We start from the raw sequence: 288,358 nt of genomic DNA, 5'->3' as shown, positions 1-288,358 counted from the left end.
TCACCCTTTTTATCCACCCCACCAAATGCCCCTCTCATCTGGCAACCATCAAAATGTTCTCTGTATCTATGAGTCAGTTTCTGATATACTTGTTCATTTGTTTTGTTTTTTAGATTCAATTGTTGATCATTATGTATTTATTGCCATTTTATTGTTTGTATTTTTTCTCCTTTTTTCTTAAAGAAGACTCTTTAACATTTTACATAATACTGGCTTGATGGTGATGAGCTCCTTTGGCTTTTCCTTGTCTGGGAAGCTCTTTATATATCCTTTGATTTTAAACGATAGTTCTGCTAGATAGAGTACACTTAGTTGTATGACCTTGCTTTACATCTCTTTGAGTGTTTCTTGCCAATCCCTTCCCACCTGCAAGATTTCTTTTGAGAAATCAGCTGACAGTGTAAATGGGTACTCCCTTGTAGATAATTAACTGCTTTTCTCTTTCTGCTTTTAAGATTCTCTCTTTGCCTTTAACTTTTTGCATTTTAATTATGATGTGTCATGGTATGGGCCTCTTTGGTTTTATCTTTTTTTAAAGATTTTATTTATTTATTTATTTATTTATCCTCCCCCCACACACACTAAGCCCCACCCTTCAACCCCATAGGCTCCTTCTCAGAGCACACTCCTCACTCACCACCCTCCCCCCCCCCCCCCCCCCCCCCCGCCACCCCAGGAACCCTGCCTCTAGGCTGGAGCTCTGACTGCTTCCCCTGCTTAAACTTCACAGGCCATGGCCCTGCCCTGACACCTGCCCTGCAGCCTCCCCCCACCTTGGGTCCTTGGGCCTGGCTCCTTCCTCATTCTCACCAGGTCCATTGGCTCTGGGGAGCATGGCTCCAATGCTGTTTAACTCAGACTCCAGGACTTCAGGCACTCAGTGGCCTATTTATTTATTTTCAGACAGAGGAGAAGGGAGGGAGAAAGAGAGGGAGAGAAACATCAATGTGTGTTTGCTTATCACACACCCCAGGCATGTGCCCTGACTGGAGACCTGGCCTGAAACCCAGGCGTGTTCCCTGACCATGTCAATCAAACCAGTGACCCTTTGGTTCACAGGCTGGCCCTCAATCCACTGAATCATGCCAGCCAGGCCTGGGTTTAATTTTGTTTGGGAGTCTCTGCACTTTCTGAACTTATATGTCTATTTCCTTTACCAGGTTAGGGAAAATTTCTGTTTGTTTGTTTTTTTTCCAAATAGGTTTCCAATTTCTTGCTCTCTCTCTTTTCCTTCTAGAACCCCCATAATGTGAATGTTGGCATGCGTGAAGTTGTCCCAGAGACCCCTAACATTATCTTCACTTTTTTGGATTTTTTCTTTTTTTGCTGTTCTGATTAGGTGTTTTTGCTTCCTTATATTCAAAACTGTTGATTTATTCCCAGCTTTATCTACTTCACTGTTGATTCCCTGTAAATTATTATTCATTTCAGTTAGTATTTCCTTAATTTCTGACTGGTTCTTTTTTACACTGTTGAGGTTCTCACTAAGTTCCTTGAACATCCTTATAAGCAGTGTTTTTAACTCTGCACCTTGTAGATTGCTTGTCTGCATTGTGTTTAGTTCTTTTTTGGAAGTTATGTTTTGTTCTTTCATTTTGGACATGTTTCTTTGTTTCCTCATTTTTGCTGCTTCCCTGTGTTTGTTTCTTTATATTAGTTAGAGCTGTCATGTCTCTCTGGTTTAGTGGAGTGGCTAAATCTAGCCACTCTAATCACTGAAGTTGGGTCCTCAAAGTGTACCTCCTTTGTAGGCTGTGTACACTTTCCTCTTATAGTTGAGCCTTAATTACTATTGTCAAGTCAATGGGAGAAATTCACTCCCAGGCCAATCAGCTACAAGGACTGGTGGCAACCTCCAACCACCACAGAAGATCAGCTGTGCAGGGTCCCCCCACCCACATACATAGAACAGGAGTTTCTTCAGCAGGGCTCTTGTGCCCACTGAATCTGCCCCCTGAGTGGGTGTTTGTAGAGGTGCTTGGGTAGTGATGCTTCAACATGGTCTGAAGCTGTCCACTGGGTGGTCAGCTGCTGCTTGTGTTCTGCTTGGGGCCACCCAGAATGAGCTTCAAAGCCATCTTCAGATGGTTGCTACTTGTGCTGAGCTTAGAGGAGCCCAGGTGAGGTCAAGCTGTGAACCAAGACTGGTTGCTGCTAGTGCCTGGCCTGGGACCACTGAGCAAGAGGTACAGGGCATGTTGAAGATAGATGCTGCTTGTTTGAGACATTTAGGAAAATCTGAAGCATGAACCAAAACAGGCCATTTATATAAAAATACCACTGGAAATAGCTTGGGTGAGCCTGAAGGTTGAGTGCGGTGGGGTTTCAGGGAATTATCAGTGTGGGACAAACAGTGTAAACCAAGTTGATAGAGACTAAGATATGGTGCCAGTTCTGTGGAGAGAGGGCTCATCAAAGGAATAATGGCCTCTGCTAACACTTCTGTGTGGGAGAAAACTGTTCCCCAGGTCTCACTCTGATGCTGGGCAGTTCAGTTCTTCTTTGTATATCCCTGGTGCCTTTTGACCTGCCATCCCAGCACTAGAGCTCAGTGAGAGTGAGTACAAATAAGTCTGTGTGTGGGCCCTTTAAGAAGATATGCCTGGGACTTCAGAAGCCCTGCCTCATTCAGCCTCAATCCCTGCTGGATTTTAAAGCCAGAAGTTATGAGGACTTCCCTTCCTGGCACTGGAACCTGGGCTGGAGCCTGGTGAGGCTGGGATACCTTGTTCCTCAGACGGGACCTCTGCAACCACAATATCCCTCCTAATTTTTATCCGCTACATGTAGGTGTGGGATCAACTCGCTCCACATCTCCACCCTTCCTGCCTGTCTTGATGTGACTTCTTCTTTAATTCCCTAGTTGTAGGTCTTCTGCTTAGCCAGATTTCAGAAGATTCTGAATGATGAATGTTCTGTAGTTTAATTATAATTTTGGTATAACCTGGTCTTCTTGAGCTGTAATACCTAAACCAGATCAACCATTAAGGTCATCCTGGCTAGTTTTTTAACTGTCTCATCTCCAGAAGTACATCCCAACATGTGTATTTTATCAAAGTAAATAACTTCATTCTTATGCAATCAGTGTGAAATCATGTTTCAGAGATGATGGGCTATAATATTACTTATTTCATGTTATTTACAGCTGTATACCTTATGATATAAATATCTATAATGACAAAGAGATAGTAATGACTTGTATGTAAAAGATTCTGACATAGAGGAAACAAGGAGGCATTTGTATGTGCAGAAGGTATTTTCTAGAAGGACCTACTGTCAGGTCCCATCTAGAAAGCCAAATGAGTCATGTCTATTTCTGCAAAATAAGACTTGAAAAATCATTGAATGCTGAAAGTATGTCAGTGTCCTTTTCACTTAGTGGCCCTCCAATATTCAATATTTTACTCAATATAAAATCTGGAGAAAACTTTATCTATTATTTCATGAACTTGTGGCCATTGGGAGAGTAGCATTCCTACACCATGCTACACTCCATATGATTTTTTCTCAGTTGCTACAGCTGAGAACATCTCAGCAGCTCAGGGCAGAGGCAGTGTGGTGGAGACATATTAGCTCTTTATTCAAATGATATACACAGCTAAACTACATTTTCTGTCTTACCTTGAGATTCAAGGCTCCTCATGACTTTGAGGAGTTCTGGCCAATACAATGTGGGTGATATAAGTTACTTCTAGGCAGTCTGAAATCTGATACAGAAAATCTAGCAGGGGACTTAATGCCTAGGAGATGCTAGAGCCACAAAAGTATGGATGGGGCCTTTACTCCTGAGTGTGTGTATAGGAGCCCTGTCCTGCCCTTGATGTCAAGTAGACTGTACCTAAGGAACAAATAAACTCGAAATGTGTTAGCCACTGATATTGTGAGGTTGCTGGTTCTAGCAGACAGTCTTTTTTATCTAATACAGAAGTTAGAACAGAAACTGAAATGCTGACTTAGTAAAAGCTTAAAATATGTCGCATTGTTTTAGTGGTCAGATAGCAGACAGCGAAGAAATAACTACAGCAAGCTAGAACATTGGAAAGTCATGATATTCTCTGGCCAACCACTTTGCATAAGTGTCATCTGCAATAACTTCATAAAAGGACCACATGCCTCTAAACCAGAAGCTGTGAAGAAAGTGGTTGGAAAGAGGCAGTTGAAAGCATGGTAATTACTCAGAAACGCCTTGGGTACCAAAGCTCAGACAATGAAGGAATGTTTTTCATGCAGAGATTGAAGGGAATAAAAAAAATCTAGAGATTAAGGTCTTACAAATTTGGAAGATCTAACTGCTGCTGCACTCCAAACAATAAGAGATAAGACTAGAAAAGGTCCTGAGCTGCAAAGACCCACTAAGATTTTTGCTGATACACAGTGACTTTGTAGCAAAGATCAGAATATGGGGGATATCTTGGTATCCAGGGTTATTGTTTCAGTGAACCTCAAGTTCACTGCCAAGAAGTTGAGATGGGGGTGCATGGAGATGAAAGACAAAAGAAAGAAATCAGGTTTGAGAATTATGTTTAGGAAAGAGCTTGAAATGCAATTAGTAATTAGAGGCAAATAGATCAGAAGCTTACTGAGTCTTTAAGAAAATTATATTGCCAAAATAATCACAAGTTGCTCAAATGTGGCTTCTGATTGTTTAAGGCTCAAAGCAATTTTGGGACTCCTAAACTTGCATGAGCAGGAAGTGGGCTGTGAAAGCCGTAGAGCTCCTGGGGAGAATTTATTCCCCTGTGTCCACTTCAGATGTAACCATAGAGGAAAACAGAGAAGGAAGATACTTCCAGTGGTGGGTCAAGGGTCTTAGAGAATGAGAATCAGAGCACAAACTCTGTGTCTGACCATCTCCCTTCCTCTACTGCTAGGGAAGGACCCTCTAAAATGCCTGGCCAGGAGGATTTTTGAGGTACGATGCACAAGCTACTGCTTTATGTCTCCTATTCTGCCCTTTACCAAATAAATGGTTTAAGTTGTATATTGGTTGACTATTGTCTATTGAGGAGAAAAGGGGTAGAGAGTGGGAACTGATAACTTATTTTTTCACTTCATAAAAATGAAAGTCACCAGAGGCTCCATATTCAAGCCTGATGAATACTTTCTATTGACCAGAGATCCTAGACTTTGAGGTGGTTGTAGGAACTTTCTGGGACTAAGAGTTGTCTCCTTGGGTAGGGCAACAAGGGGTTCTACATATGGAATAAAGTGTGAAATTAATATTTAGTGACCACAAGAATAGACTGTAACACTGCTTATCTATTCACAAAGCCTATTTTCCTCCTGTGCATACAATAAACTAGTTTTCCAAACCCTTTTGCATGTGTTCAAGTTCTAGTGGTTAGGAATGTGGGCAGAAGTGATATGTCCACTTCCAGGCGTGGCTCATAAGTAATCATTCCAAATGGGCCAAACTCATGCTTTTTCCTCATTTGCTAGTGCAGGCAGAGGATCCAATAGAGGACACCAGGACTGGTGAGAAGATATATGCCTAAGTCTGTAAATGCAGAAGCTCTAGCCCCACATTATCCACCAATAGTGTCTGGCCTTGATGTGAGCATGATACACTTCTATGTAAAGCCACTGAAATCTGCAAGGTTTTTCTTCCAGTGACAAGCGTTCCCTCACTGATACAGGTGGGCAGGGTGCCAACACTCACACTTAGAGCATTTTAATTGAGGGAGAACACTGACAGCTCATTAACTCTCAGAGGCATGAACTTCTGAAACAAACATCTATTCTTCCTTTTCTTTCTGTTTTAAACACTGAATCACAGAACAGGCAATAAAGAAGACCTGGTGTTAAATCCAAGATCTGCCACAGAGTAGCTGCTTGTTTGAGGGTAAGTCATTTAATCACTCTAAACTGGTTGAGTGACTAAACTTAGAGTTGTTATGAGGTGGAAATGAGAAAAGGTACAAGTACATATTTGGCACCCTTTCTGGCCCATGATAGGTGCCCAATAAATATTAGTTTCCTTTCTTCTTTCTGCACTAATAAACACTGGTTATGAAGCTTTTACTATGTACAAGGTATTCTAAGTGCTTTATATATCTCTGTCTAGAACTACATATGAAAAGCAAGTACAGATGTTTGCCTGGTCATGCCTGATGAGTGCTTTGAAGGAAAAGTTAAACAGAAGCAGGTCACGGGCTCTCCTATGTGATATTTGCTGAAGTGGCCTCCCCGTCCTACCCAACAGACACATATGCAGGAGGACCAGTAATGGTTTCCATGCCTCCTTTTGGGTGAGCTGGGAACAGTGGTTCAGGAATCCAAGAGTAAACAGAGCATTGAAACTAAAAGTTGTCATCACTGTTCACCCCCTCAGCAAACCCAAGCATAGAGTGCACCTTCTGACCTTCTGGAAGGTCACACAGCAGGAGAAGATTCTCCCATGAGCTGACAGTTTGAGCAAGCATTCAGGGACACAGCTTCTGCCTGGTCAATGGGCCAGAGTCCCCATGTCTAACAGACAGGTTTCTGTGTGTAAGGGTATGCAAAAGCTCTGCATCCACTCCTCTTGCAACTTCTTTTCTTTCAGTAGGAGTAATCTTACTGTTGTACTACCATCAACAATAAGAGAAGGATTTTGTCTTGATTTTTTGGTAATTTTTATTTTTTGTCCTTTCCTAATCCAAAATCATCTTTCAGCTAAATATTTTTCTTACTGTAAAAGTCAGTAGCAGCAGCAGATGTAAGCGTAGGTGAGTGTAACAGATTCATAGTTCAACCTTCAGGATGTATTGTGGAACACCCCCCTGCACCTGCACCTGTACATACACACACTCCTCATATTTGCATCTCTCCTGCCCCGCAGAGTGATTTTCAATCTATGAGTGGGCCAGTTCAAATTTTCAAATGACTTAAAGTGTTATTCCGCCTTTGCCTTAAGAAAATTTTTGTTCAAGTGTCTCAAAAGCAGTTGTAACACATGGTGATTGCTGGATCTATTTGCACATTTAAGAGATGGGTGCTTAATTTTCAATGTTCACCAGTGCCCCCTAGAAGTGAATCCAAGAACAATAGTGTATTCTGTCAACTCCTGGAGAGTTACAAGCTAGTTTTCCAGGGGAAATGTGTCTCATGTTCTTTCAAAGAAGGTGGGAGAAACACCTTAACTGGGCAGAGGAGAGGCCTGTATACTCAGAACCAGTGTCAGTAGTCCTTCAATCTTTGTTAGCACAGAGAGGTACTTTGTAAAATACTGTGTGGCTTTGGAATAGTAACTCAAGATATAGGCCATGGCTGATTCTAGCTGCTATAAAGATGAGGATAAAGAATTTGAGTGGTCACCAGTGGGATAACCTTTAGAAGGAAGCTCCCGACCTATGTGGAGGAGAGAGACCATTCCCTGACATGAACACTGTCTGTCCTGCAAACTGGACCTAGTCCAGAACAAAGATTGCTTTCTGCAAATGCTCCCTTAGCAACTGTCTGATCATAATTAATGTTCAAGCTAACACAAATCAGCACCCCTCCATTGCCTCCTGCTATGTTCTGGTTCCTGGAATAGCCTGTTGTCCTGAGTTGGTCAAGCATGTAAAGTATTTTCTGAACCTGGTAGCATTCATGTACTAGTACACATGACTGTTTCCCCAGTTTACTCTGAATAATTCTTTGACACCTGTCAAGAAGCATAGGGATCCATTTGTCTCATAGCCACTAAAGATACACCTCCCTCACATGTACGCTTCCCTAAATAAACTCTATTAATTAACAAGCTGGAGTGGCCTGCCTCTTTCCATAGTTGCTTCCTGAGACTTTCCCTGAGTTTCCCTGAGACTTTCAATTTTCAGTCTCAGGGATTTTCCTGGGTCTGAGTGTACTAACACTAAGAGTTACCAAACTAATCTATATTTGAAAGCCAACATTAAATAAACAAAGCTTAATTGATAAAGATATAAAGTAACTTTTTAATCCAACTCTGCCCTTAAAATGTTCTCATATATAAGGTGGGAGAATGTTATTTTCCATGCTCATAGATGAAAACTCAAATAGCTCTATGACTTTTTTAGTCTCTCTTAGGTAATAATTGAATGTTCACCCTAAGTCCCCAAACCTAATTCTGATGCTGTATTAAAAATGTCTAATATTACATAAATTCCAAATGTTGCTTAAATATTGTCCCCAGTTGCAAGCAGGAACCTATGCTTCCATCTCTTCCTTCTCTTACTGACTGTGCTTTCTGACCTCTCCAGGGTCAAACCTGAGAGAGGAAGGGGAGACAAAAGAATGTATTGTTTGAACTGGTACTGTTAGAAGATGCCTTCATGGTTTCTGAGCCTGACCTGTTCTCTAACAGGAATTTTCTTGCTTCATCAAGGGACTCTCCCATCACCAGTATTGGGGATTTCTAACCTGTAGTTGCCATAAAGCAGGTTATTCATTATTCCTGACCACATTACTTATGCCTAACACAGTCCCTAGGAATCCAGAAATATGTTGAACTTCTCTCTATTTGTCCCTTCAGCTCTCTTTTGAATAGGGCCTCATGGGAGCCCACACTAGCTCTCTTTTGAGTGTGGGCCACTGTAGGCCACAGAAAATAATTATCCACTCTTTGTCCTCACAAGCTCTGGCAGTGTCAGCTCATCCCAAAGCAGCCACCCTTGCTTGAACTCATCTGTCAAGATCTAGATCACCATCCATCTCTCTCTTTCAGTTTTTTGGGGTGGGAGTCAGACACAAGTCCATTCCCTTTCCCCTGCAGGGATACACTTCCAATTCTCCCAGTCATCCTCTTGAAACCCTTGTTCTTGGATAGAGGGGAAAGGAACACACCCCTCCACCTCTCCTACTTGATGAGGATAGGACTCACAGTGGAAATGTTTTCAAAGAAATCCCTGCAGAAGTCCTACACTACAGATCTTCAACAACTTGGCACTTTATACTCTCACTGTGCATCGGCAGTTTAAAACTTGTAAAATGGTGTTTTTGAAGTCACTTTTGAAAGTTTGCAATTGTTCCAGAATCTTATTTTGGAATGTCATACCCAATATATCCTGATGCTTCCATGGGGAATTCCAATCTAACATCATAATATACTCATTATTGAAAATTTGGAACCTACAAGGATGACATAGTGAAGAAAACAAAAGTCACTGATAATTTCACTTCCCACTGATATTTCCCAGAAATATAGCAACTGTCAGCATTTGGGGAAATAATTGTTCAGTCTTTTTCTTTGCTTAACACATTTAAACATATACTTTTAGAAAATGGGATTATACTGTACATATTATTTGTAACCTGTTCTTCTTTTCTCTTATATTTGGAACAACTTTCTAAGTCAATAAATGTGTTTCTGCATATTTTAGGTGGCTGTTCTGCATAACATCTTTGGACATACCACTGTTGACTCGAAAAATTATTCACTGTTAAGCTGTTTTTTAATGATTGCATAGCACAAAAACACAAATACATAGTAAAATATAAATAATTAAATAAATAATAAAATTAGAAATACAAATCACAGTATAAATAAAAAGTAAAATATAAACCCTACCATTGGGAAGTACTGTTTCAAGCTTCAATCAGTAATCACTAAGTTCACATTAGTGTGACTTAAAGAGCTAAGAGCACATTTTGATTAAATGTTCCACAGAGAGAAGCCAAAGCCACTGAACAGAATCCAGAGTCTGGAAAGCAAATTTTACCCATTCTCACAGTATTTTTTTCCTAGAGCCAGTGCTAATTCTCACCTTGTGCCTAAAAATATTACTAAACACTATTAATCCTATTTCAAAAATATTTCCCAGGTGTAGCTCCTCTTCTCTGGTCCCACTATCATTCCTTTAATTCATGCTCTCAAAAGTTTGAACTTAACTTGCTATAATCACATCCAAGTCCCACTTCATCTATCACTCACATTAACATCAGAAAAAATTCCCTTAACACACATAAATTTTTGTTTTACTTCCTGGATTTAAATTCTATGCTGACTTTCAGATGCTAAAGGATAAGTCCAAAGGCATTTCACGGCAGTTCAAGGTGTTCCCAGTGATTCCCATCCTGTGTTTCCAGCCTTAGCCCTGACTTCTCCATAGTCCCTTCCTTGAACTTGATGTTTTACCCACACTCAGTGTCTCACTGGTCCCTGGAAACACTAAGTTTTTTCTAATGGTTTCTGTACATTCTCCCTCCTTTATCTGGATTGTCCTGGCCATGGTGTTTGTTCATTTCCTTTTCAGATTAAATCATACTCCCTCCTCTCTTTCTCCCTGAGATGTCTAGGTGGTGTCTATTGCTCCCTCTTCTGGTAGTTCACAGCACAGGTTTTTCTGTTTCGTGGTTGCGTTTATCTTTGTGTTATTCCCATTCAACTGGGACCTGCTGGAGGGCAGGGGCTTAGTCTCCTTGGCACCTTGTACCATTAGACATGTAGAATATGCTCAGTAAGCTCATATGACCATTTAGAAATCTCTTGGACACTAATTAAATACTTCTCAACAAACAACATAATATAGAAATCATGTTTCCTTTCTTCCAATTATTATAGCTAAAAAACTAAAGTCAAGGAAAGCGGAAGGCACAGCCTCAAGGTGCAGCAAAGGGGCCTCTCACTCAGGGGCATAGGGACACCATCCTGCTTCCTGGCTTTTACCAAACGTCATAGTTCCCACTGGACCCCTCTGGGCTACATTACAGCAGAAAACCCACAGATTTCCAGGCTAAAACTGGAGCCTAAAAATTTAAAAATATTTCTTCCCCCACTGTGCTGGTTGTGTACAATGGTAGCGTACATGACACGTTTGAAATACAAGCTCAGATACGCATTTCTGGGCTGTGTGGAGCTCAAGTAAACATCATTTTTACAATATGAACTAAATGATAGATTTAAATTAGAATAAAAAGACAGAAAACAGCATGTGAAACACTTCATTACCTTTCACATTTTTATGAAGCCTAGTGTTGAGGCAAGTATTAAAATAGCAGAATTGAAAAGTAGCTGGTGTAAACATCTTTAGTACTTCTCACCTGACATTTTTAAAGGGGCTTATTAATGCAAACACCCTGAGGCTTTTACCATGAGCACACTGAAAGAGAATTTCTGAGGCACAGACACACAGGCAAGAAAGTCTGCCCCATTTGAGATGTTCAAAAAAAGAGTAAAATGAGGCTGAAGCTTCTATCCATTAAATGTTCCTTTATCCACCTCTATTCATCACCACCTTCTCAAAAGTCAGGCTGAAAAATGTGTTTTCAGACCTTATCCCACATGCTAGCTTCACCAGGTTCTTCAGGCTGCCAATGCTTTTGCCTGGCACCATTACAAGCTGCTGGGCAGTGCTCTCCACCCCTCTGCTAATGGAGTTACACGATGATAGTCTGTCCCTGCTCCGAGGGCTGAAGTGGGTGGTCAACCTGTCCCTCTGGTATTCTGAATGTGCATAAGAAACCCCTATACAGAAGCCAAAGAGTCCCACTTCTTTTCTAACCCAGTGGAAAACAAGAGTGTCTGCTATCAGAGAAGTCAGCACTGGACCCAAAAGTAAAATATAAGGGATGGCTTTTCAGCATTATTCCACTGGATGCACACTCTAGAATCCTATTCCCTGTTTCAGTCTGCCCCATCTTAACAGACTGTAACACCATGTGAGGTACTCATGGTTTCTGCAGTGCATATCCGAAGCCATGTCCCAGTCTGCTCCCCACATCCTTGAATTCAGGCAATCAGAGATTGAACAAGAGTTGTCAAAAATTTCTCTATTCTTAAAAGGTGCTTCTTAAATACTCCCTGGGACTTCCACCCTCTTTTGTATTCTGGACAACTACTAAAATTTCCCTCTCCTATTTTGACATCTCAATCCGTCCTAACCTCATGCTAAACAGTTGAACCCCTCATAATGCTGCCATGTAACAGGCCCACAGAGACTTTACAGCCCTTCCTATTACCACCCACACTGACCCAGACTACATCTCCCCTCACTGAGTTGGTAGATAAAAGAAAACTAGGCAGAGGTGATGATAGAGTAGAATAATTCAAGTATTAGTTAAATTTCCAGTTGATATTCCTGGGGGCAAAGTCAGACTATGAAAGTTTGCTTGGAAGAACTTTTCTTCTTTATGCAATGCTCATATTCATTTTTCATGCCTGTGTTTTTGAAAGCACTCTGAGTCTTTGTAGAGCAAAATTCACCATGGCTAGAATCCTGGTGTCTCCTGTATTCCTGACCACACGTGCAGAGCCCAGGTGTTCTGCAGTTTAATGGTAATCTGAAGATCAACTCATAAAAATTCCCAGTTTTACAAAAGAAGAAACTAAGGCAAAATTAAAGTTAGAAATGGAGGTAATGTTTTTATTAGCATAACAGGGCCCCTGACTCCTAAGACTCTGTTCTTTTACCATTCCATGCAAACTGGCACTCATCTACTAAAGATTCACCCTGCGTGCTCTTACATTAAGGCAAAATGAATTCCCAGAACAGGACTTTGTATTTAGTAGTCATTAATAAATAAATGACACCCCAAACCATGCCAGTTTTCTGGATAAGAAGAGCTTGAGACAGTGTTTTTGTTTTTTGTTTTGTGTTTCTTTTCCTAACCAAGAACTGACTCTCTTCTGTCTAGGACCTTGAGGGATTCTCTACTTCTCATATCAGAGCAGAGATAGTGTTAAGAGTGATGATACCACAGCAGTGTTCAAATTTGGAACCTTGAAACTCAAGGGCACACCTCAGGGACAGAGCAGCTAGAGAGACTTAACTCCTAGGGCATGATCATCTCTTGAGGGTCTTCAGAGATGAGGTGGATAGTGTAACATAAAATGCCTAATTTCTAAATCTTTATTTTTTATTTTTTTAGAAATTTTTCTTTTTTTCCTTTTTTAAAGATTTATTTATTTATTTTTAGAGAGGAAAGGGAGGGAGAAAGAGAGAGAGAGAAACATGAATGTGCGGTTGCTGGGGGCCGTGGCCTGCAACCCTGGCATGTGCCTTGGCTGGGAATCAAACCTGCGATACTTTGGTTCACAGCCCATGCTCAATCCACTGAGCTACACCAGCCAGGGCAAAATGCCTAATTTTTAACAAACACAATAAAAATGCCTCAGGCAAATTAGTTTTCTTTTTTCACCTCAAGTAGTCACTCTATAAGAAAATAGAATTCATTCTACCATGCAGCCATTTAACAAAATATTTTCAACTTTCTGTTTGGATATTGCTGTTAAAACCGGTACAGAATCTTTTTGAATGTCTTTGGTGTTAATAAATGTTTTTTTCTTCAAGGTAAATTTGGTTATCAGAAATAGCCAAAAGTTACACTTAGTTAATTAGAAGAAAGAAAATAAGTAAAATTATATTTTTGTTTTAACAAAATTGTATGTTGTTAATGTCACCAATTTTCTGACTTATTTTGAAGGTGTTCCCCCAAAACATCATTTCAAATATAATCTAAGCAATGGCAATGCCATTGTAATAAGAATATAATCTTCCCAGGTAATTAAAGCAGAATCAATATTCACTCCTTCAAGTATGTTTTGGTGTTGTGATTCAAAGACCAGCCACAGTATGACACATTCCCATAATAAAATACATGCTGTTATTTAAATGGATGTTTGAAAAGATTTTAGTAGCTTAGAAAATTCTTTTGTTAGAATTTTAAAGGAAAAAAGCAGGGTAATTGTACATCAAGAATTATTACAACCACATAAAAATGTACATCGATAAAAATTGGAGGAATAGATACCAAAAAGTTCAAACTGATGATCTTCAGGTGGTAGAATGGCAGGTGATTAGATTTTTACTTATTTGTACTTTTAAAATTTTCTAATGAATAGTTGTAATTTATACAATGGGAAAAGCTTTCTTTCCTTTCTTTAAAAAACTCAGTTACACAATATGTAAGCATTTTCTCTTAACCAATGACAGAGTTTCTTCTATTGGCCTCCAACCATGGTTGCCACTCCCCTGCATGCTGCCTCCCCTGTACCATGAAGTGGCTGGTGGTTACCCTCACTCTGGAGGCTTTAGCAAAGACCAACAGGAAGCTACTGCAAATGCTAAAATTAATGCCTAGGAAAGTCACAGAATAATAAAATAGTATGATTTGGTTCTTTTAAAGAAATATTTTGTTTACTTGAACATCTTGTCTTACAATTAGACTAAATTTTGTAACACACACTCATTTTAGACCACTGAGACCATGTGTTGATTACAAAGCTTAAACAAAACTGTACAGTGGCAGAGCTAGACTTTATGCAAAGACATGGTAGTCTTCACCTGAATAACCCATTGGCACACTACTTGATTCATTCCTTCAGTAGGCATTTCCCAGGTGCCAGAAAGCATCCCCCACATTGCTTCTGTATTCAGAAGCAATATGGGCAACGATACCTTAACATATTTATGGTACAGTATTTTCTGTGCTCACAAAATATACTGATTATATGACCACATTTGATTATTCACAGAGCTATGTTACAGCCTTAATTAGTGTTCATCACATTGAACTAGAAATAGTTTTAGGGCTAATTGTTAACTCCTCAAGGGCAGCGACCATGCCTTACTTGTTTTTATAATCAAAGTTTGCCAAATTAAATTCCCATAGCGTAGATTAGGAAATTGAGGCTTTGGGGTGTCATGTGATTTGTTCATGGTCATAAAGCCAACAAGTGGCTCAGAACACCTAACTTCTGTTCTATTTTATGCCTTTTTTATTATAATTCCTGCACTTTGGTAACTGCAATTTCTTTTAGTGTGGCTAACAAAAAATTAGTTCAAGACAAAAGTACCCAAATTCCCAGAAGAGAGAAACTTTATAATTAAGAGATTGATTATTTTAAAAATACCTGTAATTATCATATAAACAGCTAAAGATGAGTAAATGTATTTATGGTAGGCAATTACAAACAAAAAGTGCTATGAGAATGCAAATGATAATGAACCAAGACAATTGAGTTTCTCCTCACTGGGAAAGATAAGACCTTGAGCTGTGACCTAATACAAGCTCTCAAAATCCTAAAGAAATCAATAAAGGTTGAGAGAGATAAATCATCCTTATGAGTGAAGTGCTAACAAAATCGTCTAGAGACTGCCATCTGAGAATAAGAAATGAGAACACAAAGGATTTGGGGCAGCATATTTTCTCAGAAAGAGTATTAAACCTGAATTCAACCAGGTATCAGCTTAAATGCTATGCTGTTTTTCCCTAATATGCCTGAAGTGAAGCATTCTACCTGTTAATATGCTGGTACATGTTTACAACCAGACCTCTGGAGAGAATACATATGCATTTACAGAAGCTTATATATTTATTATAAATTGCTGATATACATACTCAAAAGTAAAACTACTGATATAAAAATGTATTTTATACAATTCAGAAATAAAAATAATAAATACATTATTCTTTATCATAAATTCTACATAGTCAGTTGATTCCCTAAGAGTGCTTTTACTGATTTCACCATGTACTTGTATCCATAGCTGACCTATGGTTGCAATTGAATGAACACTGTTCAGACTCACTGATGTCACTGAAAGTACAATTAGAAAGAGATGTGCAGCAGTGCACCATGATATAGTATTTCCATCATGCAGATATAATAGGTGTAAATAGCCATAAGACCATATATAATAGCAAAATGTAGTAAAATGAGAAAGTGATGAGTTTTGAGTATTTTTACTTTCTAATATGATTTAATTAATTTTAAGTTTTTTAATAATAACTCTGTTTAACAACTGGCTTGCAAAATTGTTGAGAATTTAAGAATTGGTTTTCACAAGGCAGCATGAGACATCTCAAGCACACCATCATTCTTGCCCTATCTCACCCATTTCCCTCTCTGTTCTCTTGCCCTGCTTTATTTTTCTAAATGGTTGTCACCATCACCCAAGTTTATATATTTGTTTGCTTGTCACTTGTTTCTTCCACCCATATGTAAGCACAATGAGAACAGGAATTTTGTCTGTCTTGATCATTGATGCCAAGGCATTTGCCACATGGCAGACAAGGGTATGAGGATCCCAGATTTAGTCTGAGGAGGCATGGATAGCTGAGGTCAAGTAATGCATGCCCTTGTCTTTGTGATTGGTAAGATGACCCTGATACAGAGATTAGAGTGAAGGAGTTCATTGGGATGTGTTCTTATCAACACCTGTGGAGAAAGAAGGGATGGTAGAAGGAGGAGCTGAGCTATGATACAATCTCAACCAAGACTTCAGCTTAACCCACAGGAGCTCTGGGCAGAGATAGTCCATCAGAGTTGCGTGAGCTTGGGCAATGTGTGAGTCTTTACAGTCTCACATCAGTTATTAGATACGGGCTGTCCCCAAAAGGCAGCATGAGTTTGGATGAGGCAATTCTCTTATTGACAGGAGGTTGATAGCTGGGAAGTTGTATGCCAGCAGCATTCCCAGTGGGTGGGGACATATCCTGTGCAGGATTAGATTCAGGGTAAGGATCCACTGACAGCAGAAAATTAGAGTGCAGTAAAAAATGAAGAGGGAAAACCCAAGATGACACAGGAGTTAAGTGGAAACTACACTAACCTCCTCCCAGGACCAAACTGTAATTACAACTAAATTAAAGAAAAATCATCCTGAATAACTGATTGAACACTAGCTGGAGAGAAGCCTTATAACCAAGGCCATATGGAAGAAACCACTTCACCACAATGAGATTGGTAGGGAGTGCAGAGGTGTGAGATGGCTGGCTGGGCTTCCATGGGCAGTAGCTGAGGTGTCAGAGGGATGTTTCAGTGGCCAGTGGTCCTCCCTGAGAAGTATGGGTCTAAACCTAAAGTTGGGCTCCCCAGCCAGAGCTTCAGAACTGAGAAAGGAAACCAAATAACATCTGGTTGTGTAAAGGAGCAGGGTTTCTGTCTATAGGGGAGAGACAGCTACAGATGCAGAGAGCCTTGTGAAGATACAATGCACAGGATTTCATTTGCAGCTGCTTACCCTGGGCTCTGGTAGAAGAAGGGCATAGTGGACTAGAGTTAGGTGAGGATAATATCGGGCTAGTGGCTCTGGGGAGAGAACTGAAGGAAGAGCCACAAGGATCCCTGTGCTGAGTCATTCCCCATACTGCAGAAGCTATCTTTCTCAGGCAGAGCTCTCTTTCAAGTGGAATCAGCCTGAGGGGAAGCAGTAGCCTATTTCAGAAAAACAAGAAAAAGCCTGAACAAACAATCTAATTTTACACTTAAAGGAACATGAAAAAGAACAACAAACTAAACCTAAAGTAAGAAGAAGGAAGGAAATAATAAAAAATCAGAGAAGAAATAAATGAAATAGTCTAAAAATGATACAAAAGATCAATGAATCTCAGAGCTGATTCTTTGAAAAGATGAACAAATTGACAAACCTTTAACCTGACTCATCAAGAAAAAAAGAGGGCCCAAATAAATAAAACAGAAGTGAAAGAAGAGAACTAACAACTGACACCCAAAGAAATACAAAGGATTGTAAGAAAATATTATGAACAACTGTATGCCAACAAATTGGACAACCTGGATGAAGTGGATAAATTCCTAGAAACATAAAATCTTCCAAAACTAAATCAAGATGAATAAAAGAATCTGAATAGACAGATTACACCTAGTAAAATTGAAGCAATAATTAAAAAAACTCCTAACAAAGAAAAGCCCTGACCGGATGGCTTCACATGTGAATTTTACTAAACATTCCAAGAAGAACTCATACCTTTTTTCTCAAACTATTTCAAAAAATTCAAGAGGAGGGCCCTGGCTGGTGTAGCTCAGTAGATTGAGCACCAGTCTGTGAACCAAAGTGTCACCATTTCAAGTCTCAGTCAGGGCATATGCCTGAGTTGCAGGCCAGGTCCCCAAAATGGGTGCATGAGAGGTAACTGCATATTGATGTTTCTCTCCCTCTCCTTCTCCCTCCTTCCCCTCTTTAAAGTAAATAAATAAAATATTTTTTAAAAAATTTAAGAGGAGGAATGACTCCCAAGCTCATTTTATGAGGCCAGCATGACCTTAATTCCAAAACCAAATAAAGACTACAAAAAAAAAGAAAGAAAATGTGTAAGTTAATATCCCTGATGCACAAAAATGTCAAACTCCTCAACAAACTCCTCATTGCAAACTGAATATAGCGATATATTGAAAAGAACATACACCATTATCAAGTGGGATTTATTCCAGGAATGCAAGGTTGGTACAATATTCACAAATCAATAAGTGTGATACACCATATAAACAAAGTGAAGGATAAAAGCCACATGACAAACCCATTGCCAGCATCACACTCAATGGGCAAAAACTACAACTATTCCTCTTAAGACCAGAATCAAGACAGGGATGTCTGCTTTCAATTCTCTTATTCACCATAGTACTGGATTTCCTAGCCACAGCAATCAGACAAGAAGAAAAAAATAAAAGGCATCCAAATTGGAAAGGAAAAAGTACAACTGTCTTTATTTGCAGGTGACATGATACTGTACATAGAGAATCCTAAAGATTTCATCAAGAAACTACTACAACTGATAAATGAGTTGAGAAAAATGTTTTTATACGCCAATAATAAACTATTGGAAAGGTAATTAAGAAAAAAATCCCATTTATGATTGTTTTGAAAAGAACAAAATACCTAGGAATAAGTCTAACTAAGGATGTAAAAGACCAGTACTCAGAAAATTATAAGACATTGAAGAAAGAAATTGAAAAAGAATCAAATAAGTGGAAGCACATACCGTGTTCATAGATAGGATGAATTAACATTATCATAATGTCCATGCTACCCAAAGCAATCTATAGATTCAATGTAATTCCTATCAAGATACCTATGATATATTTCACAGAGCTGGTACAAATATTTCAAAAATTTATATGGAACTACAAGAGGCCCCGCATAGCAACAGCAATCCTGAGAAAGAAGAATAAAGTTGGAGGAATCATGCTACCTAATATCCAACTATACTACAAGGCCATAGTAATCAAAACAGCATTGTATTAGCATAAAAACAGAAACATAGATCAGTGGAACATGATAGAGAGCCCAGAAATAAACCCACATCTTTACAGTCAAGTAATATTTGACAAAGGAAACAGGCACATACAATGAGCTAAATATAGTTTATTCAGTAAATGTTGGGAAAACTGGACAGACATGTGCAGCAAAATTAAACTAGACTACCTTCTCACACCATACACAAGTATAAATTAAAAATGAATTAAAGACTTAAATGTTATACCTGAAACCATAAAAATCCTAGAAGAGAACATAGGCTGTGAAATCTCAAATATTGCTTACAGCAATATTTTATCTGTAATAACTCCTCAGACAAGGGAAACAAAAGAAAAAATAAACAAATGGGATTACATCAAACTAAAAAGTTTCTGACTCAACTAACTGAATGGGAGAACACTTTTGCTGTTACATCTGATAAGAGTAACAGCAAAAGTGTTACTCTTATCAGATGTTATTTACCAAAACTTGTAACTTATCAGATGTTAATATCCAAAACTTGTAAATAACTTACAAAACTCAACCCCAAAAAACAGACAATCCAATTAAAAATGGGCAAAGGACCTGAATAGACACTTCTCCAAAGAGAAGTAACTATGGCCAATAGATATGTGAAAAGATGCTCCATGATACTAATCATCAGAGAAATACAAATTAAAACCACAATGAGCTATCACCTCATATCTGTCTGCATGGCTATCATCAATAAATCAACAAACAACAAATGCTGACAAGGATGTGGAGAAAGGGGAACCCTTTTGCAGTGATGGTGGGAATGCAGATTGGTGCAGCCACTGTGGAAAGTAGTATGGAGATATCTCAAAAAATTAAAAATAGATCTGCCTTTTGACCCAGCAATCCCATTTCTGGGAATATACTAAAGGAACTCAAAATACTAGTTTGAAAGAACACAAGCACCCCTATGTTCATTGTAGCATTATTTATAATTACCAAGATATGGAAGCAGCCCACGTGTCCATCAGTAGATGAGTGGATAAAACAACAATGGGATGCTTACATAATGGAACACTAGTCAGCCATAAAAAAGAAAATTTTACCCTTTAAGACAGCATGGATGATATGGAGAACATTATGCTAAGTGAAATAAACCAGTCAGAGAAAAACAAATATCATGTGATTTCACATGGTATGTGAAACCGACTGACAGCTATGTGGGGGATATTAGGGGGTGGAGGGATTGAGCAAAAAGGAAAAAGGACTCATAGATATGGACAACAGTGTGGTGATTGCTGTGGGGAGGCTGCTATAAGGGGGATAAATGGTAATGGAAAAAACACAAAAAGTCAGAAAAAAAAGAAGGTAATCCTCCTCATCGGAATTTTAAGGAGGGAGTGCATCTGGTGGGCATTGACAGAAAGACTGAAGCTTGGGAGGCATTCGATTTCCTAGGTGAAGGAGACCCCGCCTTGTGGAGTCCTCCTGGTCATGGACGAAATGACTCATCCTGGACACAATCGATTGTTCAGGTAGGAAAGTGGGTGGCAATTCCCTCTAGTGGAGAATGCCCTGAGCCCTTCTCCAAAACAGCTTTTATTGGGATCAGTATGTGTAAGGGTAAATAGCATGCATGCATAGCTCATTAATCAATGTCCAAAGGCTCTAGTTATAGAAAACAGATTATTGTCTATAGATAACAGTTGAAGAAACAGAGAGGTCTGTCTCAGATCAGGGTCTGTTAGACATGCTGACGCCAGGTGGTCGTTAAGGCATGGTTCATGAGTTCAGGTATTCACTCCTTCTGTTTTGGACTTAGATATCTGATTCATGGCATCAGGGCTATACAAAGCAAAGCAAGCCTCAAGGGGTATAATGCATTTTTTAGACCTGATTTCCCATGGGAACCCTTGATGCTAGTATTGGGTCATGCCTGCCTCCAGCATTCCCAGCATTCAGGTCAAGACTACAGGCCTCTTTCAAGGCCTTCTTTGCTCGGGGCCGCAGTATCCCTGATACCACACAAAGTGGTCCCCAACACCCAGGGTTTGCTCCAGGATCATTGTGGGGGTTTTGTTTGTTTGTTTTGGTGTTAGAAATGAGTGGTGGAATTGGTGTACAAATACATTGCCTGACTTTCTAATTTACTTGGTATACTTCATAACCCACTTAGAGGCCTTAGCCTGTTAGAATCTACCCAGGATTCTTACAAAGCACATGTATTCAAAAATATTTATTGAATACACTGTTTTGTGTCAGGCCCTGTGGTACATTCTAGAAATGCAAGGGTAAATGAAATAGATATAGTCCTTGACTTAACAGAGCTTATATTTAGTATAGCAGTTCTTAACACTAACTATACATTAATATCACTGCAGAGGTACTCTAAAATGCTGGTGCTTAGGACTGACTTGTCACAGAGATTCTGACTCAACTGACATCAAATGCAGCCCTAGCACCAGTATTTTCTAATTGAGTTTTATGTGTAGAAAGTGTTGACAGCTGCTATTCTGAAACACTGAATGAAAAGAAAGTGAATAGATACATACACAATTCTCCAAAATTCAAAATGAAAAATGTATACCCTGGACACAGAAACATAAGAAATAAAAATCTAAACAAAGGCTTGATTCAAAAATAAGATCTCACTTTGTTCTCTGTACCCCAGTCTGACTAGATTAGGTCATTAATACCACATCGATGAAATGGAATCTTTTTGCTGACTGGTCAGGGTTACAAGCTGTCTCACCTGTGTTGGGCTTGATGCTACAACCAAAAGTGTCTTGTACATATCAGTAGACATCAGGGCAACCCAACACCATCCGAACGTCTCCTGCTGAAAATTAGCAGTGCCTTGGGCTTTTCATGCCAGATAGAGTCTACCTTTCTGTCCAAATTCCTGACTCCAATGCCCAGACACAGTATTTAATTAGTGTTCCAATTATCATTTAAATGTTTGCACATCAAGTTCAATAAAGATCAGACATAAATTTTGAGAAAAGTGGTTGCATCATCAGTGATTTCTCCAGAGATGGCTTATTTGAAGGTCAACAATTCAAGCAGAGAGCCTCAAAAAAGTTGTTAAGTGCTGTAAATACTTTTCAGCTGCAGAAATGAGCCCTCTGAACAGTGACTAGATCCTTTGATCTTAATGAACTAAGATGTTTTTCATGCATCACAGCAGCTGGTTGGGTTCTAAACTGCAGTTACCAAGAGCACAGAGGTCATCTCCTCCTCAACAACTTTTCAAATTGGCTGAATTGTAATTACCCTTTACACTATTACCCTTTACACTGGCCCACTGGAACAACTTTATTGCCTGGATTTTTTTTTAAATCATGCAAATAAAATTTGAATGGAAATTGTTTGGAGTGGGAAAGCCAGCTTTATATCATTATCAGAAGATGAAAGTGAAGTGGAGGATACCTGTAATCATGTTGGCTGGTAATACTACTGTATCTATTTTTGCAGTGAAAGGTCAATGACATTACCTATGACCAAAAGAACATTGCCCATGTGGGGGGATAGAGGGAAGGGAGGAGAAAGGAAACTTAAATGGCATCCCTGCTCACAGAATTTCATCAGGTCCCTAAATGCCATAATGGTTAATTGAACCCATGTCAAGACCTCTACCATGTTTAGGGAGATGACAGCTGGATTTTCATTTAGTTCTGAGTTTTTCCTGCCTACAGGTCTTAATGATTTTTGGTTAGTTTTCAACTCAGGTTCAGTATGAAGAAGGGAATGTTTAAAAATCCACCTCAATGTGAAATGAAATGATTTCAGAAAGTGGAAGATTCCAGAACTAAGGTAGATTACCTGGAAATCCCTCAAAATGAAATTCCTGTATTTTTGGACAGCTTCAGGTCCTGTCTTCTGAGTATTTAATTATTAAGGTGGGCAAAGAAACCACATGTGTTTCACTCCCTCATCAGTCATTTCTCCAAAATTAAGATTCACCCTTCTGTTTCCAAAACATATCTACATCCAATAGTTTAGAAATATTTCCAGTATTCTTATAGGATTTAACTACTCAGTAGTTGTTGTTGATCTTTTTTTCCCCAAAGGAATTTGCCTGGTCTCTAATGCTGGCTTTCCTCAAGGCCAGGCACCTAATATTCTTAATATTTTATGTTGTGTCACCTCTTTACAGTTCATCCTTCAGGAAACTGAGCTGGATAAGGTCTTGGAACTGGAAGCAACCTTGTGAATAATCAAAGCCAATTTCCCTATTTTATAATATGAGTGATGCTCAATGGGGTCAGCTGAGTCTTCCATGGCCCAATACTCTTTGGACAAGCAGTGACTGAGAGCTCCAGCTCTGGAGTCCTACACACTTGTTCAGACACCAGCATCAAAAGCTATTGCTTGCAGGACCTTAGGCAAGCTACTTAATCTCCCTGAGCCTCAATTTTCACATGTGTTAATACAGGTATAAGAATAGTACTCTCTTCTTGGAAGTGTGGAAAGGATCGAATGAGATGATGCATAAAAAGCACTTAGCCCAGTATCTGACACAGGGAGCACTTAATAAATGGCAACTGTTCAAAAGATCGTGACTTCCAGTCCAACATTCATTCCTTTTGTCACACTGAACAGCCTTTTCAGTTGTTAGAGTTCAGCCATCAAAATTCTAGGCCTGCTTGCCATGCAAAGAAATGCTTCCTTTCTTCTGTATTGTATTTCCTTTGCTCCCATAAAGAAAGAGATAAGAAACTATTGTTCCTTCAAGGTCGCTCTTCCAAAATGTTTCAGCAAAAGACTAAAGCATGGGGGCTACTTCCCTGGGGGAGGAAGAACTTCTCATATTATTTCTAGCTGCACTGCAGTAATGTCGCATTGGTGTATCTTTTACCCTCTAATTTCTTTACCTATTTTCTTCTTACCTACACACTTAGCCAGTTGGTACATTTTAATCTATTTCATAAATTAGTTATGTTCTCTGAAAAGGCAATTGACACTGAGGGCATAGAAAGGTACTACAACATAAAGTAGGAAGGCCATTCTACCTCCTTCTGAAAAATGACATTGCTATTCCAAAAGATTATTTTTGGGGTCATTCATTTAGAAACTGCAGCAACATTTTCATAATAAAGAAAGCAAAACAAAACACTCAGCCAACCATTAACCTTGATTATATTGTCAGAAAGAATCGTTTCTGGATTGTGTCAAGCATGAGAAACAGTTATGGTGGAACATTTTCAATTTTTTACCCTGGTTCATTCAAAATGAGTTTTTCCTCATCTGATCTGCATTGCTCTGGGGAACAGCCACCTTTGACACACCCATCAAGGGGCTGGTAGGAAGGCCATGCACAGACCATGAGTGGTCACCAAGGCTTTCAAGAAAGCTTGGTGACTGTGTTACTATGGAGAATGCCAAAGGGAAGCTGCTTACACCACTGTTAACGCTTGGATATAAAGACAGCAATGTTCTGAGAAAATCATACTCCCAAACTCTTTCCATTCAAAAGCAAAACACAAACATAAACTCAAACTGAACCTTTGAGATTTTTGTATCTTAGAAACTATCTGATTCCCCACTGAGTAAGCTTTAAATTTATACCTTTAGAGGTTGAATCATAACTAAAAGAAACTTTAGAATTCGTTAGATTCTATGTGCCCTCTCCCACCTCGAACATCTCACTTCTGCCCGCTTTTCTAGTTGGTTGTCTCATTCTGCCAACCTTCCTCTTCCATGTGTCTCAGACTGGCCTGTCCCTATTGCTTCCATCATCACCATCATAGGCAAGATTCTTTAGCATCCACCTCTCAATTATTACAATAGTCTCTGAGCTGGTCTTCTTTGCAACCAATTTCCTTATAACCCAAACCATCTTGCATTGTGCTGCAGAATTAATCTTCCCTAAGTCATAATTTCCATAATATCACTTGTCTGCTTGAAAGTGCAAAATGAGTCTTATTTCATGCAGCTCTTCACATCCCTCCATTTTTAAAGACCCATAGCTCCATTTCCACTGCTCATTCTCTTACCATGTCTCGAATTGGCCACCTTCCTTCTTACCTCTAGGCTATTTGTTGTTCTGTTTTCTGATTCAAAATTACTTTTCCTCTTTTTTCCACGTAGATATTATACTTTTTTCACTTTTGAAGGCTCCTTTAGTGGGAAAATAACTTCAGCCACTCCAGTATTCATCATTTCATCTTTGACCTCAGCCACTTCTCGGGAGTTTTTTCTAAAGGTTTCTTACTTCTTTAGCACCCTGTCTCATGATGACTCCATACCTGCTTCCCCTCCAAAATGCACATGTTCTCCCACAGTTTTGTTGTGTCCTAAGCACAACCAACCTCCTGGAGTAGCATGAAACATACACCAGAGTGGATACTAGAAAAATTGCAAAAGATAGACTCCAAGAGACTTCTATTTTTAGCAGTATTTTTAGGTATATGGAACAACCAAAAATTCTGGGCAATGTGTAAAACCCTTTTTTTTAATGCATGGCTAGACTGGGTAGATAGTAAGAGTTGTCCTGATAGGTCAGAATAAAAAAGAAGTCTCAAATTTGTCATCCAGAAATGAAGCAATCAGCATTTGTAGTTTTTAAATTTTAATGGCATAGAATTTGGCTTCAGTAGACCATATGGAGACTACCTGAGGTGTGGGTATTTCAATCAGTGTCCTCTGTATCAAAGCCATACTCCTGGAAGCCTCTGTGGGTAAACTAGGGAAAAAACTGCCTCATGGAGAAAGGTGGTAGGATATTTATCTGTCCTGGCCTTTGCTCTGGGAAATGGGGACCAAAAAATCTTGATTACAAATCTGTCCTCACAGAAATTTAGGGCTAAAATTCACATTGATTGTAAGACTCAAAAAAGCCACATGCAGAAAATTTAGTTTAAAAAGGAGTTGGTAAACTATGGTTTATGGCTAATTCTAGTCTCCCATGTACTTTTGTATAGTCATGAGCCAAAATGGTTTTTACATGTTTAAATCATAAAAAGAATACCAAAAGAAAATATTTTGTGACACTGAAATGTATATAAAATTTAAATGTTATTGTTCAAAATTGTTTCATTGGAACATAGTCAAGCTTATTTGTTTACATATTATCTATAGCCCCTTTAACACTACAACAGTGGAATTGAATACTTGTGACAGGGACTGTAGAGCCCACAAAGCCTGTAACACTGACTCTCTGCCCCTTTAGAAAAAGTTTGATGACTCCTACTTTAAAGTGATCCCTGGTTGGCAGAAGTTTCTGGTAAGAAAACTTTAAACACAACCTCAAGAAATTTCACAGATAAAATTCTAAGAAATATAGATGTAAGCACACATTTTTTAAAAAAAAAGTCACTAACACTCAAGTAATAAGACAGAATGGGTGACAACAAAAATTACTAATTAGAGAATCTGACCCACAAAAAATGTGGATACCCAAATTACCAGACACAATATAAATTGTTTGATCACATTTACCTAAGGCCATCTGGAGTCTCTGTCAAGTCATGTTTCTGTATGTATTTGTTTGCTCACTCATCTATTTTTTACTTGCTGTCTGCTTTCTTTATAGAAGATGATTACTGCTAGCTATTTTTTCTACATGCATTCTAAATGCCATCCCTTTTATAGATCATGGTATTTAGGGCTATATTTTAATTTTGTTTAAAAATAGAGCCTTGGGGCACTTTAGTGCCTACGTAACATCCCAACACCAGCATTCCATCTACTTAGAATTTAACTGCTTGTAATAGAATTGGGAAATTCTAGTCTACTGGAGTACTTACCACTAAGAAGTATTAGAACCATCAGTGATTCCTAACTAGGACAAGTTCACAACTTGTTTTCAATAAGTAATTATGGGAGTGAGAAATCTTGGATACAACTGACCTTCAAATAGGTCAGCCACCTGCAGACCAAACCATGCTAGCTCATGATGTGCACCATGCTCTTCTCCCAGATAATTGAAGACTCAACTCAAATTTCACCTCATAAGAGAGGTCCCCCTGAGCACTCTTCTTAAACAACAACTACATGCACACATTTTCTATCACATTACCCTGTTTAAGTACCTTCAGTAACTTTACATTCCCCCTATGTTGTTTGTTCATACACTCACTGTCTCTCTCTCCCCCACAGAACACAGGTAGCACAGTGAAGGACTGCTGTCTTATCACTCTTATGCCTTACTCCTGTGTGCAGAATACTATATTCCCGGGACCTAGAAGAATATCTGACTCATAGGTGCTCTTAACATTTGACTAATTAATAATATCCTGCCTGAAAAGATGAATGTGGACAGAATTACCCTTTTTTTGAGACAGGTCAGAAATCATAGTGTTGTTTTATTTTTGTCTCTGTCAAAGCCAGTGGCCTCCAGTTTTGCTTTTATCTCTGCCTAAGAATTCAGGATGGTTGCAGCATACCAGACCCAAATTTTATTGAATCATTGATTGATTTTTTTTATTAGTTTGAAAGAGAGAGACAGAGAAAGGAAGGGAAATACAGAGAGTGAGAGAGAAACATCAATTTATTGTTCCCCTTACTTAGGCATTCATTGGTTGCTTCTTGTATGTACCTTGACCAGAAATCAAACACACAATTCTGGCTTTTGATGGTGATGCTCTAACCAACTGAGCTATTCGGCCAGGGCCTTACTTTTGGCACTGAAAAACCAGAGAGAGGAGTTTTTAAGTTTTCAGGTTCAACTGCTCTTGAAGAGCAATTATCCTTTCAACAGGTACTTTATCCAGGTAGGTGATCAGAAAAACAACATGCTGCTCAGGATCATGGAACATCCCCAACTAAATTTACAAGTGGAAATAAAAAACCACTCTGCCTATCCACCAGTGAGGGTGGTGAGCTCCTTTTCTCAGTGGTTTTGAATTCCCCCCAATTGCACTTCTTGAGATTCTGTCCTTATGGGTCATTAAACTGGTCAGGATCTTGGTGCTTATTTTCTCTATCAGAACAGAGATGCATACATACTTGTTATTTGATTATTACACAGGTGATTTTTTTTTCAGTGACTATTGCTGTGGAGCTATCCCAAAATGTATGACCTAAGACTATGACCATTTTATTGTGTGCATGGATTAATATGTATGATAGCAGCCAGTGCAGCAGGATCAATCTGTCTCTGCTCCATGATGTCTGGCACCTCAACTGAGAAGACATGGGGATGACTTGATGGCTGGGGCTGGAATTATCTGGAGGCTCCTCCAGTCACATATCTGGTGTCTAGCCCATCAACCAGAGCACTGACATGTGGTCCGTCCATGTGATTTAATTTCCTAACAGCATGGCAGTCTGAGGATTGTCAGACTTCTTACATTATGATTCAGGGCTCTGAATTAGTGTCACAGTGAACAAGGCAGAGCTGCCTCACCTTCTATGAGACCAGCCCAGTGGTCATAGAACACCATCACCACCACACTCTAATTGTCAAAGCAGTCCCACCACACTCAGGGGAGGAGACAGAGACCTTAGCTCTCAATGGGAGGAGTGTCAAAAAAAAAGCTGTGGCCAGTTTTTAAAAACTGCTATACTCTCCTTACCTCTAAAATGTACTCCTCTTTCAACATAGTCTAGTGTCTCTGTACTAAGTGTAAACAAACCCTGTGAGTTTAGTTAATACATCTTTAGTTACTACATCAGCCTAGAGTTTGGGTAACTCACCTTTTGTTACTTCATCTGTATAATAAAGAGGTTGGACTTGGTGTTTAGATTCCTTCCTTCCAGATTTTGCATTCCATACTTCTTCTATTGTATTATGTCATACAAAAACTCCTGTCTACCTGAAACCTCAGAATGTTCCCTATTTTGGAAATAATGTCTTTGTAGATGTAGTTAGTTAGGGATCTTGAGATGAAATAATCCTATAGTTAGGATGAGCCCTAAATTCGATAATATGTGTCATAAGAAGAGGAGAGAACACAGAGGAAAACAAAGAAGAAGGCCATGAGAAGACAGATAGAAAGGTTGGGGTTATTTGACCCTAAGCCAAGAAAACCCTGGAGCCACCAGTAACTGAAAGAGACAAGGAAGCCTTCTCCCTTTGAGCCTTCAGGGAGAGCAAGGGCCTGCTGACACCTCAATTTCAGACTTCTAGTCTCCAAACTGTCTGACAATAAATGTGAGTTGTTTTAAGCAACGAAGCTTTTTGGTAATATGATGACAGCCCTAGGAAACTAATGCAACTACTCTCTTCCTTCTCTTCCTTTCTCAAATCAAGCCTCAGTTACCAAAGGTAAAAAGCTCTTCCTGCCTCCCCATTCCTGGTCTGTCCCACAGCAATGAGTAACTTCGAGAGCACAGCAGCAGGACATTCAGTTAAACAGAAACACTAAGAAAGCATGCACATCATCTGAGGCCTCAGTGCACCCAAGTCACCTTTTAACTGCTTTGCTGTTGTTGCTGACCTTAAGCATGAGAAAATCTAGTGTATGTTAGACACAGTGCTTTAATGCACCTCCAAATGTGATATGAAGGGAGGACAGGAAAATGTGTTGTCATCTCCTCTGTAAATGCCTACTCCTTGAAAAGAGGAACCCAGCGTGCACAACTGCAAGGGTGAAATGTTATTACCTGTATTCCCAAAATATGAAATAAAAAAGGGTAGACTATGTGGAATGATGAAGCCAATTCAATGTTAAGTACTTTCCTAAAAAAAAAGAAAAGAAAGAATATTGTCTTAGACGCTGGGATAACAACAACAAAAAAACCACCAAATTTCATCAGGTAATAATCTATAAGTAAACTCTAACACTGCAAATGATGCAACAGCATCCATTTTGACTTCTGAAGACACTGCAAGCTGCCAAGCTATCTGCTCCTCTACAGCTTGAAAGATGCTTTCATTTCTTTCTCTTCACTCTGATGCAACTCTCCCCACCCACCCCCATCACTGCAGAGTTTAGAAATGTGGAGCTTTATCTCAGATCGTCCCCTGCTTCTCCCCATCTCAATTAAATTTCTAATTCCCCAAAACTTAAAAAAAAAGTAGATGCCTCAAAACAAGCTGAAATGAGAAAGTCAAAGTGAATAATAACAAGGGGTTCAACGACAGACCATGCATTCTCCTTATGTGGGTGACAAACATACTCATGTAATTTGACTTCCTGCCCTCATTTCACTTTGAAAATGATTCAGAGACCCCACTATATTTTCAAAGAAAGCATTTTCCACACCATATTCTACAAAGATGATAGGCTAAGCTGGCCTGCAAAGAGAAATTTTATGTCAAAGAAAGATTAGAATGCCTTTTTAAATGCACTTTTCAAAGTTGATGCTGAGATGCAAAAGGTACTGCTAGTCAATTTAGAATATAAAGCCTTTGCAATCACCATGATATGGAAGCAATCCAAGTTTCCATCAGTAGGTGAGTGGATAAAACAAGTATGGGACATTTACACAATGGAATACTACTTAGCCATAAAAAGAAGAAAATTTTACCCTTTGTGACAGTATGGACGGACCTAGAGAACATTATGCTAAGTGAAATAACCTAGTCAAGGACATATACTGTATGATTCCACTCATATGTGGATTCTAATGAACAAACTGAACAAACAAGGAAAATGAGGACAGACTCATAGATGGAGGCAGGATGACAGCTAGTATGGTATTGCTGGGGGGAGGGGAATATAAGAGGACTAAATGATAATGGAAAAAAATACAATAAAGGTTAACTCAAAAAGAAAAGATAGCTGCTATGTATAACTGAAAATGTCTTTGTCCGTTTGCTGACAAGAGACCTTGAATAGCAAGGCAAGTTAACATCATGTTCTTGTACACGTGTCTTCTTATAACAGTGTGGTACCACAGGCAGAGGCAGGGAAAGGAAAGGGACCAAGCTACGTTGAGGGCAAGTCCTTCCCCAGGTCCTCCACATGCTCATGATCTTACTGCTCCTCCTGGCATCCTGTGAACAGGTATCACTACCCTTATTTTATAGATGAGGGAATAGGATTGAAGAAAAAGGATGAACAAATTGCCCTGAGCACATCTAGTAAAGGGTAAAGCTTGGATTGAAACCCATTCTTTTTCTTCTATGCTATATGTAATATCATCAGTGAGTGCCTTATATTGTATAGCAGTCTACAAAAAAGTACCTTTTACAAATGCCATCAAAGCTGATGCTGAGATGTAAAAGGTGCAACTAATCAATTTAGAATATAAAGCCTTGTACCATTAAGAGGTTTTTCTCTATTTTTGCAAATCATTTTGGGAGAGATTGTGAGGAAAAGGAACACATGTAATGAGAACATTAATTTTTACTTCACAAAGCAAAAGATCACAAGGAGAATGGCAGTTGAGGTGAGCTAGTTACCAAGGGGCTTCTACTGAAGGAGAACAAAATAGCTGCCTGGACAGCACTGTAGGCAGGTCAGCAAATAAATACTGAGACACTGCACACAGCCCTTCTGGAAGCTGCAGAAATTAAGTCTTTTTGTTCTTGTATAGTGGCGTGGTTGACTTTGCACCAGGTCGAAGCAATGATCTGTATAATTGCAAACCCTCCCCTATCACCAGAACCTGTCACTTCAGAAAGTGATGTCTGGGCTCCAAGCCAGATTTTGGTTTCACCTTTGCTTTCAAGAGACTTACTACATATTGATAAGAAGAAAATATATTATGGTGCAAAGAGGAGGGAGAGGGAGCAGGCAGTTGGAGGCAGAAAGAGAAACTGAGTGATAAAAGGAGAAAGCAAAGGAGAGAGAAGAGGATATGGAAAGAGAATGAAAACTGGCAGAAAAGGTTGGGCAAGAAGGTGGTCTGTAAGATGGTGAAATTGTTTTAAAGAACAGCATGTCTGTATTTGTCTGTTTGGGGAAATAAAGTATGAGGAAGCATAGCAAATTATCTTCTAACCAAGATTTTTTTCCACTGGCTCTAGTGCTCCAACTTCCCCAGCTTGGGAAGTGACTCCATTTCATAACATAAGGATCTGCACAAGAAAGCCTGGAAGCCTCACTCTGGTGCTGCTCCTGGTAAATGTCAAGGGTGTAGGAGTGTCAACAGCCTGGGTTCTTCAGAAATTTGTGAATGAAAGAAGGGTCCTGCATGGAGCAGACCTGGACACTGGGCAGGGCTCAAAAAAAATTTGTGGAATAGTGGAATTTACAAAAAATAAAATACATTCTGTATGTAATAAGAACACATGATTTAATTAAAAAATCATTAAAGTAAGGCATAACCTTGAAATGAATTTTTTCAATAGTTTGGGGGGTGGTCATTCCCCAGAAATTCATCTTAAAGCTGAATCCCCTAACCCATTTTTCTCCTATATCCACATAGAAAACCTCTCACAGATTGTCATATATCTTTTGAGGTTCCATGTTTTTTGGTAGCTTTCAAAATACACAAATTAGCCCTGGCTGGCATGGCTCAATGGATTGAGCACTGACCAGTGAACCAAAGGGTCACCAGTTCCGTTCCCAGTCAGGGCACATGCTTGAAGTTACAGCCCTCAGTAGGGGACATGCAAGAGGCAACCACACATTGATGTTTTTCTCCTCTTTCTCCTTCCCTTCCCTTCTTTCTAAAAATAAATAAATAAAAATCTTTAAAAGTACACAATTTAAGAAAAGAAATTGCAAAACAAAATGTAAAATACAAAAAAAAGCAGCAAGAGAGAAAGTGGCATGAAAAGAATATTGCTCTCTTGGTATGCTTTGTTATTCCTGTTCTTTTGGATAATTATCACCTTTATTCCTAAGATTTACACTCAAAGAATAATTGTCATCTTAAATCATGCATCACTCATTATTGAAGTTGTAAAGTAAGTGCACAGAAGACACTGCAGAGTGGGTGGGTGCAATTCAGCTTTGGTGGAGGCAAAGGGATGTGAAAGAACAATGTAGTGGGAGGTGACCACAGCCCCATGAAGTCATTCTGTGAAACTCATTTCTTCTGAAAAGTATTTATAAAAATCTCTAATAGAGACAAATAGTCTATCATTCCTAAAAACTCATGTTCCTGTAGGCTGCTGCCACCTTTTCCCTTAAAGAACATTAATCTATCTTCCTCTTAATTTAGTTTTGCCCTAGGTTGTTAATTGGTTCATAGCATATGACAGGAATCATCAGGTGATCAGTACTGGTTAGTCCATAATAATAAAAAACTTTCTCCCATTCACAGAACTCAGGAAAACAGGTAAGAAACTCAGGCAATATCACACCAAACTTTATGACATTCTGCCTCTTTTCCAAATGAGAAAGCAACACTGCATACTCATAAACTCTTGAATGGACATGATATCCCCTCTGTATCCTCCTCTGAATCTCCATGGTGACCAGGTATATGTTTGGGACCCTTCAATAGCTACAACTTTCTCTGTAAAGCTCCTTTTGGCTCTCAAAGTGCTCCATACATATTAACTTACTTGGTCTTCTAACCATTTTGCCCTCCTAGGGGAAGAAATTCCCAGAGATAACATGTGGTTGGCTTAAATTGTATGCCTTGTAGGAAGAAAAGTTTGCATCATGAATTCTGTTTTTTTTTCTACATTAAGAAGAACTAGACAAAGCAAGCTACTTAGAAAACAGCATTTGGGGCTGCACAATTGGCCAAAAATAATAAGTCTTCATCTAGAAAAAATGAGAAGGGAATATAGCTGAGGGTGAGTCTCCTAGTCCTAGGTGAACAGCACAAACAAAGATTTAGGGTATTGGGAATTATTAGCAGCACAACTTCTACTTATTAAAAAATAAAAACAGTAACTTTGAGTTCTTAAGTTGATAAAGAGGGTGAAAAGAATTATGACAGATCTAGTCCCAGAAGTGAAGTTAATCAGTGCATATTTTGGTAACTGAAATTTCCTTAAACCTATGGACAGTACAATAGTGTTCTCTAAGTTACCACTGCCATATTAAAGAAATGCTTGTGTGGATATGCTTAATTAATGGGAAGGAAAGTAATTATAACTTATGTTTCCATTACTAGTTAATAGATTTCTATAAGAAAGAGCCTATTCTTGTTTGGCATTTCTAGTCACCGAAACAGACTCCCTCACTATTGTTTAACTTTCTCCCGGTCCACCTGAAACCATTGTTTCATCTTATTCTGCTTCTTCTGTTGCAAATTGAAATATGCCTTTTCATCAGTACCTCAGTCAGCATACCTTTTACAAAACTTAGTGAAATTTACCATGTTAGGTGCCAAGGGTACTCTAGTGATCAAGGCATCAAAATATAAGTGTAAAGAAAAATATACCTATTTTATATAAAGTCACAACTATTATTGAAAGTTGTGGGGATTTGTTTGTTTGTTTTCATCTGGGGTGGCCTTGCTCCAGGGTCAATAAAAGAGTGAATTGGTGGCTCTGTCCAAGGTACCACCATAAACACTTCCCTCTCACTCCACAAGAAAAGGAGTCAATGCTTAAATTAAAGAGCAAAACCTGATAAGACTAAACATGTATGAACCCTAGTTGTAAGTACATAAATAAAATAGATCATATGGAATAAAATCTCAAAGTACAAAAAGGGAAACATTTATTCTTTTGAAAACTTCAGCCTTCCTGGCAATGCACCACAGATTGCATTTTAAAGTTTCCATTATGTCAGAGAAGATTTTTTTCTGCATGATAAATACACATTTATCTGTTATCAATAATAACCCTGGGGATTATTAGAGTGTTTTCTTCCAAGTTACATTCCCCTTGAAGTTTATTGCTGGTAATTTATTGCAGCACATTTAGCAGAGCAAGGGAAGATGGGGTTAGGTCAGACTTGCAAAAACCCTCATATTTCAAACATCAGGGATTCTTTGGATTTCTTATTATATTAACTGAATCTATAGCCTATGTAGTTCTGGAGCTCTCTCCTTTATTCCTCCAATTTCACTCATTTAAATTTTATGTTCTTCTAGAAAGAATGTTATATGATTTAAATGCATATATTTAAAGTTTAAAAACAATTTAGGAGATTAAGAATAATTTTATTCATACTTATGATTAGATCATCACTACATTTAAAACACTTTTTAATCTCTCACCTTTCTAGTGGTCCAGACAAGTATTAAATGAAATATTATATAAATATGTTAAAAGGAATCCCACAATTTTACCTAGGGATACATTTTCATGGCATTAAACTCTTAGACAATGGTTTTCCATTCTGCATCGTATAAGGGAAAGGAAGCAATAGATTAAGCACAATGAAAAACATAACAGTTTTGGAGGTGATCATGCAATAGTCTCCAAATAGCCCTTCTTTATATCAAAATTTAATAAAACCCCAACAACATAAAGTTTGATGTGGAGATAGCTCTGTGGGAATTTAAGATAGCAGTCCTGGTATATAGCATCCTGATGATCTTATTTTATATATGAATAGAGTTTAAAGAAACTAGAGAGATGAATAGATACTGCTTAGCCTATCTCTTTTAACCATAATTTGTCTGTTATACTTTGAGTGGATGCTTTATAGTGGCCACTTCAAAACCAAGATCTTTTAAACATGTCTACAATACTGATTTTCGGTGATGTTGATTGATGGCAGCCGTAAGGTTTTGATGTGGACATGAAATGGATTTTTGCTAAGTAAAATAAATGTGAGATTCTCTAATTTTTATTGCAGAATACTAACCCTTATGCCTCTGACTTTTCTGGTATCACAACCAGAGTAATTTCCTTATTCAAGAGAGTGATTTACCTCACCTACTACACTGCCCACCATACAAAAATTAACAATTTTAGTTTTAAGATTGTTTTAATGTGGAGAACCAAATCTTTAAAAAATATATTGACTTTAGAGAGAGGAAGGGAGAGAGAAAGAGAAACATTGATTTGTTGTTCCATTTATTTATGTATCCATTAGTTGATTATTGCATGTACCCTGACCAGAGACCAAACCCACAACATTGGTGTGTCAGGACAAAGTTCTAACCAACTGAGCTACCCTGTTGGGGAAGATATTCATTAAAACAAATATCATATAATTTCACTTATATGTGGAATATAATGAGCAAAATAAACTAGCAAAAAAAAAAACAAAACCAGAAACAGATTCATGGATACAGAGAACAGACTCACAGCTACCAGAGGGGAGGAGCTTGGGGCAGCTGGGTGAAAAAGGTGAAGGGATTAAGCAGAAAAACCTCATAGACACAAACAACAGTATACTGGTAAGTAGAAAGAAAGGGGTGGGGAAGGAAGAAGAGGGTAAAGGAGGATAAATGGTGATGCAAAGAAATTTGCCTTGAAGTAGTGAACAAAATACAATATATAGATGATATGCTATAGAATTGTACACAATGAAACCTATATAATTTTATTAACCAATGTTATCCCCATAAATTCAATTAAAGATAAATAAATTAATTAAAAGTTTTACTAATTATTTTTTTAAATACCAACCAACTCAAAGTTACAGTCAGAGATTGGAATTTTAAAATTGGAAAATACTCCCTTAATGTTGGAATGTGAATCTCTGGTGAGAGGTAACCTAACTGAGACAGCTCATCTGGCTTCTAAAACACTTTAAATATGAGAATACTCTTTTATGTAATATTCTCCTATAAATTTGTTTCTGCCAAACTTCTAGCTATAGTCCTTTCTTCTGCCCTCTGATGCATGAAGGAGATGTGTAATAAATAAAAAATGTGTATTTTAAGCCATTGAAATTTTAATTAATGTGAAACATTTAACAGCATTAAAAAAAGGACATGGAAATGATAAAAAAGTCAGAAATAAGGGATATATTAATTGAAATAAAGAATAATTTACAGAGAATCAACAATAGAAGAAGCAGAGACTAAATTAGTGAATTAGAATATAAGGAAGCAAAACAACCAACCAGAACAGAAAATAAAATCCAAAAAAATGAACATAATGTAAGGAGCCTCCAGGACAACTTCAAGTTTACCAACATTTGCATCATGGGGGGCACCAGAAGGAAAAGAGAAGAAGAAATTGAAATTTATTTGAGAAAATAATGACAGAAAACTTTCTTAACCTGGTGAAAGAAATAGCATACAAGTCTAGGAAACATGAAGAGTCCCAAACAAGATGAACCCAAAGAAGCCAACACCAAGATGTGTAATTAAAATGCAAAAAGTTATAGACAAAGAGAGAATCTTAAAAGTAGCAACAGAAAAGCACTTAGTTACCTACCAGGAGCTCCCATAAACTTCCATCTAATTTCTCAACAGAAATTTGGCAGGCTAGAGAGATTAACAATATTCAAAGTAATAAAAAGCAAAGATCTACAACTAAGATTACTGTACCCAGCAAGGACATCATTTAGAATCAAACAACATATAAAGAGCTTCAAACAGGAAAAACACTAAAGGAGTTCATTATCACCAAACTGGTATTACAGGAAATGATAGCTAAGGAGTCTTCTTTAAGAAGAAGAAAAAAGATTAAAAATATAAACAATAAAATGGCAATAAATACATATCTATTGTCAATTGAGTCTAAAAAATAAAATAAATGAACAAGCAGAAATAAAACAGACTCATAGATACAGAGAAAATTTTGATGGTTGTCAGATGACAGGGACATTGGTGGGCTGGGTCAAAAAGGTGAAGGGATTGAGAAATATAAATTGTCTCAGAATAGTTATGTGGATGTAAAGTGCAGCATAGGGATCATAGTCAATAATATTGTAATAATTATATATGGTGTCAGATGGATACGAGATTTATTGGGATGATTACCTAATAAGTAATATAATGTCTAATCACTGGTGTGTATAGCTAAAAAACAAAATAAAGAAAGGAGAATAGAGAGTATGTTCAGAGAAGGATTGAGCTGGTAGATCATCAGGCACTGTGTAATGGAGAAAGCAACTTTGATTCCTGACGAGTTTCGTTTCCACAGGATCTAACTGCAGTTGTTTTAACCCTTGGATTCCTATGTGAGCTCTGCCCTTACAATGCCCTGACACCTTTATTTGATCTGATTTGACTGGGTCTCTGTTCCTTAAAGATGAGATTGCCCTGATTGAAAAGGAATAGAACATAAACATCCAATATGTAAAGAGCATCTAAGGTACAAAATGAGATTTGAGGTAACGTGAGAACACAATAGTCATACAGCATTGGCAATTGAAATTCTCCTAAGTTTCATTTTATGTGGGCTAATTTCATTGATGCAGATTCTTTTATACATGTTTATGCACAATAGAGAGGCAGATAGTTGATTAAAACAGATTAACCATGACTCCAGTCTACTTATGTGGCTCAGAGTACAAGTATATGCATATAAAGAATTAAGTGCCCTGAGCACCACAGATCAGGAACTTGACTTTGTTTCATTGTAAGATGCTGGTTCAATGTGCAACTTTTCCCAGTTTCATGCTTCTGATAAGCAGGAGTTTAGGGTGATGTTAGAAGGTCCTACTTCACATACACAGAGAAGATCATGGGATTCATAGAAAACTACCTATGGACTCCTCCATACACATCTCATCTCTGGATGTGCTGGAAGTCTAGGATCTGATTGAGGGACAGTGAGGACAAATGAAAGACAGAAAAGGTCATGATTGTTGTGAAGGGAAGACATAGGAGACATTTGAGAACCACTAATTTGGGATATGATTCAAAGTATTTTCCAAAAGGTGACTAATACATGATAGCACACAATTTTACACCATGCAGGGTATATTCATTTTCAAGCTCCTTCTAACGCTATTAGAAACTATCAAAGAGTCATTCCTGACACATGTTCTATTGTTCAAGACACCAAATTATTTTGAAAAACAGCATGAAAGGAAATGCTCTCTCATCACTTCATAGTCCTAAGACCTATTGGCCATTTCATTTAGTTTGGTTTTTAATATATTTTATTGATTATGCTATTACAGTTATCCCATTTCCTTCTCCCCTTTATTCCCTTCACCCCGCACCAGCCTTCAACCAGCATTCTCCCCTCCTTTAGTTCATGTCCATGGGTCATACATATAAGTTCTTTGGCTTCTCCATTTCCTACACTATTCTTAACCTCCCCGCTGTCTATTTTGTACCCACCATTTATGCTTCTTGTTCCCTGTACCTTTCTCCCAATTCTCCCCTTTTCCTCTCCCTTCTGGTAACCCTCCATGTGATCTTCATTTCTGTGAATCTGTTCCTGCTCTAGATGTTTGCTTACTTTGTTTTTGTTTTGGGCTCAACTGTTGATAGTTCTGAGTTTTTGTCATTTTACTATTTGTAGTTTTTTATCTACTTCTTTTCTTAGATAAGTCCCTTTAACATTTCATATAATAAGGGCTTGGTGATGATTAGCTCCTTTAATTTGACCTTATCTGGGAAGCACTTTCTCTGCCCTTCCATTCTAAATGATAGCTTTGCTGGATAGAGCAATCTGGGATGTAGGTCCTTGCCTTTCATGACTCTGAATACTTCTTTCAGTCCCCTTCTTGAAGGCCTGCAAGGTTTCTTTTAGAAATCAGCTGACAGTCTTATGGAAACTCCTTTGTACTTAACTGTCTCCTTTTCTCTCTTGCTGCTTTTAAAATTCTCTCCTTATCTTTAATCTTGGTTAACGTAATTATGATGTGTGCTTCCTTGAATACAATTTCTTTGGGGCTCTCTGGGCTTCCTGGAGTTCCTGGAAGTCTATTTCCTTCACCATACTGGGGAAGTTCTCCTTCATCCTTTTTTCAAAGAAGTTTTCAACTTCTTGCTTTTCCCCTTCTTCTTCTGGCACCCCTATGTTTTGGATATTGGAACATTTAAAGTTGTCCTGGAGGTTCCTCATGTTTTTGAATTCTTGTTTTTTCGTTCTATTCTGGTTGAATGTTTACTTCTTCTTCTACTCCAAATCATTGATTTGAGTCCTGGTTTTCGTTACTTCACTGTTGGTTCCCTGAGTAATTTACCTTATTTCACTTACATAGATTTCACTTCTTCCTTCACTTCTTCACTTCTTCCATTTTTTGACCATAACTCAGCCAATTCTGTGAATATTCTGATTACGTGTTTTGAACTCTGCATCTGGTAGGTTGGCTATCTCTTCATCACTTAGTACTGTTTTTGGAGCTTTGATCTGTTCTTTCATTTGAGCCATATTTTTTGTCTTGTAGTGGCTCTTACATTGTAAGGGGCAGAGCCCTAGGTATTCACCAGTGCAAGGCAACCCACCTCACTGCATTGTGGCACTGTATGTGGGGAAGGGTCTGAAAGGGAACAATGCTGCTTACTTGGCTCTCAGCCAGCTTTCAGTCACTTCCTCTGCTTCCCAACAAGCAAATTGGACCCTTCTGGTGCTGATACCCAGTGGATGGAATTGTTTACATTCTAGCACCCTGTAGGTCTCTCCAACAAACTCTCCTGTGAGGCTGGGAGTTTCTCCTACTGTCACAATTCCCACAGGTTTGTTTCTTTTTTTTTTAAGGTTTGATGAAGATATTTATTATCCAGATTGTGGTTATAGTTTCATGAATATGTACATACAATATATCAAGGCTTATCTTAAATAGGTACAGCTTTATAGGTCAATTATAATACCTCGATAATGCTGTTAAAATTTTTATAAAATGAATTTTAAAACATGATGCACTAGATTGTTTTTTTAACATTTTCTTTTTATTGTTGTTCTAGTACAGTTGTATCCATCTGTAAAGGACACATGAACAAATACCACAGGTTTTTATAGCCAGAGGTTTTGAGGCTTTATTTCCCTGCACTGGAACCCTGGGTTGTATGGTTTGTCTTGCTCCCAAGTTGTTACTCCCAGTTTATCCACACAGGAATGTGGGAACACCCACTCTGCCAGCTGCTGCTTTGCCCATCTGGTCCTCCAGCTGCAACTTTGTCTTTTATCATCTCTGCCCTGGTTCCCCATCTCTGCCCCTTTTACCAGTCTGAATGAATGTTTTCTCTTTAGCTCCTTGGTTGTTGGATTTTCATATAGTTTGATTTTCTTGCTGTTTTGGTTGTTTTTTGTTTTTAAATTTGTTGTCCTAATTTTGGTTGTGTGAGGAAGCGGAGTGTTTCTACCTATGCCTTTATCTTGGCCAGAATTCCCTCATGTAGTTTGTGATATTACTTTTTTGGTCCAAAAAATGTACTTATCACTGACGCCCCAGGGTAATTATTCATACAAGTTAAAATATTAGAAAGATAAAAATTTACCCCACAAAATTCCTATTTTTTTTGTCATGCTCAAGAGAGGTGTTCTATTGGGAATTAAAGTGGGAAAGAAGGAAAAAGAGAGGAAATTCAAGGACTTCATATTTAAAGTGATTTCTAGCAGGCACAGAAAAAAAATGTGAGAAATTACATTCAGTAAAACCAAAGCAAAAAGGTAGAACAAAGTGAATCAGAAATAAGTCAGTTCAGAATCTGAAAATTAAAATACTGCTCTGAATAGAACAGATATGATTCCAAATTGAACATTGAGCTGAAAGCCAGGAAGCTTTCAAAACTAAATAAAAGGTAATCACAGTGAAGAATAAAAATAAATGTGTTTTCTTGTTTACATGGGTGGACAGTAGTTCCACCGCCACTTGCTTATTAAAATGGATTGTTAACCAGACGTTAAGGAGAAAAATGAAATGGATCATCAATTTTCTCATTTTAATGCTACATTCTCTCAATGAAAATCTATTTTTAAATTAAGATGTAACTCGCAAGATAAAACATCAACAATATCTGAGTAATCATAGAATTGAGAAGGATTTTGAGATCTACTATTTGGGGCAAGGTGAGTTTTTCTCTAAGTGGCCCATCTTTATAATTCAAAGGCTTGTAAGGGATCTCTGTATATCTGTTCCTCATAGACAAGTACTGACTCTGTGTAAATGTTCCTACCTTTTCAGGTACTGTAGCTCTGCACTTGTTGCTGCAAAGTGACTAATTAAGACATGAAGTTACTCACCTAGGGACACAGGATGTAAGCTCTATCCTCAATGAGTTTCCATATCTGTGAATAAGTTACCTACTGCTATTTAACAAACTATTTCAAAACTTAGGGACTTAAAAACAGCTTACGGACCCGTGATTCTGCAATGTGGGCTGGACTTAGATAGTTCTTCTGCTGATGACCACTGCTTGGGACCATTCATGGTGGTTTGAGTGGGGCTGGATGGTCTAACATGGCCTTATTTCACTAGATCTGAGGTACCTCACTTCTGTTTCATATGGCCTTTCTATATTTGTTACATGGAAGCAACAGCTTTCTCAAGAGCAAACTCAAGTACATACTAAGCCAAGCCTTTGCTTACATCACTTTTATTGCTGTTCCACTGGCTGGTCACATGGCAAGTCAAAATGCTAAACCCAGAATCAAAATGGGGGAGAAATCACACAAAATCATGAAATTCTAGAAGTCATGATTCAGTCAGGGATATTAATGCCACAAAACACTAAAACTCTCATTTGAGGTTGAGTGTAAAGTGCAGATTTCTTAGCTTGGCATTCAAAGCTCTGTATATTCTTATCCCAAATACATTTCCTTTGGTGGTCTTACAAAAAGGTTACAATAGCAAAAACAACCACATGCTTTAACTTGAAGACAAATTTTCATACATTATCCAGAATTCTATTTTTACTGCTAAAGCACTTTTATGGCCTCCATTTTTCTAACTCCATCCATCTACCAAGAACCTTGTCCATCCCTCCAGGGCTGGGGTCATAGGTTACTCCTCTCATGAAGACTTCCATGATGGTCCCAACAAATGGGTATTTCTCCCTTCTCTGAACTCAATATCAGGGTGGCACAGTGTGGTGTAAACGACCCAGGCTTTGAAATCAGACAGGTCTAGTTTTAAATCCCAGCTCTTCTAGTTATTAATTATGTAATTATGGCCACATTAATTCAGGTTCCTTAGCTACAAAATGGACCACATTGTAGGGTTTTTGTGGAGAGATTAAGAGAGATGACATAGTAAAGCATCTAGTAGATTAAGTAACATGACAGTTTTGTGGGTTTAACTAGTATTTAGGAGGCAGACCCATCAGTTTTTTGACAGAAGTTTTGCTTTTTATTCTGTTGTTTTTTGAACATCTTTCATCAAAGAATATGAATTTTTTTACAAACATTTCACTATTTTCATTTAAGCCCAGTATGCCTGAGCTAAAAAGTTAGACAAGATGTGTATTTATCCATATTTTATACTTTAATGCAAATTTCAAAACATAAAGTATAACAATATTCTCTATGTTCAAATCCACTTAATTTTATCTGAAACAGTATTTTTAAAACAATCAGCTCCTGCAACAAAACCAACATTAAGAAAGTTGCTTAAATTATTTTGTAATGGTTATAGTAGAGCTAATTTTCCTCATCAAGTACCTGCTAGCATTTAGGACCCTTTAGGTTGCTTGAATACAACCAAGAATGTGATACTGATAAGTAAATATTATATATCAGTTCAGTTAAACATTTGATGTAAAAATCTTAAAAACACAAATACATATTTCCCAAGTCTGCCTTTCTGTCACTCCAGTATCTAGAACATTCTTAATGTTGGTTGAAGATACAAAAGAGGAAAGAAGGAAAGTACAGAGGGAAGGATAGTTGTTATTCAATTTAATACCCTATTTATAAAAGGGGAAGTTAGTGATCACTGCCTGGTAATTATCAAAATTGCTAAGTTGCTAAGACATCCTAAATGTCACTGAAGGAAAATATTTTTTTAACCATGAACCATTGATTTTTGTATCATTGTCTGTGTGTTTTTTAATTTGTATCAAGGTATCTTTTGATTTATTCCTTGATCTCCTTGTTAACCCATTTGTTGTTTAGTAACATGTTATTTAGCTTCCATGTCTTTGTGTGTTTTTCAGTTTTCTTCTGGTAGTATTTGATATCTAGTTTCATACTATGGTGATTGGAGAAGACGCTTGATATAATTTCAATCTTCTTAAATTTATTGAGGCTTGTATTGTTGCCTAACAAGTGGTCTACCTTAGAAGAGGTTCCATGTGCACTTGAAAAGAATGTATAAACTGATGCTTTGGGGAAAATGTTTTCACAATATCAATTAAATCCACACAGTCTAATGTATTATTGAAGACTACTGTTTCTTGCTGATTTTTTTTTGTCTGGGTGATCTACCTAATGGTGTCAATGGGGTGTTAAAGTTGTTATTATGACTGTATTACTGTTGATCTCTCCCTTTATGTTGTCAATATTTACTTTATATATTTTGGTGCTCCTGTGTCAGGTACATGAATGTTTACAAGAGCTTTATATTCTTGTTGGATTAATTCATTTATCATGAAATATCCCTCTTTGTCTCTTATTGTAATCTTTGTTTTAAAGTCTATTTTTTATCTGATATAAGTATTGCTGCCCCTGCTTTTTTTGTTTCTATTTGCATGACATATCTTTTTCCATACCTTTACTTTTAGTCTTTGTGTATCTTTTGAACCAAAATGGTTCTCTTGTAGACATCATATGTATGGATCTTTTTTTACTATCCATTCAACAACCCTATGTCTTTTTATTTGAGCATTTAATCCATTTACATTTAAAGTAATTATTCATAGATATGTAGTTATTGCCATTTTATTATCCATAGTTCTCCTTTTTCTTCTTCTTTTCTTTCTCCTTCTCCTCCTGCTCCTCCTTCCTTCTCCTCTTTCCTTGTCCTTTTAGCATTTCTTGTAATATTGGTTTGGTGCTAATGAAATCCTTTATTTTTTTTTATAATCTGGGAAGTTCTTTATTTCTCTTTCAATTCTAAATGATAGCCTTGCTAAGTACAGTAATCTTGGCTGTAGGTCCTTGTTTTTGATCACTTTAAATATTTCATGACAATCACTTCTGACCTGCAAGTTTCTGTTGAGAAATCAGCTGTCTTCCAGGAGCTCCCTTGTAGGTAACTAACTGCTTTTCTTTTGGTGTTTTTGAGTCCTTCTGTCTTTAACTTTTGTAATTATGATTTGTTTTGGTGTGCACCTTTTTGGGTTCATCTTATTTGGGACTCTACATGCTTCCTGGTTTTACGTCTATTTCTTTTACCAGGTTCTGAACATTTTCAGTCATTATTTTTTCAAATAGGTACTCAATTTCTTTCTCTCTATTCTCCTCTGGTACCCCTATAATGTGAATGTTTTTATGTTTGATGTTATCCTGGAGGTCCTGAATCTATCCTCCTTTTATACAGAGTCTTTTTCTTTTTGTTCTTTCAATTAGGAGTTTTCCACTACATTGTCTTTCAAATCACTGATTTCTCTATTGATTCCATCTAATGTATTCTTCATTTCAATTATTGTGTTTTTTTATTTTAGCAACAGTTTAATTTATTTTTTTCTTGTTCAAGTATAATTGTCTCCATTATGACCCAGCATGCCCCCTTGCCCCACCCATCTCCCCTCCCATCATCAAATCCAACCCTTTTGGCTTTGTCCATGTGTCTTCATACATGTTCCTTGATGCCCCCCCATTACCCTGATTATCTCTCTCCACCCTCCTCTCTGGTTACCACCAGATTGTTCTTTATTTCAGTGTCTCTGGTTCTATTTTGATTGCTTGTTTGTTTTGTTGATTAGATTCCACTTATAGGTGTGATAGTATGGTATTTGTCTTTCACTGCCTGGCTTATATCACTTAGCATAATGCTCTCCAGTTCCATCCAAGCTATCAAGAAGGATAGGAACTCCTTCTTTCTGCTGTGTAGCATTCCATTGTGTAAATGTACCAGTTTTTTGATCCACTCATTTACTGATGGGCACATAGGCTGTTTCCAACACTTGGCTAGCGTGAATTGTGTTGCTATGAACACTGGGGTTCATAGGTTCTTCTGAATTGGCATTTCAGGATCCTTAGGGTATAATCCCAGCAGTAGAATTGCTAGGTCTAAAGGCAGTTCCATTTTTAGTTTTCTGAGGAAATTCCATACTATTTTCACAGTGGCTGTACCAGTCTACATTCTCAACAACAGTGTACTAAGGTTCCCTTTTTCTCCACAACCTTTCCAACATTTGTTGTTTATTGATTTGTTTATGATGGCCATTCTCACTGGTGTGAGGTATCTCATTGTGGTTTTAATTTGCATCTCTCTTATGGCTAGTGATGTTGAGCATCTTTTCATATGTCTCTGGGTCCTCTGTATGTTCTTCTTAGAGAATTTGTCTGTTCAGGTCCTTTGCCAATTTTTTAGATTGTGTTGTTCGTCTTCCTGGAGTAAAGTCATGTGAGTTCTTTATATATTTTGGAAATCCAACTTTTGTCTGAGGTATAATTTACAAATATGTTTTCCCATATGGTTGGTTCTTTTTTCATTTTAATGCTGTTTTCTTTTTTAAAATTTTCACATGTTTTTATGTTTTTTTAATGCTGTTTTCTTTAGCCATACAGAATATTTTTATTTTGATGATGCCTCATGTTTATTCTTTCCTTTATATCCCTTGCTGAAGAAGACATATTGGTGAAAATATTACTCTGTAGAGTATCTGAGGTTTTCCTGCCAATGTTTCCCTCTAGGACTTTTATGGTGTCACAACTTATATTTAAGTTTTTTATCCACCTTGAATTTATTTTTGTGTATGGTGTAAGTTAGTGATTGAGTTTCGATTTTTTATAATACTGAAGAAAGAAATTAAGGAAGACACAAATAAATGGAACCATATACCATGTTCATGGATTAGAAGAATCAACATTATCAAAATGTCCATATTACCCAAAGCAATTTATAGATTCAATGTAATACTTATTAAAATACCAATGATATATTTCACAGATATAGAATAAACATTTCAAAAATTTACGTGGAACTATAAACAATCCTGAATAGCCACAGCAGTTTTGAGAAAGAAGAGCAAAGTAGGAGGGATCATAATACCTGATATCAAACTACATTATCAGTCCACTATAATCAAAATAGTATGTTACTGGCACAGAAACAGACACACAGACCAATGGAACAGAATACAGAGTCCAGAAATAAAGCCAAGCCTTTATGGTCAATTAATATTTGACAAAAGGGGCAGAAACATAAAATGGAGTAAAAATAGCCTCTTCAACAAATGGTGTTGGGAGGTCTGATCAGTTATCGTATTCCTCATTTCTGACTTTTAAAAATGTTTTTGTCTCTTTGTATAATTTCTCATCTATTCTTCTCTTAGGTTCATTGAGCAGCCTTACAACTAGTGTTTTGAACTCTGTATGTGATAGATTGTTTGCTTCCATTTTACTTAGTTCTTTTTCTGGAGTTTTGTCCTGTTCTTTTATTTCAGATGTATTTTTTTTACTTCATTTTGATTCCTTTCTATATTTGTTTCTATATATTAGGTGGATCTTTTTTGTCTACCAGTCTTTGCAGAGTAGCCTTATGTATTAGGTTTCCTGTGGGCCCAGGTGGCACTGTTTTCCTGGCCCAGTATTCCAGGCATGTTCCTTTTGTGAACTGTGTATGCCCTCCTATTGTCACTGAGCCTTGGTTGCTGTTGGCACATCAGTGGGTAGGATTGATCCCCAGACTCACTGGCTATGAAGAATGGCTGTGACTATAGATAATAAGCTATTGTGCAGGGCCTGACCCCATGGAGCAGGATTTGCTTTAGAGGGGCTCTGGTGCCTCCCAGGTCCACCCTTTGGGTATGGGATTTGTGGATCTGATTGGGTGGTATTTCTGTGTGGTCTGAAGCTTGCCACCAGGTGTGTTGGTTCTCAAGCCTCTTGAGAGGGGTTCCATTGTAACTCCAAGGTCACTGTTGTAGTGCTCAGTCTGAGACCCTCTGATAGGAATTACAAAGTGATCAGTAGTTATAGCTGCCTGAGCTGGGCTTGGAGGCCTCTGGGAGAAGCTTTGCAGTTAACTGAGGCTGGCTGCTACCAGTGACAAGCTTGGGACTGCTTAGCAAGTAGTACAGAACTCTGTGATGCCAGTTGTTGCTTGTTTGAGGTTTTCGGACTTTTGATAAATTTTAGCAAAGTCTGTAACATCAGCTAAACCTGGCAGCTTGTGTGGAACAGTCGCTGGAAAAGGTTTGGGCTGGGCATATAAATTGGGTGAGGCAAGATTTTACAGAATCACCAGAGGTGGGGCAAGCAATGTTAACCAAGTTAATGGAGACTCAGGTTTTGCATCCATGTGTACTTGCCAACAGTGCAGGGGGAAAGCTCAACAAAGTCTGCCTTGGGTCTTTTAAGAGGAAGTCAGAGTTACTAGCAGCCCTCCACTGCACCTGGATGGAGCCTCTGCTAGTTTTCACAGCCAAGTGTTGGGGGAACTCCTCCTCCTGGCACTGGTGGTCTGGCCTGTGCCAGTGCAGTGTGGGGCTGGGACCTCTTGTTCCTCAGGGGAAATCTCCACAGCCAAAATATCCCTCTCAACTTGTAATTGCCAGTCTCAACCTGGCTTCTTTGTTATATCCTTAGTTATAGGACTTCTGTTTAGCTACTCTTCAGGTGGTTCTCAAGGAAGGTTCTTTTATTTAGTTGTAATTTTAATGTGGCTATGGGAAGAGGAGAGAATAGCATTTACCTACCCTGCCATCTTGACAGGAAGTGAGTTAATTTTTGTGTATGGTGTAAAGATCCAACTTTATCCTTTTTCATGTACATACCTGGTTTTTCTACCACCAGTTGTTGAAAAGACTGTCCTGTCCCCATTGTATAGTCTTAAATCCCTTGTTAAAGGTACTTTAACCATATGCACAAGAGTTTGTTTCTGGGCTCTCCATTCTGGTTCATTGGTATACATGTGAGTGTTTATGCCAATACCATACTGTTTTAATTACTCTATTTAGTACATTTTAAAATCAGAAAATATAAAACCTCCAAATTTATTCTTTTTGCAAGATTATTTTGGCTGTCTGGAATCCCTTGATAGTCCACATGAATTTGAGAATCTTTTTTTCTGAAAAAAAAAATGCCATTGAGATTTTGATAGTGATTGCATTGCATCTATAGACTGCTTTGGGCAATATGGATATTTTAACAATATTAAGTCTTCAAATACATAAAATAGAATGCCTTTCCATTTATTTGTGCCTTCTGTAATTTCTTTCAATAACTTTTTGCACTTTTTAGTGTACAAGTTATTTACCTTGGTTAATTTTTTTCATAATCATTTCATATTTTTGATGCTGTTGTAAATAGAATTTTTAAATTTTTTTTTTGAATTGGTCATTGTTACTGCATAGAAATGCATGTCATTTTGGTGTGTTGATTTGGTATCTTGCAACTTTGCTTAATTTGTTTATTAATTTTAATAGTGCCTTGTGGAATCTTTAGGGATTTTTACATATAAAATTCAAGTCACCTGAAGACAGATAATTTTACTTCTTTATTTCTAATGTGGGTGTCTGTTGTTTATTTGTTTTTGTTTAATTGCTCTGACCAGTACTTCATGTACAATCTTGAGTAGAAGTGGCATGAGTGGGCATCCTTGTCTTGTTCCTGATCTTAGGAAAAGCTTTCAGTTTTTTCTATTGAATATGATATTTGTGATTTTGTCACATATGGCCTTTATTATATTGAGGTAGTTTCCTTCTACTCCTAGTTTTTTTAGTGTTTTTGTCATGAAAGGGTGTTGAATAACTAAATATTTTTCCTGCATCAATTGAAATGACCATGTATTGTCATTTTTTTTGTCCTTCATTTTGTTAACATGGTATATCATATTGATACAATTTTTGTATGTCAAAGTATTCTTACCTTCCAGAAGTAACTATCACTTGATCATGTTCTACAACCCTTTTAATATGCTATTAAATTCAGTTTGCTATTATTTTATTGAGAAGTTTTGCTTTAATATTCATCAAAGATATTGGTCTGCAGCTTTTTTTTATCTTATAATATCTTTGTTGGACTTTGATATCAGTATCAAGGTAATGCTAGCTTCATCAAATGAGTTTGAAATTGTTCCTTTCCTTCCAAATGTTTGGAAGTTTGAGGAAGACTGGTGTTAATTCTTTAAGCTTTTGGTAGAATTCTCCAGTGAAACCATCTGATGTTGGGCTTTACTTTGTTGTGAGGTTTTTGATTACTTATCCAGAATCCTTACTGGTTGTAGGTCTGTTCAGGTTTCTTATTTGTTCATAATTCAGTCTTAGTATGTTGTATATATTTCTGGGAATTTATCTATTTCTCCCAAGTTATCTAATTTGTTGGCATATAATTATTCATAAGTTACTTATAATCATCTTTTCATCCCTATGGCATACAACCTCTACTGTAATGGCTCCTCTTTCTTTTCTTATTTTAGTTATTGAGTCTTCTCCCTCTGTACTTAATATAGCTAAGGATTTGTCAATTTTATCAATCTTATAAAAAAACAACTCAAGTCTGTTAAACTTCTTATTGTTTTTTCTACTCTCTAATTGATTTCTTTTTCCTTCTAATATTTATTATTTTTTCCTTCCTCTTGAATTTGGTTCATCTTTTTCTAGTTTCTTGAAGTATAAAGTTAGGTTGTTGATTTGATATTTTTAAAAAATATTTAATGGACTTATTTACCACTATAAACTTACCTTTTTGTACTGCTTTCATGGCATTCTATAAGTTTGGTATGTGTTATTTTTATTTTCATTTTTCTCAAGATGTTTCCTAATTTTCCTTGTGATTTCTTGTTGACTCATAGGTTGGTTAAGAGTGTGTTGTTTAATTAATTTCCCCACAATTGTGAATTTTCCAGTTTTTCTTCTGCTCATGAATTCTAGTTTCATTCTACCATGGTCAGAAAAAGAAATTTGGTAGGATCATTCTGAGTTTAAAAAGCCAGTCTCTGTAAGTTACATAGAGAATTATTTAATATATGTAGCCTTCTTGAAATGACAAAATTACACAAATGGAGAACAGATTGCCAGGAATTAGAGATGGGAGTGGGAGGGAAGTGAATGTGGCTACAAAAGCATAGCAGGAAAGATCCTGGTAATAGACCTTTTTTTTTTTTTTATTTTCACTGTATCAATGCTGATATCCTGGTCATGATATTGTACTATGGTTTGCAAGATATTTGGAGGGAAGTAAATAAAAGGTATACAAGATCCTCTCTGTATTATTTCTCATAACTATCTGTAAACCTATCCTTATTTCAAAATTAAAAGTTTAATTTCAAAAACTTCCAGAGAGGCAAGTGTATCAGTTGAGAGTACAGAATTTGTTGTCAGGCTAAACAAGTTTCTAGTTCCAATTCCATCACTAATAGTTGTTTGACTTTGGCTAATGTCTTAACTTCCCTGAACCTGAAGTCCCTGGTCCATTAAATGGGGTTAAAAATGTCATCTATTCCACAGGGGTGTAGCAAGTATTCAATGAGTTAAGGTGTAGGAAGGCAACCCTGTGCCAGACACATGATAAGTACTCCACAGGATACCATTCCTTATTTTAATTGCATACCTCCTTTCTCTCAGCACTGTCCACAGTCAGTGAGTACCATTTTAGTAACACTGGAGAAATAGCAAGAGAGAAAAATGCAAAGACTTGTTTTTTTAATATTGAACCAGGCAAAGATTTCATATGAGTATCTCAGATGCATAAATTGTAATGAAACACAAATGCATTTATAATTAAACTAAGCAATTTTATGAACTAGAAACAAAATCACTGCCCAAGTTTATACATTCCCTTTTTAAAAAAAATGAAACAGAGAACAAATTAAGCAGCCTAAATAAAAGCCTGAATGAGCATTAAACAGAGATCCAAAAGTGGTAAAGATAATTCCTTGCTAGTTTTCCAATTGCTAGCAATAATAAGAAATTAAAATTTTCCTAACATGATCTCTCTTCCTTAGAAAGAAATTTTGAGATTTTCCTACTTACATAAATTGAATCCCCCAGGGTTTTGTGCTGCCTATCTTTAAAGAGAATTCTTTTCAACTATAAGGTAGTTGTAGCTATAAGGTAGTCAGGGCATGTGGAACATCTTTTTTTCAGTAGAGGGGTGGGTGGGGTAACACAATGTAAATTTGCTTAAGCAATTGATTTTGCCTTCTTCCCTGCCGAGCAGCTAACCATTAACTAAATAGAATGATTGGCATTTGCATGTTTATTCTACTCTAATCACCAATTGCTAAAAAGAGAGGAAAAGAAACATTCCAGGTGTGGATAAAATTTAAACCTTTGTAGAATCAAGGATATCAAGACATTCTTTGTACTTTAAACCATAATGGATTCAAGAATCCATAGAACACAAGAATTAGACCATGAAAAAGAACAAAAGAACCCTGAATAACATGGAGAATATGATTTTCTTCATGAAATTTTACTATTAATGAAGATGAATCTATTACCTTTGTGAAGTAGAAAGAACATGGACATTGGAATGAGACCAAATTTCATCAAACCCCAAGCCCCACCAATTATTTTCTGTGTGACAAGTTATTAACCTCTGAGCTGCCATTTTTATTTATAAAACTGTGGATAAAGTAGTTGTGTTGCTAGTAGCTCTGGAACCGAGTGAAAGCATGAGGATTTGGGGCCTACTTCAGCACCTTGCTCAAAGAAGCTGAGACTAGTGTCAGACCCTTTCTTTCCTTGCCCTATACCTTTTGTTTCTCCCATTATTATGGCTTTTTATTGGGCTGAGTTACTCTGCATTTTTTATCATGAAATTGTTCCTTCAGGACAGAGGCCTGACTTCTCATGGCAATGCTGAAGGAAGACAAGATGTTTATCAAATCCTGATATTCCATCTCTAGGTTATTATTAAGTTAATACTTCTGAATCAGTTGCAAATCACACATGCCAAAACTCACAAAACATTTATTCTTTGTGACATTAAGACAAAAGTAGGTAAAAGAAATCAAGGTTGGAAAGAACTCAAATACACTGACAGGAGGCACTTCATAGATCGATGGGTTCATTGCTGTAATCTTGCAAAGTGAATGGTCTCCTATATAACCTTAAGTGAAGGTCCCTGACTGATGTAGAGAAGTCCAATGGTCTGCTTCTAACCCAGTTTCAACTACCAAAATTCAGAAAACTACTAGTGGTAAAGTGGTTGTTTCCTTGAAAGAAAGCAAGAAGGTAGTATCTATGAGTCAAGAAGGAGAAAACTAGGTTTAAGCCAAGGTCTGAGGCTCCTTTGGTTACTTATGCATCATGACTTTACTTCACTTATTCATTAACTTTTTATTAATTGAATAGGAGAAACATAGCATTGTAGAGAATATGCTGACATGCAAACAAATGTTACTAATAATGTACATGAAACAGATGAGTCAGAAAACTCAGATTTTTGCAAATTTTTGGTTGTTCATCCTGGAACGTATGGTAGGTTGTTACAATAACGGCCTCCAAAGAATGATGTCTCCCTCTGTCCTTTTTATTTGCAATGTGATTTAGCACTCCTTCTATTAAGTAGTTGAATCAATTTCCCCATCATTTGAATGTGGGCTGGCCTTGTTACTTTATGGATCAATAGAATGTGGTGAAGTGATAGTATGTGACTGACTCAAGGCTGAGACTGAAGATGCCTTACAGCTTCTGCTTGGGCCTTTTAGAACACTTTGTTCATCATGTGAAGAAGCTTGGTCTACTATAACAAAAGACAGAAGACCTTGTGGAAAGAGAGACTTAGCCAAGATTCAACACCAACAACAGGAAATAGGAATGAGGGCCTCTAGGACAAATCAGCCCCAAAATGATTAACCAGCTATCTGAAAAAGTGAATGAGCCTGAACACTAGAGGAGGTAGGAGGATTTCCTAGCTGAGTCCAGCCCTATGATATTATGATTTATAGTGAAACTAATAGTTAAGTGACATGTCTAGGTATCATATCATACAATCTAGAGATGTAGATATCGGCTTTAACTAAATGTTTCAATTGTTTTGGTTGTGTAGCTTATAGTCAAAGATTAAGAAAGTATGTTAATTGTGGCCTGCCTACCTGTAAAGTAAGTTGCAAGAAAAAATGTACTTCACCTATGGGACCTGATGCTCTCTTCATGTAGGTAGTGTCAGAATTGAGTTATATTGTAGGACACCAAGCTGGTGTCAGAGAACTGCTTGATGGTGTGCAGAAGAAAACCCACACATTATAATTAAGGTACAGAATCATAAGCCCAATTGCCAGTGCACACAAACACACAGTTATAGTTTTAAACCACTATCTTGGTCTCTTACCCAGCAATAGATAACAGACATACTAGGTAAAGGAACTAGGTAGGCTTTAACTAGGTAGGCTTTTGATACAAAATAAAAATGAAGAACAGAAAACCTGCTACTTCTACCTCTAGTTGCCTTCTCTATTCCTTTATCCCTCATATTTCTGTAACTTTGAGATTAGTTGACCACCCTTTTCTTGAAATGCTTCCTTGATTTCCTTCACTGCTCACAGTCTCCTCCTTCTCAATCATTTTTGCTAGTTTCTTTTTTCTCTGTATCTTCAGCACACAAGTTTCTGACCCTCTGCTTTTCTCTTCTTCTCTCATTCCTTTGGTGATATCTCTCATTTTATGGCTTTATCCTGAGAATCATTGTATCCTGAAGACATATGTTTATAGCCTTAATCTGTGTGTAACATTGGTTTTCAATAAGTACCTGTGAGCTGCTCTTTATATAGAAAATAAAATACATACCTTGACTGTGATTCTCAGAATTATGTTTGACAAAACTGAAAACATCTGGAAAATTTTTAAGGGGCCCTGATTTCCAGAGGGGATTTCCCACTGGACTGAAAGTTTGCATATTAAATTCAGCTCAAAATATTTCTCTTCCTCAATGAAAAAGCAAATAAATAAATAAATAAATAAAATAAACCCAGAGTTCAACTCATATTGTAAATCCAAAGACACAAGATAAATGAAAGATTGAATATTAAATGCTCACATGTAACTGCAGCTTAAATACCCTTGATCCTCACTTTACATTCAAAGATGCTCCTGCCACTTCGAAATAGGAACCCACATGTAGCTCAGGCTTCAAAGAATGAAACAAAACAATAATTTTACTTTTCTAAGTCCTCAAAATGAAAACAACTGAGACATAGCCTTTTTCTGGCTGTTGTGTGGTCCAATCCCTGCAGACCAATTAAGTTCTTTCAAAGCCCCAGCAAGGGCCTGAAGGTTAATTAAAATGCATGATTTAGGAAAAACCGAGTTTGGTATATAGTTCACATACTCCGCCAGCTGCCTTGGAAGCAACATTTAATTAACTAGCAGTGAGGCCCAGCACCTAAATTGTCCCCATTTCGGCACAGACACCATGGATACAGAGGACCAAGATCCTCATAAGTGATGTTTGCAAAGACATTGAATGGAACGTCGGTATATCCCCCACTCCCACTCTATTCCTTCTTCTTAAGAAGGGATCCTGCTTTTTGTGTCTTTATTATCATACTGTCCTAAGACTTCTTCCCACAAATAGCAGGTCCTTCCCCATGGATCCTCACAGAGAAATTTTTCTCATACCTCCTACTCCCCCTCTACACACAATTTCAGAGCTTGTCCATATATTTTTTGCTTCTCACAGTGTCAGCTACTTGGTTAATCTGCTAATGTAATGAACTGTTAATATGCTAGCCTCCCTGGAAGCATCTGCCTTTTAATAGGATATGAAAGCCCATCAGTGGAAAGTGGTAGTCAATCTCAATGACAGCCCCAAGGATCCTTACACCCACTCTTCATACCATTCTATAATCCCTTCCCACATTTTACCAGCATTGGTCTGGGTGCTCAATAGTATACTAGGTAAGGCAAAAGGAGGTTTACAGTTGTGAATACACAAAACACAGAGTTTACTCTTGCATTATTTATTAATTATTATATAATTTTCCATAAGGACAACAATAAACCTACTTTTGCCCACCCCATATAACAGAAGTGCTGGTGTGTTGCTTTCAAGATTAGTTATTTTTTCAAGAAAAAACTTCCATCTTATGTTTTCTCTTTTTCTTTTTCTTCTTCTGGGGGAAACTGTATAGTAATCCAATAAAGAGACTTTCACAGTAAGGAAAATGAAGAGACCTGTGAGTGAGCTCAGAAGTGATTCCTTCAGTCCAGGTAAGACTTCTGTGACTGTAGGATTCATTGATTGCTTGTCTGTGACTTCATGAGAGACCCTGAACTACCCAGGTAAGTGGCTCCCAGATTCCTAACCTACAGAAAGTGTGAGATAAAAATTTTGTTGTTGTGAGACACTATGTTTGGGAGTAACTTGTTATGCAGCAATAAGCTAGCAAATATAAAAGTTTGGGTTTTCCCTGAAGTGTGAAAGGCACCTGCTACGGGAAATCCAGGAATCACAGCCCTGTTTCCTCCAGAAGCTCTCTTAGAAATACTCAAGATTGCAACCAGTCTAAGATTGACAGCAGGCCAATTGGCAGACACAGGCAGAGGGGGATCTTGTGGTGACTTGGGACATTTGATGACACACCTTTGTGCCCAGTGCTTATAAAATCCAGCTTTTCAGAGCAGCCTGGCCCAGAGGAATCTGCCATAAACTGTGGATTGCTTGTAGTTTCAAAAAGGCTGCTGAGGGCCAGACATGGACAGCACCAGACATGGCTTACACAAGACTCAGACATCAGAGTGATATCCAAAAGGAGAAACTAACAGGCAAGCTTTACACTCTGATGAGATGAATCTACTTGGTTCCTTTTAAATTATTTTCACTATTTTTATAGCCTTTTTATTATTTTTTATCTATTTTATATTTTTCTTTTATTTTTGATACTCTATTCTTTTAATATCTCCTATTTGACTCTTATCTTTGATTGCTCCATTGTTCCCTTCTTCTCTCCTTTTATTATTTTTCTTACTATTTCTGTGTTCTTCTTCCTCATTTTCATATTTCAATTCATTACTGGTAGTAGTTCTCTTCCCCTTCCTTCTGTCACAATCCCTTTCTCTTCCCTTTGGTCTTCTCATTTTCCTTCTACCTTTCTCTACTGTTCCATTTCTCTTCCTGCTTTTATCTTTTTTGCTCTTTTGTTGCTGATAGTGCTATTGAGGTTGGGTGGGGATTATTTGATTTGGTATTGTTTTGGGGTTTTGCTTTGTTCTGCCAACACCTATACAACAGCATATAAGATGTGGTAGGGGTTGAGCCTCTTAGCCAGCCAGAGGGGAGTTCCCTCTAATGAATGGGCCAATAACAATGAGGACCCAAATACAACAGGAGAGTCCATGTAACCCACACAAAGGACATTCCTGGAGCATTGGGATCAAGAGATCAAGGAGTATACACCACTGAGTAAGTCAGAGCAGATAAATTTAACACAAAGAAGCAAAAACAAAGAAACAACTAAAATGGGGAGACAAAAAAAACTCCAAATGAAAGAAATGGAGAAATATCCAGAAAAAGAATGAAATCGAGGCAAGCAATCTAAAAGACACGGAGTTCAAAGTAATTGTTATAAGGATGCTCAAGGAGCTTAGTGAGAACTAGACGAACTTAGTGGGAACTACATCAGCATGAAAAAATACATTGCAACATTAAATAAAAACAAGTTGGAAATGAAGAATGCAACATCTGAAATGAAGAATACACTAGAATGAATTAAAAGCAGGCTAGATGAATCAGTGAGTAGGAAGACAAGGTAAAACCACCTAATCAAAGCAGCTAAATGAAAAAAGGCTCAAGAAAAATGAGGAAAGTTTATGGGAGTGTTGTGAAAACATGAAATATAACAAGGTTTACATCATAGGGATACCAGAAGGAGAAGAAAGAGAGCAAGGGATAGAAAATCTGTTTGAAAATAATGACAGAAAACTTCCCTAATTGGGTGAGGGGGAGACTCATGTAGGTTCAGGAGCTCAGAGAGTCCCAATCAAGATGAACCCAAAGAGGCCCACGCAAAGATACATCACAATTTAAATGGCAAAATTTAAAAACGAAGAGAGAATCTGAAGGGCAGCAAGTGAATGACAGCTAGTTACTTACAAAGGAACTCTGATAAGGCTATCAGCTGACCTCTCAACAGAAACAGAGGAGACAAGAAGGGATTGGTATGAAATATTCCAAAAAATGTAAAGCAAGGACCTGTAACAAAGACTATTCCATCCAGCAAGTCTCTCATTTAAAATGGAAGGCAAAATAAAGTTTACTGAATTAAAAAAAAATCTAAAGGAATACATTTCCACCAAACCAGCATTGCAAGAGATGCTAAAGGAATGACCTTAAGAAGAAGAAGATGAAGAAGGAGAAGACAGAGAGAGAGACAGAGAGAGAAAAAGAAACGAACACAAGTACAAAGGAAAATATGACCATGAATAAGTACTTATTAATAATAACCTTAAATGTAAATGGATTAAATGCTCCAATCAAAAGACTATATAGGGTAACTAAATGGATAAGAAAACAGTACCCACAAATATGCTGTTTACAAGAGAGCTACTTCAAAACAAAAGATTTACAAAAGCTGGAAATGAAGGTGTGGAAAGAATATTCCATGCAAATGGATATGAAAAAGAGCTGGTGCACCCAGCTTACTGGGGTAAGTACTTAGACAAAATAGATGTCAAAACCAAGGACTTAATAAGAGATAAAGAAAGTCACTACATAATACTTAAGGGAATAACTAACTAGGAGGGTATAACCCTTGGAAATATATATGCACCCAATATAGGAGCGCCTAAATATTTAAAGAAAATCTTGGAGGACTTTAAGAAAGAGATACAATCATTGTAGGGGATTTTAACACCCCACTGTCAACAATGGACAGATTGTTGACAAAAAAAAAATCAAGAATGATATTGCAGCATTGAAAAACACTCCTGATCAAAAGGCCTTAATTGATATTTACAGAACATTTCATCCCAAAGAAGCAAAATACACATTCTTCTCAAATGCACATAGATCATTTTCAAAGACAGACCATATCTAGAACACAAAATAAGCCATAACAAATTAAAAAATTTGAAATCATAGCAAACATCTGAGATCACAATAGCTTGAAACTAGAAATCAATGTTGGAAAAAACTCAAAAACATTCAAATACATGGAGGCTAAATAATAGGTTATTAAATAATGAATGGTTTAACAATGAGATCAAGGGAGAAATCAAAAAGTACCTGGAAACAAAGGAAAATGAACACACAGAATCCCAAAACCTATGGGACACAGAAAAGGCAGTTCTGAGAGGGAAATTCATAGCAATACAGGCCTACCTAAAGAAGACAGAAAAATCTCAAATATACAACATAACCCTACACCTAAAATAACTAGAGGAACAACAACAAATAAAGCCCAAGTGAATAGAAGAAAGGAAATAATCAAGATGAGAGCAGTATTAAATGAAAGAAAGACTAAAAAGACAATTGAAAGAATCAATGAATCTAGGAGCTGGTTAATTAAAAAAGACAAAATTGGCAAACCCTTGACTAGATTCATCAAGAAAAAAAGAGAGGACACAAACAAATAAAATAAAAAATGAATGAGAACTAACAACTGACACCACAGAAATAAAAAGAACTGGAAAAAATTACTATGTACAGCTATATATCAAGAAATTGGACAACATGGGTGAAATGGATAAATTTCTAGACATACAATCTTCCAAAACTGAATTAGGAAGAAGCAGAAAACCTGAATAGTCAAATAAAAAGTAGCGAAACTGCAGCAGTAATCAAAAAACTCATGGCACGCAAAAGCCCTGGACGAGATGGATTCACAGGAGAATTTTACCTTTCAAAGAACACCTATCTTTCTCAAACTATTCCAATAAATTGAAAAAGAAAGACTTCCAAACTCTTTTTATAAGGCCAGTATTATCCTAATTCCAAAACCAGGTAAAGACTCAATAAAAAAAGAAAATTACAGGCCCATATCTCTGATGAATATAGATGCTAAAATCTTCAACAAAATACTAGCAAACTGGTCCAGCAATACATTAAAAAGATCATACACCTTAATCAAGTGGGATTTATTCCAGCCATGCAAGGATGGTGCAATATTAATGAATCAATAAATGCGATACAGACATAAACAAAATGAAAGACAAAATCATATGATCATATCAATAGATGTAGGAAAAAAACATTTTGTAAAATCTAACACCCATTTATGATAAAATAGTCAGTAAAGTGGGAATAGAAAGAGCATACCTCAACATAACAAAGGCCATTTGCCAAAAACCTACTGCCAACATTTTGCTCAATGGACAAAAACTAAAAGCATTTCCCATAAGATCAGGAACAAGACAAGAATATTCACCTTTACCACTCTCTTTCAACATAGTATTGGAAGTCTGAGCCATAGTGATCATAAAGAAGAAGAAATAAAAGGCATCCAAATTGTAAAGGAGGAAGGAAAACTCATTATTTGCAGATGACATCATAGTGAACATAGAAAATCCTGTAGTCCCCACCAAAAAACTATTCGACCTAATAAGTGAATTTGGCAAAGTAGCATGATACAAAGTAAATATTCAGAAACCTATGTCATTTCTGTACACAACAATGAACTATCAGAAAGAGAAACTAAGAAAAAAATCCCGTTTAAGACTTCTGGCCAAGATGGAGGCATAGGTAGACACACTGTGCCTCCTCACACAACCAAAAGAAGGACAACAATCTAAAAACAAAAAACAACCATAACTGACAGAAAATAGAACTGTATGGAAGTCCAACAATGAAGGAGTTAAAGAAGAAATATTCACCCAGACTGGTAGGAGGTGCAGAGACTGGCAGCCGGACAGAGAGGACTCACAGCAAGATGGGAGCTGATGGACCCACTAAGGTGACGGATTGTGGGGCAGATTACATGATGTTGCAGGTGGCTGGCAAAGCAGCAGTGGGCAGATCCGGTGAGGTGGCAGATTGCAGACTGGGCAGCCCCACATTCACTTGCAGATAAACCAGGAGAAACAACTGTGGAGCAGGATGGACTACGCAACCCAGGACCCCAGCATGGGTAAATAAAGCCTCAAACAACTGATTGAAAATACCTGTGGGGTTTGAGGCAGTGGGAGAAACTCCCAGCCTCACAGGAGAATTTGTTGGAGAGACCCACAGGTTCCTAGAATGTACACAAACACACCCACATGGGAATCAGCACCAGAAGGGGCCAATTTGCTTGTGGGAAATGGGGGAAGTGACTGAAATCTGGCAGAGAGTGGAGCAAGCGCCATTGTTTCCTCTTGGACTCCTCCCCCACATACAGCATCACAACACAGCCATGTGGGTTACCCCACCCAGGTGGGTTACTCCACCCTAAGGCTCCAACCCTAACTATGTAACAGGCACATCAAGACAAAAAAAAATGGCCCAAACCAAAGAACAGATCAAAGCTCCAGAAAAAAATATAACTAAGCAATGAAGAGATAGCCAATCTATCAGAATCACAGTTCAAAATACTAGTAATCAGGATGCTCATAGAAATGGTTGAATTTGGTCACATATTAGATGAAAAAATAAAGTCAATGCTAAGTAAAATAAAAATGTACAGGGAACCAATAGTGATGGCAAAGAAACTGGGACTGAAATCAATGGTGGGGACCAGAAGGAAGAGAGAAGCATCCAACCACAACAGAATGAAGAAACAAGAATTAAAAAAAATGAGGAGAGGCTTAGGAACCTTCAGGATATCTTTAAATGTTCCAGCATCTGAATTATAGGGGTACCAGAAGGAGAAGAGGAAGAGCAACAGATTGAAAACTTATTTGAACAAATAATAAAGGAGAACTTCTCCATTCTGGCAAAGGAAATAGACTTCCAGGAAGTCCAGGAAGCTCAGAGAGTCCCAAAGAAGTTGGACCCAAGAAGGAACACACCAAGGCACATCATAATTACATTAACCAAGGTAAAAATGAAGGAGAGAATCCTAGGAGCAGTAAGAGATAAGGGACAGTAACCTACAAAGGAGTTCCCATCAGACTGTCAGCTGATTTCTCAAAAGAGACCTTACAGGCAAGAAGGGGATGGAAAGAAGTATTCCAAGTCATGAAAGACAAGAACCTACATCCAAGATTGCTCTATCCAGCAAAGCTTTCATTTAGAATGGAAGGGCAGATAAAGTGCTTCTCAGATAAAGTCAAGTTAAAGGAGTTCATCATTACCAAGCCCTTATTATATGAAATGTTAAAGGGACTTATCCAAGAAAAAGAAGAGAAAAATATGAACAGTAAAATGACAACAAACTCACAGTTATTAACAACCACACCTAAAAACAAAAACAAAAGCAAAGTAAGCAAACAACTAGAACAGGAACAGAATCACAGAAATGGAGGTCACATGGAGAGTTAGCAACAAGGAATTGGGAGGGGGAGAGAAGGGAAAAGGTACTGAGAATAAGTAGCATAGATGGTAGGTAGAAAATAGACAAGGGGAGGGTAAGAATAGTTTAGGAAATGTAGAAGCCAAGGAAATTATATGTACGACCCATGGACATGAACTAAAGGGGGGAATGTGGGTGGGAAAGGGTGTACAGGGTGGAGGGGAGTGAAGAGGGGGAAATGAGACAACTATAATAGAATAATCAATAAAATATATTAAAAAAAGAAAAAATCCCATTTACTATAGCAAGAAAGAAAATAAAGAACTTAGGAATAATGCTAACCAAGAAAGTAAAAGACCTGTACTCAGAAAACTACACAACACTGAAGAAAAAAATTGAGGATGATATGAATAAATGGGAGCATATACCCTGTTCATGGATTGGAAGAATTAACATCATTGAAATGTTCATACTACCCAAAGTAACTTATAGATTCAACCCAATTTCTATTAAAATACCAGTTATTTCATAGATCTAGAACAAATATTCCAAAAAATTTGTATGGAACAAGAAAAACCCTGAATAGTTTCAGCAACCTTGAGAAAGAACAAAGTAGAAGTTAAAGATTATATAGATATTATTCATACCAGTGTGCCAGTGCCTGGTAACAAGTAAATGTAAGGGGTCACTATCATTTTCAAGTGGCCAGTGGACTCTAGCTTGAAACTTTAGGAAAACTTCAGGAAACTTAGTGCCCTACAGCATAGGCTTCTGTTATTCAATAGACCTGGTTCTGTCCTCTGAGACAGAATAAAGCAAGGCTACTCTTTATGCAGCTAGACAGACCTGATAGGGACAGCCAGAGCCTCCCTCTGTACTGTGCTCCTGTTGTGAAGGGTTTCTAGACCCTCCACTCCTCGGCTGCTCTCCTCTAACAGCTTGCAGTTTGTCAGAAGTCTTTCCAGAGTGTCATGCAGAATTCACGGAGTCATCTAGGAACTAGGTTATCTGCTCACAAAGACTGACTCTGTACCTTTAGCAACATGGAATTTCATTATGTTATGTTTTTTATTTTTTGTATGTAATATTATAAGATCAAGCTTATTGGTGCTAAATATAGGTCTTATCTCTTAGGTTTTACCTTATTAATTCGATTCCAGTGTTCTCTTTGTTCTACTAATAGACTTTGAATAGTCTCTGTTTTTTCCACTTTTGTATCAGCTATAAAGCCATAAGCTAGACAAGAAGCTTCCATCCAAGTCACATGGAATGGAGCATTTTCTTTAACTGCTGGCAGCAAGAGAGAGGAGCACTGCTCCACCTCAGTATGTGGAACAGAATGAGGGTATGGGCTATCTTCTGGACCCAAATTACCCTTGGATGGTATGGCTTACCCATGGTTTTGTTGTTGTTGTTAATAAAAAACATTTGTTTTGCATTTTATATAGAGCAATGTGAGGTCTGCGCCAAGACTTGACAAGTTATCCAGAGGTTTATAGACAATGTGTCCACCTCAGCAGCGTGGCTCTGGGGATTAGGGATCCACAGAAAGCCAGGCAGGAGTTGTGAGGGAGGAAGAGGGCACAGCAAGAATGTATTTCAAGTCTTTCTTAAAGAAAAGGCAGTAGAGCATTTGGGGTCACTGAGAACCTATGCAGATAAGGCCTCTTAAACAAACTGTACTGTGAGCTCTTGGGGAAACAGCAGCATAAGGACCTTAATAAATAAAGGGATACATTCTTGTGGCAGGGGATGAGGAGGAAGGCTTCCAGTAATCTCTGCAAGCCAAGAAAAACCATTGATCAACAGAAAAATTAATTAATCTATCAATCATTAGGGAGAGGCCTAGAAAAGAAATACCCAGGCTAAAATTCACAGTGAGCAAGAAATGACCAGTATCAAATACACTGTGAGAAAATGTGTCATTGGAAGAAAGTGACTGGATTCCTGAACAGGGTAGGAAAAAGTGATGCAAAACAGGAGAACTGGAAACATCCAATAGAAACTTTAGCTAGTTTATAATTCACTGCACTCTACTAACATAAGCAGGATTTCTTTCCTAGAACTCTGGGAGGAAAAGCCTTCCCAAGCACCCCCCTTTTTTTTTGATCTATGATCAAAAAGTCTTGATCTATGTTTCAAAATAGATCAAGACTTTCAGGTCACATGATGTATGCTTTCCATATATACAAATAACTAAGAGATACAAAAAACATATATTCCTTAATGTGAGGATTTTCTTTGGAATTGAAGAGAGAAAGTGAAAATGTATAAGTAGAACATGATAATATTAAATAAGCAACAAGAAGCCATAGGAGACAAAAAAGGTGCATGGGAAGGAAACCAAAATACTATTGGAGCTTATCGTACATTAAGTGCTTTAATACATGATCTCTTCTTATTCTTCCCAAGATTCTTTAGTGTAAAAAAAACATTATAATAAATGAGAAAACTGATACTCAATCAGTTGAAGTAATTTTCTCAAGGCATACAAGTACTAAAAACCAAATATGATTCAAACCCAGTTTGTCTGCCTCTAAATCCTATACTTCCTCAATGCAACACATCACCTCCTTGATTTACAGATTATTTGGGAAGAGTAGATATATATATAAATTGAATAAACAATTATGCCAGAGAGAACCAAATTGGTAATTTTATTATTAATAATATGGATAGCTTTGTAGCACAGATTAGAAATAATTTTGGAGTTCTAAAGCAAAGAAAACCAATGAAATCAGATGTCAGAGAAGGTGGCTTTGCAGAAGAGGCCCTGCGCTGAGCCTTGAATGATGAGTATAGAACTTGACTGGTGGGGGTGGGGCAAGGAAGACAGAAGCTATGTTAGGGAGGTAAGGAGAATCATCCCTTAGGAAAATGTGCGTAGACCTAGTGTGGTGTATGATATGGAATGTTAAGAACAGAGAAGAATTAATGACAACTTCAAAGTATAATGGTGGTACCACTAATAAGAGTCAAAGTAATTAAAAAGAAAAGAGGCTTTTAGGTGAAAGACAATAAATTATTTTTTGGAATTATTGAATCAAGGTGATAGTGAACTATACAAACTAAAATCTCAGTAGACAAAATGAATAAAACTGATAAGAAAATAGGGCTTACAGACCTGAGAAGTACTCCAACATCAGGGCAATACTTGAATTTAAGGATGCTATTGATAAAGAGAAGAGCATAGGGCAAAAGACAGAGTAATGCTGAAAATCCATGGTTAAATAACTATACGATCCAGTAAAAAGTCACCAGAAACCTTGTGAGGGTCCCCAAATGGTGCAGTCACAAAAGCAAAAACAGGACAGGGTCTCAGTCGTGGCTGACTGAATTAGTGACGTCAGCATTCCACCACTGCCTACATCCATACCTTCACCACATTCTCACCATGGGATGAATGTACTTCTGTATACCCAAGAATTTATGTTTATGTATGTGACTTGCCTTGGTCCATAGCATGTGGGAGGAAGTGACAGTGTGCCAGCTCCAAGCCTAGGCCTTAAGATGCTTTACATGTTTCTGCTCAGTTTGTGGTGTCTCTGGCATTACCTTGACAAGAATGTGCCCCAGCTCTTTTACTGTCCATAGGAAGGGAATGAGAGAAATGTAAAGAAGCACCTCCCTGGCTGATCTTAGTGTATAGTCGAACCATCCCAGCAGCTACAGCCTGAAGAAAGTGCCACCAGCCAAATCTACCCTGTATCAGAGGAACCCTAACAACCTGCAAAGTATGTGAACAATATCTGGTTATGTTTTACATCACTGAGTTTGGGGTTGGCTTTTATAGCTAAGCATCAGATTAGTTGACTGTGGCAAATGTGAGATGATAGGGAGAAAAGACCATTGAATTTGGAAACAGGTAGTCACTAGATCTTTAAGAATGAATGATGATGCGTCAAGAAAATTGCAAATACAAAAATTAGATTTCAAGGTATTATAAACAGGAGAAGGGATCAAGAAATGCTGTTGTAAGCAGATATCACTTACTTTAGAAACTTGAGGTAAAAATAAACAGGATAATTGTTAGCAGAGAAATCAAACATCATATCCCAGTAGAAGTGCCCTGTGCACATTTGGGAGAAGTCTGTGGGGAGGGCGTGGAGGGAATAGGGAGACTGATCATTGTAGAGCAGGAGATCCGAAGTGCACACAGCAGAGGGTCTGCAGAAATCAGACAGGATTGGGGCACGGCACAAAGCATAAAGTAGATGATTTTGTTATCACCAAGGGGACATAACAAAGTCAGTCCCTAAGTCACAGGCCGCATTTCACAGAGGACTGATTTTTTTTTTTCAGTGAAATCCCAAGACTGTGCCAAAAGCTATTATGGGAGTGTGGAAAAGTATCACATACCTGTATCTAAAATTTCTGTTTCCTTTACATTGATTAGGAATCTGGAGTCAAGTATCTAATCAAGAGATGTGTCTGAAGAGTTGCCATACAGTTTTCATGGTGAGAGAAAGGATTTGACATTCAATATAAAATTCAAGTTCATGGCTTTGAGTACTTCATGGTGTCTCTAAGTGACCAAATGTGATGTCAAATGAGAAGGCGAAAGCACATGGGGTCCCTATGAGAGGAGAGGCGCAGGCTGTGTTCCTGTGTTGGAAGGAAGTGTCATGCTTCGGTGCCATGAGATTGATCCACTGGACCACTCTAGACTAATGAGACTGGCACTGTCTTCTTGTTTCTGCTCCCCAAGAGTTCATGGGATTTCCTTTGGTTGGCCTGACTTCATAATCTTTAGCCAACTGTATGAATGTATCTGTCTGGAGGCCTTTAAAAATGACATCATAACATTATGGAAAATGTCTGTGAGCAATTCATAGCTGAGGCTGGTTCCATTTTTGAACACTTGTTTGCAGGGATGTTCCCCAAACTGGCTGAGACCAATGTGTCAGAGCCATCTGAGCAACATGGAGCAGCACCATGTCACAAAGACCTATTCCTGGCACGGCTGCTGCTGGCTCACCAGAACAGAGAGTGAGCACCAGGCAACCGTGCCACCATGGCAAGTCGTTCTGCCTCATTTCTGCTCTAATGAGGAGTCAGAGCAATATTTACTTTGCCTGCTCTGACCCGTGGAGTATTTTGAAGCCTTCCCTATGGTGCAGCACTCCTCACTGCCCTCCTGCCCCAGGCTGAGTCCGGATTGTCAGTGAAATGTCAAAACCGGGGTGCTTGGTGCCACTGACACTTTGGCTGTAGCCACACCTGTAAGCAATTGAAGCCAAGGTTATTTCCAGAGCACCACTCACATGGGAGCAGCATACATTTTAGGGAATGGGATAGTATTGTACAAAAAGTGGAGGAAGCTTCACTCCAGTTTCCCAGTGAAGAGAAAACAAATATTCTGCAGTTTGAGGAAATGAGAATTCAGTAGCCTGGCATGCTAGACAGTCATTTCCAGAGGCACATTCGGAAGTACTTGGGGCAGGGAAGAGGCATGTGGAATAAATCTAGTGATGTTCTCTGGGATACCCTTAGGCACCCTAGTCTCACATTTTAGAATGTGTCATTGCAGTATGTCAGCTGGCTTATGAATGGCAGGAATAGTCTATACCCACCAAAAACTAGTTGTCTAACCAATTAATAAACACTCTGTGCTGGATTTAGTTTGCTGAAAATCAGGATCTTCCTACCTTTCTAAGCTCTCCTCTGTAATGCAGGGATAAGCCCAAAAGCCACAGTTCACAGACTCTCTTGCCAGTAGGCCCAGTTCGATTCTGTTAGTGAGGAGCATTTGTCTGAGATTTCACAGACAGAAGAGAAGAGTCTTTTTTCCCCTAAGTGGCAGCCGCAGACTAGGATGTGGGTATCATCAGAAGAAAGGCATGGCAGGGATGTTTCCTGAGGTTTTCACACATCCTCCTGAGAGTCACCCGCATCTCATGTGCAAGTCAGTTGAGGCCATGGCGATGGCTTCCTATATGCCTGTTTCTCTGGCTTGCCTTCACTCCCCCAGCCTCCCAACCTGCAGCTCCAGTTATGCAAACACTAATTCCCAGACAAATACCCCATCTATGCTTCTGACTAGACAATGTTTACAAATATGGGATCTCCTGGTCCTGGACCCAGACAAAGTCCCAGCAAGCCACATCCTCATTTGGGCTGTAAAAGCATAGCTTGTGCTCAAGAAGCCATGAGCAGTAGGTCTTCACCCACAAAGAGAATGTTTATTGCATTCTTCTTGATGTCAGCATGGTTTTAGCAGTACAGGGAACTTAGGTTCTAGTGAGAGGAGACAGATTATAAACAAGTGAAAATGTAATGTATCAGAGGATGATGAGTGCTATGGTAAAAAGGAAGAGAAATAGAGATAGGGAGATAGATGTAGGGGGGAGAGGAACACTGCTGATTACTGGTATATAGATACACAATGTTGGGATGAAGAGGACAGTGGTGCCTGTGGGGAAGGAGTTCTTTAGTATATGGAAGTCAGGAAAGGCCTCATGGATAAGGTGATATTTGGGCAGGGATCTGAAAGAAGTGAGATAGTGTGTCATGGAGCTTTGTGGAAGAGTTTTCTCCTGGTAGTCTTGGAGTCATAGCCATGCTTCTGTGAGGGAACTACATGCCTGAAGCAGAGTGAGTAATGGGGACAACAGAGATTTGATCAAAAAAAGTGACAGGAGTCCACATTACTTTGTGCCCTATAGATCAGGGGTCCCCAACCCCGGGGGCAGCAGACCAGTGTGTGGGTCCACGGCCTGTTAGGAACTAGCCAAGAGTGAAGCTCACATAAGCTCTGCCTCCTGCTTCCTGTTTCCTACCTACCCACTCCACAGTGGGCAACCCAGCAAAGCTCACCAGAGCTCCACCTCTGTCCCACCATGTTCCACAAAACTGATCCCTGGTGCCCAAAAGTTTGGGGACCGCTGCTATAAATCACGGGAAGTTTTCTGGCTTTTACTCTGAGACAAGAAGCTGCTGGCTAGTTTTGAACATGTATTACTTTTGTACTAAGGAGAAAATAAAGAAAACTTTATTTTTAAAACAATAGAATCTTGACAGGTACCCCACTAAAGATATATGGGTGGTAAATAAGTTTATGAAAAGATGCTCCACATTATATGCCATGGGGCAATTCAAATGAAAACAATGAGAGCCCTGGCCAGGTGACTAAGTTGGGTGGAGTGTTGTCCCATACACTAACAGGTTGTGGGTTCAACTCCTGGTCAGGACACATACCTAGGTTGTGTGTTTGATCCCCGGTTGGGGCATGGCTGGGGCATGTATGGAAGGCAACCAATCAATGTTTCTTTCTCAGCTTGATGTGTCTCTTTCTCTCTCCCTCTAAAAATCAGTAAACATATTCTCAGATGAGGATTAAAAATAAATTAATTTTATTTAAGTAAAACAGTGATAAGATACCACTATACCTGTTAAAATGGCCAATATCGAGGACACTGACACCACCCACCACTGGGTGGATGTGGAGCCCCAGGAACTCTCACTTACTGCTGGTGGGAATGCAAAATGGCACAGCTGCTTTGGAAGACATGTTGGTAGTTTCTTACAAAACTAAACATAATCTTGCAATACAATTTAGCAGTCACACACTTCAGTATTTATACAAAGAGATTGAAAACCTATGTCCACCTATAAATCTGCATACAGATGTTTATAGCAGTGCTATTCATATTTGCCAAAACTTGGAAGTGACCAAGATATCCTATAGTAGGTGAAAGAATAAATTATGATACACTTAGACAATGGAATATTATTTAGCACTGAAAAGAAATGAATTATCAAACCATAAGACAACATGGAGAAACCTTAAGAGCCCATTACTAAGTGAAAGAAGTCAATCTTAAAAAGCTACACACTGTATAAATCCCAACTACAGGACTTTCTGGAAAGGGCAAAACCATAGCGATAGTAAAATGTTCCATGGATTGCCACATGTTGAGGGGAGGGAGGGATAAATAGGTGACGCAGAGATTTTTAGGGCAGTGAAATACCATGTATGATATTGTAATGGTGAATATACATCATTACATATTTCTTCAAACACATAGAACACACAGCACCGAGAGTGAACTTTAACATAAACTACAGTCTCTGGGTGATAATGGTACATCAGTGTAGGTTCATCAGTCTTCACAAATGTACCTCCCTGGTGGGGGATGCTGATGATTGGAAAGTCTGTGCCTGTGGGGGTGGGGGGGGTAGGGAAGGGTTAGGACAGCTTGGAAACTTCTGCTCAATTTTGCTGTCTGTGAACTTAAAACTACTCTAAGAAATAAAGTCTATTAAAAAGAATAAGACATGAGAAAACACAGATGCAGCATTCTATCCTCAAAAACCACACTGCACTATAATTCCCACTGACCAGCTACACCTCAAATATAATCTAGCTCTTTGGTTTTTGTACAAAAACACCAGTTTTTGCCATCCTAAAAACCTGGCTTTTAAAGTGATTGTGAATTCTACATCAGGGTCTTAAAATTTTCAGAAAATTGCAAAACAAAGTCCTAGTTCCCTGGATGGCTGCAAGGTCATGTTAGACTTAAGGAGAGGCAAGAGGCATAAAAATAATAACAACATAATGCTATGGGAGCATATGCCTATAATTTGGCTGAGATGATGTCCCCAGGGAAGAGTGCCCACTGGATATCAGAGAACATCTCACTGGAAGGGGCTCTGGCTCAATGGAAACGGAACGTTACCAGGGCAACACTCCAGATTCTACTGTGCTGAAGAAGACAGCAAAACAAAGAGGCTTCTCCTCCAAGGACTTCAGTTCAGTGCTTAGGAGCTATGCACAAATACTGTGCTAAAGACTTGTCCTTGCCCATGGCCTCCAGCAAAAAAGAAGTCCCTGCAACAAACAGCTGAAAGCCAAGGAGATTCCAGAGAAATGATAGGGAGAGGAGGGGAAGGGGGAGAAGGAGAGGGAAGGAGAAGAGGAAAGAAAAGAGAAAAAGAAAAGGAGAATTTAGGTAACACTCAGGGGTTGTTATAAGAGGGAAAAAACACTTAGCAAAACATTGGGAAACAAAAGACAGACAATATCTGAGGTTTATGACCTGACCTTAGCCAGAACTAACACAAAGAGGAATTACATTCTGTCTTTAGAGACATTTGTATCTGAAAAGATGAGGAAAGCTTTTAGAGTTTTTATTTGCAGTTTGGTTCAATCAAAGCCTTTCCCCAATAAGCTGCCCGCCCAAAGCTTTATTTAGGAAAATAACATATAGTTATAAAAAGTTTTCCAGCTCTATGTAAACATAAAAATAGTTTAAAGCACCAATTATACAGTTAGGATTCAGAGGGCTGTTAACATACAAATAACTTAATTTTAAAAAGTCTTTCCTGGCTATGATAGCTCACATTGTCAAGACTCTCCTTTCTCCACTTCCCCACACACAAGGCACACCACACTCCTTTTGCTCCTCCCATTGGCTTCAGGTGTCAGCCGTCCATACACACAAGCATGTTCCCTACATCTACTGCAATGCTTGACACAGGTTGAATGGGGGTATTCGAGATTAGGGTGGTCTTCTGACTCTATATTGAGTCCATGGCATGATTTGAAAAGCATTGAAAGGCTCATCCCAAAGGTATGGTTTCTGTTCATCTTCTACAGGTTCTTGCTATTCAAAGTAGATACATGGACTCACCGCATTGGTGTCACTGGGAACTTGTTAAATAAAGAACCTTGGGTCCTACCCAGAGACCTACTGAATCAGAATATGCATTTTAATAAAACCTGCAAGAGTTCTCTATGCAAATGTAGTTTGTTGCACAGGGCTTCCCATTTTAAGCCATACAGAGTCAATCGTTGGAAAATGTATTGCTCTCTCTCTTTAATTATTTAATTAATTAATTAATTAACTTATTTAGAGAGAGGAGAAAGGAAGGAGAAAGAGAGGAAGAGAAACATCAATGTGTGGTTACCTCTCCTGTGCCGCCTACTGGGGCCTGGCCTACAACTCAGGCATGTGCCCTGACTGGGAATCAAGCTGACGACCCTTTGGTTCGCAGACCGTCACTCAATCCACTGAGCCACACCAGCCAGGGCAAAGGTTCCATTCTCTTAAATGTTTGAATTGGAAAGAGTACAGGGCCTCCTTTTACATCTTCACTCTGGGATCAACTCTCTAAGGATGATAGGCAAGGCTACGAGATGAAAGGGCAAGCTGCATATATGATTTTACATTTCCTGGTAGCCACAAAAAAATAAAACAGGTGATGACAATTTTAACAATGTATTTTATTTAATCCAACTTTTACAAAATACAATTATGTCAACATGTACTTAGGGATGCTGAGGGATGTAGAGAAGCCAAAGCACTTATATGTACAACCTATGGACATGAACTAAGGAGGGAGGATATTACGGATGGGGGGGATGCAGGACCAAGGGGAACGAAAGGGGGGGATGGGACAACTATTATAGCATAATCAATAAAATATATTTTTGAAAATAAAGTAAATAAATAGAAATTAAAAAAACGTATTAAAGACTTATTCTATGTCTTCTTTTGTACTATATCCTTGATATTCAGTGTATATTTTACACTGAAACGTGGGCTAGCCATATTTCAAGTGTGCACTGGCCACATGTGGCCAGTGGCTTCAGTATTGCCATGCATCTCTCAGAAGATTGCTGTCCATGATGAGATAACTTACGTGAACACACTTTATAACTCTAAATGCTGTCCTGTGGGTGGAACGTATCAATAAAAAGGTCACGTATTATGCATTATGTAGCGTGTATTATGCTGACTATCAGGGGTCCTATTTCCCCTTAGCACCTTCCTCTGTGACATGAGCTGGGAACAGGGCCTCGCGCCCTGCGCAGTTGCGTTTGCTGCCCCTGTGGTGGTCTCACGGAAGGGGCACGGGCTGTGGGGTCAGGACCCACAGGGTGGCGTTTCTGACCACATCCTTGCTCCGTGACTTTGAGCAAGTCCCATTTCACTTTCCAGCCTTAGTTTCCTCTACTATAATAATAGCATCTCTCCTATTTATCCTGCCAAGTCGTTATGAAGATAAATATAACATATGTGAGTAAACTATGACATTTTACAAAATGCTGGATATTGTCATTCTGACATTTACTAAACCTAGCATGCCCTCATATAATTGTTGACTGGATACTAGAAACATAATTATAGATCTTTCAAATTTTTAAATAAATTTCCTACTCGTTGCCTCCTCTAGCACAGAGCTCTTTTTAAGCTTTGGTGTGCTGGGCTATGCTGCCACATGTGGTGCCTCCAAATGCCCCCTCTGCTGGATACCTTGTGTGAGTAGAGGATGGCCAGGGCAAATGCGGATTTGAGCAATGTTAAGATGTTAAGAACTTTCGTTTGAAGTCAGAAAGAGCCAGGTGAGACTATCAGGCCTGCTGCTCGCTCTCTGGGTGTTCTCATTGGAAACCGCAGTTTCTGAACCTCAGTTTGCCCATCTGTGAAATAAGCTACTGCCTAGAGTTGTGAGGCTTATAAGAGAAAATATAGCAAAACACTTAGCACTGGAACTGGCCCATAGTTCATTCCATTACGTTTTAACTATTTTTATCATGATCTCAGAACACCCGATGCCTGACACACCGTCGGGAAGAGAAAGGAGCTGTGGTCAGGTTCCGAAGTGGTCGCTCGTCTTGTTTGGGGGTTCTGTGTGGAGGTTGTTGGCAAACTTGTTTAGCAGGGACTGGGCCCCAGTTGGCACTCAGCTTTATAAGTTCAAGCCATGCAGTCACATCTCTCTGAACAGACTCATTATTTCTGAAAAGCTAGATATATATATATATATAGCTCACAAGACTGATGGTTCCTTCCAGTCTGCCTGGCTTCCATGGGGCCTTCCCCACAGCGATGGTTCCTCAGGGAGAAACTTTCTGCCTGATCTCCTGGGGCAGACTGAGTCCTGCCCATGAGTTCTCATATCTAACATGCACTCTCTGCGTTGGTGAGAGCACTGGTCATCCTTCTGGTTGGATATTGTAAGTCATCCTTTCACCCCAAAGGTGCTCCAATTACTTTCTGTAGCTTGCCAGTTGTGAGAAGCCTGATCTAGGAATGACATAATCCCGGGGTGCCCACAGAAGAACTGCAGAGGATGGCACAGGTCCAGAGGCATCTAGCAGGCATTTAGAGGTATAACTTAACTGTGTCTGTGATCGAAGACTGGGTGACCAACTATCTCAGTGATCCTGGGGTGCAGGGGTTGCCTTGAATGCAGAACTTTTACCAGATTATTGAGAAGCCTAAACAGTAGGGCTCATCCTCAGGGGAAACAGGATAGAGCACTGTCTCTCAAACTTTAATGTGTATACTAGTCACCTGGGGGTCTTAATAAGATGAAGATCTGGATTCAGGGGGTCTCAGGCAAAACATAAGATTCTTCATCTCCAACAAACACCTGGTAGTACAAACTGATGCCGTCACTTCACAGGCCGCAATTGAATAGCATTAGTGGACCTACATGAGGCCTTGGAAAGCCCTGGATTGTTATCCTGGCCACACCTCTTCCCAGATGTTGTTGTTGTTATTATTATTATTATTATTAGATTTTATTTATTTATTTTTAGAGAAACAGGAGGGAGGGAGAGAAAGTGGGTAAGAAACATCAATGTGTGGTTGCCTCTCACATGCCCCCTACTGGGGACCCAGCCTGCAACCCTGGCATGTGCCCTGATCGGAGATTGAACCAGCAATTCTTGGTTTGCAGCCCACACTCAATCCACTAGGCTACACCAGCCAGGGCCCTTTGCTTTTCTAACTGGCAGTTTCCTCACATATTAAATCTTAAATAGTGAAACTGTTTGGTTCGAAGGCCAGCACTCAGTCCACTGAGCCACACCAGCCAAGGCCCAGATGTTATTCTTTGAACTTCACTTTCCTCATTTGCTGTGCCCTTACCGTCCCTGAGGATGAAACCCATTGTTCAGGCTCTTGAGATTTCTGTTCCTGATCTCCTAAGCTTCCATCTGCCTATGCAGTTCTTACCTCTTACTGTCTCTTACTCCTCCTTAGTTATACCAGTGCTCACACTTCCTAGTAAGGTAGCACATGATCATGTTCAACAAGCACAAGTGTCCCCTTCCCACTTCTCATATCTCCATCAATGCTGATTCAAAGTTATCACCGTCCAAATTCCCCTTCCATTCAATCTTATCCACTTCACCCATTTCCAATGTAAATTTGGATGATTTGGGCCTGAGTGCACCTACGAACATTTAGCTACAAACATTCCCCTTCCTCATTCAGTGCATTCTAGTTGTCAGTTTTCCTGCCATGGGAGGCAAAAATCTGTGATGGCCCCCAAGTTTCCTGCCCCCTGATATATACCTTCTCCCAATAAAACACTAATCTAGGTCCTGCTTTAAAGGGATTTTACACATGGAAATAATTTTCCCAATCAGTTGACTTTAAGATAGGGAAGTTAACCTCGGTGGGCCTGACCTAATCAGATGAGCCCTGAAAGAGACTGGGCCCTCCTTGGTATATGAGATTAGAACTCTAAAGGGGCTGTGTTATGAGAAAGATTATCCATTGCTGGCTTCGAAGACAGAAGGTGCCATGAGGTAGGAGACTGTGGGAGACTCTAGAAACTGAGAGTAGGACCTGGCTGATGGTCATTGAGGAAACAAAGTCCTCAGTCCTCCAAACACAAGGAACAAAAACTGATGAACCATCTGAGTGAGCTTGGAAGCAAATTCTTCCTTGGAGCCCCCAGATGAGAATCTAGACCAGTAACTACTTTGATTTTGGCTTCTGAGACCCCGAGCCAAGAATCCAATTAATCTATGCCTGGATTTATGACCCATAGAAATTATAGATAATAAATGGACATTGTTGTAACCCATCAAATGTGTGGCAATTTGTTATGCAGCAATGGAAAACTAATATAATAACATACCTACTCATATTACAGAAATAGGAGGAAAAAATGACCACGAATCCATTTGGCTAAAGCTTCTTGTATAGTTTTCCCCAGGAATTCAAAGCACACTGGGTATGAGTAAAATTATAGGCACTTAGCATCTAGAAGAAATGGGATGTAAGTTGAGAGCCATGATTGAGGACATCACCTGATTCCTCTCTGATGTCACCTCCTACCATTATTCCCATCACCTCCCCTATTCTAGCCATATGGGCCTCTTTGATTTTCCTAAAATGCATTAATTGTGTATCTGCCTCAGGACCTTTGCACATTGGCTAATTCTGCTTATATTGCTCTTCAACCAGATAGTTTCATGACTCCCTTGTCACATGCCTCCTTATCATTCACATTTATGCTATGCTTGGTTTGTCACATATATGCTCAGGCCTTCCCTAACCATACTATATAATATAGCCATCCTCCTACCCTCCCCCACCTATACCCACCAACATTTATACACATTCCCTATTCACCTGCTTATTGTCTCTCCTTGCTTTTTGTCTGTCCCAAGCAGTTATTTATTTAATTTATTCATTTGCTTTTTCTTTGCCTCCCTCCCCTGGAGCATGAATTCTGGCAGAGCAGTGAGCTTATCTATTCTCTGCTGTGGCCCCAGTGCCTAGTAGATTGACTGACACATGGTAGGCCCTTAATAAATATTAGCAAATAGGTGACTATTGTAAATTGTGTGGCATTTTAAAACCTTTGATATAAGAAAATAATTAGCCAGATTGATGCACGTATCAGATACAAAAAGAAAATGCACCTTGACTTCAAAGCCCTTTGTAAAATCCTTCTACACTACTTATAACTTGAGCTTATGGACTTAAAAATTACTAGGTGTCTCAAGACTGTCACACGTGTTTGCGGGCCCATGTTTATATACACACAGACACAACTTCATAAGGAAAACAAGCAATATGCAAATAAATGTGGGTTTTTATTGTATGTGAAAACAAATGAAATCTCAACCCTGAATAGCACGGGACTTAGCATACAGGAGTAGAAACTTCTCTTGCAAGACAGGTGGTTCCCATGACCACACGCCTCCTCAGATATATACCTGACCAACTCAGTTTAACAGGGATGAATTCACCAAGTCTCTGTGTCAAACAGAAAGACAGAGAAGAAAGTGTATTTATGTCTATAAAGTGTCCTGACTGTTTCATGATGGCCTTAATTTAGTGTTGATGGTTTAATTTCCAGGTTGCACATCCTCCCTTCCTTAAATAGTGTAATTGATGCCCGGTTAATCACTGCCAGCCCAGGAAGTGTCCACAGTGCAGGAACCACATGCTGTTTTACCTACGCTCAGAGAGGAGAAGGTCACGCACCTCTGAAGAAACAACGCTGTCTGAAAATAGTGCTGAGTCTCAAAGAAGGTCTTTGAGAAAAATAAAGCATGAAGAACAAAGTAGGAGAGAGGCAAAAATTTGCCACTATCTAAGAATAACGGTGAAGATTAAGACAACTATTTTCTTCATTTTATTAAGTAGTTTCCAAAATTATAATAGGTATTTATTTTTTTATAATTATTGACATTATAGTATTATATAAAAGGTAATGCACATTATATGGAGTGTATTCTTAATTTTAGTTGGGATCTTTGTTAGTTCACTTGAGCTACTATAACAAGAGGCCATAAACTGGGTGGACTATAAACAATACAAATTTAAATCTCACAGTCAAGGAGGCTGGAAATTCCAAGATCATGTCACTGGCAGATTTGCTGTCTGGCGAGAACTCAATCGGCTGGTTGTCAGACTTCTTTTTCTCTGTGTCCTCACGTGACAAAAGGGGCAAGAGATCTCTCTGGGGCCTCTTTTATAAGGCACTGCTCCCACTCATGAGGACTCTTCCTTCCTGAGCTGATCACCTTCCAAAGGCCCCACCTCCTCATCCCATTGCACTGGGGTTAGGCACCAACCTATACATGCTGGAGGGACACAAATGTTCGGTCTATGGTAGGACTCTAAAGAACTGCATGACTGTAGGGAAGCACATTAAAATATTAACAGTGGGTATCTCTGGACAATGAGATTATTGCTGAATTTTATCCCTCCCCACTTTATTTTTTATTATTTTCTAAATTTTGACAAGAATGTACAATATTTTTAATTTTAAAAAGTTGGTTAATTTTCTAAAAATTGTTATCATCCTGTTTTTTTAATAACAATTGAGCATTTTATTTGTTTGTTTGCCTTGGGTTTATTTAAACAGGCTTCATATCTTGTTTCTGGCATTATATTAAGAGGGGGAAAGTTTTTACCTTGGAGAGGAAAAGGGAGTGTTCTCTTAAACTGCACCATGTTTTAGAAGGAATCTTGGCATCCTGCCTTCTCCTGAGATTTCTCCATTGCCGTTGGCACAGGGTAAGCACGGAGAGCGGCACCCCTGGCCTTACAAGTCCTTTGAATCTACGGCTGGAATGACCTTCAAGACCAACAAGTGCCACGCTCCTCCACAGTGGAGGAAACAGACTTCCTGAAAGGAGGTGGGATTTGCTCAGGGTCACACTGTGCTGGTGACGTCATGACAAACCCAGGCCTCGCATCCCAGAGTGAACTTGTGTGTTCTGTGTGTTCAGGCAGCTTATTCTTTGGACTCAGAAATAGAATCCAGATGAATTCTAAGCACAGCGTCTTGTATATAATAGACTCTAAATAAATGAAGGTTGGGAAACTAGAAAAATTTACTAAAACGTTTTGAATATTAATGATCAATACTTTAAGTGGGGAAAAAAGAAGCTCTGGAAATAAACATCAATTCCTTTCTTTCAAGTTGATGGGAGAAAAAAGGCAGAGATAAAACTATCTTAAAAGTAGAACACCTGTCATCTGTGACATGCGTTGACATCAGGGGCGGGCCTGTCCCCCGGAGGAAGTCAGAAGGGTTCTGATCGTGGAAGTGAGTGCAGGAAGGCCTGCACAGATCCTTGTTTGGGTTTAAGGAGTCCCGAGAATTAAGAAAAAATGTGAAAATGTCTCTATCTTTTCCTGGTGGGTAAAGAGAAAACCTAATTCCATGTCCACAAGGGAGTCTGGTAAGCAATGGATATTTAACTTCAAAAGTAGGCACAGTTTTGTAAGCAAAAAGAACATTTTTAAGATTTATTAAGGCTTACTACTAACAACACACAGACTTCTTTTTGTACAAATGTCAGATTTGTACAAAAAATGCAGGGCTTGCTTTGTTTCCATCACATTCTATTTTTGGAACCAACTAGATTTTTCCCAGGAGCCTGGCTTACTCCGGAGAGGCAGCCATTCCACACAACTCAGTAAAGCGCACCACCCCAGGAGCACAGCAGCTGCCGCAGCCGATGGACATTTCACCATCATCCCCATGATGAAGGTCTCCGGTGCCACTTTTCACATTTTCCCACCCAGGGATGTTGTCTCCAGAGATTCCAAATTGTCTTTTTAATCTCAATCTTTCACCCTGGTGAACAATAATGCAAACATGATAACCATGGTATACCAAGCATCCTTTCTTTAAACATTTTTTCCCCAATTCTGAGATTAGGGATTTGAATTTTCTTTTGAGGATAAGAAAACAAAAGATTACTGAAGACAATATGGTGGCATTGCTTTCCTGGGTATTATGGAGTGAGTGCAATGGGCAAAGATATGCATCTAATGCTCATAGAGCTTCAATTCACTTAGATGCTTCCTTTATTGAAAAATAATCTCCTCTTCTCAAGACAATCTCTTGTTTCTTTTCATTTACTGAAACTGTTAACTAGATTTATTTTAATAAAGAGATGGCTTTCCAGACAGAGTTGTCCATACTGAAAGGAAATCTATCATGGGTTTTGACCTTTAGAAAATGTCCTTAACACACAGAAATTGCTTAACATGCATTCATTAGATAAATAATCTGTGGAAGGCAGAACAATGCTGCTCCCCTTGCCCCTGCAACAATGTCCATGTCCTAATCTCTGGGGCCAGGGAAAATGTAACTTCACATGGCAAAAGGGACTCTGAAGATGTGATTAAGTTAAGGATCTTGCAGTTGGGAGAGTCTGTATTTTCTTGTTGGGCTCAATGTAATTATAAGGCTTCTTACAAGTTATGGATGGAGGCAGGGAGTTCATAGTAAAAGAAAGGTGAAGATGCCACACAGCAGGCTCTGAAGATGGAGTAGGGCCAAGAGCCACAGAATGCAGGCCACCTTATGCAATGGAAGAGGCAAGGACACAGATTCTTTTCTAAAACCTTCACAGTGAAGCTCTGTAGAGATCTTAATGTTAGCCCAGGAAAGCCCATTTCAGACTCTGACCTCCAGAACTGTAATATAACAAATCTGTGTTGTTTTAAGCTGCTGAATTTTTTATAGCAGCAATAAGACCCTATCGTACTACCCAAATGAAAAGAAACATTAGAGAATCGCTAGCTGAATTATCCCTTACCCCTTTTCTTTAAAGAGATGGCTAATAATAGATATGATGGGAAGAGCAACACCAGAGGCTTCTGGTGTGAATTCTCCCAACCAAATCCTGCCACACTGTCCAGCTAGCATGAGCACACAGACCACAGCCCCTACCACTCTGGCTAATACACAGTCAGAACAATCAATTCTAAATTATAGAGCTTTTTGTTCTGCAAAGCAGCTCTTTGGCCTCCTTTTTACTCCTGATTATAGCAAATTCAAATACCTCAGTAGCACATGAAACAAAGGCATTGCCTAATGTGTAATTTGGGAGGGAGTTTAATGATATATCTGTCTGTTTTGACAAAGCACAGTCTTGAAGTATCTATTTAAAATAAAAACAGCAGATTGGCAGTGATTAAAAATGGGAGGCTATAAAAAGTTTAGGGGGGAAAAGCACTGAAGTCTAATAGCTCTTGGTTTACGCACCAGTACTATAGTAAATATTTCCAGCACCAAATTTCTCTCCTAAAATCTTGGCATTAGCTAGTGCAAAAACAAAAAAATACTACCATTAAGCACATACCAAAAAAACCATCTTTTATAAAGATTAGGTAATGAGTACCTCTGGAATCTAGTAAGACTGGGTATGTATACAATTTATAAGATATTTTTAAATTTATTTATTTACTTATTTTTAGAGAGAAGGGAAGAGAAGGAGAAAGAGGGGGAGAGAAACATCAATGTGTAGTTGCCTCTGGCGTGCCCTCTACTGGTGACCTGGCCAGCAACCCAGGCAGGTGCCCTGACTGGGAATGGAATCAGCGACCCTTTGGTTCAAAGGCCAGAACTCAGTCCACTGAGCCACTCCAGTCAAGGCATATTTACAAGATATTTTATTGGATATTGCTGAGCATTGTCTTTCAAACCACCTACAGTAGAAACAATATGCTATTGGTTTGTATAAAGATTGCCTTAAAATCTTTTTGATGCTACACTAATGTTATTATGCCTGAGCAATTTATTAGGGAATTTTGAAAGTTTGTGAATTTGGGATATTCTAAATGATCATTTGGAAAGATACTAGTAGCCAAGTATCTGATTGTATTGATATCTGCTCTCAAAAGCTTTAATATAATTTACACCTTAAAGTAATAATGTGTAAAAGATAGTTATTACCAAAGTAAACTTTTAAGTAAACATACTCATGAAGTCTCAGGAATTACCAGGGACTGAATGACACCTGTAAGATCTCCAGGAGGAAAAACTGCTGCAGATGAAACAGCCTCAGACCCAGGACCCCACCCTGTATCACATCCCAGTGAAGACCTTTAGTTCCCTCCTGGGGTTAATCTGCCTTTACCTCTGGTTCCAAACATTCTTAAAGTTGTTTTAGGCCTCCTGCATCCTTCTTCAACTTAGCTTCCAGAAACTGTTGGAGTTTTGTCAGAAGCCAGTCCTTACCTCATATACCTCTTATCTGGTGTCAACCTGATGGTATAGATTCTCTTGCTCTAGTTCCTTACGCTGCACTAAAGCCTTACATTTAGTGACTCTTTCAAGACCACAGTTAAGATTTCAAAGTAATTCTATAGCTTTATAAAACTATTTAATGTGTAAGTGGCTGGAAATGATTTATGTCATGGCAGTGGGCTGTACAAATGTGGACTTTTAATACCTCTATTGCTATAACTACTTCCTTAGACTATAGCTGTCCAAAGCTTCTTCAAGAAGAAAATAGAGGCAGAAGAGAATATCAAGGGAATTATGTTTATTTATTCAGTATTTACTGAATGTCACCTCTATGCTATGTCTTGTGCTAAGTGCAGAAAGTACAGTGGGGGATAAAATGGACAACATGGTCATGGCCTCTTTTTTCATGGTCTAAGGTAATTGTTAAAACTCCAGCCATCACAAATGCATTCTAAGACTGTCTCCTCCCTTAAGGGAGGAGCTGTCCATGCTATCACTCAAATCTCCTTACAAAAACTTGGTCATATAGTCCACTGAGCTCTGAGGGAGCTTAGGAAAATAGATTCTTGCTGCATGGTCTGTTCCTAACTCAAAATTAGTATTTTTATTTCTAAGGGAGAAGGGAAAATAGACCTTGGAAGTTTTTTTTTTTAATTGTTCAAGCAGAGTTGTGTCCATTTTCCCCTCACCCCCACCTACCACCCTCAATTCTGTCCTCTTTTGGCTTCATCCATGTGTCCTTTATACATGTTCCTTGATGGCCTTTCCCCTATTATCCCCTATTATTCCTTTCCCCCCTCCTTTCTGGTCACTGTCAGTTCATTCTTTAACTCAATGTCTCTGGTTGTATTTTGCTTACTTATTTGTTTAGTTGATCAGGTTCCACTTATAGGTGAGATCATATGGTATTTGTCTTTTATCATCTGGATTATTTCACTTAGCAATAATGCTCTCCAGATCTAACCATGCTGTCTTGAAGGGTAGGAACTCCTTTCTTTCAGCTGCATAGTATTCTATTGTGTAAATGTATCATCTTTTTTTATCCACTCATTTAGTGATGGGCACTTAGATTGTTTCTAGCACTTGGATATTGTAAATGGTGCTGCTATGAATATTTGGGTACGTATGTTCTTTTGAATTGGTATTTCAGGATTCTTGGGGTATAATCCTAGCAGCTGAATTGCCAAGTCAAAGGTCATTTCCATTTTTAGTTTTTTGAGGAAATTCCATAGTGTTTTCCACAGTGGCTGCACCAGTCTGCATTCCCACCAACAGTGCATTAAGGTTCCCTTTTCTCCACAACCTCTCCAACACTTGTTTGTTGACTTGTTTATGATGGTCATTCTGATCAGTGTGAAGTGGTATCTCATTGTGGTTTTAATTTGCATCTCTCTGATGGCTAGTGATGCTGAGCATCTTTTCATGTGTCTCTGGGCCTTCTGTGCGTCCTCCTTGGAGAAGCTGTTCAGGCCCTTTGCCCATGTTTTAATTGGATTTTTTGTCTTCCTGGAGTAGAGTTGTGTGAGTTCTTTATATATTTTGGAGATCAAATCCTTGTCTGAGATATCATTGACAAATATATTTTCCCATTTGGTTGGCTCCCTTTTCATTTTGCTGATGTTTTTTTTAGCCATGCAGAAGCTTTTTATTTTGATGAGAATTTATTTGTTTATTCTTTCCTTTATGTCCCTTGCTCTAGGGGACATATCACTAAAAATATTGCTGTGTGGAATATCTGAGATTTTCCTGCCTATGTTCTCCTCTAGAACTTTTATGGTGTTGCAACTTATATTTCAGTCTCTTATCCATCTTGATTTTATTTTTGTGTATGGTGTAAGTTGGTGGTTGAGTTTCATTTTTTTGCATGTAGTTGTCCAGATTTCCCAACACCATTTATTGAAGAGGCTATTTTTACTCCATTTTATGCTTCTGCCCCCTTTGTCAAATATTAATTGACCACAGATACGTGGATTTATTTCTGGGCTCTCTAATTCTGTTCCATTGGTCTATGTGTCTGTTCTTATGCCAGTACCAGCATGTTTTGATTATAGTGGCCTTGTAATACAGTTTGATATCAGGTATTGTGATCCCTCCTACTTTGTTCTTTTTCAAAATTGCTGAGGCTACTCAGAGTCAATTATGGTTCCACATAAGTTTTTGAAATGTTTGTTCTATATCTGTGGACTTTGGAAATTAACTAATTTACTCTGACACAATATCTTTATTTCTTTTATATTCAATAGCAAATAGCTTCACTTCAAGCATAGGGATTCTCCATTTAGTTTGAATAATAAAGTGTGACAATATAAGAAACAAATTTGTAATGTATAAAGTGCCACATGATGTAAAATACTATCACTGAAGATAAAAATTGACTAGTTTTTAATTCAGAAATTGGTTCTTTCAACACCCAGAATCTCAAAGGTGTTATATAGGACAAGACCAAGATCAAGCCCATAATGTACTGATTTCTATGTTAAATTGATTGTTATTTCAATTTCAGATTTATTTGGTGGCTAATTTTTGTAGTTATTTCTATTAACAGATTGTTTTTCTTTTTTAAATATTTAAGTATTGTTCTTGTGTAAAATATCTGTCCTCAGGGTTTCTTTCTAGAGTTCATTGCATAGTCTCCATGATTCAGAAATATATTGAGAATGATTTTATTTCAGAAATAATTCAGAAATAAATTCACTTATTCAGCATATGTCTACTGAATGCCTACTGTGTGGCGTTTGCTATTCTAGGTCCCTGATGAAAGAGCACACAATTTAAAATTAAAACCTAAACAGTGCTTTCAGAGACTTTATATTTTGGGGGGCAGAAAGAGAAAAAAGGAACAAAGAAAATCTTTCTCCTTCTAGTTTTGCAACTTCTGTGAGTGATAAAAAAATAAAACAACCACTTAATGCCCCTTTACTTCTATAATGATAAAACAAGAAAGAGAGACAGAGAGAGATTAAAACATTTATAGGGTTAAATAAACAATTTGAACAAGAAGAGGCTTTATGGTAAAGACAAGGAAAACAATAGAGAAAAAGAAAAAAAGTTGGTAAATGTTCATGGAGGAAACAAACCCTCCCCACCCCACCCAGTGGTGACAGTGCAGAGTGTTAGGCCGGTGTGGTTTACTTGGGATGACGTGGGTTCCAAACCTCAGGAGCTTCCCAGGCAAAATTGAAAATGGGGCCCTGTACATGAAGGACAAGGAGAACCAAAGAGGCAGGCCGCTCCAGATTGAGAGATGGTGGTCTTAATAAGCAAGAGAATTACCAGGAGGCTTATCTGGGGTACCATGGGACAAGTAGATCTCCTTCCCTGCCCTCCAGAATCTTAAAAGTTTATTTAGAGGCCTTGCCTGGCTTCAGTCATGTATTCAGTCCAGACGGCGTCAATAACACCTAGTCCTCTCAAGTCTCCTTCCTTGAAAATGACTGGCTGTGGGATCTGCCCACAGAACATTCATTTCAAGGCCAGAGAGTAGGGAGTGAGGAGCCTCTAATTGCCTGATGGAACTCCAGGGTGATTTGGAGGTCACGTCTTTTCCATGACCTCCTGCAGCAGATGAGAATGTCTGGAAACACAATAGTCTCTTTTGCCCTGTGATATCTTAACAGACTACAGAGTTCATAGGCCAAGATAGAGAAGAAGGACCTCCAGGTGCAGAAGAAAGGGTACCTCCTGAAGTATTGCTGAGTGGAATTCCCAGTCAGTACAATTTATTCCTCTATTCCTTCATTGCTCTGCTGGGGCAAGAGGCAAACCAAATAGGCATGGTCCATGCACTCATATGGCATCTAGTCTAGTAAGGGTTGTGAACATTAAATAGGAGCAAAAATAAATGTATATCCATAAATCACATATAATACTCTGAAGGAAAAGTAACACTGATGAAAAATTGACATGTGTCCTGTGTTAAACTGGGTGTCGGGGGGACAAGGGGAGGACTGACCTCAGGAAGCTAAGAAAGAGACCTCTGCACCCAGACAAAAAGGATGAACAGATGTTAGCTGGGGAAATAGTGGGCTAATTCTGAGAAAGCATTCAACGTCAGAGGTTACTGGTGAGAAAATAGATTTTGGAGGCTGAAATCACTCAAAACTCCCAGTGTCCATGTACAGAGGACACATTTTAATTTTGAAACATATTGTAGAACATTTTCAGTTTGTTAAATTTAATATACCCCTAACCCTGGGGTGCTGGAGCGAGCTCATGCAGGCTCACTAGGGCCTGTTCTCAGCAACTTTCCCCAAATATGAACTCAGTGATGTCAAAATGGAAGCTTGAAATTGGCCAAGGTCAGTGTCTTAACATCATGGAAATTAGCAAAGCCTACATATCAGGGCTTTTTTTCTTTTCCACAGAGCTGGCTGTTAAACATTTACCAACATCATTGGTCTCTTATCAACTAATGCCAGAATGGCTAGGCAAGAAACACCTGGAGAAAGGCAATAAAAAGCAGTCATTAAGCCATTTTAATTAAAAATTTGATAGAATATTTTGATATTTCTCTACTGGTTTAATATTTTCTTTTTAAAAAAATATTGTATTCACTTATTTTTAGAGCGAGAGGAAGGGAAGGAGAAAGAGAGGGAGAAAAACATCAATGTGTGGTTGCCTCTCATGTGCCTCCTATTGGGGACCTGGCCTGCAACCTAGGCATGTGCACTGACTGGGAGTTGAACCAGAGACCTGTTGGTTCACAGGCTGGAATTCAATCCACTGAGTCACACCAGCCAGGGCTGGTTTAATATCTTCATAAAAAAATTGTCAGGGTTATTTTGGGAACAACACAGAATAATCACACATTTAGGTGGTTGTTCCTGTTGTAAATTGTTCAATTACAATTGTTATAGAAGTTATCTAAGTCCGAGAACATCACTTTTAAACAAAAAGTAATTTTTTGAAAAGTAAAAGACATCATATTGATTCATACTACTTTTTATTTATTCAACTTTAATCATTGAAAACCTGTTTTCTGATCACCAATATTGTGTCAACCTCAGCCAGGGAAATATCAAAGGCAAATAACACTTCTAGAGAGTTTCTAATGTCTTTGGAATGAAGAGATTTTTAAATAAGAGGTATTTAAATATTAGAAGACTACAAATGTTAATTAATGTTTCAAATATGAGATGTAAGATAAAGGTAAGTGTAAGATAAAGGTAAGATAAAGGTAAAGGTAAGATAAAGGTAAGGTTAAAATGATAAGGGAGGGATGACATCACCAAGAACTTGAACTGACCTGAGTTATCAAAGGTGCATAGAATCACTTTATTATTATAAAATTAATCTAATATATTGCTGGTGGGAATGTAAAATGGTGCAGCCAGTCTTGAAAACAGTTTGCAATTTTCTTACAGAACTAAATATGCACCTACCATAAAACCAGGAATTGCACTCTTGGGCATTTATCCCAGAGAAATGAAAACTTAAGTTCACCCAAAAATCTGTACACAGACATTCATAGCAGCTTTATTCTTAATACACCAAAACTACGCACACACACAAACCCACAGCTTGTTAACCATTTAATTGGCACTCCCATGGAGTGAATGCCTAAACAAACTGTGGTCATCTGTACCATAGAATACAACCATATCAGTTTAAATGAAGTTATGCTGAGTTAAAAAAAAATCTCCAAAGTTTATATACTGTATGATTCCATTTATATAGCATTCTTGAAATGACAAAAGTATGGAGGTGGAAAACAGATTAGTGGTTATGATGGGTTAGGGGTGGGGAGAGGGGGGAGGTGGCTGTGGCTATGTAATGATAGTAAGAGGGATCTGTAATGGAACTGCTTTGTATCTTGACTCCAATGGTGATAATACAAATCTATACATGTGAAAAAATTGTATAGGAGTAAATGCATACACACACATACATAAAAATGAATGCATTTAACACTGATAAAATCTGAATAAGGCCCCTGAATTGTATCAATGTCCATATCCTGTTTGTGATATTGTATTGTAGTTTTTTTCAAGGCTGCCATTAGGGGAAACTAGGTGAAGGGTATATAGGGAACCCTCTATATTGTTTCTTCCAACTGCATGTGAATTTATAAATATCTTAAAAGAAAATGTTTATTAAAATTATAATAGTAGACAGGAAAGCAAAAATAACTTCCATAATGCCATCACACTATTATAACAATAATGGTCATTTTTAAAATTCATATATATAGTAGCTGAGTAAACACAAAGAATAGGGTAGGGTTTATTATAACATCTCAAATAATGAATGACTCTACCAAAATAAAAAGTTTCAGTCTTATACTCTGCAAATATGAAATATGAGAAGAAAATAGCGCAAAATTACATGGCTAACTCAACTTTCTCTCTTATTTATCGTATTCCACCTTTGATACGCATATCATCCTACCTACATCATCCTCGGCTCTCCTGAGAATAATCATCTTAGGAGTCAGAGCAGAATGCTATGCAAATTGAGTGCTTCTTTCCCCACCCCTCTTAATTTCTTAAAATATGGTGACAATCCGTAACTTTATAGCAAAATGGATCCTGGAGTCTTGGCCTGCTGTTGTGTCAGATGTGAAATTTCAGGCTCAGTGTCCGTGAATTTTAGTTTTCATCTGATAAGGAACAAACCCAAGCAGTAATCTGTCTAGTTGTAAGTCAGAATTGTAGGGTTTGGATCTTTATGCGCCACACTACCCCCGCTCCCACCAACACACATCTAAACCATGTATATGTTTTAAGTTCTTCTTGTAAGTCAATATAGATAGTTATGTGGAACTTACTGATAAAACTCTGTCATAAATGTGACATTTTAGTGCTCTCTCCTGAACAGTCTGAGGTAACACCCAAAAATTACAATTTAATTTTAGACCCAGAGTGAAAGGTTTATGACCATGTTATTCAGACGAACACATGTTGCCATGAAATAGCACCCTGACCAGGCCATCTGTTTATCTGGGAGATTTCATTTGGTACACAGATCTGATGGATAAATCAGCTGCTTTTTGGCATAACCAGCCTGCAGAGAGGCCAGAGTCTGTAATTCAGCTTCTGCTCATCTCTGGTCAAGCCAGAAGCTCTAATGGGAGTAAAGGAGCAAATGGCTGATTTGAAACAGCAGGTGCTGATCTTTGTTTCTCAGATCTCTCTTTCCAGAAGATCCTTCAAGTTAGATTAGAGACACAATTACATGTACGTCTCTGATGCTTATACGACCCAACAGGATGTTATTTTAGGGGTGTTGATTACATTGCTTATCCTTCCAGGTATGTTGTTTTCCCATTCAATAAATATGTCATGTGATAAATTTAGCAAATATATATTTTAAAATTAAAATATGGACAGCAAAACAAATTCAGGTATAAGATAATTTGTCTGTACTTCTGTTAGTGTAGGATAGTGGAAGGAATACAAATTTGAAATCAGTCACATGTTCAAATGTCCACTTTCTTTCTTGACTAGATGTAACTTGGGCCAGTTAATCCCTTCATCTCTCTGCACTTCACCCCTCTGAATCTATTTCCACATTTGTAAAACAGGGTTAAGAAAAAATACCCCTCAAAGTTTTTGTGAGAATTGATCCAGTATCTGGATCATGAGTAGGAGCTGGCTCAATGCTCATTCAGGCCTTTCAATGAGATTTCCTTGGGTAACAGAGTGAGACCACTAAACAGAAACTGCCATCAATTCAAGGCAGTGCATACATACATGGTGGCTGAGTGCAGACTCTGAGTCCACACTGCTGACCAAGAACACCAGCTCTAGAACTTTCTACTTCTAGAAACCTGGACAAGTTATTGCATCCCTCTATTCAGCAGCATCCTCATCTATAAAGTATGAGTAACAATAGAGGAGTTAATATAAAGTGCTCTGACCCACAATGGACACACAAGCAAGTGCTAGATAAGGGTTAGCTAGCAAGTGTCATTATTACCATGTGTTGTTTGAAAACTTATACTTCATGGCTTGCATTAATTTATTCCAAAGACCATTGTTTTCCTATCATTCATTAAGTAAAACTTTCTTTTTCCATTGTTTTATATTCAAAATACCTGGGCCAACCTGGTTCTCTTCCTTCCTGCCTCATCAAGTCTTCCTGGGTAAAAATATGCTTCAAACAAGGGAATCAATGACCTTTCCGAGTATCTTTCAGAAGGAAGAGCCGGCTCTAAGGCTCTAACATTCTTTTGAATGTCTGAAAAAAAGGCATTTTTTTCTCAGTAAATCTGCCCTCAGGCTTGACATTCTCTAGGGTTCCTTCTTTCATTAGGATGCTGTGAGGAAATAATTTTCCACTCTCAGAAATGATTAGGGAGAAAGAAACAAGTTTATCTAAATCTCCATGGGAAAGAAATGAATAATAAAAAATGGAACTAAGACATCCCTACTCCCTCCTCTTTTCAGTGATGAGTCCATTAATATGTCTCAAGGCCATTCTACTACAAAAGCTTTAAAAAACTTCCTTTTTGCTTTTCATTTTTATGAAATAGCATATTTAATTATATTAAAAACTTCTGCAAGCCAGAATAGCAATGGTCTTTGCAGAGAGAAGTGTGGCATTGCTGTCCTCCACCAGCAGGACAAGTATTTTGAGTGAGTTTACACTGGGGTAAGGGATGGGATTTGCATCCTTCCTGAACACTCTTATGCTCTGCCTCAGGCTGCCTCAGGCATGGAGCACAGGTGCTGGTCTACACCATCAAACTTCTGGGTTGATGGTGACAACTCTGTGCTTTATCAACCAGCCAGAGACTCAAAGACAACATAAACCAAAGGAGGTGAGAGGGTCGGGGAAGGGGGTGTACCCATCTTATTCAGTTTAGCTATCCTCTAAAGCAAGGGGACCAAGATAGGGAACTATCTTTAAAAGAATATCCTCAGACCTTTTCTGCAGTCTCATCCTATTTTAGATTCTGAGTCACATCACAATATCCATGAGGCATTTGAATGCTCCTACAACTCATGAAAGACAGTTCACAGTTCAAAAGGTTCCTAGCCACCAAGCTGGCCATATACAGGAGGAGTATCTAATGTGGCTCTAGAGGTTGGGACAAGCCCCCTGAAGTTCATCCTTTCTTGTTTACTCCCCTGTAAAAATTGATTATTCAGATATTTGCTGTAAATAGTTTATAATTTGAGATGAATTGTTCCTGTCTTTGGTTGACCTTTGAAAAATAAACTACCACTGAAAAGGCAGAAAGGACATATCTAACTTCATGTTGCTTGTCAAATATGTAGACTATCTTAAAAGGTTAACAGCGAAAATATTAAAGCTCCCTTATGAATACTATTGGAGATGGCTGAAAACTGCTAGCCTCTTTATTCCTAGGTGGCCAAGTAATTCTGCATGAAGTTCTCACGGTAGCATTAGAGCAAAGAAGTCACTGCTGCCCATTTGCCTTGAAATAACCTGGCCTTGTAGAGGGGGAGACCCAGGAAGGCCCTGCTGATTCTCCATGGCTTCCTCAGGACAGTGAGCCAGGAATACAGTGACCATAAGGACCAGATGTGCTGGTACAGCTCAATTTCATGCATTTTTTCCTTAATAGAAGCATTTTGCTAAATATAACTGAATATGATCTAATTTTCATATTGAAGAGACTTTTCCAAGACAAATTGGGAAAAAGTGTCCTGCCCCACATGTTCTGGTTTGAGGTTTGGAAAATATAGCCTTCACAGTAAGGAATGCATAAGTCAGAGTGGGGCAACTTGGTGCTGAGGGAGTAGAAACACTGCTGAGAGCCACCGAGTCCAGACGAGTGCGGGTGCTGTCGGGACACAGCATTGTTTCGCCGGGGCTAGAACCCGAGAAAGATGGTAAGGAGTTCAAAAAGTAGGCCTGCAAGGCCTCCCAGCTACGGCAGGTCACCTGAAACAGAGAGGAAGGTAGTCTCCAAAAGCAACATTATACACTACAGCTGTCCTGTGGTTTAAAAACCCCAACCACATGTGGGCCCAGCCCAGGAACGCATCTGAGGTTTGCTTCCCTCTCTGCTTGTGTGCCTGACTCCTGCGTCCAGCTATCTGTCCTCTTCTTCCTCACATGAAAGATTTGAAAGCACTTTCTCTAGGCAGTTATTCAAAGAAAGTTTTTTTCAGAAAACAAAATTTTTATGTAGAAGATGCCCCTTGTTCTAGAAGTTCAAAATTACTTTCTATCTTACTATATATGTTCAATGTATTTATACTTTCTTTAGTGGAAGTGTCCACAGCTGATGCCTACATTTTTGTGTTTCAGGAGGGAAGGTTCCAGCACAGTGAGTGTAACCAGCAGACTCTTTTCTGCAACACCAGCAAGAGTCAGCAAGACACAATGGTCAAGGTTACCGCTCACTTCAAGTTCCAGCATTTTACTACAAGGGGTTCCCAATAAACAATTTTATACCATTATGGTTGTCATGCACAACTGTTCCTCTTAAATATGAGAAAGTATGAGTTATACACATAGATTAAAAAGCCAAAAGGATGTAATTCCTCAAGCAATGTAACAGGAAATCTCAGTGGTAGGTGCATATTACTGTTCCACTTGAAAGTTCCTTCTGTCGGAGCGGCGGCTGTCCCTGGGGAACAGCGCCAGGGGCTGAAACATTTATACTGAATTCAAGTCTAACTACCTGTGCATTTTTAATGATGTTTTTGAGACTATAAATGTAGAAGACTACAGAAAATCTGAGAAAAAAGAAAATGTAAACACAAAATAAAAATCAACTCTAACCCCATAAATGAGCATTGCTAATATTTTAATGTATTTATTCCAGCCTTATTTATAAGATACATACATATTCAAACACATATACACATCCTGCCACTTGTGACATAATTGAGATCACAGAATATAGTATTTTGAATCTTATTGTTTTCACTTAATAATATGTCAGCAATATTTTTCTATAATTTAAAATATTCTTGGAAAACATTATAATTAAAACAGCACATTTATACTGTTTCATATTGTAAATGCATCATTATATATTTTCTCCATCAATGAGTTTCAGTATTTTTCCAAGTATTTTCTCTTTTAAATAATTTAGTCACCATCTTAAAATATGAATCTTTGATTGTTTTACTACAACTGTGGGGTAGATTCCTGAATGGGAATTATTCAGTCAGAGTACGGGCTTTATTTTTAGAAAGATGAATTTGTTTATATTCCTAGAAACAGTGTACGAGAGTGTTGTTATCCCATTTTCAAACTGAACATTATGATTTAAAAATTCTTTATCACTACTATAGAGTTAAGAAATGGCCATTTCATTGTTGTTTCAAGCCTCATAGTTCTTAAGATGTTTCTTCTTTTCCAGGAGAAAAGAAGCGTGATTACATGCCTGGCATATTTATTCACAGGATCTGTAGTAGGCCTATCCGCAGCACTCTCCATCGTCCATGGAGGCATTTGGTGATGACTGTGATAACTTCAGTGCAGTGTTTTGAGGATGTGCCTTGCAGAATCAATGTGTCAGAGCACTGGCTGCAGAAAGGAGAGGGAGAGGGGGTGGGTCTGAGGAGGTGGTGGCTCCCAAGCCTGGAGTGGGACCAGGGGAAGGGCAGGCTCAGCCGAGCAGCTGTAGCAGGAGGACTTTGCACACCGGGAAAGGAGGTGCCCGAGGACAGAAAGAGTCTTTAAGGATGTGAAGGTACAGAGACAAAAACTAATAGCTTGTCTTACTGAGGATTTTCCTATTGAGAGGAAAGCCTAGAGAGGATGATGGGATGAGCAGAAAACATTAAACACTCTTATAACAGTAGGTGTCAGATTGAGGCACTTGCTAAAGATGAAATAGGTCTGACCTACCCATCTGGTGAGCAGCCCCCCGTCAAGCAACAGACAGTGGAAAGATGTCCATCTCGGAAGGCAGAGTATGCCATCCGGAGTATAAGGTGGCAGCTATTGCTCAAGCAGACAGCCCTTGGCACTGAGGAGTTGCTTAACTGATTCCTGGTGGGCATAACCCTTCATAAGACATGGAGAGCTAAATACATTGCCTACACAAACACAAGGCTGGATCGCTGTGTTGCTATGTGCGAAGGCGGACCCTGAGCTGTTAGCTGTGGTTCAGGGAAAAATTAGCAAAGTAAGGGGACCTTGGATGATCTGAGGATCTGGACAAGCCAGATCGGATCCTTGGGCCCAGACACCCAAACAGAGGGCTAGTTGCTAGAACTTATGTGCAAGGTGTGGGCTGGACCAGGAGATCCTTGAGATCAGTGACACGGACTCTACACACTCTTCTGGCAAAGCCCAGGAGTGAGCCCAGATTCTGTCCGCAGAGGCGGGTTGAAAGCTCTCAGTCATGGGGGCTGGCCCACCAAGTTGGCAAAGAGCCAGAATTGTCATCACAGAAAACACGCAGAGAGCTTGTAAGGACACCCCAAATTAAACTCAAAATATTGCCTTCTCACCATTCGAGTTCATGAATGACTGGAAACTTCAAATGATCAGTTGCAAGAGATTTGTGGTTGAGGGGAAAATATATGTATTAGAAGGGGCTCCATGGGGAATGAACAAACAAACAAACAAACAAAAAGTAACTGTTAAAGTAGTCTAAAAGCAATGAAATAAGCAGCCAAAATGAAGTATATTTTGATACCAGCAAGGGGGGACTAAAATGCAGGAGAAGGATTTACAGGGACTCATTTTTTTAAGCCAGCCTGTCATAAATCAAGAGCACGAAATTAATGATGACTTTAAAATAGCTAAAGTATTGAACTGATTTTCTTAATCTGTCTTTAATAAGAGAAATGGAACCAAGCAGCCATTTCAATTAGGTGGTAATGTAAAGTTTGCAAAAACATCCACAGCTGGTAAAAACCTGGAGACTGTATAAATACGCAGCTCAGCAGGTCTTCATGAGATTCATCCTTGAAATGATACCTGCAAATAATCCACACTATGCAGGAAAAGGGGTAGGCAGAGTGGGAAAGAGGCCAGAAGAGGGGGGAACAGGAGGGCAGGCAGCCAGCTATTTAACCCCTAGAAGAGTGCCATGCAGCCCACTGGAGGAGACAGGTCCTATGTAAGAGATACAGGAGAGGTCCTCATTACAGTGCTAGGAAGCAGGCACTAACGTGTGTTACCACAGCAGGACATACTCAGCAGGTAAAGCGGCTAGGAACACGGGTAAGGGGTTGTAGTGGTGGTCAACAGTATCATGTTTTTCCTCGAGTCTCTAATGTGTTCAAAGCCATTTGCCAGATCACTAAAAAGACATTTTTGGAAAGACCTACCTTTGTTTTGAAGAGCATATGTTATATTTTGTTCACTCCAGGAAATACTTACTAGCTTCATATTACATGCTTCAATTGTGCTGGAGGGGGTGAGCATAGAGAAGGCAAAACTATATTATATCCAGTCTCTGCTCTGTGGAGGTTATAAACTCATGGAGGCACCAAAACCCAATGAGGAAATCATGCGAGACAGCATAAGCCAGCATGAGGTGCTGGCCCTAAGGAGCAGGCCAGAGAACAAACTTTCAACATTGTGGAAGACATCAAGAAGGTGGCACTTGAAATGAGCCTTAAGGATGGGAAGGATCCAGACAAAGGAGAGTGTGGGCTCTCCTTGCAGAGGTTAGAATAGTGGGTAGTGTGTGTTGGCTGAATAGTAAATCAGCTGACACAGAATAGAGAGTTCCTGTGTGGAAGTGTGAGGGGGAAATCGGATAGCAGGCCAAGTTGCAAAAGGTTAGAGCAGCAGTTTTTAGCCAGTGTGCTTACAAGAATTTTTAAAACATGCAACACCTGACTCTTTAGTCAGGGGCACTGACCTCTTGTCCCTTAGATTGTCAAATAAAACAATGACAGCTGCCAACACAACAAGAGCTGGCTGGTGTGAATGAATCAAAATTATACCTATAAATTTTGTCAGATTGGAAAAAATATAATATATTTTGGGGGTGCTGCAGAATTTTAGTAATTAGTTCATATATGCCATGAGATGAAAATGGTTGAAAATCACTGGGTTAGAGTACTATGGGGAAAAAAAGAACATGATTTGTCAGAAAGGAATTATTTTGTTCTTGAGAAGAGAGTGACATGAGAAGCATGGAATTTAGAAAGACGTTCAGCTCTGAAGAACACAGAAAGAAGTAGAGCATGAGCAATATAATATGCCTTCCATATAAATACTATTTTTCCTGCCACCATCCTGATCTAGTCACCCCAACCCTCAGCAAAATACTTGAACTGGCCTCTAAACTGGGCTCTTGGCTGTTCTCCTTGACCAACTTTGGTCAATTTCAACATGGCAGCCCAGGTGATCTTGTTAAATAAAGTATAAGCATGTTATATCCTCTGTTGAGACCCTCCAAGAGCTCCTATTTCATGCAAGAGAAAGCCCAAGTCCTTACGATGCCCCAGAAAGTAGCACTTGACCCAGTGTCCACCTCCCATTCCTTCTCAAACCTCACGTCCTACTTCTTTCTCCCTCTCTCACACATTGCTGTTCCTCTAGTGAGGTGCTCACAGTCCTGCCACAGGACCTGCGTACTTCCTCCTCAGGCCCTGCTGGTTCTTTCCCAAGATGCATGGGCCTCCACTCTGTCATACTTTTGCTTAACTATCACCTTCTCAGTGAGGCCTTCCTTGGCCACCCCTTTCAAATTGTAAAAGCCCTATGCCCCAACACTTTCTAACTCCCTCCCCTGCTTTTTATTCATGCATTTCCCTTTCTAAAATATCAGTTTTGAAAATTAAATTGTTGACTGCCTTTCTCCCCCTACCCTCACGAGGCAAAGATATTTGTTGGATTTGTTAAATGGCATATATTCAGCACTTAGAGTAGAACTTGGTAGACACTCAATCATATGTATTGGATGGATGGATGGATAGATAGATAGATGAATGGATTGATGGATGTGTGAATATCACAGAAAGTTGAAAAAGCTCTGGCTTCTGTGGCTCAGTGGACTGAGTGCAGGCCTGCAAAACAAAGGGTCACTGGTTCAATTCTCAGTCAGGGCACAAGCCTGGGTTGTGGGCCGGGCCCCCAGTAGGGGGCATGAGAGAGGCAACCACACATGGAAGTTTCTCTCTCCCTTCCCCTCTGTCTGAAAAGAAATAAATAAAATATTTAAAAAAAGGAAAAAAAAGAAAGCTGAAAATGATTGAGTGTGTAAAGTAGATGAGTGCTGTAAGAATGGAGAAAAGGAGGGTAACTAAGGAGAGATTGCATAAAAATGCCAGAGCCTTTAAATTACTGAAGGAATAATTAAGGAAATGCATGTCCTTTCAGCAGAAGCCCTGCTATTAATTCCATGTATCTAAAACATGGGCTGATAAGATCAGAGGTTTATGAATGGGAATCATCCTTAAAGCATGATAAACATGGAGATGCAATCTATGAAGTGACATGCTACATGAATAAATCTCAACTTTTTCTTTCCAGGATATTCCTACTGAGGTTTTGAGACATGTACTTTTCCCCATCTATCTTCAATTTTGCTTGATATTAATGCAAACAAAATCCATTTTACTACTGGCCAAACTTCTAAAATCAATTATTAGTAAGTTCTATTCACTTCCAGGGCTCATTTTTAAACCAGCATTTTGAGGTTTCTGATGAAAAATACTTAATCCATTGTTTTAAAATGAGAGCTCTCCAAGAATCTCACATCTGTGGACATTGAAAATAAGGAAAAAGATGTAAGTGATATAAAAGAAAGGAATATAAATGTAAGTGAAGAATGAGGATAAAAACAGGAAAGGGGTGGAGTTAAGTTGTTTTTCTAAAGTGCTGCTATAAATAAATACTTGTGGGACTAAAGGTGAGGTTGGTCAATACAAGAACAAGCAGGCAGGGTGGGGATGGGGTCAGTATGGGCTTGCTCATGCTCTGAGATAGACAGGAGAGGGGCAGAGGGAGGCTTTGCAGAAAGTGCTGACCATCTCCTTGGTATCCATCTGGCAGTGTGAGGTCCAGATGGCCTCAGGACACAGAAGCTCTGACGTGAGCAACTCAGGAGGACTGGTATGATTGTCTTACATATGCAATGCAGTCTGTACATGGGGGTGTGCAAGAAATGTCGCATCTCTTTATTTTCTTCTGGTCCACTTCTAGTCATGCTCCCATCCTAACAGGTGAGTTGGAAACTGGAAGCTATTCTACATTCTTCTGTTACTTTTCTATTTCAAAGTTGTTTCTAAGTCCTGCAGTTGTCTCCAGTGCCAAGGTGGTGGTGGTGCTGACTGAGAATTTGCTCAGACACCTGCTGTGTCAGCACACGTTCTCCAGGCCCACTACTATGCTGCTCCTGAGCCAGGCCTGGGGCACAGACAGCCCTGCCCCCCACATTTACGGGCAACTGTTCCCTCAGGTATCTGCCACATACCTAGGAAAATGCCAGAAACAATAAGCATGTCTGTATGGGTATTTCTCGTGGGACCCACCATCCTAGAGATTCTTTTTTAGTTTGAGAGAAAGTGCCTTCTCTTCAAACTCTATTCCCAGAATAGTGATTTTAGGCTTCTAGGGGAAAATCCAGAAAAGAATGGAATTAAAGTCCCCTGAGATGAGGAAACACGAGAGGTCCCTGCTCCCAAATGGGTAAAGAATAAGGGGAAAAATACAGAAAGAAAACATAAGTCAATAAGTTAAATATTATCCTGACATTTATATGGATTCTCTGCCTATAAATAGATGAATACTATCTAATCTGAATAAAAGTAACCAGGTTCCTTCCTGGCTTGGGCAGCAGAAATGCATGGCCCACATCCCCTGTCAAGGGAGAAGTTTTTGCTCTGGCTCTCAGCCTTGAGTTGCCCCTGCAGCAGGGGCCTCCTCACTGGAGAACATGCCATCCCAGGGCTGCTCACATGCTGCAACTGAGGGAGGCAGGGGTATGGGAAGTTGGCCATTTCAGCCAAATGTGGGACAATGCTGAGGGGCTATATGTGCTCCTGACCTCCCAGTGGGGTGGACTGAGACTCCACGGACCTGCTTCATGGTCCTTCCTCTCTGCCCAATGTTGCTTCTGCCCTCTTTCCACAGGGGTTCATCTCTAAAAAAGTACCCTGCACACCCAAATCATCTCAGCATCTTCTTCCAGAGAACCCAACCTACAACCATTCACCTAGGACTGGTCCTAGAAAGCAGTCAATGAAGCAGGATTTTGGAGTCAAATCTCTAGCCACCTGGCAGGCAGTGAGGACCCAGTTGGTGACAGATGGAACACGGCGCCCCCTGGCCCAAGGTAACAATGTGTTGGGTGGTGAAAGGGAATGATACATCCATGGAAAGTAATGCAGGTGAGATTTATCAGGTGTTGAGAACTATGGGAGAAACATTCACTATAAGGACAGTGGGATTGGATGAGTATTACCAAGAGCTACTGATATGCTAAAGATAATGAGAAGCTGCAGGCTGTTAATGGGCAACGGGAAGCCAAATAGGACAGAAAACCATGGTAGTTTACAAAGAGGCTCTCACATTTTGCAGCTGAGGCTTAAGCGCAGGACTAAACCGAGTAGAGAGCTCCAGAGAGGAATTGCATTTTCAATCAAGCAGACCTTTAATCCAGCCTGGTTGGGGAAGATGGGACCCTGACACTTGGGATAGAGACATCTCTATCGAAGGTGCCCTCAAAAGCTTTGAATCCCCAGAATCCTAGGGTGACCAGTTGTCCTGGTTTCTGCTGAGGGGTTTCCTGAAATGTAGGATTTATGCTAAAAACTAGATAAATTGGGGGCTATTGTTTGCCCTATAACTCTGGAATTTTCTTGGAGATAGCACTTTTCTTTTGCTTGGAATCAATGCAGTTTCCCCACTTTGAGACAGCATGTGCCCCACTCAAGATCTACCTGCACTTCTCCTTCCAGCTTCTAGGCCCAGAAGTAGGATTAAGCCACAGCACAATCACTGCAGGGCGTGCTGGGCCTGATAAGGGAGAAAAGTGATCCACTCGAAGGGAGCAGCAAGGCCCAGCCCACACACACAGGCAGATGCCACGGCAGTATCAGGGTGACCAATTCTGAGGCTGCTTGACCATGAGAAGCTGGAACATATCACTGGAAACAGGAGAGTTTATTAACTAGGGAACACTCTCCAGAGATGTGCCTTGGCAAGACCCTCCAGAGATGGTGTCACCTTGTTACTAGGATGATTCCTAGAAACATGGGAAAAGCAATGCCCATACTCAGCAGAGTTGGAATGCCAGAATTGCCTTGGCAGATTGAGGAAGAAAGTATCAAAAGGCTCAGGGACGTGGATAGGCTAGAGTGGACAAATTATCAGTTATGTAAGGCCTGCAAAGCAACCAAAGGATTATGTTGCATGGGAAGCACAGAGGACAAGCCAGGAGCCAAGGCCATCAGGAAGAGGCTGGTGAGATGGGCTCCACCAACACTAGCATGTTGAGCAAGGCTGAAGGCACAACATAAGGCGATAAGCTAGGACCCCAAATGATAGGACTCCAACATAGCAGAAGTGTGAAATGCCTGAAGCAAGCCAGGTGGGTACAACTTTCCTAATGAACAGCAAGAGGAGGGCAGCAGAGAGCTATGTAGAAGATTATGGTGGTCCCCAAACCAGCAGCCTACTGACTCAGAAACTCGGGGAGTGGGACCCAGAGACCTGTGGTTCAACAAATTCTCCAGGTGATTCGAATGCAAGTTAAAGTTTGAGAACTACTGAGTTAACAGCAATGCAGATATGACAGAACTGATTTTCGAAAGCAGGACTGTATGCTAGGAAACCCAGGAAGTCAGCATGAATCTCATCAGAGGACATTTGTGCTAGAATGTCCTTTCCATTTGAGAAAAGGCTTTGCTTCCTCTTCAGCCAACAAAAGAACAAAAGAGTCAGAAAAAGGTCACAGATTCTTCAAGTCATTTGCCTTACACATTTCTGCTTAGGAAATCTCAAACTGGGAAATTAGCAATTGTGAGTTCTGAGCAATGAATAGCTCCACCTCTTACATCACTGAGCAAGGTAACATGGTGACTACTTCTGCCCAGCAAAGCTGCTTCTTTCTTTGCTTTGGTTTGCTCTGACAAATAAAGGTCAAAAACACTAATCCCACACTGTCGCTTTAGGCTTTATTATCAGTAGGAAGGAAGAAGTTTAGAAAAAGTGGGGGAAGCCCCAGGAGATAGTAGACAAGAGGCTAAGTTATTCTTAATGCAGTTCATGAACTGACACCAATTTGGAATCATATTAGACTTATTTTGTGGATGAGTTGCTACCTAATTTCTCTAGAGCCTTCTTGCAGCAATTTCAGGGGCAATGGAAGAAAATTTTTTCTTTCTCTAGCAGGTGTGTCCAACCCACAGACCACAGACTGCATGCATCCCAGGATGGATATGAATGCGGCCCAACACAAAATTGTAAATTTACTTAAAACATTTTTTTTTTGCTCATCAGTTTTCGTTAGTGTTTGTGTATAATGTGTGGCCCAAGACAATTCTTCTTCCAGTGTGGTCCAGAGATGCTAAAGGTTGGAGACCCCCTTTGGCTTCTGTGGTGCTTTTTGATAAAAGCATAAATCTAAAATTGAGGCTTTTCCCAAAAACTCCTTGGGAGAAGAAACTCACAGGGACATGGTTGCAGGAATTCACAACTGCATATCCAACCACAGAGACAAAACTCCAGTTTTTGACTTCGAACTCTTGCACAAAACATTTATATGTGTGGAATATGTCTGCCCTTCTGTTTACCTGGCCATTTTTTATCCATGCAACATTCAGCTAAATTATATTTTCAGAACATCTTCTTGGTAAATCAAAATATGGCCCCCTTTGTTTCTTTGACTATTTTTTATGAATTTGACTAAGTCATGATCAAAGATATCTCTTTAATGAGACTTTATTCCAATACATTTTTGACATTCTGGGGAGTGTGCATGTGGAAATGTAGCTACGATTCCAAAGTAATGATGGCTGAGAAAGAGCCACAGGCTATTTGAAAGTCGAATAATACAATGGAAAGGGACATACATTCTCCTTCCTACTGATTGGTTGGAGTGGAGGAGAAGACCACTGATAGCCTTGAGGATGAAAGCATCGTATGTGCACAGAGATGGTTTACTGGCTCCACTTGCAGTGCCAATCATGCAGGTCCCTTTCCAATTTCAAGTTCAGTGGTATCACGTTGTGAGCTGCAAGTCAGCCATGGTGGGGATATTTATATCACAGAATTCTGCAAATGCTGCAAACCAGGTTTTTGTCTAATCCAGCAGGCAGATTTTTCAGCACTCTGCTGTCTGCATTCCTTTTTGATACTCATATCTGTCTTGAACAGTCTCATTCTTTCCTCTACTTTCTTGAACATAGTGTATTTATAACAACATTTTAATGTATCTGTCTACTAATTGTATCCTGTAAGTCAGACGCTGGCTAACTGAGGGTCAAATCTAGCATTAGCCTATGTCTCTTTATATTGCCCATGAGCTAAGAATGGTTTTATCTTCTAAAAGGGTTAAACAAACAAGCATCATTAGCCATTAGGGAAATTCAAATAAAAAACACAATGAGGTAGCACTTCACTCTTAAGTAGAATAGCTATAATCACCAGACACAAAAGACCGCAGAGTCTATGATTCCACTTATATGAAATGTACAGGATAGGTAAATCCACAGAGACAGAAAGGAAACTGGTGGTTGCCAGGGGCTGGGGCTGGGGGTGTGGAGACATGAGCATCTGGTGACAGCGGATTTCATTTTGGGATGATGAGGTGGTGCGGTTCATTGATTGTGGCATGGTTTCACAACTCTTTGAATATACTAAAAACCACTTATTTTTATACTCTGAAAGGATGAATTTTACAGTATCTCAATAAAGTGGTTTATTTTATTAAAGTGGTTCCTAGACTTTGGGATTTTATAGACCAGTAAATTATTCAGCCCTAAAAAAAAAACTCAGGGATCCATTACAGATGCCAAGTTTTTTCGTTCTTTTTTGTTTTGTTGGTAAATAAACACACAAGAAGTTATCACCTAGCACCAAAATCATTTAATAAAAGAAAGGACATTTTAACATCCAAAGATTAATAAAAAACTAAGAAAAGTAATTTTCTTATTACTTTTGCTATTATTTTAAAAATATTTTTTCAAAAGGGCTCCTGTATTTTTTCTATTTTGTACTTCTCAATTTTTCTACAGTAACACACTTTATTACTTCATTATAATACACTTCATTATTTCATTATAAAGTTATTTGCTATTAAAAAAACAAAAGGACTCCTCTATGAAAACTTACCATTTCTATAAAAGATGTTCTTTAAATCTTTAATTTGGAGTCCTGTATTTAGATATTAAATTATATATGTATTTTAATCACAGTTGATTTATTGACAATAATGTACATCAAAAAATTAATTGTTAAAAACTTTATTCAAAGCATGTCAAGAACTATACAGTTCAAAACTGCAAAAATAAAAGACAATTTCTGGTAACTTAAAAATAAAGAATATCTAAAACAACATTAACATCTACTATTTTTAACACAATCTCAAAATGAAAGGTAATCTTTGTACTTCTATATTCACTACATTTGAGCTGGAATCCTCCTCCTTACCCACTACACTAATATGCAACCCTTTCAGTTTTAACAATTAAAATACAACTGGGTATCTTCTGACAAGCAATAATATGTACTATTGATTACCTCCTATACATCAAAATAAAAATCATTCATGTGACTAGAAACTAATTTTCACTAAAATAAGAACATATTAGCAAAACATTTCTTTTGAAAACGAGTGGACTAGTATTCTGAATTGAGTTATACTAGAATGCATTTCTACTTGAAGACTCTCCAAATTATTCACTACACTTTTATACAGTACAGGACATTTGTAAAATGCTTTTCACCATCTATTAGGCATGACTCACAACACCCAGGTGCTGTGAAATCACAGAGTTACCTTTTGTTTGTACAGGGAGAACCAAGGCACGTGAGGCCACAGCGAGACCTCATTAGATTGTGACTTCTTGTGTCCAGAGCCAGATGCCTCTTCACAGAAGACATTAATTTGTTTAATGATGGAAATAAAAGTATAGGTTTGTTGTAGGAGAAATAGTTTGGCTCCATAGGTAAAAAGTTCAGAACTTACATAAATAAGGTAGAGAGCACAATCTCAGTGTGAAGGGGTTAATAGCAAGAAAGAGCTGGAGTAGAGATTCTATTCAGAGATCACTTTTCAGAAATAAAAATAGCAATACATGAATAGAAAAAATATAATAGCTATAGAGTTTCTCATCTCTAAGCCAAGGGGTTTTTATAAAATCACTTTAAAAGTAGGATCTCTCTTGAAGACAATTGTTAAACATCTTATTTTTCCCTCCATAAAACCCCTATGAGGTAGACAGCACTAACTTACAGGGGTGAAACTGAGAAGCAAGGAAAAGGTTGAGACCACATGGAGAGTGAACAGGCTGGAGCAGATGTTATGTCTTAAAGCACTGGCTTAGAAACAGAAGGTAGAGGATAAACAGGAATTTTTCTGGGTGGACGAGTGGAATAATCCAGGGATCCAGTAGCAACACCAGTTACTTAACATTTTTTACAAAGGACTTGGAATTTCAAGTACACAATGAAACCTAAGATGACAAATGTGCTTCTGGGTATTGACATGCTCAGCTGATGGGAATACACACACTAATTTCTCGTAAGACCAAGTGAAAAAGCAGAGGCACGAATGAGCCACAATGTGGGCAAGTGCAAACTAATGTATTTAGGACAAAATACTGCTGCTTGCAGTTAAAATATGGTGGATACTGAGCCATCAACATGACTACAAGAGGAATTTAATTTAGTTGTGTTAGGGTGGATTAAAAAAATACTGGTTGCTATCAGGAAGAGTATTGAAAACCAAAACAAGGGCACTTGGAAAATCATATGCGACCCTGGATTCATAGATCCACTGTGAGCTATTAAGAACAGTGTGAATGTTTGGACAACATTTCTGACCTCTGGAGGGGACACATAAAACATCTCCTCGTTGCTGACAGGCATATTTTGTAGCAGGAGAGACCACCGTTCTAAAGTGGTGTAGCAAATCCGATGTTCTGGGTTTCCAGGGAGGCTTTCCCTCAAGATCTCCTCTAATCGACTTCCACAGTTAAGTCCCAGGCCATGATAATAAATACACCCAATTTAGGCCATAGGAGACCTGATTGTAAACACTTCAATGTTAGTGTTTATTAAAAAATCCCAGAGGGCCGCTACTGGTCTCTTATCCCTGGATGGAAAGATTGAAATACCTCTGAAGGCTGCTTTTTGTTTATGGAAAATTGTTTGGGTTAGCGATTATAACCTCATAATACTTTAAAGTCCAAGAGTAGATCTCCTTGGGTCCAACTGACAAGACTCCTGTGTAAATCCTTTACAAGTGGCAACTGTAAACAGCAGGGGTGCAGAGTCGGAGCACCTGGAGGACAGGGCCCTCTCATTTTCAGTTCATGGAAATGTTACCATTTTTCCTGAATGTTCACCAACATCTCTTCCCATGAAACTCAGGCATTTATTCTACACCTCACAGCTAGGAGGGAAGGATACAGACTATAACTAGTATGTTTTGGTGCAGGGAGATGTAATTTGATGCACATCATGGCCTTAGCTCCCCAAAACTGATTGGAATATTCTGGGGAATGAACCAATGGAAAGATTTTTCCCCAACCAGTGGAATAAAGAATCCTTTTAATTGTCATGGGTGGTTTCCCTTCTCCCTGTTATACAGAATGAAATTCCACATCACAGTCTTGATAATGTATGATAAAAGATGTTTAGTTTCATCTGAATTTTTGACAGTTTCTCCACATACAGTGACTTGGGTAGAGAATATGCTAGTATGGGAAACAGAGTAGAAATATACCTAATATTTTCATTGTTGAGTTAAAAAAGGCCTCCCTTTTCCTGTCTCTAACCATTCCTTAAAGACAATGTTAAAACAAGTATCGTAAAATGGGCTTGAAATAATGGGATGTTGGCATATGTAAGGTTTCTGTTGTACATGCACCATGTACAAAGGTGAATTGGAGATTATTTCTTCAGCAGCAAATGTTAAGTAGCTCTCTTTCCCTCTGCCCCATTCCCCACCTCCCTAAGAAGCAAAAAGCCTTCACTAACGAGAAATGCCAGTGAGGTTCTCTACTCGGCAGGTGGCTGACTTCAGAGCAGTGAATATGTCTACCTCCCCCTGGTGTGAGGAATCCTTAGCAAATTGTTACATTTCATGCATTTTAATTATTTTGGCATATGTCAATTAGTCTTAATAAGGAGTGGTTAGTTACGATTTGAAATATCCTGGTTGGACACACACCCTCCAAAGGTTGTTATTTTGCATTTGAAAAACTTCAGCCACATCAGAACTTTTTCTGTAGTTCAACACCAGAGACTTTGTTAACGAGGGACAGTTTTCAATGGTCAAATTAATGGTGATCAAGGCACATGTATTGCCCCAATTCTGGGGCAGTCCAGCCCTTCCTTGAACAGATGTGAGTCTAGCAAGCCCACTAGCCCTGGCATCCCTAGATTCTGTGTCTAAAATTTAAATAGAATTGGGTGCCAGACACCAAAGCCTGCCTGAATATTATTGGATTCATCTCTTTAAATAACCCTCCCATTGAAGATATTATTAGATTCCTTAGTGGAACAGAGTTGGGACTTTTTCAGGCATACAACACAGGGTAACTGTTACAGCATGTCTCTTTCAGTGCTTGCTTACTTCTAAACGTGGATGAGGTGGACATTGGTCTAAAACCTGATTTCAGTGTAAAGTACCACCTGGTAAGGTGAGGGGGAGAAGATTAATAGCCCTCACCCACCTCTACCTACTGAAAACCTTCAAAAGCAACCTGATAACTGCAAATGACCAAACTGGCTAAGTCTAATTTACAACAGTTTTTTTCTCTAAAGGAGGAAACACAGATACCTTTACAGGGACAATGAGATTAATCCAGTCATGGTCTGTAGTGGAATAGGCTCAGAAAAGCAGTTTTTAGTTACAGAAAACTGGAAGTCACTGTTCTCTCATAAGACCTGTAAACAGCCCAAGGATGAAAGACCTTTGTCAATTAAGCACAGGAAGAAGAGAAACACAGAACTGTCACGTTTCTACTACACATCCTTCCTATTCTGGCCTTCTACCAAAGGCCAAACACTTTCTTTCTAGCTGTCTACTACAGGAGTGCCACCACCTCTGGGAGTTCAACAATTTTGAAGCAAACTAAACAGGGCAATTAACTAAGTTCAAGATGAGTTGTTAGAAATTTGTGCCACTAAAACAGAACCAACTGAAATGGAGTCGTTTTAATTATTTGGCTGGCTATTTCTGTAGCTAATGGGTGTGAGACTCAATAAGGATTTTGAGAAGTTCAAAACTACTTAAGATGAATACATGCTCTTGCTTTCATCTTAATAAACATTTCTTATGATTTGTCCATGTTCCCTCTTAAACTCTTCTTAAAAAATAGAGAAAACCTCTACCCTAACATCATTCCCCAAGAACAGATTTGAAACACTGACGTTAAGCATGATGGTGGGCATGCAGCGTAGCAGTCACCGTGAGCCTTTCTGTACCCACAGGGCTGCTGGAAAGGGAACAGGAGTTTGGGTCTAGTCAGGGACATGATTCACCTAAGGTGCTTGCCCTAGACCCAAGTCCATGCTGCGCACTCAATAACAGTGGCTGTTGTTAGTAGTAACATGTAAAACAATAACGACTACTAGTCACAGCAATATGCATTTTCAATTCTAGGCAGAAAGGCTAAAACCCAGGTATCAAGTTTTTCATATGACAGACGACTGTTACAGTAACAGGAGTGTCTTCCACTTGCACTTGGCTATATTGAAATTAGGTCTAATTGAAATTTTTGACATTTCTCTCTGGGGATGCTAGGGTATTTGGGATGCTGGCAAAGGTGATCCGACATGCAACAACAGAAACACAGGCATTTTCATGTGAAGAGTCTTACAATATTCTATCCATTGCTGTCTTATTTGACTCTCATCATATTGCTGCTGAGGAAAGTGTGATAATCTCCGCTTTATGGATTGGGGCCACTGATGCCCTGGAGAGTTTAAGCATTGTCTAAGTTTCCATGGCTCAAAGGCATGAAGCCTGGAGTAGACAGAACCTGTTCTTTCAATTTTCGGAGTAATGGTGTCTTCTATTCCCCCAGGGGATAAAGGGTTTTAAGGGAGACTATTACATATTAAGAATAGCACTTGGAGACCAGCACAGTGCAGGGAAAGACTGAATAGTGAAAAACAAAATAGTATATTTTAGAGTACTGTGGCAAAGAACTTAGGAAATCATTCTCAAAGATGGATAAAGAAACTGTCATCCCTATGAGTCTCTATGAGTAAACAGGGCGATAAAAAATTAATGAGGACACTAATTAATTTAGTTTCTAGCACATTTCTTTAGCATCTACTATGGGCAACATTACAGGGAAGCCTAACACAGATAAGAAGTTTATATCACATGTCCCAAAGAGCATGGACTTCTTCAAATTTAGAACACATAAGGTCACAGACAGGGGAACCCTCAATGAAGAGAGAAAAAAAATCACCATTAAAGAATTAATCTAAATTCTTATCCCATTATGTCAGCCCAATCCTAAGTGGCACAGCCACTTTATCCTAGTGTGGTCTGCAAAGAACTGGTTATTATCCGCTACTGAAGCAACAAGGCATACTCCTGGAGCCTGGTGGCCTCCAGAACAGGCGCAGGTTTAAGATGGAGCACACACTGCCCCTTGAAAATGCAAGGCTACAACTGTAAGTGGATAACCACTCTGGGACTTCTTTCTGCTTTAGTGTGTTTTAGTAAACCTGAAGAGCATCCAGCACCAGCTGTGGCTTACATCCCTAAGCCTCACACATGGATCTTCGTGAGTCTAACTTCCAAATTTAAATAGCTATCGTCTAGTCTAGGCTCCAGATTTAGAGAGTGGCAGGCTAATTTTGGAGGGTATATTTTGGTTGAGGGGGCTGGCTGATCAAACTTTTTTAAAGCTCCTTCCTATTCCACTCAGCATTTAAAATAACAGATGTAGATGGGATGCACCAGGATGAGCAAGATAGCTTGTAAGGGGCCAACGGCTATAAAATCTACCTGCTTGTTAAAGAAATACCATACCTGAGAGACAGGCAAAAAGGATATTGAACTAACTGGCTGTGATGGAGGTACCTACATCCTGAAATTTCTTTTCCATAACCACATTGAGATTATGAAAAATGCAATAGTGGGTTCTTCTTGGTAAGGAAGGTACTGTATACAGGTCCAAGGGGTCCTGAAACCCAGTGCTCCCAAATCTCCTTCCCTAGTGCAAATGAAGACATCTCTATTCCCCACTGGGATGCAGGGGCACTGTTATGACACTAATTCAACAATCTGCTTCCCAGCAGGACGCAAGAAACCACCAGGTATATGTGAGACATGACTACAGCTTTCTAAAGGAGGTGATATTCCATTCCATAGTATTTCCTCCTCTGTAACATTCAGTACTTTACAAAACACTTCCCTGTGAAGTAGAGCTCTGACCAGAGTCATCTTTCTGTTGGAAAACAATCGCAAGGATTCCTACACCTTCAGTTACACTAACTCACTGATGGGATTCCACGTACCACCGTCAAATATTTTCTTTCTGTGTCAGCTTGCTGCAAAGGGCAGTAAATTCTAGCTCTAAGGTAGCACTTTGAGACAGCAATGAGGGTCCTTGGGATTTACCCTTTGATACCACATAACTTTTTCTAAGTATATTTTATTGATTATGCTATCAAGTTGTCCCAAATCTTTTCTCCCTTTTATCTTCCCTCCGCCCTGCCCCCTCCAACTTCTAGCAGCACCCCCCACCTTAGTTCATGTCCATGGGTTGTACAAATAAGTTCTTTGGCTTCCATATTTCCTATACTGTTCTTAACTTCCCCCTGTCTATTTTATGCCTAACAATTATGCTCCTTATTTCCTATTCTTTCCCTCCATCTCCCCCTCCCCTCCCCAGTGATAACCCTCCATATGATCCGCATTTCTGTGACTCTGTTCCTGTTCTTGTTGTTTGCTTAGTTTTTGATTTTTAGGTTCAGTTGTTGATAGTTAGGAGTTTGTTGTCATTTTAGTGTTCATAGTTTTTGATCTTCTATTTCTTGGATAAGTCCTTTTAACATTTCATATAATAAGGGATTGGTGATGATGAACTCCTTTAACTTTACCTTCTCTGATCCCATATAACTTTTAAATTGTGAATGTCCTAGCTAAAGCATTGAGTTAGAACTTAGCATCTTTCTCCCAGAGTCACTGGTCACCCAGGTCATGGGGGGAGTGTATTACTATTGCAGAAGGACTGGATGCCTGGTCTGACAAAGCACAGCAACACACAGGCAGGAACTAGAGCCAGCACAGCCCGAATCATAAGGTGTCTTTGGTATCTCATTAGAAATCTATGTTGCTATTCTCCTGCCCCCTTGAAGCTTAGGTTGGAAATGTGTACTATTTTATAGTGCTTATGTCCCTCTTTTCTAATATATGAGAAGTCTGTAGGGTTTTTTTTTCTTTTTTTAAATCTGTGGCATACCTCTTATCTTCCAGAACACACAGTGAAACGATGCTTTCCTTCGGATGTGAGGGAGGGTGATCACATTTGTACCTGTGTTCCCTCCTCTGCTCACCCCACTTTAATTACTGCCTTGACTCTCAGTGAGGAACAGTTGGCAAAGTGAGAAAACTCAAGACAGACACTAGAGTTGGCACTAGAGTTGTGCAGGATACACTGGTATGTTAGTCACTACTGGCTTTTTTAGCATTTTAAAAAAAAAATCCTCACCTTATGTTTTTATTGACCTTAGAGAGAAAGAAAAGAAAGGGAGGAAGAGAAGCATTGATGTAAGACAGAAATATCAATTAGTGGCCTCCTGTACACGCCTTTGACTGGGGACCAAACCCATAACCTAGGTGTGTGCCCAGCCTGGGGACTGAACCTGCAAATTTCTGGTGCATGGGATGATGCCCTAATCAACTACGCCACCTGGCCAGGGTTTTTTGTTAATTTTTTTAAACTCTTAATTATTTTTAGACAGGAGGAAGGGAGGAAGAATGAGAGAAACATGGATGCATAGGAGAAATGTCCATAGGTTTCCTCCTGCACATGGGGACTAGGCCCACAACCCAGGTACGTGCTCTGACCAGGAATCAAAATCATGACCTTCTACTTTGCGGGATGACACTCAACCAACTGAGCCACACTGGTCAGGGCTGGCCAGGGCCTTTTTCTAAAGTCATATCTTTATTTTTGTAGTTGACCATATAAAGTAAGGGAGGGAAATCAAGAGTAACATGTGGGTTTGGCACATATGCCACATTGAAGTGGCTCTTTTTTTAAGTTTTCATTTTCCACCTGCCTTTTAAAAACAGGAGTTATTTCACAGTGATTTTCCAGCAGGCTTTTCTGAGGTAGATGAAACAGGGACAATAAGTAGTAAGAATGCAGAGGGTGGCTAAGGCCTGTGTGGATAGGGTCCGTTTTAAAGAAATTTCAGTAGTGAAAGCTGAGCCTGTCATACACAATACCACAGAAGAGGGAAAAGGCTCAAGGCTGTTCACCGTTTCCAGGGAGTTTAGAATTTAGCAGGTGGGAACTAGGCTAATGCGGTTGTAAAGAACAGACCTGTGGGAACAATGACAGAGCGAGAGGAGGACCATGGTTAGCACTCCACTAATCAAAACTGGGCAGATATGTAGACCAGGAAAGAGATATGTATCCTTCAGGGCCTTAGTGATCAAGAAGGAACATGTATTATATCACAAGAGTCTAAAAGCAATCAAAAGACTTGAAGGTTTAAACTGCCTTTTCTTGTTTTTTGTGTGTGTAGAGAACAATTTTTGCCTGTTTCCTCAAGCCTCTTATTTGTACACAGGTATTGTGATTATATTAAGCATGTCAGGGAAAGCCAAATCCCAGCTAAATAGTGAGATGGATTTCAAACTCCATCTCAACTTTTGCTGCCTGTATGACTTACAGATGAACAGGGGGCCTGTCTGAGACCCAGCGAGGTGTGTACTCCCAGCTGGGGCTTTCTTTATGGAGAGTTGCTGCTGGCATCACAGGCAGATGGTCTGCTTTTCAATGAACATGCCATCGTAGGCCGAACGTTAGTAGTTAAACACCATCGTCACAGAAATACACAAACCTGTAGTCAAGTTCACAAACACAGCTGGGGGTGAATTAACACTGGAAGAAAGAAATTTGCTATTGGCTCCATGTCATTCATCACGACTTCCGATACACTTGCAGGGGGATCGTTTTGTATGAGAGAGAACAACATAATGACTATTAACCTCGGTTTCTCTCCCCAGCCTAGGATTCACATTTGTCAGAGTGCCCGTGAGAAGCAGGGCAATCACACATAATGCTCTCGAGGGTTGATGTAGACTCTCTCGGGATCGTCGTTTTGATGTTGGCCAGGGCTCCGGTCTTGGTAGCACATCTGATTACAAAGAGGGTACATCTGCTGAACTCCATCTTCCCCCACTGGATTCTCATCTTCATAGTCAAATCTCCTGCTATTTAGTCCATTCTAAAAATTCAAACATTGCTTACATTAGCCAAACAGCTGTTTGCATTTTTTTCTAGCACTTTGGTAAAAAGAAGCAAGAATAGAATTCATTATAGGCTGTCTCCCTGATGCCCTATCCCCGAACAAACTACTGAATGGCAAAGTCCAGTCCAACAAGTTAGCATTTGCTGGTCATGTGTTGCTTTCAATACCTGAACAAGACTGGTGGCAGCTCCAAGATAGAAAACTATACACAGTTTCAGGTTTTCAAATTTAGAATTAGTATCAGGTAAGGTAAACTGGAGAAAAACAAGGCTGTGAACTTCAGGTGTCCCTGGGCATGCCTCAAGCTTGGAATGACTGCATGAGATATATGGAGAATTAAATCAAACCACACACACACACACACACATGCACACAACACCAAAGGAAACCTCAGGATTCAGCACTGGGGAGTTAGGGAAGAGAAACAGAGAAATGAACTGATATTTAACTAGATGACTGACACAACTGAGAAAAAGAAACACTATCAAAAATACTCTTTTGACCTTTCTCCCTTACTTTCACAGCTGACACCCCCTGCTGCTCTCTGGTGTCTGGTTCTGATCCTGCTACCTGGTTGTTAGTTTTATAAAACTTGACTACTTCTAAGAGAAATAAACAAGCTCAAGGACTTTACAAAATGATACTGCAGCTGCTTAGATATCAGAGAGGTGAATAAAATAAAATTTCATAGAAATCAAATATTGTATTAAGCGTGATGGCTACCAGCTCCCCCAGGGTTGATGCCAACAAAAAGACTGCATTACTCACAGAGTGCTCGAGATCGCCAACCGCTATTTCTTTGAAACGAGTTTGCAAAGGCAAGTGTTCAGTCTGGAGGAAGAAGAGAGAAAAAGGCATGCCCTTTGAAGCACCAAGCACATGGTAAAACACACAACCAAGACCACTATGACCCCTATTTTTAAAAGAGCCAATCGTGTCTTGTGAAAAGTCTGCCAGCCAAACAAAATATTCTGGATGAAGACGGAAAAAACAGCTACATTTCTGGAGAGTTTCTCTTTCCTGGCTCCAGACTTCTTCTGGAAGGAAGAAAATACATAAAACATTTGCTGCAGCAACTCAGGCAAAGTTGTTTACATCTTACTTCAAAGAGGACTCAGCACAGAAGGTCTCTCAGTTTTGCATAGTGGAGAGGCTGCCATTTTGAATCACTAAAAGTAGTTTTGTGGTGCTTATGAAAGGTAATTGTCTTTATTCATAGATGGTTTATGTATGGTTATATATGGTTACCCTTCTCTTCCTGCTGCTACTCCCTCCCTCCCAGCCCCAGGCAGATCATAAAGGAAACTCATGGTTTTCAAACCCTAAGAAAGCTCTTTTTTAGCTGCCCTTTGACTTATAAACACACACTTACCCTTCAGCACCCAGGCCAAATATCACCTCTTCCAGGAAGCCTAGTAGTCAGTCCTTGGGCCGAGATAGCCGCTCTCCTTGCACAGCATCTACTATGATAATCCATGAGTATTTGCTTGTCTACTTCACTAGGTTGAGGATGCTGGTTGGTGTATTTCACAAACATCATTTCATTTAATCTTTAAAATAATTCTATAAAGCCAGTATCTTTATTTTACAGATGACTAAAGCGGACAATCAAAGTGGTTAAGGGAGTTGTCTCCAGTCACACAACTGGGAAGTGGCAGACTGTGATCCAAACATGGATTTGTCTGATGCCTAAACCTATATTCTTAATACCACCTGCTTCTATCTCGGTGCCTAAAAAATAGATGTTCAGTAAGTATAACACAAAATTGCCTGGAAGTCCCAGCGGGTAGGCATGTCTATCAACATGCTCTGCACTTTACTGCCTGTCTTATGCTGTCCTTTTGGTCTAGGAGGTCAGCCTCTGAGATTGCAGTAACTGAAACACTACCCATCCATCTTGGTCTGACTAACGTCATTCCCTGCCCACCCCTAAGGCCTTTCCACAATATCCATCAAAGTTCATTTATCCCAGTTTTCCTATTGTTCTTGTTTATTCCCCTATTAGAGCACATATCATGATGCATTTGTTTCATAGTTCCTAATGGCTGTATCTTTCAGTCCAGTAAACAGTAAGCCATTTTTGGCCATCCCCACACCCTTGCCTGTGGCTCTGTAACAGGAAGAAGTCAATAGTTAACCTATGAATTCACTGAATTCTAAACTACCAATTCTTGATATCCCATTTCAGGGTTATCCAAATTATAAATTATTTGCAACCAATTCATCTTTCGTGTTCTGCATGATTCTAGGGTGCTCTACATGACCAATTCATGTTGATAGGACACAAAAGTCCAAGGCAGGGCTAGGTTCATGGACAAGTGACCAGTCACAGAAGCCCTAGTGCTCACAAGGGTTCCACTTTGGGGTTTAATGTTCTGTGGTTGGCATCTTAGATTTCTTAATTTCACTGTGAATGTGTATTGTAAGTGGTCTAATGGGACAATGGCTTCAGGGACTTGTAGCCTCAGCTCAAGGTTGTCCTGCCACCTGCTGCTTGACTTTGACTTGGTTCTTGGCCACCACTCACCCATTCTGGTGCCCAACCCCAGCTCCCCCAACATACACATTCCCCTCATGCCCCTGTCTACGACTGTGGCTTCCCTCTGCCACGCAGGGGCCTGAGGGCTCGTGCAGGGAGGGCTGAGGTTGGGCATGCACAGACCTCTGCATCAGGCCACACCTGGATGGTGGCTGGAGAACACATCTCATGAGGGTAAGTCTCTCACTCACCCCTGATCTAGGTACCTAGTCTTGCCTTCTTGCCATTCTTAATTTTAAAACAAGGGGTTTTTAATTTAACACAATCTTCATGTGCACAAACTTGGCCATAAGCAGAGGCTGAAGTTCCTCTTCTCTAGCCAGTGTTATAGACCTTCATCCAAAAGGTACTATACCTCACATGAGCCCGTGAAGTTTTAATCTTGTAATATAATATTTAATAAAAAATTTATATAGACAGGAGCCCCACACATCCTAGGGATGTCCCCAACCTGCGCCTCAGGAATACACAGCTATAGAAAAAGGTGCTTGTCTCCACATTGTGTGGCCGTTCAATTTCTCACAGCATACACAAGGAACATAATTTGATCTGGTATATGTGTTCTCTTTCTGCTAGCTCATAAACTACCTGAAATGTTGCATATTCTGATTTCTTTAAAAAATTACGGACATCAGTATATAGAAAAGTGTCTTGAATGATACCAGAAACTCATATTTAGTGCTTAACATATAGGTGCTGAATTAATCTATAATACTTTAACTGATGGATTCATGGCATATATTATTCTACTATTCTTCAATTTTTTTCCTAGGAAGCCTTGGGCTACTCTCAATCTCTAATATATATTTCGGTTTCCCGGCTTACATGTACATACTATCAGCAGTTTCTATTGAGCCACAACCTGTATTCACTTTCTTGATTTACTAAAGTCTGTAGACTCTCATTGCTGGCTTCCAAGGTGCTAACACTGGTTTTCAAGTTTTACTGTATGTTACCTTAATAGACATTTTACCTTCCCTGGCTCAAAAAATAAACCAAAACCTTCACTTTTTACTATGTATTGTATATTAACCTGCTTCTAAAACAGAGCTTTCAGAGTTGTTCAGGTTTATTTTAGGTAATGACAGACCAAGATTTCAAGTTGCTATTGTCATGAGGTGGACAATTACGCTGGATACTCTGCTTATCTGGCAGTGTCCTCTTGGGTCCATTATTCCCACTCTCCAATGTGAGTCCTTTTGGTCTTCTATCTCATTTCATAATTTCATCTTAAGAGAGAAATAAGAAGATAATACAAACCTCTTAAATTCTGAAAGGTCCTTAACTTACCACTCAAAACCTCATCTTAACAAGGTATCTAGTTTCATTTTTTTGCATGTAGCTGTCCAGCTCTCCCAACAGTCCACTTTCGAAGAGGCTATTTTTACTCCATTTTATGCTCCTGCCCCCTTTGCCAAATATTAACTGATTATAGAGACTTGGGTTTATTTCTGGGCTAATTCTGTTCCATTGATCTATTTGTCTGTTCTTATGCCAATACCAGACTGTTTTGATTACAGTGGCCTTGTAGTATAGTTTGATGTCAAGTATTATGATCCCTCCTACTTTGTTCTTCTCGCTCAAAATTGCTGAGGCTATTTGGGGTTGTTTGTGGTTACATATAAATTTTTGAAATGTTTGTTCTATATCTGTGAAATATGTCATTGGTATTTTAATAGGGACTGAGTAGAATCTATAAATTGCTCTGCGTAGTATTGACATTTTGATGATGTTAATTCTTCTAATCCATGAACACAGTATATGCTTCCATTTGTATCTTCCTTAATTTCTTTCTTCAGTGTTGTATAGTTTTCTGAGTACAGGTTTTTTACCTCCTTGGTTAGGTTTATTCCTAGGTACTTTATTTTTCTAGTTGCTGTATCAAATGGGACTTTTTTCCTAATTTCTGTTTCTGATATTTCCTTGTTGGTGTACAAACATGCCTTGATTCCTGAACAGTAACACCATACACAAAAATAAACTCAAGATGGATAAGTCTTAAATATAAGACACAACACCATAAAAGTCCTACAGGGGAACACAGGCAGGAAAACTTCAGATATTCCAAGTAGCAACATTTTCACCAATATATACCTTAGAGCAAGGGACATAAAGGAAAAAACAAAACAAAACAAAACAAATGGGACTTCATCAAATTAAAAAGCTTCTGCATAGCTAAAGAAAACATCAGCAAAATGAAAAAGGAACCAACCCTATGGGAAAACATGTTTGTCAATGATACCTCAGACAAGGGTTTGATCTCCAAAATATATAAAGAAGTCACATGACTCCACTCCAGAAAGACAAACAATCCAATTAAAAAATGGGCAAAGGATCTGAATAGATACTGCTCCAAGGAGGACATGCAGAGGGCCCAGAGACATGAAAGGATGTTCAGCATCACTAGCTATCAGAGAGATGCAAATTAAAACCACAATGAAATACCATTTTATACTGGTCAGAGTGGTCATCATAAAAAACCAACAAACAAGTGCTGGCAAGGTTGTAGAGAAAAGGGAATCCTAGTGCACTGTTGGTGGGAATGCAGACTGGTGAAGCCACTGTGGAAAATGGTATGGAATTTTCTCAAAACACTAAACATGGAACTGACTTTTGACCCTTATTCCACCACTGGTATTATACCCTAAGAATCCTGAAACACCAAATCAAAATTACCTATGTACCCCAATGTTCACAGCAGCACAATTTATAATAGCCAAGTGCTGGAAACAGCCTATGTGTCCATCAGTAAATGACTTAATCAAAAAGCGATGTACATTTACACAGTAGAATACTATACATCAGAAAGAAAGAACAAACTCCTACCCTTCTTGAGAGCATGGATGGGACTGAAGAGCATTATGCTAAGTGAAATAAGACAAATATCAGATGATATCATCTATAAGTGGAACCCAATCAACAAAGCAAACAAGTGGGAAAAATATAACCAGAAACATGGAAATAAAGAACAACTGACAGTAAGCAGAGGGGATGGGGGAAGGGAAGAATGGGGCAAAGAAGGGGAAAGGTCACCAAGGAATATGTATAAAGGACCCAGGGACAAAAACAATTGGGGGGAGGAGTGAATGTGGGAGGTGGGGGTAGGTAGGGCTGGGGAGAGTAATTAGGGGGGAAATGGGAACAACTGTAATTGCACAACAATAAAAAATAAAAGGAAAAAGAGACAAGATATCTAAAACTCATTACCTGCTGAAGCACCAGCCACCTTCCCTCAATTCCTGTTGTGGAGATAATCTAAGCACCCTACCACCTCATACCTAGTGGTAACTGGTGCCTCCTCCAATTCTACCTTCCCTACTCAAACATTTGCTAAGTTCCCCTCTCCTAACCTTCCTCTGCCACACCAGCCACAACCAAATATTTTAACATGCACTCACTATTTCTTATGGAACCAAAAATCTCATAGTATTGATTCTATAGAGAATGCATGCATAATAGGAATATTACTTAATTACTTTGATTCTCCCTGACATGTTGGTCAGTCTCTTATTAAAGATGGAGCAAAATATTACACATCCCCTTGTTATGCCTGTCAAGAAACTCTGAATCCTATAAAATACAACATTTTTATGATTCTTTGCTTTTTAGTTTGCTTCTTTTGGCCTTTTGTTATTCTCTCAATTCCACGGGAGACCCAGGGAGTCACATCTGTTTATTTCCCCTGCATCAGAATTGCAGGTTAATGCCTAGGATTCACATTAAAATTACCTTTCACTAGACTCCAAAGAAATTTCTGGAATTGCTAGGCTGTAGGACTCCCAGGCATTTTCTCTGCGCTGAGCCCTTGCCTCGTGACCTACATTGTTCTCCTGGTTTATTTTCTATGATATGCTCTACATCTGTTGGCACACTCTCTTCCAACTCTGCCTCCATAAAGCTTTTAAAAGGCTTTCATCCTATCGACATATCTTGCCCTAATGTTTTTCCCTTATACTGATGAGTGGTACATTTTTACTTCTGCTTCCAGTCATGATGGAGAACTAATATCAGACTAGCCCTCCTGCCATAAATTACTAGAAAACTGGTCAAAATATATCAACAACAGTTTTCAGATACTGAACATTGTGCTGCACACCATGAGGCTCTGAGAGAATGGGAAAACGTGCACACGCTCATGGTAATACTCTGACAGCCCTGACGTTTCTGCTGACTGGGGAAGAGGAAAACCCAAGAAGGGCACAGGGTGCTGCTGAGCTGAGGAGTCAGAGCTCAGCGTTCAGGCAGGCTGAGGTGTTGTAATCCATGGCACAGGGCACTGAAGTGAAGGAGAATCCTCACTGAACATGTGAGATATTCAGTAGACAGAGACCCCAGGGTGATACCTTAGAATATTCTAGAACCACCCAAACAAACCAGTGCCCAGCTTCCAATATAAATGTACTGAACATTAAAAAATCTAAGAAACAAACCCCAAAATGATGAGAATATACAATGAAATCAGGAGAACAGCTCTTATAAATATGTTTAAGAATACAGAGGAAAATGTGAACAAAATATAAGAACTGAAAACTATGAAAAAGACCCAGAGAGAACTTCTAGAACTAAAAAAAATATATCTGAAATGAAAAAGTGACTGTATGTCCCTAATAGACTACTCCAACATATTTCAAAATCAAATTGCTGAGAAACAATGATTAAACAAAAATCTAAGACATAGCCAAAGGAAAACATAAAATACACAACATACATAGAAATAAAAAAAGAATTATCACTGGCTCCAGAGGAAAAAAAAAAGAAGCCAGAAGACAATAAAAGCTATGACTTGAAAACACTGAATGAAACAACAAAGTCAAACTAGAATTGTATATTACCAACAAATATTTTGTAAAAATGAAGGTAAAAAAAGAGAAATTTTTGACAAACAAAAGCTAAAAGAAGGTGTCATCAGACCTATACTATAGTGTAACAGCAAAGTTTTTCAGATTGAAAAATATTGATTCTAAACAAAAACTCCATCAATTTTTATATGTTTAAAAAAGATAGCCCTAGTTGGTGTGGCTCAGTGGATTGAGCACCAACCTGCAAACTGAAAGGTCACTGGCTTGATTCCTGGTCAGGGCACATGCCTGAGTTGCTGGCCAGGTCCTTGGTTGGGGGTGTTTGAGAGGCAACCGATCTATTGATATATGACATGTCTCTTGCACATGGAGGTTTTTTTCCCTCTCTTTCTCCCTCCCTTCCTGTCTCTCTAAAAATAAACAAGTAAAATCTTTAAAAAAGATACCTTACAGTTCAAAACAAAAATAATAAGAATGCATTGTTGGGGTCATAACATGGATAAATATAATGTATACGAATAATAAGGAAAGGAGAGAAGAAATTTAAACATCTGTTAAAGTTCTTACATGATACATAAAGTAGTATAATGTTATATTAAGATAGTGGTTAAGTTAAAAATGCACATGCTAAACCCCAGATAGATCACTAAAAAAGTAAAAACAAAGAGGTATAATTAATAATTCAAAAGAAGAGATAAAAAATACTACAAATACTCAGTTAATTTAAAAGAAGGCAGGAAAAGAGGGAAAAGGAGCAAAGAACTGACAGGATGAAAAGAAAACAGTAACAAGATGATGAACTTAAGCCCAAACACGGCAATAAATGTACTAAGTGAGAACAGACTAAACATAACAACTAAAGTGAGAGATTTTCAGACTGGGTACAAAAGGCAATTCTCAACTAGATGCTATCTGTGTGAAATGCATTATATGAAGATATAGATAGGTTAAAGGTAGGAAGATTGAAAAATGCGTACCATGAAAACATAAATAATAAAGTTTTAAACAACTGAAGCAGCTATATTAATATCAAAGTAATTTCAGGAAAAGGAAAACTACCAGAGATAAAGAATAATTTTTAAATGATGAAAAGATCAACTAATCAAGATGATTTAACATCACCTTCTTAAATGTGTATATATGTACCCAAAAGTAGACTACAAAAACACATGAATAACAGAACTGAGAGAAATAGATGCATTCACAAATTTAGATGAAATTAACACTCTTCCCTTAGCAACTGACAGAAATGTGAACTGAAGAACATTATGTGTAAGGAAGACTTGAAAAACATTATTCACCAATATGACCTAATTGACATTTATAGACTCATATACTCAACAATGGCAGAATATACATGTGTTGTGTACACAGAATGTTCAGTAAGATAGACCATATACCAGGTAATAAAAGAAGTCTCAATATATTTCGAAGGGTTGAAATTTTATGGATATGTTTTCTAATTATAATACAGGGTCTAGCAGAAGTAACACCTGCTTGAGTGTGGTTGGTAGGATAATACTAATTTATAGTTTTAATTTGAACATTTCACCTAAAATGTCATATGGTGTGCTCGTGTATGATATTGCTTTGTTAGAGAATTATATGCTTATGATTTTGTGATAAAAAGAAGTGTTATTTGTGCCAGGCCTTGTAGAATTAGTGAGAAATCAATAACACAAACATATTTATAAAACTCTGAAGTGTTTCAAAATTAAACAACATACTTTAAATAACTCCAAAGAAGAAATAATAAGAAAATCTAGAAAGTATTTTGAATTGAATGATAATAAAGTCATAACATACTAAACTTTGTGGGATTTCAAAATCGTGCATAAAGAAAAATCTATAGCTTTAAATGCCTGTATTAGAAGAGAACTCAAATTAATGATCTGAGCATCTTCCTTAAGAAGGCAAATAAAGAAGAGCAAATTAAGTCCAAAAAAAGTAGAAAGAAAGTGAAAAATCAATAAACAAATAGATAAACACTGAACAAAATTAATGAAGTAAAAATTAGGTTCTTTGACAAGATTAATAAAATTGGAAAACTCCTCATTAGAAGTAAATACAAAGAAAAAATGAAAACCAATATAAAAATGAAAATGAGGACATTACTACTGCTCTCACATGAATTAAAGGGTAAAAAAGATGTGTTATAAACAGTTTTGACAACCTAGATGAAATGGACAAATGTTTTGAAAGACACAATTAAAATCCTTCCACAGACAAACTCCAGGCACAGGTGGAATCACAGTAAATTCTATCAAACACTTAAAAGACAAATTCTTTCTGCAAATGAGAGAGGAGAGAACATTCTGGAACTCTTTTTAGGAGACAAGCATCAGCCTGATATCTAAACCTGACAAAGATATTACACAAACAAACAAACAAACAAACAAATCTAAAGATTCTTATCATAATATCCCAAAACCTTAAACCAAAGCAGCCCTCAACAGTTAAATGAATAAACAGATTATGAAATATTCAGAAAATGGGATATTACTGAGCAATAAAAGGAACTTTGTTCATGCAACAAGAATCTCAAAAACACTACAGTAAATAAAAGAAACTGGGCACAAGAGAGCACACTGTGATTTCCATAATTTGAAGTTCTTTTAAAAAGGTATAACTAATATATTGTGATAGAAATCACATTCATGGTTGTCTGAGCAGGAGGTGTATGTGTGTGGGGGACGGTGGCGGTAAAGGGTGCATGTGAGAAATTTTACAGGTGCTAGAAATGTTGTTTGGGGTAGTGGTTACATCAGTGTGAATATTGTCCAAGTTCATCAAGCAAAATATTTAAAATGGGACATAATATATCTCAATAAAGTTTTGTTTTTTAAAAAATGATACCATTGCATTTTACTATGCTTATTCCATTTTGGAAAAGCATGTGTGTGGAGGCAAAGTAGAATGAGTAGTCACTGACAGGCCGCATCTGGCATGATAGGAGTTCTCAGTCAATTATTGATAGTTTACAACAGATTGTCCTTGATGCAGGAGTTTCTCAGCCATAGCATCCGATTGTGTATTTGTGTTCTGGTGACTGTGTTCCAAACCTATAGAAATGACCTCACCACACTGAAGGAGCAAGACATAAAAAAAAATTGGCTACCGTACATAATTCACAGAGTATGAATTCCTCAAGGCATAACGGATATTACATTCCTAGCCATTAAGTACTTCTCTGAACAATTTTATAAAGCATTATTAAAATCATGAACCAAAGGTCAATTTTCCTTTACACGGTTTTAAATAGTTCTGAAAGTGGCTGACCATGTTGCATGAGCAGAAATAATAGAGACTGTGTTCTAATCAAGCAATATTTACAACATTAATTAGTTATTTGTTTAATGAGATACATAATTGTTAATGCTGTCCATGATAATTACCCCTAAGGGTAAGCTATTCACATGAATGTTTCTTAGTATTAAAGTAGACTCTTGACATTCACAGATTTAACATTGCTGGTTTTAACCATTCATGAGTGAGTTTAAGAAGGTTATGACACATAGTAATTTGTAATTTTGTGGAGACACAAATCTGAATCAAGACCTAGGAGGTTTTCTAATGAGATAATTATTTAGCTAGTTAATGAGCTTAGCAACTGCTCAATATCCCTCCTTCAATGTGTTTTTATTATTCTCAACCCTTTGAGTTTAAAAAAGATAGAGTTATCTAGGAATGTAGTGTTTCTCAAAACTCCATGCATGCCAAGAGGGGTGCTATATTATTAATCAACCTTTTAAAATGTGTAATTGTTACTTTTTAGTTAATTCTTAGTTCTCTAGTATTTACAATCAGTCATGATGGGCTCAGATTGCCACTACACATGGTACAATGGGGGACCCCAAAAAACCCACCAGAATTATTTTCTGGAGGATGGGCCCCTAGCAGTACAGGCTGCCCCTGCTGGGTGAGTGTTCTACATGCCCATCTCTATCAGCATACCACTGGCGTTTTTATGAGAGGCTGCATTCAGCTTCAGTGACTTTTTTTTGAAGACCCTTTCAACACTTTGCTCCTTTTATGATGGGTGATTTACAAGTGCACCTGCCCACACCTACATGGCAGTGTTCAGCAGTTTTTGACCCTCATGCCCCACCCTCCCTATTTACCCAATCTTGCCCAGAGTGAATTTTTTGTTGTTGTTTTCCAGATGAAAAAAGTCCTCAGAGGGAAACAGACTGATAATACAAAAGATGTAGAAGAGGTGATACAAAAAATGGCAGAAGCACTAAAAAGCATCAAAATCAGCAAGTTCAAAAACTGATTTGAACATTGGAAAAAAGTCTTGATTGGTGTATTGTACCAAATGGAGAGTACTTTGAAGGTGACTGAAGTTTGAACATGTAAGAATAAATACACAATTTTTTTATAAACACCGTTTTTTGAGATCCCCTCTCACATAGGTTAGATATATAAAATCTGTCTCACCTTATTTCCCAAGACTTGAGATTTCCTTACAATGCCTCTTTCTCAGTGTTTGGGAAGTTAAGGGTGACTTCTATGTTCTGTCAATACACTCCATCTTATAAATTCTTTCCTGCTTACCTCCTACAAGGTGGACAGGATGGTTCCCCCAAACCTCACACGGTGCTATCATAGAGCGGATGCTCAGTAAAGGCCTGCTGACATACTGTCCTTGCATGGGGTCTGGTCTGACCCGCACTCACAGTCAGTGGTCCCCTCAGAGGGCTTGGGTGTTAAGAGCATGCCAGGAAACGTTTGCCAGTTGGACTAAAAACCTCAGGGTCAAATTCCTAACTGCAAGGACTGTATTATTTTCCTGCTCCCTGCCCCTTAAGATGGGTATTGTTCAAGATGCTTTACATGTACTCATTTTCTTATACTATCTCCTTGAGGTAACTTTTTTATCATTGTTCCCATAATGAAGATAAGAAAGCTAAGGCTTAGAGAGATGAATCAATGATCCCAAATTCACAGAGCTAAGATTCAAATTCATGTTTATGTAATTCCAAAGTCTGTGTCTTAAAGCATCGCACAAGGTTGCCCATCTTGAGTACATCTAGTCTCTTTCTAACTTGACTGCAGAGAGGGACTGAAAAGCAGGAAGATGATGAGCATATCAAAGGAGAGAGGGCAGAAAACTGAGGGGAAATACAGGTGATTTCCAGTACTTGCCAGCTCTGTCACCTGAACTTATCAAATAGAAAGTCTGGCATAAGTTATGTCTTTGGCTTTAGCTCCAGCCTCAACTAACGGAAAACATATGCAAGGCTTTTCTTGAGCAGTTTGTGACTCCCGGGTAGTTTGCTTTTAATCTGCCATTGCCTATGGTCATTTACTATAGAATAATACTTAAAAAATTAATTTATAGGATATCTGTTGTTTGTTTATATCTTATACTGATATTAATTAGCACCTTAAAATGCAATGTTTGGTCCCCCAATTTACAATATTAAAAATTGCAATGAGGCAGTTACAAGAAAGGAATAAAAAATGTCCTCAGGGAAAATTTAAAATGTAGGCTAAAGTCACGAGGTTTATTTATGACAAAAAAGGTTGGATATTTAATCCCAGAAAATAGCACTGAAATTTTCTCAAGTCATCAAAGAATTATAATAGCCAGCCCTGGCTGGTATAGCTCAGTGGATTGAGTACTGGCCTGAAAACCAAAGGGTTGCTGGTTCGATTCCCAGTCAGGGCACATGCCTGGGTTGCAGGCCAGCTCCCCAGTTGGGGGTGCATAAGGAGCAACCACACACTGATGTTTCCCTCCCTCTCTTTCTCCTTCCCTTACCCTCTCTCTAAAAAATAAATAAATAAAATCTTTAAGAAAAGAATTATAATAGCCTACTTGTTATTGAAAATGTCTTATCCAAAAGAAAGTCAGTGTTCCTGCTTATCACTGGTAAATAAATCTCATTACTTCCAATGCATATACATTCTAGATTTTAACTTTTCAAAGTGAAATATGATATAACAGATTGTAATGCAATTTCTTATCTTGGTTTTGGTCTCACTTAATCTGTACATTAAAATATACAAGAAAGTGATACTTCACCAAAATTGTAATATGTATGAAAGGCAAAATATCTAATTAAAGTAGATGATACAGGTGATGGAAAATTATTTTCAGTCAAACTAGACACCCATATATAGGCTAAGATGTCCTCAATCATAAATCCTACCCATTTCCAGGGCACTAATCAAATGACATGCACTATTTTCCATAACATTTTAACATCAGACTGCTACACTGTCCTTGTCACATCTTGACCTTCAAGCCTATGCCCGAATGCTGTACCAGATTACTGACACACACTACTTTCTCTCCAAAATTGCCCCAAAGGTAGACCTTCAGTTCAGAGCTGTTAATGTAATTTCATCCACGTACCCAAACACCCTCAAAGATGTTAACTGCCTCCTTGTATCAGGCATAGTACTGTTCCCCAAGCCACTAAGCACAGAAATATTATCCGTCACACTGTAATACTGAACCTCGTGAAAAGATGTGTTCTGAGACTACATGACAGAAGCCATCGCTCTTCTGGCTTAGTTGTTAGAATGCTCAAAATTTTACATGGTATAATAAAAACAACTCTAATTCCTTTCTAGAAACCACTAATATGGGCCCCCCAAAATCTCATATTTAATGCAGCAGCTAAGTTCCTTAACTCATGGCACTGGAAAAAGATACTCTAGTAAGAACCTCTGTGTGGTTAACAATTTAGGCTATTCTTAGCAAAAATAATTTTAAAAATCAAAGAACCTCCTAAAATCTTTAATATTGAACCTATTTTAGATCATGAAACAAAAAGTAAGATGCTAAATGTAGAACACAACTCCCCTTATGTTCCTTCCTACTGAAAGGTGAGATAATACAGGAATCATTTCCATCAGCAATAATCTACTTTTCTACTAAGGATGAAACTAAAAGGTTGAGTATGAAATATGGAAAAGTCTATCTGTTTGATGGTTATCATCCTGTAAACCAAATAAAGACTCACATGAACACATTAAGTTGATAATTATATGTATTTCTCTTTCGGGTCTTAAATTTAATTGAATTGTATTATAATTATTATTATTTTTTACCATTTTCCTGAAAGAAAAAAATAGGTAATATGAACTATTTCTCTTCATGAAGGAAGATAATCTAATAACAGGAAAGAAAGTGAGACAGAAAGAGAATAAACCTGCTATGGAAAGCTTATGGTAACCTTCATGGACACCAATTTTGTAAATATAAAATCCAAAGTAGGTAGTGTTATTTGAATTGGAGAAGTAGCTGTAATTCCAGTTCGGCATTTTCCTGCATGCAGGCACTACTGTCTTACGTGACCTGCATAAAAGCACCTTAAGCTGGAATCCAAGGCCCTGAGTTAATAAGCACAACTTGATGCATCAGTGACCAGAATAAAGAATCACGGCACCAGTGACTTAAGGAGGAAGGAATGGCAGAGGATACAAAAGGCAAGGAATCCTTCCATGGAACTATCTTGCTTAGCTAATAATGTGAGTCAAGGATCTTTTTGTTGTTGTAGCTCCATTTATCTGTGCATTCATTGGTTGTTTCTTGTATGTGCCCTGACCAGCGCTCAAATCCACAAGCTTGGAGTATCAGGATGGTGTACCAACCAAATGGGCTCCCCGGCCAGGAAACGATCTTTTATATGTCTTTAACTTATCATACAGTGTCAGTTTTGAATATTTACTTAGTGATATGCTCTTACTAGATGCTACTGTTCTATAACGCAAACAACATGGTTTGCTAAAGCTAACTAACAGTTAAAATCGCATTTTATCTTCATGCACACGTAATTTAACTGGCCATACAGAGCTTGCATATTTTCTGTTAGCCTTTAGAACAAGCTAACAACTACAAATCACAGGTTATCTACTTAGTCGGGGATTTATAAATACTACTGCAAGATGCCATTTCTTCACTTGATAGTGAAAGGTATCATTCCGTAATGACATGAGGATTGCCATTGTTTAAAACAAAAAAACTAAATGTAAACCAGTATAAAACAGTGGAGGGAGTAAATCAAACTTAAAAAAATATCAACTTGAAAAGTATTTGAATTAATTAAATATTGACAGTATATAAAGTGACATAGTTACCTCTTCCTTGCCATGCTGGAACGGCCCAAGGTCGTGGGCAACCCTGTCTGGGACTGATTGTGCCTACAGAGGTCTCCTAGGGAGCCACCAGAAGGAGCCACCAAATTAGCAGCTGTTCCATGTTAGTTCAGACATAGAGTTTATGAGAAGTGTCATCATGTCTGGGGTATCTGACTTGGGATCTGATGGGGATTTTGGCTCTGCTGTCTATGAGAACTGAGCTTTACAGAGGTTAAACCTGTCTTCTCTAACTGGAAATTAATAGTCTGCCCTCTAAAATAACCTCATCTTAGCAATACTCTACTAATGGGGGTGCAAAAGAACCTGTGGGTCCCTGCTCTCCAGGAATTTACAGTCTTGTTTCATGTGGCTCTTCTTCCAGTTAAACAACGAAGCAATGCAGCTTGAACACAACCTCCTTAAAAGTGGGAAACCTGTCACACACTTCTATTTTTTCTTTTCCATCATAGTATCCAGGATACTGTAGGTATATAAACACTGGTGATCTGATCTGCTTAGATGCCCAAATCACTACAGATCTACAGTTTTCATCTGAAACTTGTAGGGACAGGTGTGTTCTGGAATTCAGGAATTTTCAGATTTTTACAAAGGTGATAGGTACTTATTCCATACATTTTTAAAACATCTCTGGTATAGAAACCCATAACCAAACATACAATATTTCTGCAGTAGAACATATGAGTATCCACATTAAGTGAAGAAATTTATGAATAGAAATAATTTCATAAGAGTCAGCAGTTCAGGTTAGATTTTGGTGCAAAATAAGTTAGGAAAAACTTGAGATGCCTAGAGATTCTTAGAAATGTAGGTAACAGATTGTGGAGCTCTAATACACATCACAGGAATGACAAGAGTTCAGAGGCTAGAACAATCAAGATAGGCTGTGGAGAGGTGAAAGTTGAACAGTATTAGTGAAGATCCGGACTTTGTTGGTGAGATGGGAGAACTCACGTGGTCACACAGAGGACACTGGGCTAAGTATGGGGGCGTCTAGTCACCAAGTACCAGACTGAGAGTTCTAAGCCTCCAGAGCAACATGGTGTAAACAGGCTTGGTAAACATTAATCTGACTGATGATGATGATGGTGATGATGGGTATGGCTAGGTCCTCAGGGTGCAGGAAAAACCAGCATTTTACTACCAATAGTGGGGAACAAAGAAGGGGAAATGAGAGAAGGCAGAAAACACCAATGGACCTATAGGCCTAAATCAAGGCTGTAGAAGCTGCAACCATATACAAAAAGGAATAGGAGGAACAAAGAATATGCATAGGCCACATTCTTCATTAAAAGTTTATGGGAGAAAGGTATATTTGATGGTGAAAGGATAACAGTAGTGATTATTACTATAGATTGAGTTGAATCATGAGAAAGATCACATTCCACTCAGGAAAACAGAACACAGATTTTTCAGAAGCATAATAAAAGGATAAAGGAATATCAGCTCAATTGTAGGAGGGAGTATATTACAAGGGGCTGGCTAATCTTCAAGAGAGGACAAAGATTGTAAAATTTCTGGGTAGTGAGTGAGCATCTTATGTTACAAACATTGAACCAATTGTGATGTTGGGGAGGAGGAGTACAAGGGACAGGGCTGCTATGCACCTCCCCCATAAAAAGTAAGGCTTTATGGGCCCTAGTAAATGATGAAGGCAAATCAGAGTTGAACCAAAAAATTCTGATTGATAACAGGTGAAAGATCCATAAGAGATGAAGTTGCCCAAGGCCTGAAAATGACAAGATGCAGCAAAGTGGGAGGGGTTAAGTGTTATCATGTGGAGGAAAATGCATGTGAAGATGAGGAGCAGCTGGAGGCTCAGAAATAAATATTCCCTGTTCACAGAGAGAAAGCATGTTGTATTACAGAAGAGTGGCACACGCTTGGAAGAGGAGTCATATTTTCCTAACAGACCAGAATGGGTAACACATCAGAGAGTGAGCACCATCTGTGTATTAAAAGAAAAGGCATACTGTTTGCTTTTGATTGTAGCCTGGTTTTCAAAAAAATGTTGCATTTATTGATATGTAAGTTGCTTGAAGGAGAGGAGGGAAAGAACATACGCAATGTAAGTGGCTACAAAAGCTGCAAACATTTTCTATTACTTTTACTCCAAAGAAGCTGAGAGTGCTTCTCTAGAATCTTATTTTTAGTTTAAAAGGATTTGGGGAAACTCAGCAATATTGGAAGAATAGTTAATGGTTCTCAGAAAGACGTGTACAGGGTTTCACAGTAAGTCTAAGTGTACTGTGTTCAGAGATCACACGAGGACTCCAACCAATGTGCATCGTACTTAGCAGATAAAAAAAACAGGTCAACAGTACAAATACCATCCTGATACCAATTTGTGGGTGGAGAATTCTCTAACAGATACCATAACACCATTACGGATGAAAGTTTTACAGCCTAGCCTGTTCAATAATTGAATGTAAAGACACACTTTAATTTTCTCCTTCTCAAATCGATTTTGAATAGCATATCTTATATTTAGTATGATTTGGGGAAATATTAATTTTTAAAAAATAAGTACATGTGGAAGTTAAGTAATACAAACTTCTTTCTGTGACACAGAGTCCAGGCTAACTTTAGACCTGTTAAATGTGTACAAATTAGAAGGAAAGGATCTTGGGTATATTTCCAACTGTCCTCATCTAGATTGAAATATGTTTATGACATGTCAAGCTCACGTTCATTTATGTATACACATTTTAATTTAGAATCATTTAGGCTTCTGCATCAAAGTGACAAGGGCCCAGGACACATGATTTGTGGTGACATATGTGCACATGCATGAGTATGTGTGCAGCTACAGTGGGGAACTATGGTGCAAGGCACTAGAATAAGGAAGATAGCCAAACATACCAGGGAAAAAAAGAAGCAACAAGATTATAGGGCTTAAAAGCTAATTGTAGAACTCATAGAGAAAAGTCATAAAATATGGCGAGTATTCAGGAGAAAGATGTGTAAGAGTCCAAAGTCATCTAATTAAAAATACCATTTTAGCTGAATTTGCATTCAGTTCAAAACAAGAGGAGGAGGCTTGGAATGTTAGATGGTTAATGTCAACAAAAATGCCTGAATGTTCCCCTATTTTTCGAAGTGTTGAAAAAAATCTACCTCAAGGATTTGGCTACAAATCTGTGCAATAGACCTTATGCAGGGCAAGTTGGATGATGAAGTGTGGTGTTCTGAGAAAATACAAGCAATTCACGTTGTAGCTGAACTTTTTTTAACTTGCTAGGAAACGACATATATATTTCAACTGTTTTTAATTTAAGAGGTTCTTTTCCTTATGAGGTTCCACCCATATGTGCAGTGGAGTCATATGACTCCTTATAAATAGCTTTCAAATGGCAATACGCACTGGTGTATGGAGCTCCCTGTTCAGTGCAGATGCAGAGGCACCTGATGTGTTGGAAAAGGACGATGTATTGAATTGCAGCAGCTGAGCATCTTCTGGGTAGAATCCCAGAGGCCGTGGCCTCACACAACTGCAAAAGTCTAAGACTGTCCTTAATTGATGAGTTCAAAGCAGCAGACTTGCTTAGCCCTTTTCATCTGAGGAATTCTAAAATGTTAGTGCAAGAGGGCTTCAGGAATTATTCAGAAACAAATGCCCTCCTTTTCCATAGGAGGAGTCAGAGTTCCAGAGAGGTAAAGGGATTTCCCCAAGGATTCACTCATGACAGAATTGGAATACAAACCCAGATCTACCTTTTTTGACGCCCAGGACAGTGATCTCTCCAGCATTTGCGATAGAGTGTGGTGTCTCGAGCTGGACTGCCTGGGCTCTAATCCTGGCTCTCCCAGCTGGGCAACATTGGTCAAGTTATTTAATGCTCTAAGCTTCAGTTCACTCATCTGAAAGTTGAGGATAATGCTAGCATGTGGCTCACACGGTTCTTGTGAGGACTACATGAGTTAATACATACAAAGCACTTAGGAATGCCTTGAACTTAGCAAATGCTAAATAAATGGAAGCTCAATGTTTTCTCAGATGGTAGGCAATAAGCAATAGAAGAGCCCAAACCTAGAAGTCTTTTACTACAAATGACCTTGGGAAAATCACCTAACCCCTTAAAACCTTAGTTTCTTCATTTGTAGAATAAGGAAAATAGTAATTCCTACCTGAGAAGGTGACTGTAAGGATTAAATAAGATAGTTCGTGCAAAATGTTTACAATAGTGTGTAGCATAAAAGCAGTGCTAAAAAAATAATAGGTATTTTCACAATACAATGATTCAATGAAAGCTTTCACCAACCTATTTTCTCCCTACTCACTACCTTTTACCTGTCTCTATCCCTACATCCAATAAGAAGACAAGAGTAGGGATTTATTCTTCAACATTAAATAAGGAGAGGGAGAAAAATGTTTCTAAAAGGAGGATTTAATTTACTATAGAAACAGCCAAATTTATCTAACGTGTCAGTGCATAAGTGCTGACACTTTGGAGACAGGAAAAGTAAATGCATGAGCACACTTTCAACTCACCAGCATACCATTTAGGGCCTTACTGTAGCATACTGGTAATTCTGTTAAATGCCAAACTAGCTAAGTGAACTGAAAGACATGCCTTCTGCTCATCCGCTGTTGGTGTCAGTGTACACTAGTATAAAGTATAAATTTGTTATAAAATAACCATCAAAATAAAAACCTATATACCCATTAATTTTCATTTCTTAGAAAATCATCTAATATATATGCTTCCATGTGTATAAAAATTGTTTTTACAAGTTAGTCATTGCAGCTGAATTTAACACTTTCCCTAATTCTTAGTTCAAGATTCTTGGTATTTTTTTTCTGAATCTAGTCATATGTATCTACCATTGGAGAGTTTAATGGAGAAGTGATATATTCATATTATACCTTAGAAATTAAGTAAATAATCATAAACAACTTTAAAGTATGCTATGCTAACAACTCATACAATTGCTAATTTTCTATGATAGTGCATTTCACTTAATCTTGAGCACAATTTGCTACAAGAAAAATATGTTTATGACACTTTCATGCTGTATTATACATGATGACAAATTTTGTTTTATAACATTAAACATTTGGGGAGTGATATCACCAAGATGGAGAAGTAGGTAAGTCTAGCCTCCAGGCCCCACTAAAAGAACAATTAGCTATCCACAAACAAAAAAGGCTCAAGGAGAACTCAGGAATCCACTTAAGAAATTTCAGCAAAACAGTGGAACAAAACACTCGAGAATAATTGCAGGAAAAGGGAAGGAAGAACAGCTTCATTTTGCCTGCATCGTCCCATCCCCTAGGCCAGCATTGTTCAACAAGAGGAACTTTCCAGCTAGAAAGAATTCCCCTTCTGGGAAAGGGAGGGTGGGGAGAATAACCAACTTCCCCAGTCTTTCCGGACATCACATAAAGCTTCAGTTCACTCCACCCAGAGATCAGCAAAGCTGAGATGTATAAAGGCAAGAACAAGGAGGAAAAGCAGGGTCTACCATGCAGTGGGAGCAACCACAGTTCCCATTGACCAACTCTGCAGACAACCCCAGATGCTTTAATCACCAAAGAGCCAACACAGCTGTCATGGAACCACTGCAGATTTTACTGTCTTCACCCCAAGGTATTCATGTTTGCAAACCACAAGCTACTTGAGTCCTTCCCCATTCCCCACCCTCCTTGACCCCACTGCAGCCCACAATCCTCCTCAACAGTAGCCGGTCCAAGCCTGTGTGGCTGCATGAGCACAAGACACCAGCCTAGACTTCAGTGGCTGACTCCTCCCATAATGTATGCACTTGGAGCTAGCAGCTCAAGCTGTGTACTTGCATACTGCCAGCTTATTCCCATTGCTGGTCTGCATTGTTGTATGTGCTTGTGGCAAGATCCTGTAGCCTTAGAAGTACACACTGACAGTCAAGGCCCCACACATGGTTGCGGGCCCAGATTCATCTCTATGTCTAGTCATTGACCCACACCACTGGACTTACATATAGGACTTACAGAACATGATTAGAATAAACAATCATGTATGCATTCCTGTAATCCCAGAGAGAAAAGAGAGGGAGAAAGGGACAGAAAGTTTATTTAAAGAAATAATGGCTAATAACTTCCCAAACCTGGGGAGATGTGAACATACAATTTCACAAAGGTAATAGGTCATCCTCTAATTTCAATTCAAAACAATTCTGTCCAAGTTACATTAAAATAAAGCTAGCTAAAATCAATGACAAAGAGAGAGTTTTAAAGTCAGCAAGAGAAAAAAATTTCTCTCAAACAATGGAATCCCTATGATGCTGTAAGTGGGTTTCTCAGCAAAGACTCAGCAGGCCAACAGGGAGTGCAATAATATATTTAGAGTGCTAAAAGAAAACAAACAAAAAAAAATATCAATCAAGAATATTCTACCCTGCCATGTTGTCCACCCGATGTAAAGGTGAGATAAAGACTTTCCAAAACAAAGTTCAGGGAATTCATCACCACTAGGCCTACCTTACAAGAAATGCTAAAGTGAGTTCTTCAGTCTAAAATGAGGGAAGTTAATTAGTAACATGAAACACATAAAAATATATAACAATGGTAAAAGTAAATGTGTAGTCAGATTCAGAATACTGTTACTATAATATGGTGGTGTGTTGACCACTTAATGCCAGGATAAAGGTTAAAACGATAAAAGGATAAAGGATTAAAAATAGTTCAGCTACAATAATTTCTTTGCCTTGGCTAGGTGGCTCTGTTGGTTGGAGCACTGTCCCATGCACCAAAAGGCTGTGGGTTTGTTTCCTGGTCAGGGCACATACTTAGGTTGAGGGTTCATTCTCAGGTTGGTGTGCATAAGGGAGGCAACCAACTGATGTTTCTCTCTCTTCCCCTCCCTTTCCCTCTCTAAAATCAATAAACATATCCTCAGGTGAGGATTAAAAATAATCCAGCTACTGTAATTTCTTAATGTATATACAATATTATGATATTAAAAACATAACATCGTAAGATAAGGAATAGTCCAAGATGGCAGAGGAGTAAGTGGAAGATACACTAACCCCCTGCTAGGAACAATCTGGAATTACAACTAAATTATAGAGAGATTATCCTGAATAACCAACTGAACACTAGCTGGATCAAAGTCTTACTACCAAGGACAGGCAGAAGAAACCACTTCACCACAATGAGACTGGTAGGCAGTGTGCAGAAGGCATAAGAGGGCTGGCAGGGCTCCCGTGGGCAGCAGCTGAAGTTCTAGAGGGATATTTCAGCGGCCAGCGGGTTAACCCTGAGAAGTGTGGGGTCCAAACCCCAAGCTAAGCACCCCAGCTTACAGCACCAGAGACACAAAGGAACCTAAATAACATCCAGCTGTGAAAAGCAACAGGGTTTCTGTCTGCACAGGAGAGACAATGGAGGCTGGAGGCACAGAGAGCTTCTTAAAGGGCCAATGCACAAAATTTCATTTGCAGCCACTTACCCTGGGCTATAGCAGAGGGAAGGCAAACTGGGCTAGAGACACTGGAGGAGAATCTGGGGTTGGTGGCTCTGGGGAGAGAACTGAGGGAACAGCTGCCAGAATCCCTATGCTAAGTCATTCCCCATACTGAAGAAGCCATCTTTCTTAGGCATAGCACTCTCTTCCAAGTGGCATCAGCCTGAGGGGAGGTATTAGCCCACCTCAGGAATAACTCTGCATTACTTTGTGGTACTTAAGCCAGGATGCTAATTATAACTTACGGATATAGCACTGATTGGTTTAACAAATAATGTGGAAAATACAAAGAAGAGCCAAAATGACAATACAAAGAAACAGACTAAAATGAAAGAACAGGAGAATTCTCCAGAAGAAGAACTAGATAAAATGGAGGCTACGAATGTATTAGATAGAGAGTTTAGAGTAAAGATTATAAAGATACTCAACAGCATGAAAAAAGACATAGAAACCATGAAAAATGGCCAGTTAGAAATAAAGAATGCAATATCTGAGAGAAATGATACCCTGGAAGGAATAAACAGGAGGTTACATGAAGCAGAGCATCGAATCAGCAATTGGAAGAATAAAAACACCTAGTAGAGCAGCAAAACGAAAAAAGAATTTTTGAAAAATCAGGAGAGCTTAAGAAACTTTTTGGACAACATGAAGTGTAACAACATCCACATCATGGCAATACCAGAAGGAAAAACAAGCTAGCAAGGGATTGAGAACATATTTGAAGAAACAATGACTGAAAACTTCCCAAACCTGAAGGAAAAAGACACATAAGTCCAGGAAGCACAAAGAGTCCAAACAAGCTGGACCCAAAGAGGACTACACTGAGACACCTCATAATTAAAATGTCAAGGATTAACAAGAAGGAAAGAATCCTAAACGTTGCAAGGGAAATGCAGGTAGTTACATACAAGTGAGCACGATTAGACTGTCGTCTTATTTCTCAACAGAAACATTTCAGGCCAGAAGGAAATGGCATGAAATATTCGAGGTAATGAAAAACAAGGACCTACAATCAAAGCTACTTTACCCAGCAAAGCTATAATTTAAAATCAAAGGAGAAATAAGGAGCTTCCCAGGCAATAAAAAGCTAAGGAGTATGTTAACACCAGTACTGCAACAAATGTTAAAGGGCTTGCTTCAAAAAGAAGAAAAAGAGAAAGAAAAAAAAGGAAAATAGTCTAACAATAAATGGCACCAAATATTAACTATCAATAATCACCTTAAATGTAAATGACTTAAATGCTCCAACCAAAAGACATAGGGTAACTGAACGGATAAGAAAACAAGATCCATATATATGTTGCCACCAAGAGACCCATCTCAAGTTGAAAAATACACATGGACTAAATATAAAGGGATGGAAAAGGGTTTATTTCATGCAAATGGAAAGGAAAAAGAAAGCTAGGGTAATAGTACTTATATCTGACAAAATAAGACTGTAAAATCAAGGCTATAGTAAGAAACAAAGAGACACTTCATCAATATAAAGGGAACAGTTCAACAAGCAGATATAGCCCTAGTAAACATTTATGTACCCAACATGGGGACATCAAAATATGTGAAGCAAATCTTAATGGACATAAAGGGAGAGATAGACAAAAATACAGTCATAGTTCAGGATTTTAACACCCCATTGATTTCAATAGATAGATCTTCCAGATAGAAAATTACAAGGTGACAGTGGCCTTAAACACCACACTAAATCAAATGGATTTAATTGATATCTTCAGACCATTTCACTCCAAAGCAGCACAGTATACATACTTTCTAAGTGCACATGGAATGTTTTCAAGGATCAAGCACAAGTTAGGACAAAAAACAATCTCGATAAATTTAAAAACACTGAAATCATATCAAGGATCTTAGCACTATGCTAAAAAACTAGAAATCAATCACAAGAATGCTGAAAAACATGCAAAGACATGGAAGCTAAATAACATGTTAATAAACAATGAATGGGTCAATAATGAGATCAAGCAAGAAATTGAAGATACCTTGAAACAAATGAAAATGAGGACACAATAATTGAAAAAGTGGGACACTGGAAAAGCAACCCTCAGAGGGAAATTCAGAGTAATACAGGCCTATCTCAAAAAAACAAAACAAAACAAGAAAAAAGCTCAAACAAGCAATCTAACTTCACATTTAAAGGAACTTGACAAAGGACAACCAACAAAGCCCATAGTGAGTAGAAGGAAGGAAGTAATAAAGATCAGAGTAGAAATAAATAAATAGTAGTCTAAAAAAGGACACAAAGGATGAATGAACCCAAGAGCTGGATCTTTGAAAAGATAAACAAGATTGAGAAATCTTTAACCAGACTAACAACAACAACAAAAATAAACAAAGAGAGGACCCAAATAATAAAATCAGAAATGAAAGGAGAAATAAAAACTAACAACAAAAATAAAAAGGATTGTAAGAAAATATGAACAACTATATGCCAATGAACAGGACAACCAGGATGAAATAGATAAATTCCTAGGAACATACAAACTTCCAAAATTAAATCAGGAAGAATCATAGAATCTGAATAGACAAATTACACCTAATGAAATTGAAGCAGTAGTCCAAAAACTCCCAACAAACAAAAGTCCTAGACTGGATGGCTTCACAGGTGAATTTTGCCAAACATTCCTAGAAGAACTAACACCTCTCCTCAAACTATTTCATAAAATTCAAGAGAAGGGAAGGCTCCCAAATTCACTTTACAAGGCCAGTATTATCCTAATTCCAAAAAGAAATAAAGACACTACAAAAAAAAGAAAATTATAGGCCAATATTCCTGATAAACATAAATGCTAAAATCCTCACCAAAATATTAGCAAACTGAACACAGCAACATCAAAAAGACCATACACCATAATCAAGTGGGATTTATTTGGGAATTCAGGTTGGTACATTTGCAAATCAATTAATGTGATACACCACATAAACAAAATGAAGAATAAAAAAAACCACATGATCACATCAACAGATGCAGAAAAATCATTTGATAAAATCAAGTACCCATTTATGATAAAAACTGTCAGCAATGTGGGAATAGAGGGAACATACCTAAACATAATAAAGGCCATATATGACAAACTCACTGCCAGCATCATACTTAATGAGCTAAAACTACAAGTGTTCCCCTTAGGATCAGGAACAAGACAGGGGTGTCTGTTTCGCCTCTCTTATTCAACATAATACTGGGAGTCCTAGCCACAGCAATCAGACAAGAAATAAAAGGTATCCAATTAGAAAGGAAGAAGTAAAACTGTCATTATTTGCAGATGACATATACTGTACATAGAAAACCCCAAATGTTCCACCATGAAACCACCAGAACTGATAAATGAATTCAGTAAAGTAGCAGGGTACAAAATTAATATCCAGAAATCATTTACATTTTTATATGCCAATAATGAACTATCAGAAAGGGAAATTAAGAAAAGAATCTCATTCACAATTGCTACAAAAAGAAAAAAAAATACCTAGGATTATACCTAACCAAGGATGTTAAAGACCTGTCCTTGGAAAATTATAAAACACTGAAGACAGAAATAAAAGAAGATACAAGTAAGTGGAAGCACATACCATGTTCATGGATAGCAAGAATTAACATCATTAAAATGTCCATACTTCCCAAAACCATCTGTAGATTCAATGCAATTCCTATCAAGAATCCAATGACATATTTCACAGAAGTAGAACAAATATTTCAAAAATTTATAGGGAACTACAGAAGCCCCATATAGCAACAGCTATCCTGAGAAAGAAGAGCAAAGTTGGAGAAATCACAATACCTAAAATGAAACTATAAATAAGGCCATAATAATGAAAACAGCATGGTACCAGCATAAGAACAGACATTCAGATCAATGGAACAGAATAGAGAGCCCAAAATCTTTAGCCCACATCTTTATAGTCAATAAAGTCAAAGTCAATATAGTCAAATTTACATTTGACAGAAGAAGCAAGCATATACAATGGACTAATGATTAATTATTCAACAAAAGGTGTTGGGTAAATTGGACAGATTATGTCCAGGAAAATGAAACTAGGCCACCTTCTTACACCACACAAGAACAAATTCAAAATGAACCAAACACTTAAATATTAGACCCCAAACCATAAAAATCATAGAAGAAAACAGGCAGCAAAATTCTGGACACTGCTTGTACCAGTATTTTATTCAATATATATCCCCAAGCATGGAAACAAAAGAAAAATAAACAAATGGAACTACATCAATCTAAGAAGTTTTTGTATAGCAAAGGAAATCATCAACAAAATAAAGACAACCCACAGAATGGGAGAACACATTCACTGATACATCTAATAAGGGGTTAATACTCAAAATTTATAAGGAACTTACAAAACTGAACACCAAAAAAACCCCAACCCAATTAAAAAATGAGCAAATGACCTGAATAGACACTTCTACAAAGGGGACATACAGATGGCCAATATAAAAGGATGCTCAATGTCACTAATCATCAGAGAAATGTAAATTAAAACCACAATGAGATACCATCTCACGCCCGTCAGATTTATCATTAATAAATCAATATCAACAACTGCTAGCAAGGATGTGAAGAAAGAGGGACACTCTTGCACTGTTGGTGGGAATGCAGATTGGTGTAGCCACTGTGGAAAGCAGTATGGAGATACCTCAAAAAATTAAAAATGGATCTGCCTTTTGACCCAATGGTCCTACTCCTAGGGATATATCTGGAAGGACCCAGAACACTAATTCTATAGAACATAAGCACCCCTATGCTGACTGCAGTGTTATTTACAATCATCAAGATATAGAAGCAGTCCTAGTGTCCATCAGAGATTACATAAAACAATTATGGGACATTTACATAATGGAATACTACTTGGCCATAAAAAAGAAAATTTTACCCTTTGTAAAAGCATGGATGGATCTGGAGAACACTACACTATGTGAAATAAGCCAGTTACACAAAGAGAAATACCACTGACTTCACTCATTTGTAGAATTTAATGACTGAACTAACAAGGAAAATGGGGACACACATAAAAATGGAAAGCTGAGTAACAGTTATTGGTGGGGTGCAGGTGAGGGGATGGAGGGATTGAGTAAAAAGGTAAAAGTACTCATGGACATGGACAACAGTATGGTGAATGCTCAGGGGACAGACGTATAAGGGAATGGAATGGTAATGGAAAAAATACAATAAATATTAAATAAATAGAATTTCTGGCCAAGATGGATGTGTAGGTAGACACACTGTACCTCCTTCCACAACCAAAAGAAGGACAACAAAAAATTTAAAAACAAAAAAAAAAAAACCCAGAGTTGTCAGAAAATCGAACTATGTGGAAGTATAACAACTGAAGAGTTAAAGAAGAAACATTCATACAGATTGGTAGGAGGGGCAGAGATGGGCAGCTGGGAGATGATCCATGGCACATCATCGGTTGGAGGATTGAGGAGGGCTAGGTGGCAGCTGGTGGACTGAGCGAGGTGGTGGCTGGGAGAGTGGGTGGTCCCATGCTTGAGTGTAGATAAACCAGGAGGAACAACTGGGGAGCAAGACAGAGCGCTGAACCCAGGGTTCCAGTGTGGGGAAATAAAGCCTTAAAACCTCTGACTAAAAAAATATGAGGGTTGAGGCAGTGGGAGAAGCCCAGACTCACAGGACATATTGGGGGAGAGACCCACAAGGTCCTGGAACATACACAAACCCACCCACCCAGGAATTAGCACCAGAAGGGCCCAATTTTATTGTGGGTAGCAGCAGAAGTGACTGAATGCCTGCTGAGAGTAAATCAAGTGGCATTGTTCCCTCTTGGACATCTCCCCAACATATAGCACCACAACACAGGGATGTGGATTGCCGTGTCCTGGTAAACACCTAAGGTTCCAACCCTTACTACTTAAAAGGCCACTGGGACAAAAAAAAAAAAAATGGCCCAAATGAAACAACAGATCAAAATTCCTGAAAAAATAAAACTACACGATGAAGAGATAGCCAACCTATCAGATCACAGTTCAAAACACTGGTAATCAGGATACTCACAGAATTATTTGAGTATGGTCTCAAAATAGAAGAAAAAGTAAAGGCTATACAAAGTGAAATAAAGGAAAATGTACAGAGAACCAGCAGTGACAAGAAGGAAACAGGTACTCAAATCAACAGTTTAGAGCAGAAAGAAGTAAACATTCAGTCAGAACATAATGAAGTAACAAGAATTTAAAGATATGAGGAGAGGCTTAGAAACCTCCAGGCCATCTTTAAACATTCCAACGTCCGGGTCATAGGGCTACCAGAAAGAGAAGAGGAAAAGCAAGAAATTAAAAACTTATTTGAACAAATAATGAAGAAAACTTCTCCAATCTGACAAAGGAAATAGACTTCCAAGAAGTCCAGGAAGCCCAGAGAGTCCCAAACAAGTTGAACTCAAAGAGAAACACACCTAGGCACATCATAATTAAATTACTCATGATTAAAGATAAGGAGAGAATCCCAAAAGCAGCAAGAGCAAGGAGACAGTTACCTACAAAGGAGTTCCCATCAGACTATCAGCTGATTTCTCAAAAGACACCTTGCAGGCAAGAAGGTGCTGGAAAGAAGTATTCCAAGTCATGAAAGGCAAGGACCTACACCCAAGATTACTCTATCCAGCAAAGCTTTCATTTAGAATGGAAGGGCAGATAAAGTGCTCCCCAGATAAGGTCAAGTTAAAGGAGTTCATCATTACCAAACCCTTACTGTATGAAATGTTAAAAGGACTTATCTAAGAAAAGATGATAAAAAATACAAACAGTAGAATGACAACAAACTCACAAGTATCAATACCAAACCTAAAAAAGAAAAACAAAAATGAACTAAGCAAACAACTAGAACAGGAGCAGATTCACAAAGATAGAGATCACATGGAGGGTTATAAGCAGGGATGGGTAGCGGGGAGAGAGGGAGAAAAAGTACGGGGAATAAGTTACACAAATGGTAGGTAGAAAACAGGCAAGGTTAAGAATAATATAGGGAATGGAGAAGACAAAGAACTTATATGTATGACCCATGGACATGAACTAAAGTGGGGGAATGCAGGTGGGAGGTCGTGTATAGGGCAGAGGGGAATAAAGGGGGGAAAATGAGACAAGTGTAATAGCGCAATCAATAAAATATATTTTAAAAAGATAAGGGACAAAACAAGGGTGCCCACTGTCACCATTGCTATTCAAGTGTCTGGATATCCTAACCAGAGCTATTAGGCAAGAAAAATATATAAAAAGGCATTCAATTTTGAAAAGAAGTAATTATCTCTTTTTGCTGATGACATGGTCCTGTACACAGATCCTAAACACTCGACCAAAAAAATAACAAATAAATTCAGTAAATTTAAAATATGGAACTGAAATGTAAAAATCAGTTGCATTTCCACGCCATAACAATAAACTACTTAAAAGTAAAATAATTCCACTTATGACAGTATCAAAAACAATAAATACTCAGGAGTAAACTGAACCAAGGAAGTGAAGGACTTGGGACCAGGCTACAGGCGATAGTTGGAAGGGCCTTGAATAGAGGGCCCATAGAAGCTGGATGTCCTTCAAAGAGGCTTTTGGTACCTGTTTAAAGGTTCGGAAAATGCTATTGAAGCAGAAGGAAAGGGAACCCTATTATACAGTGGGATAAAGTTTGCCAGTACGATTGCCAGTGAAAATGTGGGAAACATTGTATACACAACTATATGGTAAATTTACCTGACATTTCTAGGAGGCATGATGTAATTGCCAAGTCTCGTCTTTTAGCAGAATATGATTTAATTTTTTACGTAAATTCACCCTACAAAGTGTGGCTCCCTAAATTGGAGCAGAAACCTTAAGAACCTACATGAAAACATTCTAAGGGTTTTGTGTACAGATGTATTAAGTCAAGATTCTGAATTTAATACACTAATTTGAGTGGCTGTTAAGTAGCTCTAACAGTTTGGTTAGATGACTAAAATCCTGGCCCAAAGGGGGACTACACTAAATTACGGTGAAATGCTAGAATTGCCTTCATATACTCGAGAAACCAGTCTCCAAAGGCTTAAGGAGAGCAAACATTAAAGTGGATTTGTCCCATAGGACCAGTTTAGCTGCCCCCTGACCTGTGCCCACCAGACGAGTCCTGAGAACATTCTCTGTATGAAATGCACTCAGGAGAATAGCTTTGGCATCCTTGCAGAGCTCTGTGGTGGCTATTCTCTGTAAGTCAAGAGTGACAAAGAACTGGCCTCTCTGAATTAAGTGGAGCAAATGGCACCCTGGAGCGGCAGAGGCCAAGTAGCAACACCTTACCACCAGAAAAGGTGGGTGTGATACCACACCCACAATCACTGGACATTAATTTTGTTTGAAACTCTACCTCATAAGTATAACATATTCTATGGCATCAGACTGTGTTGGAAAAGCTTTAGAATCCCCACATATTTTACATTTCTTCCCTCACCACACCCTCAGTTATTCTTACTTTCAAGATTACCAAAGATGCAAGTTCATTCTTTCTCTATTTCTGTTCTCAACAGTTGTTCCTGCCCATCTCCAATTCTAGTGTTTTCCCCCTAAGACTAATTTCTTCATTAAAAATAATTTTTTAAAGAAAGAAGATATATGCCTATTGTTTGAAAAATCTGAACTGCAAAAAGTATATAAAGTTTTTTAAAAAATCACTTTAAGGAGGGGCTGATGTAGAACATGGAGAAAAGCAGCAAGACATTATCTTCAAATATGGATTCATGAATGTTACAATAACTGATTTTGATAATCTAACTAGGTCTTAAAATCTCATTTACTTATTTTGAGTCATTTCACTTTGGTTCTCTATCACACCAGCTCAGGGCATCAAAGAATAAAAATTTCTGAATATTGATTGTATGAGTTAAACAAAAAAAATTGCAATCAATTGTAATTTTGATCTATAATAAAGGTTAAATTTAATGTAAATGTAATTAAGAAAATAAAAATAACTGCAAGGAAGATGTTTGGGTTGACCAGACAATCCTTTGTAGCTGGTTGTCTCTCTCTCACACACACATACACACGAATAAAAGTAAACCATCTTAACAGAAGCACAGGTACTTTTAGAAAAGAGGAGGTTCTAGTCTAAGTTCATTTGGCATGTACCATCCTGTGCTTTGTTCTAGAAAATACGTAAGATAAGCTAGAATTTGCTCAGGAGAGGGAGAAAAGATAAACTATACCATATAAGGAACAGTTGAAGACACTGGAAATACTCAAGTCGGTTTGAAAAATTAGTGAGAGCAAGTCAAGAGAACTTTAAATATTTGAAAAGCTATTAAACAGTTTCCTGAAGGGGTGCTATAAGCATTTGAGGTGTGAAGGAAAAGTATTTAGAATATATGATCTTAATAACTGCACCTTAAGTGGCTTAAAAGAATTTCAAGTTTTAGAAATCAGAATCAGTACTAATGAATTTGAAAAGAGGTTAGATGTCCAATTTTCTAGCAATTTTGGCTATTCAAATAGAAATACAATGAATTGTGAGGTAGTGCATTGTTTATTAAAGTGTTTTAGTTTGATGATGGACCACTACCTTCTTGGGATATTGAAGGAAATTTTGCCTCAAGTGGGAGGCTGGGCTATGGGACCTCAAATGGTGTTTTCAATGGCAGGACAATGACTCAGAGATTTGTCACATGTTCCCCTGACAACTTTACTCACATTCCTCCTATTTAAAAAATTAAGTGCTGTGGATAATGGGCAATTAGTTTATTATGGGAAAAAAAAAAAAACAACCATCAAGAACAGGATTATTCAGTTGTAAAGAATTTTTAAAATAAAAATATAAACTGTAGTCACTCCTTACGGAGATAAAAATCCATATCACATATTCATTATAAATCCTTGTATATAAAAATTGTAATGGGGATGAGGGCGAATGAGTATTCTGGAAATAATTTTGATGATCCTACTTCTAATTACATGAAATATTTTGAGACATAAAGACAGAAAATAATGAAAACCTAGTACAACAAAAATGGAAAATAAATTTAAGTATAAATTGCTTTTATATAAACTAAGCAAATACAGAAGACTTAGAAAAGATGAAGTTATTATTAATTACAATATCAACATTTAATATAGTCAATCTTTTTAAATTTCAGACAATCTAATGGATGTATAGTGGCTTTTATTGTGGCTTAATTTGTATTTGAGTACTAACAATGCTGAGCATTTTTTGGAGCATCTTTTCATGTGCTAATTGGCCAATAGCATTTCTTCTTTAATGAAAAGTTGATATAAAATCTTCTGCTCATTTCTGAAAAATTGGGTTGTTGTCTTCCTATTATTGAGTTGTAAGAATTCATTTATTCTGGATATAATTCCTTTGTCTGATTTATGTATTTTCTACCACTCTGTTGTTTACCTTTGTTTTCTTAATCGTATCTTTCATATCTCAAACAGTTTTAACTTAATAAAGCTTAACATGTAGAAAAATGAAGCTAGAACACCTTTTTACACCACACGCAAAAATAAATTCAAAGTGGATTGAAACTTAAATGTTAGACCTGAAACCATAAAAATCCTAGAAAAAAACATAAGCAGTAGAATGTCGTTCATTGCTCATAGCAATATTTTATCAGATATATCTCCCCAAGCAAGGGAAACAAAAGAAAAAAAAAAACACATGGGACTACATCAAACTAAAAAGCTTTTACACAGCAAAGGAAATCATAAAATAAAAGTGCAACACACTACAGGAGAATGTATTCACTGATATATCTGATAAGGGGCCAATAATCAAAATTTATAAAGAACTTACAAAACTCAACATCAAAAAGCAAACAACCCAATTAAAAAAATGGGCAAAGAACCTGAACAGACATTTCTCCAAAGAGGACATACAGATGGCCAAAAGACATATGAAAAGATGCTCAACATCACTAATCATCAGAGAAATGCAAATTAAAACCACAATGAGATATCACCTCACACCTGTCAGAATGGCTATAATCAATAAATCAGCAAACAGTGCTGACGAGGATATGGACAAAGGGGAACCCTTCTGTACTGTTGGTGGGAATGCAGATCTGTGTAGCCTAGCCACTGGAAAGCAGTATGGACATACCTCAAAAAACTAGAAATGGATCTTCCTTTTGACTCAGTGATCCCACTTCTGGGAATCTATCCAAAGAAACCCAAACACTAATTCAAAAAACACAAGCATCTCTCTATTCACTGAAGCGTTATGTACAATCACCAAGATATAGAAGCAGCCCTAGTGTCCATCAGTAGATGATTAGATAAAAACAATTATGGGGCACTTACTCAATGGAATACTACTTGGCTACAAAAAAGAAAATTTTACCCTTTGTAAAAGCATGGATGGACCTGGAGAACACTATGCCAAGTGAAATAGCCAGTTAGAGAAAGACAAATACCTTATGATTTCACTCATTTATGGATCATAATGAACAAAATGAACTAACAAACAAAATAGAGACAGACTCATAGATAGAAAGTAGGAAAACAGCAAAGGTGGGGTGGGTTAGTGGGGAGAAGAATCAAGCAAAAAGGGCTCATAGACATGGACAACAGTGTGGTGACTGTTGGGGGTAGAGAGGTATAATGTGGGTAAATGGTTATGGGAAAAATACAATAAAAAATTTAAAAAAATAAGTAGTATATGTGCTTTCAGTAACTCATTAGCTAATCAATTGTGTAATTAAATATTATACTCAGAATCACATTAAAATATCTATAGAGAATACTAGTCCAATGTTAACACCTATGTTATTTTTCACTCTACTACCTATACTATTTTCCTAGGGGGAGGAAAGAGTCAAGAGACAGGACTATAAAGGGCATGTAACTCCCAATGCAGAAATGCATCCTATAAAATGCAGCAAAGGAAAACAGCTGAGTCCTTTAGACAAGGCCATTTGGAGATATGTATTACTGCTTGAGGTTATCAGCCCCATTATCAGATGAACCTAATTATTGGAAACATGTTTTTTATAATGAATATTCAAATTTATGTCCTATGACCTTCACATTTTGGTCCTAGTTCTGTTTTCTAAAACATCAAAGAAAACTTACACTCTCTATATCACTGGAATAACAGGAAATCATCATGGAGTTCTACTTAGTGGAAGAAAGCAGATAAGCAGCCATGGAATCACAAAAGGGCTAGATAAACTCTAGCTGGGTCTCCTGAAAAAGAAGCAGATCTAAAATGTTTCATTCATCATAAGGGATGATCCTGAAGGTGTTATACATGTATCTGTTTAGCAATCACCACACAGAGGTAAGGAATGTGAGTGTGACATGTTTGTAAGCATGGCAATGATTTTAACAGTTAAGTGATTTCTGAAAAATATTTGTAAGGTAGCATCAATGGTTCAAGTACCACTGCAGACACAGTGCCCCCAGCCCCTGCAAAGATGGGTTTAATTAAGTCCTCAATAACAAAACGCTGCTTAATCTGAATTATACAGTTAACTTTTTAAGTTACATGCCCAAGGAAACACACATGTTACTTTGGGGCTTATTTCTTCTCAGAATCAGATTCCCAAATAGCAAGCAATACATTAAAAAATCATTGGGTCACCGATAAGCTAATTGCTTGCTCAGCACACAATCACACAATCCTAAGCACAGATCAGTAGAGCAAACAAAAGGGGATTATTGTACATAAAGTTGAGAAGACAAACATCTTGGCTTGACAATATATATATATGTCAAGATTTAACAAGATAAATTTGGAATCCTGCTACAACCAAACTTAACCAGTGCTGAAAACACGTCTCTGGGGAAAGAGAGTGGTAACTGGGGCTGCTATCATCCTGGGAACAGGAAATTTGTACTTTGGTAGCTTGGTAACTATAGAAACTCAGCTGACAAGTTACCAAGGCAGACTGGATGAAGACTGCCATACTGATACAAGAAAATGAAATAATTTAGTGGCTCTAGGTCAAATGACTAAGGTTAACTCACCCAAGGATGAACTGTGGCCTTAAAGCCTTTTTTATATATTAATTTTTAAATTTATTTTTTGGCAGTTTAAAGATTTCTAAACCAGTAATCGTCTTTAATGTAATCAAGTATTTCTAGCTGATTCCTAACTTGTCACATTAAAAAAATATGGCCTCTGCTTTATTATTATTTTTGAAACCAATAAACTCTTTAGAAACACTTAAATTAGTTCAAACATGATGTCTTCATACTTAAGAAGTTTCAAACATAAAATTTTATTTTAATGAATTAATGAAAATGTTCATTCTATTTCATTTCATTTAAGACATAGATTCTAAAATAATCAAGCATGTTAAGTATTAAATAAATCTGTCATTAAATAAACTTCACTATAAATAGTGATCAATTATCAGCTTTCTAGCTCCTCCTAAAAATATCTTCTGCTGTTTTGTAGTTAATCGACCACTTCACTAAAGACAATAAAAATGAAATATTAAATAAATGGTAAATACACAGCAAATCACAAGATTAGAACCTGGGCAACCCTCCACCTCTTCAAGTTCTCCAATTAGGATCACGGTCTCCAATTACACTTTGGAAATTATCCCAGTAACAAGTACATTAACTATAGTTCCCATTGGTACATTTTATTCTAAATTAGCTATTCTTCTAATTAGCTTAGGAAGATTATTTTAGAGGAAGTTAAGATATAGAAGCCATTAATAATGGGAAGTACTCTGACTTGGAATAATCGGAAATGGAGAAAGAGACTTAAGAAATTGAAGAAAAGGCATGGGAATAAGTCAGATGGTTAGGGAAGTCCTCAGAGAAACAGCAGTCTCAAAACTGGGGTGGTGCACTGATATGCATAATGACACCAGTACAGATATGTGAAATCAGGGCCATCCTGGAAATTCTAGAATACAAGATTGCTGCACTAATACATAAGGAGGGTTTTGATACAATCACCAGACTAAGATAGTCTCCCCATAGTATTCTTATGTTAACAGGGGGTAGTAATGGATATTACTAAATTTATCTCTGTTAAATTCTATTATAAATCTTTATTTTAAAAAATAATTTATTTATTTATTTTTAGAGAGAGAGGAAGGGAGGGACAAATAGAGGGAAAGAAACATCAATGTGTCTTTGCCTCTCATGTGGCCTCCACTGGGACCTGGTCTGAAACCCAGGCTTGTGCCCTGAGTAGGAATCGAACCAGCGACTCTTTGGTTCCAGCCCATGATCCATCAACTCAGCTACACCAGTGAGGGCTTAATCTATCATTTCCTGATGGGCAGTGAGGCACTGTGGCAGGCATGGAGGCCTCACTGGCGTTGCACACATCGCGGCAGGAAGGCGGCTGCCTAAAGCCACTCTCCGCTGAGCTCAGCCTAATTTAATCAAAGACTCCACACAGAATTGACTTTGAAAAAATCTAAAAATAAATCACTTCAATTCACTAAATGAATGAATGAAAGCTCTAAATTTAGACATATGGGTAATATTTACCTTAAATAATATATCACATTATTCTCTCAAAAGTACTTATGTGGCCTTTATTATTCTTTTTTATTTTTATCATGTCAAAAGAACTTCAGAAAAACAATTTGTCAGAACTAATATCAAGACTAAGTAGCCAAATTTAAAGTTAAATTAAATTAGTAATGTGTATGTCAAATAATTTACAAATAATGAATAAGCCTATTTTCTGAAAACAATTTAGTTGCTTTGTTCCGAACATTTACAAATAACTCAGCTCCCTGTCCAGACTCTTCTTTACTTAAAAAGGTATCACTTCCAATATAGAAAATGAGCGCTTTTAATAAAGAAAGCTGTTAGATCCTCTAAAATTTGGGAGAAAGTTCCATTGTACTTAAGGGCTCACTGTATTTAACTTCAATAGTTCTTTTACTTATACTTACCCATAGGTCGATCAAAGAGTCACCCCTAATCAAGACTTATACTTCCCTGATGGCAGTAAGAATTTAACACAGGTCTCAAATAAACCACTCAAGATTTAATATTCTGATTATATTTCAAGTATGAATAGTCTTAATTTAATTCTTTAAAAATCAAGGCAAAAAACACAATTTAAGTAAATTAATGGCTAGAACTATACCTTCCTGCATGAATTCCCAAGTAGTGTTGACACATGAAAAGTTTTCTTTCCCAATGTTTATCATTACATTGAGTTAATGCTTCATTCAGCCTTTAACATGGTTTATGACGTGCTTTAAAAATATTCTGGCAATAATGTTGAAGAGTTGAGGTTCATTTCCAGTTATTATTAGTTGATAGTGATTAAGTCTTCGGAAATGGTAACATATAGGTTGGCACTTTGTTATATCATCTTGTTCAAAATAGTGACAGACTGGCTATAAAATTTCCAAGCTGTTTGGGAGAAAATTACATTGTACTTAGCTATTTTATTTAAATGTTAACACATGCAGAAAGTTGAGGTGACATTGTCTGATGCTTTTTCTGTTCCCTACAAATTCTTGAAATTATCCTCAGCAAACCTGAGAGACTCTGATTTTATAAACAATTTCACTGTAACTGAATCTCAACAGCAATTACTGAGCAGTCTCTGGGCAGAGCAGTTTATTAAATATCAAGAAAGGTTTCAAAAGGCAGTAGTAGTCACGGCTTACATTTCTAAAGAGCTTATAATCAAGAAAATAGAAAAATAGGAGAACCACAAATACACATATGTAAGTACAAAGAGTATGTAATTTTTATAATGAATCAGTTCTTATAACCATTGTGAAGATTCAAAGCAAAGAAAGATGAGATGTTTATAGCATAGATAGAATCAAATGGAATTATTCTATAAAAAAGTCTTATAAAAAGGTGTGAATTATAAATTCTCTCTAGACATCTCAGAACATCTTAAAAGGCCAACATTTAATTTTATTTTAATCATCTACTTTTTTTTTGTATTGAGCATTGGTGACTAGAATAAAACTAGCTTTTACGGATCACTTAATCAGGTTAAAATAATTTAATCACTATTAGAAATAGCTCTAAAGCAACTTGCATTAACTTAGCTTTTTCATCTTTCCTACCACGGTTCCACTTGGGCAGTCCTGTCACAAATCAGAACTGATACGGTGGGAATCCAGGACAGAGGATTTCAAGTCCTTTCTGAAAAACCACATAATTAATGCCCTGATGCAGCTGACACCATTAAAAACACTGAAATGCAATAAAGTTCAGAAACTTTATTGTCTAGAAATTATCACTACAGCTTCCCAAGACCAGTGAAAGTTATTTTAGACCAGTAAGTCTAAAATAAACTTTCTCAGAGTATTTCTACAATTTATAGCAAGTCAAAATCAGTTAATCTTAATCTTCTTATTTAAACAAGATTGTTATATCCCATTTGATTCCACAGAAAATGAGAGTTAACATGACTCTAAAATATTTTTCTTTCATGTACCATTTATTATTTCCTATTTTAAAATATTTTATTAAGCATATTCCCTATGCTAATTACTGTGGCTGATACAGAAATGAGTGAAACATATAAAGAGATAACGGCTACTCTGGTGCTATGGGTCACAAAACACTATTAGAGTAGACAACACTTCCTAATTTTCACATTTCTCAGGTGAAATGAGAATTACTTATACTATTTATGTTTCCTCAGGATACTAGAAACTGAAGGAACTCTAGTAACTAAGTTAAACTACTGTCTTTCAATTCACTTAATTTGCTTATTGGTGATAAAGTTTACACAGGAAAAATAAAATGATGTACCATAAAACTGTATTAATGGCAACAAATAAAAGTATTAACTCTCTCATTCCAGAGAGAATGCATGGCATTATACTATCATCATATAAATTATACTTCAACAAATTAAGAACTTCCATTCTTCAAAAACCATGTTTTAAGAATGACAAGCAAGAGAAAGGGAAAATATTTCCAAATCACATATTTGACAAAGGACTTGTATCCAAAATGTCTTATTCTGCTAGAATTACTATAAAAAATTACCATGGACTGGGTGGCTTGAAGAACAAATTCACTTCTCACAGTTCTGGAGGCTGGAAGTCCAAGTCTCCTATTGGCCTAAGGTTTTGGTTCTTGGTGAGGGCCCCTTCCTGATTTGTAGAGATCTGTCTTCTGGTTGTAGCTTCGCATGGCAGAGAGCAGGAGAAAGAAGCTCCCCAGTCTCATCTTAAGAGGGCACTAATCCCATCATGTGGGCTCCACCCTCACAACCTAATTGCCTCCCAAAGGCTCCGTCTCCAAATACCATCACATTAGGGATTCAAAATATGAATTTGGGCAAGGGGGGGACACAAGCGTATAATTCATACCACCAAATATATAAAGAACTCTCAAAACTCAACAATAAAATAACAATGAATATAAGCAAATATTTGGACAGAAACTTCATCAAAGAAGAGAAATGAATGGCAAATCAGTAAATGAAAAATAAATGTTCTACATATTAGTAACTAGGAAAAAATTAAAATAAAAATTAAAATCATAATGAAACACAGACACACACATATTAGAGTGTCTAAAGTTAGAAAGTCTGATCATAGACTAGAGTAGGGAGCAACTCATACAGTGCTGGTGGAAACATAAATGAAAAAAACCACTTAGGATGACATCTTGGCACTTTCTTAAATTTATACTTTTTAAGTTACATTTACCATATGAGCCAGGCATTTCATATCTAGGTGTTTACTCAAGAGAAATGAAAGCATATGTTTACACAAAGACATGTATAAATAAATGTTCATACCACCATTGTTTGTAATAGCCCCAAACTGGAAACTATGCAAATGTCCACCAACTAATAAATGTATTTTAAAAATGTAGTATATCTACAAGGTATACATGCTTAGGAGGAATAACTATTGACCAACACAACATGAAGAAACCTCAAGATCACTATGTGGCAAGACCAAAAGTGAGAATATACTGTATAATTCTACCACATAAAATACAAGAACATGTAAACTGATATATATAGACAGAAAGCAGATCAGTGTTTGGTTCTGGGGATGTAGGAGGGGAGCAAAGAGGATTATAAAGGGGTTCCAGGAAACTTAACAAAAATGATGAATATGTGTATTATCTTAATTATGCTGATGTTCCTGGGTCTGTCTGTATGGATGCATGTGCATATGTATGTTTGTGTTTATCGATAATGTATAAAATATACCAAACTCACACTTTAAAGAAGTACAGTTTGTGGTATGCTAATTACACTCCAATAAAATTCTTTTTAAAAAAGAAAAAAAGATGTCATCATAGGCATTTGTCTATTTGTCACTAAAAAAAGTGTAAGGTCCACAAAGACAATAAATTTTTAATCTGATTAACTATATATTCCTAATATTAATATTAATTATTAGTTAATAGTAATGTTAACTAATATTACATATTAAGTACTCAAGAAATGTTAGATAAATGAATGACAGTGAGAAAAACAGAACTATGAATCAAAAAATATACTCTGTACATTTTAACTTCAAGTACTAAGCTTATAATAAAAGTATCAATAATATCCAAAAGAAATACATGCTGAATTTACATGGGTCAAAACAGTATTAATTTTATTCTTCTACTAAAATAATTTCACTGCTTGGTCTCTTTAATATTTTTGTTGAGAATTACACAACTTTCTAAAATTTAACAATGATAACAGCAAATATATAGAGTTCACTATGTGTCAAGCACTATTCTAAGGATGTAAGATATGGTAACTTATTAAACTCTGTACAATCTTCTGAAGTAGTTTTATTTTCTTCTTGTTTATAAGAGTAGTCAGGGCTGGGATTTAGTAAAAATATCAAACCTGTATACTTCAAATGTTGCATCTATATTTCATTTAAATATATTTTCAATATTATTAGTTTATAAATCACTATTTCATCCAAGCTTTCTTATTCACAAAAGTTTTTCCCTTCTCAAACTAGAACAAGGACTTACAATTCTTTGACTACTATTTTTGGATCATAAGACGCACCTAGGTTTTAGAGAAAAATAGGAAAAAAATTTTGAAGCAAAAAATGTGGTAAAATATTTAATAAATAATATTTCACCAATGTAAATGTAAACATAACTCAACAGCAGCATTAACAACCATTATTCCCCCCAAATTTGGGAAAGGAGGGGGGGAAAAAGTACATCTTATATTGCAAAAAACACGGTACTTGTCTTATTAATTGCAACTGCCTATTAACTGCCTTTCATGCAAGATGAAAACTTTTTCGCTTCTCAATGCTAGAAATACTCAATCCACTCATAGTTTCCTCTAATTTGGAAGAAAAATGTGAACTCTTCTATCATATTCGTCCTTCCCTCCCTTCTCCCTGCCCTAAAGTCTATAACTACTGGTAGTTATAGGCTTATAACTATAACTGCACTATAGTTACCACTATAACTTCTGGAAACATGTTAAAATATTCAGATCCTGGGAGAAAACCAGACCATTGATGTTAATTAATACAAGAAGCTTAACTAATATGTGTGTATAAACATATATTTATATATCAATTTATATATTTTTATATATATATAAATTGAAAGATGGCAGTGCTGTGTTAGAAAGATGAGTTTTGAGAAGGAATAACGGGAATCTATAAAACTATAAGGAGTGACAGATTCTAGAAAGCCTTAAGTAAAATATGGCATAATTAGTAACTGAAATTAAGATACTTGGAGAGCATATCTCTAACTCTAGAACTTGATAACAAGTAGGAAAATAATATATTTCTAAACCACATAGTTTGATATTTGAGTTCTAGTCACAATAGTTTTCCATTTGTTATCTTCTTATTTTATACATCAATGGGAATGTATGATTCATCTTATTAAACCTTCCATACCACAAATTTCGATACCAAGGAGCAATGTACATACCATTCATGTTGAAATTAAAACAAAAAGTTTCATATTTATTTATAATATGTTTATATGCTAATTTTGGTCAATAAATAAGCACACAAAAGAATGACAGTTTGCAGGAGAAAAATGGCCTTTTACACACTTGAGAAGATGCTGAAACTCACTAGTAATGAGGGTGCAAAGTTACAATAATATATGTACACACTATTTTTTTTTACCTGCCAGATTACAAATAACCAATCAGAACACATATGCTGTTGGTGAGGATTTGGAAAAACAGACACTTCCAAGCATTACTCATAGAAGTGAAAGTGGTACAGTATTTATAGAGGACAACTTGACAATATTTATCAAAAGTACAAACACATTTACTATTTGATGTAGTATGATGAAGATTAAAAATTTACCCTGCATGAGTGCCAGGAGACAGCTTCCTCCTCGGCAATCTCCAGAGGCCAGGCAGCAGTACTGCATGCACCCTCTCTGCGCCCTCCCCTACACAGGGCCACAAAGCAGTGAAGCAGGTTGTCCTGCCTGGTGATTACCTAAGACTCCACCCCACACAATTTACAGGTGCGTTTTCTACAACAGGCCACACTACTAAGACAGGGAGTCAAAGTAGCTCTACCTAATAAACAGAAACAAACAAAGGAAGGCTGCCAAATTGAGGAGACAAAGAAATATGGCCCAAATGAAAGAACAGAACAAAACTGCAAGAAAAGAACTAAACAAAATGAAGATAACCAACCTATCAGATGCAGAGTTCAAAACACTGGTATCAGTATGCTCAAAGAACTCATGAGGTACTGCAAAAATATAAGAAAGGATCCAGGCAGAAATGAGGGTTACATTAAGAGAAATAAGGAAAAATCTACAGGGAACTAACAAAGAAGAATAAAGCATTCAATCAAAAGAGCAAGAAGAAAAAGGAATTTAAAAAACAAACAAACCAAGAATAGAATGAGGAGCCTCTGGGACATCTCCGAAAGTATCAACATCTGAATCATAGGGGTGTCAGAATAAGAGGAAGAGGAAGAAATTGAAAACTTAATTGAAAAAATAATGAAAGAAAACTTCCCTAATTTGGCAAAGGAATAGACATACAAGCCCAGGACCCACAGAGTCCCAAAGAAGTTGGACCCAAAGAGGACCACACCAAGGGACATTATAATTAAAATGCCAAAGGTTAAACATAAAGAGAGAATCTTAAAAGCAGCAAGAGAAAAGGAGAGAGTTACCTACAAAGGAGTTCCCATAAGACTGTCAGTTGATTTCTCAAAAGAAACCTTGCAGGCAAGAAGGGGCTGGCAAGAAGTATTGGAAGTCATGAAAGGCAAGGACCTATATCCAAAATTACTCTATCTAGCAAAGCTTTCATTTAAAATTGAAGGGCAGATAGAGTAATTCCCAGACAAGATAAAACTAAAAGAGCTCATCAGCACCAAGCCATTATTACATGAAATGTTAAAGGGAACTATAGAAGACAAGAAGATCAAAACTATGAACATTAAAATAGCAACAAATTCACAACTATTAATAACAATCTATAAAACAAACTAAGCAAACAAGCAGAACAGGAAAAGAATCAAAGATAATGTAGATCGTATGGAGGGTTTTCCACTGGGAGGCACAAGGGGGAGAATCGGAAAAAAAGGTGCAGGGAATAAAAAGTACAAATTGGCAAGTACAAAATAGACAGGGGGATGTTAAGTACAGTATAGGAAATGGAGTAGCCAAAGAACTTCCATGCATGACCCATGGACATAAACTAAGGGAAGGGACTGCTGGAGGGAATGGGGGGTACCAGGAGGAGGGGACAAAGTGGGGAAAATTGGGACAACTGTAATAGCATATTCAATAAAATATATTTAAAAAATTTTCCCTGCATATTGTACTTGCAGAGATACAAAATACCACATGTACGGAGCTATTCACTGTAACATTATTGGTTTATTAAAATATTTTGACATTACAAAGTCTGTCACATATACACATTAGTATCCTATTCAGACATAAGAAAGAGAATGCTCTGCATCTCAATAAAGATCTCCAGTATATCTTAGGAGGAAATGTCAACATATGTAACAGTGTAAATATGTTACCTCTACATAAGATAAAACACATGTATGTGTGTTTTCTCGTCTACCCTAGACCCTATTAAAACAAACAGAAATTTTATAAAAGTTGTTTTCTGTCGGAAGTGGTGGGGGTAGGCTAAATAGGAATGAAAATGGGAGTCATATGTTAGAAAATATTTTTATATTGTTTTGTATATATTATCTCCTCAAAATAAACTACAAAGAAACACTCTCTATAACACTCTGCCATGAACATTTACAAAAATGTACTAAAGAATGTGATATATGATAGTGAATTATTGGGGGAAATATCATTTTTCCTGACAGTAAACTCAGTGCAAGTACTGCCATAACAAGTAAAACTGATTAAACATTCAATTCTGTAATTCAGGTTCTCAACAGCTCTGTATTTTCCTTTGCTAAAAGGCCACTAACAAAGGGCAGAAAAAGCACTGCAGACAAATCAGAGATGACAGAAAAACATACCATAAAACATAATGTTTGCTAGAGTCTGATACAAAGACCATCATTGTCAGCATTTTAGAATATTTCTATGGAGTCTCTTGTCCCCTCTGTTCTTTTTCACATACAGTATATTAATATTTGATACATATTAGATATGCTGACATTAAACATACTGAAACATAGTATCTGAGACATGAATATTCTAGAATAAACACTGTAGAAATTTCCATAGATCATAGATAAAGAGAATATAAGAGAAGCTTGATTCTTCCTTGGACTTAGTCATTCAAAAGTTTTTATTAGATACCTACAATGTGCCGAGCGCTGTGCTGTGCCCTGGGAATACAGTCCTAAGAAGGTGAACATAATCCTGGCCTTCACACTGCTTACGGTCTGCAGCAGGGATTCTCAATTTTGGGGCCTCAAGGTCACTTTATACTTTCAAATTTTGATGACCCTAAGCACTTTTATTTATATGGGTAATAGCTATCTATATTTATCATCTTAATCATTAAAACTGAGAAAATTTAAAGTACTTAATTTATTTAGTGAGTAATAGACCCATGTGTTAATATAAATAGCATCTTTGAAATGAAAAAATAACATTTTCTGAAGCAAAGGTTAGTGATAGAAACGGCCTTTTATTACTTTTGTACATTTTGCAAATCTTTTTAATATCTGAGTCAAAAGAAGAAAGCTTGATTTTCATATCTGTTACAGCATTCAACATGTTGCAAAATGTGGTTTGGTTGAAATCTATGAAGATAAAAGTGGCCTCATACAGATGCATGGCTGGAAAACAGAAGAGTATTTTAACAGTATTTTCAGATATTTGAGAAAATTCTCCTTAATACTATACCAAATTTCAACAAACAGTAGTTTCTTGAGGTTAGCTGCTAGCTGAAAACATATCCAAAAACATTTCATACTCTGTTATATGAAAATGTTTGTACCTTTTTTTAAAGAAAAAAAAGGGCAAGGGAGGGAGAAGGAGAGGGAGAGAAACATCAGTGTGCCCGAGAAACACCAGTTGGTTGCCTCTTGCATGCATCCTGACCTGGGCCTGAACACTCAACCCAAGCATATGCCCCAAATGGGAATCGAACCGGCAACCCTTTGGTTTGTGGGATGATGCCCAACCAACTGAGCCACACCAGCCGAGGCTACCTTGTATTTTGAGTGGATATTTTATCCATGCATGATTTTGTAACAGCATGCACTGGTCATTTGGAAATTATTGGTTCTAAGTAATACAGATCTTTAAAACATTGGTACTTTTCATTATTCAATATTAAAAAATCAGATTTAGCCCTGGCTGGCGTAGCTCAGTGGATTGAGCACGGGCTGGGAACCAAAGTGCCCCAGGTTCGATTCCCAGCCAGGGTACATGCCTGGTTGCATGCCATAACCCCCAGCAACTGCACATTGATGTTTCTCTCTCTCTCTCTCTCTTCCCACCCCCCCCCACCCCCGCTTCCCTCTCTAAAAATAAATAAATAAAATCTTAAAAAAAATCAGATTTATTAATTTCTCCATGAATGTTAATCTCATGCTGGCAGATACAAGTTTTATAACAACTGTAATTTTTACTTAGAAACCAAATTTTTCTATTGGTAACAAACACTGTTGGTTGTTTGTCTTGAGTGATAGATTTACTTCATTGATGTTTGAGAAAAATGTCTGCAAAATACTCCAGAGTAGATGACCACAGATTTTTAGTCATTCCTTTTAGTGAAAATGGTGTTTCACAAAAAAAAGCAGCTTGTTCACTGAATTCAGTCATTCAAGTTCTTTACACATATATCCCATTTCATCACATAGAATGTTAACACACACCTTGCATATAATAAATGTTTTAAACCATGAAAATTGACCTGTGTATTCCAACACCTGAAATACTGTTCATAAAACATTTTCAAAGTTGTTGAAAATTAAAAATTTACTAAAATTCATCTGACAAATTTCTTCTGCAAATCTGGATATTATGGAGAAAATCTTATGACAGTTCAGTAGATTACAAAGCTTTTAATAATGTGATAAGTCAGCATTATAAAAATAATTCAAAGCCATATTCCCTAAATACTGCTGCTTGATTAAAATCAGTAGAAATCAAGGAACACTATCTATTTCAAGGAATCTACTAGTCCTGACTTTCCAAGAATAAATGCTATTTTAGGCTAAAACAGATTTACATTTACATCCAGATTTTTCCATATCGGAAATCAAACTGTATTCATTATATATTTTTTTCCTGAAAATGTTTCTTGGATCATTTTAGTTGGTTTAGGAAATGTTATTTTCATATCCAAGTATAAAACTCCTCTAATGCAAGGCTAAAACATAGCATTATTCATAGAATGCATAGTGTTGTCTAAATTTTAATACAAATAAATTTATATCGGTGTCCAGTATTTCATGCTGGATTTGAAGCTTGATTAAGATAAAGCCTACTGCAACTATCAGCACTGAGAACTCTGCTTGTTACAGGCCCTAGTTACCACAAAATAAATAAGTAAATAAGTAAATTGCAACAAATAAGAAATAAAAAAGATAACTTGTTATTTGTAGCAAATAGATTACACATCTAGGGAATTTAAGAAAACAAACTAAAAACTATTAAAATGAGTAAGAAATTTGAGAAAAAAGGCTAGATAAAAGATTTATATTAAAAAACCAAAGCATTTCTATATGCTAATAATAACCAATTAGAAAAAGCCATGGCAATAGGGTCAGGAGAAGACCATTCAAAATTAAAATACATAAAATGCCTATAATAAACATAATAAGAAATGTGGAAAACATATATCAAGGAAAGACTTCATATAACATCCAGAAACTATATGGGAAAAGACAAGTCTGAGTACATAAAAACCTAAACCTTCTGTATGACACTGAAATGTTCAAAAATGAGATAAATATAAGACAAAAGATTAGTGTCCACATCAAAGAGTTACTAAAAAATTAAGAGTAAAGATCAAAAAGTTAACTGAAATTTAAAAACAATGAAGAAATAGGTAATTAACAGAAAACAAATAGGTAATCAACTATTAAACTTCATCAAATAATCTATACACAACTTTAAAATGAACTTTTTCAGTTTTATCAAACTGGCAAAAAAAGTTCTACTAAACAGTATTAAAGAGAGAAACAGGCCTTAATATACATGCTCCCTGTAATATATGGGGTATACTGTTGGAGGGAAGTGAGTTTTAATCTATATAGTGCCCCCTTATCTGTGGGGAATTTATTCCAAGACCTCCAAGTGGATGCCTGAAACCACAGATAGTACCAGACCCTTTATATGAGATCTGTCTGGAAAGTATCCAGCCACATATTATGAAAAATAGAGATTTTTACTGAAGAAGATACAAGAAACATTGTACGTAGACTAATGACGCCTCAGTCCCCTTCAAAGTAGGCACCCTGGGACCTCAACATTTCTCCCAGTGTCTCTTCCATTGTTCAAAAAACTGCAAAATCCTTTGTTAAAACTGCCATCAGCTGTTCCATTGTATTTTCCTGAATCTCATCAACAGTCTGAAATCACTTCCCTTTGGGAAAGATAGGCATGTGCCCCAAATGAAAATCAAACTGGTAACCTTTCCCTTTGGGAAAAGACAGAAGTTGCAGGGCACCAAATCTGGGCCATAGAGGGCTGAGTCACCTGGTGATTTGATCTTTTGCCAAAAAAGCTCTGATGCATGAGATGTGATGCATGAGAAGGCACATTATCATGATGAAACTGCTGATCACCAGTTGCCCAAGCTGTGGCTTTTTGTTACATCTCTTGGCCAATAAAGAACATTGAGGTAGTACTCCTTATTAGTTATTTGGCTTGGAGGAGCATACTTGTGATGGACAACACATTCCCAATCAAAAAACAGAGTTAACACAGTCATGATCTTGCTGTGACTTTGCCATGCCTTCTTCGGACATGAGAACCAGCCAACTGCCATTGGAATGACTGAGCCCATCATGATGACTGGGCTTTCACTTCCAGATTCTAGCCATAGACCCACCATTCATCTCTGTTTATGACCTTCTTGAGGAAATCTGGTTCATTGATAGAGGTTTGAATCAAATCATTAATGACTGCAACATGATATTCCTTCTGCTCTGGTAGCAGAAGCTATGGAACAAATTTTGCCACAATACATTTCATGCCAAGATCCTGTGTTAAATTCTCAGACACAGTAGTTTTTGGAATCCCCAGATCAACTTCTAGCTCTCATACTGTCAGGTGCTGATCTTTGTTGACTGCAGCCCGTACATGTTTAACATTCTCAGGTGTTCTGATTGTTGCAGGCTTTCCAGAATGTGGACTACTTTCTCAACCCTCTTTGAAGTGTTTGTGCCATGTTTTCATTTGCCCTGCACTCGTTGCATCTTTCCAGAAAGCTTTCTGAATCCTCCAAATAGTTTCTGTAGAGGTATATTCAAACTTAATACAAAATCTGATGTAGATTTGTTGCTGTACTTGCTCAGTCATTTTGAATGTGATGGCCACACAGTACATATGCTCACTCAACAGCATTTACCACCCCCACTGACGAGTACAGTGAAGTTGTCATTGTTCACACCTGGGCATTCCAGTCCACTCTCCTTGGCTGCTATGTTACACTGATGTTGTGCAAACCATTCTTTTTTTTTTTAATATTCTATTTATTTATTTTTAGAGAGGGAAGGGAGGGAGATAGAGAGAGAGAGAGAGAGAGAGAGAAACATCAATGTGTGCTTGCTGGGGGTTATGGCCTGCAACCCAGGCATGTACCCTGGCTGGGAATCGAATCTGGGACACTTTGGTTCCCAGCCCGTGCTCAATCCACTGAGCCATGCCAGCCAGGGCTCAAACCATTCTTGTTATAGTAACGATGGCTGGACTTTCTCCAGACAGGCCTCACATGCTATGTTTTTTCCTGTATGTGCCTACCCATGAAAAAGTTTCCTTTTTAAATCAGGCACAGTAAGAGATTAACAACAATAACTAATAACATTATAATAATATATTATAATAAAAGTTATGTAAATAACTTTGGGGCTAATATTAAGTAAAATAAGGGTTACTTGAACACAAGCACTGTGATACCACAAGAGTTGATCTGATAACTGAGATGGCTACTAAGTGACTAGTGGGTGAGTAGCTTATACAGCATGGATACACTAGGCAAAGGAATAATTCATGAAGCAGGGTGGTATGAGATTTCATCGCACTACTCAGAACAACACAACACAAAACTTATGAATTGTTTATTTCTGGAATTTTTCATTAAACATTTTTGGAGTGTGCATATCATGGGTAACAGAAACTGTGGAAAGTGAAATCACAGATAAGGAGGGACTACTGTACTATTTGTGGGAATATAAACTGATACAGCTAGTCTGGCCATCAATATGGTACCTATTTAAATGTAAAAATTTTCACAGCCATTCTATTCCTTTGCATATATTTTATGGACATATGTGTACTATAAAGCATATAAGAGCACCCTTACTTCAACAATTATGTTATGGAAAGAATTGGAAACAAGCTAGGGAAATAGGTTATTTGTGGTATGTCAACATGATGGAATACTATTTTAGCCATTAAAATGAATACAGAGAGAACAATATTTCTCAGGCATGAATGTGCATTAAAATTCACCTGGTGAGCTAGGTAAAATACCCACTGCCTCTGACACAGAGATTCTGAAATTATGCTCAAGTATCTTCATTTTTAATAACCCAAAGGATTTTGTTAAAGGTGGCAACTCTGAAAAACAATGGTCTGTAAAAGAGGAGAAAAACAATTTCTAGAATAATATGTATTATATGACTACATTTATGTTTTTTATTAATATTCTGATTTTGATTTTAAAAAGAAAGAGAGGAAGACGGGGAGCAAGGGGGAGAGAGAGAGAGAGAGACAGAGAGAGAGAGAGAGAGAGAGAGAGAAAGAGAGAAAGAGAGAGAGAGAGAACAACGTTGATTTGTTTATGTCATTTATTCATTTACTGGTTGATTCTTTTATGTGTCCCAACTGGGTATCAGACCAACCACCTAGGTATGTGCTCTGACTGAGGATGAAATCTGTGACCCTGGCAAATCAGATAATACTCTAGCCAACTAAGCTGCCTGGTCAGGGTCATGTTTATGTTTTTAAAAAATATTTGTAGATTTAAATATGGATCATGTACACATGAAAGTAAATTTGTGGAAAAAAGTCTGAGATCACAATGATGATCTTTGAGGAAGGAAATTATCTATTTGGGGATGGGTAAATAGGAGGACTGCCACAGTTTACTCTATAAATTTATATAGTATTTTGGGGGGATCAAGAACATACTTATGTATTAAGTATATGATGTTATGAAAATAAAACATAAAAATGTAGGATTATCGTCTAAAATCCTGACAAGCTAATGGCATTTCTTAATTACTTTTTGACTCCATGTGAGACATTCCTTTTTATTCCCCTCATACTTATGCATCCTCCATGCATTCTCTCAGCAGTACAGTGATAGTTCACAAACAGAATACTGCTTCTTCACAATATCAGGCCTCATTCTCCTGACTAACTTATATTTAAGGGAAAATTCTCAGGGATGAGGTTTGGCCCTGTTACTGCAAAAGCAATGATTAAGCAGGGCGGACAAATGTGGGTACAAGAAACTGCTTCCTGCTGTGGTTTCTCAGTGGTAGAACACTGATGGGCACAACAAGAGAGTCATGGTGACATTTGGGAGTATGGCCTGGCTCACTAGGTCACTAGGCCTGTCTGTGTGGGGTGAGGACTAAAGACTTAAGCAGGGATTAGTTTAAAATTGACATGTTATCTAGTGAACTAGAACATTAAAAGACATAAGAGTATTACTACATGCTATCATGGCATGAAACTAATTAGATAGTAGCTATGCACTTATACATAGATTTCTCAGTAACCAGGGAACAGTTCTATAAAATTTACATTTTGATATCACAACATTAATGAAAATACAAACAGCCACATAATTATGCTAACATATGATATAACGCATGAGCCATAAACTGTCTTACTGATGGATAATGAGTTTATCCTAAAATATTCCTGAAAGCTTTATAGAATTAAGTTACTTCATCTCAAACCAAGTTCTGCCTCTCCCAAGGGAAATGAGAGCAACTAGCCTACCCTTAGCAATGTTCTATGGAATCAGTTTTACAGCTAGAAGAGGAAAACAATTATGTTTTCCACCTGCTTAATTTTATAGATACAGGTGCTCCCCTATCAATTTTCTTCCTGAAATTTCCATCACTTGTCCACAGAACTCTTCATTTTCACCAGATTTATGCTTTTGATTATCCAAATTACTATAAGTAAAATTACTCTAATCAACAACTAATTTTATCCCATGCTTCAAAAACTTCTACCTCCAAAATCAATCCACCCAGGAAGCCTTCCCTGACTTTAGGAATATTAGAAATTGCAGTTTGTACCACAGCCAGCTTAAATTTTTCAAGAAAAAACCTTCCTTTTGTCTTTATTTAGCTGCACCTTCATACACAACAATCATATTTTCTTAACCAAAACCCAGGATAAATGATTTAAGCCAAATGATTTCTTTCCAACTCAGAAGCTTTTATAAATATTTAACTTGAAATATTAAATAATAAGCTATATAATCAACTGATTATACAGACAATAAAAAAATTAGAATTATCCTAGAAAATGACTAACAACGTTCTTAAAAACATGCCCAAACTGAATCTAGAAATCCTCTGATTAACTGCTCCCTTTGTGGAAAGAGGAAGACAGTTATCCTTCTGCAGCAGTTACCAGCTCTAGTTAAAAATTTTGCTGACATTTCACACTACTTGTTAACATCCTTTATTTACCAAAAGAAATGTGAGGCCACACTCTTATGTGAAAACAAGAGGTCACAAAAGATGGCATGTCTTCACCTCTAAGACATTCAACTTGTGTAAGATGACAAAGCTGGTACCCATTGTCAGTGGGTGCACCTGCCAGGAATGTTCCCCCCTGCTCCCTGCTGGGGTAGTAGACTGACTATATGGTCAACAAAGAAAAACTAAAAATACATCAAAAGATATATTCCCTTGGAGTTTTCCAACAAATTAAGTAAGTTAATTGGTGAGCAAATGATTTGTCTTATTCAAGTTTAAGATACAGGGCATATTTTAAGAAGCAACTATTACAGAACATTCCCACAGTTAATAAAACCCCAATATATGATTAGAGCCCCAACAGGTTGCATGGGTGATAGAGGAAAAACAAAACAAAAAAATTTAAAGCTAAGAATAAAAGTATTCAGATATTCTGATGATGCTCTGAATATGCTCCTGAAGTGGAGCATATTAATCTAAGGATAGAACACAAAACAGAAGCATTGAATAAATACTTTCACATGAATGACTATAAACTGATTGTAAAAGAAATGTTTAAAAGTTATTACAAATGTAGTTGGCAGCCCAATATTCCTATCCAGACTTTTAAACTGGAATCTAAACCTTTTGTTGCTAAATAAAGAAAAACTGAAATTTAGACCTTGAATATACTGCAAAAATTACTCCAAGGAGAAAAAGTTCTTCATGACACCCTACCCAAAGACATTCAATTTTTTCTACTTTTTATTTTATATAAAAATGTGTGTTTTATAATGAATCTCTATGTCAATAAAACTGTATTAACAATGTCTTCGGCCATGGCTTTAATAAAATTTGTACTCCTAATACAGTGCTAGTTTGTCTTAGCTACAGTGACCATTACTTTTTTTTTTCTTACCAATTTGTAGATGACATTTGATCACCTAAATGTTTCAGAGAAACGATTATATATTACTATATGCAATATATAATGTATCATGACAAGATAATATTTTGAAACAAATAATATACATTGCTTAGTACTTTTTATTTTATTTCAAGCGTACTCATGAATACTTACCTGATATAGAAGGTCTTTTTGAGGCAAAGGGGGGTATCGTTCTTCATACACAGGAGGTGGTTTATGTGTGGGTGGAAGGTCAATCCTGCATTAAAAAGGTTAAAAAGATGTGACTGCCACATTTAGCAAAAATAAAAAAAAGGAGAAAAAAATCAGAGATACATCAATTTTTGAGGATATTTCCCTCATACTAAGATTTATATACTAGTGTACACTACATATTTAATTTATCTCTTACATTTCTACTAACCTATCATATATGGAAAATAAACTGGCTTTAAAGGTTCCGATGTTTAAGACAATCTAACAGATGCATATTTAAAGAAGCAATTCCAGTAGAAGCATTTTTTTTGCAAAATCTTACTAAACCGGTAATACAGTACATGACCAATTTATTTATGTTTGCACATTTTTAAATCTAACTGTGACCACTAACATTTTAAAGACTGTAAACATGTGGCCTTGGCTGGTGTAGCTCAGCAGATTGAGCATGGGCTACGAATCAAAGCATCGCCAGTTTGATTCCCAGTCAGGGCATATGCCTGGGTTGTGGGCCAGGTCCCTAGTAGGGGGCTTGCAAGAGGCAAATTAATTACATTGATGTTTTTCTCCCTCTTTCTCTTTTCCTTTCCCTCTCTCTAAAAAATAAATAAAATCTTTAAAAAAAGGCAATAAACATGTGTAATGGAAGGCACTTAACTCTAAGAGTCACCAAAGTAATTTAAAAGACTACATCTAAAAATGAAATGAAAAAAAGTGTAGATTGTATTTGGAAATACTTCCAAAACTGATTTTCAAAAGCATGGCCACTCTTCGAATATTTACTATGCAAATTAGTATTTTCAACCTACAGACCATTACACATCTTGCAACTGGAAATAAACAGAAACCATTACAACTTTGAGATGTATTTTTTGTCAAAAATGACCTAATCTGTTAAAAAACTAATATTTTTGTGCATGTTAAACATGGTTAAATTATAATAAAAATAGTTAAATATATCTTGCAGGTTTCTGCATGTTAAAAAACAATTTTTATCTATTCTAACTTTTGAAGATCAAAGGTAAGTAATTTCCAGTACTTATGATTAGTAAGTCAAACAAAAATGTTACCTACATTAAAGGATAAAGAGAATGCATATTAGAGAGGACAAATTAATTACAAATTCTCTGTGGTCTATTAAACTTCTCAATGTGGGCATTAAATAATATTTTAAATAAATACAATTCAAACAATACATAAAATGGTTACAGGGATTTACTACCCTATTAGTAAATTATGTTTTTGAAATTATAGAAAATCCTGAGATAATGTGGGAACTAAGATGAAGTGAATCACATACTAGTCACTCCTGAAATACTAAAGAACTTGTCTTACAGACACTGCACTGAAAGAGTACAATCTTTTTATTTAAATTAATTGCTTCCTTTCATCTAAGAAAAATCTTAGCAACTTTATAGGTCCACGGGGCGATAGGTCATTTAGGTGAAAAAACTGAGGCTCATGAAGGTCATGTGACTTGTTCACGGTCATTAATTTGATCTTGATAAGCTCAAAATAACTCCCAAGCATCTTCAATGCAAAATGATGAGTGCTATAACTGTGACAGATTATAGATATATACAAAGTATTTATAAACACAGAAGAAACACAATTTTGAGAGCCGGCCTTATATCCTAATATAAAAACTGTAATAACTACACAAGAAATAATGCCATTTGTAAAGAACTTCAGAGTCCATAAACATTATCTTATCATGCTCTTATCACAACCATGTGACATGAGTAGGATGAAATTATTCTTATTTCACAGATGAAGCTACAGAGCTTTTGACAGAATTAAATGAATTGGGACATTCTACAGCAAGGTACAATTTCTGCTTTATAATTTTATTGCAATGATTAGGCCAAACACACTGCTTTCTCCTTAACTAAAAAAGATGCCCATTTTTACAATTAACCAAAACCAAAATTCTTTAAGGAAAAAAGTTTAAAAACTCTATGGATTTGATAACTCATCTGTTGAAAGTTAAGTTATAGCTATACATAAGACAGACATATACAATCTGAAGAAGCCATTAAACTTCTAAGGTGTTTTTTTAATATCTGTCTTTTAACCATTTCATCAAACCTGCATTTTTTTTCAGAAGGCAGGACAACACTGAGTGTCATGTTGCCATTGGAAAGGTATCTAATGTGCAGTAGGGGAAGAGGATGTCTAATATATTTGTCTCCATCAGTCCTTGACAGTGTATTTACCAACACGTGATTTGAGACATTCTGATGAGACCATGGTCATCACACTAAGATCTAACAGTGCCTTTACTGTCAACCCTGTCACTTTTCTTATTAGTAGCTATACACATAAAGACTGACACATACTGAATATGCAGAGTTGAACACAGGCAAAAAAAAAGTTACCTACACTTTGTCCATATAGGATGGTCTCTTTCTTTGAGAAGTCAGCAGCACAGTCACAAAGACAGCAATGATGAGAAGGGCGAGGACAGCTCCAATTACAGCTCCAGCTATGGCTATGGAAGAGGTCTGCTTAAATGGAACATCTGTAAAGTAACAAAAATTAGGCTTTCAAACAATTTTAAAGAGTTCTTGAATTTGCATATCCCCACTTCTACATGTGCAAGGGTGATTTAATTGAAGTGAGTCATCCAATAGCAAGCTTGGGGGACCCTAAACTTGATTCACTATTGTTGTAACATTATGCTAACACCCTCATTGCCAATAAGATGTCACCTTAGTGCTCCAGCTTTGTTATTCTCAAGTTATAAAAAGAATATACCCAGCTAGATATCAACAAATGAATCTATTCTCTATGGGCAAAGAATATCTGGAGAAAAGTAAAGAGTGAAAATTGTTAAGTTCTTACGCTAAAAGTTGACTTAAAAAAACCAGTATTCTTTAACAGAGTTAACCAACAATATAGACAATTTGCCATTTTTATTCCACTTAAAAATAAAAGACATTCTATTAACCAAAAACCTTCAAGAAGGGGTAAATCAACAACAAAAAAAAACCCAGATTTGATATAGTCAAAAAGTCACATTGTAAACAAGAATAAAATAAAAAAAATAAAATAGTAGTTATAATTTCCGTTGATTCATGAAAATTTACTTAAGTTAGTGTTTCTATGGCAAAATTAAATGAGAATTCTTCCTTACCTCCTGGCTATAGATACACTATATCATTTCTCAATACCAATTTCTCTTTCCCAGCCTCCACCACAAACTTTGTAAGATTTTAAAAACATATTTAGCAGTTAGAATTTCACATAATTCTTAAAAATTAAGTCATCCTATTTTATTAACTCCCAAATAAGTAAATTTACTAAAATTATTATAACTATATATTTTATGTACACATATTATGAATGACAATACCAACAATCCTTAATGTGCATAATTTTAGCCACATTAATTCCAATAAACATATTGTTACAAAGTACCTTCAATACACATATTTTGTTTTATCTTTCTAACCAGTAAGAAACATATTTAAGATAACATTCTATCAAAGAAGATATTGCAGTTCTAAAGTTAAATATTCTGCTCAAGATCATTCAGTAAATGAGCAGTAAGGAACACACAGGATAATAAAGCTAGGCTGGGGTAGGATAGAAGCCTCCACCCTTATGCCCTTGTTGGGAAGAGAATGTTTTCTTGCAACATCTAGCAGGAATTTCCAATCTTTTGGTGTCTCTAGGCCACACTGGAGGAGTTGTCTTGGGCCACACATTAAATATATTGTGATAGGTAATCACACACAAAAAAATCTCATGATGTTTTAAGTAAATTTACAATTTTGTGTTGGGCTGCATTCATAGCTATCCCATGGGTTGGACACCCCTGAAATATTTGGGCCCCCTATTTGGGAATGAAAAGCTCTTAGTTTTCAGTTAAACTGGCATTCATATATAGTCTTCAATAATTGCAATTACTGTTGGGAACCAGATATGACAAATTTAAATGGAATTAAAACACTATTTGTATCAAAATGTTTTATCTACTTACCACATAGTAATTCATACAAATACATATTTAGAAATATTTTTGAACTGTTTTTATTAAAATGTGAGTCATGTGGTACTTTACTAAAAAGAATGCTTTCTTTTCAATTGTTAAAATTTCTTTAGCAAACTAAAAAAAAAATTCCTGGGTTTATTAATAGGTCATTTTATTATTAGCTTCACTGTACACTAAAAATTCACACAACTGAGTGCCCAATAACCCATTTCAATAACCTTTCAAACACTGAAAAGAATCTGAAAATAGGAAAATATACAATTTTTAAACAATTTAACCATCTCAATCATTCACGATGTTACCCTCACTTGCTAATACAAGCCTGGTTTACCTTCCTGTTGTTGATCATTTCTCTACTCCCTACTATCACCATTTGAATATGTACTAGATGAGAAAAAGATTTGAAACCCACACCAGTCAAGTATTACTCTGCCCCTGCAAATTTAAGAGTGATTTGGAATGACATAGGCATAATCTTCTATTCTACACTATCACTTTTCCCACCATGAAATTATAGTTTTGTATTGTCTTTAAAAGGCAAATCAAAACTAATTAAGGTTATGATATCAAGCTTTTTTGACAATCATAAATCTTGACATTGGCACACACAAAAAAAAACCCCTCAAGTATGCTTGCCACCTTTTTGTCCAAGTATACTGAATTTAACTAAGTATTGTTTTGATGATAATGAAGCTAATAATACTGTATTTATAGCAATACTTCCAAAATTATTTTTTCAAAAACTCAGGTTAGCCCTGGCCAGTGTGGTTCAGTTGGTTGCTGCAGACAGCAAGATTGAGGCTTTGATTCCTAGTCAGAGAACATGCCTGAGTTGCAGGTCCTGTTCCCAGCTGGGGCACCTGCAAAGGCAACTGACTGATGTTTCTCTCTCATATGTATATTTCTTCCCCTCTTTCTCCCTCCTTTCCCCTCTTTCTATAACCAGTACAAAGAAAAATGTTTTAAAAACCTCAGGTCATTCTTTGAATATTAGTCCAAGTTAAGATTCTCGATGTACAAATTATAAATTCATCAAACTTCACTCCTCTTCCAAGAAAGCCTTTCATTTAATTGTTAGCAATGACGTTAAATTTTTAGTTCTTTGTAAGTACTAAAACATAATCAGACTTTTAACAGCCTAAAGTTATTCCTGACTCTGAATCTATACTATTTTTAATATCCTGAAGTAATTCTGAAGTCTAAATAGATACAATTTTCTAAACATTTAAATTATGGTATACTTACCTCATTCTGTCCCATTAGTCTTACAATTTCTAGCTCTTAGATTTAACTGACATTTGACTGCCAGGGGCATCCAACCTACAGCCCAAGGGCTGCAAACAGCCCACGATGGCTGTGAATGCAGTCCAACACAAAATCGTAAATTTACTTAATACATTATGAGATTTTTTTTATTATAGATCACAATGTATTTAATGTGTGGCTCAAGACAACTCTTCTTCCAGTGCAGTGCAGAGATGTTAAAAGGGTGCACACCCTGAACCATGACACTTCCTTTTATCATAACTTGGGCATATTTACTTCACCTGCTTCCATTCTTTTCCGAGTATCAGAACAAGCCAGAAAGTAATGAGCTGCACAACTGGATGAAAAGTGATCTGTTTACCAATTGGATAAGCTACTACATATAGGTAGATTATGTTAAATGCATAATGTATTTTGCACAGTACATAATGCGCCCCCACGTATAATGTGCACCCACGTTTTTGTCCCAAACTTTCAGGGAAAAAAATCTTTTAAATTTTTTAAATTCAATTTTTATATTTACTTTTTTATATTATGAAGGAATTTTAGCATTTGTTTTTGAACTTATGTATATTGCTATTGGTTTCTAGAGTTACACTTTTAATGCATAGCATAAATAAAAGAATTAAAAACCTTTTTTACAGATATGGAATTAGCACTACCCATGTATAATGTGCATCCCTTTTTTCCCTCAAAAATTTGTGCAAAAAAGAGTTACACTTTTAATGCATAGCATAAATAAAAGAATTAAAAACCTTTTTTACAGATATGGAATTAGCACTACCCATGTATAATGTGCATCCCTTTTTTCCCTCAAAAATTTGTGCAAAAAGGTACACATTATACATGGCAAAATACAGTATGTAGGGTGTATTTCATACTTCCATTTTTGATTCTTCTAATTCAGGAAAAGAGACTATAGTAAAGAGCATTAGCAGATGATCAACACTAGTATGAAATGCAAAGGATGAGACAAAATTTCTTGCATTCAAGTCAAAGAATTTCAGTGAAAATTTAGAATTTAACCCCAGCACTGGCTCCCCACATCCCTGCCCACAAAAAAATCTATATAGATTCTACATTCCAATAAAAGTAGCTACATTGAGAAAAAAAACTAAGCAAATGTAAAAAATGTGACCGTTTAAAAGATAAAGCTAGTTTACTGAGTGAGTGACATGAAGTAACATTACCATCACCCAAGGAGATGATCTACTAAATCTATGTTTACAAGCTGCTGACCTAATTCAGCATGGATGAGAAGACTGAGAGCACTGCCTGCTATACCTGCTCAGGCACCAAAAAGTAATGTTTTTAAACATATTTTCTGTATTTTATGAAAATATAAAAACATAGTTTTAAAATATTAAACACTGAAGGACTGGTGTGTGAATCTCTCATAAGAGCTTCCTGTTATCACAGCAGTCATATTAACCCACATACCTTGGGAACCCACTTCCAAAAACAGAAAAAATGGCATCCCTAATACAACAAAAGTATACCACTCATAATGAAAGATACGATTACACATGTCTTAAGAGAAAAATGTTCAAAAATTAGTTACAAATTATACTGAAGAAATTAACAGGTGTAAGAAATAACTTTCATTACTTTTTGAAAAATTAAATACCTTACAGATAATAAACTTAAGTTGGTCTTTATTACAAAAAATATGTGAAAGCTGTTCAAACACATGCTCACCTAATTCATACCTGAAACTAAGGCATGACTATTTTAAATAAAGTACTATTCTATGCACGAAAATACTTGCAGCAATTTGCTAAAAACATTTAAAATGGGTGAGTATAGATATCTACAGTCTCTTTTCACACTTACATTCAAATACCCAATTCTAACAATGAAATAAAACGTTTAGTTTTGTCCCTTTTTCCCTTCCATTTCTTTCACCAAAACTTCGGTGATACAATCATGATTCACATGTGATACCCTACAAACTTATCTTCCCACCTTTTATTTGTTCCCATAACACATATGACTCTATTGACAGATTTCCTGAATAAATAACCCCATCCTTTTATTTTCAATAGCCTTTTAAAATACTTATCTATTCAATATGACATCTAAGTTTTTACATCCATCCTAATATTTGTCTCACTACTTTTTAATAAAAGTCCTCTATTTGGGTCAAGTCAGTCTCCTCAGCCATTCATCCAACAAATTACCTATAGTAACCTAGCACGTGTCAGACCTTAGATAAAGTGCTAGGAATGCGGGGATGAGTTTTACAAAGTTGAGTCACAGAATCCATTTACATATTTTCTAATGAAGTGTAGAAAGGGTTCTCACTCATCTAAAAAAAAAGGAAAGGACATTTAATAAAAATAAATGTACTAGTATATATGGATGGGCACTGGTCCATGTGTCAGGTATTCACCTGTCACACAGAGATCCGTAATGTCTTATGTGAAGTACGGTGTGGAACAGTTCCAGAAAGCAATCAAGTAAACAGTTACACCTTCACTCCATTGTTCCCTCTTAGCACAGTCACTGTCATGTCACAGATTATGATGAATGATAGCTTAGCTGAATGAACTAATAACTTATCTAGAGTTAACTGTCAAAAATGTAGGGGAGGAATGTCATGGGTGCCCTATGTGCCAAGTGACCATCTGATACATGGATCAAGTGAGGGTATCACTGATAATCCATGTAATATATTAGTAAGCATTTATTCCTAGTTAATATTAGTCCTCCAGAGAACCGGCGGAATGCAGATAACCCAATAATATAGGCACAAGTAACAACAAAAACCAAAAAAATCATCAATGCAAATATGTTACTCTTAATATGCAAACTATCAGTTACATCATGATGTAAAACCACGGCAATCTAATCAGATGTGACAAGTCAACCAAAAAAAAATTAAACACATTAGGAGACAAAATAAAATAAAAATTTACATTCACTCTGAACAATAAACCTCACACTAAACCCATACTATGCTGAAATAGTAGCTTATGTGAGGGTTGAGTTACTGTGATTAGCAAGACATCAAATAAACAAACATCTTGGACACCAAGACAAGCTCTAAAAAGTAGTTGGAATGAGAACTGTTGACGTCCCCAACAATATACTTCCTTCCATCTGTATATATTTTTGAAAGGTGGCACTTTAGTTATCACACCTATTGTTTAAGAACCAAGTATCTAAATATATTGAACGTAAAATTATACTTTAAAATCACTAAATCAAAAAGTATAAAAACAAGATAAAAAAAACAAAGCACTTTCAATCATGCAGGTTTTCTTAAAAAGCATTGCTTTTTACATTAAAATGTTTTAATGATAAAAATGTTAACTTTTAATATAAAAGACACATTGTCTCCCCAAATATTACTGATTTAGTGAAACAAATTAATATTTTTAAATATTTTATCAGATGTTAGAACTTCTATTTTTTAATATTTTATAATGCAGAGAGCAAACTTCTGTAGTAGCACAGTTTATAGACTTACACACATATTAGGAGTACATACTAAATTTTAACCAATAGACAAAGTTTTGAAGGCCACTATTTAGAGAAAATAGGTAAAAACTAAAATAAAATGTGAAGTTACGGTAAGGTAGACAAAAGTTTATATAAAATATGACAGCAGTTATTAATTCTAAAGGGGAAAGGCATTTCATAAAGCTAACATTTGAACTGGACCTTGAATATGAACTGGTTTGCTAGTGTGGAAAAGGGAGGAAAGGGAATTTCAGGTAAAAGGAGCAACATGGACGTAACTACCCAGACATCAAAGCACACTGTTATGGGAAAAGAACAGCTAACAGATCTAGACATTAGAGTCCTTTTTAGTATATCTAGACTTGGAACATCATATAACTGCTAATAGCAAAAGAAAAGCAGTTATTATATGTCTGTCATATAGAAGAACATACCATAACCATCATTTAAGAAAATCTTGCCTCCCCAAATTAAACCTTAATCTTATCAAGGCTTCAGGACTCACTGTCAATTATTCAGAAAAGCAAGTGCCACAATCCAAACTGGGACACTGTATGACAAGCCATTTCTTCATGAAATTTTAAGAAAAAAATGAGAAAATAAGGGAACTGTCACACAAAGAACACGCAGATTAAAAGACATTTCAACCAATCAAAATATACGGATCGTATATTCATACTAATTAAAACTGAGAAAAAAAGGATTAGAAATATGAACACTCACTGGACACTCAATACAAATTTTTTGTTGTAATAATGAATCTGTGGTTGCTTCTTCCTAATGTTCTTTATCTTTTAGAGCTACATACTGATGAATTTAAAGATGAAATAGTGTCAAGAAGGATTATGTGGGTAGGAGTTTAAAAGGAAAAACTGGCCGTGAATTGATAATAATTGAAACAGGTGCACAGAGGTTCAATTTATTATTCTATCCTGTTTTTGTATAATTTTCCATAAATTTTTTTTAAAAAGGAGGCAAAGGACTTTAGTTCTAGTTACCTTTGTCTTTCAAATTAAACCATCCCTCAAGATTTGTTTTCCATAAGGTATTTCTCATAACTGAGACTGTAAATTCAGGTATCTGTCTACACAGAAATACTATCCATGTAAGCAAATGAAGACTTGAATTAATCTTGTTTCAGGGTTATTTATACTTTATAGTTATTCCATTAAAACCACTTTCATTCTGCTTCATCCATAACTCAGCCAGAACAAAATAAAACAGCAGGTATTAAATAAAGGCAAGTAAAATGAGACATCTCAAAATTAAGTCAAGTTTTATACACCTAAATTAAAATGAATATGATAACTATCATGTTCAAGAAAAGAAATGGCCCCTAAGGCATGTACAGCAAAAGCTTTTGTAAGCTATGTTTGGTTTTAAGCTCTTGATGGAAATTTATCACTACTCAATTCAAATAAAAAGAAGAAAAAGAAAAAAAAGTACAGCTCACTGGAATATATTAAAAAAATAGCATTTAAAAAACTAGAAAGTTGTATATTGTATATATTATTGTAAAGATTCTTCCATGCATGAATTTTTATTGGTATAAGAAGGAAACCAAACTAAATCCAGTCAAAACGTTAATTAAAAATAATACTGCTGCTTGCTCAAAAATAATGGAAAACTTAGAAAAAATAATTATAATTTTAAACATCAAAGACAGAAAATAGGAAGGTGATTACAATTAGCAACAATGGCTTTTTAGACCACAATGGCTCACAAGCAGTAAGTGAAAAACACTAAATGCCAACTTAAAAATATTTTATTAAATGCTAATTCCATATTGAAGGTCAATCTATAAAATTTGATTTATGTCAAAGTCACAGCAAAAACATTTAAAATTTATCAGAGAGACAAGATAACTAATGATGGTGGAAAATGTATTCATGATGTGTACATATGAGACAAGAATTAAATGATTAATTAAAAGCCAAGGTTATAAAGCTTAACATACCCAGTGAGATGTTCCCTGAACTTCAACTGTATCCTTAACCTGACAAATTTTATTTGGGAAAGAAACAGATTTTGAAATACCACAAAGCATCACGTGACTGAAGAAAAAGTAGGTTGTACAAACTCCAGCAAATACCATAGTTAGGAGGACAAAGAAGGTACAGAGCCATAGGCTTATTACAAAAATATGCCTCTGAAGAATTAAAAAAAACACAACTTTTATTCAAATATAGGTTGTATGGCTATTGGGGTTAACACCTGATAAGTACCCTGGCAAAAAAATGGTACAAATTAAAATTCAATCCAAACCCAATATACCAAAAATTTGAGAAAGATGCTTTTTATATAGATGATACATTTCAAATTAACAAGTAAACAGGAAAAAAATTTGATTTATAAATCAATCTCCTATTAGAATTAAAAATAGGGTTACTTCCTTTCCTGTATTTTACATTGATTACTTCTACATATAACAATTCCTTACTTGTTCATATACTTTGTTTTAACAATATTTTCCAAAAGCAAATCAAACTCAAATCAGATGTTTTCATATAATATTGGTATATTTTTCTCAGTTTTTGCATTTATACATTGTACTTCCTACAGTTTCTTATGCTAAATATTTAGCCATCATTATCTTTATAAAACTTTCCAATATATGGCTACCAAAAACAATCTAGAATAAATAGATCTTACTTTACTACCTCAATGCTACATTTATTAAATAGAAACCTTTAGGCACATAGTAAAATATTAAATATTTACACTACAAAGTACTTTCAAACATCACTTTTAAAGCTAACCCCCTAGCCTATTAATGTTTAGATGTATTTTAATAAAAATAAGAGATGCATTCATTTCCATTGTATTATAGAAATATTTTAACCAGTGTGAAAGAAAAACCTAAACTGAATACAAAAATGAAAAAGCATTTCAGACTGTGAAAGAAATAAATATAAACATGGCCAAATTACTATTTTTCATCTTTCTGAGTAGGATTTTCATATGAACCTGTCAATTAGCTGTGCACATCACTGATCTTCAAAAATTAATTTAACAAAAGTTTATTTCATACTATTTATGTTTACAAATAAGTCTATGTAAAGTAAACATATATAAAGCTCTAATAAACAACAGTGCAATGCCTCAGAAATTCTCTAAGTATTAGTATCAGATTCTTAAATTTTGAAATCTTTTAGTTTGCCAAATGTTTTAGATTAAGTATACAGAAATATATCAAATACTCACTTGTAGTTTCCATGTACCTTCTCCAACCAAAACAAAATAAATACCCTAATTGCATGATGGCCACAACATAAAAGAAAGTGCATACTAAGTAGATTATTTTTATTTTTGAAATATAGTTTTTGAAATACATTACTAATTTCCTTCAGATTATGCTTAAGTTGATATTAATACAATATTGTAAATGTGATCACTCAAATATATTATGGCATTACAAGTTATTTTTCTGAAGATGAAATCTGTTCAAAAATGCCACAAATTTACATCATCCATGGTAAGAAAATTTAGACTCATCTTTCTTGTGGCCGTATCATTGTTGATATTTAAATTAAAAAAAATCACTTCAATCACAGAGTATTATTAAGAAAGTTTTCTTTCAATGACTTGGACTAAAGAGACTTAATATTTGTATATTAGTGGTTAACATTTAAAACCAGATATTTTTAACAAGATATCAATGAACTGAACTGTATCCTTAATTGATATTACAGTCTTATACTAAGTGTTTGGGGAAAGAAAATAGGTTTCTAATTTTCAGAAAGTACTGATAGCTAAAATAAAGGAAAACAGGTTATAATTTAAAATAAAGCCTTAACTACTTGCAAAATTCTATGGACATGTTAGAGATTTGCCCTATAAACCATTTTTTTTAATTGTTAGATTTGACAAGTATCGGAAAGGGGTAGTTGGGATGGTAAAAAAGAAAAGTACCTACTTTTTTTATTAACAAAATAATTTATTTAATTTATGATTCTCCTACTAACTTCCACTTCAATTCCCTGGCAAAACAGCTAAGGCAATTCTATACAGTCCTTTTTTCAAATAATCATCAACAGAAAAAACATATTCTTTGGGCTTCAACATAGTTGTCATTATTACAATTTTATAGGACTCCACAGTAGAAGCAATTTAATTACCTCATAAAGAAAATCCACATTTGAATGTTTATATAACATTTTTTCCAAAAGATACATTTCTGGAAGGAGTATACTTAATGAATTATGTAACAAAAACAAAACAAAAAAAACTCATGTTTCTAGTTTTAATTGGAAAAAAATTTGAAACATATACATACATTTAGGAGGAAAAAGAGGATGGTTTGCCAATATCCATCAGCAAGTATTAGTAATTGGTTTTATAATTTAGATTGTTCTTGTTAAATCTCAAGTTTCCAAGTTTATCTAAATTTTTTCTGTGTAATTACCCGTTTGAACAACATCAATATTAAATGGCTAAAACATGGTCTAGAAAATTCTTTGTATAGATAGTTGTCTGAAACATTTCATTACTGAAATTGGCATTCCAATGCTAGTTTTCCCATGTTTATCCATATACTGAATGAAATGCCCTTTCACTATACTTAACTGTGTACCATATTTTCATTATTCTTATAGTTAGAACATAAAGCATCAAAACTACCACTTATTGTACCAAAATCCATGTTCACATGACTACATAAGAACTGGCCTCCAGAGATGAAAAACACTGTAATAATTATGACGTTTAAAAGGCATGTTTTATTATTCTTGTATGTAGGCTGGCCAAAAATATTGAGCAGTTAATTATGTTCTTCCACATTAGCATGTTCACTGAGTTTCCTACCACAGTTTTAGTGCAACAAAATATCTTTGAAAAGCCACTCTACAGTAATTATGGCAAGGCTCATTAAAATGCAGAGGTAAAGATTCCGTTTGCAGAGAGAGTTAGAAAATGTTTGAAAAGGAAAGCTGTTTCATTAGACTGGTTTTTTTGTATACTAAAAATACATATAAACATTTCTTGAATTAGTCAATTATAATGTGGTATCATTTAGTGGTGATAAATTTTGAGAGGTGTATTTAACAAACATTATAATTGAGATTATTATAATCGTAGGTAAACATTTAATACACAATACCAACGTGGTTTCCTTTTTTTAAAAATGTTTGTACTAAAAAAGCCGTAACATTTATTGCTGACATTTCTTCTTACCTGTGGGCCTCAGACCAATAAAGTACTCTGCATTAAAATTTAAATCTTGAGACAGTAGTACAGCATTGAAAAAAAAAAACTGTAAAGCAGCTTAGATACATTGAACCCAGATTTTACATTTTCATCTGTCAAATTAGAATATAAAAAGCAAGCTTGAAAATCAGGGTGAAAAAGCTTATTGTTCCTCAAGAAAATGTATGAACAATCTGAAAATGATCAACTAGTATGAATGAAACATTGTACATAGTTAAGTCACATTTAGTGGTTACTAAACATACCACTCCCTCCTGGAAATTACGGAACCATCTACATGTGAAACTAAGTCATCTTCATTTTCGTCATAATGTTCATCGCTGACAAATTGCATTCCCATTTTTAGATCTTCATAATAATCCATTGGTCTTTCAAACCTACTGAGATTTTCTACATTGTTCCACTGTGTTTTTTCAGTTTCCTCTAAATAGTCTTTCCGTATTAGATTGTTCACTGGATTTTTGTTTTCTTTTTTTACACTGTCTGGGTAAGAATCAAGCTCATCTTGTTGAAGGACATCTATTTGAGATTCTTTTTGCATATCTGATGGTGGAATGTAGTTCTTGGCAAAGTAGTCTCCACGAAACGTCCGTCTTCTCCTGTAGCAGAATATTCCAGCCAAAACACTTACAAGTATTACGAAGAGAGCCCCACCCACTACACTAGCAATGATTGTGCCAATTGTGTCATCCTTAATTGTTGCCAAAGTTGATAATGGGAAGGGCAATTTTTTTACTTCGTTTGTTAGATCTTCAATGTCAGCAGTTGAGGGATGCCACTGAACTGTAGGCTGAAGGGTGGTAGTAGTAGTAGGAGGATCTAATGGAAACAGTAAAGATAGACAAGACACAGAAAGGCAAAGAATGTCAATGAGGGCTGATTCAGCAGCAAGTTGAAAAGATAGCACAGTTGATGAATATATATTCATAACAACAATAGTTTTTCATTCTTAATTTGACTTAAGATTAGAGTGTAATGGCACTTATATAGTATTTTTTTTAAAAATTACAACTGACAGTCAATTACCAATAAAGAAAAAAGGAATTATAAAATTATCTATGGTGTAAATCCTAAATTATTCCATTCATGTTTAAGTGTGATAGTGTGCTCAAAGAAATGTTTTGTTCTGTTTTTTTTTTTTAAAGAGCCTTACTTAAGTGTCCCATACATAGCTCGCTTAAGAAGTATCATACCAAAAATTAAATCAAATAATTCAAATGTACATTTTTTAGCCAGTAGCACATGAAAATAAAGTGAAAGAATGAAAAAAGTATGTTTTCTTAATATTCATTTTAACTAATATAATTTATTTTTATAAGATCTGAACTTATCTATAAAAGAATGAAAAACTATAGAATCTTGTTAAGTGGTCATCGTATAAGCTGCTGTTTTAATCATTCTCTCAAAAATATTTTCCTTGAATAAAGAGAACTCTTCAATTTTTAAAAAAGGATTTATATTGTATATACCATTATTTTGTAATAAAAAAATAAAAAGTGTATTTAAACTGTATTAGCCAAGTGGGCCATTATTAAATGAAAACTAACAGACAAAGTAAAAAAAGGTAAATTATAAAATGCTATAAAAATGTCATTATCATGTTTATACCCAATGGGCAAAATATCTAAACATTTAGGAAGTTGAGGGATTTCAACCATATCTACAAAATTTAATGTCACATTGCTTTAGGATGGAGTCTCAAAAAGAGCAACTAATATTTTAGAGAGAACATTCTAATACATAAATATTAGATGCAAATGATCCTGTGTACTGCCATTAGAATATAGAGAAAATAGCCATTAATATTAAAAAGCAACTAAACATAAACAGTAAAAATTAAAGATTGGTTAATCATCAATTAGGTGGTATTTGTAGGTCATGTTACACAAAACTCTAAGAGTTTGAAGAAAAGATGAGATAAAAAAATCTTGAATTTCTTCATTTGTAAAAATAAATGACTCAAATGGTAACCTCCTGTAATTAATTTTTAAATGAGTGGTACTGATAGAGCTTTTAAAAAATGATTGTTAGAAAAATACTAAATCTACATGGGGTAAGTTATTCTAAAATTATAAGCTAAAGAAAAATACTTACTGAAACAGGTTTCATCATGGAATGCCGTATGCATAGAATGTGGTAAAAATTTAGCAAGTACAATATAAAATTGAAAGTACAGTATAACTAATTTCCTATAAGTGTAAACCAACATAAGAGGCAAACCTGTCAAGTACTTTGAAGTGAATAATAGGTATCATATTATATGTAAGTGAATCAAGGAAGTTTTAATTTATGAGAACATATTCATTAGTTGAGTAAATTTAATTTTTTAAAAATGTGAAATTGCAGGATCATTTCTAATATTAAAGTATTAAAGCCTCATATAATCCAACTTCACAGAACCAGCTATTAAAGAAATAAACTAAAAATTAATCATCTGTAAGACAATTCATGTATTTTCTGAAGAGGAAGGTCTAATGGAAAAGTCAAGTTTTAAGTACTGAATGTCATCTTTACAATGATTCCCAAAGAAAAAGTATTACAATAAACTAGTTATCAACATGTTTAAACAAAAGTAAAGTCACCCAAGTAATTATTTATAATTCACACATTTTTATGCACATAAAATTTTAAAAGTTTTTGATAGCTCTTAATGAAATGCTATTTTTATCAGTACTTATATCTGAGCTCTCTCACCAAGTGTAGGATATATAACAACATTTTTGCCAAATGTCCTCAAAAAAGCCAGCAATCACTGACATACCATTTCTACTTGCAATGCTATGCTATTTGTACAAATATAGGTGGGTATCTGTCTAACTCAGAATTAACAAATTACAGCTTTCAGAAAAATCTAACTAAAAAAAAGTGCCCCCAAAATACCTATTAACAGTGGTTCTAGTAATTTTTTAGTTTACCATCCCCTCCTCAACCAGTGTTAAAAATAGCATAGCCTGAATACAATATGATTGCATAAAAGTGGAACTAGTGTCGATACTTTATCATTTTGTATTTTTAAGCAATGAACATTGACAATGCATATAAGATATTTATTCATATTTTAGAATTCTTCCCTTTCTCCAAGAGAATTACAGTGAAAGTTAAATTTATGTAAGGAATCAGGAGGAGTAACTATGCAATCACTATTAGGTACTTATTTATCATGATTTAAAATAGGTTCCAGCGGTATTTTTTACTTTTTTCAGTCAGACATTACTTTTTGACATTCTTTGCTCAACATACAATAAATGAATACATAACAATATCAATGAACTAGTAGACTGATTTCTCCACACCTACATGAAGAACATCTTAAGTTTCTTTTTCAAATTAATGAGTTCTGCCAAATGGGAAAACAAAGTAGTCCAGTAGGGCCTCTGTAGCTATAAAGTATATTTTTGCATAATAATTACTATGCTAAAAATTAAATTAATTGATTTCTTTAAGACTTTATATGAATTGCTTAAGTAAATAAAATTATGAATTTTAAATAAAGTTTAAGGATTGCTAAAAATGTGGGTTCTTAAGTCTTATATGTCTGGATCCTAAAATCAGTAAAATTTGAAATTCAGGATTTGCATAGAAATATACTTTCAGTTTTGGGCATGGGGGAATTTAAATGATATATAAAAATATACATCCCTATCCTCAAAGACAAATAAGCGGTATGGGGTGGGGGAATTCAAAACACCAAAAGCAACAATTTCCAGCAGTCAATTTGTATGGGTCAAAGAGCCATTGTACTCTCATGAGTAAGAACTAAAGTCAAATGCTGTAGTCTTGAATCGATCACCTCTTGTCTAAAATCTCATGTCTTCCAATATGGGAAATGTGTAATAAAATTATGAATAATTACTCTCAAAAATATTTGTTAAAGGAATATGACTGGAAACTAAGAGTCTCTAGTCATAACATATTCCTTTAACAAATATTTTAAACAATCACTTCTGAAAATTACAAATACTGAGGTAAAATTTTTCCAATGAAAAAGATTAACTGATGATTTGCTCTGTGTGAATTATGACCTTTTAGTACTGATAAAAGCCTAGTAGGTTTTATTAGTCATTTTGAAAAGGCAGTATTTTACCTAGGATACTTGATATATACCAAGAAGCTCTTAGAGGACTTATTTATTTTAATCTTCACCCAAGAATATATGTTTATTGATTTTAGAGAGAGAGGAAAGGGAAGAAAGAGGGGGAAAGGAGGAGAGGGAGAGAGAAACAAGTAGCAATTGGTTGCCTCTTGTATGCACATTAACCAGGGATCAAACCCACAATCTTTTGGTGTATGGGATAGGACAAGGCTTCAACCAACTTAGGCACCTGATCAAGGCGCTCTTAAAAGATTTAAATAAACTCAGCATAGTTTACTGTATTAAATACTGGATAGATATGTAATGTCTAATTCCTGATGATTACTTGAAAAACATCATCTCATATAATACTATCTTTTTATTAAGTCCTTAGTGGCAATTAACTGTGATTTTTCATATTTACTTAAAATGATTTCCCCTCTCAGAAGAGTAAGTACATAATCATCACTTTATACCCCAAATGATGGGAATACAGTAGTGATTCCCATCACTACTAGGATGTATATACTTGTTGGGGTAAAAAGAGACAAACATATAAATAAAATATGTAGTATGTCACATGGCAATAAGTACTGTAAAGAAAAATAAGGCAGAGAAGGAAGACAGAAAATAGTAAAGAGGTGAGAAGAGAGAGGTCTCCATTTTACATACAACTATGAAGGTAATATTTGAGTAAAGACCTAAAGGAAGTGAGAAAAAGAAGTATGAGAATATTTGAAGAGCATTCAAGGCAGTGCAAACAGCAAGTGCAAAGATTCTGAGGTAAAAATGTGCCTGTTGTTTTCAAAGTATGTCTTCATGCTGGCAAGCAGGCCAGTATGACTGAAGCCAAGTGAGCAAGGGATAAAATAAGGAATGAGGTCAAAGAGATAATCTAGGACCAGAACATGTACAGAGAATTATAAGTCATTGTAAAGGTTTCGTTTTCATTGTGGATAAAATTCAAAGTCCATGGAAGGTGTAAAGAGAGCAATGCCATGATCTGACATGCCCTTTAAAAAGATCATTCTGGCTGCTGATCTGATGACAGATTTAAAGAAGAAAGATTAAATGGCTGTTCTAATAAGCTAAGTAAGAGTTGCTGATGGCTTGGGCTGGAATATTAGAACTGGAGAATTGGTAAGGTTCTGTATATGTAAAAATAAGAGAGCTAACATTGATTTCTTGATGGATTGAGTGGAATATGAAAAAAAAACTGAAATCAAGGATAAATATCAAAGATTAGGAGGAAGACTATTGTAGGAAGAGATTTGGTGGCAAGGGACAAGAAAAAGATCAGGACCTCAGTTTTGAATGTTAAGTTGTAAATGCCAATATATAGTTCTGCATAGGATTAATAATCATTAATAGGCAGTCGGACACACAAGTCAGGACTAAAAGGAAGTAGACCCAGAATGCCAAAAGATTTTGGATTTAGGATATCATCACTGTAATCAATATATATAAGAATGCCCACATGGAACCTTATTATTTAAAAGATTGCACATTGAGTCTAAGATTTACAAGTAATATTTCATACCAAAGTTTGTACAACACATACAAAAAGCAAGCAGTCCTTGTGATAAATACATTTTAAATATACTTTAAGATTTCCTTTTTTAAAAAAATAAAAACCTATGGAAGAAATGGAGACTAGTATACTAATATTTAATCTCACTTAGATTTCCACCAAAGCACTATTGCTGGAAGAGGTAGCTCTTGATGTACATAGCTCTAAGCTTCTTGTAAGATTCACACAAAAAGAGAGAGAGAGAGAGAGAGAGAGAGAGAGACCCTATTATATGCCAGGTATTATCTAAGCTGTAAACAAAGTGAATACAAATTGTTTAACTGTGAGGATAGGTAAGTACATAAATAAGCATACAACTACAAATTGTGATAAATAATATGGGGTACTTTTCTTAGGTTGAGTAATCATACAAGAACAGAGAATATAAAATAAAAGCAAGGTTACAATTTCTCTGAAATGTCTAATTGATTTAATTTTAGACTTGAATAGAAATGAAAATCTTAACTACCTATTACAGAATTACCATACAAACCTGAATTTCTCAAGGTTCTCTTCATTTTGCCTTTAATTTTCCATGTGTTAGACATGAAGATTGCTGCATTCTTATAGAAGGAGATGCTCAAAAGTTTATATAATTCATATAAATAGGAATTCCATTGATAATTCATTTATAGCCACACCCAGGATATATTTTTAGCTCTAACTATATTTGGTGAATATTCAAATTTATACTGTCAAATTAACAAAAAACTTTCAGAGTTAAACAAGTGGAATGTGAAAAATCTTAAGTACTTAGTGGTTTAATGACTATCAATAAAAGACATTTTAAATTTTACTTCATTAAAACATTTTCAGTAGCATTCCTACTTCACTTCTCAGTAATTCAATATGGTATATTAACATATTGAGTGACAACGTTATTTAATAAAGCCAGGTCATCAAAGTCGATATCTTATTTTATTTGCCAGATGCTTGTGTGCAAAACAGCTACCAAAAATAAACAAACAAAAAAAAAACCCCAGAGTTCATTCCTAGTGTCAAGACAAAAAAAAACCTAGAAAGGTACACACAACCTATAAAAGTAAAATATTTAATATTATTTAACAGTAAATTTAACTACATGCATAGGTCTTAAAATGTACATAAAGTTGTTGCATAGACATTTTGACATTAAGTAAAGAAATGCCACTTTACACATGTAAAGCCCTATCTGTTTACACATATAACTCTATTTCAGATAGGGTTACTTTATTATATCTTTTAGATTATTTGGAAAATCTCAGACTAAGGAACCTGTATCTTCACAAGTATAAATGACTACCATGATCACAGTGTTATTGTTATGATTGTCATTATAGGAATAATTCAAATAACCCATTTTGCAAGTAGATGGTAACTTACCTGAAATGTAGATGACCTTTTGATCACTTCTTTGACCAAGGGAATTGGTCACTTTACAGACATAAACACCAGAATAATTAAAAGTCAGTGGATGGACAAAATGAAGAGTATTGTCTGAAGCCAATAAACCATCAGGCCACTGTCCATCCAACCTAGAATTGAAAAAGCATGAAAATACTTTATGTATCCTCAGTCTATAGTCATTGATAGCTGTTTAGATGTGATATTAACTTTTGAGATGTTAGTGAAGGAACCAGCATTCTATGGGTAAAATTCACTATGAAATGACGCATGAACTAAATTGTGAATTTTTATTTTTAAAAAGTTGAACTAATAAAGTCCACTAAAAATTCTTTCAAAATATCAATTCATGTAAGTGTACCTAGGTGAACAAATTAAAATGAGAGGGAAGGAGAGGAAAAAAAATTATGTGCTTTTTAAAGAATTCAGAAAAATGGAAAATTAGAACAACATTATTTACAGGCATACTCATATTATCAAAGGAATCAAAGTAATTATCTGTTAATTATAGACCTTCTCATGATATATCTACAATTCTCTAAATGAAAAGTCATCTCATTTAAGTCCATGATATATTTTAGCACTTTCTGTAACATATTTTAAAAAGCACCAGTTAATGCAGAACAAGTCTATACTGTGCCCCATCCAAACATGGCTAGTTTCTAAACCACCAAGAAGGTGGTTTCATTTGTAAGGTGGACATATGTGATGATAAAAACCAAGACACCATTTGGTATCAGTAACTCTTTTTTTAAATGGTGCCTATACCAAGAAGTCCTTTCTATAGTGGTGTATTATCATGTATTACTATAAAGCACAATGGGAATAAAATCTCACTATAAGAACTATAAAGCCATTCATTGCAACAGAATTAAGTATACTGCTATACATTATCTTTCCATCCTTACGGTAAAAAACCCCACCATCAGGCCTTTATTTTCAAACCAGTTTTAAAGGTCATAGGTTTTTTTTAGATAAGAAGATAAAAATCAAGTAAATTCAGGCAATTACTATACTTTGATTTAAGCAGATCTTTAAAATGTTTCTTCATTCCTTCAACTCAGCTATCCACTATTTACCTTACTCTCCTCCTGCTGCTGTTGCTGAGATGCAAAGTTAAGTAAGATTTGATCCTTGCTTTCAATGACCAAAATACATAGTAGGAGACCAACAACTAGTTACAAAGAAAATAAAAAACAAAGAATAAAAAAAGGTAGAATGAAGCAAATCAACATGGGAAAATAGGAGGGATAATTTCATTCTGTGATCCCAAGGATAATAAGTAAAAGAACAATCAGTAAAAACTTTTACACTTGCTGGTATTTTAATTTAGTAATGAAGAATAAAGGTAATAGTCTAATGGTTAAAAAGCAAAAACACCCAATCTCCTTAAAAGAATTTTGGAAACAACATTTTTAGAGCATCAACTTTAAAAAAGTGAACTCTTTTTCTAAGGATAAGAATAAATATAAACTGTGTAGTTCCAACTATCTTTACTTTGGGCCCAAAATTCCAATCCCTTTAATTCTGAGAAGTATAAAAAAATGTCTTATAACAACTAAGGATTAAAGAAGAAACATTCATCCAGACCAGTAGGAGGAACAGAGACAGGCAGCTGGGGTGGTGAGGGCTCATGGCAAGGTGGCAGGTGGAGGACTGGGGAGCACAAGGCAGCATCTGGCGGAGCAGGAGGTCCCACATTAGTGTGCGGACAAACCAGGAGGAACAACTGGGAAGTGAGACAAACTGCATAACCCAGGGTTCCAGTGTGGGAAATAAAGCCTCAAAACTTCTGGCAGTAAAAACCTGTGGGGGTTGCAGTGATGGGAGAAACTCCAAACTCACAGGAGAATTCCTTGGAGAGACCCACAAGGTCCTAGAAAGTACACAAAACCACCCACCCAGGAATCAGCACCAGAAGGGCCCAATTTGCCTGTGGGTAGAAGAAAAAGTGACTGAAGCCTGCAGAGAGCTGAGCAAGGGGCCAGTGTTCCCTTTCTGACCCCTCCCTCACATATAGGGCCACAATGCAGCAATGTGGGTTGCCCCACCCTGGAGAATCCTAAGGTTCCGCTCCTTACTACGTAACTGGCATACTGAGGGAAAACAATATGGACCAAATGAAACAACAGATCAAAGCTCCAGAAAAAATACAATAAGCAATGAAGAGATAGCCAACCTATCAGATGCATACTTCAAAACATTGGTAATCAGGATGCTCACAAAAATGGTTGAGTATGGTCTCAAAATAGAGGAAAAAGTGAAGGCTATGCAAAGTGAAATAAAGGGAAATGTACAGGGAACCAGCAGTGACAGGAAGGAAACTGGGACTCAAATCAGTGATTTGGGGCAGAAGGAAGAAATAAACATTCAATCAGAACAGAATGAAGTAATGAGAATTCAAAAAAAATGAGGACAGGTTTAGGAACCTCCAGGACAACTTTAAACATGGCAACATCCAAATGAGAGGGGTACCAGAAGAAGAGGAAAAACAAATTGAAAACTTATTTAAACACATAATGAAGGAGAACTTCCCCAATCTGTCTAAGGAAACAGACTTCCAGGAAATCCAGGAAGCTCAGAGAGTCCTAAAGAAGTTGGACCAAAGGAAGCACACACCAAGGCACATCATAATTACATCACCTAAGAGGAAAGAAGAGAATCTTAAAAGCAGCAAGAGAAAAGGAGACAGTTACCTACAAAAGAGTTCCCACAAGACTATCAGCTAATTTCTCAAAAGGAACCCTGCAGGCAAGAAGGGGCTGGAAAGAAGTATTCAAAGTCATGAAAGACAAGAGCCTATGTCCAAGATTCCTCTATCCAGCAAAGCTATCATTTAAAATGGAAGGGCAGATAAAGTGCTTCCCTGATAAGGTCAAGTTAAAGGAGTTCATCATCACCAAACCCTTATTATATGAAATGTTACAGGGACTTATCTAAGAAAAAGAAGATGATCAAAACTATGAACAGTAAATGAAAACAAACTCTCAACTATCAAGAATTGAACCTAAAAAAACAAAGCCAAAATGATCTAAGCAAACAACTAGAACAGGAACAGATTCACAGAAACAGAGATCACATGGATGATTATCAGCAGGGAGTGAGAGGAGGGAGAATGGGGGAAAAGGTACAGGGAATAAAATAGACAGGTGGGAAGTTAAAAATAATATAGGAAATAGAGAAGTCAAAGAACTTACATGTATGGCCCATGGACATGAACTAAGGTGGGGGAATGATGGTGAGAGAGGTAGTTCAGGACAGAGGGCAGTAAAGGGGAGAAAAAACTGGGACAACTGTTAAGAATATAATCAATAAAATATATTTAAAAAAAAGAAATACCCTATCACACATCTTAACCAATGACTGTTTCCCCACATTTAAGAACATGTAAATGAAAAGGCCTTTCCTACTTCTAAAATTGAAACTTTGCTTAAAGGCAACAGATTGACCAAATACATTGTTTCCATACTCTTACAAAATCCCATCCCAAACAACAGTAAAGAAATTAAAGTTATTAAATACCTATTAGGGGAAAGAGAACAGGAGGTAGAATTCATCAGGTAAGATGTTTCAAAAAACTTTTAGGAGAAAACAAATGGAAAGAACAGTGTATGCTTTAAGCCAGTGCTTCTCAATCAGAAGTGATTTTTGTCTCCAGAAGACATCCAGCATGTCTGAAGACATGAAGGAATGGGGAGGTGAAGTACTACTAGCTTTAGAGATTTCAGGTCAGGAATGCTGCTAAACATCCTACAATTCACAGAGCTGCCTCCCACAAAAAAGATTTTTCCAGCCCAAATCTTTAACAGTGCCATGTTGAAAAGCTCTGCTTTAGGCTGAAGAAGTGCTTACAGGAGGCCTATGGATGAGAGAGCAGCCAATTTGGTCCAAAAAACCCAATCAGATTTGGAACCTACCTCATTATACTGCAGAAGGCTGGAACAAGGCAAAGGGCTAGAGATAAGAATATTAGTTCAAAGTTGAAAAAACAAAACAAGAGATTCCTCCTACTTCTGTACAGATTCCAGACATTTATGTTTAGACAAAATAAAGATTAACTCAATACATAAACTGAATGGCCACAAAAAAAAAAAAAAAAAAAGACTTCTACCTGTCCATAGGTAACACCAGAAGCTTCCCCAGAGAAATAGTCTGTATTTGATTACTCTGAGTGGAATCTGCTAATGAGCAATCCCTACTATGGAGAGTTTTCACTTAGCATTTTAACTAAATGCACCACTATGAAATGACTGGATAACTGAGAAAATTTGGGCATGTCTACAAAATGGAAGTCAGAAAACAAACAAAAAAAGAAGTAGGAGGAAAAAGGAGACAATAAGTGAGGGGGGGGGCGTCTGCAGAAGAAAGAGCTCCACTACCTCTAGAAAAAAGCAAGAAGATATTATGTATCCATAAACTAAGAAAAGTATGCTTTGAAAATGAACAGAGAACAAGAAAATGCTCTTAGAAAATAAAAGTATGCTCCAATATGTTTAATCAAGGGAAGGGGGGAATCAAGCAAATTGCCTAGAAAGAAAAATAAAATAATTTGAAAAATAAGAAAGAATATTTAGTAAGCAATAAATACTGGTTCTTATTAAGAGCAAATAGAAAAAAAGGAGAGGAAATGAATAAAAAATAAGAAAATTTTCCACAGCTGATAAATATAACTCTCTAGATTGAAGGGGCCCTTAAATATTGAGAAGTCTGAATGACAACTTGACTCTAACAGTTGAAATTTCAAAATTAAAGAGAATTAAGGATATTCAGATAAAGCTACAAAAGTAAAAACAAGCAATTATTAGCCCTCAGTGACAACAGTTTTAGACAAAAGAAAACAAGAATTCCAGTATACTACTTAATTCTCAATAAATAATATTTACCTTTCACAGAGAGGCAAATAATAATTACAGACTTTAATTAAAAGTAACAATCTCATTAGAGTTATGAAAAATAGGGTAATGGGCACATTCATGTGTGAAGGGGTAGATCTAAACTTTCATCTATCATAATAAGAAGTGACTAGTTTAAAAATTAGTAAATCAAGAAGCAGCAGTTTAAGACCTATAATGGTTAACTGCCAGACGGAATTGCTAAAATCACTAACGTCACCTCTAAGAAACAGAACTGTGGGGGTAGGAAGGCGGGGAGAGGTGGAACAGGGGGACACTTAGAAACTATTCATTTAATTTAATTTTCAACAATTACTATGTCAGGTATTACACTAATAAAAAACAACTTTATGCATTTAAGAATACTTTTCACTTTTAAATAAATTCTCTTTAGAAGTATCTAATATTATTACCTGCTCCACACAGATTTGAAGGGTGGTGGATTTGCATCAGCATTACACTTGAGATTAACACCTTTTCTTCCTACAAACCAATTCCCATCGTAGCCTGTTACTGAAACCTCAGGAGCATCTATAAAATAAATGCATGACAAAACAGATTATCATTTATTAGTAATAAATAAAATATAAAAAGAGAATAAACATAAACTGTAGAAGAATACAAGTAATTTTTCCTTTTCTCAATATACATAACCAATGTGGAAGATAGTATACAATAAATATTAGTTGATGAAATGAGTGCACAAATGAACAATGAGTACTCAAACATTAAGCAATTACAAGCACGTACAGTTCTGTTATAAGCACTGAATATAAGAATATTCACAAACCTACATTCACCAAAAAAAAATTATGAAATATGTAGAGCTACATGAACAAAGAAAATACATTGTTTAATTCAATAATGAAACACGGCATTTAAGTACAAAATCACCAAATAAAACTGTTTTTAATCACATGTGTAATGTGAAAGGCAGTATCCCCAAAAAGGTACCAAGTCAATTACAGAGGTTAGATTTCCTATGCTACAATTAATTAATAATATATGGGCATGTAGCAATGTAACACAAACTTTCCATAATTATAACTTAAGTAAATTATCTAAGATCTCAACTGTTCTAAAACATGAACTTGTATCCACTCAATGTGCCCAAAGCTCTTTTAGCATATGTGCAACATAATTAGTTAAATAAGCAATTATCCAGGTCTACCAGCAATATAAATTTATGCCTTCGAACCACAAAATCCAATACTAATCATTCATTCAACCACCATATTGTTTAGTGCCTAATAAGTGACAGGCAATGTTTTAGGTATTTTGTATACACAGATTCTGTACTCAAAAAATAATATTTTAATAGTAATAAAAGAGATGACATTTAAAAACTATTTACTAAAACTTGTCATGAAAAAGAATAGGATACCAAGAGAAAAGACAAGAGGAAAGGCCTAATTTAATTTAGATTGGGGATGAGGTTGGGAATGTCATGAAAGATTCCCTCAGTAATATTTACCATATTTGCCATGTATACTGCACACCCATGGTTTTGGCCTAAACTTTCAGGAAAAATATGTCAATTTTTAATTCAACTTTTTATTTATCTATGTTTAGAAACAAAACTGATTATCGTATTCCAGGGTATTATTTTGCACATGGAGATCATTATTTGTTTCTAGAGTTAGACTTTTAATGCATAAGCATAAAATGAAAGTATTACCTGCCTCTTATAAATACCAAGAATTAACAAACATTTTTGAAACAAAATTTGTACTAAAAAATGATGCTGAAAGAAGAGTATAGATATCATTGGGTTAATTTATTTCAAAAGGAGGATGGGAAAGGTATTCAAGTGTCCCCAAAGAATACCTCCAAATTTTGAGAGATAAATTTTGGATACAATTGGGATATGTTTTGTAGGTCCCAATTAAAAAAGAGGAAAAAGTCATAAGTATTCTAACATTTTAGAGGCATGTCGAAAAATCTCAATAATAATTATAAACTCTTATATTAGAAAAAGTATTTTTATATATTAGAATTACATTCAAGCAGACAAAAATAATAATATTCATAATACAAACTGAAGAAAATTTCTGTCATGATTAGACATAGGAAAAAGTATATATGAGAAAAATATTAATAGTAATTACTTATAATTGAGATCTGAATTCTACAAGAAAAAGGAAAAAGAGTCTATAAAATCAAGTTAGGAGAAGGAAAAAAAAATTTAATTGGCTTCTCCAGAGCAGTAGGAGGAAACAAGGTTTTTGTATTCAGGAATACAATCATAATAACATTCACATAAAATCATCTTCTCATGTTTAATCCTGTAAGAGTTAGGGGAAAAAATCCTCAGAATTAGCTTTAGAAACCATTACATCAAGTATAATAAATATGTGTAATTTAATATTCCATGCATCACACCAAAAAAGAAAAAGAAAAACAAAACACCTTCACAAATCTAACATTTATGATCTGTAGACAGAAATGACAAAATCTAAACTCTCCTAATTTTATTACTAACCTGCCTAATTTTCATTTTCTTTGCTATGAACTATCTGCACCATCAGTTTTTCTCTTGCTCAAATTTTAAAATGCTACACAAAGAATATAAACAAAAAAGCATATACACACACAAATAAAACAGAGTATCCCCTAACAAAAAAATACCAGCTTTGAATCTTATCTATAATGATTATTGCCCCAATGATGTGCTTAAAATATATTGTTTTACCTATGTGAGAATCTTACAAAATGATCAATAAAACTGGTTAGAATACTGAATGAATATAGATTTTCAAAATAATTTAAATGCATCTAGGAAGTAAAAGACTGTTGCTGAAAAATAAAAACATCATGGATGGCATCAATAAAACTGAAAAGCTAACACTATTGGATTGGAGAAGTAGCCTGTCTCTAAGTATTGCACATTTTGAGATATGAATTTCCAAAGTTCACGTAAGTCCAGATTATTTTTAAGGTCTAAAAAAGGATAAAGTTAAATAATTCTAAGTTAGAGAGTAACTTTAAAATAATTGCCCATTGTTATAAATTGATAAAAACTGTTCTGGTTAAATTAAATTTCCACAATAATGTTTTAAAAATTAAAGAAAAAATGTCAGCAAAAGAGCCCTAGCTGGCGTAGCTCAGTGGATTGAGCGCAGGCTGCGAACCAAAGCATCGCAGGTTTGATTCCTGGTCAGGGCACATGCCTGAGTTGCAGGCCACAACCCCCAGCAACCGCACACTGATGTTTCTCTCTCTCTCTTTCTCCCTCCCTTCCCTCTCTAAAATAAATAAATAAGTAAATAAATAAATAAATCTTTAAAAAATCATTTATAAAAAAAATGTCAACAATGGAAAACCAGGAATTTCTGAATGCTAAATATTCAAACTAAAAGGAGTCTGCTGCAGAATAATTTTAAAGGAAGAAAATAAAAATAAAATACATCATGTTTAAAAAGCAAATGTTATCATTTACTTACACTGTATATCTAATATGAAAGAATATCGGATGTCCTTTTCCAAGGCTGGATGTTTTACAACACAAGTAATTCGCCTTCCTCTAGCGAATCTAGTTGGAAATAGCTTGTATTGGCTGACGATTGTGGCCGTTTCATTTGGAAAGGAAGTTGTAGTGGATTCCATTTCACCAAGATCACCTTCCCAGTTAATATGTGCAACTGGTTTTCCAGTGGCTGCAATACAAATGGCTGCTACTGTTTCATTTCCTCCATCAATTAAAGAATCTGGCCCTTTAATCAGGCTCACAGTGGGTTCAACTGTTCAAATTTAAAACAAAAGTTATATTTTAATTAAGAATATATTTATATCCTTTCAAGCCACATCTACATACATTTCAGAAATTTAGGAGTAACTGCATATAAAATCTACACACACACTTTTAGATAATGCCAACATCAAAGGGATTCTTGGAACAAGAGAAGATCATGAGCCAGGACAAATAAGAAGTTGAGATTTATATAACCATTACAAAGATGGCTCTCCTGGTAGAGATACACTTTTGTTTATAAAGACAGATAAGTCCTTCTCATAATTAGCACATACAAAAAGTCCTGTGAAATCAATCATAATTTCCATTATGAAATTAAAGATATTTTTACTTTAAATAGTAATTTTAATATTTAATGCTTCATTTTCACAGCAAAAATGTTAAGAGAAAATATATTTTAAAGTAAGTTACAAGTATAGAATCAACACTGTTGATATGGAACATCACTAATACTTGTTGGAAAGTACATGCCACTTATTTTGTTATGGTATCAGAAAGCTCCACATAAGGGAAACATAACCTTAATGTTAAATACTTCCTATCTAAGGTTTTTAATTATTTTTTGTATCTCCCCTAAAAACTTTTATCTGATAAACATTCCTACCCAGCTGATCCCTAATTTTCTCCAACTTTAAAATAAGGTTTGATTCCACAGTTTCTAACCAGTTGTCTGATATTTTTTGCCTAAATTTCTTCAAACTTAATAAACCAAATGCTGAACTATCATCTCATGCTACGAATCCCTAACACCTTTTTCAGAGACATGCCCCTTTAAATTAATGGTAATATAACTGATTCAAACACCAAGGTTCAAGACCTATTCTTGTTCAAACCTCCCTTGTTTCTTATATCCCATTGGTTATAAAGATATGCTAGTTATTCCTTTATAATAGCTCTCTTCTTCACCCAAGCAACAGAAATTAGTGAATTAATTTCAAACCTTCGTGGCCTCATGGCTTAGGCATTATTTCAGGACTTCTTCATTTTAATTCATCAAAAACACCAGACTGATCATCCTGAATGACAACTTTTATCACATTACTACCTAAATCAGGTCTGAGTTACATCCCCCTAAGCAAGGTGAGAAGGTTGTCAAAATGGTATTTCTCAAACTTTATTGTGCACATAAATCACTTGGGGATCCTGATAAAATGTAGATTTATCACATAGTAAGTCTGAGAGATGTCTGAAATTCTGTATTTCTAACAAGTTCTGAAGTGATATTACTAATTCTGCTAGTTCATGAACCACACTTTAAAATAGCAAGAACCTGAGAGGAGAAGAGAGATGAGAAGCACAACATTGTACACCTTCACATCTCTAGTAACATAAATCTCAAATTCCTCATCCTAACATTCAAGTTATTTATTGTGGTCATACTCTACCTTTCTAGCCTTTATTTTTCATACTTTTTGAAAATCCTTTGAATAATCAACAAATTATTCAGTGGTTCACTATGAGGGTTCTCAGCAGTGAGTGATCTCTTCCCAACCCTCCACCCAGAGGACACTTGGCAATGTATAGAGACATTCTAAGTTGTCACAACTGAGGGACTGCTACTAACATCTAGTGGGTAGAGGCTATGGATACTGCTATTCACTGTAAAAATTGAACAGGATAGTTCACCACAACAAATTCCAGCCCCAAATTTCAAAAGTGCTAACTTGGAAGAAATTCTGCCCTGATGTAATTGTTTTCTGCCTTTGTTGCTCACTTACTCCTCTTAAATTTCTTCCCTGTTTGCCTGCCCCAAACCTACCCACCATTTGAGAACTGGCAACTAATTTTTTTCCTACAAAACATTTCTAAACTACCTAGTTCCCCAGCCCATTGCTATAACCTACTTAAATAACATTAATGTATGAGACTGCTATAAACCAGGAACTCGTAATAGGCTTTAAGGGATATAATGTTAAATGATAAAATACAGAGTTGCAGTCTACCACATTTACAGTGAAAAACAAAAACAAAACAAACAATATTGAATAAAACAGTATGGTAACCACTACAATAAAGACATGATCAGGATACAATGGCAAAAAAGAAAAAAAATCATCAAATTGTGGAGGGAGTAGATCTTTCAAGAATAGCTTCCCGAAGGCTGTGGTTTGATGAGTAGTAGTTAAATAGAAGAATATAGGAAGAGAGAGGTAAGAGAAAACCAAAGGCAATCCAGGCAAAAGGACAAACACATGTAAAAACATAGACAGGTGTTAACAGAACAACAAATAGTTTATTATGATTATAAAATTTGGGTTCTGGAAGAGGTGTAGCACGAAATGAGAAGTTAAAAGAAGTAGGCATGGGTAAAATCATGAGTATCCTATTACCGTAAACAGTCTTGAATATAAAACCACTGGGTACCGTATTAATTTAGGAGACATTCCTAAAATTTAAAGCAAAAACATTTATTCCCACAAATTCTCTCTTCCATGTACAAACTATTTATCTAGTTTCTTCTTGCCACTAAACTTTTTATGACCTTTTTTTATCTTGATGTCCTACAGTTGATTTTTTTTCAGGTATTTATGCCTTGCCTGCTAATCAAAACATTTCTTAAAAGCATCAATTTCATAAATGTAAGTTATATTTTCCCACAGCTCTTAGGACACTGTCTTAAACATATGAAGTCCTCAAATATTTTATTCTTTTAAAGAATTTCTTTATTTTTAGAAAGAAGGGAAGGGAGGGAGAAAGAAAGGGAGAGAAACATCAGTGTGTGGTTGCCTCTCATGCACCCCCTACTGGGGACCTGGCCCACAACCCAGGCATGTGCCCTGACTGGGAATTGAACCAGAGATTCTTTTCTTCACAGTCCAGTGCTCAACCCACTAAGCCACACCAGCCAAGGCTTTAATTTTATTTTTATATATTATCCCAACATGAAAAATACATATAACAAATTTGTACAAAATTGCTTTCCTGAATTCAAGAGACACTAAAATTATAGTATTAAATATTAGGGGCTGTGTACTTACTTGGTCTCTAAATGCAGACACTGAGACCAAGTATGTGTAAAACGCTTATCAGGGAGTAACACCTGGGTGAAGAGTGAAGAAAAAAGGATTGAGTAGGGAGCTATCAACAGACCTGACAATATTCCTGACAGGTTAAGTTGACAGACTTCTCCCATTAAAGGAACAAAGACTTCTCCCATTAAAGGAGTCCCACTTTGGGTTGAAATGTCTAAGGTGCTATTACTCCTTAACCCTTGTTCTATTATTTAAATGTACTCACAAGCATTTCGAAATTTGTTTATTTTTCACTGCAAGTGCCTCTATTAATGCTAATATATTAGCTCATTCTAAATTCCACCATGAACTTTAACAGTTATCAGACAGAAAAAAAGTAAAAGATCTTTCATTAGGAACAACAGACCGAGATTCAAATATAAAAGTCCACAATAGCATAAATAAAATCTGATTCAAAAAACAAATGTGACATGCCAATGACTCAAAGAAGAAAGTCATTTTAAAACTGGAAAAGCTATTTAAAGGTGTTAACTTAATTAAAAGTTGAAAATTTGAGGGAAATAATGAAAATAAATATGGCAAAGAAACTCAGTACTTAGTATAAATAAAAAAACACCTTTTGTGAAAAAAAGTAAAATAGCTAAGACCCACACACCATTATATAAGTAGGTAGGTAGACACAGACAAGATTTTGCTTAAATTAAGAGCCTAAAATCATAGGACTTTAAAACAGAACTTAATGTATTTGAATTCTTTTATTTTAAACTGGAATTTATATATAATTTCAATCGTTTTAAATTCTTGAAAGGATCTTTACTATAATCATCACAACTATTACCAAAATACATAATTCAAGCATACCTACCTAATACAGTTACAGTTGTGGAGGACTGAGCATTTCCAAGTGGGAATGTAACAGCTTTGCATATGTATTTTCCAGAATCAGAAAATCCTATGTTATGTAGAGTAATTGTTGCATCATTAAGAGAATAGTTTTTAAATAATACTCTTCCCTGATATTCTCCTTGAACAGAGAATCCATACTGAGGATGATGAACTGCAATAGTCTGTGAACTTTTGCCATGTATCTTTTCCCATGAAATTTGTGTTATGGTTTCATTTACTTCAATTAAACACTTCAATGAAACATTCTTGCCCCATACTGCTGTAACATGTGGCTCCACAACAATTGGTCCAGCTAAGGCACCTATAGAGAAAAAAAAAAGTATAGTTCTTAAAATAGAAAAATATTATGCTAAAATAATCAATCTCTCTCCCCTTTTGCTTCTCTCCCTCCTTTCTTCCTCTCCTACAGGTACACACTTATACAATCACATTCATAACTGAGTAACAGTACTAGATGCTCCAGAGGCTGAATGTGTAAGACCCAAAGAGTGACTCTCAAATAAAGCAAATACCCATCAATGTGTTATAGTGGAAAAGAGAACTAGATACAGCCAAGACTAAGCTTGGAAGCAGATGCTTCCCCAGTCAGGTCTTCAGATGAGATCCCAGCCCTAGATGATACCTTTACTACATTCTCATGAGTCTCTGAAGCAAAGAATGCAACTGAACCAGGTTTGCATTCCTGAGCCAAAGAAACCAAGGGGGTTATAAATTTATGTTCTTCTGCCATGGCTGGCATAGCTCAGTGGATTGAGCACAGGCTGCGAACCAAAGTGTCGCAGGTTCGATTCCCAGTTAGGGTACATGCCTGGGTTGCAGGCCATGACCCCCAGCAACCGCACATTGACGTTTCTCCCCCTCTCTCTTTCTCCCTCCCTTCCCTCTCTAAAAATAAATAAAATCTTTTAAAAAATAAATTTATGTTCTTCTAAAGCTAGTAAGTTTTAAAGTAACTTTTTACTCAGTAATAGATAACCAATATATACAGGACCTATCAAACCAAATACAATACTAAAGTATCTTTGAAGATTCCTTTAATCAAAAATGTCTATTTAAAAAAATTTAAAATACACAAATTCCCAGAAATCATTAATTTAAAAACAAACAAAAATGTTACATCAATTTTTTCCATCCCACAAATAAAGAAAAAAAAATGCCACAAGCAAAAGTTAAAATAAAATGACATCAAAGTTCCCCTATCATGTTAATTGTGTTCCAGAGGCAATGGATCGAACCTAAATAAGACAGATATTATTCATGAATACTAAAGTCAAGCAAGATACCGCTCACTGACAACTATATAAAAACATAAAACATATCCTTGGAGAGTTTATAACCCACACATGTATCCTAACAAAATAAATTCTTAAACTATGAATTAAATCAATATAAGCACTCAAAATGGAAAGTATAATTAAAAACACCTTTAAAATTAGAATTATAGCTAAATAATATTTTAATTAAACACAAAATAAAAAAACATTAGGGTATCACTTAAAAGATAATCAAGAAAAATGTAAAATAGCTCTGGCTGGATGGCTAAGTTGGTTGGAGAATCATCCTATATAACAGAAAAGAAAGGTCGCAGGCCTGATTCCTGGCCAGGGCACATACCTAGGTTTTAAGTTTGCAGATCAGTGTGCATATGGGAAGAAACCGATTGATGTTTCTCTCTCACATCAATTTTCTCTTTCTTTTTCTCCCTTCCTCTTTCTCTAAAATCAATGAATATGTTCCCAGTTGAGGATTAAAAATAATTATGCTTAAATATGTTCAAACAGTTCTAAACAAAGACTTTACACAATTATTATTTCCATGAACCCTTTTGATAAATATGAGTGAATAACTGCATAAAAAAATCACTGCATAAATAAGAGGATGGACTTCAGATAGATAGATAAGAGGGCAAGCTTTAAGCCCTGGCTGGTGTGGCTCAGTGGACTGAGCGCCTGCCTGTGAACCAAAGGGTTGCTGGTTCAATTCCCAGCCAGGGCACATGCCTGGGTTCCTGACCAAGCTCCCAGCAGGGGTACACAAGAGGCAACCACACACTGATATTTCTCTCCCTCTGTTTCTCCTTCTGTTCCTCTCTCTAAAAAAATAAATAAAATCTTTTATTTTAAAAAAGGAGCAACCTTTGTTACCCCAAAAATGACTGAGGATACTACAAAACAGGACTAACAACTCTTAATAGGTATGGAAGGTTTTTTTTTTTTTTAAGCACTGCCTCAGAAAAGATTCAAGCCCCCCAAAATGTTACATCATGCTCTTAATTACTAAGCTTTTAAAACTATCCTAAGATATAAAAGAAAAAACATATCAAGTATACTAATGTATTTTAGCAACTTATCATAAGCCTGGTACTAAACCAGAAAATATATAGACAATAAAAAAGCAATTTATAAATACTGACTAAAAGTTTGTATATTATAAAATAATATCCAACTCTATTTAAAGAAAAAGAAACATTGAGTAAGTAGAAAACTCCAAGAATGTAAAAGTATTTTTAGGCTACTTATCAAACTGAACTCATACACAACATTTTGCAACGATGCTTTGAAGACAATAAAATTTAACATTCATTATCTGATTTTCTTTAAAAAAATCAACTGAGAAAAGGATTCCTAATAATAAAATTGATTCTGCTCAAATGACCATCACAATAAAATAGTAAAAAAGAGAGCACAGATATTAAAGAAAAATCAAGAAAATGCAGTTTACTATCATTATCACTGTTCAGCTGACACTGACAATTCCAATGCAAGAAGATAAGAAAAATGAACAGAAAAATAAACATTAGAAAGGAATAATCGTTATTTGAAAAACCTACCACCTGAGAAACTTAAGGTGGCCAAGTAAAGGGTATTAGAACCAAATATGTGGCATGTAAAATGTATACAAAATACAAAATCACTATAATAAGTGATAACGTTTGCAAATGTATTGCAGGAGAAAGATTAATGTTTGCAAAAAATAATATTAAAATATCCACGAATAAAGTTGTAAAGAACCTAAAAACTGAATGATTGACTTGAATAAATAAAAGTTACATCATGTTGCCTTGGTTGGTGTGGCTCAGTTGGTTGGGCATTGCCCATGGGCTGAAGGGTCACAGGTTCAGTCCCAGGGTGGAGCACATACCGAGGTAGCAGATTTGGTCCCTATTTGGGGCACCTAAGAAAGGCAACCAACTGATGTTTCTCTCTCCCATCAATATTTCTCTCCCTCTCTTTCTCCTTTCCTTCTCCTCTAAAATATCTATAGGCATGTCCACATGTAAGGATTAAAAAAAAAGATACATTATGTTCCTGGAAAAAATACCTACTACTATATAAATGTCAAACCTCCCCATTTTAACACACAAATTCAATGCAATTGCACTGAAAACCTTGATTATACTTCTTGAAACTAGGCTAAGAATAATAGCTAAGAAATATTTCAAAAAAGACAAAGGCCCAGATGGAGAGAAGAAAATATTAAATTAAAAAAATAAAAAGCTTACTATTAATACCTTAATACAATTGAAAGTATACAACCAGACTAATATATAGAATGGCGTACGGTATATACATAATAATTACTTTGTAAGAGTGAGGAAATAATAAATTAGACAAGGTAAAAGCACAAGAGCTAAATATTTAAAAACATCCCTTCTACTAAACTACACAAACACAGACACACACACAGCTGAACTGAAGATTTAAAAGTAAAGAATTAGCCACATATGTGTGTACACACTGTGAGAGCTTAAACATACTAATCAGGTGGTAATTATAGAAGAGTCTATACTAACAAACTCTAGAAGAGTCGTGTATGAAAAATGTCCTTTATAAGCATTTTATAGGCATCAACAGTTGCAGTTCTTGCTTGTAAAGAAACAGCCATGACCACAACTCCCAGTGATGCAGACTGCCCAACTGCAGGGACTTGGCTAGCACTGACCAGCTCCACAATGCTGACATTAAAGATCTATATTGGGATTAGCAAGGACACTGCCTTCATATCCACAGCCTCTCCCCCTGATCTCTTTGTTCTTCTTGTCCCTCTTCCTCCTTGTAAAAACCCCCACCTGCACTAAGATGTTGAGATAGGTATTGAGACAAGAGTTCCTCATCTTCCAGGTTGCAAGCAGCTGAATAAAACCACTTTCCTTTACAGTAAGGGCTGTCCAACCTGTGCCCCATGGGCCACATGCAGCTCAGGATGGCTGTGAATGCAGCCCAACACAAAACTGTAAATTTATTTAAAACATATGAAACTTTTTTGTGATTATGTGTCACAATGTATTTACTGTGTGGCCCAGAGACACCAGAAAGTTGGATACACCATCAATACCTGACTCTCTAGTATTAGATTTTGAAGTGACAGGCAGCTCAAACTGCATTCAGTTAGTTTCTGGCAATCCAGATGGGACAAGGTGGACTCAGCTAAGGCCCAGAGTACACAGGATGACCCCACGGCAAGGACTATAGAAATTTCCCAGCAGCTGCAGAGAGTTCTTTATCTCGGGGACTCTCCATGCTCTTCCTCTCAAGGTATCAATCACTTTTTAATGCTTTGCTGGTGAAAGGGAACAGCTTATTGCCAGGCTGATGAGCCCCAAATGGGTAAAGTCCTTGGCATTCACAGCCAGGAGCACTCAGCCCATCTTTGAACTGTCTGGGATTACCTAGGAATCAACAGGTGCAGCATGACAGTAGGCACAGCTCAATGACTAAGAAAAATCGCAGTTTACAGGTATGGGATTCAGAATACATGTACAGCGTTCTGGTTTATGGATTTCTGGATTTTGAATATTCTATTTAAAAGCTCTCATCTGTCTGTCCTGGCTGGCATAGCTCAGTGGATTGAGCGTGGGCTGGGAACCAAAGTGTCCCAGGTTCGAGTCCCAGCCAGGGTACATGCCTGGGTTGCAGGCCATAACCCCCAGCACCCACACATTGATCTCTCTCTCTCTCTCTAACAATAAATACATAAAATCTTTTCTAAAAATAAAAAAAAAAATAAAAGCTCTCATCTGTCTGTTCTGTTTGGGAGCTCTGTGAGAGCTCTTGTCTGTCTGAAGTGAAACTTTGGCCATAGTTGTTCTTAGCTTGCTTTCTTATCTTTTAAGGAGTTGTTTGTTCACACAGGGAATCAATCCTCTGTCTTTGTCATCTGGGCATTGTGTCACTTAAAACTTGTGAAGGTCATCTGCACTAATGTACTAGTCCCTCTTTTTAGATTAATTTAGTTGGAGAGTACTCATTTGTTGGAGGCTTTATCTTTGATTTAGATGTTGTTTTGTTTCTGTTTTGCAATGGTGGCTCAGTCTCAATCCCAGTAGAGAATCCATAATGTTGTATCTTAGCTGACTGGTCAACTTACAACTGTAAGTCAGTGACTAATTAGAATTGTTTTGCCAAAGCTCTGGTAAATGGGATAAAGTCTCTTATGCACAAATTTTCCACGTTGTTACATCATAAGAAATATATTCACAAATTATTTCAATTGATGGTTCAAAGAGGGAGAAAAGATCTCATTCCCCTCCTAGACTAAAAACTCAGAAAGAAGAAAAATGAGGAGCTAAGTCTTTTAGGTACTCTAGATCCTCCTCCTGGAGGGGCAAGAGGTGTGGTGGTCCCAGAAAAAATGGGGAAATTAATGTCAGCACCAAGTCCGGTGGAAATAAGAGTGATGCCCCACCTCAGTGTGAAGGGGCATTTTTAAAATCAAGCAGCTAAAGTCAGCCAAGCCTGATATCTCCTCAGCCTCTCCTCTAGCTTCCTTAAAATTATAAACAACAAAATGAAGATCCTATCTTCTCTACGATTATTAATAATATTATTTATGTGTCTGGTAAAAAAAAGTAAATAAGAACTATCACACATGTTTTTATTTCAGGATCATGTGGTCTGGAAAAATATTTTATATTAAAGCTGGTATAAGTTTAATTGATATCTTTTAAAATCATTAACATAAAATATGTTTGTTTTGCCTGGGTTTGCAGGAATAAGTTCATGTTATCTGTGTTATGGAATTGGTTAAGAAAATTACTTGAGTAATAACTGACTTTGAAATCTCAAAAAAATTGTTAAGAACTAATAAATACATGTAACTAAAATGGAAAGATTTTGATAAGGCTTTTCAATAATAAATATAAATATATCTAAACATCATTTTCCAAAGTCTTTGGTACCATGGGACTTTGATGTTTTGCTGTGTTAAATATTGAAAATTGTGAAATATCTACATATTTTGAAATAACAGGATACTAAAATATTAATTGATCTGAGTGTGCCTACTTTGGCTTCTTATTGCAGAGAAGCTAGAAAATAAATTTGGATCTGTTAATGAATGTATCATAAGATACATTCATTTTATTTAAAGACTCTTAAAAATATGAATGTGCTTGCATTTGAAGAAAAAAATCTATTTCTAAAAGTTATAAAATGTATTCATAAAAATATCAAATCTGTCCTGGCTAGCATAGTTCAGTGGATTGAGCGCAGGCTGCGAACCCAAGTGTCGCAGGTTTGATTCCCAGCCAGGGTACATGCCTGGGTTGCAGGCCATAACCCCCAGCAACCACACATTGATGTTTCTCTCTCTCTGTCTCCCTCCCTTCCCTCTCTATAAATAAATAAATAAATAAATAAAATCTAAAAAGTATGAATTACTTTCTTGTAGTTGTCACTAAAATCAAGGTTTCTAAGAATTAAGAATTCTGTAAGTTGCAAAGAATTTGTATGGTTTAGAAGATATAAAATATGAAGACACTCAAAGAAAAAAGTAATTTGTTCTAAAGTTGGTTATTTCTGAGAGAAGAAAAGAACAAACTCAAAAGGGACTGTGTAAATCACAAAAAGATTATGTAAGTCATAAGTATTTATGTATATTGAAGAGAGTTTGTGCCCACTGTAGAGGTCTATGAAGAGAGGTCTTAAGAGGAAATTATATAGTTAATCTGAATATTAAATTTAACTACATAATTGAATCTAAATGTCAAAAGTAAGCAAATACAGAATTTGTTTGGTTCTTTTTCAAGTCTGTTAAAAGGGAAAAAGTTTTACTTGTATCTGCCTAGAAAGCAAAGATTCTATTTTTTTAATAGCTGTGTTATATTGTGTTAATCAGGTACTTGATTATTTAAAAACCCATATTTTATCCTTATAAAAGAAATTGCTTTATAATAAATAATGCTTGATTATAAAATAATCATTAAAATAATTAAATTTTATTAATAGCTAATTATAAAATAATAAAATATTTAAATTATTAATCATAATTTACTTATTAATTAAATAATTTCTTTTGTAAGAACTAAAGATTCGCCTGTATTTATGTTTGATACCTTTACTGTCAACATGGATAAATAATTTAATATTGTTCCAAATTGATATATAACCTTTTAATTATATGGGCTTGTGTGACGAATTTCCCAGGGTTTAAATTTTAAGAGACTTTCTTGACCTAAAATTGGCTTTGGGTCATTCCAATAGGCCCCTGGAATGCTGTGGGGCCTTGAACTTCTCCTTATAAACTTCTCCTTATGAAATTTTAAACAAATTCAGCCTATTTGATATGCTTAAAGTACATGGGAAGCTTTGTCAAGTAAGTAGTAACTATGTTCTATTTGTATACACATTTTTATTATAAAATGGATGTCCCATAGTCAGTTATTTTTCACATTGATGCATTTATAAATGTTACATCTTCAGAAAGATCCATAAAAAAGGACTCTGAATTACTCTAAATTACATATTTCTGTGAATAAATGTTCAGATCACATTTTTGAACTGGATGAAAATCACTGGAACTCTATGGAATAACAGGATTTATGAAAACACTCACAAATAATCAGCATAAACAAAAACTGATTATGAGACAGAATGAACTAAGGATGATTGCACTTTTAATTTATCAAAAAAATTGGACAACAGTGTGGGAATTGACTGTGGGAATGGAGGGGTGGGATAGGGAGAAGGGAAAGGGGGAAAAATTGGGACAACTATAACAGAATAACAATAAAAATGATTTTAAAGACAAAGAGGTACTATAAAAATATTGCTAATTTTTAATCTTTTTCTTTTTCAGACATAAGTAAACTTGTTTATTTCCTTAAAGCAATTTTGTAAATTATACTTGAGGCATTTGTCTTTTTCTCCCTACCTGATCACTCTGGAATTTTGAAACTTTTAATGGGTGAGAAGTATTATTTCCATGGCAATGTGTTTATTTGCATAAATCTAATAGGAATATGATTTCTTCATAATAGGACATATAAAGTCAGTTTCCAGTTGTGGTTTTATTATCCAAGATATTGACTGGGAAGGTCATGTCTGAGAGAGACATTCCCAGACTATGAATGTCAGAAAAAGCTTTAAGGAATGAAGACTGACTCTGAAGCTGATAAAAGCCCCTTACATGGCGTGGTACTCTGCTTGTTCATAAGGTTCATGGCAGTCTTTCCAGGTAAGAAACAAATGGTGCTTTCCTGGGAGATGGCAAGGAAGAACCTCAAGACATTTTGCAGACACCAAGAATTGTAGAACTCATCCAAAGTTACAGGTATTGCAGGCAAAGCCCAAAGGCAACTGGTTGGCTTGGCCTCCTTGCCCCAAGGGACTAATTAAAGCTCAATCTAGAAATTTCTTATAAGATTCCAGCAAAGTACATTTAAGAAAGCCTATATAATCAACTGCTATTCCTGTTGTGTTTGTGCAAATAATGAGGCCAAACTGACAGTTTACTTAATGTAGTTAATGAACTGGTCTTGATTTAGCTCTTTGATTAAAATATAGGTGATTTTAGAAGGAGAAATTGTGTTTCAATAGACTCTATAATACACAGTTATGGATATTAAGTTCTAGTTCAGTTCATTGTTTTCCAAGTTTATGTTTCACTTATGCACAGACAAGATCAGGGCAAGGACAACAGTCCAGGTGCAGGTCACCAAGGTGGAAAGCCTCAGGAGCCTAGCAACAGGAACAAAGAAGAGAACTGAATAAAAAGAAGCACATAGGCAGATGGTAAAGTGGAATGGTGATTCAGACGATAAATGAGGGGGCCCAAGGACATCTTTAGATACCTCCTAACCAATCATTATTTCCCCAAAGGAACCTCACGTAATATTTACAGTGGGGAACAAAGACTAACTTTTAGTAGACACAGGAGCTATGTATTCTGTATCAAACACCAAATTGACTAAAAACAAACAAAACAAAACAAAACAAAACATCTTAACAGTCTTGGTCATAGCGGTAAAGAGACAATGTAGCAACAAGCCTCCTTCCAACCTTCAGAATGCCAACTCAGGGATCTTAAGTTATTACACAACCTCCTCTACTTCATAGAATGTCCTGCCTCTCTCCTAGGATGGCATTTGTTCTGTAAATTGTCCACTCAAGTAACCTTTTCTCCTGAAAGGCAGCAGCTTCACCAGCAGGTCCCATGAGGACATGTATTCCAATTCCAGGTGCTTTTAACTTGTTCAGAGGGACCCAGAGGAAAATTATTCCTTCCTGAGATCTATAAGCAAGTACGTAAAACCATTTTGGGCAGATGGGACTCCAGGTAAGCAAGCAATGTTCACCTGAATGGCCTGGGATCTTTCTGGGAAAATCTCAGATGATGATGAGTATATTTTTATGTGTATGCTACGACCCTGATAGGGAACAGCTGCACATCAGCATGCACTTTGGAATCTCTACAAGACTTTAATCATCATAGCCAATAAAACTGCACCTCACATACTAATACAAATTTCTGGACTCTCTCACTAAGTTTGTAATAGATAACTGAATTACTTTAAACTACATATGAGCAGAACAAGGAGGAATCAATCCTTGTTATTGCACTTACATTTGACACTTCAGCTCAGAAGGAAATAATCATCACAAATATCAAGCAATAGGCTTCCTGGCTTCAACACACATTGGACCATCACTCTCCTCTCTTTGAGGGAACTGGAGATTGATTTTTGTGTTTATTTTCATGGATACTACAAGAACTCAGGTCTATATTAGGAAGAATTTTAATTTAGGTTTAACTATCCTTTCCTTTATAATGTTTGCCTTTATTGTTTTAAACTTCCTTATGACTTGTTTTTCCCATGTCAGAAAAATTGTATCTTCTCAACAGGCACCACTAAGAAATATGTCTGCTTTTAACTCTCAAGATTTTGCTTTACAACACCCTCAGGTTTTTCATTCCCCCAGGCAATTCAGAGGGCATCAACAGCTCCATAAATATGGAGGAAAAACTGACAGTGGGGAATTATAACAGTGATTGAAATAAACATAATATACTAATCACGTGGTAATTACAGAATAGGATATACTAACAAATTCATAGGAGATTCATGTATGAAAAGTTTCCTTATATGTACTTTATATGCATCAGCAGTTTTGAAACAGGGTACAGGGCATGGTCCCCCACAGCACACAGTTGGAGGAAGGGGAGAAGTGGATGATATGGGTCAAATACTTTTCATAACAAAGGCAAGTAATAGCCATGTCTTTCCTGAAGAAAAGTTGGCTGCCACCAGGGTAACGGCCTACGTGACCTTCAGTATGGACAGTGCTGAATATGAAGTCATGTAGGGAGCCCTGGGTCTGTATTTAAAATTAAGATGGTTAGCCATGAATAGGCCATGAGGGTTGGAAAGGACAGAGTTAGCAGAGAGCCTTGAAGGAGAGCAATGACATAGCAGCCATGTGAAGGGAGGGGTAAGCAAGCAGCTATGTAGCCTGTAGTCAGGATCCTGCCATGCAGTTTGGTGTATTAAGAAAGGAGATACATTTTTGCTCTGATTGTGCCTGCTCTAGCTGACTCAGAAGCCATCAAGGACCCTGCCTGAGAAGATGCTGGCCTGTTGCCTTACATATGTGGACTCTTATCTGGACTCTTGGGACTTGTACGTTTCCTGGGCTTCACCGTGATGCAGTGTAATACGACACATGTATTCTTTGACTGTAACACTGAGGGCTGATGACAACATACCCCAGATCCTAAAGGATAGAGCCACTGAGAGACTTTGCATAGATGGCTTAAGCACAGATAAGGAGATGGAGAACTTCTGGGGCTTTTGGCTTATAGCCTTTTGGGAAGAAGAGAAGTATTGGGTCTCAGGGGAGAAGAGGGTTCCAAACCTAAGTGCTCCCAGAACCCCCAAGGTTGGAATATTACAAATAAAAACCTGTTTCTTCCAATACTAATTACTGGGTCATACACCAAGGTGACATGTGAATGGATCCCTGTCTGCTCAGTTACAGTTTCAGTTCCCACTTGTACAAGAAATAGCTGTGACCATGACTTCCAGTGACGCAAATTGCCCAAATGCAGGAATTTGGCTAGCACTGACCAGCTCCACAATGCTAACATTAAAGATCCATATTAGGACCAGCAAGGACACTGCCTTCACATCCACAGCCTCTCCCCCTGATCTTTGTTCTTCTTGTCCCTCTCCCTCCTTATAAAAAGCCCTGTCTGCACTGAGATGTTGAGATAGGTGTTGAAACAAGAGTTCCCCATCTTCCAGGTTGCAGGCACCTGAATAAAAACACTTTCCTTTATATAACACCTGCTTTTCAAGTATTGGCTTTTCAAGTGGCAGGAAGCAGAACCTGCATTCAGTTACGACAATAACTTATTGTATATTCTGGCAGATAACATTACTTACTCCTAGGGAAAAAAAATTACTGAGGATTAAAGAAAAAACTTTTAGGTTTTACTCTGTGTTCTTTGATGTCAGAATGATTTACAATAATTTTTATAACAAAAAGCAAATTAAAAATAAAAATAAACAGAAATATCCTCCTCAGGTGGAGGTAGAGAAGGGAGTAGGTTAAAAAGTACTATAGACTGTATGTTTTCACCCCCTTTAAACTTTCTTTGTTGAAGTCCTAATCTTACCTCTAAAATGATGGTATCCAGAGGTGGTCCCTTAGTGTAATTAAATTTATATGAGGTCATCAGGGTGAGCCTCATGTTGGCATTAGAAAAGGAATAGAGTAGAACTTTCTTTTCACCATGTTAGAACAAAGTGAGGTGAGGGTCCTCACCAAGAACCAGTTCTGCCCTAATGAACAAAGAACTTGAATAGATATTTAAAAAAAACAACTATAAATGGACATTTTAATGTGTTTACTAATAAACTTACTAATAAACAAATAATCTAAATATCAGGTTTTTCTTCCTCATTTTTGTTTAGGAGGTAATGAGTGATTTTTGCTTTCTAATTTTTTCTATAAAAACATTGAGTAGTTTATTTTAGTTGCACAAGTAAATTCTGATAAAAATTTTTCATATTTTAGTTAGCCAGAGTTAGTTTCTATTGCTTGCAAACATTAGTGTCTAATACATTTCCAATCCTAACCTAAACCACTTCCAAATAACATTTTCCCCATACAATCTCAAAACCATGGAAAAACAGATTTTCCATTGTGGTTCTTGGACCAAAGTCAGTATTATAATGCCTCACTACAAACACCTGTGGAAGAAAAGGGGCCACACATTAATCTGACAAGCTCAGGGGAGGCCTGTGTGGCAGCCTTTGCAAGCTTGAAGGCCTAAAGTAACCACAAAGGATGGTCTGAAATTAAAACATTAACTAAAAGCAGTTCATGGTGGGCAGTTATGGTGTTGTAGGCTGATTTTTTTCCCTAACAAAGATCAATCTTTACCTTAATAAGGCTGTCTGTTGTCTTTTGCATCTATGATAACATACCCTTCCTTGGAAATTCGAGGTAACTTCCCTTTTTCTGAAACCGTTGGACACAACCACCAGAGCTCAGAGCACAAATCCCCTCATTGTTACTGTTATCATATTAACTGACTGTTAACTACACTTTACCTACCTATGCAAAAGAAGTATTTGTCTACCATTTTACTTTTCATCCAATCCCAGAGATTTCCCTTTTGCTTCCTCCTGTCTCCCAAATCTATCAGCAATAGATCTGTAGTAACCCCTTCTGTCTCCCTCCTTTGATTGTAATGTATAAAAGATGCTCAACTGCCATTCTCCAGAGCATTTCTCAATCAGTTGAGATTTTGCTTCCCAGCAATCGTCATCAGTTTGGCTCAAACCAACTCAACAAAAATTTTCTAGCAGGAGTGTCCAATCAGTGGCCCATAATGGATATGAATGTACCCCCCAAAAACATAACTTTACTTAAAACTTTATGAGTTTTGTTTTTGTCAGTGTTGGTGTATTTAATGTGTAGCCCAAGATAACTCTACTTCCAGTGTGACCCAGGGATACCAAAAGGTTGGACATCCCTGCTACAGGTTTGAATGTCTCTTCTCTTGATACTTTGAACCTACTCCCTTCCCCCTACTTTCCCACACAGAGATGAGTTTAACTGAAAAGCAGAAGTACGCTCAATGTTTATTGCTAAAGATCTCAATTATCTGAAGTATACATTTCATTAATAAAAATGTAAGCTTAGAGTGTAAAGAGGCTAAGAAACAGCAAAGGATCGAACCTTTCATATCTGACAAGACCCTGAAATATTCATCAGGTGTTCCTGGCTACTGCACACTCTCAGGACCAAGGAAAGACATGGTAATATATGATGCTATATTTTTTCTCTGAGTGTCTACTTGTTTTTTTTACTTTAAGTTTTGTTTTCATTAATTAATTCAATTGAACTTATCTGTCAGAGAAAGAAGAGAAAGGAATGTTTATCCACTACCAGTAGCTCTCACTACAACCATGAAAATACAACTCTTTCGAGTTTTCATGTGTACTGACTAGTCCAGCAATTTCAACCAGTGTATGCACACTGGTGTGCCACAAGACTTTTTAATACATGCAATACCTTACTATTTTGTTAGGGGCACTGAACTCTTTTCCCTTAGATTGTCAAATTAAAAAATAACATCAAACAACACATTAGCCATCAGGTGTGAATGAATCAAAATTATACCTATTTTTTGTCAGATCATCAAAAAATATATAGTTTGGTGTGCCACAGGATTTTAGTAATTAATTTATCTGGGCTGTGAAATGAAAAAGGTTGAAAATCACTAGAATAAGCATTCAGGCAAGATTTAGAATGCCCAAAAGATATAAATGATCTGGAAATACAGGTACTTAAAAAATAAGCTTGTGACAGAAAAAGAAAAGATAATGACTCATGTACTCTAACTTCTATGGGTTATTTCAAAACAAAAACAAAAAGACTTGAGATTCCTATTAGAGAACACATACTGTGGTCTGAAATGGAAGTGAGAATAAATTGGCATCAGTTCACTTTGTTACCTCTCCCACTCCAGCAATGAACCAAAAAGTAATAGAAGTCATCACAAATCTGTCTTTAATAATATGTTTTGATATTTGGATACTATCTTTTACCACAACTAATTTCTCAACCTACTGGAAAGGGCAGACATGTTGGGCATTATACATCCTAGGATCTTCCAAAAATGTTAGAATCTACAAAACAGGTATGTGCAAATACTCTACAAATGAAACATTTGTTCTTCTCTGTGTCCAACAACAAACAATACCTCCAAAGATCTCCAAGATATAGATCCTTTCAGACTACTCAGAATTTAGAATTTTTTGAAGCAACTGAGTATACATTTTTAATAATCTGGACACCCTCGATGATTTCAGCATACTTAAACACATTTTAGACAAATCCAATTTATAACTAGCACATTCCACAATTAATTTGAATTGTTTTAAACTGATGTTTATGCAACTCTGAAAATGTAACAAAAGTTATTAAAAAACCCAAACACTCAAAACAGAAATAAACATAGAATAGAGCCTATATATATGCACTGTGTGTGTATGTGTGTGTGTGTATACATATGAGAACTTACAAAATGTGAAAACTATGTATAAACTGCAAAATCAAATACTATTAGAGTATGGAATAATCTCTAACTTCCTGCCATGTCATACTAGACAAAATATCTCTGGGATCACAGGAAGTTCTAATATTCTAAGGATAAATCTGGATCACATACCAAAAAATGGTTGAGAGAACTGAGGACATTCATTTATCAGAATGCAATAGGCATGTATTTTGTGCCAGGCACTACCCTAGATGCTAGGCACAGTATCAAAAATATGTCCATGTCCTTCTGAAGTTTATATTCTAAGCAGAGAACAGAATTAAGAAAATAAAAAGATAAGATAGTAAGAACTATGGAGGAAAATAAAGAAAGGTAACAGCAATGGTGATTATTCTAAGGTAGCATCTAAGAGTGATAAAAGAAGGGCTTTTTAAGAGGACACTGAAACAGAAACTTGAAAAAAGTGAAAAAGAACCTTGCAGTGTCCCTTGACTGAAGGAAGAGGAAAAGTGGCAGGTGATGAGGTCATGGGGATAACAGGGAACCAGACCATACAGTTAAGACTTCGCTTCAATCTGAAATTAGATAGGAAACCACTAGAGAATTTTTGGCAGAAATGTGATATTTTAACTTATCTTTTAAAAGGATCACTGTTCAAATAAACTTATACAGAGAAATAATTAATGGTACTTTATGAAACTCCATTTACAATATGTAAGTCAGATCGTATTTATTATAAGAGCTATCAGTGCTGGGTTGGAAGTGAAGACCAGAACTGACAAACTATATCTGAGGACAAGTCCCACAACAGAGTCAACAAATAACATGATGACTGATAATACTCAAAACATCTACCCTCGCCAATTATTTCCTAGTTTTCTGCAATTTTATAATACCAACTTAGACAAACTTTATATCACAGAGCCACTTAACTGCACAGATTTCCATGAACAAATATTCCAACTCACCTAAAGCCTAGTATTTTCCTTTCTTGTCCTGACCCCTGGAGCTAAGTCTACAGGACTAAAGCCTCTAATATATAAACTGGCTCTAATTTTTTATGTTAAAATGGTGCAGGGGAGTTATTCTGAAGGTAGTAGGGTTCACATTATGAAAAGGACAAGTTTTGCTTTTCATTTGGAAACAGAAGTATAGATTATATAGCTACACTCCCCAATCCTTTTTTTTTTAATGAATTACTGGGATGACGTTGGTTAATAAAATTATACAGGTTTCAGATGTACAGTTCTATAATACATCACCTGTTTATTATATTATGTGTTCATCACCCCAAGTAAGTCTCCTTCTATCACCATTTATAACTCCCTATAGTCTCTTCTATCTTCTCCCGACACATATACTCCTTTCCCTCTGGTAATCGCCATACTATTGTCTAGTCTATGAGTCTTTATTTTTCATAAAATTTTTATTGCTTAATCCATTCACTTTTTTCATCCAGATCCCCTCTAACAGCTGTCAGCCTGTATTTAGTAAGGACAGTACTAGTCCTCATGTAGGATCTAGGATCAATATATAAAAATCAATTCTATTTCTATGTATTAGCAGTAAAAAATTGAAAAAAAAATTAGCCCCAGCTGGTGTGGTTCAGTAGATTGAGCACCAGCCTGCAAACCAGAGGGTCCCCAGTTCAATTCTTAGTCAGGGCACATGTCTGGGTCACAGTCTAGGTCCCTAGTAAGGGGCATACAAGAGGCAACCACACACTGATGTTTCTCTCCCTCTCTTTCTCTCTTCCTTCCCCTCTGTCTAAAATAAATAAAAAGAAAGAAAGAAAAATTTTAAACTGGAAAGGAAAATTTAAAAAAGAAAAAATTTTAAAAAAGAAACAAATTTTAAACATTGCTATTTAGAAGAGCATCACACACAAAAAGATAAAAAATGAATATATCTGATCAAAGCTGTGAAAAACCTGTACAATTAAACCTATAAAATTTGCTGAGCAATTAATATATACTTTATTAGAAGTATAGGTTAGAAGACTTAATTTGCTTAAAATGTTAATTCTCTCTAAATTATCTGGAAGTTCAAGATAGTCCCAATCAAAATCCAATCAGACATTTTACAAAAATTAAGCTGTTTCTAAATTTCATATGAAAATGCAAACATAAAGTTTTGTAATGATGGGTTGGCAAATAGTTGTCAGATATGTGACCAGAAGTACAGTTGGTGAATTTCATCAAAATTTAAAGTTTCTGCTCTTCAAAATACATTTTTGAGACAAGTTACTTAATGAAAAATAAAAAATCTGTGAAAAACATATTTAATAAATGAAGTACCTCTGATAAAGTACTTGAATCCAAAATACATAAAAAACTCTCAAAATTCCATAAAAAAAACAAGCCAATAAAAGAAAGAAAAAATAAGTAAAAGATCTGAACAGACATATCACCAAATAGCATATGAAAAAATGCTCAACATCAGTAGGGAAATGTAAATTAGGACCGTAAAATATACCATGACATATCCATTAGAGTAGTAAAATGAAAAACACTGACATTTTGTTTTAAGTCTTTTCTTTTTTCCTTAGTGAGTCTAGCCAGGTTTGTAGATTTTATTAATCTTTTCAAAAAAATCTCTCTTTGTTGCATTGATTTTTTGTATAGTCTTTCTGTTCTCTATTTATTTGGCACCCAATATAAAAATTAACTCAAAATAAATCAAAGACCTGAAAAGACCTAAAAGAATGAATTACATAGAAGAAAACATGGGTACTAAACTTATGAACCTTGGTCTTGGATTTTATTAATTTCATCCCAAATGCAAGGGAAATAAAAGTAAAAATAAATGAATGGGACTATATTAAACTAAAAAAAGCTTCTGCAAAGCAAAAGAAACCACCAACAAAACAAAAAAAGCAAACAACCAAATGGGAGACTATATCTGCAAACAGTTCCAAAAAGAGGTTAACATTCAAAATATATAAAGAATTTATACAACTCAACACCAAACAAACAATCCAATTAAAAAATGGGAAGAGAAGCTGAACAGACACTTCTCCCAAGAAGGCATAAGATGGCCAATATAAAAAAAGCTCAACTTCACTAGTCACTAGGGAAATGCAAATCAAAACTACAATGAGACACCACCCTCACACCTTTTAGAAGAGCTGTATCAACTAGACAAGTACTAAAAAGTGTCAGAAGAGGTTGTAGAGAAAAAAAAATAAACCCTCATTCACTGTTGGTGGGAATACAAACTAGTATAGCCACTATGGAAAACAGTATGGAAGTTCCTCAAAAAGTTAAGAGTTACCATATGACCAAGCAACCCCTCTTCTGGGTATCTACCCCCAAAATATGAAAACATTTATATGCAAAGATATATGAACCCCTATGTTCACTACATTATTCACAGTGGCCAAGACATAGAAACAACCAAAGTGTCTTTGGATTGATGATATGATAAAGAAGATGTGATACATACTGTATTTTGCTGTGTATAATACACACTTTTTTTGCCCAAAATTTTGAGGGAAAAATGAGGATGCACATTATACATGGGTAGTATTAATTCTGTATCTATATAAATGTTTTTAATTCTTTTATTTATGCTTATGTGTTAAAAGTGTAACTCTAGAAAGCAATAATGATATCCATATGCAAAGTAATACCCTACAACATAATCGGTTTTGTTACTAAATATAAATAAATAAAAAATGAATTAAAAAAATTAAACTAAAGATCTAAAGATTTTTTCTGAAAGTTTGGGCCAAAAACATGGGGGCGCATTACGCACGAGAGCACATTACACACAGCAAAATACGGTATATACAATACTATTCAGCCATAAGAAAAGATGAAATACTCCATTTGCAACAACATGGATGAATCTTGAGAATATCATCCTAAGTGAAATAAGTCAGACAGAAAAAGTCAAGGACCACATGATTTCACTCAACAAATAAACAAAAAACTCAGACACATACAACATTATGACGATTATAAGGGAAGGAGCTTGGAGGAAGGTAATAAAGGGTAAAGGGGATCAAGTATACAGTGAAAGAAGGTTTGACTTTGGGTGGTGGGCACACAATGCAATATTCAGATGATGTATCATAGACCTGTACATTTGAAATCTATTTAATTGTATTAACCAATGTCACCCCAATAAACTTAATTAAAAAATAGGGACAACTGTTGGAGAGAATGTAGAGAAACTGAAACTCTTCTACATTCCTGATTGAACTGTAAAACTATACACCTGTATTAGAAGATACTTTGGCAGTTTCTTAAATATACAAGCACATTATACACTCATTTCACTGTCTTTACTTACTGGAAAAGAAAGCATATGTCTATGCAAAGACTTGTTCAAAAATGTTCATAGAAGCTTTATTTGTAATCTCCAAAAACTGGAACCAACCCAAATGTCCATCAGCAGGTAAATATACAGACAGATTGTGGTATACCCAAACAATGAAATACTACTCAGCAATAAAAAGGAATACCCAACTAGGAAAAGACAAGATATTCTTCAACTTGATTAAAAACATCTATTTTAAAAACCTACATACTTAAAACATCATACTTAATGATGAAAAACTAGCTTTTCCAATAATATCAGGAACAAGGCAAGATGTCCCTTCTGTTGTACCTTTCAACATCACACTGCAAGTTCTTTCTTGCTAATAAGAAAACAAAATAAAAAGTATACTGATTAGGAAGAAAAAATAAAATTCTGTTCACAGATGACACGATTGTCTATAAGAAAATCAAAAGTAATTGAAGAAAAACTCAAAATAAGCAATTACAGCAAGGCTGCGGTATACAACTGCCTTCTTATGATAGCAATTAATGAGCAGAACTTGAAATTAAAGATGATATTGTTTATATCTGCACCCAAAAATTAAATAAGTATAAATCTAACAAAATGTGTACAAGATCTACATGAGTAAAACTGACAAGTATTCAAAGAAAATTAAAGAACTAAATAAATGTAGAGATATTCCATTATTCATGAACAGGAAGACTCTACTGTTAAAATGTCAGTCCTTCCCAACTTAATCTACAGATTCAGTACAATCCCAGTTAAAATCTCAGACAGTTACCATATGGATACTGACAAACTGATTCTAATAATGCACATGGAGAAAAAAAAGACCCAGAATAACCAATGCAATATTGAAGAAGAAGAACAAAGTCAGAGTACTAACACTACCTGACTTCAAGACTTACTATATAGAGAGCTCAAGTAAGCAAGTCAGTCTGGCACTGGCTAAGGACAAACAGATTGATGAACCAGAGAGCCCAGATATAAATTCAGAGAACTATAGTCAACTGATATTTGATGAAAGAGCAAAAGCAATATAATGAAGCAGAGTCTTTTAAACAAATGACTCTGGAACTGGACATCCTCATGCAAAAATATGACATAGGCTTTACACCCTCCAAGACTGAATCACCAACTCAAAACTGATCACCAATCTAAATATAAAACATAAACCTCCTAAAAGTTTAACTGGAAAAAATAAAATCTAGATGACCTTGGGTATGGCAATTAATTTTCAGATACAATACGAAAGACAAGATCCATGAAAGAAATAAGCAATGGGCTTGACAACATCAAAATTAAAATTTCTGCTGTGCAAAAGACACCATCAAAAGAATGAGAAGACAAGGTGTACAGAATAGGAGAAAATGCTTGCAAAACACGTATCTAATAAAAGACTGTTATTCAAAATGTAAAAATAACTTTTTAAGCTCAACAATAAGAAAACAAACAATCCAATTGAAAAATGGGCCAAACCCATAAAGATACATTACAAAGAAGACATACAGATGGTAAATAACCATACGAAATTGATGCTCAATCATGTCATTAAGAAGCTGCAAATTAACAATGAGGAACCATTTAACACCTATCAGAATTGTCAAAATCCAAACACTGCCAACACCAAATGCTGGCAAGGACATGGAACAACAGGAACTCCCATTCATTGCTGGTCAGAGTGAAAAATGACACAGCCACTTTGGAAGACAGTTTGGCAGTTTCTTACACACTAAATATACTCTAACCATAGGTCTCAGCCATTGTTTTCCTTGGTATCTGTCCTAATGTGTAGAAAATTAATGCCCACACAAAATCCTTCACACAATATTTATAGCAACTTTATAACTGCCAAAACTTGGGAGCAACCAAGTGAACAGATAGGTTGTGGTATGTCCAGACAAAGAAATATTACTCAGTGCTATAAAGAAATTTGCTATCAAGCCACAAAAAAACATAAAGGAACCTTAAATGCACACTGTCAAGTTAAAAAAGCCAATCTGTAAAGGCTATGATTCCAGCTATATGATATTCTGGGGAGAAAAAACTAAAAACAAAAAGATTAATAGTTTCCAGGAGTTAGAAGAGTGGGAGAAATGAATAGATGGAACCCAGAGAATTTTTAGAGCAGCGAAACTACTCTGTATGTTACTATTATGTTGTATGCATGCCATTATACATTTGACAGGACACACAGAATGTACAACACCAACAGTAAACTGTAACGTAAACTATGGCCTCTGGGCAATAATGATGTGTCAATGTGGGTTCACTGATTGTAAGAAAAATACCACTTCAGTAGGGGATGAGTATCTGTTGATCATCCTTGCAGGGGTGGGGGCAATGTGGTAGAGGAGCACTAGGGGTATATGAGAACTCTGTAATTTCCATTCAATTTTGCCATGAACTAAAACTGCAAAAAAAAAAACTAAAGTCTATTAAAGTTTTTAAAAATACTCATATAACCAAATACTATTCAGCAATAAAAGGAAATAAACTGATACATTTAACAACATGGGTGAATTTCAAAATAATTATGTTTGAAGACAAAGAGTACAAAGAGTATGATTCCCTTTATACAAAGCTACAAAATGCAAACTACTTTCTGGTGACCAGATCCAAGTTAGTGCTTGCATGAAGGAAAAGGAGTAGGAAGTGATGAGACAGACGATTAGACAATTTAACAGAGGACACAAGAAAACTCTTGGGGATGATGGATAACATTCAGTACCTTCATTGTAGTGATGATTTAACAGGTCTACACTTTGTTAAAACTTATCAAATTGTACACCTTATATATGTGCAGCTTATTATATGTCACTTAGACCCAGTAAAACTGTTTTACAAAAAAGGAAGAATAAGAGACTGATTGGAGAACACTTAGTACACAGGTAACTTTTGTTGGGACTTTTACTATAAAGGTAGGCAGAGATCAGACAGTAGCTCAAAAGAAATGATGGGTAAAAAAGATTTTTTAATGGGGCATATTAAAATTATTTAAAAGAAAAATTTATGGCAGAACAGACAGGGCAACCATTAAAGTGATATCTTTGAGGAAAGAGGACCATATGGAACAGGATTGGAAGGGATTATATCAACCATTCATTGTGCCTCTATTGTAGCAGGCAATCTACCAGCACAAATAGGTAGGTTGGTAAATATGGCAGCAAAAGTTCTTTTCTTACTACAGTAGCCCTACCCCCATTCATGGTTTAGCTTTCTGCAGTTTCAGTCACCTGAAGTCAACTGAGGTCTGAAAATATTAAATAGAAAATTCTAGAAATAAATAATTCCTAAGTTTTAATTTGTGCACTGTTCTGAATAGTGTGATAAAATCTTGTGCCATTCCACTCCATCTCTCCAGGACATGAACCACCCCTTTGTTCAGTATATCCAGTCTATATACACTACCCATAAATTTAATTGTTGTTAATCTCTTACTGTGCCTAATTTACAAACTAAACATTATCACATAGGAAAAAGTAGTATATATAGGATCTGGTACTATCCACAGTATCAGGCATCCATTGGGGGTCTTGGAACATATCCAAAATGAATAAATGGGAACTACTGTAATAGGAGACAGTGCCATTTACTACAGTCTAGGCTAGAGGATCAGGGGATCCTTTGCAAGTGGTGATATTTAAGCTGTGCTATGAATGCTAAGATTTTCATAGGCAAAGATTCAATATGAGGTCCAAATACAGAAGGAAGACTGGAGAGTAGGCATAATCCTAAATTGGTGAAGGGCAGTAATCAAAATGACACAGTAAAAAACTAGAACTAGTGTTCTAATTTTCTTCTAGCTCAGTGCTTAGAACTTCCTATAACTGCACAGCTCCAGCCACTAGCCATCTGTGGTTTTTAAATTAAAATAAAACTTAAAACTCAGGCTTCCATTTACACTAGCCATTCAAGTGCTCAATTGCCACATGTGGCAAGTGACTATAATTCTGAAGAGTACAGCTTAATAGTATATTGCGTCATTGCAGAAAGGTCTGGATAGCGCAATTCTAAGACAAAGGTTCGATAAAGGTTAACTTCTTTTAACTACAGGTCCAGAGTTTTCTACAAAGTTAAAAAAAAATCGGCCTCAAAGAGTTACTTTTTTGAAGTTTAGATTTCTATAATAATAATTTATATGTAACCAACACAGCAATAAAAAGTACAAATTGCAAACCTCTACAATATCTCCTATACATTAATACTAATGTAGATGTCACCCCACTATCATATCATCTCTACTAATATTTAAGTAGTGAAGTCAGCCTTTATAAAATGATTTTCTAAAATGTCATTTCCACTATCTATTTTCAATCAAGCGCTACCTTTTAATTTCAAATATAGAAAATATCTTAAGGAGGCTTCTAAAAGTAATCTTTCCAACTCCATCACGCTGAGCACATTATAAAGAAATTCTAAATGTTTCACAGAAAGAAAACCTAGAAGTGCTTTAGTTGAGACATACAAAAGCTCAGAGAATTTCAAAAAGGTGGAAGGGGGTTGTAATTAAGTCAGCACTTCTTCCATCAGAAATGAAATGCATGGGAGAATGGAATTTTATAACAATTACTAAGAATTTGCTTTTTTTATTCCCATTTCAACCTATGAATCCGGCAAATTTTTAAACAAGATTGTTTAAATAAATTTGAGTTTTAATCATCTTAATAAAATGTATTCCCCCAAATACTGCAGTAATTATATTCCAGCAGTAAAATTTACAACCAACAGTAAATAATTTTCAACCAAAGAAATTATTATTTAACCATACTACTGATTTTACTTCTGATTCTTTAATTTACTTTAAACCTTATTATAAGTGATACATAAAAATAGGAAGGTCTGGGATATAAATAGATGAAACCATTTTAAATAACTTGTCCTTCAAAGACAATGATGTATTATCAATTCTCATAATTAACCTTCCATAATTCACATAAAAATTTATATACATAAATATATATACATGAACATCTGACCAGAAGGTATCCAGCCATGTAATATGCAAAACAGAGACTTTTTTTGAAGAAGATACAAGAAACACTGTACACAGGACAATGATACCTCGGTCTCCTTCAAAGTAGGCACCTTGGGACCTCACACAGTTCTTCCAATCCCCATCAACTGCCCTGTCATATTTTCCTGAATCTCAAAGATAGTCTGAAATCTCTTCCCTTTCAAAGGTGATTTTAGTTTTGAGAAAACCCAGAAGTCACAGGGCACCAAATCTGGGCTGTAATGAGGCTGAGTCACCTGGGTGATTTGATGTTTTGCCAAAAAACTCTGCACAAGACGTGATACGTGAGTTGGATGCATTGTTGTGATGAAGCTACCAATCACCAGTCACCTATAGCTCTTGCCTTCTGAATCATCCAAATAGTTGCCACAGAGGAATGTTCAAGGTTAACATAAAATTTGATGCAGATTTGTTGCTCTACCTGCTCAGTCATTTTGAATGTGATAGCCACACAGTACACATGCTCACTCAGTGGTGCCTACCATACCCACTGACTATTAGGGTGAGGTTAAGTAGTTATTGTTCATGCATGTGCATTCCAGTCCACTCTCCTTGGCTGCCATGTTATATCAATGTCATGCAAACCATCGTTATATTAACAATGGCTGGACTTTTTCCAGACAGACCTTATATATTTATATATACATACATGTGTGTATATTTATATAACATGCATTGGTAGTTCAAAAATCTCACACTGTTTTAAAAGAGGCACCTCCAAACAAGTACATGGAGCTTATTGTTCAGTAGTATGATACTTCTCAGAGTGAAGAATGAGACTTAAAATTGTGAATGGTAATAGGGTTTAATAAAAAAGGAAGTTTGGAGCCAGACAAACCTATGGAAAATGTCCTTGTAAGTGACACACAAAGGAAAACCAGAGGAGAAAGCTGTGTAAATAGAGAGGCAGAGAATGGAGTTATGAAGTCATAAATTAAAGAACATCCATAGCCCCAGAAGCTGGAAGAATCAAGGAAGAGAAACTCCCCTAGAGCTTTCTGAAGGGAATGTGGCCCTATCCATACTTACACTCCAAAACTGTGAGAGAATAAATTTGCTGTTTTAAGCCTCCAAGTTTATGGTAATTTGTTATGGTGGCCCTATCAAATGATTACAGGAGGTTACTGCACTAAACTAGGCATGAGAAATAAATGTCTAGAACAAGAGTAGTGACAATAAATGGAAACAGGAAAGATGTTTAAACTCACACACCACTCAAAAGTCTCAGAATCACTGTTGATTTAAGAGTATTTTTCTTCTGTGTTCAAAATCTGAAGAAAAATTTCACAGATTAGTAAAAAAATAAGCACAATTATAACCTTGATAGGTCTCAGATTCTTCTAGCAAAGGAAAACTGTGGACTACAAAAGTGGTTTCAAATTGTTCTCCCGGTCCAATTCTGACAATGCAACTCAAGGGAGAAGTGGGAAAAAAGTACTACCACTAGTACTAGTATGCTGAATTCTACTCAAAAAAAATTTCAAGAGACAGGGCTTAGAACTTCTACTAGAGCAGCTTCACTTTTGTACATGTAAAACTGTTGAGGGGTGAAGAGGAAGGAAAAAAGGAGGCTGAATATTTTAAGACTACATATCTAGTCATTTTCAGCACTGTTTGGCAATTTGTCCTTTCTTCTGCATTATGGACAACAGACGGTCAAGGCTAAACCCCCACAATTTATGCTATAATCCACTCCTTTCTCTTCCACCAAAATTTCCATGAAAGTCATCTCAGCAGCAAATATGGGGTTGCCCAAAAAGTTCATTTGTTTTTTTCCCCAAGATGGCTCTAGTGGCATTTAGTTGTCTTTTTCATTAGAAACAATTTTGTTAAACTGTATTGTGACAGCTGTTATATAGAGTGCATTTAAAAAGTAAAACATCAAAATTGATAAATTTTTGTGTAGTCAATTTTAATATTAAAGATAGAAGAAAATATGCAACATTTTTGACATATGCTTTATTATTTTAAAAAGGTAAAAACACAACTGAAATGCAAAAAAAAAGACTTATGCAGTGTGCAGAGAAGTTACTGTGACTGATTGAACATGTCAAAAATGTTTTGTGAAGTTTCATGCTTGAGATTTCTTGCTGGATGATGCTTCATGGTCAGGTAGACCTGTTAAGTTGATAGTGATCAAATCAAGACATTAATTGAGATCAATGTTATACTACAATGGGAGATAGTGGACATACTCAAACTATCCAAATGAATATAGTTATTAATGCAAGTGGAAAATGTCTTTTTTATGTTATGGAAAAAACTAAACAAATGTCTTGGCCAACCCAGTATTTGTCATCCTTTGAATTTGAGTAAATTCTTCAATATAGCACTTAATATAATAAGCTAGAAAATTAGGTCCTCTATTAAGTCTTCCTCCACTCCCAGTTAAACTGTTCTTTCTTCTATAATCCCACAACACTTTGTTTATATTTCTAACTAAGACAATTTATTTTCCCTTGTATTATTGCTAGTGGTATTTGTAAAGCACTTTACAGCAGTTTCATAAGGATTTCATTTAATTTTCACAGCAACTCTGTATATTTTACAGATGAAACATTTTAAGAGAGGTTAGTAACAGGGATTATAACAGACATGCACACACTTCTCTAATTCCAAATCTCCTAACAATTAAATATTACATTTCTTAAGGGCAAAGACTCCAAGGAGCCTAGGTAGTCCTTTCTGGGTAACAGATGCTTTGTGTTTTAACAAATATTTTCTTCTCTGTTTGAAAAAACTGTTTTATCTGTCTGAACTTTATTCTTGAAGACACAGCTCAAAATTTTTTCTCTAATTAGCTTTCCTTAACCCTTCCAAGCCTTACTTAGCTTTTTTTAAAGGCTGTATCATACTACTTGGTATGTTGTTACAAATGTCTTTTACAGATATATTTTTAAATGCATTAGCCTTACTATTGGGGTTTATAAGCTTGAGGGCAGCCACTATGGTATCCTCTTTTTCAACTGTAGTTGAAACTGTAGTTGAAAAAGAGGATACCACCTAGCACTTAGTTGGTGCTCTATCACCTGTTTCCTGTTTGATGCTCAATAGTCCCCAATCTACTTCCTGCCCCAATTCCTAAACCCTTTATTTTTTTATTACAGGCAGAGACTGTTGTGACTAACTAAACATTATGATATTTTAACAGTAAATATTACTCAAACCACTCCTAAGATTTAAAGCTCACAAGCCAAGGAAGTATTTTAATTATCTGACAGGAGAAAAATTTAGTGTCTAGTTTAGATGACTGTAGAGGGCAGCAAAGCAGCAGTAGTATCCTCAAAGAAAAATGTTTTCTTAGGAAACCAGATTTGGTTTTTTTTTGTTTGTTTTTTAAACAAATGCTGTTATGATTAAAGCTTTTAGAATACAGACCTTTTAGCATGCTATATACAAATTTCACCAACTACTTATATATTTAAACATTTTCACTATCAATTATAAATACAACAAAAAATGTATATGTATCAATGCTTAGATCTGTTTATACACAATTGAAAAAATAAGTTTGATAAATGATTCATGACTTCAAAACAGCCATAATTGCAAACTGGTCTACAAATCTAAAAGTTGAAAGTGTCTTTCCATCAAAAGATGTAAAAATAACCTACCTTAAATACAGAAAAGAATGTCAATGGTCTAACTAAAGTTTATTTCTTGCTCAGAAATAACAGATGTCTTCATTAGTATTACTAACTCTAGCCTCGATATGCCTTGTTTTTCAAAATCAGTCAACTGTAGGGGCTATCTTACCTGTACAAGATAAAAAATAAATTCTCTATCATTGTACTAGTGTACAATAAACAGAAGGTAACACCTTGAAAGATAATAGGAGGTTCTTACTGTTATTTCAGTATTAATTTTGGTTCTATTATGAACTAGGCAAATGATACTGTATCATCAAAATCATATATATGTAATCTCAGAATTGCTTAGGAATGGGAAACAACTATAAAAGTAGATACTCAACATAACTGAATTATTTGTATGTTAGTGAAAGTTTTTGTAGATGGTAGGTTTTTACGTCTTTAAGTTTAACAAGCAGAAATCAGAGATTTAGAGTAGCTGCTACACCCATTATCATATGCAGACTCATAGTGTAGTGAAAAATGCTATGATGTTCCAGCCCTTTGCCATTAGTGAGGATAGAACTGTTAGCTATGTACCTTCTTCCACTTAAATCTATTCAAAAAGGAAAAAAATGAGCTCTTTAAAAAAAAGTTTGCATTTAAAGTAAAGATACCAGAGTACCTGTGAGCACATTAAAACTAGACAGTTTATTGTCTTAGTATTAAATTGACTTTTAGTCATGAATGATTGTCTCTAATCTAAATAAAATCAGAAGGGGATTTCAAGTTCATAATGACAAGACACTTGTGAAATGAAAGTTAATCTGTCCCATAGTAGCTATGACTAAATTAGTCATTTTCAAAAATGATGGCCTGAGATATTTCAGTAATAACAATCATGTTTGTCATGGGTAATTTACAGAAATAGTTCTTTACAAAATTAATCTTATCAGTTTACCAATACTGACATTTTAATATTTTTGGTTTTTTTCTGACTTGAAGCCATTAGAAGAATTAAACTCTTAATCATGTAGAATATTCTTAAACACTGAGTTGAGTCCTAGCTGTGTGCACCTATGTTTATATATTTGTCTCTGGGTTTTCTCTTATCCTTGCCAGTAACAGCACTATTATACTTTCATTACAAAATAGATTAGCCATCTTAAATTTACTCAATTTATTCCTAAAACTCAAACCCAGAGTGAGATATCTTGTACATCAAGTGAGGTATGCCTCACAGAAGCTGCATCTATCCTGGGATAAATAAAACAAAGATGATTTTGCAATACCAAAGAATTCATCCTAGGTCAATTTTGCAAACACTTCAGATTCAAAATGGGTAAGACAATGAGGAGTAAACAGAACTAAAGAGTGCAAAGAGAATTTTTAGAAAAAAGAAAAACCAATGAAAAACTATCTCATCAAGCAACATATTTAAAATCCATTAACTTTTTCTAGTTTAAGTAAACATGTGTGTGTGAATGTGTGTATTTCCACCCATCTTGGCAGATAGGAACAGGAATAATCTCAAGGCAGAATAGTAACAAGTATACAAACTTCTCTAAGGATATATTTCCTAGGGAGTGTTTGGCACAATATACAGTCTGCAACATAACAGGCATTACACACATACAAAATAATTTGTTTAATTAGTTTGTAAAACAGAATATTTTACTGAAGAATTTCTTAGACCATTAACAAACTAATGTACATAGTGACTTTCCATGAGGGGGCTATACGGTCAGTTTTTCCCATTCCCAAATGTATTCAACCATGGTATTTTGTTCCAAAAACGTATCTTCTCAGACTAGTATTCCACTGAAATGCTTTGGCAAACACTGCTCTAAATACTGCATGAAAAAAGGAAGAGAATTTGCATGCATTTCCCACTAGTGACCACATGTCAGACTGTTAAACACAGAACAGGAGAGGCCTCCAGAGACCAAAGATCTCAGAGATATCTAGGATCAGATAGGAAATAAAACAATTCAGAAAAGCTTTTATAGTCATTTATTATAGCTATTACTCTATTTTTTATTTCAACATGGGAGACAAAATCATAAACCAAGTATTATCTGATACCATTTGGTCAATTCCTTAAACAATTACAATGGGAGAAAGCAAATGCTAAAATCAATATAATTTAAAAAACAATTTGTTTATTCTGTGATATGTACTATGATACATACAATGAAGCTTGAAACAAAGTCTTTAATGCAAAGAGCACACATCACAAAACAATTTATAATTAGATACTAATTAATTGCAGTATATAATTAATTATATACAATATAGTATAGAAGGTTTACGGAGAAAATTAATCTTAAACTGGGCACTTCAAAATCAGAGTAGGTAGAGGAAGGAAGAATAATGTCATTTTAGGCTTTATAGGACCAGAGAAGGACAACGTACTTCAGAGAAACGATAGTTTCAACCTACACTGTCTAACACGGTAGACACCAGCCACAACTAACTACTGAACAAATGAAATACAGTTAGTCTAAATATCAGTCTGTAAGTATAAAATGCATACCAGATTTCAAATACTTACTATGAAAGAAAATGTATGTCAATTTTAAAATATTAACTGCATGCTAAAATATTCTGGTTATGTCATGTTAAATAAAATATTAAGGTTAATTTCATCCATTTCTTTCACTTTTTTAATGTGCCATCAGGATAACAAAATTATGTGGCTCACATTTTATTTCTGTTAAACAGTGCTGGTTTAAACTAAATTTGATTTTGCTGTTAAATACCTGAAATAAATAAATTTGAAGAAAAAAAAGCAACTTGAGTGCCTACTCCATGCCACACATATGGGGACATGTGAACAAAATAGTAGAGTATTATTTCTTTCAGAATAGCAATCACTTCTGGTCAAATCATAAATAAAAATGCTGTAAAAATAGCACTTTAGAGGAAGGAATCATCTGATGATGTCTCTTAAAATACAAATGATCCAATCCCCACTCTCCATTTCTCACTCCTCTTGCCAAAATTGGTGATCCAGTAAGTCCATAGTAGGGCCTGGAATGTTGTTTTGGAAAAGAATCCCTAGTAACTATAATTTGAATCCATCTGCACATCCTACTTTTGCTGACCCTAGCTAGTTAAGGAGAATGATTTATAAGCTCCTCCCCACTTTAAAAAATGTATTTCTTCCAAAGAAACTTAGGCTTGAGAGCTAACAGGTATAATGTCCAAATTATTTAAAATAAGAAAAAGTTTAATTTTATTTTTAATGATTAAAATTGAAGAAAATCAAATAGTTTTTTAACTATTGTAACTGCCCTATTTATAAAGCCACAATTTACTATCTTACACCAACAAAATAATCATGTATAGTGTTGAAAAGCATACTGTCAATTCTTAGCCACTTAATCTAGTTATGAGCTGGTATGTTTACACACATGCCTCAAATTCCAATTTATGAGTATCTACTCAGAATGCAACAGAGTTCTTTCCTCATCTCAATTAGCAGAATGAATGTTGGTAGTCAATAGGGTTACAAGAAAAACAATCTCCTGGATGCTAAAAATTCACAGTGTAAGTATGCAATACAATATCCTTTCTAAAACAATTATGGTACCTGCAATATGTCTCAGAAGGCAGCTCTCACTAAAATTTTAGAGTAGTGACCTAAACTATAAGGAGTGAGTTACTTGTACTACTCTGGCTGGTGTGGCTCAGTGGATAGAGCACAGGCCATCAAGCCAAAGGGTCGCTGGTTCCATTCCCAGTCCGAGCACATGCCTGGATTGCGACCCAAGTTGTGCCCCCAACAGGGGGTGTGTGAGAGGTAAGTACACATTGATGTTTCTCTCCCTTTCTCCTTCCCTTCCTTCCTCTCTAAAAATAAATAAATATATATATATATATTTTTTTTAAAAAGAAGTGAGTCACTTGGAAAACACTTAAAGCTCACCCTTGATAAAGATTCACAACAATTTTATTCAAATAGATGACTAAACTATGTCAAAACCCGTCATAAAATAAAAAATCTCAAGTTTTATAAAATCAGGAAAGTATATGGTTTCAAGACTTGACAGACAATTTTAGATAAAAATATAAAAGGTAATCAAAAGTAAATTAATGATTTGAAGGATTTTGGATTTCAGTTCTTGGCACACAAAATCATCTTTACTAGTCATGCCATTACTGATTTAAGGGTTATTTGATTCCATGTTAATCACTATGATTAATTAAATGCTGTATCTTTCGAAAACCATATAGTACTTCTTGTCAATTTTTATGAAGAATTTAATAGGTTACAGAATATACTACAGCAATATATTATTTACTCATTTTTCAGGAATAAATTACAAAATGTCAAAACACTCCTTTTTAGCAGACTCCTCTTCAATAATTTATAGTCCAAATAGTTATAATAAGCCGTAAGTTTTATTCCTTAACTACACAAATATAAAATGAACATCAAAGTTGTTGAATCATTAAGTTATATATGTAAAAATATATGTAAGCCTAAGTGACTTAAACAAGGTAAGATAATAAATACACACAAACATACATGTAATTGCCCAGCTTTTTCCAATTCCTATGGATGCTGTAGCTAAATACAAGAAAAGATTATGTGATTTTTGCTTGCTTTTAAGTTTGTTTCAATTTCCAATTATATTTGTTTAGAATGCAGAAAGATTCATATGTGCAATACGTATTTTAGCCTCCAGGCTAATACTATAAGTAACTTAATAAAGTGTGAGTGAAATTGAGACTCCCCTCTTCAACTCGACATTTTCAACGTAATCACCAACATTTTAAGTGACTTTATGGAACTGCCAAATCCTTAAATGCGTTCTGCATCATGAAGGGAAAAGTCAACTAGGTTTCACATAATTACACAGTTGATTTCACCATACATTTATCTGAAGTAAATTTAACAAATGTCTAAAGAGAACTGACTGGGCTATATACTTAAAATAATGATGTAAAGTACAAACACAGCAAGTCAATGAATGAACTCAAAAACTCAATTATTCAAGACATCATGGTAGAATTTAAAAATGACAAACAGCAGACTGGCTGACTTTAATGTGCAATACACTAAGTGCTAACATGTGAATGTTTACTACATTGCATGCACTCTGCTAAGTGTTTTATTTCATTTTTTTCATTTAATCCTCACAAGAACTCTATAGGCAAGGTGATATCATTTTTTTAAAGATGAGAAACCTTAAGTTTACTGAGGTTAAATAATTTGCCAATCACACATCTAGTAAGTAGCAGTCTTTTTTCAGAATCAAATTATGTAGTATCTAAACCATAAACTGCAGAGGGGGTAAGGGAGGAAGAGAAGGGGGAGAAAGAGAGAGCGCAAACCTGTACCATATACCACACTGTCTAATCTCAATAAGAAGATCTGACTCAACTTACTCTTCTAAAGTAGGTTTTTTGGTCTTTTTTCTCCTCTCAGTTCATATTTATATATCACTACCTAATTGGTTAGGTATCCTTCTTCTGGGCATAGTATCTCATGCAGACCTCCCTCATAAACTCCAAACTGTCCTATAATCATCTATTCCCTTCATGCCTACCACAACGTTATAAGATACTTTAAGACAGAATTCTGCTTTATTCATGTTCTGTATCCCCAAGTACCTATCAACTGCCACGAATATAAAAAATACTGAAAGTGGTCTTAAAGCTTCAATATCACATTAGATCTTTTCTATAATCTTCTAAACATCCATCTTAAGCTATAAATCTTATTGAAATTGGAAATACTAAAATCCTACATTCAAACAGGAACTTACTAAGGTCAAATAGTCTAGCTTCTCTATTACTGATAATATTCTCCACATCAAGAAAAAACAGAAAGAAAGGTGAGATAAAGTTAATCACTTATGAATTGATCATAAAGAAATATGGAATTCTAGAATTAAATAAATGAGGTTTATTAAGTCAGATAGTATTGTAAATTTAGTCTCTTTAACCTTCATACCTAGCTATTTGTTAGGCTTAAAAAATATATGAGAGAACCTGACAGTTTTTCACCTGTAAATTCTTAAAATAAGACAGCTAATGTCTATGCCCAAACAAATTTGATGTAATTTTTTATAAATTTCAAATATCAAGTCTACCAGTTGCAAAGTTTTTTTACCAGTTAAATTAACATGATATGAAAATTACCTGTGGTAATAGATGATATTGCAGAGGTTGAATGTAGTTAAGACTATGCTAAATGTAAGCCACATATCAAAAACACTAGCAAAAAGAAAAACTGCTTATTATATCAAAAGAAAAATATTCTATTAACAAATCATCAGATAGACATTTCTAATAAGCCTAAAAATCTTTTCAACTCTAAAACTGACTACTCACATATTAGTACATGTCAAACCTTGTAAGCAGTACTATTAATGTTAGATCAACAGAAGGTTATATGAAGAAAATTCTGTTCCCATATGTACTAAGCATCCAAAAGTCACAAGTGTAACCAACTCAGAGGCTAAATTTAAAATAGAAAAAGGTTGATGGAAAAAACTCATCATAAGGGTTCACAAACTGGGGTGTTATAACACAATACACCAAAAAAAGGAAGCTGTTAAAATGAGCAGTGCACAGTAACACAAAGCTACTGCCTGCCTCTACCACTACAAACAGAGTTGACTAAAAACTTCAATTTACACATCCTCTAAATCACAGTCCATTTGCCTGAATTTTTAGGACTCTAAAATATAGTACATTATCAAAGATATTTTTAAAAACTCTTTTCTTCTTCCATGAGAAAACCGATTTCTTCAAAAAGCAATCAACACTTAACTTGCACAACTGTGAAAGTATTACCCAAATTCTATTTCCTTGTGTCAGATGCACATATTACCTAACTTCAGTCTTCCATAAGGCTTTTGCCCAGCTACTTAAGCCTTTATTGGAGGCACAAATAATATTCTCTCAGTCCTTAACACAACCTGGATTAAGATAGTAAAACTAACACTTTTTTCCCACCCAACTGTAATCGACAATCTTCCTTAATGGAAAGAACAGTACACAAATTCAATCTAGAATCCTGCATCAATTCAAAGTAGTAACAAACATTAGGAATTTTGTGGTGAAACCAAACACCTGGGGAGTGGGGCTACCACAAACAAACAAAATATTGTAGATTAAACAACATGTCGTTTATCATCGTGTACTTTGTAAATCAGAAACTTTCATCACTTGAAACGTAGTGGTGAACTGCAGCCTATAAGGGGCACTCAATCTCTTGAAATGTTTGCCTCTCTCATAACCAACCACCTTGACACACCTACCCCAAACAGGAGTCGCTTCTAAACCACTCTCCAAGAAATCCGCACACATCTTTCCTTTTAATGAGTATTGGTAAAACTTCGGGTATGTTTTAAGATTTCATTACACACTGAGATCCAACAGTAGCCTTAAATACCAGTAAAAAAAAGTCTTGGTAACCACTGTTGGAGCAAACGTAAATTTTGCTTCTCCACCTTCTTCACCAAGTAAGAAGCTTCGAATGAATAAGGTCCTGCAGTGTTTCGGTATTACCAAAGGGCAGACTGAGCTATTCCCCAAAAGCTGGTGGCCTCATTTTGCCAAATCATCGCCTTCTATTAATGACCACTTTCGTCCATCTTTCTTGTATGAAAGATATTTTTATACCGTCCTTAACAAGTAGACTTTTAGCTTCCAACATGTAGGAACAGAACTAGTTCCCAAATGTGAAAGGAAAACTGTACCATAAACACCAGGGAAGAGACAGGGAAGGGCCATGTGGTTTGTTGTGATCAGAAGAGCTGGGCACAGTCGACGCTATCAGGTATGTAATACACAAATCAAACAGTGCTTGCAAAAATAAAGACTGGCAGTGCGAGAGACGTCCCACAAACGAAGGCAGAGACAGGCTCAATACAAAGCCATCCAGAGGCAGCCAGAGCAGAACCTGGCCGGAGGAGCTAAGGAAACTGACTGTAGGGGATGCCGCAGGGTGGGCTAACATGGTGCCTTCTCCAGGGTGGAAGGGGGAGAGAAGTGGACCCGAAGACTTCATTCCGTCGGACGCTGGTCCCTAAAGGTATTTAGGCTCACAGTTGAAGTTTCACCGGGGAAAAGGGAGGCGACAAACGTGCTTCCCGGCACCTCAGACCCAGCCCTTAAGTCCAGTCTCTTGGCTTCCGGCTCCAATTAGCGAGGAAGTAACGGTCTGCGGAGCACACACGGAGGAGTCCGGACAGAAAAGCAGCACCGCCGAACCCCGACAGTCAGCGCGGCGAGCAGTGCGGCCGCGGAGGAGCGGAGCGGGCGGCGGGCGTCGCTCTCCTTGCCCCAGCCCCGGTCCTGCCCCGTCCTCGCCCCAGACGCGGGGAAAAGTTTCCAACAAAAGTCTGCGGCACCCGCTCGCGCAGCCAACCGCCAGACACAACCGCCTAGCCGCTGGGGAGAGCAGCCTGCGCCTGCCCGGCCAAGGCGCCCAGACCCAGGGTCGCGCCTCCCTCAGCCCACGCCGAAGTTCACCTACCACAGAGCCGGGAGAAGAGAAGCAGCGGGAAGAGCAGGAGCAGCAGCGGTGGTGGCGTCGGGGGTGGCAGCAGGAGACCGGCTCCGGGGGGAGAAGCGGAGGAAAGTTGTGCTTTGCCGCCTACGGGACACAGCGGAGCCGGTCCCGGGGTCCGCGCCATTCCCCACCCTCCCCCCGGCCCGCTGGCTCGCTCGTCGGCCCCCACAGGCTCCCCGGGACCCGGCGCCTCAGGCTCCTGGCGGCGGCTGAAGCGGCTGCGGCAGGGCGGCGGCGGAAGGACTAGCGCGCGCGTTCCTAACTCCTAGTTCTTGAACCTCCGCCGCCGGCTGACACTGAGCGGAGTGCTAGCGGCTGCTTCGGCACCGCCGTCGCCGACGCCACTGCCGAAGCTGAGGCGGGAGCCGCCCGCCACTGCCGCCGCCGCCGCCACTCCCCTCCCCCCGCTCCCGCCCGCCTGGAACTCCTGGGAACTCGGAACGCACCACCCCGCCCTGTGCGGGAGGGGGAGAGGAAGCCGACCCTCTGAGCGGGCGCAGGAACTCGCCGGCCCCACGCCAACTCTCGCTCCCGTCTGATCCCAGACTGCCTGCCGCGTCTCCTCCCACCCGGCTCCCCTACACAAGCTCCGCCCCTTTCACACACACACAGAGAAATCTCTTCTCTCCGCTTTGATAACGGGGTTTCTCCCAAAGCAAGGCTCTAAAAAGGACAAAAAAAAAAAAATCTGGAATAGATTAGTAGGCTCCGCCCCTCGTTCCAGAGACGTACCCCCCTTCCAAGAGTTTCCAATGGTCTCGCCCACCCCGCCCCTCGTGGGTCCACCGCTGCCCCGGCGCAGATGGAGGCGGAGGGCGGTGGCGGGACAATCGGGGTCGTGGCTGGCCTCACCCGGGCAGCGCTCTCCTTCAGGCGGGGACTTGGGATTGGGAGGGTGTTGGAAGGGGAAGGCTAGATGGGGTTACCCCTTCCGTTGCCTACTTAGGAAGCTGGACGCAGCCTGCTGGACTAGTCATTTATCTCTTCGCCACGGGCGCAAGGGGCTGAGAGACTTTGTCCTTCCTGCTTCCCGGGACAGCTTTGCTCTCCGAATTCCTCCCTTTTTTCCAGCCCCACTTCCCCCCAGCCCGGTGAGGCACGTTTGCACGGGCATTTTCCTTGCTTCTTTCACTGGGCGGTCGGCTCGATGGAAGGGTCTGCGTTGCTGGGCGAGGAGAGGGACCCCAGAAGGTTTGCTTTCCCTCTCTCGCTTCTCCCAGCTGCCGGGCTGTCAGTTGTCCTCGCCTGGCGACTGGCAACAGGAGGCCATGGATTTCCCCCATCGGAGCGCCTCTAGTGCGGTGGTGTTTTTCTTTGGTTTTGTTTCATTTGCATGTACGCACGTGTAATTTTATTCTCATTATTTGCTTTCCTTTGAATTTACTGCAGGAAAGCGACCTTGGGAAGTGTTCAACCTTTGCCCTTAAGAAGAGCGTCTGTGGTCCACCACGACCCTCCCTCACTCCAGATGGGCTGCTCGCCCTGTCCTCTTCATCCGCGCGCCTCGCACAGTTCTGGTGGCCTGACCTTGGAGGCACTGCCACCGGCGGTTCTTCCGGGGTGGTGGACAGTTTGAACTGTCCTGAGGGGGACTGAAGGCAAAAGGCACAAGTCCTCATGTCTTGACACCATTAATTTTACGTTAAATCTTGCCGTTTCCACCGATAGGCACAGGCACGCTCCAATAAGAAAGTCGAACTAGGATTTAGCCGCTTGTCTCAGCTAAACTAAATGATTGCCTGCCGCCAAGATCACACTGTCATTCCTCTTCAATCACTAGGGTCTCCCACCCTCCACCCACTGACAGTGTTTTACTCGCTTCCTAGGCTACATACTATTCTACCCTTCTGCCCATATATTTTTTTAACTTATGCCTCCCATCCTAGTTCTTAGTTTAGAACCTCTCTTCCTCCACCACCGTATCTCTCTTCCACTCTACCCCTGCCTGCCTCTGCCTTTCTCCTTGAGCCTGTCTCGAGTAGCCATTCCTTTCCATCACCTATTCTCAGGGTGCATTTATGACTAAACCTTGCCCTGCGTACGCTCCAGGAAATTCCCTGATGATGATCATCATAATTGACGAAATGTAGCTATTGTGACATTGCTAAGCTCTGCTGACACTACCATTTCCCTTCAGGAAATTTATTTTTCTTTTTTTTGCATTCCCTAAACCTAATTTTACTGCTAAATTTAGAGTCAACTGTGCAGCGACTAGCTAATTATCTGTTAAGATAGCCACTTTAATACGTTGTTGATACTCACTTAAATGTTAACCAAAAATTTAATGTCTCTAGCCAATTTCATCATCTCCCTATCCCCCAGCCATTCCCTAATGGTTCCAGTCTCCAGAAACAGTAATTTAGCCAACATTTGAAAAGGTGCCAAAGGCTTAATACGGGGGCCACTGTTTGATTGCCATGGAGACCACGAAGGATTAGCTGGTTTAGTGCTTCTCAAAAGGATGATGTGAAGATTTAAGAAATATATATCTTCCGTATTTTGAGAAATGGATTAGTGGCATGCTATGATTATATTCTCCTCTGACCTAAAGAGAAGAGAGAGCTTGGAAGAGTAGTATTTATAGATGTTATATAAGCATTAAAAGAGCTCTGTGCTAGTGTTTTATGTGCATACAAGCATTATGTTATAATAATAATTTGTGTTGATATAGCATCTTCAGCCAAGGATGTCAAAGCACACTCTTCTCACACAAGGTAACAATTACTATTGTTCCTATTTGACAGCTGGAGGAACCTAGGCACAGAGGTTAAGTGCAAAAACTACCGTCCACGTGGTGGTTTTTCTGCCAGAACCAAGTTTTTGCCTTCCACTGAGCACCACTAACCTCTTGAGATTCTTAAGTTAAAAACAAATTTGCTGAGGTAACTCAAATTTCTACTTCCTAAGTGTCCAGTCTCAAATTACATTCTCCTCAAGTAAAGACGTACCCACCCCAAGCTTTCCTCTTGGAAATTATTATTAGCTACAGAAAAAGATTTTATATTATGCTGTATAGCTTTTTTCAAGGACTAGAATTATTGATTTTATAAAAACCTTTAATATGAGAGCATTACTTGGCTTTACACCATTTTTAATTGTCTAACTTAAAAGACAAGTTTACCTTTATTTTTTGAGGGACAAACTAGTTGAAGGACTACTTAATTATAGCTAACTTATTAATATTTGGGGTATCATTGAATCCAAAGTATGCATGTATTTTCTAAGAAAAAATATCTGAATAAAGAGCAACATGATCCTAATGTCAAAAATATTTCGTCTGTTTTGGGTTAAGAATACCAATGATATCCACCCCACTTTCTGCCTCAAAAGACTGCTGGCCAATTATTGAGATTCATTAACTCTTAACTAAGAAACAAAGGTTGACATGTTAACAAAGAAGTAATTATATACAATGTTGGGCATTTTACATTTATTCAAATAATCCAAAATAAAGGTTTAAAATTATTATTAGAATTTCATAGCTGACTCTGAAGCAAAGGGAGTATTTTATAGTATAGGTAGGCCATTATGTACTCTATGTAGTTCTGCTTACCATCAGCAAATTTTTTATAACCTGCTACATGAAGTATAGCTTTTCCCTATATGAAAGAGATGAGCAGTGCTTTGTGGAATGTTTGAACTTGGTACTATATTTGATAATAACTTGATTTTACCTGGCTGTAATCACAGTCTTATAAAGCAGAGCTATGCAAATATTTAAAGAAACAAACTACAAACCCACCAAAAAAGTCCACCAATTTACAAATCTTTACCAACCACACATTTATCAAATGCAACTATTTCCTGCTGAAAAGATCTCTCTACCCCCATAGATTTATACTGTTTACTTCCTCATATTTCTTGAGATCTTTGCTTAAATTTCACTGTGTCTTCAAGATCTTCTATGACCATCCCACATGAAAGAGCCACCTCATCTCAATCCCTATCCCCTCTTACTTTGCTCTATTTTCTCCAGTGCACTCACCATTTGACCTGGTATGTAGATTTATTTATTATCTGTTTTCCCTTTGCTAAAATGAAAGTTCCACAAGGATGAGGGGGTTATTTTTTCACTGTTGAAACCTAACCATCTAGAACAGTATCTGTCATATAAGTCCCAGATTGTATGATTAAATGATAAGTATAGAGACAGCATACTGAGATGCATGTCTGGTGGCAGATAAACTCAAAAGAAGAGTATTAATTTTTTAAGGTCTTGAGTATATGATCATGTTGAGTTTTTTTTTTTAAACTGGGAGATGATTAAACTGACTATTGCTTAAGTCTCTAGACTTCATTTATTTTAGTGCTGCTATTATCTTTCCCGTCCATATTTACACTTCCATACACTGGGTTTGTGATTTGGGGGCTGAGCTATCAATAGATGTCACTGGAGGGAAGGTGGAAGGCAAGAGTAGAGAAGATACCTGTTCCTTTCTATTTGCTTCCTGTTCCTATTAGTATCACCTCAGCAGTAAAAGCCCTTGACCCTGTCATCAGCAGTTGGTCCCAGCCTCCCACTTGCTGTACACTCTAAGAACCAAACTCATCATGACCCCTCAAAGGTATCAGCACCAGCCCAGCTGTACCCACTTCTCAGAGGTCCATTTCCTAGCTGAGTAGAATCCCTTCCCTGGACTTCTGAGTTCTAATAACCCATCCAGCCTTTTCCCTTTGTTCCCATAACTCTAAAGGTGTTAATAGATTCCTATAGCTCATATATCTGTATGACCTATGTTACACTTTTTGGTCTGGAGACTCCCATTTGAACCCTGGTATAACAATACCCTATTATTAAGTTCCCTCAGAAACATAGTATGTTTTCTGTGTTCTTGACTAGACCTTGACTGATGCTCTATTTTTCTGAGACTGGTTCTCAAAACCTTCCCTTGTACCAGTTATTTTCTCTAAGTTAAAGTATTTAAAATCACAGAGCCAACATCAATTCATCAATTAATGTAAATAAAAAGTAAGGAAAATGAGCAAAATATGTTCCTTTAATTGGCAATAATCTAGATTTGTGGGTTTGAAATAAGTAAATTTGGAGGAAATCATATAGGTGTTTTAGCCATATATACATATGATTTATTGTTTATGTTCCTCATCTAGATTGTGGCAAAAACAAATAGAAATTTCTAATTTTAGTGATTTTTTTTTACAGATCTTGAATGCACTTGAGAATCATTATGAAGCTAAAAGATAAGAGGATTATTTGGGGGAAAGAATAATTGGACTTGTCTCATAAACTTACAATGAAAACAAACATATACTGCACATAGCTATCTAAATAAAGTCTAACTCCATTTATAATATACAACTCTTGTAGAGCACTAGGGTTCCAAAGAATATTTGGAACTAATATTTAGGCAGAAAGAAGAGCTATGCCATAGCATTATGGTAGGTTAAATAAAAGGGAACTAAAAGCAATAAACAAACAAACAAGACAAACAAAAACTCACAGACACAGACAACTATGGTGATTACCAGGAACAAAGGAGTGGGAGCAGGGTTGTAATGAGTAAAGGGACTCAAATAATATATGGTGATAGAAGATAAGGAAACAGATTCGACTTTGGGTGGTAAGCACAGAGTGCAATATACAGATGACATATCATAGAATTATACACTCAAACCTATATAATTGTATTAACCAATGTCACCTCAGTAAATTTAATTTAAAAAATAAAAAGTAAACAAGAAAGTGTTCAGAAACAAAAAGAAATAAAAGGGTAGGTTAAATTTAAGAAAGATAATTGAGCTCCTATGTGCTGGAGTCTATGTTAGCTATTGGGAATGGAAAAGCCCAAGTCCTTACTTTCCAAACCATAATATTCTTGCAAATAATGGAGAATAGTACAGCACAGGAGAGAAGAGAAGATAAGTCCCACATATGCTTAAACAACTTGAAAGTCCTAACGACAAAGAAAACATTTGAGTAATCTTAACAAATGAATAGTAATTTTTCCATACAGATGGGGTAAAAGCAGCAGAGGGAATAGGAGAATGATAGATGGAAGGTTACAGAGGCATGATAGTGTATGATGTGTCTTGGAAAGTACTAGAATTTCTGTGCAGCTGGAGGGTAAAACTCAAAGAATTAGGAGAAAATAGAGATGTGTAAGCAGGGTGTTTTTAAACCTTGTAAGGAATTTCAGGTTGTATCTTGTAGATCATGGAAACAAATGAAGAATTTTAAGAAGGAAATGACAAAAGTTGGTTTGGTTTGCTAGAAAAAATCAGAAAATAGTGTGAAGGTGAAGATGGATGAATTGTCAGGGAATTTTGGAGAATTATAAGGAGAAATTTAGTAAGAACAGAGAATGGAGGTCTGAATTGAGCAGTGATAAAGTGGATGGGAAAAAAATGAATTCAGGATAACTTAGTATTTTAAAACAAAATAGTTTATTCCCACATTGTTTTGAATGTGGTGTAGCTAGCTAACAGATAATAATGCAGGCAAATAAGGGAAATACAAGACAAAGAGAGATGAGCAAAAGGAAAAAAAAAGTACTAAAAAGAAAGTAATGAAAATGTGGATAGAAACAGGGATATTAGAAGAAGGAATATGGAGAAGGAAATGGAGGCAGATCAAATGACAAAGAGTGCAATAATATAATTGATGGTTTTATAAACTATTGGGCAAATTTTATAATTTACTTCTACTTTATATTATTATAATATTATATCATATTATTTTAATTCTTGTGGACATGTCTCAGATTCATATAATGTCCAGCACAGTTTCTTTTATATTATCATTAACCAATAAGTATCTGTTGAATGGAAGGGAGGAAAAAGAAAGAATAATTTTGTGGATGGTCTTGCCGTTGGATTTAGATTGAACTGAACTAAAGAAATCTGGTGTCTGTGTAGCTTCATTACAATAAAGAGCCACTTTTCTCCCCATGGGTGTTTCAACAGATCCTACCATAATTAACTTAATTTGTACCCTTTGGTATCTGAGCCAAAACAGACACTAGTCAGCCACTCTACTTCTAACATCCCAGGGAGATGCACATAGGGAGGCTATCAGATGTAATATTAAAAAGCCTTAGAGCTTCACTGCCTGAGTATCAGTTCAAATTCTCTACTTTGTGACCTTGAGCAAGTTACTCAGTTTCTTAGTTTCCTCAGGGGAAAATGATTATTCCTTTCTCACAATGTTGTTTAACGATAAAATTAATTCATGCAATGACTTTAGAATAGATCTGATATATATATATATATATATATATATATATATATATATATATCTCACCCAAAAGGTATTTATCTATTTGTTGTTATTATTAATAGTCGTGTAACCAAGCACAGGTCTGGCTGCCCACTGCTTCAAAAGCCAACACTTCAGAGGCAGTTACTGTTGTAGAAGAAAAATGGTTTTATTCAGGTGCCAGCAACCTGGAAGATGGGGGACTCTCATCTCAAAGCTCATCTTAGCATCTTGGGAGTCGTGGCTAGTTTATGCAGGGCAACCATGGAAAGAGGGGAATTAAGGAATTTCTGGTGATGTGTAGTTTCTCAGCTCTGCTCTTGGGAGGTTTCGATGTTATCTCCATGTGCTTCATCCTGTAGTTTCATCCTCTATCTGCAGGTTCAATGCCCATATCTGGGAACAGGATGTGCAGGGAACATTTCTGCAAGTTTGGATATGAGTCACTTGTGACTGTCCAGTTTCCTGTCACCAGCATCATGCCTTGGTTAAGCAGGAGTTGCAACAGCTGATGTCTATAAAGTATTTTTAATGAAACTTTTAATAGATGGATCTTCTATGAGTTTGTTAGTACAGCCTATTTTATAATAACCACCTGATCAGTATATTATGTTTATCACTGTTACAATTCTCTACTGTCAATTTTTCCTTCATATCTATGGAGCTATTGATGTCCTCTGAGTCTTCTGGGGGGAAAAAAACCTTAGCCTGTTGTAAATCGAAATCTCGTGAGTTAAAAGCAGATATACTTTTTTCAGGCATCTCTTAAGTAGATATAATTTTTCTAGTGTGGGAAAAACAAGCCAAAAAAGCTTCAAAACAATAAAAACCAGCATTATAAATAAAAGAATGGTTAAACCTAAATTCAAGTCCTCCTAACATGATCTTGAGTCCTTGTGGTATACATGAAAATAGACTCACAAATCAATCTCCAGCTTTCCCAAAGAGAGGGGTACAATAGCCTAATTTTTGTTGAAGCCAGGGAACATGTTGCCTGATTTTGGTGATGTTTATTTCCTCCTGAGCTAAGGTTTCAATGTAAGTACAACAAGAGGAGTTGATGGTCATACAAACTTCTTCTTGTACTGTTAATATGGAGTCTAAGGCAACTCAGTTACTTAAGACAACTTTAGTGTGAGTGTCCAGAGATTCCTGAATATTAGCAAATGAGGTGGTAGTTTCATTGGCTATGGTGATTAAAGTCTTAGAGAGATTGCTAAGTACATGCTGATGCACAGCAGCCCCTCACCAGGGTAATAGAGTACATCTAAAAAAATATTCATCACCATCTGGGATTTTTCTGGAAAGATCTCAGGCCATTGTGTGAAAATTGATTGCTCACCCTGGAGTCCCACCTGCCCAAAACAGTTTTACTTACTTGTTTGTAGATCTAAAGACGGAATAATTCTCCTCCATTTTTAACCCCTGTATAGGTTAAAAACATCTGGAGTTTGAGTGCATGTTCTGGTGGGACCTGCAGGTGAAAATGTTGACTTTCAGGAAAAAAGGTTACTTGAGTGAACAATTTACAGAGCAAGTCCCATCCCAGCAGGGAGATGGGACATTCAGGCAAATAGAAGAAGCTGAGGAAGCCATGTGATAACTGTAAACTCTGAAAGGCATTCCAAAGGCTGAAGGGAGGCTTGTTACTGCATTTTTCTTATCCTTATAACCAAGGCTTATGTTTTTCTATTTTTATTTTTTAGTCAATCTGGTGTTTGATCCAGAGTACATAGCTCCTGTGTCTACTAAAAGTCAACCAACTTGTTTTCTACTGTCAATTGTACCTGGGGCACCTGTGGGGAAATAATAATGGGTTGGGAGGTATCTAGAGGAGCTTTGGGCCTCCTCATTCACCATTCCATTTCACCATCTGCATATATGTCTCTTTATTTATTTATCTTTCCCATTCCTGTTGCTAGTCACTGGAGGCTTTCCACCTCGGTAACCTTCTGCACCTGGTCTATTGTCCTTGCTCTGATTTTGTTATCCATAAGTGAAAAATAAAGCTTTGAAGACAATTAACTGAAGTAGACCTTAATATCTATCTATAACTGTGTATTATACAGTCTATTGAAACACAATTTCTCTCCTTAATACTACCCTCTATCAAAGAACCAAATCAAGATCAATTCATTTACTGCATTAAACCTTGTTTCAGTTTGGTCTGACTATTTGCATAAACATAATAGGAATAGCAATTGATCTATATGATCTATTCAATGTACTTTGCTGGAATCATGTAAGAAATTTCCAGATTGAGCTTCAGTTAGTACCACAGGGCAGAAAAGCCAAGCCACCCAGTTGCCATCAGGCTTTAACTACAATAACTATAACTTCAGGTGAGTTCCTCAATTTCTTGAGATCCTCCCAGATGTGTTGAGCTTGTTCCTTGCCAACTCCCAGGAAAGCAACTGTTGTTTCTAACCTGGAAAGACTGCCATGAACTTTATGAATAAGCAGGGTACCAGGGCATTTCTCCAAGGGGCTTTTATTAGCTTCAAAGTCAATCTTCATTTGTTAAAGTTTTCTGGTATAATCCAGTGTCTAGGCATGTCTCTCTCTGAGACATGACATTCCAGTCAAAGTCTTAGTTAATAAAACCACAATTGGAAACTAGTTTTATTTGTCCTGTTATAAAGAAATCAGATTCTTATTGTATTTATGTAAACAAATATATTGCTATGTAAATTATAACATTCATTCATTAAGAGTTTCTAAATTCCAGAGGGATTGGGTAGGGAGAAAAATATAAATGCCTCAATATTGCTTTTGGAAGTATAATTTACCATATTACTTTAAGAAAATAAAAACAATTTCCTTTATGTCTGAAAAACAGGAAGATTAAAATTAGTAATATTTTAAATAAAACATTACAAAGCTGTAGTCATCTTTAATTCATTCTGCCCCATAATAAATTTTTGTGTATGCTGATTATTTGCCAGTATTTTTATAAATCCAGTTACTCCATTGTGTTCTAGTAATCTTTAATCAGTTCAAAAATATGATCTGAAAATTTGTTCTCAGAAATATGTAATTTAGAATAAGTCAGAGTCATTTCAATGGATCTTTCTCAAGATGTAGTATATTTGTAAATGCATCACAGTAAAACAATGACGGTCTGTAAATGACAAAAAAATTTAAATGAAGTGGTTAAAGATCTGATTATAATGCAATTGACAATTCATTACAAATGAAATTATATCAGAATTTTGTAAGCTCTTAGAGATTTTATATAATCTCTAGAACATCCATTTTAATAATAAATGTGTATACAAATAGAACATAGTTATTATTTATTTGACAAAGATTACAGTGTACTTCAAGCATATCAAATAGGCCTAAGTTGTTCAAAATTTCATCTTCAGAAGGAGGATTTCAAGCCCCCATGGCATTCCAGGCACCCATTGGAATGATCCAAAGACAATTTTAAGTCAAGACAAAGTCTCTTAAAATTCAAACTGTGGGAAGTTTGTCAGACACACTTGACTAAAAGAATATATAACATTACAAAATGATATTAAATTATTTATTTACCCAAAATGATGATAAAGGTATCAACACAAATACAAGCCATCAAAACTTTAGATATTGCAATACAGAATATGTGTTTTTAAGTAATCAAGTACCTGATTAACACAACACAACACAAAACATTTTTTAAAATAAAATCTTACCTATCTAGGCAGATACAGAAACACTTTTTTCCCTTTTAACAGACTGAAGAACCAAAAATTCCATGTTAGCTTACTGTTTATATATTAATTTACCTAATTAAATTTATTATTCAGCTTAATTATTAATATATAATTTCCTCTTAAGATCTCTCCTCATAAACCTTCTTCAATTTGCAGAGACTGTGCAAAGTAAACAACTTTAACTTTGCTGCTTCTTAACTCATTCATAAATAACTAACTTAAAAACAAATTACATTCTTCTTTTTCTTTAAGAAATGTTTTCATACTTTATACGTTTTAATTCAAACCATACAATTTCTTCCCAACTTAATTAAAATTCTTAATTCTTAGAAACCTTGATTTTTAGTGACAAAAGTAACATTCTTTAGATTGATACTTTTATGAATAGATTTTTTAACTTTTAGAAACAAGTTTTTTTCCAATGTCAAATAGACTCACACTTGCAACAGACATACTTCAAATAAAGTACAAGATATATTTGTTAACAGATCCAAATTCACTTTCTGCAATAAAGTGTCAAAGTAGACAAACTCAGATCAATTACTATTTTAGTACCCTGTTATTTCAAAATATCTATATATTTAATCATTTCACCATTTAACCCAGCAAAACTCCAAATATCCAAGTCACCCAAGACTTTGGAAAATTATGTTATGTATATTTATAATTATTTATAAAAAGCTTTATCAGAGATTTTTAGCTTCTGGCCAAGATGGAGGAGTAGGTATATACACTTTGCTTCCTTGCACAACCAAAAGAAGGATAGAAACCAATTTAAAAGCAAAAATCAATAAGAATTGCAAGGAAATAGAAGTGCATAGAAGTCTGACAACCAAGGAGTTAAAGAAAAAACATTCATCCAGATCAGTAAGAGGGGCACAGATGGAAATCCAAGGAGGAAAGGATCTAAGACAAGATAGCAGCTGGCAGACTGGGGTGAGCAGGGCAGCAGCTGGTGGACCAGGCTGTCCCAAATTAGCATGCAGATAAAACCATGAGGAACAACTAGGGAGCGAGACAGATTGTACAACCCAGGTTTTCAGCATGGGAAAATAAAGCCTCAATATAACCTCTGGCTATAAAAACCAGTGGAGGTTGCAGTGGTGGAAGAAACTGCCAGTCTCACAGGAGAGTCTGTTAGAGGGGCTCACAGGGTCCTAGAATGTACACAAGCCCACCCACCCAGGAATCAGCATCAGGGCAGCAACTCAAAGGGTGCAATTTGTGGGTGGGAGAAGTGACTGAAAGTGGGGCAAGAGCCAAGCAAGTGGCATTGTTCCCTCTCTGAGCCCTCCCCCACATACAGCACCATACCTCAGTGAAGTGGGTTGCCCTGACATGGCAAAAACCTAAGGCTCCACCCCTTGCAATATAACAGATATGCCTGGACAAAGAAATATGGCCCAAATGAAAGAACAGGTCAAAACTCCAGAAAAAAAACTAAGCAACGAGGAGATAGACAACCTATCACATGCAGAGTTCAAAACACTGGTAAGCAGGATGCTCACAGAAATGACAGTATGGACACAAAATAGAGGAAGAAGTGAAGTCTATACAAAGTGAAATAAAGAAAAATAAACAGAGAACCAATAGTGAATGGACAGAAATGGGGACTCACATCAATGATTTGGAACAAAATGAGGAAATGAACATTCAACTAGAACAGAATGAAAAAACAAGAATTCAAAAAAAAAAATGAGGAGAGGCTTAGGAACCTCTGGGACATCTTTAAACATTCCAACATCTGAATCATGGGGTGCCAGAAGGAGAAGAGGAAGAGCAAGAAAATGAAAACTTATTGGAAAAAATAATGAAAGAGATCTTCTCCAACCAGGCAAAGGTGATAGACATGCAAGTCCAGGAAGCCCAGAGAATCCCTAACAACTTGGACCCAAAGAGAAGCACACCAAGACACATCATAATTAAACTGGCCAATATTAAAAATAAGGAGAGAATCTTAAAAGCAGCAAAAGAAAAAGAGTTACCTATAAAAGAGTTCCTGTAAGACTATCAGCTGATTTCTCAAAAGAAATCTTTCAGGGAAAAAAGGGGCTGGAAAAGCAAAGACAACAACCTAGATTACTCCATCTAGTAAAGCTATCATTTAGAATGGAAGGGCAGATAAAGTGCTTCCCAGAGAAGATCAAGTTAAAGGAGTTCATTATCACCAAGCCTTTATTATATGATATGTTAAAGGAACTTATCTAAGAAAAAAAAAAGATGATCAAAACTATGAACAGTAAAATGACAACAAACTCTCAGCTATCACCAAACCTAAAATAAGAGCAAAAACAGACTAAGCAAACAAGTAGAACAGGAACCGAATCGCAGAAATGGAGATCACATGGTGAGTTATCAGTGGGGAGGGGGAAGGGGAGAATAGGGGGAAAGGAATGGGGGAGAATTGGAGAATAAGAAGCATACCTTATTTTTTGGACTATAAGACACACTTTTCACCCCAAATTTGGGAGGAAAAAGGGAATGCGTCTTATAGTCTGAATGTAGCTTACCTGGCTCACTGGGGCAGGGGTGGCAGTGGAATGGGGTTACAGGTTAATAAATATTTTACCACAATTTTTTTCCTATTTTCCTCCTTTAAAACCTAGGTGCATCTTATGGTCCAGTGTGTCTTATAGTCCTAAAAATACGGTAATTGGTAGCTATAAAATAGACAGGGGTAGGTTAAGAATAGTATGGGGAATGGAGAAGCCAAAGAATTTACATGTATGACCCATGGACATGAACTAAGGGAGGGGAGTGCTGGAGAGAATGGGGGTTGAGTGGAGGGGAATAATAGGTAGGAAAAAAATGGGACAACTGTAATAGCATAATCAATAAAATATACTTTTAAAAAGCTTTTTCAAAAATTTTTCATTTTAGTTATACCTATTTATTAGTTATTAACAACTTTATAAGATTTTAAAGTCAATTATTACCCATTAAATTTTCTTGACAAATTCTGTTATAGACAAAACATGAAATTATTCCTGCAAACTGAGGCAAAATGGATATATATTTTATATTCATAACTTTTACAATATTGGTTGAATTGAAATAAGTTTTGATGTCAAATATTTTTTCCAGACCACATGATCCTGAAAAAAATTTGGGATAGTTGTTATATTTCTTACCATACACATAAACAGTATTACTTAATAATTATAGAGAGACAAGATTTTCTTTTTTTGTCCTTGACGACTTTAAGGAGGTTGGTGGATAGGCAGGGTAATACCACGCTTGGCTGGCTTTAGTCGCTTAAGTTTAAAAATGCTTTTTTTTCCCTTCACATTGAGGTGGGGCATAACTTCTGCTGTTTCCATAGGATTTGGTGCTGACATTAATTTCCCCATTGTTACTGAGACCACCACAGCTCCCATACCTCCAGGGGGACAATTCAGAGTGTTTAAAAGACTTATCTCATTTTCCTTCTTTCTGAATTTACTCTCTGAGAGGGGAATGAGATCTTTTCTCCTTCTTTGAACTATAAATTTAAATCCTTTCTGAATAGAGTCCTTATGGTGTAACAACATGAAATTTTGCGCATAAGAGGCCTTATCCCTACCAGAGCTTTGGAAAACAATTCTAGTTAGTCACTGACATAACTGTAAGTTGACCTGTCAACTAAAATGTAACCTAATTGATTCTCTAATGGGATTGAGACCAAGCTACGCATTTTAAAACAGAAACAAAAACAAATTCTAAAGCTAAGATAAACCCCAAACAAATGAGTGCTCTCCAACTAAATTATCTAGTTTAGTTGGAGGACTAGGACATTAGTGCAAATGACCTTCACGACTTTTAAATGGCACAATGACCTTAGATGACAAAAACAGAGGATTCCCTGTGTGAACAAACTCCAAAAAGCAAACCAACTCCTTAAAAGATAAGAAAGCAAGCTAAGAGCAACCATAGCCAAAGTTTCACTTCAGACAGACAAGAGCTCTCACAGAGCTCCCAAAAAGAACAGACAGATGAGAGCTTTGAAACAGAACAAATATTCAAAACCCAGAAATCCATAAACCAAAACACCAAGCATGTGCTCTGAATCCCACACTGGGGAACTGGGATTTTCTCAGTCACTAAGCTGTGCGTACTACCATGCAGTGTCTATTGATACCTACATCATCCCAGACATTCAAAGAACCCAGAAGGTGGGACTGAGGGCTTCTGGTTGTGCACACCAGGGACGTTACCAAGTGTGAACTCATCATCAGTCCATCAGTAACCTGCTTCCTTTCACTAGCAAAGCATTTAAAGGCAGCTGATGCCTTGAAAAGGAGAGCAGGGAAGAGTCCCAAAGATTTAAAAACAAAACAAAACAAAGCAAAAAACTCTTGACAGCTGCTTGAAAATTCCTGCAGTCTCTGCCATGGGGTCAGCCTGCCACAAGCAGCAGGGACCCAAGCCTTACTAGGGTCCACATTGCCCTGCTGTGGTCACCAAAAACTGTAACTGAGCTCAGGTATGGCTGCCTGCTGTTTCAAAGCCAATACTTGAGAAGCAGATGCTAATGTAAAAGAAAGTGGTTTTACTCAGGTGCCAACAACCTGGAAGATAGGGGAATCTTCTGTCAAAGCTCATCTTAGCATCTCAGGAATCATGGCTAGTTTATATAGGGTAACTATGGAAAGAGGGGAATTAAGGAATTTCTGGTGATGTGAGAGCTTCTCAGCTCTGCTCTTGGGACGTTTCGATGTTATCTCCATGCGTATCATCTTGTAGTTTCATCCTCTATCTGCAGATTCACTGCTTATATCTGGGAACAGGATGTGCAGGGAGCATTTCTGCTAGTTCAGATATGAGTCGCTGACAACTGCCCAATTTCCTGTCGTCAGGGTCATGCCTTGGTTAAGCAGGAGTTGCAACAGCTGATATCTATAAAATCCTTCTAATGAAACTTTTAATACATGACTCTTCTATGAGTTAGTACAGCCTATTTTGTAATTACCACCTGATTAGTATATTATGCTTACTTCAATCATGGTTCTAGTAGTATTAGTGGTAGTGATTTTAAACAGATTCTGTAATTTCATCAGCAATATGGGAGTGGAATTTCATTAAGGCTCATGTTTGCACATCCACTGAAATCTTGAAAACAGTTCTGATAAACTCTGCCTTCCATTAACCAGATTACATTAATTAAGCATCCTTTTTTATTGCAGTGTTCCTCCAGAGGGAGGTAGAATAGTGGCCCCCCCAAATAGATTCACATTCTAATCCTCCAAACCTGAATTTATGTTAGGTTACATGGCAATGGAGGATTGTTTGCAAGTAGTTAATCAGCTGACTTTAAAAACAGGGAGAGTATCCTGAATTATTTGTGTGAGCCCCATATAATCAATCACAAGGGCCTTTAAAAGTCAAAGAGGAAGACAGAAGAAACAGCTGGAGATGTGACTATGGAAAATGGTCAGAGGTGCAATGTTAATGGCATTGAAAATAAAAGAAAGGCAGAGAATATAAAAAGAATTAAAAATAAGCCAGAGAATATAGCAGTGTTTGGAATGGAAAAGGCAATGACAAGGACACTCCCCCACAACCTCCAGAAAAGGGTGTTGAAAGCCATTCAGTCTGTGTTAATTTGTTATAGCAACAGTAGAAACCTAATTGTGATATAATGAGAAATACATGTTTAATCTTCATCTCTCTGGTTCCTGACACAAAGCTCCTATAACCCTTCAAATTTTCAGAGTAACAGGATGAGAGAAATGTCTTTTACTTATAATAAGCCCCTTTCAACCATTTCCGAATTTATGCTTATGAGATGACTCTTGGAGGCTGGGGACTGGTTCCCAGAGAACTAAACATGTGGATAGAGAATTGGAACTTTCAGCTGCACCTCCCCCCATGCTCAACATGCAGAATAAAAAGACCGACCGGCTGGGGATGACTTGATCATCAAAGGTCAATGATTTAATCAGTCATGCATAGATCAGAGGTTGCTTGATAAAATTTCAAAAGGGTACCTGTTATTATTCTTGAAATTCATGGTATCAAACTTTCCCTCAGATTCTCAAAGCTACTCAATAATACTTATAATCATCCTAATCGAAATACAGTGACTGCTCTGTTTTCCTTTCTCCTTAGGCTCCCATCCCTTTCTCTGATTATTTTCCTAAAAATTAAAGCTCTCCTAGATTGAATTACATCAATCATCTCTAATTTAACTTATCTGTCCCTCCCTCAGCAATAATTTAAAAGTTCATTGCCAGTAACCTCATTTTCACTTTCCCAACAAATCAGAATTTATAGATTATTATATTCTAAGCAGCTGAGGATGGAAGAACATAGATACAACTCATCTCTTAGAAACAGATCAAACACTTTGAGTATTGGACTTCTTAAAATCCAATTTCAGAATCAGTAACTCAGCTTTAAGGACTGTTGATAGCCTTGCAGCTGTTTTGTACCCTACAATCTGTTATGAGAATAAAAAAACAAAGGAGTTGACCTAATGAATAGAACAAAACTGGGAAGATGTTAGCCATTTGTCAGGGAAATCAGTTGTATCCTTCTCATGATCAAATACCTTAATGCTTAGCTATTGCCATTCATTGTTTGAAATTCATTTTGGTATAAAATGTATGTGAATATTTGAGTATATAAACAGCTTTTATTGTTGTTTTCATGTTTGTATAACTAGATGACTGAACCTCAGGATTGGAAGGAATCTTTGCTTTCTAATTTTTTTGCTCTTTTTTTTTGCCGTTTATATGTTTCATAAGAATTTCATTTGTTTAATTCTTTGAATTTGTCTCTTACTATCTATTTTGATGACTTTCTTCATGGTTACTTAAATAACTGTGAAATATACTGTTGTTATTGAAAAATAGCTAGGGATTCATACTTCTAATACAACTCACTTAGAAAAACTAATATGTCATTTCTGCCAAAACTGTGTAACAGCACAAAAGAATCCCTGAGAAACTGATCCCTTTGGCTAATAGTAAAATAACCTTTTAATACTGTGTATATTTTGTCCCTGGAAGGATTATTGACAATAAATGAACTACTCTTCTGAATGCCATGGTAGAAGATACATTTCATTTATTCCACATCATTCATGCTCCATGCAGTAGAGATGTAGCAGGAAAGAAGACATAGAGGTCCTTTTTTCCGATGACCCTTCAGCTTAGCATGGGAGGTAGATATTAAATAAATAATTATTTAACTGTTTAATCACAATATTATTAATGTTGTGAGAAAAGTTATAGGGTATCAGAGAGCATATATTAGGGAAGCCAAATTAATACATGGGGTAAAAATAACTTTATGATGAACTGTTATTTAAGCTAAAAACCTCTGAAATAAATTAGTATTAACCCTATGAAAATCAAATCAGTGTGTGCAGGTGTGTGTGTGTGTGTGTGTGTGTGGGAGAGAGAGAGAGAGATGCATTCAGTGTAAAGCCCACAGTTCAGTAAGTTTAAAAAATTAGAAGAGGATCATGTGCCAGTTATTCGTGTGCAGCTCTTGGCTTCATTTCTGACTTTCTTTGTTTTCTGAAGCTGGAAGCCAGCAAACTACACTTCACAGACTCCTTTTTTTCCAGCACATTTCTTATTAGCTTCTGCCACTATGTACCACTGTTAGGACATTTTGAGTAGGAAATACAAAGAAGCCATTTTTTTTTCTGCTTCCGGTAGAGCCTCACGTAGCAGCAACAACAGCGGTAAAAGACTTTGGGCTCCAGTAATTACTAAAGGCTTTTAACAGCATCTATGGAAAGACAAGTGCCTGTTTAGTACTAGCAATAGTACTAACCACTAGCCACTGACCACCACATTTGGCACCAAGGAGAAGGCTTGAACTGTACATTAGACATGCAGAGGAGAAAAGGTTTTCCTCAGCCCTCTTAAGGGCCCTGGCTGGGTCTGAAAATTACACTGACAAAGACAGATTAACAGGAGAAAAGCATAAAAATTTGTTTCATAAAAGTTTTGCATGACAAGGTAGCCTTCATGAGGAAATAAAGATCCAAAGAAATGATTAAATCTGAGTATTTTGTCCTATATTTGGTGAAGAGTAGACAGTCATGGAGAAATATGATAGGGCAAAGAGTATGAGGTAAATGTAGTAAACTTAGGGAAAATTAGCAAGGACTGCTTATTTGAATCTTTTTGGTGTCTAGTCTTTGGAAATAAGGATCCTTCTCTCCCTTTGGTATAGGGAAGACCCCCCTCCCCTTTTTTTAAACTCTCACTCAAGGACATCTTTTCAGAGGAAGGGAGAGAAAGAAACATTGATGGGAAAGAGAATCATAGATTGTTTGTCCCCTCCCTCTAAGCACCAGGGTCAGGGATCAAACCCACAACCTTGGTATGTGCCCTAACTGGGAATTGAACCTGCAACTTTTTGGTTGCCAGAGGATACTCTAACCAACTGAGTGACACTGGCCAGGGCAGGAAAATACCTTTCATAAGAAGGTCTTGTGAGTTGCTTCAGTAGAGAAGAGCAGGGTCAAGGTCAGAATGACCTTCTTGTTTCTGTCATTTTTAAACTCTTTCAGATTAAAATATTCAATATGTCAAGGTGCAATATCTTGGGATAGTGTGTTCTGAACCCTACCATCTATTACACTGCTGCCACTATTACCACAGGGCTCAGTTCTCCTGCAACCAATCATCGTGACCACTAAAGAGAGTTTCTTGAGTACCACTTGATTGACACCCCAGTGCATCTGATCTGCCTCGTGGTGGAAATAGAAACTAAAATTAAATTAATGGAACAATGAATGAAAGAGAAGGATATGAGAAGAACAAGCATAGATAACTTTTTCAAGGCATATGGCTTTGAAGAAAAGTGAGAGAGCAGTAGCTGGAGTGCAGTGTGGTATCCAAAGAAAGTTTTTCAAGATTTGAAGGATCTAGGAGATAGGGACAAGCTGATGAGATTAGAGAGTTAGAAGGTAATTCTAATGTTAGAAGATAACATTATTCTGGGGATAGTGAATAGAGAAAATGAAAAAAAAGAATTTTGAGGGTTAAACATTAGAGAGGGAGATAGATATTCGTTTTGATACTGCACTAAAATGTAACCAGCTTCAGGTTAGTTGAAGTATGGAATCTGAGAGCATATCAATAAATTTTTGTATTGTTACATTAAAATCTATTGCTTTACTGTGCACTTTGAAAAAATAAATAAATAAAAATAAACATTAGAGAGGGAGATATTGAATTATCACTATTTTAATCAATATAAAAAAACTCAAGGATGCCTGAAAATCTCAAGATGATTCACTAAAAACTTACTGAAATTACAGAATTCAATAAAGTGACTGCCTACAAAATCAATATACAGAAATTAGTAGCTTTAATATATTGAAATGAATTAGGAGATCTAGTAAAAGATAGGATCCACTTACAATAACAGTAAAAATGACAAAATACCCATACATGATTTTGACAAGAAATAGGTAAAAATTTTTATGAAGAAAACTTGGAGACAGAAGTCATAAAAGTAGTAGAGGAAACCATAAGAATTTTCCCTCCCATAAATTCAGTGTAGAAAAGGAACTGCTTTTTAACTATATCACAAAAGCCAGAAGTCATATGTGTAAAACTTTGATAAATATGACTATAAAATATTTTATTCATGACCAAAAAATTGCAATTCACATTTAAAAAGCTGTCTTTATATATAAATAACTTGTATGAATCATTTTTTAAAAAAATGAAATGATATGATAAAATAGAAGTGATATAAACAGATAGCTGTTAGAAAAGGAATACAAATGGCTTTTAAATATTTGAAAAGATTGTCATTCTTACTCATAATAAGTAAAATGTTAATTAAAGTTATGAGATATGCAGAAAACTTAGTGATATACTTCTGTTGGGTAAATCTTATCACTCATATATTTTTGTTATGACTGTAGTTCAATTTGATGTCTATGGAAGATAATTTGGCAATATCCATCAAAATCACAATTATGTTTATCCTTTAACCCTTTAATTCCACTAATAGGAATTTAACCTGTAGTTATATTTTCACATATGTAAAATAATGTACAAAACTTTTTGTTGCAATGTTTTTTATAACAATAAAAGTTTGGAGACAAGTTAATTGTTCATTAATGTGGTCAGGTTAAATAATTTATGAGACATTTATAATTGATGCTATGTAGCCAAAAAAGAATGAACCAATAATTTATGAGTAATATTATCTTCAAGATATTTTTGAATAAAATAGCAAGTTTTGTAACAGTGTGTATGGTGTATTGCTTTTATAAAACACTTAAGATAGTTTGCATAATTTACTTGTGCATGCATAGAATATCTTTGGCAGGATACTTGCCCCAAGAATAAGATAGGTAGCTAGGACTAGGAATGGAAAAGAGATTTTTCATCATATTCTGTTTTGTAATTTTTGAACTTTTAACTATTTATATACATGTGTACTTGAAACAATTAAAAGTTGAGAACAAAAAGCCTGTGGGATAGAGGGAAGAAATAAAATGTAGTTAATATTGTCAAGCTGCTAAATTATTCAAATAAAATAGACTGATGCATGAAAAAATGATTCTGTTCTTGCTTTAACTAATCTGGGAACTCAAACTTCTGAACTTTCCAGTCCCTTTTAAATACCTGGAAGAGCATCAGGTCATTGTGCATTAATGCCTCAACACATATTAAACTTATAGATGACTATCTAGATGACTTTAAGACGAAGTTTTCCATTGTTCAGACTACAGGATATCTGAAGATTACCATTTTGGACCAATCCTGAAGCTAAGAATGCAGTAATGTTTCCTACCAAGAATGTTACTTTTTACTATAAAATCCTTGACTTTTCTTTTTTCCTTCAGAACATTTCTAGGTTTTGCTTATCTTTGTTTCAAAAATCCTCTAATAAATTTTTGTCATTTATTTTGCAGCATTTTAAGCTTTTTAAAATGCTATTTTTAAGCTTATTCAACAAGCCAATGAGTTTCCTGAAATTATAGAAAGGAATGTAATCCACAGAATACGTAGAGAGATTGGCCTTGCATAATAATAGGAAACATTTCCTCCATTTTTATAAGTCAGAGAAATATGAGAGGGAGAGGTAGAATTGATCTATTGGCAGGAGATTGAAAAGTTAAATGAATTTTCTGTTTAAAACTTTTTTAAAAAATTTATTTGTTTTAGAAGAGAATGCAAAGTACTGAGCATGGAAAGACTACACAAGAGGATGGAATCTGAGAAGAGTAGAAGTTCAAAATGATTGTTGTGGAGTGTAGAAGACTGAGCTGACAATAGGAAGGCAGTCAAATTGAAAGACTATATTGAGGGCCAGTAGTGGTTGGTTTTTAGATCCAAACTATTTCCTATCTGCTCAGTTGTCCGATTCATCTCCAACTTTTACCTGGTTGGATGAAAATTTAAAAAAGAGTGAAATGTTTAAATTTTCACTTTTGTTTTCTTGCTAATAGGATGACTGAGAAAGAGATCTCTATGCGTTGGAGGGCATCCTAAGAATGGGTGATTAATCTGCCTGAAAATGCTACTCAGTAGGAAAAAGTATCATTTTGTTGTTTATCATCATCTGTCACACAGAGACAAGAACAACTTTACAAAGATTTGGTACATAGAAGCAGCACAAATTCTATTTGATTTTCTTAACTTCTCAGAAATTTTGTAAGATTCTAACTTAAACTTCATCAATAAAAACTGTAAACAAGTTGTCAGCCTAGTATAAACTCTTTTCTACTTATTACTGATGTTAAATCTCAGGCTCTGCCCCTTACAACATAACAGGTGCTCCAATACAAAGACATATGGCCCAAATGAAAGAACAGATCAAAACTCCAGAAAAAGAACTAAGTGACAAGAAGATAGGCAACTTATCAGATGCAGAGTTCAAAACACTGGTAATCAGGATGCTCACAGAGCCTGGGCCAAAAGAGCTGGGCCAAAAAATGAAGGAAGAAATGAAGGCTATAAAGACAGAAATAAAGGAAAATATACAGGGAGCCAATAATGAAGGTAAGGAAACTGGGACTCAAATCAATGATTTGGAATGAAAGGAAGAAATAAACATCCAACCAAAACAGAATAAAGAAACAAGAATTCAAAAAATGAGGAGAAATAAGAATTCAAAAAAATTAGGAATTTCTGGGACAGTTTTAAACTTTCCAACATCCTAGCCAGGAGAAGAGGAAGAGCAAGAACTGGAAAACTTATTTAAAAAAATAATGAAGGAAAACTTCCCCAACCTGGTGAAGGAAATAGACTTCCAGGAAGTCCAGGAAGCTCAGAGAGTCCCAAAGAAATTGGATCCAAGAAGGAACACACCAAGACACATTATAATAATATTACCCAAGGTTAAATATAAGGAGAGAATCTTAAAAATAACAAGAGGAAAGAAAATAGTTACCTACAAAGAAATTCCCAAAAGACTATCAGCTGACTTCTCAAAAGAAAACTTGCAGGCCAGAAGGGGCTGGAAAGAAGTATTCAAAGTCATGAAATTCAAGGAGTTACATCCAAGATTACTCTATCCAGTAAAGCTATCATTTAGGGTGGAAGGGGAGAAAAAACACTCTCCAGATAAGATAAAATGAAAAGAGTTCATCATTACCAAGCCCTTTATTATATGAAATGTTAAAGGCACTTATCTAAGAAAAAGAAGATCAAAACTATGAATAGTGTAATGACAACAAACTCAAAACTATCAATAACTGAACCTAAAAAACAAAAACAAACTAAGAGAAGTAGTAGAATAGGAACAGAATAACAGAAGTGGAGATCATGTGGAGAGTTATCAGTGGTGGGGGGAGGAGAATGGGGGAAAAGATACAGCGAATAAGAAGCATAATAAGCAGGCACAAAATAAACAGGATCAGGTTAAGAAAAGTATAGGAAATGGAGAAACTGAAGAACTTATATGTACGACCCATGGACACAAATTAAGTTGAGGAGAATACTGGAGGGTGGGAAGGTTCAGGGAGGAGGGGGAGATTGGGGGAAAAATTGGGACACCTGTAATAGTATAATCAATAAAATATACTTAAAATTTTTTTCTACCATATAAGCCAAACTTAGAATTATATCATGAATCATGCCGATTTATAATGTGAACCCTAAGAAGAAACATTCATTTGATATAAACACCAAGAAGAGATTTATCTATAGAGGCCCCAAATTTTGTAAAGAATAAGAACCTAATGGCCATTTGTGGACAAGGGCTCCTCTTGTATTCTGTATTCTGAGAGAAAAACCTCAGATTGAAGACTCAACTTCATGAAGTTTGCTCCACTTCTTTACTCTGTATCAACCACTGCAGGGAAACAAACCCTGGCTTGTCTTTCTACTACAGGACTGAGACCTGCCCCATCTATCAGAATACATCAGAACCAAAAATGCAAAATTCGAACACATCATTTACATAAAACAAACCTAATTCAGAACCTGGGTGGGAACCATTACTATAAACTGAGGCCTCTACTTTTTCTTGGGAGAACACAATTTAGGTTGCTGCTGCCTAAACCTGTGTCTCCTGGGCTGCAGCTCCTTTTGCTCAAATAAATGTTTTAATTCTTTACTACAGTCTAAAATTAATTTTTGTTTACAATAATTATTAAAATATTAAGAACAGAAAGATTGTGTGTATCAGCTGTTTTGACATATTAACCTGTTAAAAAATTGAAGCACATAAAAGTAGTAACATTATTTTTTAAGCTTTCCACCCAAATATACTCTGGAAAATTCTGCTTACTATAATTGCTTTTTTAAAATTCTAATTTTAAGATTGAAAATAAATATAATATTTCAGGAACTCAGTCTTTGTCTTATCTAAGACTCCATTGTCACTTAAAACTCTTAAAATTATATGTAAGAAGACACAATACTTTTTTTATGATAATGTGATCTTCTGTTAAAAATGATAGTGATAGTGATGTTTATTCCCTGAAAGTTTGTTGTTGCAAATCTACTTAAGAAGTACTTTAATTCTTTTACCTATGGAGATAGTTTCTTTTCAATGACTAAGCATTTCCCCTAACAGTAATCTTTAAATAACAATAATAAAAAGACTTTTTCTTCAAAGCTGTCATGGGAAAAGGCATTTTCCTTGTTCTGCGCTCTGAGTAAGGATGGGATTTATAGGTCTTTTATAATTAAGCCTTTTTTATTGCATTTAAAAATGTTTTACTTTCAAATACAGCCTACATTCAACATTATTTTGTATTGGTTTCAGGTATACAGCATAGCAGTTATGTGGTAGGCAGTCAGCCAGTATGGAAGGTCACCAGGGCAGAGAGTATCAGACACCTAATAATAAATACCTACCAGTGGGCAGAACTGGGAGATCAAGTATTGGAAATAAGTATTGTTAAAGAGGACCTCACCCCTGAGGCACCCTTTTCTCCCCTAGATGGCCTTGGGTCTTGTGGGTCAAATCCTCCCACTGACCTTTTCTCCCCTAGTGTGTAGTTAATCATGTGGGAGATGAACCCTCACCCTTAGAAAAGAGCAAGGGAGCTGAAGAAAGCCCCATCTGACTTTTGAGCAAGGATTGGAGAGGACAAGACAGGCCTGGATAGGTGAGCTGCATTCAAGGTGTTGAAAAGAGCCCTAGCCCATAGCCCAGGGCAGATCTTTGAGCCACCCACTCACAACTTTCTTTCTAGTTTACTTTTGCTTTGCTTGCTGAAATAAACTTTCTTATGCAAGTTTGAGTTTTGACTGAATTCTTTCCTAGCCAGAACTCAAGTACCGAGGTCTACTTTTACTGTTTATAGTTAGACAATCATATACTTTATAAACGGTTCCCCTCAATATTTCCAGAACCTACCTGGCACCATACATGGTTATTACAATATTATTGACTATATTCCCTATGCTATACTTCACATACCCATGACTATTTTGTAATTGTCAATTTGTATTTAAAACTTGCACTTTTCACTCAGCTCCCTAAACTCCCTCTCTACTGGTAACCACTCATCTACTCTTTGTGTCTATGAATCTGTTTCAATTTTGTTTAATTTGTTTTTTAGATTATATATATGAGTATGAGTGAAATCACATGGTATTTGTCTTTCTCTGACTATAAGTTTTTTAGTGAGCATAATAACCTCTAGTAAAGTTATTGCACATCCATGCCATTGAAAATAATAAGATTTCATTCTTTTTTATGGCCAAATAATATTCTATTGTAAATACAGGGTGGGGTAAAAGTAGGTTTACAGTTGTTGAGTACACAAAACAGAGTTTATTCTTGTATTATTATTTATTAATTATAGTGTTATTTTCTTTTTTTTTTTAAAGATTTTATTTATTTATTTTTTAAAGAGGGGAGGGAGAGAGGGAGAGAGAGAGAAACATCAATGTGCGGTTGCTGGGGGTTATGGCCTGCAACCTAGGAATGTACCCTGGCTGGGAATGGAACCTGGGACACTTTGGTTCCCAGCCCGCGCTCAATCCACTGAGCTACACCAGCCAGTGTTATTTTCCATATAAACAACTATAAATGTACTTTTTTCCCACCCTGTAAGTAACATAGCTTTTTTTTTTTATCAACTTGTCTATTAATAGGCATTTGAGTGACTTCCATAGCTTGACTATTGTAAATAATGGTAGAGTGAAAATAGGGGCACATACATTTTTTTTTTCAAACTAGTATTTTGGATTTCTTTGGCTAAGAAATCCAAAGGCAGAAGTGGAAACACTGCTTCATCAGGCAGTTCCATTTTTAATTTTTGAGGACTGTCCTTACTATTTTCCATAGTGGCTGCACAAATCTGCATTCCCCTTTCTTCACATCCTTGCCAATACTTGTTGTTTGTTGATTTATTGATGATAGCCATTCTGACAGGTGTGTGGTGATATCTGATTATGGTTTTCATTTGCATTTCTCTGACAACAACATTGAACATCATCTCATATGTCTATTGGCCACCTATATGTCCTCTTAGAGAAGTGTTTATTCAGGTCCTCTGCCCATTTTTAAATTAGATTGATTTTCTTTTTTGCTATTTGCTGAGTTCTTTGTAAATTTTGGATATTAAGTCCTGATTAGATATATTATCGGTGAATATCTTCCATTTATTAGGTTGTCTTTTTGTTTCCAAATACAATAGGGCCAAACTACTTTTGAATCAAAACTCTTAGATCTTACAGGATTCAGTCTTCTTATATTTTACACACAAGGAAAATTAAGTTCAAACCCTTTAAGTAACTAGCTTAAAGCTAATAACTATCAGTTGTTGAACATCTTCAACTTCATGTACAGATAATCTCAAGAACAGTAGCTTAAACAAAGTAAGGTATACTTTCTCAATAGAAAAGCTGGAAATAGCCAATTGCTGGCATTAGTTCAGCTGATTAACAGTATTTAAGGCCTAGGCTCTTTTAGTCTTTCTATCAATGTCTCCATAGATTTCTGGTTCTTCACACTTATAATCTTAATATCCATAGTCACAAAAAGGCCATGACAGCTCCAGACATCATGGTTAAGTTAAAGGCAAGAAGAAAGGAGAATTGGAAAGCAATAAATATCTCTTCAACTGTACACTGAAACTGCCCAGCAGCTTTCCACAAGACTTCCTTCATGTTTCTTTGGCTAGGACTGGGTCACAAGGCCATACTCCTAGTAAGGTCCTTTCTAGGTCTTTGCAAGAATGATTTTAGGAATGACTGTTGGGTTGGCTAACCAACAATGCCAGTCAAACACAGCTATTGTGATTTTAGAAAACAGTTTTTCTTATAATTAGGAATTAGCATTATTCTCCCTAAACACTCTGAGGTGGAAAATAATTCAAGGCTGCTTAAGTTGCAAAAGTGGAATTACTTCAGAAAAATGGAAATAAAATAAATAAAGTGTCCCATTCTCCACACTGCCATTACTACTGCTGCTGCTGTTATTATTATCATATTGATTAAGGGCAAGAGCTTGCTTTTCTTTAAATGTTGTAATTATTGGAGCACACACACCCTTTCTCAGAAAGATTTTAGGTCTCCTTTAAATAGCTAACAAGTCTTGTGAAAAACCCTCTCCATTAGGTATTCTTCTTGGAAGACAGTTCTCAGCATGCTTGCAAATTCTCACCTCATTCAGAAACCTCTCTTCCCTTTCTTTTGCATCCTTCTTTATGAAAGACACTCAGGACAGAAATACATCTATGAGACTCAGGTGTGGGTCTCACCTGAACCAAGTTTGCTTCTGTCGGTACAAGTTACAAAATACCTCCAAAGCTTGTTAAAAGTTAGGATTTAGCTGCTCTTCTGTTTTGAATGTGAGCTTCTATAGTGGGCCTCTAAAGTAAACTAGGATGAAATGAGATATTGACCCCTTAATCTCCATGAAGTGAGAGAATAGAAAGTATGATTGTCTAACTGACAATCTGTCACTCCTCTGGGGGAGCTTTGGTGTCAGAAAACCAAGTTTTGAAGCTCAGTTTCCCCACTTTCTATGAGCACATCATCCAAACCCTAAATTGTCTTTAAAATAGGGATAAACAATAATACTTACTTCAAAAATCTGTATTGAGAACCAGGTGGGATATTAATCAATCATGTCATAAATGAGAAAGCAAGTTTTAATGTGTTATTTTGTGATCCAGCAATTTTGTTGGGAGTAGGTCCAATAAAACATGAGATGGGCTATATTTTATGGGTTTACAACAAAGTTTTAAAGTATAACCAAGATAGTGTCTAGATAAATTCCTCCTTCATATTTGTTTGTTCCTTGTTTACTTTGCATTGCTTGAAATAACAAAGCTATAATAAAAAATTGTTTCAGTCTGTTTGTAATATAGGGTAGACTTCCTTCCTTATACATATTGGGATTTTAAAGTCTTTCCTTACACATCTAAAGGAAAGTTATCTGGACCACTGCTTTTGTCTTTACCACTTTATTTAGTAAACCCTGCTGACATCAAATAAAGAAATATTTTTATCTGGGGTCTTCTCCCATAGTACTAAAAAATGCAAATTTACTGGATGAAGCCAGTTTTAAACCAGGAAAATTAAATAGACCTCCACTTACAAATAAATATTTATACCTTTCCATTACATTTATTTTGAAGGTATACAGATCTAAGTGATTTTTTTTCATTTCATAAGATTTAGGAAACTAATTTGCCCAGAATATCTAGAATAATCATCAAATACTTTTTCAAATATTCATATGTAATATTGCCTTAAAGAAGCCTTCTCTGAACCTCTAGTCCAAATTAGTTCACCTGGTTATTTCTTCATAGAGCAAATATTTATTTGGTTTAATATCTAACTTACAAGGGTATAAGCTTCATTAAGAACCTATCTATTTTGTTGACTACTATATACATACCCAGCACTTAGCTAATATATAGATGCATTCAAAGAAGACTTGTTAAAGAAACTAATGAATAACAACAAAAAACTGATAATACTTTTAATGAATATGTTTTATATTTATTCACATATTTCCCATTAGTAAATAAGAAGTACAAAAAAGGCAGGGAGAGAAAAAAAAAAGGAGAGGAAAAAAGAACAATTAAAAAGAGTCTTTGCATTAAGATTTTTCCTTTATTTTCTTTCCTTCCTTGCCTCCTTCCTTCCTTCCTTTTCACCTTCCTTCTTTCCTTCCTTCCTTCTTTTCCTTTAAATTTTATTTTTGCCATCACCATTTATCCCCCCATATCCTCTTCCACCTCCATCCACCCTCCCTTCCCCACCACCCACAATCACCACACTGTTGTCTGTATTTGTGAGTTCTTTCTCTCCCTCTTCCTTTTTTTTTTTTTTTTAAATCAAATTTCAGATCCCAAACCTGAGCATCTGGTCCAGATGAAGTTGTATCAGGCAATTCTTAAAAATCCAGTTTAATTATCCAGTGTTTGTGGCAAGGAGAGAGACACTTTTTCTATGTGTGCAAACAGTCCAAGTTTAGAAGGAAAAGATGAATAAGGTGCATGAGAGAGAGAGAGAGGGAGAGGGAGAGAGAGAGAAGGAGATCTGGGAAGCAGATGGGAAGTGATCGCTGACTAATTCTCCTTTTTCCTGTTATCTTCTCTATTCAGCTCCCTTTGTCTGTCTTTGTGAGAACAAGGATACATCCTACCTCATACAAAGTATTCCCCATAGTCACTAATTATGAAAGTGACTGATGCCTTTGAAGCTTTCAAGTTGTTTGTCTTGGTAGCTGTCGTTACTATATTGACATATAAAAAACAAGTGTATTTGAAGCAATATTTTCTTGATATTTTCTCTTCAATGTTTGTGTATGTGCATTGTATATTGAACATTGTGAAATAAGTAGAATTACTACAATTTTTACAAATGTGATTTTTAATTATTTAAACCATAACTCTTTGTTACTCTCCTCAGTTTATAAGATAAACAATCTCATATGTGTTAATCGTTAATAGGATCCTGTTTAAAGCATGGTTTCTACATCTTCAATGATTGTATCTCTGATTTTATTATTCTACACAGCATTGGATTTCCTGTTACACTATACAAAAATTTTAATGTATGTGTTTGAGGCATACCTTTGTTCTTAAGAATTCCTGCTGTCTGTATCCTTCAACTCAGGGAAGAAACAGGAGAGTACAGGTACCCAAAGGACTTTTCACAAGGCCAATACTGACCTACTGTGCCACTAATCTTCATGATTCAGAGGTGTATGCAGACTAGTTAGAACCAGAAGCCAGGAATTGCCTGTTGGCCACAGGACAACAGTTCAGTTCCAGGTAGTTTGTTTTTCTCAAAACTTGAGAGTATACACATATTTAAAAAGAATCTCACTTGTATGACAGTAAACATAAGCCACAGAGCTGAGAAAGTACAAAAGAAAATAATTTACCAGGATCCCTAAAACTTCTCTCATACTTTTCTCCTAGGCAGAAAGAAGATGAGAGCTTATTATCCCAATCCAGAGAGGTAAGACAGCCGTAAAGAAGATACTTAATTTGTGCAAAGGGAATTCTATAAAACTTTACTCACGTGAAGTAGGAATAATGGTTCTAACAGCTGTTGATAGCCTGAATGCTCTGGAAACAAGTAGAACTTTAAGACTGAGCATTTATGCCAGTGTGTGTATTTTGTTAACTAAAACACTACTGGAGGAATAGTTGGGTGGAAAGTGAAAAGTGATAAGCTGGTTGACTCACAGAAAATGAGACCTCATGGGAGCTTCCCTATGCTGCGGTGACATACAGGAAGACCCTAGAAATCACCTTGCAGGCCAGCTGCAGTCTAATTTCCACACACATACTGGAGCAAATATATTTTATTTGCTTTAAAGTTAAGGGAAAGGAGGAAAGAAGAATGGAAGCCAAATGCTACTACCTCTTTCCCCATACGCACTTCCACATACCTATGCACAGCTTACTGACTGATAGAATTGTAGGGCTGGAGGGAACTATTGCAATCTCTTCTTAACATACTTGCTTTTCATTGATATAGGCTGAGGATATATGGAACTAAATGAACAGACCTGAGGTAATGTGATGATGGGGAAGTAAGGATGCTGTACAGGAGAAATGGATTCGAGTTTATTTTTATCTGAGGTCTTGTCTCATAGTACTAGAAAATGAAGGTTTACTAGATGAAACCAATTTCAACCCAGGAAAAATACATAGATCTTGACTTACAAATAAATGTTCATACCTTTCCATTACATTTATTTTGAAGATATATAGGTATGTTTAGAGATATGTAGAGAGATTCAGCAAATCAACCAATGTCTTTGAACCTTAATTTCTTTATCTTAAAATGAAGAGTTTTGATTACAGTAATGGCTCTCAGGGGGGATGGTTGGGTACACGCTTCCCAGTTGGGACCCACTGGATGGTTATCTTGACCTTGATGTTAACCGGATGTGAAATTTCAAACACAGTCTATTAGTATGCAGAGCTTCAGGTTCCTATAAAAGAGGGGTATAAGATTAGATGATCTCTCAGGTTCTTTCTAGCTCTAACGTAATTTTCTCATTCTCTTTCCTGATCCTGATGGTGTTTTTCTCAGTTTCTCTCCATCTTGTAGCCATCACCATTCCAGGACAATTTATCGCATCACTATGTGACCATAACCTGTTCTGGATCAGTCTTTCTGGAATCAGTCTTGATCATTACACATAACACTGGCAAGTTTTTCCCCCTGAAATACTACTTTCATTATTGTATTCTTGTGTTCAAAATACTGAATAGTCGCCCATTACCACTATGCTAAGCAGCAAAAATCAACTCATTTGCTTCTCCTAGGGCAGAAGTTGCAAACTTAATGCTTACACAGGCCAAAGCAGGCAAGGTAAAGTGAAGCCAACTGAAAGGGTCCTATAGCAAATCAGAGAATACATGTCTTCCTGAAAAAGAAGTTGCTAAAACTTGGCTTACTTAGACAGCTGCTGTGTAGAAAGTAGACTCAGTGAAGCCAGACAGGCCTTTCAATATTTCAAGATAAAGGAAATTTAGATTTCTTTGTAAAATATCTCAATTTTTAAATGTTCATGACTAAATCAACATATTCCTTTGTTATTTTATATTTGTTAATTCTGTCACAACTATATTTTAAAGTTAAAACAATATTACAAGTTACATTTGCAGAAGACTTACTTCCATTCCATTCTACCCTGTTATCTCTCTGCTTGTAAGTAACTGTTTTCATTGGTTTTTGTCTTGTCCTTCCATCATTTCTTTTTTAAAATATAAATATTATACCTACATACACTTATTTACTTGAATTTCTTATGCACACAGTGGTATACCATAAATACCATTCTGCCCTTGTTTTTCTCACTTACTGTATTCTGGATTTATATCATTTCTTGACACAATTGTGCAGCACTCCATTGTGGGGATGCACTATAGTTTATTCCAGGCCTTGACAAACTGCAGCCTGAGGGCCAAATCTAGCTTACCATCTATTTTTATATGAACTTAAAGCAAAGAATGAGTTTTGTTTCCAAATTGCTGAAAAGAAAATCAGAAGAAGAGTAATTTGTGACACAAAAGTGAAATTTCAGTGTCCACAAATAAAGATTTATTGTAACACAGCCATACTGTTTTATTTGTTGTGGACAGCTGCTTTTGTGCTATGATAGTAGAGTATTACAATAAAGACTATATGCCCACAAAGCTTAAAATTTACTATTGGGCCTTTTATAGGAAAATGTTTGCCAACCTTGGTATATTCAGTCAATATACTATTAATAAATGTTTTGGTTGTTTCCAATTTACTGCTATTCTAAGTAATGTCTTAAATAAAGTGATTTATGTCACTTTATATTTTTGCAAGTATATCTTTATAACAGATGCCTAGAATGGAAAGTACTGTGTTAAAGAGGAACTGTAGCCCTGGCTTGTGTGGCTCAGTGGATTGAGTGCTGGCTGGTGAACCAAAGGGTCAAAGGTTCAATTCCCAGTCAGGGCACATGCCTGGGTTGTGGACCAGGTCCTCTGTAGGGGGTGTGCTAGAGGCAACCACATTTTGATGTTTCTTTCCCTCTTTTTTTCTCCCTTTCCCTGTCTCTAAAAATAAATATATAAAATCTTTTTTAAAAAAGAGTAAAAGCATATGCGATTGCACTTGAATTTGGCAAATTCCTTTTTGTAGGGATTGTGTGATTTTTACTTTCCTTTTCAGAATGAATGAGAATACCTGATTAGCTGCAGCTCACGAACAGAGCATATTGTCAAATTTTAATTTAACTTGTTTTAATGTGCTGGAAGATTCCATCAAAATATGTCTAAACAAACAAAAAAATCAACTAGGGATCCACCGGTTTCAGATCAGCAATGTATTACTGGACAGACTCTGCTGTGACTGAGTGTCTGGTGCTGGGGGTACAAATAGAGACTGAAAGCCATCCTGTTCACCTAAGTTTGTGCCCTAGTTCAGGTCTACCTGCATTGCTGGGGGAGTGGGCTTTTACCTAACTGGTCCAGCCAGAGAGGGTTGCCATTTTCTGGTCTAGTCAGAGGAAATGTCATTTTCCAGTTTACTGTTATGGGGACTGGATGACAGGACAGTGGTGGTGGGTGGTGGGAGATTGGGGAAGGGAGGTGGTTCCAAAATTTGTGATTCGTATTGTAGGGTGTTCGTTTCATCTGCCTGTTTATTTTTTCTACTTTCTCCTAATATGCATGCTCTAGGTCAGATCCTATCTTCTCAGCAAAGTCTTTCTCAGTCACTCCCATTAATCTCTCATTCATTCATTCATTCATTCGCTCTGTGCCCTACAGTGTGTCGCTAATCTGGCCCATTTTTTGGATGGTTTAATCTCACCATTCCTTTGTCCCTTCCTTCTTCCCTGAATCAGCGTTCTCCCCATCTTCCAACGCTTTTCCTCTTACACAGTAAAATGCTAGGTATATAGCAGATGTTTAATATCCATAGTATGTGAGTGAAAATATACACTGTGAAAAAATGTACCCAATTTTCCAAAACTGCATTCAGAAAACATTGGAAGATTTTTACCAGGTAAGGTTTTGCATCTGAATGGGATATACTGGTCTATTCTCTCTAATTAGCAACGGCAGAAGTCTTGTCAGAGGTGTGAGCTGTGATTAAGACAAGAAGCTGAGGTCAGAGCCACCAGAGCAGCAGCAGATACCAGGAGAGAGGTGAGAGATCAGACTTGGGGGTCAGGATGGTTTGACTGTTGGAATGCTACATGCTGCAGAGTGAGCAGTTTTTAGTGGGAGAGGCAACAATATGAGGGTGCCAGGATGGCCTCATTCGCTTGTGGCTGTATTGTAAGAAGTCAGATCATTTAATGGGGGTGGTGTTGAAAAACTTTTAAGATCCAGATGGTAGATATTTTAGGTTTTGCAAGCCTTAAAATCTCTATTGCAACTACTCAGCCGCTGTGGTAGTGCATAAGCAACCACAGAGAATATGTAAATGAATGAGTGTGGCTGTGTTAGGATAAAACTGTAGACATTGAAATTTAAATTTTATATAATTTTCAGATGTCTTACAATTTTATTTTATTTTTTCAGCCATTTAAAAGCCATTATATTTTAGTGAGTAGATGAAAACCCAACTGTCATTTTAATATATATACTATATAGAGATATATCAACATGCACAAAAAATTTTAATGCTTTTTAATACCTTAAACCCATCACCTACTCTTAAAAACAAAAGTCAATTATAATCTACATAAAGTTACTTGGAATAAGTGAGGACAATCACAGTACCAAATTTTAAATAACAAAAAGCTAACTGGATAAACTGTGACTTATCCTTTATTTTTCAAATTAAGGTATATATTAAGCATACTTATATTAAAAGTAAATATGATACTGGTGCTACCAATGTTGAATGTAAAGACACATCAGTGTTTCATTTTACATATCTTGGAATGAAGTCCAACTATGAAAGGAATGTGTACCATTGTTTTTTAAAATAAATATATATTGATTATAAAAATGTATTATATTCAACTGAGCTATATTATAAACATTAAACTTGCTAAGAGACTAGATCTTAATTGTTCCCAATACTAGATGAAATGATAATGTGACATCATAGAAGTGTTAGCTAAATGTATAGTGACAATTATAAATACAAATGTATCAAACAAGTTCTACATTATAAACTTACACAATGTTGTGTGCCAAATATATGTCTATAAAAACAATATAAGTGTAAACTCTTCTTAGCGTACAAGCCATGCCAAAACAGGCAGTAAGCTATAGTTTGTAGATCCCTGGTCTAAAAAAATATTTTAGAGTTTCAGATTACAAAGTGATGATCAACAAAGAAGTGTAGTTCCTCTTGTACTAAACTCTAGTGTTGGAGTTACTCTAACATGTATATTTGAAGCTATGAAATGTCTGTACAGTTATCTATCCATAAAAGAGGTATAATGAAGCACACACCAATGTAATATTTCTTGTTAATGGAACAGGAAAATATTCCATATATACTTACTCTTCTGTACACTCCTATGACTTACATAGTGCTTACACATTTATTATTTTTACCATGTTATGTACAACTCATCACAACACTGGATGTTTGGGAAGATGGATATTATCATCTACTTTATAAATAGGACTATAAGCTATTTCAGTGTAGTTAAGTGAGGGGTTGAATAGTAGAATGGTCTATAAGAACATGGTCAGTTTCACAGGTGGGCTACCTGTGCAATTGCATGGGACTCTGAACTTAAAAATGCCCTTATGCTTGGTTTGATGCTGTACTGTTATTGCTTTGAATTTTTTAATAATTCATTAACAATAGATCCCACATTTTTATTTTACTTTGGGCTCTTCAAATTATATAGCCAGTTTGGCCTTAAATCAAAATCTTGTTACTGGTGATCTATATTTTTCTTTTATTCTATAAGAATTTTTAAGAGATTTGTATATGAGGACACCAAACTAGACCATGGCACGTTTAATCCACTACTTTGAGTTTAGTCATCATCAATCATTTATTGATTTTAGAAGACAATGAAGAAATGCTTTCAACATTCTGATGGAAAATTATTTTCTCCCTAGAATTCTATCAAGTATATGGGAAGAGAGTAAAAGGAATACATTTTCAATCAGCAAAGACTGAGAAAATTTGCCTCCAGCAATACAGAGAGTAAACTAGGAAGTAGAATGGTATGAAACCCGGGGACTAGTGGGGGCCACTCAGGACAGGAGTCTGGAGTAGTGCCTGGACAGCTGTGCAGTGGGTCTGAAGAGCAGCAGCCTGAAATGAGGCAGAAAGTAAATGTGGAAACTATCTGTGGTTATTGTGGGAGAAAGAGGGGAGGACTCATTTGATAAAGGCATGGATGGCATGATAGGACTTCAGAAAGAAAAATAAGGATGGTTATAAGAAGAAACTCTAAGAACAAATAAAATAATTAGGACTTCCAGGGACAAAAAAAAAGCTGTGTAAGAAAGGAAATGTAACCATAGTACAACTATTTGAAAGTACAACTGTTTCACTCTGCAGTAAACTTTTTTTCCCCATAGGATATAACTTCATTTTTTTTCCTTTTTTTTAAATTTTATTTTAATCATTGTTCAAGTACAGTTTTCTCCCTTTTACTCCCAATCCAGCCCACCCTCTCACACCTCCCCACTTCCCTCCCATTACCACCCTCCCCTAGTTTTTGACCATGTGTCCTTTAAATTTGTTCCCATAAACCCTTCCCATTGTCCCCTGAAATTCCTTCTTCTCTCCCCTGTGGTCACTGTCAGCCTGTCATCTATTTCAGTGTCTTTGGTTATACTTTGCTTGTTTCTTTGTTTTGTTGCTTAGGTTCCTGTTAAAGGTGAGATCATATGGTATTTGTCTTTCACTGCCTGGCTTGTTTTGCTTAGCATAATGCTTTCCAGCTCCATCCAAGCTGCTGCAAAGGGTAGGAGCTCCTTCTTTCTTTCTGCTGCATAGAATTCCATTGTGTACATGTACCATAGTTTTTTGATCCATTCATTTACTGATGGGCATCTTGGTTGCTTCCAGCATCTAGCTATTGTAAATTGTGCTGCTATGAACATTGGGATGCATAGGTTCTTTTGGATTGGTGTTTTAGTATTCTTAGGATAGAGTCCCAGCAGTGGAATTGCTGGGTCAAAAGGCAGATCCATTTTTAGTTTTCTGAGGAAGTTCCATACTGCTTTCCATAGTGGTTGTACCAGTATGCAGTCCCACCAGCAGTGCACTAGGGTCCCCTTTTCTCCACAACCTCTCCAACACTTGTTGTTTGTTGCTTTGTTTATGATGGCCATTCTGAATGGTGTGAAGTGGTATCTCATTGTGGTTTTAATTTGCATCTCTCTGGTAGCTAGCGATATTGAACATCGTTTCATGTGTCTTTGGATTTTCTGTATGTCCTCCTTGGAGAAGTGTCTGTTCAAGTCCTTTGCCCGCTTTTTAATTGGATTCCTTGTCTTCTTAGAGTGTAGTCATGTAAGTTCTTTATATATTTTGGAGATTAAACCCTTGTCTGAGGTATCATTGGCAAATATGTTTTCCCATACAGTTGGTTCTCTTTTAAGTTTGATAATGTTTTCTTTAGCTGTGCAGAAGCTTTTAATTTTGATGAGGTCCCATTTGTTTATTTTTTCCTTTATGTCCCTTGCTCCAGGGGACAAGTCAGTAAAAAAGTTTCTGGGTGAAATATCTGAGATTTGCCTACCTATGTTCTCCTCTAGGAGTTTAATGGTGTCATGTTTTATATTTAAGTCTTTTATCCACCTTGAATTTATTTTTGTATATGGTGTAAGTTGGTGCTCAAGTTTCAGTTTTTTGCACATGGCTGTCCAGTTCTCCCAACACCATTTGTTGAAGAGGCTATTTTTACTCCATTTTATGTTGCTGCCTCCTTTGTCAAATATTAATTGACCATAGAGACTTGGGTTTATTTCTGGGCTCTCTGTTCTGTTCCATTGGTCTATGTGCCTGTTTTTATGCCAGTACCAGGCTGTTTGGTTACAGTGTCCTTGTAGTATAGTTTAGTGTCAGGTATTGTGATCCCTCCTACTTTACTCTTCTTTCTCAAAATTGCAGCATCTATTCGGGGTTGTTTATGGTTCCATATAAATTGTTGAAGTGTTTGTTCTATGTCTGTGAAATATGCCATTGGTACTTTAATAGGAATTGCATTGAATGTGTAAATTGCTTTTGGTAGTATGGACATTTTGATGATATTAATTCTTCCAATCCATGAACACGGTATATGTTTCCATTTGTTTGTGTCTTCCTTGATTTCTTTCTTCAGTGTTATATACTTTTCTGAATACAGGTCTTTTACCACTTTGGTTAGGTTTATTCCTAGATATTTTATTTTTCTTTTTGCTATTTCAAATGGAACTTTTTCCTTGATCTCTGCTTCTGCTGTTTCATTGTTGGTGTACAGAAATGCCTTTGATTTCTGGATATTGACTTTGTATCCTGCTGTTTTGCCAAATTCATTTATTAGGTCAAGCAGCTTTTTGGTAGTGTCTATAGGATTTTCTATGTACACTATCATGTCATCTGCAAACAGTGACAGTTTTGTTTCCTCCTTTCCGATTTGGATGCCTTTTTCTTGCCTGATTGCTGTGGCTAAAACTTCCAGTACCATATTGAATAGAAGTGGTGAAAGTGGACAGCCTTGTCTTGTTCCTCATCTTAGTGGAAAAGAAATTAATGTTTGCCCATTGAGTATGATGTTGGCTGTAGGTCTCTCATATATGGACTTTATTATGTTGAGGAATGCTCCCTCTATTCCCACTTTGCTGAGTGTTTTGATCATAAATGGGTGTTGTACCTTATCAAATGCTTTTTCTGCATCTATTGATATTGTTACAGAACAAACAAGGGGGGTCTGGGACGATATACTATTACTGAAGAAGCCCCCAGGTCTGTTATGTCTGCCGCCAGAGGAAAGACATCTGTCAATGCCAGAGATTTGTGAAAAGGAAAGGAAACATTTATTTAATGCTATACAAACTTAAAGTAGGGACCTAATGTCTTCACCAAAAATCCTAAAGTCCCTTAAAGCACCCCCAAACAGACACAGTCCTTCGTTCCTTCCCCCTTTGCCCAGTCCAGAGTACCGTATCTCCTAAAGCTGTGGGGGTCCCTACTCTGGCAAAGGCACGTGGTCCTCTCTCCCCGGGCCACGGGAGTCTCCACTCCATCAAGGCCGTGTGGTTCTTTCCCTCAGGGCTGCAGGAGTCTTCACTCTGCTAAAGCTGTGTGCAGGGGTCTCTCTTGTAGGGCTGTGCATAGTTCTCCCCCTTCAAATGGCTGCCGTGTCTCAGTTTAAATCCCAGCACCAATCTTCCTCTGCAGCCCCATTTCCGGCTCCTCTCACAATTGACTACAGCTGCCAGATTCTGGGCAGGTGTGGCCCTGTGGTGTGGAGCCAATTATCTCCAGGCTCTTCTGAACCCTATTACAGATCCCTATTTGAGGCTCCCCTCTTGGCTGCACCCTGTTACAATATGATCATGTGGTTTTTGTCTTTGCTTTTGTTTATGTGATGTATTATATTTACTGATTTGCGAATATTGTACCATTCTTGCATCCCTGGAATGAATCCCACTTGGTCATGGTGTATGATTTTTTTAATGTATTGTTGGATGTGGTTTGCCAGTATTTTGTTGAGGATTTTAGCGTCAATGTTCATCAGTGATATTGGCCTGAAGTTTTCTTTCTTTGGTGTGTCTTTGTCTGGTTTTGGAATTAGGATGATGTTGGCCTCATCATCCTAAAAAAAAGAGTTTGGGAGTCTCCCATCTTTTTGGATTTCTTGGAATAGTCTGTGAAGGATAGGGGGTAGCTCTTCCTTAAACGCTTTGTAGAATTCTCCTGTGAAACCATCTGGCCCAGGGCTTTTGTATGTTGGGAGTTTTTTGATTACTGCTTCAATTTCTTTTGTTGTTATTGGTCTGTTCAGGCTTTCTGCTTCTTTTTCATTGAGTTTTGGAAGATTATATTTTTTCTAGAAATTTGTCCATTTTACTAGGTTTTCAAATTTCTTGGTGTAATTTCTTAAAATCCTTTGTATTTCTGTGGTATCTGTTGTAATCTCTCCTCTTTCATTTCTGATTGTGTTTGTTTGGGTTTTCTCTCTTTTTTTCTTGATGAGTCTGCTTAAAGGTGCAGTAAACTTTTATATACACTCAAAATACTCTGAACACTGGTACATTGGTTAATTAAAAGTGACATAACTACAGTAGGAGAAATGGGGGAGAGGTGGTGATGGTTATGTTGCTATAGCTAAATCCTTGTGTATCATAAAAATAGTATCTAACATTGGTAAATCAAGAATGGCAATATAAGCATGCTATTTATAAAAACAGAAGCTAGTAGTTAAAGAGAGGTTGTTTCTATGGAATAAAACCTGGGGTTAGGGAAGTATGAAGAAAAAAATGTTGATATGTATTATAACCCTTTCAGTCCTGTTTGACTTTTGTAAGCATATGCATGCATTACTTTTATGTAAATACAATTTTCTAAAAACCTATTTCAAAGTTAAAGTTCCATATCGGTCAATAAAATAATAGAAATTAATAGACTTACTGTGCTATATTCTCCTTAGTTTATTCTCTTAGACCTAGTATGAACCCCTATTTCTTAAACCATCCTGTGTGGTTGTAGTCCATCTGTTATAATTCTTACTTTCCCTGATGGAGATGTTTCAAAACTTAATTAGCTAAAGCCTATAAAGAGATTTTAGGTGCTTGGATGAAAGGCTTAGTCAATGTTGAAGCTATTTTCTAATGGGAAATTTTAGGGGACATTTAGCTATGACTTTTATTTGACTTCAAATGACAAGGAAATATAGGAGCATTAGAGATACCACTGTTAACATTCTACTATAGTCTGCTTTGCTTTTTAGAACTCTATAGATATTTTGTAAAACCAAAGAAAAATTAACATTTTTATACTTCTTAGAGGTCACCAAAATGAAGGAGGAATAAAATATAGATAATACAGTTAAATCAATTTTAAATAAAACTAAATGCACTCAGAAGACATATGCAAGATTAAAAGGTTTAATAATTTTTAATGTATCATGTCAGTTTTTTGGTTTCAGATGGTGTAAAGAAAAAGAAAGTACTGTGATATAAAAACTTAAATAACATTTATGAGCACCTACTATATATCAGACCTTTTTGCTAGCTTTTTCAAATACGTAAGTCTTGCAATTTATTCCATCACCATTGTGCAAATAAGGAAATAAGTTTCAGAAATGGTACAGGACTTGTTTAAAATTCAACAAGTAATGTGGTAAATTTGTAGTTTAAACTCATGGAATCAAATTTTAAGTTTGTGCCTAGTTCAACATGCCATGAGACTTTCCACAAAGCACATGGAACAAAAATAAAAATAATGAGCGTTATACAATAACACCCACAGGATATAGTGGCAGCAGTTTCAAATTGCTACCAAATTTATAAAGCTGGGAATTGGCAAGCTGCACCTGTAACATTTACAGTAAAATTGGGTTTAGTTTGGACAAAGCAGAAGTTAAAGCTAAAAAATAATTTGAGGGGATTTGGATTCAGGCTTTTGTTAGGTAGCAGAATAACTTAAACCTGTAGATTGCTGGTTCTCAATGTGTGATCCCTGAACTAGTAACATCAACATTACCTGAAAACTTATTAGAAATGAAAATTATTGGACCCCAATCCAGACCAAGGTTGGTGCTTCTCAAACCTTAGGTGTATAGGAATCACCTGAACAGTTAGTTACAATGTGCACTCCTGTGTCCCACCTGATTCAGTTGGTCTGTGGTGGAAACTAGGAACTTGCATTTCTAACAGATTTCTAGGTCATGTTGATGTTCTTCAGATTCTTTAGACAATGTTTGTATTTGAAGTATAGATTACTAAATCCCACATAGGTTGTCAATTAATTTTTGCTCAAAGAATGAAAAAATGAATAAATGACCTTTCACCATGACAGGGACAGGGACAGGGGAATGGTAGATTATAGAGGTTAGTTAGAACTGAAGGATTAAGGGAGATAGGTCAAGCAGACAGGTCAAAGTCAAGAGGCTTGGAAGTCAGCCATATATTTAGAAGGGATGAGGTCTGCATAAAGTATGTGTGTTGGGAGATGGTCTGGAATTTCCATTAGCAGCCCTAGGTTGGTTTTATCTACATGTATTAGGTCTCAGACATGGCAAGGGACAGGACCTTTTTAATCAGTGTTTGCAACTAGTCTTATCCAAGAGTCCATGAATCATTGGAAGGAGGAGGGAGCAGGTGGAAATTAATCTCTAATTACATATTTTTATATACAACTATATATCTTTGTATAATTAAATAATAATATATACCTTTTATATCTAATTACATGTTTTTCTCTAAGGTATTCCCAAAATGGAAGGTTTGACCAGAACCCTGACATCACCTTATCTAAACTCTTACTTTCACTTCAGCAGAAAGCAGCAGTGCCTGAGGACATAGAATAATAATAATAACTATTATTATTATTATAAATCAAGTTTCATGGTATAAAAATTCTAAAGTGAAGATTTAAAACTTAGAAAAAGTTAACTATAAAACATGCTTTGGTCAAAACCAGCCCCACACCCCACTATACCTTTCCAACACTTTCAATTTCTCCTCCAAATCTGAGAAGAAATGTTGATGTCACATTTTCAGATTTGGCTGAATATGTTTGTTTTCTGGAAAAAACTATCAGCAATACACTGTGTAGTTTCTTTGTAATTTGAGGGTCATATTTAACAAAAAAAAACCCACCTCTATAGCAGAATTCAGAAATCCATTAAAATTATTGCATCTTATTGAATAGGTTTAGAACAACTTTTCCTTTTCTTTCAGAAAGAGGCCAGGAGATTCATAGACTCATAGAGTGGGGAGGGACATTTAGAGAGCTCTAACATTTTATATTCAAATCAGAGGAGGAGAAGATAAACAAAGGAGAAACTCTTAAGTTTGGTTATGCATTCTAGTTAGTATAAGGTAAGTGAAAATATAAACCCCACAGCCTCTGAATTACAGAGAAGCCTGTAGAAGAAAGGACCCCACTTTACTGGAAACATTTATTTTTCAATTAGTCAAGGATATTAGAAATGTCTCTAATGTTGGCTTGTAAATCTATCTTACTTTTGTTTTCTCTGGACACAGATGCAAGAATCAAATTCCAAATGGTTTACCTGGAAGGTGATTAGGAAACACCAGTGGGGAAATAAGGCAGTGAGATAGAGCAGGGAAGGCAGCCAATCAGAGCACCTTATGGAGCAAGTTACCTCACGGTAAAAGGAGCTGAAGCCTGCTGGAGAATTCTGGAGCCAATGTAGAACATGTGCCTCATAATTCTCCCACTGACCCCAACAGTCAGTCATTAGTTAAGGGAGGCACTGCTGGTCTGCCATGCCTATGGGTAGAGAGGGTTCCACTCAGTCAATACTAATGGATTTGCATGGCCAAGAGCAAAATGATAATGCAGAGTTCCTTTCTGAAAAAGTTAGAAACAGGGCTGTCTCTCTCTCTCTCTGTCATGGTGCATGTGTGTGTACATGTGTGTATTTTCTATTTAATGTCACACTCCTGCTGGTACACTGATACTCATAGAGCAACTGCAGATCCTCACAGTGGCCTCAACCTGCACCCAGCCCTTCCCACAACTAGACACATGGGATATGTTGCATGCATGTGCCTGACCTTGACTCTCACCCAACCTGTGCCATAGGTCACTGGGTCTGGATAGAAGGAAGGTAGAGAGACAGCAGGAGGAGAGAGTGTGTATGAGTGGAGGCTTCAACCCTCTGTACACATTCTATTGTTCCATTGGACTTTACTTACAGAACACAGAGTTAAACATAAAATTTCAATATAGCAACCACAGAGAATTAGACCCCAAGCATGGGGTCCCCTTCTGAGCACAGGAGCCTGTAAGACTGTGCTGGTTATACACCCAAGACCAGCCTTCATTCTGCCAGCCACATGAATCCTCTGGCAAAGGGATGAAGATGCTGGTAGCTGGAGACTAGGGTGGACTACTGTGGTAAAAGGCCAAGGGGGTATGGGTGGGATACCAATACTACATGCTACAGGTACAACCATTTAAACTGTAGACACCTTTCTCTGTAATTACCTTTACCTTTCAAATGAGTTCACAGAAAGTTTTTAAATTGGACTTGAAGGGAGTTACTTCAAAATTTTTAGATAATCTCTTTTAGCTCACTCTCATATTTCAGGGACTCATGTTGTCATACATCCAACTTGTATGGTTTCCTAAATAGGCTCAATCATGCACTGAATATATTTGTCCATCTCCTATTAGGTGCCAAACACTGTGGTAGATGCAAAAGATAAAGTGATGATCGAGACCAATAGGTTCTCTAATGTAATGGAAATTATACTCCAAGTTTCACTCAAGGAATCTTCTACTTGTATTTCACTGCAATTCTCCCCACATCTTGGATGCAGTGCTAGTATTTGGAAAGAAGAAGTGATATCCTTATTTCATGTCAATTGCAGCCCTTGAGAGTTATTCATGGAAATGCAATAGCTACGTTTGCCTACCTTTTAAGCCCATTTAGAATCTTTATTAAGCTATAAATTCAGAGGAAAGTCCCTAGGGTTAATTATAGATTCTGTAAAAATAGTTCTTTATATTCCTTTTCACAATGGTAGTTCACCAGCATTTCAGCCAGGATAAACACATAAACAGTTATTTTTAATATGCTGTGGTTCTTAATTGGTGAAGGTCTCTCTAAGAAGCAATGATTTATCATGTCATCTGTACTCACACACCTAACTCAAAGGGTTCATTTTCCTTGTCAATGTGAATCAAACCAGAAACTAAACCAGAAACTCAGTCTTTCACTTGAGACTTCATCACATATGATCTTAAAACTGCTTCTGAACATTTGGGTTTTAATTTCTCTTCAGTGCTCTTTAAAATATGAAAATAGCACTATGTTGATAGCTTCTCTCTCTCTTTGTCACTCTATTTTTGGTGTGAAGAAGATTTTAAGAAATAACTCCTCCACACCAACAAGGCTTTCAGAACTGTGAAAGAAAAATCACATCATAAAACAAAATAATTCTCACTTTGTTCCTGGAGGAAAATGGCCATTGTTTCTCATCTTTAAGGTAGTTCTTGGTATGATGCGTGAAATGGCAAGAATAATTGAGAAAAATAGCTGTGTGTATCACAAAAGCCAAAATGCACTTTGTCTATTACATACATTGGCTCCTACTGACTGTTGATATTGCACATTCAAAGAAGAGGTGTTTATATTCCTAGATATAATATGGGAAGCCTCTATCTCTTCTTCACCAGATTTGTAGTGATTTTAAATACCATTTTCATGTACTGGACACATACAATGTATAATATGTCTTAGAATTCACTTATTTCAAATGAAACTGTTGGTTGACTATCTTTATACAACTCCCTTTAGAAAAATACAAATAGTTTGCATTAGAAATATCAAAATAAGTAAAACCACATAGAAATGTGCTTTGTTGCTTATTAGCATTGAACTACGTTTTGATAGTTGTATATATATATTCCATTGATAACATCATCAGGAAAAAATAGACATTTTAAATGCCATTTTGTGCCACTTTAGAACTTTAATTTTGTATATCATAATATAGAAAAAGAATTGCAACACATTCCACTAGTGAAAAATGGCAGCAATGGAGCAGTTTCCCATTTCTTCTTTATAACATGTCTAAAGCCAAAGAAACACTTAAAAAATCCTAGATGAGCCATACTCTGTTTAAATGAAATAGATATCAAACTAACTTTAACCTGTATTTTAATGGCTCTTTTCCACATCTGCCATTGGAGAGCTTCTTGCCCCCTGAAAAATCTCCCAATTATTTTTCAAGATTCCCTCTGGGTGTTTTATCATTATTTCCAAGTTCTATCAGCAATACTAAAGGGTGCCATCCATTCTCTTTATTTCCATTTTCCTCATCTCCAGCTCTGACCTGCATCTGAAGATGCTGGCCAATGCCGAGGGGTCTGTTGTCTACAGGCCATGTGAAGGTGGCCCAGGGCAAGAGTTTCTGCCTCCCAGAGATCACTTGCTCATCTATTGTGGGCTGCCCTAATGGGGATGGCCCTTATTGCTTCTGGACACTACTCTCTCTCACCAGTTATTTCTTTCTCCTACTAAGTTCACCTTCAGTTGATAGAACTCCAAAAGTCAAAATTTCTGCAGATAATAAAGTATCTCATCTTGCTCCTGCCTTAAGCGTATTCTCTGCTGTGCTTTCATTCTTCAAGGACCCATTCTCAAAACCTTAATCATCCTTGATTCCTTATTTTCTTGCACACCCTATACCTAATCCATAAGTAAATCCTCTTGGCTCTACCTTTAAATATATCCAAAATGTAACCACTTTTCATCCATCTACCTCTATCATCTTAACCCAAGTCTCCTTTGTCTCTTGCCTGGGCTATTGCAATACAATAGTTTCTCAGAAATGTCATTGCTTCCAACTTTGCCCCTATCAGAGCAGCCAGAATGATATTTTCAATACCTGTGCCATGTTTGTGTTCTAAACACTTCAATGTTTTCTATCTCAGAATGAAACCCAGTGCCTATACCTGGTTTCACACAACCCTCAGTGACCTGGCTTCTGTCTACCTAACACTTGCTCTTCTTCAGTTCCTTGCAACTCACTTACCTCTCACTCTCAACTCTGTGTTCATAAGTTTCTTCTCTCAGTTAATTTTCTGCTCTCTAACTGTCACATTCTCACATAGGCCATTCCTAAACTCACTGCTTTATAAACAAAGAGCATTTTCCCCTATTCACTTATATCCTACTCACTTTCTAATTCTTAACTGACTTTTACATCTTAGGACTTTTTACCATCTGCCACATTAAATATTTATTTATATATTTATTTATGATTTGTCAGTTCCATGAAAGTAGCATTGCAATTTGTTTTGTTCATGTCTATATCCCTAGACTCTGGCAAGTAGTAGGTGCTCAATAAGAATGTGTTGACTAAAAAAATGCATGCCACTCCTCCTAGAGTTAAAGGTGGCTATTCGGACAAAAATTGTATTTCTGGATCTTTGACTAAATACTATAATAATAGCATTGTATCTTACTATTACTCTAAGCTACTGTATACAATACTACCACCAGTGATAGAAATATATATTTGGTACTGAATGAATAGCTTCAAACACTTGGCTACCTTTCAGGGAAAGTTTGGCTACAAGTCTAGATAGCTGTAATGAGGATTCCTTAAGATATGTGGTATCTAACTTATATTGGTCATAAAATTCATATAGATGAAAAATTTATTTATTTATTTATATAACAGTTTTAAAAAAGATTTTACTAATTTTTTAGAGGAAGGGCAAAGGAAGGAGAAAGAAAGGGAGAGAAACATTGATGTTCGAGACAATCATCAGTTGGTTGCCTCTCGCACACCCCCAACTGGGGACCTGGCTCTCAACTCAGGAATGTGCCCTGACTGGGAATCAAACCAGTGACCTTTCAGTTCACAGGCTGACACATGATCTGCTGAGCCATTCCTGTCAGGGACAGAAGAAAATTTTTAGCTATCAATCTTTAATTCAGCGTGTAAGGTTTTTCTTAAAAGTTACATTTTATATACCGTTTACTTTAAAGTTAAATAATGAAGCATATATACTAAAAAGAAACAGAGATGCAAAAAACTTTTTTATTCTATTGTTAAGCCCCAAAAGGAAAATTTTCTGTAAATGAACAGGACTAACTTATCTTTTGAACATAGATTACATAGTTTTATTTAAGTGTAGATGTTTTCCTGCCTTTGTCTTCAATGTATTTCTCTTTCTAATGAAAGTAATATTTTATTTCCTACATAAATGGCAGTATATTTAAAATCTTCCTTCAGAATACTGTAATTTAAATTAGTCTATTTTAAAATTTTCTCACTTATTGATTTGAGAGAGAGAGAGAAAGACATCAATTTACTGTTCTACTCAGTTATGCATTCATTGGTTGCTTCTTCTTGTGCTTTGACTGGAGATCAAACCCACAACCTTGGTGTATCAGGATGACTTTCTAACCAAATAACCTACGTGGCCAGGGTTTAAATGAACCTATTTTAAAATGGGCCGTTTGTCTGCAGGAAAGCTTGTTCAGGTCTAAAACTGTATACAAATGCAGATTTTTTTTTAAGTCTCATAAAAGTTTTGTTAATATCCTCAGAAATTCAAATTGGCTTTTTAACCAAATTGTTTTATTAATCTGTGGACAATATTACTATCCTCTAAGGGCTCTTGATCAAAAAGGGGGATCTGAGAAGCATAAGAGAGATGTAGGAAAAAGAAACAGAGCAATTAGGCCATAAATGAATAATCAATTTCCTATGTAAACTAGCATTTAAAATATCCTTTGAAGTCCTCAGAAGTTTCACACTGGGGAAAATATAAAGGTAAGACAAATGACATATGAATAAAGTATGATCTTTTGAGACATGGCATGTAAATATAAACATTTTTAGGCAACGGCAAACTTACTGAAAATGTTCAAGTTGTTGAATTAGACAGCTTTATTAAACATGCACTCTCAGTTATCAGAGTACCATTTCTGCAGTGCTATGTTTACAGAGAAAACCATAATTAGAATCTTCAATAGCAAAAATTCTTTTGTAATACTATTGCAATATTTTTCAGGTGGAAACTGGAAACTTGACCTCTTTCATTTAAAATAATATAATGCTCAAAGGCTGCTGAATTACAATTATTTTGGTTAATCTTTATATGCCATGCTGAATGATTTACTCATTAAAGCTTAAAAAATACATTTGCAGGTATTTTGGTGGAAAATTCATTTCTATCAACGACCCAGATTCCCCCCCCCCCCTTTTTTCAATAAAGGTCATCAGACTAGGATGATTTAAAGCTGTGGTTCTCAAATTTAATATGCATGTAGGTCACCTGGAAGGCTTGTTAAAATTGCTGGGCCCCACCCATAGAGTTTCTGATTTAGTAGGTCTGGGTGGGGCCTAAAAATCTGTATTTCCAGGAAGTTTTTAGGTCGCACTTATGCAGCAGGTCTGGGGACTGTACTCTGAAAACAATGAGTCGCTAGTTTAAATTAAGGTGAGTGGTTATCACACAAATCATTTTGTTTGAATTTGTCTATTATTTAAATGGAAAGATGTGATTTATCACATGAAAAAGTGCTTAAAATAGATTGCTTAGACATGACTTTTAAAATGCACCAAAATCTCTAATGTGTCTTCCCAAATCTTACTTGGGGCTTACCAACAGCGCATGTCCTCATAATTGCAGGCTTTGCAAAGTTTGAATTGTTAGCTATAGAGGAAAAATCTGTATATTTATGTTTAAAAAACTATTGGTCCATTACTGCCATTTCCTAATACCAGTCAAATTAATTAACTCAAGAAAAAGTATAGATAATGTTAAATGAAAAATCTCCTAGTTTGGATTATATTTATTGATTGTTTAATACCTTATTTACACCGAACCAGTTTGTGGAACTCTTCATTAATGCATTGAACCTAACTTACTTTGAAATTGTCCTCAGTCTAGTCTGTACTTTGTGTTATTTCCTTTGTCTGAAAAAAAATTGTATTAGCAGTTGTATAATGCCACACTATTATATGATTCACAATGGAGAGATTTTCATTGTAAACAAATTCCTCCCCTCTCAACTTTCTTTTGTTTAATCAAATATCCAGTTTGAAGGAAGGCACTGATGAAGTAAAGACAAGGAACAAAGGAGTAGAAAATCCACTTCCAAGGTCATAGAAATAAAAAGAAAATTATTCTTTCAAAAGGTTATTCCTTTAATTTGACCTAATTGCATTTGCCTGTCTATATTTGGCATTGAAACTTTCCATTTTTATGTTAGGAAATGCTTTCTGTTGCTCGTTTTCCACATGTTATCTTCATGTATCCCTATTGTGACTTCAGCTATCAGCCTGTCTTTTTACCTCAGACATTCAGGAAAACATCTAAGACGATATGTCTTATGTGGAGGAGATTGGTACATCTCCATGGACATGCTATCATTAGGGCCATATGGAAATGGAGGTTCTGCTATCTTCCCCTGTTGTCCCAGGGTGACTTTGTTATTTTCATCTGCTCTGACAATGTTGAATTTCATATTCACAAGGCTTCCCCCAGGCTTTAGAGTTTGCAGAGGTGCTTCTGATTTATAAACCAACCCATATCTTTTTAGGGTCGTCTTTTCTGAATAAACTGGATACAAATTTCCACATATAAAATAGTCTGGTGAAAATTCAAATGTAATATTACTAAAAAATCATATATAAGTATGATAAATATATATGACATCAAATCTTAGAACACATAAAGTAGATAGAATATTCCTGAAAGTTAAACCTTAGGCCATTGTAATTATTAAGGACCAGTTAGAAAAGATGTGCTGTCCCTTCCTGTCCCACATTCCATTTTAGAGAACCTGCCCATTTCCATTCTCTGAGCTCTTCCTCAATCCCTGTGAACTGGAAGGTACACATGTAAATCTAACACTCTGGTACAGATGGTTGACTGCAGAGGGATAATCTAGGATTTAAAAATGTGATTTAGCATTTTTAGATAGTTGGCTGAAGAGTTTCAGGACACCATTTTTTTTGCACAGAAACATAGAAGAAAGTTGCTTACACATAGAAAAAGAGAAGCATAAAACAAATAAACACAGAGGACCAGGGAAAAGAAAGCATTTGAGTTGGAGGTTTCTGTCAGCTTTCCAGTTCCTGCTATCCCACATTTAATTTCTGTTTTCTGAAATAACTTTGCTTAGACTAGGTCAAGTGAATTTCTTTTTCTTACAAATGAATAATGCTTTAAGAAGACAATGCTTATTATTTTTCTCTATTACAATTTAATGTTTACTGTATTTTTCCATTACCATCTACTCCCCTTAGACCTTCCTCCTCCCAGCAATCATCTCACTGTTGTCCATGTCCATGAGTCCTTTTTTCTTTTTGCTCAATCACTCTATCCCTTACCCTTCCCTACACACTAGCTGTCATCTGCTGTCTATCTATGAGTCTGTCCCCATTTTTCTTGTTAGTTCAGATTGTTCATTAGATTCTACATATGAGTGAAATCATACAGGATTTGTCTTTGATTGGCTAATTTCACTTAGCATAATGTTCTCCAGGTCTATCCACACTGTCCTTAAGGGTAAAATTTTCTTCTTCATTTTTTCTTTTTGGCTGAGTAGTATTCCATTGTGTAAATGTCCCGTAGTTGTTTTATCTACTCATCTATTGATGGACATTTGGGCTTCTTCCATATCTTGGCAATTGTAAATAATGCTGCAATAAACATAGGGGTGCTTATGTTCACTTGAATTAGTATTTGGGGTTCCTTCAGATATATTCCAAGATTCAGAGCACTAGACAAAAGGCAGATACATTTTTAGCTTTTTGAGGCATCTCCGTATTGCTTTCCATAGTGGCTACATGAATCTGGATTCCCACGAACAGTGCAAAAGTATTTCCCTTTCTCCACATCCTTGCCAGCACTTACTGATGATAGCCATTCAGACAGGTATGAGGTGATATCTCACTGTGGTTTTAATGTGCATTTCTCTAATGCTTAGTAATGCTGAGCATCTTTTTGTATGTCTGTTGGCCATCTGTTTGTCCTCCTGACAGAAGTGTCCATTCAGGTTCTTTGTACATTTTTAGTTGAGTTGTTTGTTTGTTTTTTTATGTTGAGTTTTGTAAGTACTTTATAAATTTTGGATATTAATCCCTTATCAGATGTATTGGTGAATATGTTCTCCCATTCTGTGGGTTGTCTTATTTTGATGATTTCCTTTGCTGGGCAAAAACTTTTCAATTTGGTATAGTTCCATTTGTTTATTTTTTCTTTTGTTTCCTTTGCTTGGGAAGATATATCAAATAAAAAATTGCTACAAGCAATGTCCAAGATTTTGCTGCCTGTTTCCTTCTAGGATTTTTATGGTTTGGGGTCTAACATTCAAATATTTGATCCATTTTGAATATGTCTTTTGTGTGGTATAGGAAGGTCTCATTTCTGTTTTCTGCATGTATCTGTCCAATTTCTTTAACACCATTTATTGATGTTATCAATA

The 288,358-nt window shown here is 36.6% G+C and overlaps 1 protein-coding gene across 5 annotated transcripts; it reads right to left on the bottom strand.

The window, feature by feature from the left end:
• Positions 1 to 110,789: 110,789 nt before the first annotated feature.
• Positions 110,790 to 236,546, bottom strand: NECTIN3 (nectin cell adhesion molecule 3). Of its 5 annotated transcripts, XM_028504160.2 has the most exons (9): positions 235,964 to 236,546; positions 199,763 to 200,104; positions 195,618 to 195,914; positions 192,588 to 192,705; positions 187,262 to 187,413; positions 168,707 to 168,845; positions 166,283 to 166,367; positions 112,883 to 112,945; positions 110,790 to 112,090 (listed from the first exon to the last, which is right to left on the bottom strand). In XM_028504160.2, exons 1-9 carry the CDS (start codon positions 236,121 to 236,123, stop codon positions 111,914 to 111,916), a joined length of 1,533 nt encoding a protein of 510 aa, XP_028359961.1. In that variant the 5' UTR covers positions 236,124 to 236,546; the 3' UTR covers positions 110,790 to 111,913. The 5 variants fall into 5 exon arrangements, with proteins under 5 accessions (XP_028359961.1, XP_035873956.1, XP_035873958.1 ...); XM_036018063.1 differs by lacking the exon at positions 112,883 to 112,945 and having other exon boundaries at positions 235,964 to 236,545; XM_036018065.1 differs by lacking the exons at positions 110,790 to 112,090; positions 112,883 to 112,945 and adding an exon at positions 115,856 to 115,882 and having other exon boundaries at positions 235,964 to 236,543.
• Positions 236,547 to 288,358: the final 51,812 nt, after the last annotated feature.

Source organism: Phyllostomus discolor, chromosome 2, assembly GCF_004126475.2.
Source record: "Phyllostomus discolor isolate MPI-MPIP mPhyDis1 chromosome 2, mPhyDis1.pri.v3, whole genome shotgun sequence".
Lineage (NCBI taxonomy): Eukaryota > Metazoa > Chordata > Mammalia > Chiroptera > Phyllostomidae > Phyllostomus > Phyllostomus discolor.
This window is presented reverse-complemented; position numbering and strand designations above follow the sequence as displayed.

Excerpts from the sequence above, each read along its gene's own strand:
- NECTIN3 (XM_028504145.2), bottom strand. The coding sequence starts at position 236,123 with ATGGCGCGGACCCCGGGACCGGCTCCGCTGTGTCCCGTAGGCGGCAAA. Across the intron at positions 200,105-235,963 it reads TCTCTTCTCCCGGCTCTGTG|GTGCCTTAGCTGGACCAATT; the intron begins GTAGGTGAACTT and ends TTTTCTCTATAG. Across the intron at positions 187,414-192,587 it reads TTCAAATCTGTGTGGAGCAG|GTTGGATGGACAGTGGCCTG; the intron begins GTAATAATATTA and ends TTTCAATTCTAG.